This window comes from Tachypleus tridentatus, chromosome 6, assembly GCF_004210375.1.
Source record: "Tachypleus tridentatus isolate NWPU-2018 chromosome 6, ASM421037v1, whole genome shotgun sequence".
NCBI classification, from domain to species: domain Eukaryota; kingdom Metazoa; phylum Arthropoda; class Merostomata; order Xiphosura; family Limulidae; genus Tachypleus; species Tachypleus tridentatus.
In genome coordinates this window covers 135,216,995-135,438,120 of record NC_134830.1, presented here as the reverse complement: position 1 = coordinate 135,438,120, position 221,126 = coordinate 135,216,995, and the positions used below count along the sequence as shown (strand labels likewise).

The 221,126-nt window shown below is 35.3% G+C and overlaps 2 protein-coding genes and 2 long non-coding RNA genes across 9 annotated transcripts; 2 read left to right on the top strand and 2 right to left on the bottom strand.

Annotated features, from left to right (window-relative positions):
* Nucleotides 1–31,027: 31,027 nt before the first annotated feature.
* On the bottom strand, nucleotides 31,028–100,714 carry LOC143253745 (uncharacterized). 3 transcript variants are annotated; one of them, XR_013029836.1, is made up of 4 exons: nucleotides 100,245–100,714; nucleotides 44,982–45,101; nucleotides 35,053–35,317; nucleotides 31,028–33,848 (listed from the first exon to the last, which is right to left on the bottom strand). It is a non-coding gene; the product is annotated as an uncharacterized LOC143253745 (long non-coding RNA). The 3 variants fall into 3 exon arrangements; XR_013029837.1 differs by lacking the exon at nucleotides 100,245–100,714 and adding an exon at nucleotides 54,241–54,575; XR_013029838.1 differs by lacking the exon at nucleotides 100,245–100,714 and adding an exon at nucleotides 46,416–46,623.
* Nucleotides 100,715–117,107: 16,393 nt separating this feature from the next.
* On the top strand, nucleotides 117,108–152,670 carry LOC143253741 (T-box transcription factor TBX3-like). 4 transcript variants are annotated; one of them, XM_076508054.1, is made up of 7 exons: nucleotides 117,108–117,634; nucleotides 131,765–132,032; nucleotides 136,843–136,989; nucleotides 140,812–140,888; nucleotides 142,447–142,646; nucleotides 145,081–146,008; nucleotides 151,950–152,670. In XM_076508054.1, exons 1-6 carry the CDS (start codon nucleotides 117,309–117,311, stop codon nucleotides 145,191–145,193), a joined length of 1,131 nt encoding a protein of 376 aa, XP_076364169.1. In that variant the 5' UTR covers nucleotides 117,108–117,308; the 3' UTR covers nucleotides 145,194–146,008; nucleotides 151,950–152,670. The 4 variants fall into 4 exon arrangements, with proteins under 4 accessions (XP_076364169.1, XP_076364170.1, XP_076364171.1 ...); XM_076508055.1 differs by having other exon boundaries at nucleotides 117,110–117,634; nucleotides 145,914–146,008; XM_076508053.1 differs by having other exon boundaries at nucleotides 117,114–117,634; nucleotides 143,410–146,008.
* A 15,532-nt stretch (nucleotides 152,671–168,202) lies between these two features.
* Nucleotides 168,203–191,300, bottom strand: LOC143253747 (uncharacterized). Its single transcript, XR_013029840.1, has 3 exons — nucleotides 191,163–191,300; nucleotides 173,711–173,868; nucleotides 168,203–170,116 (listed from the first exon to the last, which is right to left on the bottom strand). It is a non-coding gene; the product is annotated as an uncharacterized LOC143253747 (long non-coding RNA).
* Nucleotides 191,301–191,830: 530 nt separating this feature from the next.
* On the top strand, nucleotides 191,831–220,772 carry LOC143253742 (uncharacterized). The gene is made up of 6 exons (XM_076508057.1): nucleotides 191,831–192,196; nucleotides 205,843–206,110; nucleotides 211,486–211,632; nucleotides 213,822–213,898; nucleotides 214,643–214,830; nucleotides 216,399–220,772. The coding sequence occupies exons 1-6, from the start codon at nucleotides 191,847–191,849 to the stop codon at nucleotides 217,031–217,033; spliced, it is 1,665 nt and encodes a 554-aa protein (XP_076364172.1). The 5' UTR covers nucleotides 191,831–191,846; the 3' UTR covers nucleotides 217,034–220,772.
* Nucleotides 220,773–221,126: the final 354 nt, after the last annotated feature.

Here is a 221,126-nt window from a genome sequence, read left to right as displayed (position 1 = left end):
GCTTAACACACTGTGATCAGTCTTCGCACACCTGTAGTTATTAAGTTTTAACCTGAGAGCATTGTGTTTATTTAACTTGCATCCCCTCCCTCCATCTCAATTCTTTGCTTCTTGGTATGCCTGCACTGAATACGTTTTACTGCTGTGCTTCTTATCGTAGCAGACTTCTTTAAAAATACTATGCCCAACAGTAGTAAAGCCGTAAAATCTGAAGACATATAAGAGCAAATGAACACAATGGATTATATGCGCCATGCTCATTGCGAGTGTCGAACACCAAGGTCTAGAGTTATAATCCTTATAATTGCATCGTTAAGTAAATATAATTTTTTATACAGAATATCCTAGCATTTGCTTTCTTATTATCGCTTTGAGAAAGTTCCTTTTATTTTAGGCTAGTGGATCAAGTATTACAAAGGTTAAGGAGCGAGACGATTGACTGATACTAGGCCTTTTATTAAGAAAGAGGTAACTGACTGGAAGCTGACCACATGTTTGAAAGGGGTTGTGTAACTGAGTGTCGGAATGTAGAGGGCGGTGTTAGATGTTTGAATATATAATTTTATTTATTTTATTATATTAATATAGGTATAAGGGCGTTCCTTCATATTGGTTTATTTTGGGTTTAAGTTGTTGTATAAGTAAGGCTTCTTTAATTTTGCGTTTGTTATATTCAAACATCTAACACCGCCCTCTACATTCCGACACTCAGTTACACAACCCCTTTCAAACATGTGGTCAGCTTTAGGTCTTTTATTGTTTGTTTACTCAACAAAGGGTTACAAAATGGGTTACTGGCATCATGTCTATCGCGATAGTCTAGCTCTTTTATACAAAGAGAGCCCTCAGCGGCTCAACGGTACAACTAAGGACTTATAAAACTAAAAACCGGGTTTCGATACCTGTGGTGGTGCCCAAAGGGATATATCGTTATGTAGCTTTATTCTTAACAACAATCACCCCTTTAGGACTAAATTTTAGTAGTACTAGTATTAGAAATGGAAATGGGCCAAGTTCCAACGAAATTAGAGCCCTTGGCTTGTTTAAATTTTTCACAAAGCTACACAAAGACCTAAGTTTACTAGTCCCGAATTTTGAACTTGTACTTTACAGAAAAGTGCTCTAGTGAATAACATTAACAGTTCTGTCGTCATATTCTGCCTGCGTCCGATGGATTACTATATTAGCGTCTGGATACATTCTATGTGAAAACGCGTCAAACCGGAACAAATAGCCTTATTGCAATGTGTGCGAAACCGCAGTAAAAAAAGAAAAAAGCATAACTTTTATTCTTTGCAGTGACGGCGCCAGGATATATTCGTTGGGGGGCTGAGGTAAACTGTGGAGGGGCTTCCCAAAATGCCATCAGTATGAAGTATAGATAGTAAATTTGATGTTAATTGTTAAGTAACAACGAAAATTGTGGTTTTCCATATTTTATGAATATATGTATGTAACAATATTGAGGGGTGAGGGGGCTTGGCTCATTTGGGGGGTCAAGCCCCCCTGGCGCCGCTACTGATTCTTTGCTATATCCTATTGGTATGAAAATATCTTTGTTTTATAATATACATTTGATAGCTCTTGTCTGTTTATTTTTTGAACTTGAGCTAATATTTTATTTCTACAAAATGAAGGGATTTGTAGTCATCCATTTTGTAAATAATAATACTGGAAATTGACACCAGATGTTGTGATTGCGCAAAATCTATTGTTCTATGGTTTCCATTCGACGCATGTTAGAAACATGCAACACCTCATAACGCAATCGTAGTGAGCTAGAGAGCGCTAAATTGTTCTAGTTAACCAGTGAAAGAATCAAGCACCAACTCTTGTCCGTCTGAATAATAGAATGTGATGGTTGAACTCCAAGGTGCGGAAGGAGTTTTTGCGGCAAATTACCATATTATTTACTGTCCGACTCACCCAGAGTATATAAAAAGAAAAATATAAAAATGTATGAGGTGATTGGTGAATAGTGTGATTAAAATTTTGTTTATTTAAACTGTTATGTTGCTTGTAAGCTCAGCTAAACAAAGAGTATCGAACCATGAACTTTAACAGACTTACCATTGAGCTATTGTGAGACTTTTTAAACTGAAAGCGACAGAATGTGTGTAAAGTTTGTTCAGGTTATCACACTTTTCAGTAAAACAAAATGGAAACTAACGTTAATCAGTAAAATGGTAAACAAAAAATTGTAAACAAAATCATTTTATGTTTAAAACAAATATAACATAGAAGCAAAATATTTGTTTTATTAGCGGTTGTAACTTTTTATTTCAGCTTATTAGTTTGATTGTTTTTGAGTATCGCGCTAAGTTACCCGAGAGCTGCATGAGCTAACAGTCTCTAATTAAGAAATGATAGACTGGAGGGAAGGAACTAATCAACACTGCCCATCGCCAACTCTTGAGCTATTCTTTTACCAACGAATTGTGGGATTGACCGTCACATTATAACGCCTTTATGGCTGAAAGGGCAAGCAAGCTCAGAGGACGGGTTTCGATCCCATGGCCCACACACAGTATGTGAGACGAGTGGCCAAACCACAAGGTCATGACAGCCGCTAGGATCTTAGCCTCAGAAAGTTTGATAATGAGGAAAATACTTATATAAGTTGTTTGAAACAATACTACTCAGCACAGAAAATCTTAGATTTGGTTTGATTCCCAATATGCTATCTGTGCTCTGCTTAACACTGGTATTAAATTGCAAATAAAAGTTGGAAGACTAAGATATAATACAGCTCTGTTAAGACTGTCTTAATACTGAAGACGGAGGAATCCTGAAACCAAGATGATTAGGGTAATAATCAAGTTAGCGTCACCTAGTTTGGCATGCGCCTATTTGATTGTCTCGCACGGTAGGTTTATCTGATTCAGGTCTACGACGCAAAAATTCGACTATCGATACCAGAGGTGGGAAGATCACAGATAGTCCATTGTGTAGCTTTGTGGTTAAAACAATCAAAACACATAAACGTTTGTTTTGATTGAGAAAATGATAAACAAAATGTATTTAGGATATGGGAAGGGAAAATTTTTAGTTTAAGTCGATAGAAAAGTTTTATTCTATGTTGTATAAAAATTCTAAATTCGTGGGTGTTATATATTAAGAAAAAAATGCTTTCTTTTAGTTTTGTTGTTGAGTTTTGATTGTTTGATTTTGAATACTCGCGCAGACCTGCTCAAGACTGTCTGCGCTAGCCATTTGTAATTTTAATTTTGTACAGACGAAAGAAAAGGTATCTAAGCTGTAGTACCCATTCCCAACACTTGTTGTTATTGTTATTGTTTTCTTATCGAATAGTTAGATTTGACCTTCAACCTTACGACTAAACCACGGCTCCAAAGTGTGGATTGTGATGGATTTTGTTTTCGGTAATTGGGTGCTCACTTTGCATATGAAGGTCCGTATTCTTGCACGCCAAACACTAGGCCATATTTGACCATTTATTACTAGGCGTTTGTATTTGGCGTCTGTTTAAATATCTACAAATAAGTTTTGAAATGAATTACAGTGTATAAAAAAACACGAAACTTTATTATTAATTGGTATAATAAAGAAACAAGCGGAATTTAATTTACATAGTTAACCACTGCAAAACCTGAAGGACACAATTTGTTTGTTCATTTAAACAAGTTTGTTTGTTTGTTTTGGAATTTCGCACAAAGCTACTCGAGGGCTATCTGTGCTAGCCGTCCCTAATTTAGCAGTGTAAGACTAGAGGAAGGCAGCTAGTCATCACCACCCACCGCCAACTCTTTTACCAACGAATAGTGGGATTGACCGTCACATTATAACGCCCCCACGGCTGGGAGGGCGAGCATGTTTGGCGCGACTCGGGCGCGAACCCGCGACCCTCAGATTACGAAGTGCACGCCTTAACGCGCTAGGCCATGCCAGGCCCTCATTTAAACAAACAAAACTAATATCGCAACAAAGTGGCTACTAAATTCATTCTTCCGTAAGTAGCATAGAATATATATTTAGTATTTCGTTATTTTAATGTTTCTTTGTTTGTTTTTGAATTTCGCGCAGTGTACAACTAGAGGGAAGACAGTTAGTCAACACCATCCGTTGGCAACTCTAGGGCTACTCTTTTACCAACGAATAGTGGGATTCACAGTCACTTTATACAGCCTCCACGGCTGAAAGAGAGAGCATGTTTAGCATGATGGGTTTATTTTAATGATTATAATGTTTCGACCTGATGAAAACCCAATACCATGAGTCGAACATTGTAATCATTGGAGTTCAGAACTTGCCTTCTGTTAAGGTTTTATTGCATTTTTGAAGAACATATGCTTATCTAAGTAATTTCTCTAAATTTTTGTTCAAGGTGTTTTAACTATTGTTACAGAGATTCTTGTCAAAATCACAAACAAAAACGTAAAATGTTATTCAGTGCAGTGGAAAATGTGGTTGCATATTTCCTCCTATAAGTTATTTCACTAACTGACAAGCGATGTTTAGAACATCATTGCATCCAAACGTCTCCAACTACACACCTTAAGATGAAGCGAGATCATCTCAAGTGGGGACACAGATATATGTACAAATTGGTAAGAGTTTGTGAGTTTTTCTCTTATACGGGCTATTTAAAAGGGTTGGTATGTTTTAATGGGTCATGTTATTTGATTTGAAAGTTATATAATAATTATTTCTGTCCTGATCTTATACAGACATCTTAGGAAAGTATCTCTAAACCCCAGCAGACAGTTAAAGTCACAAAGGAATGTGGGAAGTTAGCCAATTTGGGGGTGAACACTATTATATATGATAAATAAAGGTATTGTATTATTTTGAAGTAGAAATTGCAAATGAAACTCCAAATATAAGGGTTTTCAGTTACATGTCACAGGTTTTGAAAGTATGTGTTTGTGTGAAAAATTGAGAGAGCTCTAACACAGTTGTAGACCCAAAAAGTCAGCACCAGTGCTTACAACTGAAAAGATTAACTGGATTAAAATAATCTAAGTGTAACTATTCTGTAATACACTTAAAATCAAAGCACATCGTTTAGTAATGTAAATACTATCTTTGTAATGAACAAACTGATGCAAGAAACCTAAAACACATATACAAGAAGTAACATTCTAAACTAGATTCCTTTCTTTTCATTATTGTCATTTATATATGCATGTAATATAGACTTTGTAGATTCGGCAATGTAAGTTTATATATTTACAATAACACAACATTAGATGTTACCTGAACACATTGGCAATATTTTTTTTCTTTTCATCAATCCTGTACGTTTGCCTTCGCGTTGCTGAACAAACTGTTCTAACTGGTATCACTTACGTCCAAGTTCATGTCATTAACAAGTACACTTTTATGTCTCTGTTCAAAAAAACGTGTAAAACTTAAAGTACCAATGAAACTGAAAAGTTAAAAACTATGTTCGAATCCAAGGTGTTATAAAACCCTCCATTCGCACATGAACATTTCAAAACGACTTTCAATGCCTGGTCCTCTTCAACTGTGGATTTCGCTAACGACATCCTCCGGTTGTCAGACAGAGGACATAAATGATTTTAAAGGAGATAACAATTATCCATCATACTCAGCCCTTGTAGGTGATTATAGGGTAAATTCTTCCTTAGTATCACAAAATCGTGTACAGACTTCGATCACTGTTTTAAAACAAACTTTGTTTTACAAACAAATTACTAATGGGCAGAACATCAAAGAATCGGGAAAATCTAAGAATCGCACGTTATTGCACCAAACACATTATAGAGGAAATGTTGAACATCTAAGAATTGCACATGGTTGTCACAAACAGACTACAGATGGATATTGGAATATCAAAAGATCACTTATGGTTGTCACAAATAAACTACTGATAGACATTGGAACATTTAAGAATCACTTGTTGTTGTCACAAATAGACTATAGATAAATAATGGAATATACAGGGATCATATACTGTTGTCACAAATTGCCTACAGATAAATAATGTAGTATCCAGAAATTAATTAGTGTTGTAACAAACAGAATACAGAAGGATATTGGAATATCCAGGAATCACTTATTATTGTCACAAACCGAGTGGAGATAAATAATGGAATATTAAGCAACCGCTTATTGTTGTTCCAAACAAACTATAGATAAATAACATAATATCTAGAAATCACTTATTGCTGTCACACACAGGCTAGAGATTGATAATGGAATAACTAAGAATAATTTAATTTTGTCACAAACAGACCACATTTAAGTTAAATATTAATTATTGTTATAACAAATAGACTACATTTATACAATGGAATACCTAATGATCACTTATTGTTGACATTTAATTTTGTCACAAACAAACACATATAAATAATGGAATATCTAGGAAGCATTTATCTTTGCTACAAACAGACTACAGAATAATACTTCAAAATCTAGGAACATAATAATGTTGTGACAAACAGAATACAGATAAAAATGGAATATCTAGTGGTCATTTATTTTTGTCACAAAGGGATAGCAGATAAATAATGGAATATATAATAACAACTTGCTGTCATGAAAGGACTACAAATAAATAAGACAACATATAGAATACATATATATAATAGCATATCTAGTGATCAATTATTAATGACAAAAACAAACTACAAATACAAAAAGGAATATCTAAGAATCGCTTATTGTTGTCACAAACATACTAGAGATAAATAATGAAATATGTAGGGATCACATATTGTTTTCAGAAATAGACTACAAATACACAATGGAATGTCTAGGAACCACATATATTTGTCATAAACAGATTACAGATAAATAATTGAACGTTTATAATATTTAAGAGTCACTTATGGTTGTCAAAAACAGACTACAGAGATTGTGGTCACAAACAGACTAAAAAAAAATGGTTAAATATATTTATAATATTTACAGATCACATGGTTTTCATAAGCAGACTACAAATAAGTAATGGAATATCGAAGTTTCACTTATTGTTGTTAGAAACAGACTACAGATAAATATTTATTATATTTGGGGATCACTCTTTGTCGTCAGAAACCGTCTATGGATAAATAAAGCAATATCTGATAATCACTTATTGTTGTCACCAATAGATGAATAAATTAAATATTTAGGAATCACTCATTGTTGTCAGAAGGATTATACAGATAGATATTTTAATATCTAGAAATTCCTTACTGTTGTCACAATTAGACTACTAATAAATAATGGACTATCTAATAATCACTTATTGTTATCACAAATAAACTTCAGATCAATAACGGAATATCTAAGAATCACTCACAGAGGCAACAGGAGGGTATTGGAATATCCAGGGATCACTTATTGTTGTCACAAACATACTATACATAAATAATGGAATATCAAAAATCACTTATTTTTGTCAGAAACAGACTACAAGTGGAAATTTTAATATCTAAAGATTTCTTATTGTTGTTACGAATAGTATATATATTTTTATAAAGAAATATCTAGAAACCACTTAATGTTGTCAGAAACAGACAACAGCTACATAACGAAATATCTAGGGATTACTTATTCTCACAAACAGACTACAAATAAATAACGTAATATGTAGAAATCAATTATTCTTGTGACAAACAGACTACAGTAAATAATAAAATATCTTGTAACCACATATTTTTGTCACAAACAGACTATATATAAATAATGGAATATTTATTATCAAATTAAGGATCACTTTTTGTTGTCACAAATAGGCTATCGTTAAATAAAAGAATATCTAAAAATCACTTACTGTTGTCACCAATAGACTACAGATAAATAATTAAATATCTGGGAATCACTTACTGCTGTGAGAAACAAACTACAGATAAATAATGGAATATCTAAAGATTATTTACTGTTGTTACCAATAGGCTATAAATAAGTAAAGAAATATCTAGGAACCATTTGTTATTTCAAAAAATACTTCAGATAAACAAAGAAATATTTATTATGTTTATGGATCACTTTTTGTTGTAAGAACAGTCTAGAAATAAATAATGGAATATCTAATAATCACTTATTGTTGTCACAAGCAGACTTCAGGTTAATTACGAATATATAAGAATCACTCATTGTGTCACAAACAGTCTAAAGATGGATATTGGAATATCTAGGAATCGCTTATTGTTGCCACAAAATGACTACAGATATATAATGGAATACCTCGAAATCACTTATTGTTGTCACAAACAGACTAAAGTACAAGAAGGAATATCTAGAACCACTTATTGTTGTCGCGAACAGGCTAATAATCACGTATTGTTTTCACAATTAGACTACAGATAAATAATACAACATCTAGGAACAACTTATCAATCTCACAAACAGACTACATATTAAGAATGGAATATCTAAGAATTGCTTAAGGTGTCTGAATGCAGATATTTGAATGTCTAAAGATTATTTATTGTTGTTTAAAATACACTACAGATAAATAAAGAAATATCTAGGAACGACTTATCATTCTCAACGAACAGACAACAGATACATCATGAAATATTTATAATATTTCGGAATCATTTATTGTTGTCACATACAATCTAGAGCTAAATAATGGAATATCTAAGAATCATTTATTGTTGTCACACACAAACTAGAGCTAAATAATGGAATATCTAAGAATCATTTATTGTTGTCACACACAAACTAGAGCTAAATAATGGAATATCTAAGAATCATTTATTGTTGTCACATACAAACTAGAGCTAAATAATGGAATATCTAAAAATCATTTATTGTTGTCACACACAAACTAGAGCTAAATAATGGAATATCTAAGAATCACTTCTTGTTGTCATACCCAAACTACACCTAAATAATGGAATATCCAAGAATCACTTAAGATTACTTATTGTTTTTACAAACATACTACAGATAAATAAGGGAATATCTTATAATCACTTATTTTTGTCAACAATATAGTACATATAAATAAACAAACATTTAGGAATCACTTGTTGTTGTTAGAAGCAGACTACAGATAGTTATTTAAAAATGTATAGGCTACTTATTGATGTGTAAATCAGACTATAAATAAACAATGGAATTTCTAATAATCGCTTATTGTTGTCACAAATAGACTTCAGATTAATCATGGAATATGTAAGAATTACTCATTGTGTCACAAACAGAATATAGATGGATATTGAAATATCAAGAGATGACTTATTATTATCACACACAGAATACAGATAAATAATGGAAAGTCTGAGTATCACTTATTATGGTCACAAACAGACAACATAAAAATAATGGAATCTCTAATAATCACTTATTGCCGTCACAAATAGATTAGAGATAAATAATGGAAGATTTATCAACAGCTTATCACTGTCACAAACAGACTACAGATTAAGAATGGAATATCGAAGAATCACTTAATGTGTCTGAAGCAGACTTTTTGCGGATATTTAAATATCTAAAGATTATTTACTGTTCTTACAAATAGACTACACATGAGTAAAGAAATATCTAGGAACCACTTATTGTTGTCAACAAACAGAATAATAATAAATAATTGAATATGGAATAATGAAATATCTAAAAGACAATTATTTTTGTCACATACAGAGTACAGATAAATAAAGGAATATCTAGGGATAACTTGTTGTAGTCACAAACGCACTAGAGATAAATAATGGTATCTAAAAACCACTTAATGTTTTCACAAAAAAACACTAGAGGTAAATAATGGATATCTAAGAACCACTTACTGTTTTCACAAACACACTAGAGACAAATAATGAATATTTAAAAATAATGGATATCTAAGAACCACTTACTGTTTTCACAAACAGACTACAGATGGATATGTGAATATCAAATGATTACTCATTGTTCTTATGAACAGAGTAAAGATAAATAAAGGTATATCTATGAACCACTCATTGTTGTCACAAACAGACTAAAGTAAATAAAGTAATCTCTAAGAACTACTTATTGTTGTCACAAAAAGACTATAGATTGATATTGGGATATCTGGGTGTCACTCATTGTTGTCACAAACCGACTCCAGATAAATAATGAAATATTTGTGATCCGTTATTGTTCTTACAAAGACACAACAGATAAATAATATAATATCTAAGAATCATTTATTGTTGTCACAAACAGAGAACAGAAAAATAATGGAATATCCAATAATCACTTATTGTCGTCACAAATAGACTACAGATATAGAATGGAAGATCTGTCAACAGCTTATCACTGTCACAAACAGACTACAGATTAAGAATGGAATGTCGAAGAATCACTTAATGTGTCTGAAGCTGATTTCTTGTGGATATTTGAATATCTAAGGATTATTTATTATTGTTACAAATAGACTACAAATAAGTAAAGGAATATCTAGGGACCACTTATTGTTCTCAACAAACAGAATACTCATAAGTAATGGAATATTTATAATATTTCGGGATTACTTATTGGTGTCACGATCTGACCACAAATTAATAATTGAATATCTAAAAATCACTTATTGTTGTCACAAACAGTCTACAGATGGATACTAGTGTATCTGTCAAACACTTATTGTTGAAATAAATAGACTACAAATGGATATTGGAATATCTGGTTATGACTTATTGTTGTCACAAAGAGACTAGAAATAAAGGATAAAAATCTTGGGATCACTTATTGTTGCCACAAACACAGTATAGATAAAGAATGAAATATCTGGGAACCACATATTGTTGTCAGAAAGAGATTAAAGATAAATAACAGAATATCTAGTAGTCACTTATTGTAATCACGAAATATCGAGGGATTAATTATTTGTGTCACGAACAGAATACAGATGGATATTGTAATATCTAGAGACGACTTATTATTCTCACACACACACAACAGATACATAATGGAATATCTGAGCATCACTTATTGTGGTCACAAATGGACTACAGATAAATAATGGAAGACTTGTCAACAGTTATCACTATCACAAACAGACTACAGATTAAGAATTAAATATCGAAGTATCACGTAATATATCTGAAGCTGACTTCTTGTGGATATTTAAATATCTAAAGAATATTTATTGTTGTTGGAAATAGACTACAGATAAATCAAGAAATATCTAGGAACCACTTATTGTTGTCAACAAACAGAATAATAATAAATAATGGAATATGGAATTATGAAATATCTAAAAGTCAATTATTGTTGTCACATACGGAGTATAAATAAAGAAATATCTAGGGATAACTTATTGTTGTCACATACGGAGTATAAATAAAGGAATATCTAGGGATAACTTATTGTTGTCACAAACACACTAGAAATAAGTAAAAAAATATCTAAAGATAACTTATTCTTGTCACAAACACACTAGAGATAAATAATGGTATCTAAGAACCACTTACTGTTTTCACAAACACACTAGAGGTAAATAATGGATATCTGAGAACTACTTACTGTTTTCAATAACAGACTACAGATGGATATGTGAATATCAAATGATTACTGATTGTTCTTATGAACAGAGTAAAGATAAATAAAAGTATATCTGTGAACCACTCATTGTTGTCACAAACAGACTAAAGTAAATAAAGTAATCTCTAAGAACTCCTTATTGTTGTCACGAAAAGACTATAGATTGATATTGGGATATCTGGGTATCACTCATTGTTGTCACAAGCCGACTCCAGATAAATAATGAAATATTTGTGATCCGTTATTGTTCTTACAAAGACACAACAGATAAATAATATAATATCTAAGAATCATTTATTGTTGTCACAAACAGACAACAGAAAAATAATGGAATATCCAATAATCACTTATTGTCGTCACAAATAGACTACAGATATAGAATGGAAGATCTGTCAACAGCTTATCACTGTCACAAACAGACTACAGATTAAGAATGGAATGTCGAAGAATCACTTAATGTGTCTGAAGCTGACTTTTTGCGGATATTTGAATATCTAAGGATTATTTATTATTGTTACAAATAGACTACAAATAAGTAAAGGAATATCTAGGGACCACTTATTCTTGTCAACAAACAGAATACTCATAAGTAACGGAATATTTATAATATTTCGGGATTACTTATTGGTGTCACGATCTGACCACAGATTAATAATTGAATATCTAAAAATCACTTATTGTTGTCACAAACAGTCTACAGATGGATACTAGTGTATCTGTCAATCACTTATTGTTGAAATAAATAGACTACAAATGGATATTGGAATATCTGGTTATCACCTATCGTTGTCACAATGAGACTAGAAATAAAGGATGAAAAATCTTGGGATCACTTATTGTTGTCTCAAACACAGTAAAGATAAAGAATGAAATATCTGGGAACCAGATATTGTTGTCAGAAAGAGAGTAAAGATAAATAATAGAATATCTTGTTGTCACTTATTGTAATCACGTATTGACTACAGATGCACGTTAAAATATCGAGGGATTAATTATTTGTGTCACGAACAGAATACAGATGGATTTTGTAATTTCTAGAGATGACTTATTATTCTCACACACACACAACAGATACATAATGGAATATCCGAGCATTACTTATTGTGGTCACAAACGGACTACAAATAAATAATGGAAGACTTGTCAACAGTTATCACTGTCACAAACAGACTACAGATTAAGAATGAAATATCGAAGCATCACGTAATGTGTCTGAAGCTGACTTCTTGTGGATATTTAAATATATAAAGATTATTTATTGTTGTTGGAAATAGACTACAGATAAATCAAGAAATATCTAGGAACCACTTATTGTTGTGAACAAACAGAATACACGTAACTAATGGAATATCTAGAAACCATTTACTGTTGTTACAAACAGACTACAGTATATAAAGGAATATCTCGAAATCACTTATTCTTCTCAAAAACAGACTAAAGTAAATAAAGTAATATCTAAGAACCATTTATTGTTGTTACGAAAAGACCACAGATTTATATTGGGATATCTAGGTATCTCTTATTGTTGTCACAAACCGATCGCAGATAAATAATGAAATATCCGGGATCACTTATTGTTGTCACAAACAGACTACAGATTAACACTGGAGTATGTTGAGATTACTTATTGTTGTCTCAAACAGACAACAGATTAATAATGGAACATCTAAGAATTATTCATTGTGTCACAAACAGCCTGCAGATAGATATTGGAATATCCAGGTATCACCTATTGTTGCCAGAAACAGACTACAGATGAATATTTTAGTCTAATGATTACTTATCGTTCTAACAACCAGACTACAGATAAGTATACGAATATCTAGAAACCAATTATTGCTGTCACAAACAAAGTACAGATAAGTAATGGAACATTCATAATATTTAGGAATCACTTATTGTTGTAACAAATAGACTAGTGATGAATAATGAAATATCTAGGGATCACTTATTCTTGTAGAAATGAGACTACAGATGAATATTGGAATATATACAAATCACTTAGCGTTCTAACAGACTATAGATATACAATGGAATATGTAGATACCACTTACTATAGTTACAAAGAAACTACAGTTAAATAAAGGAATATCTAGGGTTCACTAACTGTTGTTACAAATACACTGCAGATAAATAATAAAATTTAAGTAATAAAACCACTAATTTTTGTCACAAATAGCCAAGGTATAAATAATGTAATATGTAGGAATTACTTATTGTTGCCACAAATAGATTACTGATGCATATTAGAATACGTAAGAACCACTGATTATTGTCAGAAACCGACTACACATAAATAACGGTATATCTAGCAATCAATTATTGTTGTCAGAAAGAGACTAGAGATAAATAATGTATTTTCTAGGGATCGCTTATTGTTCACACAAGCAAACAACAAATATATAAGGAAACATCTAGGAACTACTTTTTGTTGTGAGAAACAATTTACACGTACATAGTGGAATATCTAGAAATCACTTATTGTTCTCACACACAGACAGCAGATAAATAATGAAATAACTAGGAATCACTTAATGTTCTCACAAACGGACTACAGATCAATAATTGAATATCTATGGATCACTTATGTACAGCGGTATGTCCCCAGATTTACAACGCTAAAATCAGGAGTTCGATTCCCCTCGGTGGGCTCAGCAGATAGCCCGATGTGGATTTGCTACAAGAAAAAACAGGATCACTTATTGTTGTCACAAACCGAGTTGATATAAAAAATGGAATACTAAGAAACCACTTATAGTTGTCACAAGCCGAGTGGATATAAAAAATGGAATATTAAGGAACCACTTATTGTTGTCACAAACCGAGTGGATATAAAAAATGGAATATTAAGGAACCACTCATTGTTGTCCCAAACAAACTATAAATAAATAACATAATATCTAGAGATTACTTATTGCTGTCACACACAGGCGAGAGATTGCTAATGGAATAACTAAAAATCATTTAATTTTGTCACAAACAAACACATGTAAATAATGGAATATCTAGGAAGCATTTATCTTTGCTACAAACAGACTACAGAATAATACTTCAAAATCTTGGAACATAATAATGTTGTGACAAACAGAATACAGATATTGTGGTCACAAACAGATTAAAGAAAAATGGTTAAATACATTTATAATATTTACAGATCACTTGGTTTTCATAAGCAGACTACAAATAAGTAATGGAACATCGAAGTTTCACTTATTGTTGTTAGAAACAGACTACAGATAAATATTTATTATATATGGGGATCACTCTTTGTTGTCAGAAACCGTCTATGGATAAATAAAGCAATATCTGTTAATCACTTATTGTTGTCACCAATAGATGAATAAATTAAATATTTCGGAATCACTTATTGTTGTCAGAAGGTGACTACAGATAGATATTTTAATATCTAGAAATTATTTACTGTTGTCACAATCAGACTACTAATAAATAATGGACTATCTAATAATCACTTGTTGTTATCACAAATAAACTTCAGATTAATAATGGAATATCTAAGAATCACTCACAGAGGCTACAGGGGGATATTGGAATATCCAGGAATCACTTATTGTTGTCACAAAACGACTACAGATTCATATTGGGATATCAAGGTATCACATATTGTTATCACAAACCGACTCCAGGTAAAAAATGAAATATCTAAGAACCATTTATTTTTATCACAAACAGACTAGAGATAAGTAATGGATATTCCAGGTAACACTTATTGTTGTCACAAACAGACTATAGATAAACAAAAGATTATCTATGAATCACTTATTGTTGTCACAAACATACTATAGATAAATAATGGAATATGAAAAATCACTTATTTTTGTCAGAAACAGAGAACAAGTGGAAATTTTAATGTCTAAAGATTTCTTATTGTTGTTACGAATACTATATATATTTATAATGGAATATCTAGAAACCACTTATTGTTTTCAGAAACAGACAACAGATACGTAAAGAAATATTTAGGGATTACTTATTCTCACAAACAGACTACAAATAAATAATGTAATATGTAGAAATCAATTATTCTTGTGACAAACAGACTACAGTAAATAATGAAATATCTTGTAACCACTTATTTTTGTTACAAACAGACTATATATAAATAATGGAATATTTATTATAAAATTAAGGATCACTTACTGTTGTCACCAATAGACTACAGATAAATAATTACATATCTGGGAATCACTTACTATCGATAAATAAAAGAATATCTAACAATCACTTACTGTTGTCACCAATAGACTACAGATAAATAATTACATATCTGGGAATCACTTACTGCTGTCAGAGGCAAACTACAGATAAATAATGGAATATCTAAAAATTATTTACTGTTGTTACCAATAGGCTATAGATAAGTAAAGAAATAACTAGAAACCATTTATTATTTCAAAAAATACTTCAGATAAATATTGAAATATTTATTATGTTTATGGATCACTTTTTGTTGTAAGAACAGTCTAGAAATAGATAATGGAATATCTAATAATCACTTATTGTTGTCACAAGCAGACTTCAGGTAAATTACGAATATCTAAGAATCACTCAGTGTGTCACAAACAGTCTAAAAATGGATACTGAAATATCAAGGGATCACTTATTGTTGTCACAGAGCAACTACAAATTGATATTCAAATATCTAGGAATCACTTATTGTTGTCAGAAACAGACTAAAGTACATGAAGGAATATCTAGGAACCACTTATTCTTGTCAGAACAGACTACAGATAAACAATGGAATATCTAATAATCACTTATTGTTTTCACAATGAGACTACAGATAAATAATACAACATCTAGGAACAACTTATCAATCTCACAAACAGACTACAGATTAAGAATTTAATATCTAAGAATCGCTTAAGGTGTCTGAATGCGGATATTTGTATGTCTAAAAATTATTCATTATTCTTTAAAATACAGTACAGATAAATAAAGAAATATCGAGGAATGACTTATTATTTTCAACGAACAGACAACAGATACATAATGGAATATTTATAATATTTCGGAATCATTTATTGTTGTCACATACAAACTAGAGCTAAATAATGGAATATCTAAGAATCATTTATTGTTGTCACACACAAACTAGAGCTAAATAATGGAATATCTAAGAATCACTTCTTGTTGTCATACCCACACTACACCTAAATAATGGAATATCCAAGAATCACTTAAGATTACTTATTGTTTTTACAAACATACTACAGATAAATAAGGGAATATCTTATAATCACTTATTTTTGTCACAATATAGTACATATAAATAAACAAACATTTAGGAATCATTTGTTGTTTTTAGAACGAGACTACAGATAGATATTTAAAAATGTATAGGCTACTTATTGATGTGTAAATCAGACTATAAATAAATAATGGAATATCTAATAATCGCTTATTGTTGTCACAAATAGACTTCAGATTAATCATGGAATATGTAAGAATTACTCATTTTGTCACAAACAGAATATAGATGGATATTGAAATATCAAGAGATGACTTATTATTATCACACACAGAATACAGATAAATAAAGGAAAGTCTGAGTATCACTTATTATGGTCACAAACAGACAACATAAAAATAATGGAATATCTAATAATCACTTATTGTCGTCAAAAATAGATTGCAGATAAATAATGGAAGATTTATCAACAGCTTATCACTGTCACAAACAGACTACAGATTAAGAATGGAATATCGAAGAATCACTTAATCTGTCTGAAGCTGACTTCTTCTGGATATTTGAATATCTAAGGATTATTTATTATTGTTACAAATAGACTACAAATAAGTAAAGGAATATCTAGGGACCACTTATTGTTCTCAACAAACAGAATACTCATAAGCAATGGAATATTTATAATATTTCGGGATTACTTATTGGTGTCACGATCTGACCACAAATTAATAATTGAATATCTAAAAATCACTTATTGTTGTCACAAACAGTCTACAGATGGATACTAGTGTATCTGTCAAACACTTATTGTTGAAATAAATAGACTACAAATGGATATTGGAATATCTGGTTATCACTTATTGTTGTCACAAAGAGACTAGAAATAAAGGATGAAAAATCTTGGGATCACTTATTGTTGTCACAAACACAGTATAGATAAAGAATGAAATATCTGGGAACCACATATTTCAGAAAGAGATTAAAGATAAATAATAGAATATCTAGTAGTCACTTATTGTAATCACGTATTGACTACAGATGCACATTAAAATATCGAGGGATTAATTATTTGTGTCACGAACAGAATACAGATGGATATTGTAATATCTAAAGATGACTTATTATTCTCACACACACACAAAAGATACATAATGGAATATCTGAGCATCACTTATCGTGGTCACAAATGGACTACAGATAAATAATGGAAGACTTGTCAACAGTTATCACTATCACAAACAGACTACAGATTAAGAATGAAATATCGAAGTATCACGTAATGCATCTGAAGCTGACTTCTTGTGGATATTTAAATATCTAAAAAAATATTTATTGTTGTTGGAAATAGACTACAGATAAATCAAGAAATATCTAGGAACCACTTATTGTTGTGAACAAACAGAATACACGTAAGTAATGGAATATCTAAAAACCATTTACTGTTGTTACAAACAGACTACAGTAAATAAAGGAATATCTAGGAATCACTTATTCTTGTCATAAAATGAATACAGACATATAATGGTATATCACGAAATCACTTATTCTTCTCAAAAACAGACTAAAGTAAATAAAGTAATATCTAAGAACCATTTACTGTTGTTATGAAAAGACCACAGATTTATATTGGGATATCAAGGTATCTCTTATTGTTGTCACAAACCGATCGCAGATAAATAATGAAATATCTGGGATCACTTATTGTTGTCACAAACAGACTACAGATTAACACTGGAGTATGTTAAGATTACTTATTGTTGTCCCAAACAGACAACAGATTAATAATGGAATATCTAAGAATTATTCATTGTGTCACAAACAGCCTGCAGATGGATATTGGAATATCCAGGTGTCACCTATTGTTGTCAGAAACAGACTACAGATGAATATTTTAGTCTAATGATTACTTATCGTTCTAACAACCAGACTACAGATAAGTATACGAATATCTAGAAACCAATTATTGCTGTCACAAACAGAGTACAGATAAGTAATGGAACATTTATAATATTTAGGAATCACTTATTGATGTGACAAATAGAATAGTGATGAATAATGAAATATCTAGGGATCACTTATTCTTGTAAGAATGAGACTACAGATGAATATTGGAATATATACAAATCACTTAGCGTTCTAACAAACTATAGATATACAATGGAATATGTAGATACCACTTACTATAGTTACAAAGAAACTACAGTTAAATAAAGGAATATCTAGGGTTCACTAACTGTTGTTACAAATACACTGCAGATAAATAATAAAATTTAAGTAATAAAACCACTAATTTTTGTCACAAATAGCCAAGGTATAAATAATGTAATATGTAGGAATTACTTATTGTTGCCACAAATAGATTACTAATGGATATTGGAATACGTAATAACCACTGATTATTGTCAGAAACCGACTACACATAAATAATGGTATATCTAGCAATCAATTATTGTTGTCAGATAGAGACTACAGATAAATAATGTATTTTTTAGGGATCGCTTATTGTTCACACAAGCAAACAACAGATATATAAGGAAACATCTAGGAACTACTTTTTTGTTGTGAGAAACAATTTACACGTACATAGTGGAATATCTAGAAATCACTTATTGTTCTCACAAACAGACAGCAGATAAATAATTGAATATCTATGGATCACTTATGTACAGCGGTATGTCCCCAGATTTACAACGCTAAAATCAGGAGTTCGATTCCCCTCGGTGGGCTCAGCAGATAGCCCGATGTGGCTTTGCTACAAGAAAAAACAGGATCACTTATTGTTGTCACAAACCGAGTTGATATAAAAAATGGAATACTAAGAAACCACTTATAGTTGTCACAAGCCGAGTGGATATAAAAAATGGAATATTAAGGAACCACTTATTGTTGTCACAAACCGAGTGGATATAAAAAATGGAATATTAAGGAACCACTCATTGTTGTCCCAAACAAACTATAGATAAATAACATAATATCTAGAGATTACTTATTGCTGTCACACACAGGCGAGAGATTGGTTATGGAATAACTAAAAAATCATTTAATTTTGTCACAAACAAACACATATAAATAATGGAATATCTAGGAAGCATTTATCTTTGCTACAAACAGACTACAGAATAATACTTCAAAATCTTGGAACATAATAATGTTGTGACAAACAGAATACAGATATTGTGGTCACAAACAGATTAAAGAAAAATGGTTAAATACATTTATAATATTTACAGATCACTTGGTTTTCATAAGCAGACTACAAATAAGTAATGGAACATCGAAGTTTCACTTATTTTTGTTAGAAACAGACTACAGATAAATATTTATTATATATGGGGATCACTCTTTGTTGTCAGAAACCGTCTATGGATAAATAAAGCAATATCTGACAATCACTTATTGTTGTTACCAATAGATGAATAAATTAAATATTTCGGAATCACTTATTGTTGTCAGAAGGTGACTACAGATAGATATTTTAATATCTAGAAATTATTTACTGTTGTCACAATCAGACTACTAATAAATAATGGACTATCTAATAATCACTTGTTGTTATCACAAATAAACTTCAGATTAATAATGGAATATCTAAGAATCACTCACAGAGACTTATCATTCTCAACGAACAGACAACAGATACATCATGAAATATTTATAATATCTCGAAATCACTTATTCTTCTCAAAAACAGACTAAAGTAAATAAAGTAATATCTAAGAACCATTTATTGTTGTCACACACAAACTAGAGCTAAATAATAGAATACCTAAGAATCACTTTATATTACCTATTGTTTTTACGAACATACTACAGATAAATAAAGGAATATATAGGAACCAGTTACTGTTGTGACAAACAGACTACAAGTAAATAATGGAATATTTATTATATTTATGGATCACTTTTTGTTGTTCCAAACAGACTACAAATACATAATGGAATATCTATAATATTTAGGGTTCAATTATTGTTGTCATAAACAGACTTCAGATTTATCATGGAATATCTAACAATCACTTACTGTTGCTACAAACTGTCTACAGATGAATATTGGAATATGTAGGGATCACTTATTGTTGTTACAAAGAGACAACAGATAAATAATGGCACATCATAGGATCACTTATTGTTCTTTCAAAGAGACTATAGATAAATAATAGAATATCTAAGAAACACTTATTGTTGTCACAAACAGACTAAAGATAAATAATGGAATATTTAGAATGTTTAGGAACACTTAGTTCTCATAAGCATACTGTAAATAAATAACAGAATATCTGAGAATCACTTATTGTTGTCATAAAGAGACTAGAGATATATAATATAATATCTTGGAACCACTTGTTGTCATAGTCAGACTACAGATAAATAATTGAATAATTATAATATTTTGGGATCACTTGTTGTTGTCATAAAGATATTACAAATAAATAATGGATTATCTAGGAATTACTTATTGTTATTACACACAGACTACAAGTAAATGTCATGAATAGATTACAAAATAATATTGGAACATCTAGGAATGAGATGGTTCTGGAACACAGAAACTGTAGATGAATATTATAATATCCATGAATCACACTTTGGTGACAGATACTAGAAATCACATTTTTGTCAAAAAAACGGAGTACAAATAAATAATGGAATATGCATGTATTAGATGTTGCCGTAATAAACAAACCAGAGATAGGTACTGTAACATCTAGGAATCACATGCTGTTTCATAGAGATAATGGATAGATAGTTCAATATCGAGAAATCTCATACATTGTCACAAACAAATTACAGATTGGTACTGGAATATACACGAATCACATATTCGTTTCATAAATAGACTACAGATAAACAGTAGAAGATCTAGAGATCATACATTGCTGTTAGTGTTTCTGTTTAGATATAGTCAAGAAATTTCCGTTCAGAGAATCTTGTTAAGTTTTGTTAAGAGTTCAGTATATTTTATTTTGGAATCTGAAATCTTCTGCATCTCTAAATGGCCCATCAAGTAAAATCCAAATAATGTTTTCTTCTCTACTTGATGTATCAGACGTTCATCAGAGATTATGTAAGAAAATAAATGTTTTTTTTTTGTTTGTTTTTTTTAATTAAGCAAAATGCTACACAATGGGCTAACTATGCCTTGCACATCACGGGTATCGAAACCCGACTTTTGGTAGGTGAGTCTGCAGACATACCTATGTGCCAGGGAATGTGAAAATAAATAAAAAATAGAAAAAAAATTAGAATATTTACTGGAGTAGAGTAATAATAATATTTTTAACTAAGATTATTGGACAGATTGCGTCTATTAAGTTTGATATGATAATGCATTGAACGTCGTTAATTGTTTGATTAAAAATAAACCTATAAATGCTTGTATGCGAAAATTTCCGGTTGTGTTTGCACAGGTGTTTCGAGGTTTGAAAAACCTACACGTATCTTCCCAGTCTCCGAACTTGCAGGGAGTATTCTAATCACTTAGAAGTGACCTTGGCTGTCCTGAATCCCAGCGAGAAAGTTGTTCTTCCGTCGGATTTCGCTGATGATTTATTTCAAAACTTATACGACGGATATCACAGCTATAGTTGTGGATATATTGTTGCTAGTTGGTCCACTTATGCGAGCGTGTTTTATCTGTTTATTCCCTCGCGTGTTTATAAACTCGCAAAAGACAAGGATTGGGTCTTGATATTCACAAATTAGATTACTTTATGTTTTTCTCTGATAAAAGATGGCGCTACCATTGAAGACTACCTCATTTCATGAGGAAACAGCGACATCCAGTTTGGTATAACTGAAGTATTAATAAGTAGTTTCATCTCATAAGGTGTTTGTTTGTTTGATCGTCGAAATTCGTGCAGATCCACTCGACGGTTATTTGCGTTTACCGTCCCTAATTTAAAAGTGACACTGTGGAGAAAATGCTTGTTTCTTTGTTTTAGAATTTCGCGCAAAGCTACATGAGGGCAATCTGCGCTAGCCGTCCCTAATTTATCAATATGAGACTACAGAGAAGACAACTGGTCATCACTGCACACCGCCAACTCTTGGGCTACTAATTTACCAACGAGTAGTGGGATTTATTCTCACATAATAACGCCCCCACGGCTGAAAGGGCGATCATGTTTGGTGTGACAGGGATTCGAACATGCAACCCTCAGATTACGAGTCAAGCGCCCTAGCCATCTGACCATGTCGGACCAGAGAGAATGTAGTTATAGAACATCATCCGCCTACTTTTGGGCTACTATTTGGCAATGAAAAAATGGGATTGCCTGTAACATTATAACACCTTGCTAGACCGAAAGGGCGAACATGATTCGATTACGGTGTTCGAAACCCGCGATCTGCAAATTGTAAATCGAGCGTCTAAATCACTTTTAAGGTAACAATCCCGAAATGAAACGTTGTACATACAGTCGTTTTACCAGACTTGCTAACTTCCAGTGGATATATATCCTTGACGGATAAACTAAGTTGGATCTAACTTGTACGGATAACGTAAACACGCATCTGGTAAAATAACAGAGATGTTTTTTACCAATCATTCTCTCTCGTGGCGGAATATGATAGATTTTTTTATTGACAGAATTCAAGATGGTAGTTTTTATTGAAAGTTTCTCATTTCATATAGAAGTTACAATTTATACACATATTCAATGCGAACTGTTTTGTAGTTATAAGTAATTTAAGTACATAATTACTTAATTACCTCCAAGTTATGTTAATTTTACAGCAGTACTGGGAGTTTGTGAAAGCAACAACTCACTTTGGAACAAAAAACATCTTATTGACTGATCTTAATAACCCGAAATGGGTCAGCGCGTCCACAGTTGTTATATTAGTTGCATCTGACAGAGAGCATGCGCATATACCAATACGACAGGAATGGCATTTATAGTTATTTTTGCCTCATTTACTATCCTGACTTTTTCGAAGTAACCTGAACCTGCGTTGCTAGCCGAACTTTGGTCTTCCAGAGCCTGAGCTGACGTAGCATTCTCAGTCCTCATGTTATTTTGTTTGTTTGTAGTTAAGCACAAAGTTACACAATGGGCTGTCTTTGCTGTGCTCACCACTGATATCGACGCCCTGTTTTTAGCGTTATAAGTCCACAGGCGTAGCGCTGAATCACTGAGGACGCTTGTTTTATAAAATATTTGTTTGTTTGTTCGTAGTTAAACATAAAACTATACAATGAGATGTCTGTGCTCTGCCCTTTAGGGGTATCGAAACCCGGTCTCTAGCATTGTACGTCCGTAAACATTACGCTGTTCCATTTCGGGACTTATAGAAGGCCCTGATTCTCGCAATAGATGTTATGACAATACCCCATCTTGTAGCTTTTCGCTAAGTAAACAGACAGTAAAAAGGCTACGAATTGGTCACTCACGTAGTCTTTGTTTTTAAACTTTGTAATACATCTTTTACTAATCTAAAATAAAAACAACTCTCTGAACTTGATAATAAGAGAATAAATGCTCGGATATTCTGTATAAAAATTATATTTATTTACCGATGCGATTGTAAGGGATTTTAACACTAAAACTCAAGGTTCAACACTCGCAGTGGGCATAATGCATATAGCTCGTTATAGCATATTTGAGCTTATAATACAATATCTCACAAATTGGTAAAAAAAAAAAATTAATTATTTTATATATGGTATGTGCTGCCATTTGTTTATTTAGAATTAAAATATTTAAGATCGAGAAAATTTTACAAGAAAATATACATACATTTATTGTTGTTGTTTCAGAATTTTCACGCAAAGCTACATCAAGAAATACCTATGCCTAGCCTTCCATAAATCTGAATTGATAGGTTAGAGAGAAAGCAACTAGTAAATAGACCAACGGCCAGCTCTTGGACTACTCTTGTTTTATCGAAAAGTGACATTTGATAACCATTGTCATAGCGCATCTAATCCCTACATTAAGGAGGGTGTTATTTAGATTCATAGTCATGTCCCCTTTATCTATTTACAAATTAAAATGTACTCTATTTATTTTTATTTGTAAAACGCAATAACAACATCTAAGTAAATAACTGTCGAGAACATTTTGAAACAATTCCCATTACTTGGAAAGTTATTTGTCTTATTTTGAATGTACTTTCACCAGTATCTATTTATTTGTTACTCATAACAGTGGATAATTAACTGTAGTATGCCACGTTTTATCCAAATACTTAAAATATTTTAGGTTGTTAGTTGTGAGCAAAAGACTATACCGCTAAATCAAACAAATTATTTATCAGTATTTAATGAAACATGCGCTGATTGAAACATTGGTTATTCAAAGCTATAAAATGGACAAAAGAAATTTATTAGTTTCTACAAGATTGAACATTTTAAGCAAATTCTGAAACTCCAAGTCTTTTTCCTGTTATTTGTTTAAATTATAAAATTTGTCGTTTCTTATGTCGATTCATAATAACTGTATTGGTAAAATATTTGATTCACTACAAACGGGGACCGGCATGGCGTTCGACTCCTAATCCGAGGATCGCAGGTTCGAATCCCGATCGCACTAAAGATGGTCGCCTTTTTAGCCGTGGGAGCGTTATATAATGTGACGGTCAATCCCACTATTCGTTGATAATAAGACTAGCTCAAGAGTTGGCTCTGGGTGGTGATAACTAGCTGCCTTCCCTCCAGTCTTAGACTGCTAAATTAAGGGCGGCTAGCGCAGACAGCCCTCGAGTAACTTTGCGCGAAATTCAAAACAAACAAACACTAACAATGAAAAGTAATCCAACACCACAGAACTCATTCTAGTACTTGATTCTAGTCAAAGAGAAACGTATTTTAGCTTCATCTCACAAAATATTTGTTTGTTTTAAGATTGTAGGATGGAGAATTTTTATTTGTTGGTTAAAATTAAAGATTTTATTTAAGTTTATCCTGTAAAACTTACCTTGTATTTCAGACAAGACATTTTTAAACAATATATTACTCGAAAGTAAAAGTCTAAATGAATTGATACAATTTAAATTTACGGAATTTTGTTCACTGACGTTTGAAAAAAAAAATCATCAAGAATCTACATAGTAGCATAATAGAAAAGACAACATATCTTAAAGTGCTGTGTGAACAAAAATAGAATTCATCTTTGTCTTGTTAACAAAAATTATAAACTATTTATTATTTAAACAATAAACGTTTGCCACTAGAACTTTTTATCGTCACACCAAACATGCTCGCCCTTTCAACCGTGGGGTGTTATAGTATGACGGTCAATCCCACTTATTCGTTGGTAAAAGAGTAGCCCAAGAGTTGGCGGTGGGTGGTGATGACTAGTTGCCTTCCCTCTAATCTTAAACTGCTAAACTAAAGACGGCTAGCGCAGATAGCCTTCGTGTAGCTTTGCGCGAAATTCAAAACAAACCAAACCAATAACTTTTTATTTTGAAGACTTTACATAAATTTACAAAAACGTCATAAAAGGGCAGTGAAATAGTATTTTGTTACTTACGTACCAGTTGTTTGTTAACCCTTAAATAACGGGAATGTAGGTAGCAGTATCAGTTGATGATGGCCGTCGTTAAAAGTAATCCTACTTAATTTGATATCTGTGCTGTGTTTGCTGCGTGGATCGAACCATGATATTTAGGATTATAAACTTTCTAATTTATCACTGACGCACCAGACGCTGTTGGTATATTACAAAATATGTGTTATTCAAGTCTATTAACAATTTTTCAAAATCATGTGTTTCACATAAAACCAGAGGCATACTTAGCATAACAAAAGGTCTTGCTCCCTGCTCGTACAGCGGTATGTCAACGGATTTACAACGCTAAAATCAGGGGTTCGATTCCCCTCGGTGTGCTCAGCAGATAGCCCAAAGTGGCTTTGCTATAAGAAAACACACACACAAAAGGACTTATAAAATTAACGGTGCTTACATATCTGTCAAATACGTAGAATTCATGTGTAATTCGTGTATAATATTAACCGCATTCATAATTTTTGACGTCCATTAATGTATTTTATTTAAGCTATGTTTTCTGTTTAATAATTTTAAGCATTTCTTCTAATAAAATTCAAATTACTGTGCAAATTGAATAATGAACAGTTTACAGTTATTAAATAGGCTTATACTTGCGTAGAAATCACGATAATTATAGTGTGTGAAAAACATCTGAAGGTGATAATGTCACAAATTTTAGGCCTATTGGTTTCTAATGCTTCGTCGGCGTTTAAGATGTAATTTTTATATTGTCTTTTGTTGTTGTTGCTCTTTATTGCTAACAAGAAAGCTATACAACAGGTGACTTATGTTGTGCTCGCTATGGGTGTCGCATCTCAATTCTAAGTGTTATAAACCCTCTGATTTAATGCTGAACCCCTGGTTAAAAATACTTTGTAACTTAAAGTTGTTTATTCTATTACATTCCTTATACTTATTTGCCCACAAAACACAATATGGGAAGAAAATGTCTTACATTTGTGGCTATTGCCTTTCTATAGCTATCGTATTTACTATTTGACGTAAATCTTTACCTGGACATTTGTTCTTAATCGATCTGATTCAATATGCTCATTACCATTCACTTGTCTTTCACAAGATGACGTTTTAGCCTTAGGATTTTTTAAAGCATGATTTGTGCTGCCATCTAGGAAACGGATATATAACAATATATTCAAACAATTTTTTCTCTGTATATATTTGTGACATAATCACTTGTAATACAAATATATACATGCACATATATAAATATATTTACAATCCTTAAATATTTAATATCTACTTGAACATTAACAGTTTCAACTCTGATATTGTGTTTATTTATCCCAACGACTGATCACTTCATTTCAGAAACTGTTTCACCATACCCGAAAAAAAAACAAAAAACGTTTAAAACTTTTAAACTAAAGAGCCCTTCCTCTGTTGTCAAGACACTCGACTAGTAATCCGAGGGTCGCGGGTTCAAATCCCCGTCACACCAAACATGCTAGCCCTTTTAGCCATAGGGACGTTATGTTACGGTTAATCCACTATTCGTTGGTAAAAGAGTAACCCAAGAGTTGGCGGTGGGTGGTGATGACTAGCTGCCTTCCCTCTAGTCTTCTACGGCTAACGCAAGTAGCCCTCGTGTAGCTTTGCGCGAAATTAAAAAACAAACGAACAAACAAAGACATTTTTAAATAGGAAGCACTTAGCCTTCCATACGACTTATTTGTCTTTTATCATTCGTTGTGAATAAAGTGTTTACTAAGCTGAGTGTAATAAAATCTTTATAAGTCAATCACATAAACCTTGACATAATTCCACACGGAATTAAAAAAAAAAAGAGAGAGAGTTTTTTCTTCGTTTTGCAACCGAATGGATATTATCCCGATAAATACACCAATTCGTTGAGGTCTCAATATTTTTGAAACACTCAACCATAGCTCACCAACCTGACGGAAATAAACAACGATGAAAGCACGATTATTAAACTTCAAGCTTTTGTTAGGATGAGAACCTTATTTCTGTCCTTCTAGCCGAGCGCGAATAGCGTCCGACTCGTAATCCGAGGGTCGCGGGTTCGCGCCCGCGTCGCGCCTGTATGCCTAAAGTGAAAGTTACCAGACATTGGTTTCCGTCTCCCACTGGTACAGTGGTAAGTCTAGGGATTTATAACACTAAAATCAGGCGTGCGATTCCTCTTGGTAGACTCAGTAGATAGTCCAATGTAGCAAAGTTGATCCTTGGCATGGCCAAGTGTGTTAAGGCGTTCGACTCGTAATCCGAAGATCGTGGGTTGGAATCCCGGTCGCACCAAACATGCTCGCACTTTCAGCCGTGGGGGCGTTATAATGTGACGATCAATCCCACTATTTGTTGGTAAGTGGCCCAAGAGTTGGCGGTGGATGGTGATGACTAGCTGCCTTCCCTCTTGTCTTACACTGATAAATTAGGGACGGCTAGCACAGATAGCTCTCGAGTGGCTTTGTGTGAAATTCCAAAAACAAACAAATTGTCCATCTAGTGTTAAATTTTAACACGTGTTTCGACGCTGAGATCATTGTAGCAAATATTGTTGGTAACAATATTTTAGTATCTTATTTGTTGCCTGAGGGAAAAGAACAACACGAGCGTTTCGTGAAATCGTTGGTTTCTCTCAAACAAATGGAGTTGAGCTCGTCATGGAAATGGACAGGAACTAATTTTGTCATCGCGTTTTGTAACAAGTTTTTAATATTTGACAAGATTGTAAATGATTATACATATATATATATATATGCTAAGAAAAAACTAACAATGCTATAAAAATTGATTTGAGGTGAGTGGTTGTTGCTAAGTGATCAGTACTTATCTGTATAATATAATTTCCATCACAACAAATTGTATATAACTATGACATAATAGAGGTAATTTAGAAACAATGATAAACCTGATATCTTTCAAAATTTCCCGTTTTCTTTGTTTTATTTTAGAGCAGATAAAGTTGGATACGAGAAGCGAACATACACATATTTTTATGAAGTCATTTTGCTTTCCAGCGACTCATCTGTAATCAGAGAGCTCATGACGCTAAAAATCGGGGTACAATGCCCCTGCTAAGAACAGCACAGATAGTTCATTGTATAACTTTAGGCTTAACAATAAAGAACTTTTTCTTTTGTTTGTTCACGCGCTTACGTTACGTTTGCATAATTCAAACTTGAGACTGGTAGGTAGTAGGTCTTTCAGCTCTTGTTACGTTATAGTTAAGTAGAAATATATTTTTGTAAACTCGTTTTGGGGTATTCATGTAGAGTTAATTATAAATATATTTTTGTAGGCTTATTTTGGAGTATTCATGTAGAGTCAATTAGAAATATATTTTCGCGTGTGCTTGTCTTGGAGTATTCAGATAGTATCAGATAGAAGTATATTTTTTGTAGGTTTGTTTTGCAGAATCAACTGACTAGAAAGATATTTTGGACTGTTCATGCACAGTAAACCAGAAAGATAATTTGGAGTATTCACAGAGAACCATCTGGAAAGATATTTTCGGGTGGGATTGTTTTGAAGTGATCGCACAGATTCAACTAGAAAATATTTTTGCGTGGCCTTGTTTACCTGGGGGTTAAACCTGGCATTAAGTTTGTTCCTTCATCCCAGCAACAGGTTCCTTTCACGCTCTCTTGTTTTTGAAAATTATGTTTCTTATAGGTTCAAACAAAATTTTACGCGTCGAATTTCAATTTCTATACATCACAGACTACCCCATCTAAAACTTCGTAAGATTTGCCAATTTTGGGGTTAAATGTATTACATTTCATCTGTAAAGCCCTCACATGACAGAAGCTGAAATTAGGAGCTCTGCCATTTTTCTTTAAATATCCGTTAAAGGGTGTTGATTTGAACGAGTTATATATCGACTAAAATTTGGACTTGTTATGCACATCTGTATGTGGAGTTATTAATAGCACGATCATACCTCTGCTCCACCACCAAACGCCCTTGTGATTTCAGCCCTAAATGTATTTTATTGTTTCCTATGTCTATTTAAGTATGTTTATGATGATAGAGAGAGATATTGTACAAAGCTTGGAATATCTACTAATTAGAGTGGATACGCATGTGTTAGGTAAATGTAGAATTGATATGTTGACATCGAAGCTTTACTGGAGCTTTATCTAGTACATTAACAACAGAAAAAAAAAGTTGCTTATATAACTGGACTTTGAGATAATTTGAACACATTTCAAAAGGCTGAGTATAGAGATAAAATGATGTGGGCATTTAAGGCGTTTTCCCTGATGATGACTGTCATTTTGGAATCGATACTGAGTCATTCGCACGTTACAAAAGCATGTGTCCTTGTTTTGTCACATCATTTGAAGACCATTAAGGACGTTTGGTATAGTCGAGGCTACCACTTCTTGCAGAACTGTCCGAAATAAGCAATTATCCCAGAGGTGTGGTGGTGGTTGATTGGTCTTGTCGTTTGAAAATGGAAATCGATTTCTCCATTTGTTGCTAGTTTCCTCTGAGGCATTACGGTTAGTTGGGTCGAAGAGTAATTTTTATTGGAAACGTGGCGTTATAATAAAATCTTTGAAACAGCTTGAACTAGTTTTTTTCTTCTTCTGTGATCTAAGCCACAACCACGTATTTAAAACGAAACTGTAAGTCAACGTGGGAATCAGGCGGGAGAGATTCGATTATGTTTACGCTTTATGGTCTGTTCACATTCGCCCCAATCGTTACCAGACAACTAGAGGTTTCTATTCCTATGTAACATTTATGCAGGGGGTTTAAGGTCTTCTATAAAGTGATGAGTGAATTGTATAGGGTTACCCAATGAGGATATAATATAACATCCGTTCTTCAAGACAGATAACAGTGCAGACAGAAGCTTATTACTTCATACATCATTATTTAACAATAAAACAATGGATAATGCCACTTCTTACATCATCATTTATTAATTAAACAAACGATAATATTACTTCCTACGTTATTATTTAACAATAAAACAATGGATAACGCCACTTCTTACATCATCATTTAATAATTAAACAAACGATAATATTATTTCCTACGTTATTATTTAACAATAAAACAATGGATAATGCCACTTCTTACATCATCATTTATTAATTAAACAAACGATAATATTACTTCCTACGTTATTATTTAACAATAAAACAATGGATAATGCCACTTTTTACATCATCATTTAATAATTAAACAAACGATAATATTACTTCCTACGTTATTGTTTAACAATAAAACAATGGATAATGCCACTTCTTACATCATCATTTATTAATTAAACAAACGATAATATTACTTCCTACGTTATTATTTAACAATAAAACAATGGATAATGCCACTTCTTACATCATCATTTAATAATTAAACAAACGATAATATTATTTCCTACGTTATTATTTAACAATAAAACAATGGATAATGCCACTTCTTACATCATCATTTAATAATTAAACAAACGATAATATTACTTCCTACGTTATTGTTTAACAATAAAACAATGGATAACGCCACTTCTTACATCATCATTTAATAATTAAACAAACGATAATATTACTTCCTACGTTATTATTTAACAATAAAACAATAGATAATGCCACTTCTTACATCATCATTTATTAATTAAAACAAAAGATGATGTTACTTCTTACATCGTATCATAATAATTAAAATAATGGATAATGTTAATTCTTTCCTACATCATTATTTAATAACAATACAAAGAATAATGTTACTTTCTATACAAATTGAAATCGTGAGTGCACTATAAGAGTGACAATCAAATTTTACTATTCTATCGTACAAAAGTAGGGACTGCTTTGTGTGAAGCTCCAAGTCTGGAACAAACAAACAAACAAACTATTTGCCTTCCCGTAGATGTAATTGAGATTCTGATGTGGTTATTAATTACTATATTGTTATTCTTTTTAATATTGCTGCACCTTGACGTAACTTTATATATGTATTATTTTATTAGTGTTCTGAAAATTACGTATTAACTTATATCTTATGAAATATATTTTTCTGAGACTTTTTCAATCTGACCAGGTATCCCTCTTGTGGCAAAACGGACTGCAGACTTATAGCGCTAAAAACCATGTTTCTGTATTCACGGAGGGAACAGAATAGATAGCCCATTGTTCAGCTTTCTGCTCTATAAAAAAAAGAAACTGACTAGGGATGTTTATTGAATGTTTTAGGGAGTTAGTATAACTTCATTTACTCGTTTTTACTTATTAAAAATAATTATACATTTGCCTGGGTTAAGCTCGCCCCCAATTTTTTTGTATGTCACATTTGGTTATTTATTTATTTTTGGTTCCAGGACTACATATGCTATGTTATTTCAGTACACATAACTTTAGCAGCTATAGTAAAAATAATAATTTTAATTTGGATTATAAAAGATTTTGGGATAATAATAAAACTTCAATATGTCGACCAGCGGGCCCTGCATGGCAAGGTGGTTAAGGCACTCGGCCCGTAATCCGAGGGTCGCGGGTTCGAATCCCTGTCACACCAAACATGTTCGCCCTTTCAGCCGTGGGGGCGTTATAATGTTACGGGCAATCCCACTATTCGTTGGTAAAGGAGTAGCCCAAGAGTTCGCAATGGGTGGTGATGACTAGTTGCCTTCCCTCTAGTCTTACGCTGCTAAATTAGGGATAGCTAGCGCGGATAGCCTTCGTGTAGCTTTGCGTGAAATTCAAAAAACAAACAATCTCGACCGGCGAAAACTTTAAGCCAATAATCTGTATGCCCAACTACAGTTTAACTTTGATTCTTTATATGTAGATTTAAATATAAACTTTCAAAATTATGGCAGAGAAGGTATCTTTGATACTTGTCCTATTCACAAGTTGTTAATCTGAAGATAACCTAAAATGGTCGAAACATTGTTCTCTACTATATTTTAATAAAAGTGTTATAACCCATACCAACTGTCTTGAGATACATTTTTACTTCAAGTGAGTTTTTCATCATCACGAAGTGTTGATTTTATCCGTTTGTTTCCCTTTCTTCAAGTCTAATCTCCACAGGGGAAACTCTGCCGTTCAATCAGAAAATATCTAATTAAGTCCTTTATGCACACCAATGTCCCCAGCTTCGGCTCATCTCTTGTCACCGAGTGACTCTTAGCAACGATAATATATTTTTATTTTTTACTTCTTTGTTTGTGGTCTGAACTAAACTATTTTTCGAAATTAATTCCTCACTGTCAGCCGTGGTCGATGCTCGGGTTTCGGTCCGTTGGCTTTAGACCATCGCATCATCCGCTTCCTGGTGGGAAGGACATTCGTGTGGGGTTTCCAGATACGGCTCATTTACTGTTTGCCCATATTCTATAAACAGTCCCTGAACCCTGACCAGGAAAAGAGAGAAAAGACGACCATAGTTCTTGATGAGACTACAGTTTCTTATGTTGTTGTTTGTTAGAGGTAGACTCACTTGGGTGGAATATCATAAAATCCGATTTGGCGGGAACCCGGGTAGTTTTTCTGACAATAACAATTTGAAAGTTACTAAAAACCGCAAGTTGGCTTCACGGCATTTCTTGCGGCTCAGCAACAATGATTATCCTGGCGTTAAGCACAGATCTTTACAGTGTATAGTTCGAAACAGAAACTTTATCTTTGTGTCTTTTTTATCAGCCCAGCACGTCGCCAGATGTAGAAGACATAATAAAACACGCTTCCTGGGAAGACTAATAGGCATAGAATCCTACATTAGCAGCTCCCCTATAAATAAAATTCTTATAAATGTCACGTGGTTGTGGTTTAAAGATGTTAAGTAAAGATAGAAGTAAAAAGATAAAGGCAAAGAACAGTGTAGTAAAAACACAGTATAGTAAAAACAGTGTAGTAAAAACACAGTATAGTAAAAACAGTGTAGTAAAAACACAGTATTGTAAAAACAGTGTAGTAAAAACACAGTATAGTAAAAACAGTGTAGTAAAAACACAGTGTAGTAATCCTGTTGCATTGTTACATGCATTTCTTGAATTCCGTCTCACTGTAATTTTTTTTCAAGTAACCTAGCCTTTATTTCTCGTCTGCTTTTTTTAAGAGAATCATCTATCATCGACAACGAATTTTCCTACTCGTTTCAGATGTAAAAAATAACTAATTTTAATTTTGATAACTGGATGTAATGTTCTCGTGTCTTCTCTAGAGCAACGTACTTCTAAACAAGGTAACTACTGTTTCAGACAAGAAATTGCAGTTTTATGAAAGTATTTATAATTTCCAAATAGAACACTATGCTAAAAAAAATCTTGTTTCATGAACATTTTACAACCAGTTGTCTTTTTTTTATTCAACATATATCTTTGACTTACAATCCTAGAAACAGATAGCCCATTGTGTAGCTTTGTGCTTAGCTTCAAACAAACAAATTACGCCTCCTACTGCCTATCCCATCTCTGGGTCTTCCTAAATTTCAAGTATTCAACAGACTTGTTGTTTGATTCCTTATTTGACAGACTATGTGATATTTACACTATATGTCCCATCTTGTGAACTGATAGACTATGTGATAGCTACACTATATGTCCCATCTTGTGAACTGATATACTATGTGTAATCTACACTATATGTCTCATCTTGTGAACTGATAGACTAAGTGATATCTACACTATATGTCTCATCTTGTGAACTGATAGACTATGTGATATCTACACTATATGTCTCATCTTGTGAACTGACAGACTAAGCGATATCTACACTATATGTCTCATCTTGTGAACTGATAGACTAAGTGATATCTACACTATATGTTCTATTTTCTGACCTGACAGACTTAGTGGGCGACAACTGAACAACATTAACCTTCACCAGAGCTCGAGCTAATCTAATAGAAACTGTTGTTGGACTATCACTTTTTCTTTAATACAATCACTGTGCCAAATCACAAAACTTAATTTTGTAATAACGGAACACAAACCTGGACCCTCAGATCCACAGTATGACAAGTTATCCCCTAGACAGACCGCTTCAGTTGATATTCATTGTTTACTCGTCTGCAGTCTCCTCACATTAACTTCTTCGTTTTTAGTTGAACAACAAAGAACTTTCTTTAACAAGACACTAAACAACAGTTTCCATTGTGTTCATCCATCGTTTCCTACGTCAGGATGTTTAGCATCATTCCTTTCGCTCGTCCTCTTTGAGTTTCACTTGTTCCTTTTTCTAAATCACTTTTTTTAAACCTGTGAAAGAAATGGTCAGCCGTTCAGGTTGTTAGTAAATGTATAATAAAATATTCTTGCTTTTCGTTAAATTAGTTAAAGCATGTAAAGCTAAGAGTTAATAGATAAATAGCAAAGTAAAAGCGAGTAATATGTGTCTTACAATGAGGATCAAAATCAATAACGTTACTATGGAATGTTTATAAAAAGTGTACGTGTGAATATGGATAAAAATAATCTCTTTTAAAGTAACAGTGAATATAAAAATGCCTATATAAATTTAGAAAAAAAATGAAACATACTGACTAGAATAATATATTTTAATTTTACTTGTTAATCAAAAAATTAATTTTAAACGTAGTTTTTATATTTAGAAAAATAATTTTTCCACTATTTTTCACTTTTTAAGAATAATTATTTAATGTATTTTTCGAACAAAAATGATGATTTAATATATTTATTTTAAATCTCAAATTAACGCTAATTTATTTTATTCAATCTGACACAACCAGCATTAATATTTAGAACTACTTAGAGATTTTTTGAAGGGCAGTTATTTGGTTTCGAATTCCTTTCTTTTTTGTGTCTGTGTGTGTGTATGTTACGTGAAAAAAAACCAATATCATATTATAATTGTTTTGATAGTGATGAACTATAAAATAGCTATCAAATGTCTCCATCTAGTAGAGAAAACATGAAATATATTTTAAACAATATTAAATATCTCGTACAATAAGGAAAATTTATGGAGATCCGATACACGTTTGTTTGTCAACCTGAATGACATATTTTTACTCAATGGGTTAAACGGCTAGATCCGAGATATTCCTGCTACCTTATAATTCCTTATATTCAGTTTTCATTCTCAGTAAACTAAACCGACAATCCAGAGAACCCTGCTTCTCAAGCATATCTCTCAGTGGGCTAGATGGTCGAGTCAGAGATCAAGCCATACGAAAATTATTGGATATTTTATTTTTGCTGAAAAGTCACGATAGACTTGTTAAGAAATATGCTCTTAAAACCCCAAACTGTATTTTACTCTGTTCTGAGCGTTAGAAAGTTTTCGTTCATTGTTATTGTTTGTTTTGAATTTCGCGCTAAGCCACACGTCGTCCCTAATTTAGTAGATTAGAGGGAAGGCAGCTAATCATCACCACCAACCGCCAACTCTTGGGTTACTCTTTTACCAACGAATGGTGGGATTTACCATGTCATTATAACGCCCCCATGGCTGACCAGATGGTTAGGGCACTCAGCTGGCAATTTGAGGGTCGCAGATTCAAGTCTCCATCACACCAAACATTCTCGCCACGTCGGGCCTTCATTCATTGTAATATCAGTCTTTCCAGTACTTTCCCGAGTTTAATATTGGAAAATACAAATAACAGCCGTGTTGCGACAACTAGATGGTGAACTCGGAAGAAACTTATACTGAGCATGCTTAGAACCAGTCTGGTGTTATAATTATTTGTTTAAACTATCTAATCAAGATAAGGAATACACAGGTCAGAATCAATTACAGAGCAAGTAAAAAATGTAAACGATCTCTTGCAACAAAAACTTATAATGACTAGAATCCATTGATCCATCAGTGGAGTGTCCTCGTTGTTTGGTCTTACCCCTTGTTTATTCTTCTAGTTCAATTGTGTGATGTGTTCATACAATGATAACTTCTAGAGATGGGTTTGAAATCTGTGAACTTTAACACATGTAAATCAATAATTAAATTTGCACTTTTCTTTCTAATAAATAAATTATAGTTCAATGCACTGTGCTAGTGCCAGAAAGTTGTCTTTATCAAAGAAAGTATAATGACATTTATATCGTATCGCTTATCCGGTTCAGTGATGCATTGAAGTGTGCCATACTGACCAGTGTTTTGGCTACGGATAGAAACGTACAATGTTCAAAGTAAGAGTGACAGATAATCTACTTCAAAAAGCCTAAAAATTATTTGTGCTGCTGGCTGCCTTCATTCTGGTCAGTAGTTCCTTTAGCACAGTACGCTGTTAAGGTTCAGTATATCAGCACTGAGTAGCACAGTAGTCTACATTTTATCACTAATGACGTTACTATGGCAATTGTATAACGTCATTACTTTCGAACAGTTTGTTTGTTTGTTTTTTGCTATATAAAAGGCTACCTGTGCTCTGGCCACCACCGGCATCGAAACCCGATTTTTAGTGTCATAAACTTCAAGCTCACAGACTTAGCGTTGAGACAGTGAGAGGCAAATTCAGATAGACTATATGTGTGTGTGTGTGTTGTTTTAATTTTCCCTTTCTTTTTAAGCGAGTTTCGAGTTAAACACGTATTATTTTTACGTACTCGTTTCTCTATTTTTTCAAAGATTGACAAACACATTTTAATATGTGAAGCGACATCTAAGCCATTCTAGTTTCTTGTTTGGAATGACTAGTAATCGCACGAAGTAAAATATTCAGTTTTTGGCCCAGAACTTAATAATCATGTTTAAAGCTCGGCGTTACTTTGACCTCAAGGAAAAACTTCGTGTTAACTTCTTTTATCAGCTTCCCTGTAATTGCGTTACTACAGGACAGAACAGAGAGGAGTTTGTTTACTCAGCCGTTTCCTTTTGGTTTTGTTGGCGTTATAGGTTTTTCTGCAACGACTTACAATATACCTTGGGGTTGACACTTTCTATTTAATCTGTAACCCCAATTCAATGAAGGACCTAACTTTTCATCACGTGAGGTTGTCAATAATTAAATTATCTGACCCCGAGAGACCTTCCAACTCGTCAAATTTTCCACCTCGTCGATAGTGTAAAAAAACAACTAATGTTTGCTTTCCGGTCGTGCTCGTGAGCTGTATCATAGTGGAAAGAGCACTACCAGGGGCTGTCGGCTCACGAGACTTGCTTGTTAGACGTTTTCAACGTAGCAGCGAATCTGATGACATAGCGTTTGAAAGTTGGATCTTGCTTATTGTCTGCTTCAGGCAGTTTTAAGGCTAAAGACCACAGTTTTACAAAAGTTAGGCAATCAAATCTAGAGTAGTATTGATCGATCAAAGAAGAGGGCATAGCAATTAGGAGAAATGTTTTCTCTCTATCGTGATATTACTATTTTTACTTGTTTTTGATATATTTTTTCTTTATAAAGGAAAATAATTTAACAGTATACGAGATACGTTCTTCAAAAAATAATAAAACACGAATAGAATCGATATAACTATAATAGTACTGTCTGTTGTATGTTCATGTAACTACTTCGCAAGTGTGGATGGATCTTTGTCAAATGAGCGTGGAGATTCATTAGATCCATGTGGTAGGGAAACACAAATTTTTAGTTCTTTGTTTTGCAGTTTTTATGAGAGGTTTTATATTTCTTACCACTACTTCGCCCTCTGTAGACGGTTCTTACTAAATACGGTGTGGAGGTTCATTGGGTCTACGGACAGATGCATACGAAAGTTCAGTTTAGCACTTCTTATGGGCGTTACTTTCTTTTTACACTTACATATAAGGGAATCATCTTTACATGTCATAAGATAACCTTTCATTAATCATGAAGTTACATAACTTCCCTCCAAGGGGCGGGTACTCCAGCAAGTAAATTATATAGTAGAGAATTCAACCCTGTAATATAATAAAAAAGTATTATGTTACTTTAATCAAATTATTATAGTTAATTTACTCTTCAATAAAGTTGTTCTCTTACAGTTTATAAACAGTTCTTATGTTCGAATATTGTCATGAAAATGAAGCTTACGTCATAACGTAAACAGTTATTATGTTTCAACAATGTGGTGAAATTAGAGCTGACGTCATATGTAAATTTTTGATGCTTGAATAACTTGTAATTTTGCGATTATTCCTTATCGCTCATTTTCTTCAAAATTTGATCCTATCGAATATGAAATATGTGTTCTTGACATTTATTATTTAAAAGTGTACGTATGTATGTCAAGCTATTACTTCACTCTTCCATTGATCAATCGATCGATAAGTGGTTAGTTGATTGGAGAGAACAACTGTTGAGACTATTTATGAAAAGGTTTTTATTAGTGTATTTATGAAGCATTAATAGTTCATATTAAAACCGTTAATTAGTCCTGTTCATCGCATTCTTTGTATACAGTACGTTATTGTATTGTTCATCCTATTCTTTGTACACAGTAAGTTATTGTATTGTTCATCCCATTCTTTGTACACTGTAAGTTACTGTGATGTTCATCCCATTCTTTGTGTACAGTAAGTTATTGTATTGTTTATCCTATTCTTTGTACACAGTAAGTTATTGTAATGTTCATTCTATTCTTTGTACACAGTAAGTTATTGTAATGTTCATTCTATTCTTTGTACACAGTAAGTTATTGTATTGTTCATCCCATTCTTTGTACACAGTAAGTTATTGTATTGTTCATCCTATTCTTTGTACACAGTAAGTTATTGTAATGTTCATTCTATTCTTTGTACACAGTAAGTTATTGTAATGTTCATTCTATTCTTTGTATACAGTAAGTTATTGTATTGTTCATCCATTCTTTGTACACAGTAAGTTATTGTAATGTTCATTCTATTCTTTGTACACAGTAAGTTATTGTAATGTTCATTCTATTCTTTGTACACAGTAAGTTATTGTAATGTTCATTCTATTCTTACAGTAAGTTACACAGTAAGTTATTGTATTGTTCATCCCATTCTTTGTATACAGTAAGTTATTGTATTGTTCATTCTATTCTTTGTACACAGTAAGTTATTGTATTGTTTATTCTATTCTTTGTACACAGTAAGTTATTGTATTGTACACAGTAAGTTATTGTACTATTCTTTGTACACAGTAAGTTATTGTAATGTTCATTCTATTCTTTGTACACAGTAAGTTATTGTAATGTTCATTCTATTCTTTGTACACAGTAAGTTATTGTAATGTTCATTCTATTCTTTGTACACAGTAAGTTATTGTATTGTTTTCTATTCTTTGTACACAGTAAGTTATTGTAATGTTCATTCTATTACACAGTAAGTTATTGTATTGTTCATCCTATTCTTTGTACACAGTAAGTTATTGTAAGTTATTGTTGTTCATTCTATTCTTTGTACACAGTAAGTTATTGTATTGTTTATCCTATTCTTTGTACACAGTAAGTTATTGTATTGTTCATCCTATTCTTTGTACACAGTAAGTTATTGTATTGTTCATCCTATTCTTTGTACACAGTAAGTTATTGTATTGTTCATTCTATTCTTTGTACACAGTAAGTTATTGTATTGTTCATTCTATTCTTTGTACACAGTAAGTATTGTTCATCCTATTCTTTGTACACAGTAAGTTATTGTATTGTTCATTCTATTCTTTGTACACAGTAAGTTATTGTAATGTTCATTCTATTCTTTGTACACAGTAAGTTATTGTAATGTTCATTCTATTCTTTGTACACAGTAAGTTATTGTATTGTTCATTCTATTCTTTGTACACAGTAAGTTATTGTATTGTTTATCCTATTCTTTGTACACAGTAAGTTATTGTATTGTTCATTCTATTCTTTGTACACAGTAAGTTATTGTAATGTTCATCCTATTCTTTGTACACAGTAAGTTATTGTAATGTTCATTCTATTCTTTGTACACAGTAAGTTATTGTATTGTTCATTCTATTCTTTGTACACAGTAAGTTATTGTAATGTTCATTCTATTCTTTGTACACAGTAAGTTATTGTATTGTTCATTCTATTCTTTGTACACAGTAAGTTATTGTATTGTTCATTCTATTCTTTGTACACAGTAAGTTATTGTAATGTTCATTCTATTCTTTGTACACAGTAAGTTATTGTATTGTTCATTCTATTCTTTGTACACAGTAAGTTATTGTAATGTTCATTCTATTCTTTGTACACAGTAAGTTATTGTAATGTTCATTCTATTCTTTGTACACAGTAAGTTATTGTAATGTTCATTCTATTCTTTGTACACAGTAAGTTATTGTAATGTTCATTCTATTCTTTGTACACAGTAAGTTATTGTAATGTTCATTCTATTCTTTGTACACAGTAAGTTATTGTAATGTTCATTCTATTCTTTGTACACAGTAAGTTATTGTATTGTTCATTCTATTCTTTGTACACAGTAAGTTATTGTAATGTTCATTCTATTCTTTGTACACAGTAAGTTATTGTAATGTTCATTCTATTCTTTGTACACAGTAAGTTATTGTAATGTTCATTCTATTCTTTGTACACAGTAAGTTATTGTAATGTTCATTCTATTCTTTGTACACAGTAAGTTATTGTAATGTTCATTCTATTCTTTGTACACAGTAAGTTATTGTAATGTTCATCCTATTCTTTGTACACAGTAAGTTATTGTATTGTTCATTCTATTCTTTGTACACAGTAAGTTATTGTATTGTTCATTCTATTCTTTGTACACAGTAAGTTATTGTATTGTTCATTCTATTCTTTGTACACAGTAAGTTATTGTAATGTTCATTCTATTCTTTGTACACAGTAAGTTATTGTAATGTTCATTCTATTCTTTGTACACAGTAAGTTATTGTAATGTTCATTCTATTCTTTGTACACAGTAAGTTATTGTAATGTTCATTCTATTCTTTGTACACAGTAAGTTATTGTATTGTTCATTCTATTCTTTGTACACAGTAAGTTATTGTATTGTTCATTCTATTCTTTGTACACAGTAAGTTATTGTATTGTTCATTCTATTCTTTGTACACAGTAAGTTATTGTAATGTTCATTCTATTCTTTGTACACAGTAAGTTATTGTAATGTTCATTCTATTCTTTGTACACAGTAAGTTATTGTATTGTTCATTCTATTCTTTGTACACAGTAAGTTATTGTATTGTTTATTCTATTCTTTGTACACAGTAAGTTACATTCTATTCTTTGTACACAGTAAGTTATTGTGTTCACATTCTTTGTACACAGTAAGTTATTGTATTGTTCATTCTATTCTTTGTACACAGTAAGTTATTGTATTGTTCATTCTATTCTTTGTACACAGTAAGTTATTGTAATGTTCATTCTATTCTTTGTACACAGTAAGTTATTGTAATGTTCATTCTATTCTTTGTACACAGTAAGTTATTGTATTGTTCATCCCATTCTTTGTACACAGTAAGTTATTGTATTGTTCATTCTATTCTTTGTACACAGTAAGTTATTGTATTGTTCATTCTATTCTTTGTACACAGTAAGTTATTGTATTGTTCATTCTATTCTTTGTACACAGTAAGTTATTGTAATGTTCATCCCATTCTTTGTACACAGTAAGTTATTGTAATGTTCATTCTATTCTTTGTACACAGTAAGTTATTGTATTGTTTATCCTATTCTTTGTACACAGTAAGTTATTGTATTGTTCATTCTATTCTTTGTACACAGTAAGTTATTGTAATGTTCATTCTATTCTTTGTACACAGTAAGTTATTGTAATGTTCATTCTATTCTTTGTACACAGTAAGTTATTGTATGTTTATTCTATTCTTTGTACACAGTAAGTTATTGTATTGTTCATTCTATTCTTTGTACACAGTAAGTTATTGTATTGTTCATTCTATTCTTTGTACACAGTAAGTTATTGTATTGTTCATTCTATTCTTTGTACACAGTAAGTTATTGTATTGTTCATTCTATTCTTTGTACACAGTAAGTTATTGTATTGTTCATTCTATTCTTTGTACACAGTAAGTTATTGTAATGTTCATTCTATTCTTTGTACACAGTAAGTTATTGTATTGTTCATTCTATTCTTTGTACACAGTAAGTTATTGTATTGTTCATTCTATTCTTTGTACACAGTAAGTTATTGTATTGTTCATCCCATTCTTTGTACACAGTAAGTTATTGTATTGTTCATTCTATTCTTTGTACACAGTAAGTTATTGTATTGTTCATTCTATTCTTTGTACACAGTAAGTTATTGTATTGTTCATTCTATTCTTTGTACACAGTAAGTTATTGTAATGTTCATTCTATTCTTTGTACACAGTAAGTTATTGTAATGTTCATTCTATTCTTTGTACACAGTAAGTTATTGTAATGTTCATTCTATTCTTTTCAGTAAGTTATTGTAATGTTCATTCTATTCTTTGTACACAGTAAGTTATTGTAATGTTCATTCTATTCTTTGTACACAGTAAGTTATTGTAATGTTAGTAATTGTCTATTCTTTGTACACAGTAAGTTATTGTAATGTTCATTCTATTCTTTGTACACAGTAAGTTATTGTAATGTTCATTCTATTCTTTGTACACAGTAAGTTATTGTAATGTTCATTCTATTCTTTGTACACAGTAAGTTATTGTAATGTTCATTCTATTCTTTGTACACAGTAAGTTATTGTAATGTTCATTCTATTCTTTGTACACAGTAAGTTATTGTAATGTTCATTCTATTCTTTGTACACAGTAAGTTATTGTAATGTTCATTCTATTCTTTGTACACAGTAAGTTATTGTAATGTTCATTCTATTCTTTGTACACAGTAAGTTATTGTAATGTTCATTCTATTCTTTGTACACAGTAAGTTATTGTAATGTTCATTCTATTCTTTGTACACAGTAAGTTATTGTAATGTTCATTCTATTCTTTGTACACAGTAAGTTATTGTAATGTTCATTCTATTCTTTGTACACAGTAAGTTATTGTATTGTTCATTCTATTCTTTGTGTACAGTAAGTTATTGTATTGTTCAACGAATTCAGGAAATGCGCAGGCTTTCTTTTACCCGAGCACCTTTGCAACATGAGGTTTGTTCTTTTTCCAACCCAACTTAAAGTTAATGTGAGGTTGTTATTTTTCTGAGCCCACTCACACCATAAAATAGGTTTGTTCTTTTGCTGAGTACTCTCAGTATTCATGCGCTTTTGTCCTTTTTTTTTTTGGTATCATTCAAAGTAAAAATAAAAACACAAAAAGAAAGCGTAATTATCCTGTTATTTATGGAAGGTAAAAACTTTCAAATCATCTAATTTTTTGTCGGAAATTCGCTTTTTAGAAGTTTTTGAATAAGTTATTTGTTTCGGAATGACTTAAGAAAATTAACAGACAAGAGAGGACATTATACTAAAACAAAGGAGTCGTTGTAACTCTTTCAGCTGGTATTTCACAAGAAAACTATATAAGGTTTTTTAAAGTTTGTACGAAGTTAGCTTTTGACTGAAATTAATTTAAAATTTTTGATTTACTAAGAGAACGATCACACTCTATAATGTTGCGACCATATACCGTACTAACGTACTAACGTACTAAATTTCATTTTATCTCTTATGAGCTGCCCTCCAGAGGTACAGCGGCACGTTTGCGGACTCATATTGCTAAAAATCGGGTTTCTATGCCCGAGGTAGACAGAGCACAGGTAGCTCATTGTGAAGGTTTGTGCTTAATTACAAACAGACAGACTTATAACGTATTATTTGATGTAATTGGTCAGATATATCTCTGATATACGTGAATCGTTGAAGCGTATACATTGCCTTTGGAACTTTATCTCAGACGCGTTATTTGATAACTGTGTTGTCATGTGGCTTTCTTTGTGAGCGTGAAATGCACCTGAATACCATGTGTATACAACTTCCTAGTGTCATGTATTGTCTAGTGTTGTATTAAAATAAAAATAAACAATTAATGGTGTCCATAGTTCCTTAACTGTTTGTAAATATGCATATGTTCGTGCATTCACAGATAATGTGGCTTACCTAAATTGACTTGTTTCGCTCTGGCGGACGAAATAGGAAATACGGCAGTGGCTGCTCACGTGCCCGACAAGGGTACCCGAAAGAATTGGACTTCTCGTTTGTCCAGTCATTTCTCTATTTCTGTCCAATCACATAAGGAAAAACACGCATAAAAAAAAGAAAACAATCAAAAAACAATACACACACACGCACACACACAAATATACGACAGGTTTGTTTAAAGCGCGTATTTAAATTACGACAAAGTATGTGATAGTTCGGTACTTATTATTATTGTATTTGAACAAGGTATATATGTATTAACAAGAAACATTCCACCTATCCCCAACAAGAAAGATCGTGAATTCATTGAGTTTTTGTTTGTTGTTTTAAATTCGCGCAAAGCTAGACGAAGGCTATCTGCGCTAGCCGTCCCTAATTTAGTAGTGTAAGACTAGAGGGAAGGCAGCTAGTCATCACTACCCACCGTCAACTCTTGGGCTACTCTTTTACCAACGAATAGTGGGATTCCCCTTAACATTATAACGCCCCCACAGCTGAAAGGGCAAGCATGTTTGGTGCTACGGAAATTCGAACCCACGATCTTCGGATTACGAGTCGCACGCCTTAACACGCTTGGCCATGAACAAAAGAAAAGAACTTCGATTTATTTATTTTTTTTTAATGAAATTTTACCGCAACCAAAGCAAATGTTTAATTGCTAGTCTGTATGCCTAAAGTGAAAGTTACCAGACATTAGTTTCCGTCTCCCACTGGTACAGTGGTAAGTCTAGGGATTTATAACACTAAAATCAGGCGTTCGATTCATTTTGGTAGACTCAGTAGATAGTCCAATGTAGCAAAGTTGATCCTTGGCATGGCCAAGCGTGTTGAGGCGTTCGACTCGTAATCCGAAGATCGTGGGTTCGAATCCCGGTAGCACCAAACATGCTCGCACTTTCAGCCGTGGGGGCGTTATAATGTGACGATCAATCCCACTATTTGTTGGTAAAAGAGTAGCCCAAGAGTTGGCGGTGGGTGGTGATGACTATCTGCCTTCCCTCTAGTCTTACACTGCTAAATTAGGGACGGCTAGTACAGATAGCCCTCGAGTAGCTTTGTACGGAATTCAAAACAAACAAACATAGTTTCCTCCTAGCGGTAATCAAGGGAACTATGCAGAAATGTTTTTAGTAGGCCTATTTTTGGAAACTGTTCTATAGTAGGAATTCGTCTGTCGTGGTCATCGCGGTTTCGAGGATACGTAGTGTATTTAGATCAACGTGTGAGGGTTAAGCATCTGTTGCTTATTCACATTACTTCTGCTGGGGGTCACGGAACGTTAAAAGTGTTTTATGTCTAGTACTACGTAGCCCTAATATTCTTTGATCCTGGGCGGCTCGTTTCTAGGGGCTAATTGTTATCTGTCTGGTTATTTATCTTGACATTACTCACGCTAGGTAAATATTTAAGCATCGTTCCTCCTTCTTCTTTCCACCCAGTCTTTCTTTCTTTTTTTGTCCGTGTTCAGCCAACTTTCAAACGTATCATTTGTTCATGCAGAAGAGTATATAGTTGGAAATTTGCCGCCGTTCGTCCAGCACGAGGGACTCATTTTCTCCCCTCTTCTTCCAACAAGCCTTTTCAGTTTTCGAATATTTTCACCCCACTGAACATGAGAAAGTGATTCAAACTATGTTCTATTTTAATTCATGAATATTTATTACCAACAATGAGAAACGTCATGGAAATATGTCAGTTCCAGTACTGCGTTCATAAATACACTATGTAACTACCTGTTGCATTCATTTGTTTCTTCAGCAGAGGGCGTTGCTAAAAATACAAAATTTGTATTTACATTAGCATTACAAATGTTTAGTCAATAAGTAACAAAAAATAAAATTTACTTGTATATATTATTTGCATAAGACCGTGCTCGTTAATTTGTTTGTCTTTTTTTTCTCGTAAAGAAACAAAAACCTAAAACAACGTTGTGAGTTATTTACACTATGCAGACTTCTGTAAACTTGTATCACTTTTTAGATTTTTTCCGCGACTCTTGAGATACCTTTTGTAAAATAATGGGAAATATAGATACCCCTTCTAGCTCAGGAGAGTTAGAACTTAAATTGGTTGGTTGTTTTTTAAAACAAAGCCATATCGAGCTACCTGCTCGGCACACCGAGGGGAAGCGAGCCCATGATTTTAGCGATGTAAATCCGTAGACGTACCGCTGTACTAGCGGGGGGTTAGAACGTAAGTACACACGTCAGTGTAAACCCACGAATCTGTACAATTGAAAACAAAAACCGTGGGGAAATTGTTAGCACTCTGAGAACAACATACAACGTGGATGTGTACAGTAAATGTTGTTTAGTGGGTGTAAACAGCCTTAACATTCAATGGCATTCAATGTGTTATTTACGCTGAAAAAGTAATTTACTTTCAGTCTCTTGGCTTCAGTAACGCTACGATCGACTGTTAGTTTCTTAGTTCTCTTGGCTTCAGTAAGGCTGCGATCGACTGTTAGTTTCCTAGTTCTCTTGGCTTCAGTAAGGCTACGATCGACTGTTAGTGTCTTAGGTCTCTTGGCTTCAGTAATAACAATAAAGGTTTCGAACTGAGATTTTCTTTTGTTTCTTTATAATCGTAGTGTGTTAACGTTAGAATTAAAGCACCACAAAACGACGTCATTGCTATCGAATCACGTGGTATGGCTGTGTCAATTTCAAATACTTCTTTCGGGACCATTATTTTGCAGTAGCATACAAAAAACGCATTATAAATAGAACAACAATATGAAACTTATCCACAAATCCCTGGACACGATATATTTTACTTCATTTTTAATTTATAATTAAAATGTTTAACATCACGTGTAATTTACGACCTGTGTCGAGCCATCCTCAAATTTGCAAATTCTGTTATTAGATCCACACCCACGTAGTGAATCAGGGAAATTTGCACAAAAATCAATATTTTTTGTTTATGATCAACAAAACTTAAACAGTTGCTTACCGACTGTGGGGCGATTACAGTCGTAGTTTGATACAAAACAAAATAGGGACAATACAAATCTTGAAATTTTCTTGTGTCTATTTTGTGATAACGACAACATTTTTTGTAACAGTCTCAATCTCACATGGATCTGATCCAACATGTGGATGCTCACCAGTAAGCCTGCGGTCTTACGACGCAATAAGCCGTGTTTCGATACCTGTGGTGGGCAGAATACCAGATAGCCTATTATATGGCTTAACGGTTACTAACAAACAAGCTAAACCTATTTAATATATAGTCACCTCTCAGTCGTCTTTACTAAGTCAATTTATTTGTGAAAACTGTCCATATTACATGGTTTGGTGTGGTTTGAATTTCGCGCAAACCTCCATGAGGGCTATCTGCGCTAGCCGTCTCTAATTTAGAAGTGTAAGACTAGAAGGAAGACAGCTAGTCATCACCACTCACTGCAAATTCTTGAACTACTCTTTTAACAACGAATAGTGGGATTGACGGTCAAGTTATAACGCCCCACGGCTTAAAGGGCGAGCATGTTTGGTGAGACGAGGATTCGAAACCGCGACCCTCGGATTACGAGTCGAGTCCCTTAACCACCTGGTCATGCCAGGCCTAACCATATTATATGAAAAGGCAAATATTTAACGTTCACTCGGAGTCTTGTGGCATGATACTAAAACTATTTACAACTACGAAACGTCCTTAGTGTCGATGGCACAACGACGCTACGTAAAACAACAACACGCTAACATGCGAGGTTCGATCCCTACTGCTGGCAGAAGCATGTAGCCGAATGTGTAGTGTTGTGATTAAAACAACAACAGCGAAACTAATTACGTAGCACATTGCCTGTGTAATCAGCACTTTGTCATTTTTCAGATTCCTAAAAGTACGAGTTACACACACACAAAAAACACACCAGTATTACATTTAACCCTAATAATTATTGGAATGATCCACTACGTGTTTACATAGAAAATGAGTAACTTCACTGAACTTAGAATCTACTTAGTGTTTCACATAGAAAATGAGTGACTTCACTTAATGTAGGTAGCTAGTTCTCCATACTGATTGTTCGTAGCAAGCAAAACCAATACACGAACCCTACTAACAATGAACTGGAATGAGAACAAGTCCATAATTTGAAAGTTAAGTGTATTCTTAGTTTTCATTGTTATTATAATTACTTAAAAACATCAACTTGATCTGAGTTTAAAAGAATACCAAAAATACGTGACAACCACTTTATTTAAGTTCTTTATTCATGTCATAGATTTTTGTTTTTTCAGACATTTAATATAAAGATGATCCCACACGCGTATATGTTTCAGAAACAAACTTAAGCTGTTCCATTGAGAAACACATACAAATAAAATAATATAAAAATGCATCTTATGTTCCGACGTTATAATCACAGTGGCCACCTACTGGCAGGAAACTAGATATCTTGGTAAATATTTTAATTAGATTTACTTAAAGAATAATTTGTAGCATAACATCTTATTTTTAGTTCTAAGTATTTGCTATTTTTTTTCAGACACGAGTTATGTGTTCGGATTTGCACATCCAGTTTTATTTTCAAACAGGAGTTAATTGAGCTATACTTTCTTCAACTAAGAACTGACTAGTTACATTAAACTATTACCTTATTCATTATTGGTAGAAGCATAAAGAATTTTTTTGTACCCTGGGATTCAGTCTAGCATGTAGATCACAGCACCACCTTTTATAGTTTAGACTTTAAACCATCTTAGTTTTTCTACCAAACTAAACGACCTATGGTGACATTTTCAAAGTATCGTGACAGGAAACGATTCACAACACATTCTTACAAGACTGTACCTCTGATGAAGAGGACTTACCAATCCATAAGGACCACGTTACACATTTAGAATAAAAGATACTTCTTAAACCTTTGACGACAATGTTACTGTCTACGGTGTGCCTTTAGAGCTAAGATGATTTTTTTATACACTTTCTTTGGACAAAGCAGCTGAAAATACATCTTTAGAAGAATATTGGTGACACCTTAATCTTTTGGGGCAGGTTACAAAAACTGATAACAACTAATTAAGCCAGCAACAAAGCTACACAATAGGCCATCTGAGCTCTCCCATCACGGGTATCGAAACCTGGTTTCTAGCGTTGTAAGTTCGCAGACATACAGCTGTGACACTGGATGGAGTCAACAACTATCTATCTATCTATCTGCTGTCTCTCTATGTCTGCCTATCTCTATCTATGTATCTATTTGTCTGCTATCTCTCTCTCTGTCTACCTATTTTTCTATCGTTCTATCTGTCTGTCTGCTATCTCTCCATGTCTGCCTATCGTTCTATCTATCTGTTTGTCTGCTATCTATCTATCTCTGTCTACCTATCTAACCGGTTATGAAAACAATTTATTAGACACGAGCTAGTTTAGGACATGAAATAAGAATATTTCGAGCCTTATACGTAATCAGTTGATGTCTGAACTGAAGATGTTTATCAGTATAACAGTCTCTACATGTGTTAGTTTTGTACGTTATACTATTTTGAAATTCATCAAGAGGAACGTAATGAAACAAGAAAGGAACCCTTAACCACATGTGTATACTACAACAAGGACCCCTTAACCACATGTGAATACTACAACAAGGAACGCTTAATCACATGTAGAAACTACAACAAGGTTGTGTTGTGTTGTTTCTTATAGCAAAGCCACATCGGGCTATCTGCTGAGCCCACTGAGGGGAATCGAACCCCTGATTTTAGCGTTGTAAATCCGGAGATATACTGCTGTACTAGCGGAGGGCAATCACAACAAGGAACGCTTGACCAGTGTGAATACTACAACAAGGAACGTTTAACCACATATGAATGAATACTACAACAAGGAACGCCTAACTGCATGTGAATTCTGCAACAATAACCTCTACTACGGTAGTTCAGTGTAGTAACTATGGAAGAAACCTTTGTAAATAAGTTAGAAGTCGTTCACGGTAATGGGTGAGCGTCGTTTCTTACCAGTTCTCTGTTAGGAGGAACACAAGTAATGTGCCGATGCTTTGACTCGAATAGGTAGTAAGTAGAGCTATGAATCTAGAATAAATAGGACTACACCTATATAGATCTAGTAAATCCTAGTTCACTTCCCTTGTTGTTGTTGTTACACCTACTTATCTTCTATATTTCTATTTATCTATATATCCTTCTGTCTGTTATCCGTTTTTAGTAGCGAAAGAATATTTGAAGGTATAAAGCTTTATATATCAGTCAGCTGGGCCTTCTTAACTTCATAGTTTTCATTTCATACATCACGAACCACATATTGCCAATTAATAAATCCAATTTTCTTGGCAACTACACACTTTGGGCTTTACCTTCTCACGTCATATTCATAGAAAACACATCAGAAGGTGTTTTTACTTGGGAGAACTGAGGGACTAGCCAGTATTGGCCGGGTGTTGCCAACTAGTACCGTGCCGGACTGTTTGTTCGTTTGATTCGGAGCAGAGGTACATTGTGCTATCTTTTGTGTCCACCGAGGAGAACTGAACCCCGAACTTCAACGTTGTAAGTCCGCAGGCTTACCGCTGCCCCGCCAAGGGACATGACGAATTGTGAATCAGAAAGTCAGTGGCTCACGTTTCGTTGTGGCAAAACCGCGCCATCCAATTTCGGACCGAGAGTGCGCTAAAGGAGCGATGGTCAAATCCCACTGTTCAACCAGAATGGGCCCGGCATGGCCAGATGGGTTAAGACGATCGACTCGTAATCTGAGGGTCGCGGGTTCGAATTCCCATCACACCATATATGCTCGCCCTTTCAGCCGTAGGGGCGCTATAGTTTAACGGTCAATCCCACTATTCGTTGGTAAAAGAGTAGCCCAAGATATGACGGTGGGAGGTGATGACTAGCTGCCTTCCTCAATCTTACACTGCTAAATTAGGGACGGGTAGCGCAGATAGCCCTCGTGTAGCTTTGCGCGAAATTTAAAAAACAAGTCAACCAGAGTGGCTCGAGATTTATTTGTACATTAGGAACTGCCAGCGCGTATGGATTTCTGTGTAGCTGTGCAGGAACTTCCGAAACAAACAATCAGACTACTACGTACATGGACGATTATTATTTCTGCCCTCCAGTGCGACACGTCTGATGGCTTACAATGCTAAGATCTTTGTCACACCAAACATACTCGCCCTTTCAGCCGAGGGGGCGTTATAATGTTAGATAAATCCTACTATTCGTTGGTAAAAGAGTAACCCAAGAGTTGGCGGTGGTTTATGAAGACTAATCTTACACTGCAAAATTATGGACGGCTAGCGTAGATAGCTCTCCAGTAGCTTTGCGAAAAATTCAAAACAAACCAGAACGCTAAAAAGCGAGTTTCGATACTTGAAGACAGTCCATTGTGTACATTTGCGCTTCGCAACAGAAAGAAACAATTCTGTCCAATGTTCAATAAGCTGACAAACTTGAATAAAATTATTTCTAATTGCAGTGAAAAGTCATAATAATTTTAAGAAAGTTCCAATATTTTACAAACGACAATGTAGGCAAGAACCATAAAATAAATTACTTTATATTTTATTTTAGTGAAACATTCGAAATCGGATAAACATTAAAGTTAAGTACAATTATAAATACTGAAAACTTTAATTGTTATAAAAAGCCTCAATACATCAGTTAGTTCGTCCGAAAATATCAGAAAAATAACAGCAAATGGTTTTAAGAAACACAAAAAACGACTTTCACAACTTTAGTTATATTGCTTACGGAGGCCCTGATGGCCTGGCATGGCCAGGTGGGTTAAGGCGTTCGACTCGTACTCGGAGGTTCGCGGGTTCGAATCCCAGTCGCACCAAACATGCTCGCCCTTTTAACTGTGGGGGCATTATAATGTGACGATCAATTCCACTATTCATTAGTAAAAGAGTAGCCCAAGAGTTGGCGGTGGGTGATGATTACTAGCTGCCTTCTCTCTAATCTTACGCTGCAAAATTAGAGACGGCTAGCGCACATAGCCCTCGTGTAGCTTTGCGAGAAATTAAAAAACAAAAAAACTGAGGCCCTATGAGAGTTTACACCATAAGCAGAAGGGATGTGTATATTTAATCCCAACTTAAGTTCATTATGAGAAGTACCACAGTGGAGAATGCATTTTTTTTCAAGTTTCAAAACTGGTTAATAATAAAATAATAAACGTTTATTTAATATTACACTCAAGTTAATCTTTTAATACAAGTCCTGTGAGTATTTACTGAGAATCAGTTAAACAATAGTACCAAATATGTAAACTTAGAATCAGGTAACTTTTTTTTTTTAGTTCGATGGACGTTTTTTTTTTTTAGTTCGATGGACGTTTTTTTGTTGTTGTTGTTGTTTGAAGAAACCGTTCGGTTTACGAAGGATACATATGCTGGTAGTTCTAAAAATTAACATTATCGTAAGTTTGAAACGCTTATCATTTACTTTCGTTTAATCTCAAAAATACACAATTGAAATATATCTGATCCAATAGAGAAGGAGATTACATTTGTAAGAGGACAACATCAAACCATCATGTTTTACTGTTGGTTGACCTTTCTTAGTAAAATTAGAGCAATTGGTATTTTTTAAATGATTTGAATTTATGACAATAAACGTAGAGAAACAATATCGTTGAGTGAAACATGCCTACTAGGAAACACATTGTTGTGAATTTAAACGTCGGGTTCTTTCATGGCTTGTATTTATTCTACAGCGTTTGTAAACGAGATTATATCTTCCTGAGTCTTGTATTTTCAAACTGAACTTTTTATGTGTTCAAGTAACGTCGTTGTAAAAAAATATATTTTAAGCAACTTTGATAAGCGCTTTTCAGTAAATTGTTCTCACATAATGAGTTTGGTTTGTTTCTTTAATTTAGCGCAAAGCTACACGATGACTATCTGTGCAAGCCGTCTATAACTTACCATTGAAAGACTAGAATGAAGGCAGCCAGCCATCATAACGCACCACCATCTCTTGAGCTACTCTTTTACCAACTAATAGTGTGATTGATCGTGGTATCATAACGCCTCCTTCGGCTGAAAGGGCGAGCAGGTTTGATGAGATGGGGATTCGAAGCCGTAACCCTCAGATTGTGAGTTTAGCGACACTAACCATCTGGCCATGCCAGGCCCATATCGTTTGCACGAAACTCATAGAAAATATTTAATACATGGTGAGCAAGGAGGTTGCTTTGTTTGAGACTGTTTTTTTTTTCAGAATATTTAATTAACAGAAGGAAATCCTACCTTTCTTCGTACGGCACTGTAAACAGAACTCAAATGTATAATTAAAACAACTTAGCGTTACTAAGGCCTACATGACTTTCCACTGTTGTGGAGTTAAAGTTCGACAATATGTCTACATGTTTCAGAGTGAAACTCAGAAACCCATCGCTGTCGACGAGGTAAGAGACGGCTCTAGTTGACGGCCGCGGCACCGTCTGCTAACAGCCTACCTCGGGCCCTTTTGGCCGATGGTGCTGGAGCCGACCCCCTGCCGCTACCTGGTCGGCTCAGTTTACACCGCGGCCCGCCCGCCTGGAGCCGCCTGACGGCCTCCTACCGCCTTATTTGTTTTACTGATGGACCTTATCGGCCACTTGTAATTACCTGGGATCTGTGGTCTCAGCCCCTGCTGGCCGCGCGTACGCCGAGTCGTGCGTGCGTTCATGCGCTTTACTAGTCTGATCTAAGTGTTGAGTCACGTAAGGTTGAGGGTTGAGTGAAACCATGGTCTGGTCAAATTGAGGCGTGATAGGAAAGACAGACTAAAGCTCTGTGAGCCAATACAAACTTAAAATATGTTTGTGTTTTGACTTACGTATGTGAAACAAGACAAACACATATATTAAAATCTCGATATCTACACATCAAGTTGAATTATTTTATGGGCACATGGTCTAATTTTGTGAAAATATTGCTAATGAATCGACTGAATAGATATGTAAAAACATTTAATAAGAGAGAAACGTTGAGGAAAAGAAGCGACATAATTTTCGTTACACCATTCTTTGATCTGTCCCCCTCCTAATAGAACAGCGGCATGTCTGCGGACTTACAACGTTAAAAGTCGGGTTTCGATACCCATTGTGAGCAATGTACAAACAGCTCATGGTGTAGGTTTGTGCTTAATTACAAACAAACAAATGTGCCATAATTTGTATCGCAGATTTAGTTTAATATATTACTATTTATTTTTAATATTATGGTTAGTTATACCTTCATGACAGATACAAAGTTAGTTTTAAAGGATAGAGATATGTGTAATTGAATTATATGTAATTAAATGATATTATAATGAATAAGAAAATAAGCACCTGCCTTACTTAATTGAGCCCTTGTAGCTATTCTTCTCCAAAACTAGTTTAAAATATTAATAATCTAGTAAGTTTCTAGTTATTTTGAGAAGTCAATAATTGACCTAGATTTATTTGCCTAGTTTGTGTAATTATTTACCAGGTTAGTGATGCTAAACTGTGCTCGCTGTTGTTTGCTTTCTTACTAAAGTGTTAAGCAGATGTTATCGTTTTTGATTTCCTCTTGTTTAAATCGGGAACCTAGTCCTAAATATAAAAAAAAAGCATTGTAATAACAAATAATTAAAATATAATTAATAAATAAATTATCTGAAAAATCAGGTGGCGTCTTTTATTAAACACGAAATACTTAAATGGCGTATTTAGGCTCAAGGCTATGCCAACATAATACAGTTATGTTTACGAATCTAGATCTAAAATCGTATGCAAAAGGCTTTGTATATGCATTAGGCTTAACATGGGTAGCGATAGCTAAAATTTGAGGTTACCTTTTGATTATTAATCTATATTCTCACTTAGTTATTTTATACACTAAGTGCGTTTTTCAAAGGTATTTAAAAATTATCAGTAGCATTAGTTCAATTTAGTTTTTGGATTTTACCAAAGCATTTTCTTGTGTACCTAGTTTTAATGTAACCGTATTAAAGTTATCTTTACATCGGCTGAATATCAGTCTCCTTCACCTAATTATTTGCCATATGATATAATGGAATCAATTTAGATAACGCCTAAAGATATTTGATAAGTAAGCTATTTTCACTGGTTTGGGTGTAAGATTTGATAAAAACGTTAAGGAAGTGTGGGGTTAAGCCTAACCATACTGCTACGAAGATGACTCTCCACATATATGGTTATAAGTTTAATTTATAGTGTTGAATATTTGTGCTTTTTACAGCAACAAAAGGAAATATATATATATTTCCTTTAATTATAAAGAACAGCGTGGAACATAAGGCAACTACCAATTATATTTTTCATGTAACCTATCGTTAAAGAAACTCCGCCAATCTTATCATTTCCGCAGATACACACACGCGCGCATTAAAAAAAAAAAAGAAATATTACTGCAAAAATTTTACAAGACATGTTTATTCGTCTGTTTGAAGTATCTCGTCATTAAAAGGTAAAAGTATGATTCAATATCTACTATTTGCTCGATTTTGTTTGAATACACTCATTGGTTTCGACGAGAGTATGTAACAAATATCACGAACTACGGTTGTTACTCAACTAACGAGCACGAGCCGTTTGTAGATTTCTTGGGAGACCACACCCTGCACTTGTTAAGGTTCAGAAAACGGACTTTTACTTTACCTGACTCTTTTTAAGTGAGCTGTAATTTTCTCTCGGGTGTGGCGCTCATAAGGACAGCAAGCCGTTTCCCGCGAAGGCTTAGCTTCAGCTGGGTGGGCCACAGTTTCCTGTTGTAGGAAGAATATTTGTCGGGTGAAAGAGGGTTATATCAATACAGTTGTCTTTGTACATGATTTTGTATAACGTCTTCCCTGAAATCTTTAAACAAGAATATTTTAAAACGCCCTGTTATTTGTTCTTAGTAGGAAGGAGGTGTGAGTCTTATATGTACATTCTAATTTTCTAACAAAATCAGTTTTATTGCCATTATGTTGGATTTCCAGTATTGAACTATGAGAAAATCAGTAACCCGCTAGTACAGCGGTAGGTCTACTGATTTACGATGCTAAAATCGGGGTTCGATTCCTCTCGGTGGACTCAGCAGATAGCCTGACGTGGAAAACACAAACTATGAGAAAATCAGCGTCAGTTTACTGTCGACATTTATTCACGATCAGGTCACAAACAACTCCTGCATAAATAATATACATGTATATTTTATAACAGATAACATAAATATCTTTATGTTAAATTTCCACTGATACTTTATCCCTCCTTTGCTTAAATTAAATACTTTTTTTTATTACTAAAGGTATTACGAGACCAAATGATCCTGCAATACGTAATTTTCCATCCCAAAAAGAAAAGAAAAATAAATGAATATTGTGGTATAGATATGAAAATGATTTGCTTCAACTTTGATTGAAACAGATCGATTACTAACTGAAAGTTACCATTATTACTTTTCGCGTATAATGATGACATGGTAACGGATTTATAGAATAATAAAATAAAGATTTTATGGCGTGGAGCAAAAGCGACCTCACAGTTTCTTCCTTTATTAGAACGTAGTTTTATTAATTGGTTCTCCGAAACAAACAATGATTTAAATTCCTGTCATTTATTTTTTTTTTATTTATTTTAGTGCCCCAACTGTATGATAGCGAACGGATGGTAACTTTTACTCAACCCTGGACACCACAGTTTTGGTTATGACAAATTAACAAAATTATTTTAAAAAACAAAAACGTGTGTAAGCCTATTGGCTTTTTGCGCAGGAACCAAAAAAAAAGTTTACTTTTTTTTCTATTTTATTTTTACTGACATAGTAAAGATTGTTTGTTTTTGAATTTCGCACAAAGCCACTCGAGGTCTATCTGTGCTAGCCGTCCCTAATTTAGCAGTGTAAGACTAGAGGGAAGGCAGCTAGTCATCACCAACCACCGCCAACTCTTGGGCTACTCTTTTACCAACGAATAGTGGGATTGACCGTAACATTATAACGCCCCCACGGCTGAAAGGACGAGCATGTTTGGTGAGACGAGAATTCGAAACCGCGACCCTCGGATTACGAGTCGAACGCCTTAACACGCTTGGCCATGTCGGACCGACATAGTAAAGAACTCAAAATGTCGATTCTAGCCCATGTTACAGGTTAAACGATGTGTCTGTAAAGAAGGTAATTATTTTAAAAAATAAAGAATTATAAAGGGCCAAATTCTGTATTACTAAAGTAAAGGCTCTCCAGCATTTGCGAAAACTTAGACATATAAACTTAGCTATATTACTAGTTCGAGTTTGTCTACACACGATTTAACACGAAAGAAGATAGCTCGCCTTGTGTTAAGTAATACTGTCGCGATCACCTCTCTTTGTAAAGCCTTTAATTAAACGCCTGTTTTCCGTGTTTGTGTGTCTTTTGTTTTATTATTGAACTCAAATGTACACAATACGTTCTCAGCATACTCTACATATCACCATTCAGTGTGTGAAGTATTTTGTTTGGTTTTGTTGTGTTTTTTTTGAGGGGGGGGAATTTTAGCAAAGCTACACGAGGGCTATCTGCGCTAGCCGTCCCTAATTTAGCAGTGTAAGATTACAGGAAAGACAACTAGCCATCACCATCCACCGCCAACTCTTGGACTACTCTTACTAATGAATAGTGGAATTAACAGACCGTCACATTATAATGCCTCCACAGCTAAAAGGGCGAGCATGTTTATTGTGACGGAGATTCGAACCCGCGACCCTCGGATGACGAGTCTAGTGCTTTAACCACCTGGTCATGCCGGGTCTGTGTGTAAAGTAGGTTGTGGGGCACGATTTTTTCTCCACGCCCACTGAGATGGTGCACTGTCTGTTTGTCTTATACCAGTCTTACTAGCAATTCTGACGTCACAAGTTACATTTTAATTTTTACCCACAATGTCCCTAATTAGGGTAAGCAGATGTGGCAAGTGAGTACTTTAAATACGTTGAGAACATCCAAAGAAATATATTTCTTACGATATAGAGCTTTGTTCACGAAAATCCCGTAAGAGCAGTGTATTAAAATATGTATATACATGTCGTATCATCACATACGCTCATAGTGAACGAACGAACTTACTTCAGTTCTGATCGATATAAAATCTTGACAGAAATGTCTATCGTTCCAGTAGAATATCACGTGGAAGAAATATTCAATCAATAATATATTAAGGGGCTTGTATTGTGCAAAGATTTTAGTGGCGTCTACAGTTGGATTTATTAAGCAGAAAAGACTGAAAGGGGGGGATATATATACTCATAAGACTATAAAACTTAAATACCTTCCGACAAAAAACAATTTTAAGAATAATAAATATTGTAAACGAATTTCGTGTACGTCTTTCCAGTGTGAGTTACTGATGTAAAGACAATAAAACACATACATCTACGATAATCATTAAATGTAATTTAACAATTAGTGTTTGCATGATGCCGCATGGGTGACACGTTGGCTGAAATAAAAATAATAATAATAATTTGTATTATTATTATTATGTGGAGAAAAAAGGTTTTGTTTTCTCCCGAACAAAATTTAAAACCGATACTTGAATGATTAAAACTGTACATTCCAAATTGAGGTCATGATGATTTGGAGGTTACATTTAATACACAATAATGTGAAGACAACCACCAATCAGTTTAACCCTTGACGTTTGGTCAATTAAAATAAGTCCAAAAGAATTAATGTGTTACCAAAAAAGGCACGTTTATTTTCTCGTAGTTCAAGAACGCGAAACGCTTCTTAACAATGTTGGTGTTTCGGTTTGGTTTGAATTTGGCGCAAAACTACACGAGGACCATCTGCTCTAGCGTCCCCAATTTAGCAGTCTAAGACTGGAGGGAAGGTAACTAGTCACTACCTCTCACTACCAATGTTTGGGATACTTTTTACCTTCTAATGGTGAGATTGACTGTGACATAATAACGCCCTCACAGCTAATAATGAACTCGACCTAATAATAATAATCGCTCTTTCAGCTGTGAGAACGTTATTATGTGACAGTCAATCCCACTTTTTATTGGTAAAAGAGCATCTCAAGAGTTGGCGATGATTAACTTTCTTCTCGCTAGCTCATCGCTTCTAAATCTTGGACAGCTAACGTAGACAGCCCTCGAGTGTCTTTGCGCGAAATTCGAAAATAATGCAAAAAAACAACAAAGAAAAACAGTAGGACTGACCATCACATTATATCGCCAACACAGATAGAAAGGTAAACATGTTCACCCAATTGGATGCGTCAAATAATACAAGAATATTATGCTAAATAATATTTATGTTCTACATTAAATATTAGAAACTGTTTAGAAGGTCTATTTATTAAAGTCGGCTTCTTTAGGGTCATTTTATTTACATTTAATCTAAATGTATTTTGATTTCAGTTTCGTTTTCAGACTTGTTGCAAAATATTGTTTTCCTCGTATTTATATTTCTGCGGGCGTTCTTTTATTCTTGTTACATTAGAACGTTTATATTTCATCATCACTTCATGCCCAAAACGTTGAAATGGGTTATTTAATTTCTGTGATGCATACTGATACACAGAAGCCGTATTAATACTAGAAATATACGACCATACAACACCCAAATGTTGTTTTTACTTCAATTACACCCTCAACGTTTTGCTTTACGGTTTATTCAGGAGCGTTCACTAAAACGCAAATCGAAAAGCTCCTGACGAAGCTGTGAAGCGAACGAAACGTTGAGGGTGTAATTAATAAAAACATTTTGGTGTTATAAGGTCGTTTATTTCTAGTATTAATACGCTTAAAAAAGCTGTTTGAGCCGTTTACCTATTTCTATGTATTTTTCTTATAACAAAGCCACATCGTACACTAAGAGATATCGAACCTCGGATTTTAGTGTTGTAAATCCGTAGACTTACCGCTGTACCACCAGTGTACTTTAACTATTTTTATAATGAAAATTAACTATACGTTTCATTTAATCACAGAGGTAAGGAACAAGACAAAAACGTTAATTACTATAATTAGTATACTTTCTGTCAAGTTAATCTGTTAAATGTAGGTATGTCTAACTACGTTTTTAACAGAGGTAAGAAACAAGATAAAACAAACGTTAATTAATTACTATAATTAGTATACTTTCTGCCAAGTTGATTTGTTAAATCTACGTATTCTAACTAGACACTGTTTTCTCACAGGCGTAAGAAACTAATTTTCCCAGGCTGAAAACTTCATATTTAGTTTTAGTTTCGACTTAAAATTTGAAAACTAAACTTGCAATATACTAGTGCATGTTTGCTTGATAATTTTGTTTCTTGGAGAGCTGCTTTTAAGTAATAATCAACAGATGGCGCTAGTTAACTGTGGCTTGTTATCATCTTTTTTGCTTTAAAGTGGAGTTATTTCTCAACGTGTAATAATTTTCACAGACAATACTACAAATGAAACGTGTGTTTATAAGAAAGTGAGGATGGTGTTCGAACCTAAATTGTGAAACTACTAGTTTGAAAGATTGTGTTGTACTTTGATTTTTTTTGTCAATATTTCGGTGAAAAAAATAAAAAAAACACGATAGCAAAAGCTTGTTCCTCAGTAAATAATGATGTTCCATTCCTTAAACTTAGGCTTAAGTGCTCGGGAGGTTCACATAGAATCCTATTTCATGTTTCAATACATAGTGAGAAGTCTATATGAATATTATTATGCAAGCTACCAAAAGAAAAAAAATCCATAATGTAAACTAACGAGAAAATTATATTATACAACTGATGGTGAGATAAATGTGTAGTTCAATTTGAGGTCATGTTTGATTTTTGAATTTCGCGCAAAGCTACACGAGGGCTATCTATGCTGGCCGTCCCTAATTTAGAAATGTAAGACTAGAGGGAAGGCAGCTAGTCATCGCCACTCACCTCCAACTCTTGGGCTATTTTTTTACAACGAATAGTGCGATTGACTGACACATTATAATGCCCCCACAGCTGAAAGGGCGAGCATGTTTGGTGTGACGGGGGATCCGAACCTGTGACCCTCGGATTACAAGTCGACTGCCTTAATCACCGGGCCATGTTTTGTGGGACGGCGATTCGAACGTGCGAGCCGAACGTCACTGGCAAGAAGGGGGTCATTGATCTCTCAGAACTGAAGACACAGGGAGACTGAAGTACCGAAACAAGACCAGAGGGCAGCACTAGAGAAAAACTGAATGCAGTGATCATCCCAATACCGACGTCAAACAAGGTTTTAACCGTTTCGCTTCTAGTTTATCACAAATTACTACTTCGGTTAGAGTACCAGAGGCTCTGTGTTCATTCATATAAGGTCTTCACTGTCCCTTTAGGCTTAGGGCGGATCCAACTCATGTTGCCTGGCTCACTAGGCCAAGCTAAACCGTTCACAAAATTCTACTTCTTTCCCCTCAGGTGATTTTATGTGGGGGTTGATGAATAGACTTCTGGTTCAGCACAGTGCATTGGTTAAGGGGGGCCATAAAACACGGAGTAATTTGATTTGTTATTATTATATAGCAGCAATCTTCATTTGTTCGCATGTTTGTTTCAGGATATTAACCAGGAGGTAGTTAGTACCACATTTAATTCAAGTATTGAGAAGAACTACGAGAGCCCAAAATATGAAATGACCGATTTTTTCGACTTTTTACAATTAACAAAAATAAAGTAAAGTATTGTTTTGGCTAAAATAAATCGGTTTTTCTTTCCTTAGTGTCACATATATTAACTACTTTTATTTAGGGCTTGCGTGTACGTATAAAAGTTCAGAATCTCCTGTTAATAGATTTCGAATACACTCTAACACATCTCTCGACTGCATTATGTAAGATACGTCTACTAACTCTAATTAAGGGCTTGACTGTTTATAGCGAAACAGTATGCAGCTTTTATCCCATACACAACACAAAACCGGCACGTTTAAATGGTTTATTTGATTTTTATCCATATTTAAACTTAGACAAGTCTAATCTATTGCTCTAGTCTATCGCATTTCAAATACGAACATGTATTGCTGGTACGCAGCACTCGTGTAGCTTCGCGCAAAATTCGAAACGAACTGTAGCATATAATACCTTGTACTGTGATACGCAAAATAAATGAGTGATGGTTGTATGTTGTTGCTTTGTATGTCAACGTTGTTGTGTTTATTTTGGAGGACAATAGTCTGTATTTCCTTTACTTCGTATTACTGCCCTATTAGAAAAACTCCCTTCTGAAGCAATTATTTGTTCTGGGGGTTAAGATTTACAAATGACTGAAAAGCTTATGTTTGACATTACACGAAAAATAATTGGACAGTACTTACTTTATTATATAGACGAGGTTTAATTTTTGTAAATTATTTTTCCTATGAAGCTCCCAGAAGAGGAAATACAAAATGAAACTCCACAAGCTCTGTGTTCATGAGGAGAACTAATCTTAAGGAGATACAGGGTTAAACCTTGCAGTTTGATACCCGCGAGGGGTGCTCCGCACTTAAACAATGTATCGGTTGTTACAGTAACTTATAAACTTCGACTTTTATTTCTGAAGTTTATCTCCATGTTTCTGGAAGTTACTGGGCCGGGTGTGGCCTAGATTTGTGTTTCGAGCTGCGTATCGGTGGGTCAATGGTTCAAGACCTGATTCAAACGGACATGCTTCAACATTTTCAGCTAAGCATATTTATTAAAGTTTTAGTCAATCATCCTGTTTGTTCCAGTAAAGCTCTGATTATCGCGTTTGCCATCTTTACGGTCAGTATTCAAAAACAGGGACAACTATATCTAAATTCTAGAGATCTCTATAACTTAAGCCTTTGGATCACAACAGGTGCCATGCAGTTTGAAAATTTTAATCCCTTGAATGAAGTTATTCTCAGGCATAATTCCACCACAGTTTCATCCCTTGAAGTTATTCTCAGGCATAATTCCACAACAATTTCGTCCCTTGAAGTTATTCTCAGACATATTTCCATCACAAATTCGTCCCTTGAAGTTGTTATCAGGCATAATTCTACCACAATGCCGTCCCTTGATGTTATTCTCAGGCATAATTCCACTACAATTTCGTCCCTTGATGTTATTCTCAGCAAAATTCCACTACAATTTCGTCCCTTGAAGTTATTCTCAGGCATAATTCCATCACAATTTCGTCCCTTGATGTTATTCTCAGGCAAAATTCTACTACAATTTCGTCCCTTGAAATTATTTTACTTTGTTATATTCTTCCGTTACATTTGCTTCTAAGGATATCTTTAAAAAAATCTATGTTACCAAATATGATGTACTACGTATGGTTTTAATACAGACGTCTACAAATGCATGGGAACATTAGGATCTATTTGTGGTCTTCCTGCTTTCCTGGGTTTGCTTTTTTTCGGCTGCACTCTTTTAGAAATATACATTTGTTACTAAGGTAACTTACTATGTTTCTTCTTGCGGAACGTTTTTGATGTTTCGGAACTCTTTAATTGGCTCTTCAACAAGTGTTTTGTTATTACTTCGTTATTCAATATTTTATAAAACAAATGATAAATTCTACAGTAAGGGGTAATGAAAAATAATGATGTAAATTAGTTTTGGTATCGTCACACAAGTGAGAACAGTGTTTTCAAGTGTGGTTTTGAAACATATCTATTACCTTAGTCTTGTATGTTCCTCTTACAAGATTTTGTTGCGCCGAGGTAGAAACAAACGCTGTAATCGTAAATGTTTTGTACTGTATAGAAAATAGATTCTATATAGTTTTAAGTTTTACAATCGTGGACTAACTCAACTGTCGATTTCTGGTACTCTACGAAAAGCCTCTTGGTCACTGACTTGTTATAAACAATGAATAAATCTCACACAGCTCTTACAGTCTAGCTTGATTTTATTTATATTTTTAATCAAAGTTATTAGGGCTTTGCTTTATAGATGAGCGATTGTTAATATCCAAGGCTTGGTTGTGTGTTTGTTATAGAGCAAAGCCACCGCTGGGAGTCAAACCCTGGATTTTACTGTTATTCTACTTGGGAACAAAATCCAAAAGTTGGAAGAGTTTTTAATGGGAGAGCCCCCCAGTGGCACAGTGGTATGTCAGCAGACTCATACTGCCAAAAACTGGGTTTCGGTACCTGTGGATGTATTAAACTGTCGAATGGCAGAAATCTAATGTGAACTAAATATTTAGTTGCTAAAAATGTCGTCGACTGGTGTCACTTGCGAATCATACCTTGAGGTCACGCCAGTATATTATGATGTCCAAATCGTTGTTGAAAGGTTTAAATCTTTGTAGGCCTTAAGAAAAAAAAGTTCATTTTTTAGGCTATTTAGCTTTAAATTCAGGTTTAGGTTCTTTATTTATGTGTTATCTAAACTATGATAGCTTAAAACGTGAATTAAAAGAAGGACTTGATTAGTTCGTTTCTTTAATTTCGCGCAAAGCTACACGAGAGCTATCTGCGCTAGCCGTCCCTAATTTTGCAGTGTAAGACTAAAAGGAAGGCAGCTAGTCTTCACCACTCACCGCCAACTCTTGGGCTATTCTTTTATCAACGAATAGTGGAATTGACCGAAACATTATAACACCACCACGGGTGAAAGGGCGAGCATGTTTGGTGCAACGGGGATTCGAACCCGTGACCCTCGGATTAGGAGTAGAATGCCTTAACCACCTGGCCATGCCGGGCCTGACTTGATTAGTTAGATGTGAATTTGTACAGTAAGGCTTAGGCCTAAAAAGAGGAATTCATGAGCATTATACACAAGTACTTTAATTCCGAGTTCTTCTAACAAACGGAATTAGTGAAAACAAACACCACCACTAAAATGACGCATAAATTCTACTGTTCAACAGTCAGTCACGTATTTGTTTGATTATTTGCAGTTAAGCCTAAAGCTACACTATATGTTATCTGTGCTCTCTCGCCACAGGTATTGTAGCTAGAATTACAGTGAAGACAAATTGCCATTTTAATGATCTTATATAAAGGGAAGCTGCAGTTTTTGCCTTCCCTTACTATTGTAACTTGATAATTTTCAATTGCTGATTTTATATAAGTAACATTACTTGTTGACATACCTCGATTACCTGACTTTTCATTCTGAGCGTTAACACTTGCTGCTTTGTAACCCTAAACAGCTCAAGGCTCTTGTTATTACTAGTACTGATTAACCTCATATATATATATTCTATAATGGCTAATTCATCCATATTTTTGGGTGTATGCTTTTAAATTTTTGGAGAGGAAAAAAAATCATGGAGCATGCGTATACTATTTAACGGAACTTCGCCCTCGGGAACAGGTATGTGTTGTCATTGCACGTGCGTCTTTACCTTCCCATCACATCCTTAAACATCAAATAACGCGTAAACACACCAGATTAATTTGCATATAAATCATCCCTTTCCCATTCACTCTGGTCTAATTGCCAGTTCGTGGACTCTACGCTAATTACGGCTCTTGCTTACAGAGGGCGAAGGAAGTGAAGCCTCACGGCCGCTCCCAAATCATTTGACGTACAGTTTTTTGCATTTTAAATAAATAAATTGACTCCGAAACTTCTCTCGGAGTATTGAATGAACGGATTTTGGAATACTAAACCCAACTCTGAATGAAAAACTTAAACGATGTCGACGTATATCCGTGTAAAATCCTAAAACGTGTGAAGAAACAAAGGAAATTAAACCCGTTAGATTATATAACCAAACCGAAAGGTAGTTTTTTTACCGCCTATTTCTAGAATAATTTTTAATTGTTAACGATAATGATTTTGACTTTTATAAATTACAAAGCTATATAATGGGCTATTTATGCTCTGCCCACGGCGGCTATCAAAACCCGATTTTTGCCACTGGAGGGCTAATAATAATGAAGTACTAAAATGCCTGTAGTTTGTTGACGTTTTTATTTTTCAAATTAGTTATAATCTATAAGTTACTTGTTACATGATGTCTCAAAATTATCGTAACAAAATTGTATACTTATGTGTCAGAAGTAAGTCTAAACTGCTCAATACTGTTTCAGAGGTGAGCCTAAACTGTTTATTAGTGTTTCAACGGTAAGCTTAATCTGTGTATTAGTGTTTCAAAAGCAAGCCTAAATTGTGTACTGTTGTTTGAAAAGCATACCTTTCTATAACAAATATGAGCATTCCGCAACCAACGAAGATGTACTGAAGTATGCAAAGTCTATCACGATAGCGTTACACAGGTTTCAATACGTTTAAAATTAAAGGATAAATAAACCTGTAGACACATTTTTTTAGTATACCTTTATTTAAAAAGTGTTTGACGTTTTGGCTTCTGTTGCTAGCTGAAGTATACATGGGAAAAGTACGATTCTAAGTTCTATAATTATGAGCCCGACATGACCACGTGGTTAAGGCACTCGGCTTGTAGTTTGAGAATCCAGAGATGCCAACTATTTCAAATGACTGAGCGTAATGATTGTAGACAGAGCCCTTTATCAGTTGCGGCTACTAGGCCTGACTAATGTCTCTAAGCTGTTTATTATTATATTATTATTATATCTATTATTATTTATTACTGCTATAAATTGCTCATTTATGACTATATTTTTTCGCTATGTCAGAATCTGGGAACATTTTTGTGAATAGATGTCCTGCAAGATCGGCTACAGCTAGGGGTAAATTATGAGCAATGACGAATTGCGTGAACATCACTTCTGCATTTATGGTTTCATATTCTGAATTCTTACTTATAAATGTCGTTATATGCATCGTTTTTGTCTTCGCCTCAGTCTTTTGTTGGTGAGATGCCGATTTTGTATGTCTGGAACAATCGTTTATCCCGTCATGCGCATCAGAAAAATCCATGTAACAAACTGTACAAAACGCATGACTGTCACTGACGTTTGATGCAATGACCAGATATTTTGCACTATACTCTTTCCTAAATTTTTGATTCACAGTTTTAGTCCTTTTAGATTTGCCAGAAACAAGACAATCTGGTGAACGAGGCCTCTTTTTTACCATCTTGTGAAAGATCGCATTGGTGTTTCTATGCCGTTTAGAAAACGAAAAATACCCATCTACGCGAGCGCTGATTGGCTGACAAGCACTGATGACGTAACTATGGATTCCCCCACGTACCCAGTATGGAGAAGCACCGCACTCAAACTATTGATAGACGACGGAGATACAAATATTTTTTATTATTTCAAGCACAAACATGATTATCGCAAGTAGCCGTTTGGACTATGTCTTTTATTTATTATCAAAATTTATTTGTATCTCACTAGAAATTTTCTTTTCACCCCTTTCAAGCCCTGGGGAACAATTTATCATTTTATTGCATAGGCCTATATAATATATAATAATTTGGGAGTTGCAACAAGTCGTAATATTTGTCTGTATGAGCGTATAGTCGTAATGTATACATCAAAATCGTAATGGTTGGCATCTCTGAGAATCGCGGGCTCGAATCCCCTTTACATTAAACATGCTCGCCCTTTCATCCTTGAAGGCGTTGTAATGTAACGGTCAATCCCACACACTATTCGTTGGTAAAAGAGTAACCCAAAAGTTGGGGGTGGGTGGTGATGACTAGGTGCCTTCCCTCTAGTCTTACACTGCTAAAGTAGGGACGGTTGGAGCAGATAGTCCTCGTTTAGCTTTGCACAAAATTCAAAACAAATAAAACCAGATCTATAATTATGTTAATCTTAAAACTATCTAAGAGGTCCTCTGCCTTTTTAAACACATTTTTCTAAATTATTTTTGCAACAAGTACCTGTGGGTCCGTGACTCTGTAGGTTACAAGGTTCCTAATAACACACCAATTACACTAAAAATTGGAACATAAACATTATCAATATTGTAATTAATGTTGTTCCACCATGGATTTTACCTAGAAAATAAGAGATACCACATACTTCTGTTTGATCGGTTATTTACACTGAGTGAGTGTTGTAATAAGTACAAACATAAAAATACATGTGGACATCAGTTGTAGTAAACATCATTAGAACAAGCCACAAGTCTGTGATTTAAGGGTTAAAGAAAATGGGCGATATACTACAGAATACGAACTAGTTGGCTTGCAGCTTGTATCAATGACAAGAGGAGAAATTTATATTTTTTATTTCGGTGTTGTCAGTTTTGTTAGGTCTCTTATTTTTGGTGATAAAAATTACCTTAGTTTCAGTTTTGAAACAATTACAAAGATTTGACATTATTTAAGTATAAGGTAATTTTGTTGATCGGTTTGTTTTGAATTTCGCGCAAAGCTACACGAGGGCTATCTGCGCTAGCCGTCCCTAATTTAGTAGTGTACGACTAGAGGGAAGGCAGCTAGTCATCACCACCCACCGCCAACTCTTGGATTACTCTTTTACCAATTAATAATGGGATTGACCGTAACGTTATAACGCCCCCACTGCTGCAAGGGCCAGCATATTTGGTGCGACCGGGATTCGAAACCGCGACCCTCAGAGTACGAGTCGAGTGTTATAACCACCGGTCCATGCCAGACCTCGTTGATAGGCTTACAACTTTTATGCAGTGCAGTTTTAACAATTATCATTGTAAAATTTAAGCGTTAAAACCACAATTTCAATAGTTATTGTAAAGTTCAAGTGTTCAAACAATAGAGCACTTTACACAAGCATTGCCAGTGCCTATTCACCCATCCATAGCAGTATCTTTGGAGAAAAAAAAAGCATGACAGCGCCACCTATCATCACCTAGTAATAAACAACCACAATCAGTGTTGATTCTCGACAGAATACTTTACATAGATTTCTTCATTGTCATTTCACCAATCCATAGCATTACCTTCAATTTAAAAAATGGTATGTCAGCACCACCTGTTATCAATGTCATAAGTAACCTGACCACATCAGTGTTGATTCTAGACAGGGTACTTAACATAAGTTTTTCCGCGTTTATTCACCCGTATACAGGACTGTTTGATTTTTTTAAAAGTATGACAGCGCCACCTGTCGTCATATTAGTAAGCAACCACGAACAACTTTGATTCTGTACGGAGTTTTTTTTAGCGCCCATTCACCCGTATATAGCATTGCAAGGCTATTCACATTTGATGAATGAAGTCGAAGGTATGTTCATTCAGATGAATCACGATCCGCCATTCAGTCGGTTGGTCCGCCCCACCCCTTGCCCCTGCAACCCTGGGGCACCTTGCCTGCCGCTCCTCTGTTCTGTTTCTGTGGATTGATTCATCTTCTAATCATAGATAATTAACTCTACCCGAACTAGTACTAACTATCTTGAGACACATCACTTTGTAAAATACAGGTTGGTGAAAGTTGGCGAAGTTAATCTAGGACCTACGTTCATTTAGAGACTTCTATTTATACAACGATCCGGAGCCGTGCCGAGGAGGCGGATACTTGGCGGAGTGCGATGACAGGTTTGCAACCCCCCCCCCTCCATCAGATAGCATCTGCTGTAGAAGGCAAAATAAACCTTTTCTGATCAAGATGATTTACAGCCTATCGTCCAGCAAACAATTTAGAGGGAGCCACTAGTCTAGAGCTATTGTTTTAAGCTTGACCATAGTCATTCCTTTACACTAACGAGGTAACGTTGAGAAAAAAAATGCTTAATTTAATCAACCACAAAGGTCACTATACCGTCAGATTCTTCAAACCGAAACTGGAAGCTTTTTTCGGTTTGTTGAATATATATCAACATTTGTTTGTTTGAATTTCACGCCAAGCTATTCGAGGATTATTCCTGCTAGTCCTCCATAATTTTAAAATGTTGGGTTAGAGGGAAGACAGCTAGTCGACACCACCCACCGCCAATGTTTGGGCTATCTGCACTAGTCTCCCATAAATTTAAAATGATAGGTTAGAAGGAAGGTAACTAGTCAAAACTACTCACCGCCGATTATTGAGCCACCTTTTAACAACGAAAAGTAGGATTTGACCGTAACGTTATAATGACTCAACGGCTGAAAGAGTAAGCATACTTGGCGACGGGATATAAACCTGTGACTCACAGATTGTGAGTCGACCGCTCTAAATATCATATCATGCCAGGCTCGAGTGTCAAACGAGATTTACTCCTACTAATCTTCATTAAAACCCGTGATTGTTTGGCTTTTTTATTCAAATTCTGTTATGCACGTAAGAGGCGCTGCATAGCCAAATGGTCAGGGCGTTCGACTTGTAATTTGAGGATCGCGGGTTCGAACTCCCACTACACCAAATATGCTTGTTTTTTCAGCTGTTGGAGCATTATAATGTGACGGTCGGTCAATTTCACTATTCATTAGTAAAAGAGTAGTCCAAGAGTTGGTGGTGGATGGTGATGACTAGCTAGCCTTGTACTGCTAAATTAGGGGCGGCTAGCGCAGATAGCATTCGTGTAGCTTTGTGCGAAATTCAAAAAAACAAACAAAACACAATTATTATTTATTATAGAATAATTAAGAGTAAGAATCGTTATTATTAGGACTATTTATCGGGATCTTTCTTTGTTTCAAATATTCACACAAAACTACGCAGGGGCTAATGTGCGTAACACCTTTCCTAATTTTGAACCGATAGACTAGCAGCAAGGAAGCTAGTCACACGGCATCCACCGACATCTCTTGGACTAGTCTGATCAAGTAGTGGGATTTGAACGCACATACATATCCTGAAAACAAAAACAGAGCGCGATGTTTTTAAGAAACGAGACGCGAACCATAGGTTCTCGGATGCACAGTTCGGTGCATACTAATCACTAATCTATGTCCAACCCTTTCTCATGAAGAAATCAAATTCCAAATGTTTACTGTCTGTTTGCAGTTAGGCACAAAGTATACGCAATGGGCTGTCTGTGCTCTGCCCACTACAGGTATCGAAAGACGGTTTTTAGTGTTGTAAGTCCGCACATATACCGCTGTGCAACTGCGGAGGGGGAAGGGCAAATGTTTATTACTTCAGACAAGAGGCTCTCTGACGACAGTCCAATTATTAGCTTCTAACTTATTTGTGGAAAGTAAGGTATAGCTTGGATTTTAGATTCGTATCTTAGATGCTATCGCTAAACTTATAATGACGTCGATCTATAACTGCGATCGTCTTTGGACTGGTTTAGATCTGATAAGAATGAATGCACTATTCCTGAGAATAAGACCGGGGTACCTTCAACAGTCTAATAAGATGCTAAGACGTCAACATAATTTGTTCGTAGGTACTATAAAAATAGCGTCATAAAAAAAAAAGGAACATAGACACGTTTCTCAGGTTTCTTTCAGCCCCAACCCCAGTAGCTTAGCGATAATCTGAAATTCGGGGTCTGATCCATGCGATGAAAGGGCACAGCACAGCACAAAGAAACTCTCTAGTTTTAACAGCCAGACATTTGACCCGTTTTTATTCCCTTCCTCACAATTTGAAATACATGACTGAAAACATTTGTATTTTAGTTGTTTGAGTAGAACATTCCACCTGTTTTAATAGTTTGAACTAGCTTTGACATAAAACATTCGGTTGAAGTTGTGTGTTTTCTTTGACAATAATTTCTAGTTTGGTTTGTTAAGCGCAAAGCTACATAATGAGTTACCTGTGCTGTGCCCTCCGCACGTATCGAAACCTGATTTATACCCCTACAAACCTTTAGAGTTAATCCTCAGCCGCTAGGAGGATATAAATATATGTGCCTGCGTAAATGAAAAAATAAAAAACATAACTTTCAAGTGCTTTTTGGTATCAGTACAAAACTACATAATGAAAAAAGAAAACCTTTAAAATGTTGATTTAAAAGTATCCGTATATATATATATATATATAATTATAACTACAGTACAAATACAACAATGTAACTGAATGCGCGAAATTGCTTCGGTTATAAGTATATTTGCCCCTCAGTGGCTCAGCGGTATGTCTGCGGACTTACAACGCTAAAAACCGGGTTTCGATATCCGTGGTGGGCAGAGCACAGATAGCCCAATGTGTAGCTTTGTGCTTAATTCAGAATAACAACTATAAGCATATTTTCTAAAAACAAACAAACAATAACAACAATAATAACACCATTACCAAATAACACCTCACCTTGCGATTGTAGGCCAACTAATATTTCAATATTTCCTACGTCTACGGTATTGCAACTATATGCACTGGTGCAATATTTTGTTTGTCTTCTGTCATTACATAAATTTTTACTATGGCAATTATAGAAGAATAGAAAAACAAATGATGTACTTAAAATAATCTATTATGTACATCAACACTGGTCGTAGGGGTGGTATCAACTTTATACTATCCTTTAAATCCGTTGCTCTCAAAAGGTACTCCGAAGTCTGGAGCGTGTGTGCGTTATAAGAGTAACAGTGAAATCACACTATTCAATCGGACAAAAATAGCTCAGAATTAGGGATGGTTACGATCTGACATTCCTTGAGTATTTTCGCGCAAAATCCTTGAAAAAATTAAAAAAAAATTAGCGAATAGTCGTTAAATACATTTTCTTTGTTGAGCTCTAGATTTCTGAGCTGGCGAAACGGTCTTGAATCCATGCATGCTACAAAATACTCTCCATATTTGAAACTGAAAGTGCGTTTTAAAAGTGACAGTCAGTCCTTTAAAGTTGGTTATGAGTTATACATGCTGCTGACTGACTGCCTTTCTCCTGGTCAGTAGTTCAAAATGAGGGCGACAGATGCCCTTTAGTAGGTACGTCGAAAACAGTGGCGTACTAAGGAAAAAATGTAATGGGGTGGTCCGCTCCGGGTGACAATCAGGAGAGGTATGCCATCAGTAGAACTGAAACACTAGTACAAGGTTTTAAACAAAATGAAAAATTTGCCAAAGTAAAAAGATAATTTTTAAATGCTCAAACTATTACAATAACTTAATCAGTTTCCACTATATAATATTTTTTATTTTTATTGATAATACAAGTTTTACAAACGAAAAGTTAAATATTTGATAAAAAATTAGATCAGAAGACGAACTTGTGTTAACGTCAGTTTGTTAATGCTTACATGCGTAATACAGTAAACACCATTTCAAATTTTAATCAACAGCTACAGTACTATTCTATAGTGAATTAGTACTAATGCTTATTGGTTTAGGCAAGCCATCTTAGTTTCAGCAATTTTACACTGTCCAGTGTAGTATCTCTGTATGTTTAATATGTTGTTAATGCTTACTACTTAATAATTTGTGATATCAATTATAATATCTCACGTTATACCATACTATATTCAATTAGTGTTAATGCAATGATAGTGATAATTAATTGTCTCTGCTTGTCTCGGTTGATAATCTGATAACGCGATGGGTGCCTGGTTGAAAAAAGTTTTGGAACCATTTGTTGGAAGCTTTTCTGTTGTAATAATTTTTTTACTTCTTTATTTACTGTATAAATTGTTAATTTTCATCATGTCGGTGGTCTAGTTATTTGTGAGTACTGCTCAAAGTTTTCCACTTTTTTTAGGTTCGCACTTAAACCCACTCCCCTAAAATAATTACAATCACAGACAATTTGTTCAGTTAATGTATTTTAAGTCATAAATAGTTCGTGCTTGTTATGCAAATTCATGTTTCATACCTTTTGATTTTGAAATTTTGCAGAAAACATCGATGTGGAGTGAAACCAACCCTGTGGATTCCAACAAAGAAAAATGAAGAAGGCAAGAGAACAGCACTCCTGATGTGTCCCACACTGATCAGATGTGTGAAGTGATCAGATACGTCTATACTGAATGTGACAAAGTTGAAGTAAATGAATCATTTGTTGGCTTCTTCCCTATTGCCGGAAAGACTGCTGCTTAGCCCACAGAGGATATCCTGAGACATCTAGAGATAGATGGTCTGGTCAAGGATATGATAACGCTGCAACTATGGCTGGGATTCATGGTAGTGTTCAGTCAAATATCAGAGAGATTAATCCCAAGGATTTATTTGTGCTTGTGCAAATCATTCTCTTAATCTTTGTGGAGTGCACTCATTTGGAAGCATTTATTCATGTGTGATTATGGAACCTTGGAAAGAGTCTATTCCTTCTTTCCAATCTCACTTCACGGATGGAAAATGCTGATGGAGAATGTAGGCATAACAGTCAAAAGATTTTCCCAGACAAGATGGAGTGCTCATTATTACATTATACCCCAGTTTCCCAGACAAGATGGAGTGCTCATTGTTACATTATACCCCAGTTTCCCAGACAAGATGGAGTGCTCATTATTACATTATACCCCAGTTTCCCAGACAAGATGGAGTGCTCATTATTACATTATACCCCAGTTTCCCAGACAAGATGGAGTGCTCATTGTTACATTATACCCCAGTTTTCCAGACAAGATGGAGTGCTCATTGTTACATTATACCCCAGTTTCCCAGACAAGATGGAGTGCTCATTATTACATTATACCCCAGTTTTCCAGACAAGATGGAGTGCTCATTGTTACATTATACCCCAGTTTCCCAGACAAGATGGAGTGCTCATTATTACATTATACCCCAGTTTCCCAGACAAGATGGAGTGCTCATTATTACATTATACCCCAGTTTCCCAGACAAGATGGAGTGCTCATTGTTACATTATACCCCAGTTTTCCAGACAAGATGGAGTGCTCATTGTTACATTATACCCCAGTTTCCCAGACAAGATGGAGTGCTCATTATTACATTATACCCCAGTTTTCCAGACAAGATGGAGTGCTCATTGTTACATTATACCCCAGTTTCCCAAACAAGATGGAGTGCTCATTATTACATTATACCCCAGTTTCCCAGACAAGATGGAGTGCTCATTATTACATTATACCCCAGTTTTCCAGACAAGATGGAGTGCTCATTGTTACATTATACCCCAGTTTTCCAGACAAGATGGAGTGCTCATTGTTACATTATACCCCAGTTTCCCAGACAAGATGGAGTGCTCATTGTTACATTATACCCCAGTTTCCCAAACAAGATGGAGTGCTCATTATTACATTATACCCCAGTTTCCCAGACAAGATGGAGTGCTCATTATTACATTATACCCCAGTTTCCCAGACAAGATGGAGTGCTCATTATTACATTATACCCCAGTTTCCCAGACAAGATGGAGTGCTCATTGTTACATTATACCCCAGTTTTCCAGACAAGATGGAGTGCTCATTGTTACATTATACCCCAGTTTCCCAGACAAGATGGAGTGCTCATTATTACATTATACCCCAGTTTTCCAGACAAGATGGAGTGCTCATTGTTACATTATACCCCAGTTTCCCAAACAAGATGGAGTGCTCATTATTACATTATACCCCAGTTTCCCAGACAAGATGGAGTGCTCATTATTACATTATACCCCAGTTTTCCAGACAAGATGGAGTGCTCATTGTTACATTATACCCCAGTTTTCCAGACAAGATGGAGTGCTCATTGTTACATTATACCCCAGTTTCCCAGACAAGATGGAGTGCTCATTGTTACATTATACCCCAGTTTCCCAAACAAGATGGAGTGCTCATTATTACATTATACCCCAGTTTCCCAGACAAGATGGAGTGCTCATTATTACATTATACCCCAGTTTCCCAGACAAGATGGAGTGCTCATTGTTACATTATACCCCAGTTTCCCAGACAAGATGGAGTGCTCATTATTACATTATACCCCAGTTTTCCAGACAAGATGGAGTGCTCATTATTACATTATACCCCAGTGAAGGCAAATTTTGAAAAGCTGACCTCAACTTTTGAAATGCTATGCGATCTCGAAGAAAATGTGGATACAAGAGGATCAGCTCTTGTTATCACATCTTGCTGTTTGCTGTATGTGATTTATCTTTTTTGAGTTACCTTTCTTTCTGGTGTGAAATCCTGGAAGAAATTAATCTCACACAAAAGTTTTGCAAACATTTGGAATCAGCCTTGAAGCTCCAAGTTCTAAAACTGTGTCTTGAATATCAGTGCTATGAAAATCATTTTGCAACTACAAATGGACATTTCTATGGAGAGAAGAGAAAGAGTAAAGCTCCGAAAAAGGAGGATGTCAGGAGAGATGTCAAAGGTTGCTGGTCTCACATTGCCAGGGGAAGTAAAAAGAGTTATGTTTGAATTATTAATCACTTTCTTCAAGAACTGAAGATTCGTTCTAAGGCAATGGATTAAATTCTGTCAATTTTCATTGTTATTCAGCCAAACACTTTAGTTATTATAACAAAAGAAGTACTCTGGAAGTGTATTTCAAAGTTGACTCAGATTTTTGATGAATTCTCTGATGAAGATATCAGTGTGGAAATTGGACAACTTCAGAAGCTGACAAGATCAGCGTTCAAAAGGGAAAGAAATATTCAGCATTGCAGTTTCTGGAGTTTATTGTGAAACGACATTTCTGTGAATCTCTGCCACACTTGTTACTGTGTTTGAGATTCTTTTTAATTGTCATTGTGTCTATTATTTCATGTGAAAGTTTTTCCAAATTCAAATTGATAAAAAAATTTCTCTCGCTCAGCCATGAATCAGACAGACTGGCAAATCTGGCTTTACTTTCAACTGAATATGATTGTGCGACAAAGGTTAATTTTGATGAGGTCAGTTATCAATTTTGATGAGGTCAGTTATCAATTTGCAGAAATTAAGGTGTGATAGTAGAGACTGTGAATCCATTTAGCTTTAAAGAACAGGCTCAGAGCTTAGAATAGATTTCTTGTGTTTTTGTATAAAATAAAATGCAATATTATCTGCTCACCGAATTTTTAATGTTCTGCACTTTTCTTATTTCCAATTTGCTTAAGACGGTACTGTACTGTTTAAAAAATCTACTTGCATGCATAACATACTTTTTTGTGTTTCAATTTAAAAGAAGGATTCGCCCCAGGTGTCAAATACTTTAGGTACTCCCTTGGTCATAAATACAAAATTATAAAAGCGAATAGTTTCTCCGAAAACAGGCCGAAAGCCGTCTGGAAGAGCCACCTATGTTAACCACTCTTACCACTATACAGTAATGTGTTGTCTGTTAGTTAGTCAGTAGACACTAAAATGGCGTCACATAAAGAACGTTTAACGTTGCAATTTGTACTGTCGTGGGCATGCCATGGATCACGGGAATAATTATACGCTATATAGGCTACAACACGTTGTGGCATACGAGTTTGAAAATTGAGAACAAAAAATATTTATTTTACTCTTAATTTTGGTTTTATTTACTCTTGTAAGATAACACTTTCGGAAACCCTGCACAAATACATCTAGTAATTAAATCCTTTGTAAACAAATATTCAAACTTTGACTTCAACTTTCAACGGAAACATTAACAACTATTGTTCGTCTACGAGTATATTGCATCAATGTGAAGATATACTCAATAGACGTGAGAAGTCAAATACAACATTAGTTTTGAGATAAACGTTAAAAACGTGAATTGGTTTGAATTTCACGCAAATCTACACGAGGGCTATCTGTGTTGGTCATCCCTAATTTAGTAGTGTAAGGTTAGAGGGAAGGCAGCTAGTAATCACCACCTACCGCCATCTCTTGGGCCACTCTTTTACCAATGAATATTGGGATTATAACGCCCCCTTGCCCCCCACTAGTACAGCGGTAGGTCTACGGAGTTACAACGCTAAAATCAGCGGTTCGATTCCCCTTGATGGGCTCAGCAGATAGCCCGATGTGGCTTTATTATAAGAAAAAAAAAAAAATAAATAACGCCCCCCACAGCCAAAAGGACAAGCACGTTTGGTTGAACAGGGATTCAAAACCGAGACCCTCAGAATGCGAGCCAAGCGTCCTAACCACCTGGCCACGCTGGGTCCCTAAAGATGTAAATTGTAAATATGCACTTTTCGCTTAGTCATATAAATATATAAATGTGATCGACTTACTTGAAATCTCAGCTATGCTGAGATTTAGTTGTGAAAAATATTGGAACGATAAATGGATGTTATAACAGTCCCCCGTTAGAACAGCGGTAAGTCTACGGATTTACAACACTAAAATCAGGGTTCGAGTCCCCTCAGTGGACACAGAGGATAGCCCGATATGGCTTTGCTATTAGAAACACACACACGCATAGCTGTAACATGGCAAAAATAATTAATAACATAATCGCCCCTCAGGTAATATCTTTGCAAAACAAGTATCTAATGACCCATCATGTAACCTGAATTGCAAATGAACTTTTTGATAGAGGTTGCTTCTAATCACGTTTCAGTTCAGTATGGTATATGGTCACCAAGAACAATAATGGAATTCTGGTAAGATGTCGCATGCTAAAAAACAGAAGGCTCATAAAATCTAAACTATTCTTGACCAATGTAAAAAATTCCCTTTCTAGAACACTGTTTCTCGCTCCTCCCCATGGGACAGCGATGTGTCTGCAGACTTACAATGCCAAAAACCGGTTTTCGATACCTGAGGTGGGCAGAGCACTGGTAGCCCCTTGTGTAGCTCTGTGCTTAATTACAAACAAGCTATCTACGACCTAAAAGCACTGGATTATAGTAGTGACGATTGAACTGCTACAATAAATAATATACAGGGTGTTCGGAAAGCCACTGTGCAGTTTTGAAAGCAGCGATAACCGCATTCATTTAGTCTATTTCAAGCCAGCAACTGATAGCGGTGTTTAGAAACAAAATAAGAAGGATCCAGGCCTGTATTGATGCCAACTGGGGTCACTTTCAACATTGTTTATAATTGTCATTCATATTTACCTCCTGTATTCTATATTGAAACATGTCTGTTAATAAATATATAAGTGCACAGCGAGTTTCCAAACACCCTGTATAGATAGAGTTTCCTATGGGACTACAGGGTGGTCATTTTGTGACTGGCAGAAGATAAAGAAGCATACATTATACTGTGCTCTGACTTAACCTCTATTTTTCCTTTTTTGTTGTCTGTCTCCTGTTCTTGCATCTCTCATCCGGTTCCTAAATATCTAAATATCTCTCAGTCCAATCCAGTGAAAGAGCCTAGTGCTGTTGGTCATTGTTAAAGTCCGTTGTTTTAATTTTAGGCCCTCCATGGCCTAATCTGAAGGCCACGGGTTCAAATCTCCGACTCACCAAAGGTGCTTGCCGTTCAGCTCTGCTATGGGGCGTTATTATGTGTCGGTCAATCACTCTATTTGTTTGTAAAATAGCATCCCAAGAGTTGGCGGTGGGTGGTGATGACTAGCTGCCTTCCCTCTAGTTTTACACTGCTAAATGAGATGCGGATAGCGCAGATAGCCTTTGTGTAGCTTTGCTTTGTTTGTTTGTTCAGTAACAAACAAACGTAATCTTTACGTTTCACCCACGTGTGTTGTTATGGGTTATCACTAAGTTTCCTCTAGCTAGTTTTAAACTAAAGTTGGTGCCCTTTTGTGCAATGAGACACTAAAAGAACTATTTAAGGAATTTGTTTGACATAAAGTGTTTTTTGTTCACTCGCGCACAACAGTATATGTGTTTCTTTATCCTCGCTTTTGCATTGTTATTTAATGATCTACCTCGCGTCAATGTCTTCCATAATTAGAACACATTTTTCCAACTAAATACTATAACCATTATTTTTCAGTTGAAACAAACAAGAACAATCACATCAGCCTAACAATGAGTTGAAGGGATGATTGGCATTATTTTAAAACAATGTTTTTCATTGTTTTACAGCAATAACCTCACAAACTGATTATCCTCCCTGTACTGTACAAATAATAAAAACAGAGCAGTTTGTTTTGGTTCCTTAGCGATGATGAACTGGCCTCTCTCATCCAAACACAGTTTTCACAACATTTACTAAAATAAATAACATGCTCGCCCTTTCAGCCGTGGGGACGTTATAATGTACGGTCAGTCCCACTATTCGTTGATAAAAGAGTATTCCAAGAGTTGGCGGTGGGTGATGATGATTAGCTGCCTTCCTCTAGTCTTACACTGCGAAAATTAGGGACGGCTAGCGCAGATATCCTTCGAGTAGCTTTGCGCCAAATTCAAAACAAACAAACAAACTAAGATGAAACGGTTTGTTTGGGAATTTCGCACAAAGCTACTCGAGGGCTATCTGTGCTAGCCGTCCCTAATTTAGCAGTGTAAGACTAGAGGGAAGACAGCTAGTCATCACCACCCACCGCCAACTCTTGGGCTACTCTTTTACCAACGAATAGTAGGATTGACCGTCACATTATACACCCCCACGGCTGGGAGGGCGAGCATGTTTAGCGTGACGCGGGCGCGAACCCGCGACCCTCAAATTACGAGTCGCACGCCTTACGCGCTCGGCCATGCCATGCAAGATGAAACGGGCTAATGTGCTTAAGAATTTTGTTGTTTTACTACTAAAATTTTTTTTTTTTCACCAAACGAAATGAGCTTGTGTTTATTTTAATATCCCGTACAATTTTCTACTTAGATAAACGCTATAAATCATGTTCAGTTTAGGAAACCTGTGAAACTATAATATGATGCCATTATTTTTTATTCTTTTAACGGCAGTGATAAACCTCTCTGGTTGTTAGCCCTAAAGTGTATACGTTAATGTCTTTAAAATTTACTCTTAAAATGTAGGCATTGATGTTATTATGTCAGGATTAATGATAGTTTTAACAAACTGTTAGTCTAAACACATGGACGTTAAATGTTTACATTAGGACTACAACACATTGACCATTTATACGTTTATTTGAATGCCTACGCTTGTTTCTGCATAGTTTTCTGTTTTGCATGTGACGTATATTCTTGATTGTGTATTGCGCAAGTCCCGCCTGTCCTAGAAATTTGTAGAGGATTTTTGAGCATAAGAATCAACAGCGTTCTAGGCGTGTACATAATACTAGTATTTAATATTATTGTTGTCAAATGAACTTTGCTGAATGTTCTAGGGTCTCGCGTGATTCGTATGAAAAGCAGCTAGCGAGAAACGGAAGAAGAATCTTATTGGTCAGATACAGTCAGTAAGCTATAGGCCTAGAAAGCTATAAGCTGTAATTAACGCCTATTAATCGGAAAACTATAAAATTTGACCAGAAACGTTTATACATTTCGAACATTACAAACCGTTTAACTTCAGTGAATTCACTTAGACGATAGCGCTTCTACGAAGATATTAAAAAGACAGACGAGATGTGACAATAGTAATTCAGAATCTCGGTTTTGGACCTTGATCATCGATAAAATATTCAGTTCTGAACCGGATATAAGACCACTATTGTCTGTAAGTTTGTACAACTGTTGTATATAAATCATTATATATTAGTAATAATTGTTATTATTATTTTGTTTGTATATTAAAATATATTTGTGTTAAAAATGAAAACTGCATGCATCAATCTTGTCGACAAATAACGTAGATTTGTATTAACAGTTCATTATCTTCTAAATTCAAATTTCCGGTTATTTGAAATAGTAATACGTAACATACGTAATACAATAAATCGGAGACTCGTCCGAAATTAATAATATGTAACAGGATCAGTAGTGATTTTCTCAAGCTATTAGCTCTAGTACTGTTAGTCTTAAGATGTAGATGTTAAATGTGTACATCAGGATTAATAGTGATTTTCTCAAGCTTTTAGCCCTAAAATTGCTAGTCTTAACATGTAGATGTCAAATGTTTACATCTGGATCAATAGTAATTTTCTCAAGTTGTTAGCCTTAACATGTATACGCTTCGTTTGTTTTGCCTTTGAGCTGCAGAATTATTAAATCTCAATATTTTCGATTCAGCTGAAACAGTAATAGGTCATTTGTTCCTGTTGTTCGCTAACTCGAAGATTGCATTTGTCGTTTGTGGCTGTATAACTTATGTTTGCATCGTTGCTTGCGCCTAGGAGGATTCAAAACCTAGAAGTGACGATCCTTTCGAGTTGCCGACACCAAAAGCGCCAAACGTCTCGCCTCACTCGGGATTGATCACGTTTAACACCATTTAGACGTCAAATAGAAACGAACCAATCGTTTTCGGTTGGACAGCCGTTGTCTAGTTACTTACTTATATATTAAGTCTTAGATACGATTGGTGTGAACTACCTTGTTGCTATGGAGCTTGTTTGTGAACCATCAAAAATTGGAGGCTTTTAACAGCCTATTTCAATTTAGTCTGTGTGACTTTGGACGTATGATGATGACGTACTTGAAAGTATTTAAGTATGTTATCCGTAATCACCTATAACTGGCCTCGTGTCACCACTAGAAGTGAAAAAGAGATACATTCATCCGAAAAGAGACTTTACTGGTCGCTAGCAAAACAAATATATGGATTATATACTCATCATATTGACAAGAAAACTTTAAAAATGTAACGAGTCTTTTTGGTCGCGTATTAATTCCGGTACTTGTTACTGGCTGTGTTATAATAATGTATCTATAGAAACGGGTACGTTTTCCGACGTACAGTGTTAAGTCTACGGATTTACAACGCTAAAATCAAGGGGTTCGATTCCTCTAGGTGGACCCAGCAGATAGCCCCATGTGGCTTTGCTATAAGAAAACACACATTTTCCGACAGCTTATTAATTTGAGCTCTTGAGAAGATGAGTACTTTTTTTATGGGAATCTATTTTAGTGGCATTTTGAAATTGATTACGTTTGAAACTCCTATATTTCAGTTTCATGTAAATATAAAATTTTAATGGAGATTGTTGGTGTCATTGATTTCTAAAGATTTTGAGTCCAAGCGATCAAATGTATAGAAAATAAAAGCTGTTACTTCTATATACAGTTTTTTTTTAAATCTAAATTAGCTTATATCTCAGAAAGTGAAGGGTCAAATGCGGAGCTCTTGCTATTTTTAACTTTACTTTTTTGTCAGTATTGTAAACCCAATAATGAAGTTCAAAGAAAAACTGTATTTTTTGTACTGCTCTTCTTTTAACGCCCCCTGGTGGCTCAGTGGAAAGTCTGAGAAGTTTTGACGCTGAAAATTGGTTTTGATACTCACAGTGGGCACAGCATTGATAACCATTGTATAAATTTATGCTAAACAACAAAACAAAACCTGGCCACTCATATCTTTTATTGTGAACCATGGTGTCCGTTCTGGCGTTCGTCTGCTTTTCGTTTGAAAAGCTGCGCACGCAGGTAAAATTCAACATTCACTTATGAAATGAGGAGAGAATAGACAGACATGTTGAAGTCAAATCTTAGTTCACAATCAGAATATACTACACTAAATTGTTAATGATTAACCATACTGTCATTCACACGTCAAAATGTGACGTAACTTAAATAATAAAAATGTAGATTTACTGTATGCTACTGCTGAGTGGCTCTTAGCATGACCGATATGTTCAACAGTTAATTTACACTGCGGGAGTATAAGTAACTCAGACCTTTGGTTCTTATGAAATAATTTAAACTGATAGACTGACTTGACTCTTTCTCGCCACTGATGACGGGTACGTTTGTTTGTAACGTATCATGATGAATTTGTTTGTCGAATTTCGTGTAATGATACTTAAGGAGCATCTGCGTTAACCGTTCATAAGTTTAAAGTGAAAGACCAGAGGGAAGGTAGCTAGTTCACGCCATCCACTATCAGCTCTTGGGTTACGATTTATGAGATTAACCGTTAAATTACAAATCCAACAAGGGCAAGTATGTTCAGTGACGGGATTCAAAACCGCGACCCACAGGTTGCGAGTAGAACGCCCTAACCACTGAGCCATATGTAATGTTGAAGCCTGTGTGTTTCTTAAATTTGACCAAATCAATGTTGAGTATAAAGTTTAGTTGTTACCAGGTCTCGATGGACAAATGAAATTATTCATTGAGTAGTGTGAAAGTCCGCTCACAAATCACAATTGCATGAGAATAGTCAATGATATATAAAACTACTATATATCTTAATTTAAAAAATACTTGACAATTTTAAGGTAGGTCCTTCACTTAAATTATACTGGAACAGTAAATAATGTGGACAGAGTAAAAACAGTGCGATATTATTTAAAATAATCTGTGTGACGAGTGTGTAATTTTCATGTATACACGTTCTTATGATCTGATAACCATATTCGAGCCTTGAATTTCAAACTAACTTTTTAAAGTTAAATCAGTGTCTAAACTTTTTAATGTATTTTTTTTAGCTAAACACAAAAATGAGCGAAGAGAGGACCCTTTGTGCAGTAGTGGCGCTATGGGGGTATTTACCGACTCAAATTTTTTATCCCCCCCAATCTTACATGTACAGAGCAAATTTAATGCGTATAATAGGAAAATACGTTCGCATGCGCACTACAGGTTTAGGAATGTTTTTCTTTCTTGTATACTAGTAGTCAACCAGACATAACCTATAATAATAGGTATTCCCTTTAAGCCTACATTTTTTATATTAATGATACTACTGCTGCACTAAATTATTATTTATTTAATTAAACACTTTTCGAAAGAACATTATTTACTAATCCACTTTTAAAGGAACTTACTATCTCCTCCCCCAAAGATGCTAGAATGATCAAAACAATGTTTGATACAAGATGTGTAAGTACTTTAGGGTTAAAACTTAATACAAAGAAATTTCTTAAACTCAACGTTAGCCTAAAAATTACATGTATAACATATCTTCTTTTGCCCCCCAAAAGTCTGGCGTGACCCCACTGGTCCCCCTCCTCAAATTTTGGGTGCTGGCGCCTCCACTGTCATTGCATACATTACAATAATTCGAATAACCGTTTTAAAGTTCAGACATTTTGAGCAGTTAACACTGGTATATGCTGTGCGCATGCGCTTTGTGTAAAATTAAATTTATGGGCTAGGAGTGCTGGCAACCCATAAAACAAAAAGAATAACTACAACTTTGAACTAGAGCTAAAATGGGATAGTTAAATAAAGTTAAACGATAAGTAAATTAGATGTGAATGAAATGTATGCGTGTTAGAAAAAAACAACAACAAAGAAACGATACGATTCTCATGAACATAAACTGGTAACTTAGTATTAAAGAAAAACATACAAATTAAAAATTGAAGAAATGGAGAATTCTAAAATGTGAAACAAGTGACTCATGAATTTTTGTGTGTTTTTTTTTAAGTTAAACACCCAATTACACAATGGACTGTTTGTTATTTGTTTCTAGCAGTGTAAGACCACAGACATACCTTTGTGCCACTGGGGGTCTTGGAATAGTAATAGTAAATATAAGTTGAAAATATTAATTAATATAAATGATTAATATTGTGAATCAGAAAGAGAAATTCGAGGAATTGCTGGTTTTTCTTTTTATACCTGTAAATTTAATATTAGTGGTAAACGAAACCAGAATTTATATTAAACAAAACATTAATTGTTCAGAATTGTATCTAATTTTTAAAATGTAGTGAAGTTTAGAAATCAAGACTGGAAATGAAAAAGTGACACGTGAGGCTAAAATACGAACACAAAACAATGAGTAATTATCGAATTATGAACTAATAAAATTTAAACAAATAAAACAAATGAATTACATATTTAAAAACAAAGTATCATAAATACCATTATTTTATTTTCAATACCTCCGGTAGGAGGGCGTATATTTAGGGACTTACAACACTAAACTCTTGCGTTAGATTCTCCGCAGTGGAAACAGATGAACAAAATTATTTTGTTTGTTTGCCTCAGAAAAAAGTCACATTGAGCTCTCTGCTACGTTCACCGCAGGGAATCGATCCGCGGATTATATTATTGTAAGTCCGTAAACTTACAGCTGTCCCAAGGGGGAACAATTTTTTTTTTGTACGGTTTCAGTTATTTCAGGTTTGTATACAATTAGGATTACTCTTCGAAGTCCAAATGCTCTGTAAATAGTTCTGAATAGAAGTTATCTGCCCCCCCCCTCCAGATGGTTGGGGACACTTGACTCGTAATCTGAGGATTGCGAGTTCGAATCTCCGTCACACTAAACATGCTCACCATTTCAGGCGTGGAAATCATTATAAAGTGATGATCAGTCCGGCTATTCGTTGGTAAAAGAATAGTCCAAGAGTTGACGGTGGGTAGTGATTACTAGCTGCTTTCCCTCTAGTCCTACACTGATAAATTAGGGACGTTTAGCTTTGTGAGAAATAAAAAAAAACACGACAATAACAAACAAATTATCTAAGCGGTATATAATTGAAACACACACGTGCCCTCCAGTTGCAAAGTGGTATGTTTGCAGCTTTACAACACTAGAAACTAGGTTTCGATACCCGTGGTGGACAGAGGACAGATAGCCCAATCTATAGCTTTACGCTTAACTTGAAACAAACACATACACACACTCACGTATAATCTAACTTTCGTAGCAGAGACTAGCAGTTCGCCATTTTGAACACACGGAACTAGTGCTGCAACCTGGTGGATGTAAAATTATGTGGATTGATTTTGTGTGTACTTAGCTATCGCGCTGTGTAATTATTCACTAGCTGAATGCAACTGAGTGACATCTCTATAGTATTTGACATCACGTACATAATTTCAGATAAACTGGTAACCCATAGAAATATTTGGATATGAAAGGTTTAAAACATTTTCCGTTGAGCAATTCGTTAATATTATGCAGATAAGTATTAAACAAAACTTCGGCATTATCAGTTCTATCTTACATACAAAATAAACTAATAATTACGACAACAATTACGTAGTTACAATACTGGATAAAATAATACTTTTTTACAATTATTTAAACTTTTACTGGCTTGAAGAAAATGTAATTTTTTTTTTACATTATCATGGTACTTTCTCCAACTCTAAGGCAAAACAAAAGAGGAAATGACGTAAACAAACGAATTCTTAAGCTACATTCACAATTCAAGTGTCCACAAAATTCCATTATGTGCTGTCTAAAGTCCAGTCATGTGGGAACGAACACTAATTATAAAATAATTACAATTAATTTTCAATTTCGATTAAATGTTTACTAGATTAAAATTCAAGGGACATGAGACGGTACTAAAATGTTAGTTTTAAGTTTATTTGAAACATATTTACTACAGATATAACGTTTTTATAACAAATGAAAACCAATACAAATGAGAACTAAGAAAGTTGTTGTTTGTAATTAATGACACCACCGCATCGTGGCTCTGTCCACGATGGGTATCGAATGCGGGTTTCTATTGACGCGACTCCGCACACATACCGCTGTACCACTCGGGATGCTGAAAAAAAACTAAGTTATAGTTTAATGAAGACAGTACTTTATAACAAAATATGTAACATATATTTAAAGGCCTATTTTCTTAAAATATAAAAAGCATTTTGTTTTTCTAAACAATGGCACCAAATCTTCTTTGCAGCAAGCAAGTGCCCATTAAAGCTTCCATTGACAAGAATGTACATATTCGTTACTTGAATGTTCTCTGTTTAAGAAAAAAATATCTTTTACCTCCTTAAAATCTGAATAATAACATTCTTTATCGATCCCCAGTGGCACAACGGCATGTCTACCGACTTACAATGCTAGAAACCTGGTTTAAATACCCGTGGAAAGCAGGGTACAGGTAACCTTTTGTGTATCCCTTTGTGCTTAACTACAAACAAGAATCGATGTATATGTGTGTTTCACTCTTAAACCGCTTGTTGTACTTACTTCTAAATGGTACTAAATGAAACGACTTGGCCCCGAGGTTTACACAAGTGTAGAAAGTTTCACCCAACCCTTTAGGGAACTCTGTGATTTAGCGAAAACACTTTTATGGGATTTCCCGAAAGCGAACCCTAAATTTGACATTAACTTGCATTAGAGTACGTCAATAATTAGGCCTAGTAATTACCGTTCGCTATTAGACAGACATAAAATGCACTATAATATAAAGTAAACAACTTGTTTTACATCACTTAATAGATAACGACTAATTAAGTGATCAGAAGATAATTATCAAGTTATTTCACTTAATTTTGTTAAATAGTTTGATGTTCGAAAAGATGTTTTTAAAGGATTTTTTAATAAGTGATTTGTTATAAACTCTGTGTAGTTTTTGAACTAAATATCAAATTGTATGTGTGTATGTATTTTAGGCCTAGTTGATATATAAACTTACACTTATTTTAATGTTGAGACGGGTTCGTTACATATTATTAAATACGTGACACGGGTTTGTTGTATGAAATAATTTTGTGCTATTTATTTTATCTTTTCACTCCATTTTTGTTCGTTCTGATATGAAGAACTAAAAACTGAGCAACTGAAGAGCAAGAAGTGTTAAATAAGTCGCTAAATTAGTCCAAATTTCCGTTTCACTTTAATTATAACATAAATACACTACATTCTCTTAAAGCATGTGAAAAAGTGAGAATTTTGATTATTAATTGTTTTCATAACACATTTTATCGAATTTTCTCAATTAATTAAATTATTATTCTTTCTCTAATTTCATAATTTGAATTAATAATTTTTAAGTTAGTTTAGTATTTTGTTAATTTATTATTAATTATACTGCAGAGTGTGTTAAGTCTCTCTATGGAAGAATAGCACGAAACCTTATTAAAGTATTACAAAAGTCATCTGAATTTTCTTCTATACAAGTCACCAAAAGCTAAGTAGCATAGTCGCTCTATCTTTGGCGTATATGACGCTTTTCAGCTACCAGAGTGTCCTAAATTAGAAACAAGCGAATAGTTAAATTCGCTAAACTGAATTTTACCAAAAGCTAAGTAGCATAGTCGCTCTATCTTCGGCGTATATAACGCTTTTCAGCTATCCAGAGTGTCCTAAAGTAGAAACAAGCGAATAGTTAAAGGCAAGATTTCTTATTTTTGTTCATCATTATTTTTCTTCAACAGGCCTAGCGTCCACCATGTTCTAGCAGCAACAATACTTTTAACATAATTTGAGAGAGCAAGACGATATTTAGCTACCCTATTTCATGATTATTATATGTAAACCTATAAAGTTTTTTATATAACCTAGTAACCTCATTGCAGAATTCCCAGTTACAAAATGTTACTCCACTGTAAAATAGTCATAAAAATAATATTCTAAAATTCTCAGATGAAAACTGAGATTGTTTAAATACCAAGCTTTCGATAGGCAAGGCCTGGCATGGCAGGGGAATTAAAGCACTCGACTCGTTATATGAGAGTCGCGGGTTCGAATCCCCGTCATACCAACATGCTCGCCCTTTCAGCCGTGGGGACTTTAATGTGACGGTCAATCCCACTATTCGTTGGTAAAAGAGTAGCGGTGGGAAGTGATTACTAGCTGCCGACTCCAATTTTGCAGTGTAAGACTAGAGGGAAGGCAGCTAGTCATCACCACCACATATCTATTAATCTGGTTAATAATTACGTCAACCTCAATCCCTATCTCGTGCGGTTCCTTCTTCCAAGTGCTGTAGCCAGCTTTATCTTGCTTGTTAGTTTGTTTTGAATTTTCGCGCAAAGCTACACGAGGGCTATCTGCGCTAGCCGTCCCTAATGTAGTAGTGTAACACAAGAGGAAAGGCAACTAGTCACCACCACCCACCGCCAACTATTAAGCTACTCTTTTGCAAACGAATATTGGGATTGACTGACACATTATAACACCCCCACGGCTGAAAGGGCGAGTATGTTAGGTGTCACGGGATTCTAACCCGCGACCCTCGGATTATGAGTCAAGTTCCCTAACCTCCAGCACTACATTGCTTTTGTATTTAGCTATTTGTTCCCCTAATACTTATTGTATATATGAACATAGTATTTGGATAGACAGCATGAAAGATAAACATACTAATTTATTAAAAACACCTATGTAAGTGACAAAGCACAACAAACGCAACTAAGGTAAAAATAACATTGCTTCCATTTCGATTTTTATCAAAAGACAAAAAATTGTTTGAAATAAGTTGAAACAATGCTTTCAACAAAGAACTGCCATTATGAAAAAGGTGAAATATAATAGTATTGGTCAGTTATAAGAGCATAACGTTAGATGCATCGTTTTGATTTCGGACATGACTGAGTGGTTGGTGTATAAAGGCGGTGAATCATAAAGTTCACGGGTGACAACGTCTCGTTGTCCTTAAAACACGCTACGCAGTCTCTAACCGTAAGTAAGCTGTAAGCCAGATCACACTGTTCCCCTGCACAAAACCAGATAGGGTTGGCGGTCGGTATTGTTTAAATCAGTGTAAAAGTACATTCTGTTAATAGAACACAGTGGAATAGCTTCTTTCTCAAGGGTTTATGTTTATTTACATTGCCTTTTATATTTATATCAACAAAACACGGTTCCTACTTGGAATAGCTTCTTTACAAAGGGTTTATATTTATTTACATTGTCTTTTATATTTATATCGACAGAACACGGTTCCAACTTGGAATAGCTTCTTTACCTAGGGTTTATGTTTATTTACATTGTCTTTTATATTTATATCGACAGAACACGGTTCCTACTTGGAATAGCTTCTTTACAAAGGGTTTATGTTTATTTACATTGTCTTTTATATTTATATCGACAGAACACGGTTCCAACTTGGAATAGCTTCTTTACCTAGGGTTTATGTTTATTTACATTGTCTTTTATATTTATATCGACAGAACACGGTTCCTACTTCGAATAGCTTCTTTACCTAGGGTTTATGTTTATTTACATTGTCTTTTATATTTATATCGACAGAACACGGTTCCTACTTGGAATAGCTTCTTTACAAAGGGTTTATGTTTATTTACATTGTCTTTTATATTTATATCGACAGAACACGGTTCCTACTTGGAATAGCTTCTTTACAAAGGGTTTATGTTTATTTACATTGTCTTTTATATTTATATCGACAGAACACGGTTCCAACTTGGAATAGCTTCTTTACCTAGGGTTTATGTTTATTTACATTGTTTTTTATATTTATATCGAGAGAACACGGTTCCTACTTCGAACAGGTTCTTTACCAAGGGTTTATGTTTATTTACATTGTCTTTTATATTTATATCGACAGAACACGGTTCCTACTTGGAATAGCTTCTTTACCTAGGGTTTATGTTTATTTACATTGTCTTTTATATTTATATCGACAGAACACGGTTCCTACTTGGAATAGCTTCTTTACAAAGGGTTTATGTTTATTTACATTGTGTTTTATATTTATATCGACAGAACACGGTTCCTACTTGGAATAACTTGTTTACGAAGGATTTACGTTTGTTTACATTGTGTTTTATATTTATATCGACAGAATACGGCTCCTACTTGGAATAACTGTTTACGAAGGATTTACGTTTGTTTACATTGTGTTTTATATTTATATCAACAGAATACGGCTCCTACTTGAAATAACATTGTTTACAGAAGGATTTACGTTTTGTTTACATTGTGTTTTATATTTATATCAACAGAATACGGCTCCTACTTGAAATAACTGTTTACGAAGGATTTACGTTTGTTTACATTGTGTTTTATATTTATTTCGACAGAATACGGCTCCTACTTGGAATAGCTTCTTTACAAAGGGTTTATGTTTATTTACATTGTGTTTTATAGTGATATCGACGGAACACGGTTCCTACTTGGAATAACTTGTTTACGAAGGATTTACGTTTGTTTACATTGTGGTTTATAGTGATATCGACGGAACACGGCCACTACTTAGAATAGCTGCATTGGTAATGTTTTTCTTTCTTGTTTCACTGCCTTATTTCTCAACAGAAGCTGTAGAACTAGCAAGGATTTGTTTGTTATATGTTTCCTTTTATTTATTTTGCTCAAATAATACATTCTATGCTGCTTCTTTAGAGACCTTTGTTTTTTTATTCATATTATGTTCCTTTCATGGAAACATTATGTACTTGGAACTGTTTTTTGCTACAGCTTACATTGTGAGCACAGATATTCAGAAATTGGCGATTTGTATCGAACTATATGTTTATAGTGTATGTAACTTGTAACTAGTAGGTCATAACTTGACTTACTTTAACCTCACCTGATTTGAAAATAATCCATTTATATATTTGTCGATTTTTCTCTACGTCATGAAGCAGCTGGAATGCTAGTAGTCATAATTTTCTCTCAGACTAAACGAACAAGGAAATAAAGTTTTAATACATAATTCACCAAATTAATTGAGAAACATTCGTAGAGATTCGAAATGACTAAAGAGTTTATTCAAATTAGATGTGACGTCACGTACGAGAAAAGCTCGAGCTAACGTATTTTTTTTTACCCGAAAACTTTCTGTTGTAGGTGCTAGTGTAAACGCAGATGAAAAATTCACAAAATAAGACAAAAATGTTTACCTACGTAAATTAATAAAATTTGTCATGTAGTTGTTCAGCCGCTAGATGTCATTCAAATATGGAGATTTAATAAACTGTTCAATTATGCAACAGTTGATTGAAGACCCAAATTAGTATCGTATTACTTGGATTTAAAATAAAATGTTTAATTTTTCTAAAACTCAGATCTCTCCTTATATGATCACGAGATTAGAATCACGACCTTAGAAATGAAACTTTTTCTTCTCACGTGACTGTTATGTAAACAAATTTTTAATAAAGTAGGAACATCCTACATCACTGGAGTAAGCTTAGTAGATTTAGCAAATCAGAGGGAGATGGGCGGAGAAAGCAGTAAAGTGACCATACTGAATAAACAAATAATTAACGTCTTAACAAAGACCAGTTCTGGTGCGGATTGGTATCTGATGTTTTTTTAGTTCTGAGTTTTAATTTGTAAACTGAAGATATTTTCAGTTGATTCAATTTTTTTTTCTCTTGACATAATTAATAAGGATTTTAAATTATCGGAGCCAGTATGTTTACACATACGGCTAAATGCTAAAACTCACAACATAACCATTTATGGAAGTGGCATCTGTTTCAAGCTCGATAAAATATTCGTCATTAATTTCTTATTCTGTTTTGAAAAACAATAAATCAACTGTACTCTTTCTTTTGTTCTTTTTTGTTTGTTTGTTTGTTCGAAGTTAAGCAGAAAGCTTGTTTTGATTTGTTTGATTTTGAATTTTGCGCAAAGCTACACGAGGGCTATCTGCACTAGCCGTCCCTAATTTAGCAGTGTAAGAAAAGATGGAAGGCAGTTAGTCATCGCCATTAACCGCCAACTCTAGGGCTACTCTTTTACCAACGAATAATAGGATTGATAGTCACATTATAATGCCCTCACGGCTGATAGGGCGAGCATGTATGGTGCGACGGGTAGTCGAACCCGCGACCCTCAGATTACGAGTCAAATGTCTTAATCCACCTGGATGTAAAAATGTATTCTTACGACGGCTGGCATAGGTATTAAAACTTTTATTAGTTGCGATCTCTCTTTGTTAACCTGAAGATGATTTAAGAAGGTTGAAACTTTGTTCTGTACTTTATTTTAATTAAAGTTTTAATACCCATACCAAGCATATTCAAAATACAGGTTGCTGATCAACATTACCCACCGCCAAAACTATTGCATTGAGCTTTACTAACGATTATAGTGGGAATAACCGTCTCAAAAGGTGAACATATTCAGTGACGGGATTCGAACTCGCGACCCTCAGTTCACAGTTAAAATGTAAGAGGTTCCGGACCACGGGGGCTCATGTCTTAGTGTTAGCCCCTAGAGTACATAATCTGCACATTAAATTTCTTTTTCACTTAGAACTGGCTACATACTGAATGACATTAGGGTTGAGAAAAAAGGGTTAATAGGTAAAGCAAGTATATATATATATCCTTCTGTATGTTTGTCTCTATTTCGTGTCACAAGTTGATCTGAGGAATTTAGTCGAAGAATTCGATTGCCCCCATCCCACCGCCTTTATGCCCTGAACGAGGACTTATTTCAGCGAGGAGGTCGGTAGGAAAGTAGGTGGCGTTTAGTGTTGTACATACGAGCTTTTGATGTGCTTATAACTCCAGACATTGGCAAATGGCGGCCTACGCTCCATTTACTACAGCATCAATTCTTAAGCCAGGAGTTTCCAACTCCAAGTATCTTTACTAGTCCACATAGTGGCTGTCTTTCCCACTTCGTCACGTAAATAAAACGTATGTTACTTGGTCTGAGACAAAAGAAGACCTAGTCAGAATACATTCAGACCACAAAGCGTAAATTTCTGTAGATTAGTGCCTTTTTCTAGCACAAGTTATACTTTTCAACAAGTCTGTTAGTTTAAAAAAACTCAATAATAATAAATTAAATCGCGTTTATATTACTATCCGCCATTTTTCTCGTTAACGTATTCAATACAATGTAAAAATCAACCATAGAGTATTAGGCTATTTGTTCGTTTTATTATATCCTCGTGCTCAGTACAGTTTCTTGTTGCATACAACGCAAACTAATTAATTAATAAGAAAACTTATGCTGTGTCGTATGTCTAAAGTGCATAAGTGTTTTGATTACAATGAAAATTAGCATAAATTTACTGACAAAACTGAACAGAATTTGGTATTTTCAACCTAAATGGGACCTTATGTAGTAAATGGGCCAATAAACGACCTGATCAGAGACCCCATGGTTCAATGATGTCCGTCCATGTAATTGAGAACTGCTGAGCGGAAAGAAGGTAACCATTAAGCAAGATTGGCTTCCATTTGTATAACACCAGCAACTAACTCGAACCTTGTACTTTCTAATTCACACTCCGGAACACCAACCGATAGGCTTAATCGAAATTCTTGTAAATTTTAAGTGTACAGACAATCGAAGTATCCAAAAATGTGTAAATTTAAGTGAGGTGAAAGTAAAAATACGTGAAAATGGTGAAACATTTATTAAAGCGAAAACAATCATTTCACCAGATAACATGGAAATTAAAGTAACGTGGTTTGTAGATGGCATTCATTACCTAAACCGTCAACCTGAAAAGACAGTAATCTAATAAGTAATAATGTGTAAACTCCTCTTCTTTTGTTATTGGGCCCGGCATGGCCAGGTATGTTAAGGCGTTCGACTCGTAATCTGAGGGGCGCGGGTTCGAATCCTGGTCGCACCAAACATGCTCACTCTTTAAGCCATGGGTACGTTATAATGTGACGGTAAATCCCACTATTTGTTGGTAAAAGAGTAGACCAAGAGTTGGCGGTGGGTGGTAATGACTAGATGGCTTCCCTCTAGTCTTACACTGCTAAATTAAGCACGGCTAGCGCAGATAGCCCTCGAGTGGCTTTGCACGAAATTCAAAACAAACAAAAAATCTTTTGTTATTAATTGTATTAAATATTTAAATAGTTTTTAATTATACTATACTACTGTTAATCTTTTAGGCTTCTTAATATTATGTTATATTTTGAGTTTAGTGATAATGATTTAAGAATAATGTATTTCTCCAAAATAGCCGAAAATCCTGCGATATTAGAATAACGGCCGAAAACGTCTTTAATATCAAGGATACGGCACTAATGCTTTGATTCTTTACAATGTTAGCCAACCTTTTGTTTCCTTACACCTAAAACCTCCATATTCTATTGAATTAGGTTAGATTTGATGTGTATGTTAATTTAGGAGGTGGAGGCTTTCGTAAGTACTGTGAAATAATTATTTGCTTTCTTATGTTGAAGGCAAATTAAGATTGACTTATATAAAAGGCTTGAACATAATTTGCAGGTAATATGTTTGATAATTTTTATACTAAACATATTATCAACAAATTAGGCTTAATTTTGTTTATGATTTCTATCATAAAGTTTAATTTGTTAACCTGGTAGTACTGGATTAATATCGAAATACGTTCGCCACATTCTCCCTTTATAAACCGGCTATTTATGTTTATTAGGCCTACTGAGACGTACCATTGATATGCCTGTATACTTCTGTTTCAAAATGTATATATTTAAACTTAAACCTGTTGAGTGGTGGGTGTTCCCTTTATCACTTTATTGTGATTGCCATGTTTGGAATATTTTTAGTTTTCTCTAGTTTCAAAATGTAATAGTTGAATGCCTTAGAAAAATTTGTCATATACCAAAACTTTAATTTATACGAAGTGTGACTAAACATCTTCTAATGTCAGAGTCCAACATGGGACTTCGTTTTTTAAACAGACCCGTTGCTTCAATCGTCAGAATTCAACCAAAAAGAAAAGACAACATACTCTGACATACATCTAACCTTTCGCCAATTGTGTACCTTCTTACATTTGAGTTGCCATTGAGAGATATGAAAGCCAACAGTATTTCACCAGATGCGGAGGAAAAATTTGAGGTTGTTGAAACATGTATAATTAACAGATAGATCAAACCATATCTTAGTTAACTTTCGTACAACCCAAGAATAGAAAATGATAAAAATTTGAAACGTCTTCACAATAAACAAGAATATAGTTGTCGTAAAACTGGGCACAGAAGGTGTGATGCTGAACAAACAGTATTACATCAAGAAAGCAGTCAGGATACTTTATAACTAACTTTAAAAAACTGGAAAACGATCCTATTTCGACAAGAGAAAGGAAAGTTCAGCCCCCTCTCCAGTGGCACTTACAACGCTAAAAACCGTGCTTAGATACCCGAGGAGGTCGGATCACAGGTAGCTCATTGTGTAGCTTTGTGCTTAATTAGAAACAAACAGAATAAAATTTCGGATATATCAGTTTAAGTCGAAGAAAGATAATATGCAAAAAAGAGAGAGTTTGTTCTGGTGTCAGCCCACTGTGGTCGAATGACTGAGGTCACTGTTATCGAACGTTGGCACTTACAGTCACGAGTTACCGGATTTTTTGTGTGCGTTTTCTTATAACAAAGTCACATCGGGCTATCTCATGTGTCCACTGAGGGGAATCAAACCCTTGATTTCAGCCTTGTAAACCTGTTTGTTTGTTTTTTAAATCAAGTTTAATCATACCTATACGCTCAAATAAATTTGTTACCTTCGTACCCGGATGTTAGGATATATTGCATTTTGGTCCGTATCCGTGCATATCCGTGCGTGTACTTCGAAAAATAATAAACCAGTTTACGTGAAAGTTGTGCAGTAGGAAGAGTGCCCCATCCCCATATCTGGTTTGGATCCATGTTCTAGAAGAATTTGAAACATTTTCAACAGGTCTAATAAGTTTAATAACTCATAATGATAATTGTCTACATCGCGTATTTATTACTTACTATCCGCCATTCTTCTAAGTTTGTTGATAATAACTATGTAGGCCCGGTATGGCCAGGTGGTTCGGGCGCCCGACTCGCAATATGAGAGTTCGCGAGTTCAAATTCCCGTTACACTCAACATGCTCGCCCTTTCAGCTGTAAGCTACGTTATAATGGGACGGTAAATTCCAATATTCGTTGGTAAAAGAGTAGCCCAAAAGTTAGCGGGGATTGGTGATGACTAGCTGCTTTCACTCTAGTCTTACACTACGAAATTAGGGACGGCTAGCGCAGATAGCCCTCGTATATCTTCGCGCGAAATTGAAAACAAACAAAATGTGATCTGATTAGGAGTGAATTTGAGGTACACGTTAAAACTAAAAACCTAAACATTTGAGAAGAGGCAAGGGTATGCAACCCCTCTGATTACAAAGCCACATTGGATTATCTGCTGCATCCACTGCAAGGTATCAAACTCCGTATTTTAGCGACATAATTCCGTAGACTTAATGCTGATCCACCGGAGAAGCCAGTGAGTTAACAAAGATGATCTAAGAAAGTCAAAACGTTGTTCTCTGCTTGATTAATAAAAATGTTAATACCCATACCAGCCGTCCATTTTGAGCTTCTTAGGTCATCTTCAGATTAATAAAGACGATACATTTTTATTTCAAGTGGGTTTCTCATCGTCATGGAAGTTTGCTAATGATTTACAAGATGTCAAGTCTGATGATGTAGTTTATATGATCATTTTTTTCACGTCGGAAGAAAACGTGAATTTATACTATAATACAGTTTATTTAGAAACAGTAAAAATTCGCTCCAAAAGAATGTTGCTTAATGTCATGCAATCAGATAAATTAAGTTGGTATAATTTTCAGATTAACTCTAGAGAAACGTTCAAACGAAATTTGATTCAATGTCGACCATTATTGCAAGTTGGCTCTTTGAAAACTCTTAAGTTTGGTGTTTGTACCACATGTAAACATTATCAGTCGAAGTGTATATTTTGATAGCTTTTATCCCTATAGTATTCAGAGAGAACTTTCCCAAAATGTCTGCCTATTTACATCGTAACATTTCAAGTGATCACAGTTTCTTAATAATGAAATTAATAACATGAGATATTATCCTATGTTAACGGAATACAAAAATGATCATATAACTGACAAAAACTGTGGCGATGTCGCAAAGTGACCTTTGACATTAATTACTCTTGCCACGTGTGAATGCACAGTATTAGTATGTAAGGAAACATTATTGATCATTAGAAGTTTCAAATCAACTCTTATATTTAATATTTTATGGTAAAACACTTCGGCCCTGATCAAATCTTCTATCGATGATTATTAGTTATTTTCTTCCATATTTTGGGGAAAACAATTCGGTCTCGGAACACTTTGCTCCAGACTTTTCTCAGGATTATGAGATTGTTATATACATTCCTAAAATCAAAATCATAACCAAAGTTCTTATTTTGTGTGGGTTTCATTTGTTTTGAATTTTGCGCAAAGCTACTCGAGGGCTATCTGCGTTAGCCGTCCCTAATTTACCATTTCAAGACTAGAGGGAAGGCAACTAGTCATCACCACCCACCGCCAACACTTGGGCTACACTTTTACCAACGAATAGAGGGATTGACCGTAACATTATAACGTTCCCACGGCTGAAAGGGCGAGCATGTTTGGTATAATGGGGATTTGAACCCACGATATCCTCAGATAACGAGTCGAGTGCCTTAACCACCTGGTCATGCCGAGCCTTATGTGTGTGGGTGGGTGGGGGTACGTAAACCACGGTCTTGTTATAAAAGTGTTGAAATATTGCAACATATTTATAATTATAAAAAACCAATGTTCCAAATCATTCTAATAGAAGCTTAAGGAAACGGGCAAAGACTTGGAATAAAATGCTAGATAAAGGATAAAAAACCAAAAAACCTTCACTTTATTGAATATGGTAAGACAAGAAGTTACTGTTGGGGCAAGACACTCAGTAATAGGCTTAGAAACGCTGTTTAAGTATAAAAAGCAACGAACAGGTGCAATACCAAAGACTCTTCCCTGGTAAACCCGGGAGATGTAGATAGAAAAGTTGTTTGCAATTTCATGTAATGTTTGTCGCTGTTGTTCTACAGGACATTTTGTTTTGGAAATACTAGCCTTTAATGTTTATAAAGCTAGATAATGGGCTATATATGCTCTACTTTCCGCGGGTATCGAAACGCTATTTTAGCGTCATCAGTTCTCAAATTTATGGCTAAGCTACTGAGAGGACGGAGAGTTACCTACTAATATTTTGTGGTGTTTGTTAGTTAGGTTTTATCTCTCACACACGCACAATCAATCCACCATAACAGCATGTTGTTTAGCCAAGTTATTACGCAGACAAAACAGCATTACTTACATACACAAAAGATCTGTACGAAGTAAGAGTTTAACCTTACCTCAAACAGAGTAGAGCATGGAATGGAATGTACGTAATACCTTATTAGCGGGTTCTCTTGGCATTATTGTCCCTCACCAGCAACTGTGTCTCCTGTCCCAGCAATAACTTGCAGCTGCGACCGCATGACCCGCAGAATTCCTCGTCGGTCCAACTGGTGTTCCTAATCCGTCAACGTCCAAGTGTGAGACTTTGCGGCCCTACACGCATGATCGTGCCGCTGCTTGTTGACACCTTTTGACGTCGCCGCCGAGATTTAGTAGGCCTGCCAGATTACTTGAAATGTAGATGGTTATCGTTGCAATTAGCAGCTTATAAGGCTTAAGGATAACGTCGACTACAGATACTTTCTACGGCCAAGGTTTTGGAGTAAAACAGATTACGAGAGCGGCTCTTTTTACCGAGGAATTGATACTGTCGCCGCCTCGAGCAAGCCAGGCGTGTCTTTTCTTCGTGCCTCGGGGGAAAAGACTTTTCCCGACTTTATGTTATAAGGAGATGAAATGTTCTCTATTCCAAGATTTTTTGTATATGTTGAAAAAAGACAAGTACCGTGACTGTGATTCTAGTTTTCGGTTAACACAAATTTTATTAATTACTACAAGTAAAGAATTTGCGTGATGTGTCTTTTGATGGTATATATGTATATATATATATATACACGCACGCACGCACACAGGTATAGATATAGGAACTGCTGAGTTTTATATCATACATCTCTGTGAAGAAAAACAATAGTAGAAAATGTTGAATATATCATAAGCGTATGGTTATTACATTTTTGCTACCGCTCAGCGGTAAACCTGAGGTCTTAAAACGCTAAAATGCAGGCTTAGATACCAGCGGCGAGCCGAGACAACCAATTTACGTCACAACGTGCATAACAATAACAAACAAACAAAACACTTTCGGCGTATAATTCTCCCTTTAAGAAGTCACGCTTATTCATACATATATTGTTTGAATGTTTACTCAGATATCACGTATGTAAAACGTATAGCTATCCAATTAATTATGTCGAATTTATCGATTTTTCTACATGTGGAAACACCGAATTTTTACATTTTTTTTTTAAACCTCAAGTCAGCTGGTTATGTACGTCATCGGAAACTACACCAAATGACTTATTTATTATAGCGGATACATAGGATTTTCTAGACGTGATTTGCGTTTGTGCTTTAATACATGAAAAGGATATCGGTAGGCCTAATTTTTCGATGTTTTTGTTAGAACCTTAACTTTCACAAAAATTAAGTAATGCTGATAAGAAATTACGCCATGAAACAGTGCTCTTAAACAATCAAGATAAAATCAATAAATAATCTTAAAACTCAGAAGAAATTGACTGTGCTCCATGTGAGAAAATTGGTGGGAAAAGGGTTAAGGAGCTTAGTTAATTTAATTACGTATTATTTGTACGTCTCCAGATCTTAGGTTGGGTATATCAAGTCCCAGTGCTGTCCTATGACTCTTCAACATAACGCACTGACTTCTATACTGCCATAAAGCAACCTACGAAGACGAAAACTGGTGGTTTTTATGTGAATACAGTTTCTTTGTTTTTATTTTATTTTTCAATTAAAAAACTTATTCATTTGTTACGATTTGGTAAAGAGTTAAAAGGCGGTGTAAAAATATTACATAAAATAGCTATGTGAAACAATCATGATGGTTTATGGAGAATAATTTTAGTTTTATGTATGTTTTGTTTTATGGGTGAACTTGTCAAGACACGTCTACTATTAGTTTTATGTATATTTTGTTTTATGGGTGAACATGTCAAGATACGTCTACTATTAATTTTTGCATGTTTTGATTTATAAATGAACGTGTCAAGACACGTCTACTATTAGTAGTATGTATGTTTTGTTTTATGGGTGAACATGTGAAGACACGTCTACTATTAATTTTATGCATGCTTTGTTTTATAAATAAACGTATCAAGACGTGTCTACTATTAGTAGTATGTATGTTTTGTTTTATGGGTGAACGTGTCAAGACACGTCTACTATTAGTAGTATGTATGTTTTGTTTTATGGGTCAACATGTCAGGACACGTCTACAATTAGTTTTATGCGTGTTTTGTTTTATGGGTCAATATGTCAAGACACGTCTACTATTAGTTTTATGGGTGAACATGTCAAGACACGTCTACTATTAGTTTTATGTATGTTTTGATTTATAAGTGAACGTTTCAAGACACGTCTACTATTATTACTATGTATGTTTTGTTTTATAACTGAACGTGTCAAGGCATGTCTACTATTAATTTTATGCGTATTTTGTTTTATAAGTGAACGTGTCAAGACACGTCTACTATTAGTTTTATGTATGTTTTGTTTTATGGGTGAACATGTCATGACACGTCTACTATTAGTTTTATGTATGTTTTGTTTTATTGGTAAACATGTCTAGACACGTCCACTATTAATTTAATGCATGTTTTGTTGTTAGAAGTGAATATGTTAAGACATATCTACTATTAGTGTTATGTATGTATTTTTATAGAAATGATTGTATTAAAAATATAGGATGCTTGCTCATTTCTTGGATTAGAAGATCTTTCTGGCTATGCGTTTGTGTTTCCATTTAGCAATTTATGTATACCTGCATAATTATTTATTTATCTGCCTACCTGGCTACCTATATATACCTACATACATATCCATTTATGTACGTGCGTACTTATCTCCCTACCTAGATAACTATGTTTACCTCTTTATATAATTATATATTTGTCTGCCTTCCTACATGGCTACCTAACCTTTCTACTTACATATTTTATCTGTCTCAAGATGTTTTATAGACCATGAGTTATTTGTGTGGACAAGGTTAGAGAAAATGAGATCTAGCTAGAGGGCACTGTGTTCGTGAATAACACTATACTGTGGAAGCGAAAGGATTTGAATATGTAAAAGCTAACAAACCTCGCTTTACTGTGAGATACCACAGACCTCTGTCCTAGCGACTCACTACACAGAGAGATGCCAAGGCAACAGTCGCCAGCGTAATGAGGCATGCGCACTGATGGAGAAAACTGTAATAAGTAAAGTGCCATTTGAAGTTCACCATGCCGAACTAACGTCCGCTATTAAAAAAACAAAAAACGGAAACAGGCAACAGTTATCATCTTAACATCCAAATAGCACCGGAATAAATCCAAACGATGCTGAAAGAAATAAAAATTCCGAATCCTGTGTGGTCCAATAATTTCTTCGATGTTCAAATGTTTGTTGAATGATTCTGTAAACTTTCTTGCAAGGTAAGAAAGAAGAATGACAGTAGAACAACTCACCGTGGAAACTTCCTGATTAATACAACACATTGTAATCGGGTTTGTTCTATTGAAGATTATTTCAAAAATACATTCTGGATTGAAAACACTGTTCGACCTCGAGCGCTACGTGTGCGAGTGCGTCTATAATACACACATATTTATAGCGTTTTAGAAAATAAAAATTACTGACAATTTTCAAATGGTTTATCAAAGAGCTGATGAAATGCCTCTAGCAATTCATCAGTAAGCTTGAAGGCAAATCACGTTAAAATTCGTGGTTTCATTCCCTCGCTCGCTGCAACGTAGATGGAATAACAAATAAACCCTTATAATATATTAGGCTTATAACTTTTAACCGTTTTCAAAATGTCGTTCAATTTTTAGCATCAAAGAAACGAGCAAAAACAAAAAAACTTTCCATATTATATAGTATAGTATATTATAGTAATTTAGATAAATAACTGAATATATAAAACGGTTTATTGACATAAGTCAGTGTGTTGTGTTTTCTTCATAGGAAAGCACACTCAGGCTATCTGTTGTGTCTACCGAGGGGAATCGAACCCATGATTTTAGCATTGTAAATCCGAAGACTTATTGCTGTCTCAACGAGGATGACATGAATCCAATGAGTGATTTCGTTGTTATATACTCTAATTTTAATTAATTTTTTTTATAATTTAAGCCAATTTATTTTTAATTTTTAAAAATAAAAATTTTTATTTTTATATTTATTTCCCCATTCCAATACTTACGATTTTCTGTCATAAATTTGTTTTTCTTTCTGCCTCTCGGAGCCTACAAATTAATTAGAATGTTGAAAGAGTTTTTCGATTCACATGTTGTTCCTCGATTAGTAATTTATTGGCATTTTCGGATAAATATCCGAAAGATGGCGCCACATAGAACAAAAGCCCAAAATATCTAGATAAGAAAATATTTTTCTACCCATCAATTTATCTTCCTACCTACCTACCTAACTAACTATCCAGCTATATATCTACCTAATTACCTATTTATCTACTTAGCTACTTTTTCATTGTTATTCGTGGCATGTGTTTAGTTTTAAAACGAAAGAAACTTTCCTCAAGTGGTGTGGTGGGAGAGGATATTAGCATGTCCCTCGCCCAGCTCGTGGAGAATACATTTAATGTTGGATTTTAATAACAAGGGTGTTTCTGATTAATAGTTCATGGGCTGAGATTATTAATATTTGAAAAGGGTTTAATACGTCAGTCTTGACTTAAATTTTTCAGGAAAAACTTTAAAAGTGAAGAATTCGGGAAGTTCCAATAAAGATTAATGACCCATAACCAGGATCGCATGTTGGAGGGTATCTGTATGTGCAACGCCATAGAATTCCAGGGTCACAGGTTGAAGGGTGTCTATATGTGCAATACCATAGAGTTCCAGGGTCACAGGTTGGAAGGTGTCTATATGTGCAATGCCATAGAGTTCCAGGGTCACAGGTTGGAAGGTGTCTATATATGCAACGCCATAGAATTCCAGGATCAAAGGTTAGAGGGTATCTATATGTGCAATGCCATGGAATTTGTTGTGGGAGAAATTGGCTTATCTATCCACCAACTTATCTATCTATCTTTGCCAAGACGGAATCTAACCTAGTGAACATGGTGCTGGGCTGCGCACCAAAAGGCATAAGATTTCGTGGCGCGATATGCCTGTGAACATATTCTGCATTTTCAGCTTTGGGAACGTTATAACCATGAGTAATTGCCTTCGATTCGGTCAGCAGTTCTTATCGTGAAAAAAGGGGACTTCTCTAACCTGATAATTTATCCGATGTGTTACATGAGCTAGTTGGTTTGGTTTGGTTTTTGGAATTTCGCACAAAGCTACTCGAGGGCTATCTGTGCTAGCCGTCCCTAATTTTGCAGTGTAAGACTAGATGGAAGGCAGCTACTCATCACCACCCACCGCCAACTCTTGGACTACTCTTTTACCAACGAATAGTGGGATTGACCGTAACATTATAACGCCCCCACGGCTGGGAGGGCGAGCATGTTTGGCGCGAACCCGCGACCCTCGGATTACGAGTCGCACGCCTTACGCGCTTGGCCATGCCAGGCCGTACATGAGCCTGTAAAATGATAAAGCGCCTAGAATGTTTTTGTATTTTGTAATGCCGATTTATCTCAAGAAACGTCACTATGACAACACCAAACACGACTTAACATACGTCATAGAAAGTCCAAGACATGTTTAATTGCGTAAATAAATATATATGCACGTGAGTACTTACGGTGAAGTTATTACCTTTCTAACATGCCAGTACTAATGACTAAATAACATATTTTGCTTTTCGTCTGTGCTAGCCGTCCCCAATTTTGCAGTATAAGACAAGAGGGAAGGCAGCTAGACATCACCATCCACCGCCAACTCTTGGGCTACTCTTTTACCAACGAATAGTGGGATCGACCGTCACATTATAACGCCTCCACGACAGAAATAGCGAGCATGTTTGATGTAACGGGGATTCAAACCTACGACCCGAGCGCCCTAACCACCTGGCCATGCCGGGCCTTACCAAAAGTGGACTTTACGAAAGGAATTCTGTTCACACAATAGTGTCAACGTGTGTTGGACGAGTTCAGAAAGAATGGACTTCATGTATAAGATATTAGAATAGGTTTGAACCAGTACCTAGTTTGAGCCTAACCATTGTATACACTAAAAACAACTTGTGTCCATAAAACATTTGAACATAAGTCTACAAGTTCAAGTTGTAAACAACACCTAATGTGGGGTAAACAAAATGCAACACACAGCTGTTGGTCAATACACACTACCTTTGTGTTGAACGATGTCAGTTAAGACATTTCGTAACATAAATTATAAGTCAAAAACAAGATAATTTTATCTCAGATAAAGAGCGATTCGTTTTCACCACGTGTTATTAATGAACGGTCCAAACCGAAACTTGTGATAAACATGAACTTTCCTACACAACTATGCATTTAAACAAACACAGTTTAAAATGAAAAGAGCAAACCATTTGTGTTATTAACAAACATAAACTTGTTTGTATTGTTAAGTAAAAAAAGAACCACGTCGTACAACACGCAAATCTGTGTTTGGAGAAAACATCGCGTGTTTGTGTAATTTAAACACAACTTATTCTGTTAAGAAGTTGTCTCCCACTAAGACAGCGATAAATTTACGGATTTACAACGCTAAAATCAGGAGTTCGATTCCCCTCAGTGGACAAAGCAGGTAACTCTATGTGGCTTTGCAACAAGAAACACACACGCACTCTTTCTTAAGAATTTAAATGTACCCAGCTGTAGAGGACTCGTTTGTTTTGGTTACAGTGAAAAATTATTAATGGGTTTGTTTGTTTTTTTTGTTTCTGAATTTCGTCCAAAGCTAAACGAGGGCTAACTGCGCTAGCTGTCCCTAATTTAGCAGTGTGAGACAAAAGGGAAGTCAGCTAGTCATCACCACCCACCGCCAACTCTTGGGCTATTCCTTTACCAACGAATAGTGGAATTGACCGTCACATTATAACGCCCTCACGGCTGAAAGGGCGAGCATGTTTGGTGCGACGGTGATTGGACCCTCAGATTACGAGTCGAGCGCCTTAACTAACTGGCCATGCTGGGTCGTTACTAATGGGCTAGCTATGCTCTGCCCACTGCAGGATCGAATCATGAATTCATAATTAACAAGCCATTACGCTTACTGCTGAGCCACCAAAAGACCCAAAGGAATTAACAAGCTATCATAAACAGCTATGATTTGAAATTATCAAAACTGATCTCAAACAAAGTGATATTCGAATATAAAACTGTTATCACATGATAACTTGGGAGGTCTAATTATATTTAGGCTTAGTAAGTTTTCTTACACTGAACTAACTACTTTGTGGTCACATAAACATGGAATTTACTTTTACTACTGTTTTTTTCATTCGATTACAAGAAACAAAAATACTCGAACCGAAGTCCAACTTATCCAATAGGAAGACCGTATTTATTAATTAATATTCAGATGTCTTGATATTCAGACAATTCTCTTTGTCCGAAAGTTTTACTAATTTGATTCATTAGAGGAATCGGAATTTTATTCATTCGCACAACTGTTCAGTAGTGTGTTGTCTGTCAGTCAGTCAGTAGATATTAAACAGTCATCACATAAGGAATACTTAACGTTGTAATTTGTACTGTTGTGACGTCTGTAGAACGTGCGAATGTCATACATCACGAGAAGAATTAAGCGCTCTGTAGGCTATACACACGACGTACGAACTTCAAAATAAAAAAATAGGAATATTTGTTTATCATAATATTGTTTTTTACTCTTTAACAGACAATATGGGAGGTTCTGCCGAAAAACATCTTGTTTAATGTATCATAATAGTAAGATAATTAAGAAACATAATCATTTTTTAATTCTTAATACCGTAAAAGGGTCTTTTTCTTGTATAAACATTTAACTTCATTATTAGGAGAAACAACCCGTTTTACTCGCAGCATAACGGCTCATAGACTGACTCTCAGTTTGTTTTGGTTTTTTATGAAATGCTAACGTTTTACTCATATCTCTCATCTCTTGACCGATTTGAGACCTAATTGCAGTTTCGGACTCAGGAGGTCAAACGTTTTCGATTGATTTATATAACTATGCCTAATGTCTCAGGTTAACGTACTCTAACTCTTTTTGAAATACTGTACTTTCAATTTGAAGGTAGGTCTGGCAGGAATCTTGATGAGTAATACTGAGTTGGTTATACGTTTGGTATTGCTGTAAAAAAATAGATCTGATCCCAAAAATGTTTCCATAAATTAATTTACTTTAATCCAGCCTAAAATATTTCAAGCTCTGCGGCTATTGAGTATTCCCTTTTGTTTACTGTGTGAAGACTTGTTGTGTTGGTTTCACTTTTTATTACTAACCGAAGAGAGACTGTTTTTGTTTTTTGTTCTTATATAAGAAATGGTGCATGACACAACGACTTTCTCATAATAATTGTAACCTTTCTGTTTGCACCCACATTCTCTGAAATTTTCTTTCTCTTCTCCGATACCAACCTTAATCTTACAGGTTTGGTTTGTTTTGAATTTCACGCAAAGCTACACGAGGGTTATCTGCAAAAGCCGTCCATAATTTAGCAGTGTAAGACTAGAGAGAAGGCAGCTATTCATCACCACCCACCGCCAACTCTTGGGTTACTCCTTTACCAACGAATAGTTGGATTGACCGTCACATTATAAAGCCCCCACGGCTGAAAGGGCGAGCATGTTTGGTGTGACGGGGATTCGAACCCGCGAGCCTCAGATTACGAGTCGAGAGCCTTAACCACCTGACCATGTTAAAATACGGAGTTCGAACTCCTGTCGTGGAGAGAGTACATACAGCCTGTTACGTAGCATTACATCAAAATAAACTGATTATTGTTGTCATTTATCCTTTACTCCCGGTGGGTGAGCAATAAATTTTAGGCTTATAATGCTAAACTCCGGGATTAGATTCCCGAGGTGGACAGAGCACAGATAACCCATGGTAGAATTTTGCGTTAAACAATTGAAGTTAAATTCACGCTTATTTTCATCACACTTACGGATACATTTTGTGTCGCATCTATTTTCTAGCTACAATATTATTTCGTATAACATTTCGTTACAATTTTATCTAATGCTATAAATTTAATGAGACCAGAAAAAATATTGTTTATCAGTTAGTTTAAGATTTTGCAATACATAGTATGATACTTGTTGCATCGTGCTGTATTGACTACAATGGTACATGACGTAGGATTTTTTTTTATTGATTACAATTGTACTATATGTAAGATTTCGTTACTGATTGTAATTGTACTTTGCGTAGGATCTTTTTATTGATTGCAATGTCACCTTACGTGGGATTTCTGTATTGATTATAATGGAAGTTATTTACGATTATTGTTTCAAAACATATAATGTTATATACAGTGAAGTGTTTTGGTATAATATAGTGAGAATACTTAACTGCAACACTTCACAAGTCTAATTACACTTATATAAAATATACTTAGCGTAACTAACTATAACACTTCATTACTGTACAGATCGAAGTCTAATTACACTTATATAAAATATACTTAGTGTAACTAACTATAACACTTCATTACTGTACAGATCGAAGTCTAATTATACTTATATAAAATATACTTAGTATAACTAACTATAACACTTCATTACTGTACAGATCGAAGTCTAATTACACTTATATAAAATATACTTAGTATAACTTACTATAACACTTCATTACTGTACAGATCGAAGTCTAATTATACTTGTGTAAAATATGCTTAGTATAACTAACTATAACACTTCATTACTGTACAGATCGAAGTCTATTTATACTTGTGTAAAATATACTTAGTATAACTAACTATAACACTTCATTACTGTACAGATCGAAGTCTAATTATACTTGTGTAAAATATACTTAGTATAACTAACTATAACACTTCAATACTGTACAAATAGAAGTTTAATTATACTTGTGTAAAATATACTTAGTATAACTAACTATAACACTTCAATACTGTACAAATAGAAGTTTAATTATACTTGTGTAAAATATACTTAGTATAACTAACTATAACACTTCATTACTGTACAGATCGAAGTCTAATTATACTTGTGTAAAATATACTTAGTATAACTTACTATAACACTTCATTACTGTACAGATCGAAGTCTAATTATACTTGTGTAAAATATACTTAGTATAACTAACTGTACCACTTCATTACTGTTCAAACAGAAGTTTAATTACACATGTAAAATATACTTAGCATAACTAACTGTAACACTTCAATACTGTACAAATAGAAGTTTAATTATACTTGTGTAAAATATACTTAGTATAACTAACTATAACACTTCATTACTGTACAGATCGAAGTCTAATTATACTTGTGTAAAATATACTTAGTATAACTAACTATAACACTTCATTACTGTACAGATCGAAGTCTAATTATACTTGTGTAAAATATACTTAGTATAACTAACTATAACACTTCATTACTGTACAGATCGAAGTCTAATTATACTTGTGTAAAATATACTTAGTATAACTAACTATAACACTTTATTACTGTACAGATCGAAGTCTAATTACACTTATATAAAATATACTTAGTATAACTTACTATAACACTTCATTACTGTACAGATCGAAGTCTAATTATACTTGTGTAAAATATACTTAGTATAACTAACTATAACACTTCATTACTGTACAGATCGAAGTCTAATTATACTTGTGTAAAATATACTTAGTATAACTAACTATAACACTTCATTACTGTACAGATCGAAGTCTAATTATACTTGTGTAAAATATACTTAGTATAACTAACTATAACACTTCAATACTGTACAAATAGAAGTTTAATTATACTTGTGTAAAATATACTTAGTATAACTAACTATACCACTTCATTACTGTACAGAACAGAAGTTTAATTATACTTGTGTAAAATATACTTAGTATAACTAACTGTAACACTTCAATACTGTACAAATAGAAGTTTAATTATACTTGTGTAAAATATACTTAGTATAACTAACTATAACACTTCATTACTGTACAGATCGAAGTCTAATTATACTTGTGTAAAATATGCTTAGTATAACTAACTATAACACTTCATTACTGTACAGATCGAAGTCTAATTATACTTGTGTAAAATATGCTTAGTATAACTAACTATAACACTTCATTACTGTACAGATCGAAGTCTAATTATACTTATATAAAATATACTTAGTATAACTAACTATAACACTTCATTATTGTACAGATCGAAGTCTAATTATACTTGTGTAAATTATGCTTAGTATAACTAACTATAACACTTCATTACTGTACAGATCGAAGTCTAATTATACTTGTCTAAAATATACTTAGTATAACTAACTATAACACTTCATTACTGTACAGATCGAAGTCTAATTATACTTGTGTAAAATATACTTAGTATAACTAACTATAACACTTAATTACTGTACAGATCGAAGTCTAATTATACTTGTGTAAAATATACTTAGTATAACTAACTATAACACTTCAATACTGTATAAATAGAAGTCTAATTATACTTGTGTAAAATATGCTTAGTATAACTAACTATAACACTTCATTATTGTACAGATCGAAGTCTAATTATACTTGTGTAAATTATGCTTAGTATAACTAACTATAACACTTCATTACTGTACAGATCGAAGTCTAATTATACTTGTGTAAAATATACTTAGTATAACTAACTATAACACTTCATTACTGTACAGATCGAAGTCTAATTATACTTGTGTAAAATATACTTAGTATAACTAACTATAACACTTCAATACTGTACAAATAGAAGTTTAATTATACTTGTGTAAAATATACTTAGTATAACTAACTATAACACTTCATTACTGTACAAATAGAAGTTTAATTATACTTGTGTAAAATATACTTAGTATAACTAACTATAACACTTCATTACTGTACAGATCGAAGTCTAATTATACTTGTGTAAAATATACTTAGTATAACTAACTATAACACTTCATTACTGTTCAAACAGAAGTTTAATTACACATGTAAAATATACTTAGCATAACTAACTGTAACACTTCAATACTGTACAAATAGAAGTTTAATTATACTTGTGTAAAATATACTTAGTATAACTAACTATAACACTTCATTACTGTACAGATCGAAGTCTAATTACACTTATATAAAATATACTTAGTATAACTTACTATAACACTTCATTACTGTACAGATCGAAGTCTAATTATACTTGTGTAAAATATACTTAGTATAACTAACTGTACCACTTCATTACTGTTCAAACAGAAGTTTAATTACACATGTAAAATATACTTAGTATAACTAACTGTAACACTTCAATACTGTACAAATCGAGGTTTAATTATACTTGTGTAAAATATACTTAGTATAACTAACTATAACACTTCATTACTGTACAGACAGAAGTTTAATTACACTTGTGTAAAATATACTTAGTATAACTAACTATAACACTTCATTACTGTACAAATAGAAGTTTAATTATACTTGTGTAAAATATACTTAGTATAACTAACTATAACACTTCATTACTGTACAGATCGAAGTCTAATTATACTTGTGTAAAATATACTTAGTATAACTAACTATAACACTTCATTACTGTACAGATCGAAGTCTAATTATACTTGTGTAAAATATACTTAGTATAACTAACTATAACACTTCAATACTGTACAAATCGAAGTTTAATTATACTTGTGTAAAATATGCTTAGTATAACTAACTATAACACTTCATTACTGTACAGATCGAAGTCTAATTACACTTATATAAAATATACTTAGTATAACTTACTATAACACTTCATTACTGTACAGATCGAAGTCTAATTACACTTATATAAAATATACTTAGTATAACTTACTATAACACTTCATTACTGTACAGATCGAAGTCTAATTATACTTGTGTAAAATATACTTAGTATAACTAACTGTACCACTTCATTACTGTACAGATCGAAGTCTAATTATACTTGTGTAAAATATACTTAGTATAACTAACTGTAACACTTCATTATTGTACAGATCGAAGTCTAATTATACTTGTGTAAAATATACTTAGTATAATTAACTATAACACTTCATTACTGTTCAAACAGAAGTTTAATTACACATGTAAAATATACTTAGCATAACTAACTGTAACACTTCAATACTGTACAAATAGAAGTTTAATTATACTTGTGTAAAATATACTTAGTATAACTAACTATAACACTTCATTACTGTACAGATCGAAGTCTAATTATACTTGTGTAAAATATGCTTAGTATAACTAACTATAACACTTCATTACTGTACAGATCGAAGTCTAATTATACTTGTGTAAAATATGCTTAGTATAACTAACTATAACACTTCATTACTGTACAAATAGAAGTTTAATTATACTTGTGTAAAATATACTTAGTATAACTAACTATAACACTTCATTACTGTACAGATCGAAGTCTAATTATACTTGTGTAAAATATACTTAGTATAACTAACTATAACACTTCATTACTGTACAGATCGAAGTCTAATTATACTTGTGTAAAATACACTTAGTATAACTAACTGTACCACTTCATTACTGTACAGATCGAAGTCTAATTACACTTATATAAAATATACTTAGTATAACTAACTATAACACTTCATTACTGTTCAAACAGAAGTTTAATTACACATGTAAAATATACTTAGTATAACTAACTGTACCACTTCATTACTGTACAAATAGAAGTTTAATTATACTTGTGTAAAATATACTTAGTATAACTAACTGTACCACTTCATTATTGTACAAATAGAAGTCTAATTATACTTATGTAGGATATACTTTTCATCAGGAGTGCAAAATCCTTATACTGTTCAGAAATATAGTTTTAGATATAGTTTTAGTACAGATAATTTCCGAGTACGAAGCTTAGTCAACTGTTATATTCATGGACTGAGGATTTTCTTTTAAAACAAAGAGTTTGAAAAAAGGAAAAATATCCTCCTGGAACTGGAATATTCCTGGAAAGAGAAAGCGCGTTCATTAAATGTAGAGGACGACAATAAACAGTCAACCTCTACCTTCTTGAACTTAGAAGCATCTATTAAGCCTAATTGTTTGGAAAACAACAGATAACTTCCTGGAACAAGAATTCCCAGCTGTAACCTTTCCAGACATAGGATGAGTGTCTTTGAAAGCTAACTATTGGAAAAACAATGGATGACATGCAAAAAAATTAAGTATACAATTTTCATATTCCTAGAGAAAGAATATATTAAACTAACAACTTGAGAAACGACGACTTTTATTGTGTGTGTTTTCTTATAGCAAAGCCACATCGGGCTATCTGCTGAGCCCACCGAAGGGAATCGAACCCCTGATTTTAGCGTTGTAAATTCGTAGACATACCGCTTGTACCAGCGGGGGGCACTTCTATTGTGTTTGTTTTTAGAAGAATACATTCATATACAAAAGAAATGTAGTTTGGTAACTTTATTATTCGATTTCTTTCGGTGGACTCAGCAGATAGTCCGATGTGGCTTTGCAATAAGAAAACACATACACACACTCTGCTTTATTGTTTATACGGTTATTAAATAATATTGAGAAGTAATCAATGAAATATCTTCCAAAAGTATTTTGATATTTGTTTTTGTACATTTTTACACCAGAAAATATAAGTGCGGCCAGTAATCCATATCCAACAAACGTTTAATGAAATTCTAAACGACGTTGCTGATAACGAAATTAGTGAATTACCATATTTTGAAGAAGGGGCATCTTACAACAATTTTGGAGAGAGGGTTCTATAAGATATCGCAAAGTAACGTTTACACCTCTAAAACGCTCAGTATAGCCAGATGGTTAGAGCGTTCGTCTCATAATATGAAAGTTGTGGGTTCGAATCCTCATCATGCCAAACATGATCTCCATATCAGCCATTGGGTCGTTAAAATTAAAGTACTCTATGTACATCGATTCTCAATCTGTGTCACGGGTTCGACTTTTCTCTCCGAATATACTCGCATTTTCAAGCGTGGGGGCGTTATAATGTGACGGTCAATCTCATTATGCGTTGGTAAAAGAGTAGCCCAACAGTTGGCGGGGGACGATGGTGACAAGCTATCTTCCCTGTAGTCTTACAGTGCTAGGGACGGCTAGCGTAGACAGCACTCGTAGAGATTTGCGCAAAATTAAAAAAAAAAACAAAACAACGTTTCGCTAGATATGGTGGACACAACAGATATAGTTAATTCTTTGGGTTAGCGTTTAACAACAAAGAAGTAATGTAACATTTCCTGTTGTGAACATTCGCTTGTTTCTTCTTATCTGTGTGAACTTCCTAGAGTGTGAGAGTTATATTTGATATTTTCACTTTGTTTCTCTTGTTTTGTTCAAATAAACACTCTTCGCTCAGCACCCTTTGTATTATGTATTTACTCTTAAATGCTATTATTCTTTTCTATTGTTTGTTCTTCTGTTGTGTCCATTTCATACTTTGACTCGTTTCATTCCTATTGTTATAAAAATAGTTTTTGTTTTGACGTGAATACGTACTGGTATTGTTATTTTGTTTAGTGCAATAACCTTGTTTAAGACTGTACTGAAATCAAAACTCTTGACTTTGTTTCAGGAATTACGCGTAAAGCTACAATAAAAAGCTATGCCTAATTTTGAACTGATAGATTAGAATGAGGGTAGCAGTCAAGAGTTTAAAAATACCAACATGAAACACCCATATGATTAAATAGTGCGATTTGAATGCCACTCAGCAGATTGCTCCATTGCTCTACAGTCTACACTCAAGAGCGTATCTTTTCACTCATAGCAAAGCTATTAAGCCGATCTGTATTTGTATTTATAGCAAAGCTATTAAGCCAATCTGTATTTGTATCTATAGCAAAGCTATTAAGCCGATCTGTATTTACATTTATAGCAAAGCTCTTAAGCCTGTCTGTATTTGTATTTATAGCAAAGCTATTAAGCCTGTCTGTATTTGTATCTATAGCAAAGCTATTAAACCGATCTGTATTTACATTTATAGCAAAGCTCCTAAGCCTGTCTGCATTTTTATTTACTGCAAAGCAACTAAGCCTGTCTGTTTTTGTATTTACTGCAAAGTAATTAAGCCTGTCTGTTTTTGTATTTAGAGCAAAGCAACTAATTATATCTGTTTTTGTGTTTTGTATTTATTGCAAAACTGTTAAGCTTGTCTGTATTTGTATTTATAATAAACCTAATATTCCTTACTGTGTTTGTACTTTGTATTTATGGCAAAATTACCTAGGCTATTTGCCACCGTTGGTAATTTTGAACTGCTGGCTATAGGGAAGGTGTCTACCCATAATCAACTTACCAAAGACCAACCATGCCGAGGTATTGACTATTACTTTTATAATACACTTCAGCTGAAATTGTGCGAAATATTTTATGATATCGGTTGTGTTCGAGCCCAGCTAGCGAGTCCGAAGTTCAAAGGTCAACAACAAAGTTAATCCGCGTATGTGAAAAGAAACTTAATTTGTATTTTAAAAATTGCAAAGCAACCATTTATCATGTTAAGAAAAATGAAATTCATTATAAAATGTGCCCTTCAGCAGTTTGTTAGAGCATAATTTGCATGAAGCCTAAGACTGAAAGTGAATATAACCTAGAATCGAAACGTCGAAATGGCATTTAATAAACAAATAAGTAACTGTTAAAGATTAAAGCAAGGAATAATGGTGAATCAGTATAACAATATTTAGTTACTTTAGTTAAGTTGAAAATTTTCCTCCTGCTAATATAGCAGTAATCCTACATTCTAACAAGTAATGACAGATGGATATTTTAATTTCTCTGTTTGTAAGCTATCACACAAAACTTTAAAATACTGAAGACAAAAATTGTGAAACACTCTTGAAAAATTACGTAAATTGTTTATTTCGAAAATGCTCTACAGATGGCGGTATTATGCCATTCCGTAAAGACTGCTGTTTAAAGTCTAATATTTATACAAGTCTCCTGGGAACGCCTGGGATGTCTGTTTTTGATTCAGTGATTGGTTAAGGCTTCCGTGCTTATACAACCGAGAGCGAATCAATGATACGGATGCATACATGTGTATTGTGAACGCTAAGTTTACTGTATCGGCAGGGGATCCGAGTTTCGAAGCTCATGCCATCGGAGTGCACAGTATTTCACTTACTTTTCATTCTTTGTAACTCTCCGAACTCTAGACATCCCGCTGACGCTGTCCATGACATTGGAGTCAACAATGTTACCACACGGAATAGCCTATCACCCGTTCCTGTTACCTTCTTTCACTGCATCAGCCGAGGCTCGAGGTCCGCGAGGGTTCGGCGCGAATCCTTTCCTGTTTCCACCGCATTGCCTCTCTTTGCATTCCCCAACTCCCGTGCCAAAGTTTCCACTGTGTCCTTCACACTTGCGGCCATCGCTACAGTCTTTGGAACCGGACGACGACGGTGTTCAAGATGATCCGAAAGTTACTTTAGAGTCCAAGGAATTATGGGAAAGATTTCATACATTTGGAACCGAGATGGTTGTAACAAAAACTGGCAGGTAGGCTTAGCGTAGAGAAAAACGTAGGTATTTTGTTGTTGTTGTTGTTTTGAATTAAGCACAAAGCTACATAATGGGCTATCTGTGCTTTGCCCAACATGAGTATCGAAACCCGGTTTTTAGTGTTGTAAATCCACAGACATACCGCTGAGCCACGGGGGGGGAGGTGTTTTGTTTGCGAGAAGTATCTACATGTTAAGAAGGAAAAATTGTAATGTGATGAGTTATTTTTTAAAATACGAAATATTTATAAAGTTGTTGTTTTATGTCAGGTAAATTTTACACACTGGTCACAATTTTGCAATTTATAAACATCTTTAACTTCCAAATGTTCCAACGTTTATATCTCAGCGTCATTAAGGGGAAAAAAACATAAGATAAAGTTAGATTTGCTGTTTGCTTACAAAGGTAGGCCCGACATACCCAGGTGGTTAGGGGGCGCTGGACTTGTAATCTGAGGATTGCGGGCTCGATTCCCGTCCCACAAAACATTCTAGCCTTTTCATCCCTGAGACGTTATAATGTGACGGTCAGTTCCCACTATTCATTGGTAAAAGAGTATTTTAAGTTTAAGAGATGGGTGGGGAGGATAGCTGCCTTCATTCTAGTCTTGCACTGCTAAATTAGGGACGGCTAGCGTAGGTAGCCCTCGAGTAGCTTTGCGCGAAATTGAAAAAACAAACCAACTTAAAGGAATAAATTATTAAATTAGATTAAGATGATTAATCAATAACCGGTTTTCTCTCATGAATACAAGAGACTCACCAAAGGCGAAATAAGTTTTTTGCTGTCCAGTAGTGTAACGTATAAAACTTCCTTTTCCCGGAGGGTCAACAGCAAGGTTTCGGACTTACAATGCTAAAATTAGCTTCCGATGATGGGCAAATGGCAAATAGGCCATCGTGTGGTTTGGCGCTGCAAACAAACAGCTTTAAAATAATTCACGATTTTATTTATTTTGTTGTTCTAGTCTTCGTTCTGAATGAGTTAGTCCAACATTTTTCTTACAATAAGAATTTGTTTGTTTTGAATTTCGCGCAAAGCTACTCGAAGGCTATCTGCGCTAACCTTCCCTAATTTAGCAGTGTAAGACTAGAGGGAAAGCAGCTAGTCATCACCACCCACCGCCAACTCTTGAGCTACTCTTTTACCAACGAATAGTGGGATTGACCGTCACATGTTTGGTGCGACCGGGACTCGAACCTGCGACCCTAAGATTACGAGTCAAACGCCTTAACCACCTGGTCACCGATTACGGGTGAAGAAGTATCAAGACAAATGAGTAAATTAAGGAAAGCTGAAGTGAAATTAGGGACCGCTAGCGCAGATAGCCCTCGTGTAGCTTTGCGCGAAATTCAAAACAAAACAAATCATTCTGAAGTAAAATATTCACAATAAAACTGTCGCGTACGTAACGAAATCAGTTTATTTTTTGGCAGTTGTCAACTTTCTGTCTCAACAAAAACAGAATACGGTTTTTGTTGAAATTCGTGAGGACTACTGTCCGAGATAGCTGAATCAAATTCAGAAGTGAGAGAGGAAGGGTAGCTAGCCAGACACCATCTACCGCCTAAACGTGGGATACTCTTTAATAACGAAACAGTGGGTTTGGCTTTTGACCATAATTGTATGACGTCCCCAAGGTTGAGAGAGCGAGCGAGTGTATTCGGTGACGGGATTCGATCCCGCGACCTTCAGACTGCTAGTCCAGCAGGTTAACGAACAAGGTATGCAAAAAAGTATATTTTCAAGAATCGATTACCCAGAAATCATTGCGCATACTGTTTAGTAATTTGGGAAATTCCTGTTCGAAGCGAATCCGTGGCATGGCCTATTTGTGCTATGCTCATCACAGGGATCGACTTTGGAATTTTTGAGTTGCGAGTCCTCGAGCTTATCGCTGACGGAAGGGGTGGGATCTTCTTTTAGCACAGATTGGTTCACTGAGAAACGACTCAATTCAACTTTGTATCGGTGAGCGGTCGTAACCCATGGTAACCTTCTCCAAGAAGGATAAGTAGTTAGATAACGGAATTTATACAATAAATTAGATCACGGAACGAAATCAGTTAGACGATTTCACATTTTCATCTGTCAAAAATATTAATCACGAGCTACATAAAGGTAAGGAATTCTCAACAACGTGCTCTACGTTCTTATCACTGGCCTGTAAATAGTTCGATCGGATAGAAAAAAACAACAAAAAACATTCTAACTCTACAACTCTTTTTATCGTTACGGCTCAGTTTATGCTATCATTATTTTGTATTCTGAGGTGAGGTTATAGTAACATACCTTTTATACGGCAGTAAATGAAGGCTAAGCAAGATGGGGGGCAGGGCTGGTGGTGACTCCGCGCGTTACAGTAATCCCAATACTTTCCCACCGTCCACCCCGGGTAAGATAAATCTGCCACAAAATCAAATAAAACCTTCAGGGGGAGGTTGTGTGCATGGTGTACGTGAACGATGAAGTCGTAAAAGCGTATCGTCAATTTCAGCCCCCAGACCTTGAAAGTGAACTTTATGAAAGAGTAACTGGTTGTTTACATTCGGTAAATCATTTTCGTCGATATTTCGCAAAGTGCGACGAAAACATGGGTGTAACTTGTATGTTTAAGATACAGGTCAGAGGAGAAGTGTCACGACGATAAACAAACTGTTTAATTTGTTCTCATGGAACTGATAGCTGCAGGTGATATCGGACTATTCGGTTATTGTAGTGTGACTTGACTAGCCTTATTTGAGTTTTAAAAATCACTGTTGTGCGATTAAGAATGTAACTGACAGTAAAAGAGCTTCATTAGCTCCTGCAGACGTTTTAATAAATAATTCCACCAAACTGACCAAAAGTCTTTGAACTGATCAAATCTGTCTATCAGTATCTGTCAGTAATGTTGTGTAATGTGTCCCTCTATCTATCAGTGTCTCTCGGTGGTGTGTTGTGTAATCCGTCGGTGATGTGTGCATCCGTCGGTGATCGGTATCTGTCGGTCTGTCTATCGGTATCTGTCGGTATCTGTCGGTGGTATTGTGTAATGTGTCCCTCTGTCTATCAGTATCTGTCGGTAATGTTGTGTAATGTGTCTCTGTATATATAATATTTATTTTACTTGAGGTTTTTCAAATTGTTATTCTGCTGTATTTTGCCACCTTCTTGCTGATAGCTTTCCCTCTAACTGTACAGATGCCATAAAAACACTAAACTAGAAATTCGAAAAATTCACTTTCGAGGAATGAGTTTTTCGATGAAACTGTAACGTTTTCGAAAATGGACTGTGTTATATTTTCTCGCACTGCCAGACCTTTTTTACTTCTGAAACTTTTAATATGTTTTTACATATCCTTTTGTGTGTGTGTTTTTTCTTCCTCCTTTAAGGGTCTCGTGGTTCATATTTGTATCAAAATGAAATGGTTGAAGTTGGCATACCAATGTAACTAATTATAATCGAACCAAGAATGAACGACATCGTGACTTCAGTAACCCTAATATACTTTGTTGTTCGACAAAAAATGTGAGACAAATCTAAGACAGATATACTTTATTAAATGGGCAACAAAGAAAGATGTTCCATAATACTAATTATGAATTACAATTAGCGCACCTATTAATAACACAGGCCTGCGATGTAAAATCATTTTCTACATGTTCGGCAGTAATTTCTGTAAGCTGAATCTGAAAACAATAACCATTTTTCTCAATCATGTATAGGTTTTTCACAAAACGTCATATGCACTTTTACATAAGTGGATCATTTTCATTGGAACTGGGTCACATTTTGTTGTTTAAAATGATGATAACCATTGGCTTTAGATTTCTCTAGACCAATCACGACGTGAGAGTCTCATCGATCGTTCTATAACTCAAACATAATAATAAAAAACGAAATAATAATTTGATCTAACTAACAGTTTATTTTCTTCCCGATTTGTAAAAAGTTCTTACGAGATAGAAAAAAACAACAACATTATATTTGAAATCTTCGTAACTGAATTATGGAAAATGTGTTATTAAAAGCAGAACAACTTTTTAAAAAGTTTAATTCCCAAGCCTGTCTTATTAGCTGTATTATTTTAGTAGGAAGTTTTCGAACCAGTTTTTATAGGTCGATTCAACACGATTTGTTAGGTTTTGGTTTTGCTTTAAAACAAGCTGAATAAAATTCACTGGCGCGTGAAAACGTGTGGTTAGAGTTTGAATTGTCGTGCTAGAAACACTAATACATGTATATCCTCATCAACTGAATATACAACATGCACAAAAACGAAACTGAAACCGTTCTCAGATTGTGCTTACGTTTTGCGCCATCTTGGACTATTACGTTGTGTGATAATTCGATAACAATCACTTCATAGGCATTAAAGAAACTCAAAACTGTGGGATTTTTTTGTTTGTTTCTTTTTTAATTTCGCGCAAAGCTACACAAAGGTTGTCTGCGTTAGCCGTCTCTAATTTAGCAGTGTAAGATTAGAGGGAAGGTAGCTGGTGGGCTACTCTTTTACCAACGAATAGTGGGATTGACGCCCCCACGGCTGAAAGAGCGAGCATATTTGGTGCGACGGGGATTTGAATCCACGACCCTCGGATTTTTTTGTTTTCATTCAGTATTTCTTTTTTCTGTGATTTTCACCCCCCTTTTCTTTTGGTCTTGTTTTATTTTTTGTGGTATTGTAGATTTTATCGCATAAATTACACTATAATGGTATTCACTTCTCATAAAATACAGATGTAAGGAAAAAAAACAAAAGAAAATTGAGGTAATATTTCTACCATAGGGCGTTCATCGAGTCCCAGTGAAGTATGGCTCAAACCTTGATCACATTTTGTGACGGTCAATACCACTATTCGATAGTAACAGAGTAGCTCGAAAGTTGGTGGTGATTACTGGCTTCCTTTCCTGTAATCTTTTACTGCTAAATGAGGAATAGCTAGCGCAGATAGCTTTTGTTTACCTTTGCACGAAATTCAAAAAACAAACAATCGATGTAACCTTATGTGAGTTTCTACTAATCCAACTAACGTAGATGCTTAGCGTTATAAGACTCTTTTCTACATTTAGTTTTAGCAACTAGTGTGATAGCGGTAAGTTTACGGATTTACAATCCTAAAATCCGAGATTCGATTCTCCGCGATGGCTACAGCAGGTAGCACTATGTGGCTGTGCTCCAAAACAAATGAGCAAGCTTTATAACAACCACAAGGAAACTCTTTATTATTTTCTATACATTGTGATAGTTCCCTTGACAAATGTGCATTTTTTTCATTCGGTACCGTAGGATCTTTAATAGCTTAAATGTATCTTTAACTAACTGTGTTATTACATGCTCATTAGGAGCAGATTACATAAGCTACAACACTGTTCTTACAAACAAAAGTAGAATATTTCATTCCTCTGGGCCTAATAGGCTCTCGAGAAATGATTTATTGTGTCGCATAAAACTTCACCATTGTTTAATAACAGCTGCTCTACTATAGAGGAAGTGTTTCAGAGCGTTTCCATAAACATGTCATATGGCTATTGTTTTTGTGCCTAATTAGCGCATGCGTTTAAAAACTCAGCAGCTCAAAATGTAAATCACTTTCTCATTCCAGTTAACACTTGTTAAAAGCACGTGATCTATTGTACTAGGAATCGTGCAAAAAAACATTTGTATTTATTAGAAATATCCTCATTGTACAAGATTTTTATCGACAATCTGGAAGTCCATGATTTTAGGACAGTGCAGGACTTCCTTATCTATTAATGTTCATCCTCCACGTTTGGTAGGACACAGCAAGTGGTTTTATAGTCTTTGTTCTATGCATGGTGCATATTTAAGTCAGCTGGGTGTTTATTATCAAATGATTATCACTGTGTTTAAGTTAATTATATTTATTCATTAGCTCTATATATGAAACGACTGCTAAACAGGTTCGAGAACGTAACATCTGCTAAAACGAAAGGGACGTATTAAATAATCGATTTTTATAAGTCGCCAGACTGAGTCTTCAGCTGTTATTAGCGTTCCCACGAATTATATAAAATATTCAATAATTTCTACCTATCGGAGAGGTGAAGAACTAACTTTACACACAGCTAAGATACTTCTGACTAGTCTAGTACACAAACATTATGTTTACATGCAGCAAAGATACTTCTGACTAGTCTAGTAGACAAACATTAACTTTACACACAGCGAAGATACTTCTGACTAGTCTAGTACACAAACATTATGTTTACATACAGCAAAGATACTTCTGACTAGTCTAGTAGATAAACATTAACTTTACACACAGCGAAAATACTTCTGACTAGTCTAGTAGACAAACATTAACTTTACATAGTGTGAATCTTTCTTACTAGTCTTCCATGCTGTATACAAACAGTGAGATTTTTTCTTTGCCATTACTGTAGCTATTTTCTGACATACACATACACTAACATTACACTCATTGTGCATGTTTCGCACTAGTTTTTCCTGCTTTATACAAAGACTTTTCTCGGAGTTTTATGTTAGACTTGTGAACATTTGTTAAATACGAATGCTGCTGTAGTAAAAATGAGCAACTCTTAACCTCACCACAAAAAACCTAAACAACAACTCTACTCAAATTTAAGTAAAAAACAGAGGTATATTCTACTTCTTTCATCTGAGTATTAGGCCTACTTAGCGCAGATAGCCCTAGTTTTACGCGAAAGTCAAAACAAACCAAACAAACAAGCTAGGCCTATTTGCCCATTGTAATAGAATGTTGTAGTGTGTTGTTCGGTATTTTCAAAGATTTATTCAATCCTTTTATGTATATTGTATATTTCTGTTATACACTATGATTAACTACTGAAAGCTTTGTCCTTTAAACATTACGCCATAAAATATCTTTAGCATGTTCTTTAACAAACTTGTAAGTGCCGCTTTTTATTCGCTGTTAATATCTAACGACGGCAACAAAAAAAAACGAGAAAAACATGATTTAGCGAAAGAACTGCTAGAAGTCGCGTGCATTTTAGGTCTGGAGACTTTGATGCATAGGGCATGTTTATGAAAATATCATATCTAAAGTCATTTTTTATTTTAAAAAACTAAGCGAACATGCTTTCACCATGGGTACATTGCGAGTTTTAGATTGTATGTACAAAACGTTTGGATGTGGTGAATGGGACTTCAAAACCATATAGTATTTATATTGTTTCGTAGCCCTGAAAATAGCAGAGTATTTCTCTTCTTCCCCCTTCCCCCCATTAATGTCGGATTGGTGATTTGAATAACACTATGCCATATTTTGTGAGAATCAACGAACAGTGTCCAGACCAGATTGTGTAGGCCAGGTGGTTATGATGCTGGACCCGTAATCCGAGGGTCGCGGGTTTGAATCCATGTTACACCAAACATGCTCGCCTTTCTAGCTGCGGGGACGTTATAAGATGACGATCAATCCCACTATTCGTTGGCAAAAGAGTAGCCCAAGAGTTGGTGGTGGATGGTGATGTCTAGCTGCTTGCTCTCTAATCTTACGCTGCTAAATTAAGGACGGCTAGTGCAGATAGCCCTCGTGTACCTTTGCTCGAAATTAAACAAATTAACTAACACAGTATAATGTCAAGCTTAGAAATTTTATAAACATTTAAACTACTGAGAGTAAAACACAAAAATCGATTTATTTGATTTTGAGAGCTCCACTGTGTTCTTGTAGGAAACAGTTTTCATTTTTGTTGTTATCAAAGTTTATTTTATATATATATATATAAATCTAGAAGCTACGATACATCGAAGTTAATTCTTGCAGCCCATACACATGCCTACAAAGTAAACCATTTGAAACTTTTTTAGCCCTCTGTCAACAGACGCAGGAACGAATTTTTATGTAATCATCATGAGCTCACGTGCAATATCTCATGATTTCATGGACCAAGGACACGTCAGAACACAGTACTAGTGAAATGGCATCAGTAATCTTTCTATTGAATTTTATATCGCGCTTTGAAAGTCACGTGTAATGTTAACTCAAACGAAAGATCAATTACGTTTCTACAGTTTTTCTGCTAGGCTCGATAGAAGAGGTCCGCCGAAGTTTAATAACTTTATTTTTATTATCTTCAACTTTTAGCTAAAGTTTTCTTTTCTCTCACTTCCGACAAACTATTTTGTAGTGTTAAATTATTTTCGATTTCAAAACCTCTGCTGTTGAAGGGAGTTTGATATTGGTTAATTCATTTTTGTTTTTGTTGTTTGAAGTTAAGTGCAAAGCTACACAATGGGCTATCTGTGCTCTACCCACTACTGGTATCGAAACCCGGTTTCTAGCGTTGTATGTCTGCAGAAATACCGCTCTGCTACTGGGGGAGGACATAAAAATAATAAAAAAAAACGTTCGACTTAAATTATTATCACTGATAAGAGCGTGTAGTGCATTGTTCTAGTCTACACTGCTAACGCTCCTGGGACTTTTGGTTTTACTAGAACATTCTATGCTCAAAATATTTGAAACAGAACGTTCTCATAAATGAATGTCCAATGTCTGAGCTCAATACGAAACGTTAGAAACTAATATGGATCTTTGTTTCTATTATCTTAACACTCGTGTGTGTGTATACATATATATATATAGAGAGAGAGGGAGACTTTTTTTTGCTGTTATATTGCGATAATTTCTCAAAATAATCAAAATGTTTATCCAAACCAACTTAGAAAAACACGTTTGTCGATTAAGACCATCTATTATCGTCGAATAAACATAATAGAACAAGAGCAATCGCAGAGTTCTACAGAGTCCATCGCCCCGATGCTCTTTAGTTCGAGAATATGTGCGTTTGTAATGAATAACGTCTCATTTTACTTTCGAAAACTCAGAAAATATTTTCCAGATCTAGTAGAATGATAGAAAATTTGGATTTTTTATTTATTTTTTAGTGTGATGAAGAGTCTATTTCTTAACGTGAACTCGATATCTGGCACAAATCTGACCGACCTTACAGATTTATTTCCAAACCGCGAGTACATCTCTCTCCTCAGTATAAAGAAATGGTTCAAAGCGATCTAGGATCTCAGATTTGTCGGGTCAAATTCCGGAATAACTATCCGATACTGACTACCCATTTTGTGTAACATTTTCGCATACATCGGTCTATTAGTTTTCGAGATAATTCTCGGAAACAGAGACAGTTTGCGCGAAATTCAAAACAAACCAAACCAAAGGTACACGAGGGCTATCTGCGCTAGCCGTCCCTAAGTTAGCAGTGTAATACTGGAGGGAAGGCAGATATTCATAACCACTCACCGCCAACTCGTGGGCTACTCTTTTCTCAAAAAGTGGAATTGATCGTCACATTATAACGTCCCCACGACTGAAATGGCGAGCATGTTTGGTGTGACGGGGATTCGAACCCATGACCCTCGGATTACGAGTCGAGTGCTTTAACCACCTGGCTACGCCGGGCCAACACAGACAAACGAACACGCATACACATACATACAAGAACTCGATTGTAATACCCTCAAACCCCTCCCTCTTCCAGAGGTGAAGGAAATAAGGTATGAAACACGTTCCTAATTTTCTTTAGTCGTAGAAGAATAAGTTAATTCTACAAACATTATTAAAAAATTCTTAATTACTTACGAACCCGAAGAACAAACAATGATGACATATGTGTTTCATTCTTCAGATGGTGTTACATGTTATTTTGCCTAGAACTAAGACAAACTAACGTGCATCTTTCAGGTACCAACTAGCGTGTTTACTAGCAACAAGCATTTTTGCAAGCACGTTTTGAAGGTTCAACTTAGTTTTCTGTGGTGTAGTCATGTAACAAGTTTATATTCCTGCTCAAAAGCTGCATGCTTCTTATAAGATGAGTTTTCCATGAAGTTGCGAGAATATAGTACTTAAGTGATTTTATTTTCTCAAAGTGAGTTTTTCATATAAACATCTGTATTTCTGTGCTTCAGAAATGTCTTAAGGTGATGTAGAGGTGAATATTTGAATGAACCGTTGATATTTCTGATGTAAAATACACAGGAATTCAGTTTATACGAGAATATACCAAGACAAGAATTCGCGTGGTTAGTTTTTGTTTTTGAATTTTGCACTAAGCTACACAAGGGCTTGCTCCGCTAGCCGTCCCTAATTTATCAGTTTAAGACTAGAGGATAGGCAGCTGGTCATCACCACCCATCGCCAACTCTAGGGCTACTCTTTTATCAACGAATAGAGGGATTGACTGTAACATTATAGCGCCCCATTGCTGAAAGAGCGAGCATGTTTGGTGCGACCGGAATTCGAACCCGAGACCCTCAGATTGCGAGTCAAATGTTTTAATTTCATTGTCATGACGAGCCATGGTGTGGTTACTAGCAATACGTATTCCAAAATACGAACTGGTGTGACTATTATAGCTAATTGGTTGTTTAGGAAATATCCGGTTGTGTTCGATATTTCAGTATTCCTTTCTCAGAGGTAGGCGGTCCGTGTGAGTTTACTCCGTCTGCGTAACGAAGGAAGCAACACGTAGAGAGCTTTGATGTCCACGCGGCTTGCGCAGCGCGTTGTCCCCATGTTAACCCATCACCTGCATGGTTAACAAAGCACGAGTGAAAAAACGTAAAATTGTCTCTAAATTATTTCGCGAGACCTCAACTTATAAATATACATCAAGAATTTTATTCAATTTATTTAAAAACAACAACAACATTTAGTCTTCCATGTGTGTAAAATTAGATTTAATATGTCCATAAGTAAGAAAATGTAAACCCTTTTTTTTTAACTTTCAAACTCTTCTCTATTTGCCGGTTTCATTATATTACGGGATATTTTCAAACTTTTCTTATTTACCGGTTTCATTATACAACATTACACTTTCAATCTCTTCTTTATTTACCGGTTTTGTTATATCACGGAATGCTTTTAAACTCTTCTCTATTTACTGGTTTCGTAATAACACAGGATAGTTTGAAACACTAGTTACCGGTTCGGTTATATCACTGGATACTTTCAAACCCTTCTTACCGGTTTCGTTACTTCACTGGATGCACTCAAACTCTTCTTTATTCTGATTATGTTGAGTCTCCCGGATGTGGACACACTAAGTCTTCGAAACCTAGTGGCATAGCGGAATATCTGCAGACTTACAACGCTTCCGATACCCGTGGTGGAAAGAGCACAGATACCTCGTTGTGAAAAACATTGTGTGTCACTATCATACAAACAAATACACTAACTCTTCAATAACACATATATACACTTTTAAACCTGAAACACTAGGCTAAAGTCCCACTCTGGTACAGCGGTAGATCTTCGGATTTACAACGCTAAAATCAGGAGTTCGATTCCCCACGGTAGACTTAGCAGATAGCCCAATGTTGCTTTGCTATAAGAAAACACACACACACACTAAGCTAAGTAAGACTTCTCAGTATTCCGAAAGTCACGATTAAAGTCAAACATTTATTATAAGTTTAAAACATAGAATTGTTTGCCTCTTGAAAATCGCAATAAAAACTTAAATACAAAAAATACTTGATAGGTTGATCGTTTTAAGTAAGTTTATATATCGAAGCTTCTATTACTCGCACTGAACTTTTCCTTATTTCGTCTTCTGTTTGTTGTTTTCTTTTTCCTGTTTCGCCGTGTATATTTTAATACCATAGAGAAATGACTCGAATACTTTTTTATTATAAGTACAAGGCAATGGTTTAATATGATTGAAACAGAAAGGCGAGAGTGTTTCGAAATATGGCGTGCCAGTGTCGACATTTAGAGTTGAATTATTGTTGTAAGAATTTCTGAGAGAATTATTTTATACCCTCGTCCATGTGAAGGAAACTGTTATCTAATTTCACACTTTTGTTGGAATTAATTACAGAAGTTTTAGACAGGTTTCCTTACGTCATTGTTCTTATAAATCTGTTACTTTTTTATATATGTCTGTCTGACATTTTGTGTCTTTGGTATTTTCGTTTAATAGCCTAGAGGTGTGACCTTTTCTATTACTCTAACGTTCTTTTTTATTTATTTCACTAATTTATTTTCTTATCAATCAAACATTAAGTTTACTTCATTAGTATTTTTTTTATTATAAGTCAAAGCTGAAAAAATGTTTCTATTTTATTTAATTTAGATTTTTTAATTGCTGGAATAAACCAGAGCAAATAGAAATCATTATATAGGAGATATTCTTTTCGACACAACAACGGTTGTATAACCATACAATTTTAGAACAGTTATGTTCCATTTGCTCGGAATTTTTCTCTATCTAACTGCTACCCTCGATATTGTGTTATTTTAAAAATTATATCATATATTCATGGTTTGATTTGGGCCTTCTTGTGTTTTGTATTTTCGTCACTAAACATGATTTTAGGGTGGGTTGTTTTGAATTTCGCGCAAACCTTCATGAAGACTATTTACTCTAGCCGTCCCTAATTTAGCAGTGTAAGACTAGAGGGAAGGAAAGCAGCTTGCCATCACCACCACCCACCGCCAACTCTTGGGCTACTTTTTTAACAACGAATAGGGAGTGGGATTGACCGTATTATTATAACGCCTTCAAGGTTGAAAAGGCAAGCATTTTTGGTGCGACTGGGATTCGAACCCGCGACGCTCGGATTACGAGTCGAGTGCCTTAACCTCCTGGACATGCCGGGCTCTAAATATGCGTAAGATTGTCTTTAACAATGGGTGTGTATGGACTTTACCACTTATTTTAAATTGTTGCTAACTTCCAGCATTAAATGAGATGTTTTTCTCCAACGTAATTTACACATACACACACAAACATATAATAATAGATTTTGTTAAACAGAAATTTGGATCACTTATTCTATCATTTTTCGATTTTCTCTTATTTTTCTCATTTCACGGTCGTTTTTAAGTATAAATACATACTTTTAAAATCTTTTTTAGATCCTGAATAGACGGGTCAGTTTTTCTGCACTTAGATACGCATCGATGCACCCATATACTAATTCATTATTTCTGATTATAACACTTGATAACCACTCACTCCTCCTTGGTTCATTCTTATTAATTCTGGTACATGATAACCACTCACTCCTCCTTGGTTCATTCTTATTAGTTCTGGTACACGATAACCACTCACCCCTTAGTTCATTCTTATTAGTTCTGGTACATGATAACCACTCACTCCTCCTTATTTCATTGTTATTAGTTCTGGTACATGATAACCACTCACTCCTTGGTTCACTCTTATTAATTCTGGTACATGATAACCACTCACTCCTCCTTGGTTCATTCTTATTAATTCTTGTACATGATAACCACTCACTCCTCCTCGGTTCATTCTTATTAATTCTTGTACATGATAATCACTCACTCCTCCTTGGTTTATTCTTATTAATTCTTGTACATGATAATCACTCACTCCTCCTTGGTTTATTCTTATTAATTCTGGTACATGATAACCACTCACTCCTCCTTGATTCATTCTTATTAGTTCTGGTACACGATAACCACTCACCCCTTAGTTCATTCTTATTAGTTCTGGTACATGATAACCACTCACTCCTCCTTATTTCATTGTTATTAGTTCTGGTACATGATAACCACTCACTCCTTGGTTCACTCTTATTAATTCTGGTACATGATAACCACTCACTCCTCCTTATTTCATTGTTATTAGTTCTGGTACATGATAACCACTCACTCCTCCTCGGTTCATTCTTATTAATTCTTGTACATGATAATCACTCACTCCTCCTTGGTTTATTCTTATTAATTCTTGTACATGATAATCACTCACTCCTCCTTGGTTTATTCTTATTAATTCTGGTACATGATAACCACTCACTCCTCCTTGGTTTATTCTTTCTAACATTGACATCTGATTACCACCCACCTTCTCCTTGGTTCATTCTTTATTAACTTTGACATCTGATTACCACCCACCTACTCCTTGGTTCATTTTTTATTAACTCTGTCATCCACTCCTCTGAGTTCGTTTTCACCTTCTTTTTTTATTCTTTATAAGTTCTAAATTGGCAGCTGATTAATTGGATCATTATCTTTGTTTAGCTACTTTGAATTTCAAGTCCTCAATGTGTATATATAGTTATAGAAATAAAACAGTCAACTTTGATATGTGTGTAAATCATTTTCAATTCATACGAATAAAAACATAAATTAATCTTTTACCACCAGGCGGATGTTTCCTCCGTTCAAAGTAAGGATCTCAGGATTGGACAAGAAGGCCAAATATATTATGTTAATGGATATCGTTGCTGCCGACGATTGTAGATACAAATTTCATAATCGACGCTGGGTGGTGGCCGGAAAAGCTGACCCCGAGATGCCCAAAGGGATGTACATCCACCCAGACTCTCCCAGTACTGGAGAGCAGTGGATGCAGAAAGTGGTGTCTTTCCACAAACTGAAGCTGACCAACAACATCTCTGACAAGCATGGATATGTAAGTAACAAGAAGTACTGAGAGCAGTACTCAACTTTAGGATCTAGAATAAAAATAATGAGTTAGTCAGTGAATCAGAATTAGGAAATCACTATAAAGCTATTATTCTCACATTTTTCAAATGCTATTTCAATGGACTACGGATAATTAGTCAGCTAAGCCTAACTCATATAATGTAGTGAGGAATCTGTGGAGTACAACAGAAATCTAATTTACAGAGTAATTTGTTTTATTACTGTTTTATTAGCGGATAAAAGTGGTAGATATTAAGTGCTATTAGGGTTTTGATATCCGTGGATAGATGAGCACAGACAACGTTGTGGTCATCAAAAACGAAACCTCTCAATCTACAACGCTTAGATAATGAGCGTTTTTCGTATAGCAAAGCCTTATCGGGCTATCTGCTGTGTTTACTGAGGGGAATATAACCCCTAATTATAGCACTGTAAATCCAAATAGTTGCTGCTATTTTACCGGGAGAAACAGATACTGAAGTTGATTTATTTTTCCAATATAAAATGAATAAATATCGAATATTATTTATCTCCCAGTCTTTCGACTGTTCAAAACGTGTTTTAAATCGTAGGCAAAAAATATTAGGTACACTTGTTTGTAATTGAGCACAAAGCTACACGATAGGCTATCTGTGCACCAAGAATACCAAAACCCGGTTCCTAACGTTATAAGTCCATAGACATACTGCTGTGCCACTGATAGGGAAAAGGGGATGACTATTAGGTATACACAAGTAAGAAAAATATAATTATATCATTTGTTTCGTTTTTATCACTGACTCACTAAGGGGGAGCTTGTGTGCTACTGAAAGTTGAACTCCATTGGTTTCTTTTTTTGGTTTGTTAAGCACAACCTATACAATGAGTGTCCTGTGCTCGGTCCACCGAGAACATCGAAGCCTGATTTTCAGCGTTACAAACCCTCACGCTTATTACTGAACCATTGGAAGGGGCGGTACTTATGTGAAAGGAGTGTAAGTTAGTAATATACTGCGTTAACAAAGTAGGAGCACATTGACTAAACAGCGACAGTTTCTCAATGATTATTTGACTTGGTTGAAGTTGAAAGGTAATAAGTTTCAGTTACAAACTTACAGTCTTAGTGATGAATTTCAAATAATTTTGGTGAAAGGTATATTGGTTATTTATGGCCAAGAAAACTCATACGGTTTAGATTAAAATACAAAAAGGTTGTCGAGAACCACAGTTTGGCGATAAAAAGGGCTTGCGAAACTGTAACGTTTATCTGCCGCATTTTAGGGTAGAGCAAACAAGCGCAAATGGGGTTTGACTGTTACTTCGTTTAGGAGTAAAGATAGCACACGAAACTATATAATTTACATCTGGGGGAGAAAAGAACATTTAGAAATTAATTTGTTGCATCTATAAACTTAAAGCCATATTAAGTTGAGCACAAAGACACACAATGGGCTATCTGTGCTCTGCCCACCACGGGTATCGAAACCCAGATTCTAACAAAGTGCGGAATAATTGTGTATTAGAATTCCTAAAATAGCAATATCTTGATATATATTAAGCATACACGTTGATTGGATTTAGATTTTATTTTAAACCCAATTATTAAGTATTTACTGTTTGTCTTTAGAGTACTAAGCTGCGAATCCTTTGGTTACGTATTGGAAGATTTGTATCGTAGTAAAATCGTGAAATATATGTTATTGTGTTTCATGCAAATTCATTACGTTTCTTTTTTGAATGTTTATTTATGTCATTCAATTACGTCGTTTCTTTTCCATCTGAGTTGTTCTGTTTCAGTATCAACTGAATAACTCCGTTTCAACATTAATCTGTTATGTTGTTTCTTTACCATCTGCATTATTTTTGCTCAAGTATCACATCAAGCGAAGTCGCTCCGTTTCTATTGTCAGTTGTGTTATTCTAAGTGACTTTGTTTCTCATTTCACTTCTCTGTTCACATGAGGAGAGAATCGTAATAATAATAATAAATGAGTTTCTTTGACGAATTTTGGCTAAAACGGTTTTGGTTTTAAAAAAAACGAAGCAAGAAATTTTCGTTGATTATACGGAAGTAGAAATAAGTCAAGTGGAAACTATTAATGTATGATGGGAAATCTGTCACGTGGGGTTAACAGTTGGAAATATTTAAGACATGTACTTCTCAGAAAAATCTACCATTAAGTATTGTTTTAGTAATTTTTATTCAAGTTAAATTAATCCAACTTTGTTGAAAATCTTTTACAGAAATACATTTAAGCTCAAGGTGGGTTGAATATTATTTTGAATATTCAATTTTTGTCCTCTGTATGGGTATGTACGCTAATGGCCCGGCGTGCCATGTGGTTAAGGCACTCGACTCCTAATCCGAGGGTCGCGGGTTCGAATCCCCGTCTTCCCAAACATGCTCGCCCTTTCAGCCGTGGGTGCATTATAACGTGACGGTCAATGCCACTATTTGTTGGTAAAAGAGTAGCCCAAGAGTTGGCGGTTGGTGGTGATGACTAGCTGCCTTCTCTTTAGTCTTACACTTCTAAATTAGGAACGGATAGCGCAGATAGCTCTCGTGTAGCTTTGAGCGAAATTCAAAACAAACACATACGTTGATATGGAGAGGAAAGGGACACTTGTGTGTGAAATGTTTAGGAGATACGTCATGTTACGTTAGCATTGTTCCCCCTCCCTCTCCACGTTCGTTTCCAGTGATTTTCTGGTTTTACGATTTAAAAAGACCATAACGTCAGTGATTCGAACAACGGGGAACATTAGATAACACCTTTCGAACGTTTTACTGTTCTTCTTATGATTCACAACAGAACATTTTGCTCGAGTTCCTCAACCATGGCCACTGCTACTGTCTTATGATGCGACAAAATCCAATAATATCTTTCCGAAATCTTTCTTTATCGTGCATAAAGGTTCTCCACGTTCTGCGCTGGAAAACAGATTAAGTTAGAACAATACCAGAGTTGCACACTTAGAGGAAGAAGGGAAGCTGTAAAAAAAAAATTAATATTTTATTACAATTATTACAGTGTAAAATCTGTAAGTCGTAATAACATACTTTATCAATAAGTAAACTCGTAACAAAACTGTTAAACTTTGAGTTAACGTAAAACAAATACGTATGTGTGTATAAGATGATTTCGCGTGTGCGCGCGCGAGTGTGTGTGTGGGGGGTTGTTTTTGAATTTCGCACAAAACTACACGAGGGCTATTTACGCTAGCCGTCTCTAATTTAGCAGTGTAAGGCTAAAGAGAAGGCAGCTAGTCATCACTATCCACTGCCAACTCTTGGGCTATTCTTTTACCAACGAATAGTGAGATTGACTGTACCTTTATAACTCCCTACGGTTGAAAGGGCGAGCGTATTCGGTGACAGGATTCGAACCCGTGACCTACAGATTGCAAATAGATATACATATAGAGTTATGTTTTTTAACGCCCCAAAGGCTGAAAGGGTGAGCATGTTTGGTGTGACAGGGATTCGAACCCGTGGCTTGGTGGGGGGTGGGGAATGAAATACAAACATAGTCACCAGGAAATAGTAGTGATCTTTACACAGTATAAAATCTAATATAAAAAACAGTGTTCACTGAAAAACTTAAACAACAGTATGTAATAGGTGAGTGTGTATTATTAAATGGCGAAAATGTGAACATCATCGCCAGACGACAGCACCATCTAAGTGAGATGATCACATTAAAAAACAATAAAAACGTTAATAATTTTTTTCAGATATAAATTATGTCAGTGTATCATAAGAATAAAATAGTTTCGGGACTTGTAGAATCTGATGCTTCCAACATGGCTACTTTGATCAAATGCTGGCATAGCGGTATGCCTTCGGTCTAACAACGTTAGTAACGGGGTTTCGATACCCATGGTGAGCAGAGCACAGATAGCCGACTGTGTAGCCCTGTTTTTACCTTTATACAAACAAATGTGCTGATATATTCAAACCGTGGGCTTTACTACTTAATAATACTTACGGAGAGGGTAAGGAGGGGTGGGAGAGTCATGCGCTGAAACAGTGACGTCAGTCAGTAATCAGAGTTGAACTTTTTTTTTTAGATTTATTTATTTATTTCAGAAGTTCGTGCAGAGGTATACAAAGGCCTATGTGCAAAATTCTGTGCCTAATTTTAAACTCATAAGTTAGATTGGTTTGGTTAGTTTTGAATTTTGCGCAAAGCTACACTTGGGCTATCTGCGTTAGTCGTTCCTAATTTAGCAGTGTAAGGCTAGAGAGAAGGCAGGTAGTCATCACCACTCACCACCAACTCTTGGGCTACTCATTTACCAATGAATAGCGGGATTGGTTGTCACTTTATAACGCCCCCACGACTTAAAGGGCGAGCATGTTTGGCGTGACGGAGATTCGAGACCGCGACCCTCAGATTACGAGTCGAGTGTCTTAATTGCCTGGCCATGCCTGGCTCACAAGCTAGAGGGAAGTCAGATTGTTAAGAGCACCCACCCTCAGCTTTTTAGACACTCTTCTGTGATCCAGTTATGGGATTTGGACGTCGCTATTACGGAGAATCCACGGCTTCATGGAGCAGCAGAGCGCGATTGGGTAGAAACTCGTTTTGAACCACGAATCCTCAGATTCGCAAACCTACTGATTGAAGACCAATTGATTTGACAAGGAATAAATGCAGGCAGTGTGGAAACAGTATTTCACTTTTGTTTTACAGGGATTCAAGGTACTGAAGAGGGAGAGGATCGTGTCAGATCTTAAACAATAAAATTAGTTAGTTATATTAAAAGCAAATTTTATAGATGGGGCTAATGTGTTTATTTTATTCGTTTCTCAGACTATCCTGAACTCGATGCACAAGTACCAGCCGAGGTTTCATCTTGTCCGAGCTAACGACATCCTCAAGCTACCGTACAGTACGTTCCGTACGTACGTCTTCAAGGAGACCGAATTTATCGCTGTTACAGCCTATCAAAATGAAAAGGTCATTAAACCGAAATTAGGATTAAGTTACGGGTCTATATAAACATATACACTTCATAATAGTGTTCTTATTTGTTATATGCCTACTTTTATTTATTTCTTTCACTGCCTAGGGTCTTCCATAATTCAATCGTATAAACTTTTAAAGGTGTGTGTTCGATGTTTGCAATCCAAATAATTTTTTAGAAAACCAATTTCACTGCTAACTCATACTATGTATGAACAGGAAAAGTCGTTCGATAATTTAGTGTATAACCTTAATCCTTTAAAAGGTTATTTGATTGTAAAAGTGCTAACAAGCCCCTGATTTATTGGATTACTTTTTGTGGTCAACGAGACCAAAAGGTGAAACTACGACAACTGTGCAAAAAATTATAAGTAATTCGATATGACGAGAAACCCACCTGAAGTAAAAATGTATCTCAAGACGGCTGGTATTGGTGTTAACACTTTTATTAAGATATAGTAGAGAACAATGTTTCGACCTTCTCATGTGATCTTCAGGAACCAAGAAAGTCGAAACGTTGTTCTCTGCCTTATTTTAATAAAACTTTTAATACTCACACCAGCCGTCTTGAGATACGAGAAATTACGAGATCAAAGCGAGACGTTAGTTGAGAGAAACGAAACTCAAGTTTAAAGGAACAAAATATGAATTTAAAAAATAAACTAATTCTAATCAATCCGAAGAGATACACGAGTAATTAAAAACGTGTGCAACGATAAAATAAGAAAATACAATAAATTAGTTAAAGTCGTGGAGGGGGAAAGAAGGTCGATATTACCCATGGTAGGAATACATTCACACTGCACCCCACCCAAACCCATCCTCCCTGGAATTAAACCTTTACAGGCGTTACGTACGAGACCAAGTTTTAGGTTAGGGTTAACGGTGTTCTTTTAATTACGAGTAGAAGCGTTTTTTCAGAGTAACAAAAATTTAAAAAATCGTAGTAGATATGACCGAGTACTTGTACCCTATTCAGTTTCTTCCCCAGCTCGTGTGCACGTGAGAGTAGTATGTTCTTAGATGAGTGATATTATCTCCTGAGACAAGGAGGACGAAACCCACAACAGAACATTTGTGATGCTGTTTGTAAATAACCATTCGTCATCCGATAATAAGAGACAACTGATTATGAAGCTCACGTGAAGTGTCCTGTAGGGGTGGTCATCTTTCTGTCGCGAACAGCCCCGCTGTCGCCGCCCTGGGATGCCCGAACTAACCGGTAAAGACCGCCGTTGTGTTCATTCAACGACGCGAATGATTCTGTGTAGAGGGCGGCATCTTTATTTCTCCGCCTTTACTCGTTCTGGCTGCGACTGGGCTTTACGGTAAGCACGCGCGGTATGTTGACCCTTTTAGATGATCATGTCCGCGTCACTGCTTGTTAAGCAGGGTCTTTATCAAGAAACGAGACAAAAAAAAATATTTTCAAGTATGCTAGAGTGTTACATTGGAACGTAGCTACAAGCTGATATCATAAAAATATGGTCTCGCTAAGCCTAATGGACTTATTTACGAACAATTCCTTTTCGTAATTGTTTCTGATCTGTTGCTTAAACAGAAATCACTTTGATACGTATTAAATAATCTCGTAAAAATGAAACGTTGTGACCCATACTGCCAAGCTTCGTCAAAAACTGAAACATTTGCTAATACGAATATGTGTTTTAACAAAAATTTGGTGCTATTAATAAAAATCAAAATATACACACACAAAAAGTGCACATTGCCGTATGAAACGGGATCAGAGCAAATACGATATAATTATGTCGTGGGAAACGTCTAGCGTGACTGTGTGATAATAATGACTCGTGGCGAAGAAAAGTCAGTTTTAAAAACTTGCAACTTTTTTAAAATATTGAACGTTTGTTTCCTTCTATCTTAAAATATAAAAACAATATGTAAGTAAGAATAAAAAACACAAGTTATACATCAAACGTTTCATTGAACTGTTGGGGTTAATCGTGACCCAGTGTTCAGTATGCCAGACTATGGATTTGCGGGTCCTTCGTTCGCTTCACCTTTCAAAAAAAACACACACACTCTGAGCTCGTGAGTGCATTATAAGAGTAAAGTATCAAATCTTGCTATTTGGTTAAACAAAGGTGTATATTTAACTCAAAAGCTGTGGCGGTGGGTACTGTTGACTAACTACTTTCTTTTTAGTCTACCACTTCAAAATTAGGGACAGTTAGCGTAAAGAGCTCTTAAGTAACTTACGGACTCATTCTGTGGGTTTAATTGAAATATACCAGCATACATCATCGTCGGATTAAAGTATTTTGAAGCGCTTTGCCCTGTAAAACAATCTGCCCCGTCATTTCTTAGGCGCGCAGACAACCATCGAGTAGCTTTGCGCGAAATTCAAAAACAAACATTCCTTAAGCTTCAAAGGACGTATGATATGTACAGTCAGTAAACATCAGAACAACTCCTCATATTATCTTTATAACTAGAATATACTTAAATTTTTCTCAACAGAAAACTCAGACACCATTGATACTATTATTAATAAAATAGCCCCCCGCTAGTACAGCCGTATGTCTACGGATTTACAACGCTAAGATTAGGGGTTCGATTCCCCTCGGTGGGCTCAGGAGATAGCCCGATGTGGCTTTGCTATAAGAAAACACAAACAAACAAATGAATAAAATATAAAGGTATCTTTTTCAACAGAAGACTCACAGGCACCAATGACTGTGCCAATATTTTCTGTTTTTACTATAATTAGTTTTATAAAAATTCTAGTAACTTGCCCTGTTTAACTGATACATAGGTTGAGAAAGAACTGCTTTCATTTTAAAGCATAAATCAGTAAATAACGTTTATATATATTGCAGATATCCCTCTGGTAGCTTTTTTGAGAATCTTAACAAACAAAGAAACAGTGCATTAAAAGAAATTCACTAAACTTCTCAAATACTACTTTCCTATTTTAATTAAACTTTTGGTCCGGCATGGTCAGGTGGTTAAGGCACTTGACTCGTAATCCGAGGGTCGCCGATTCGAATCTCAGTCACACCAAACATGCTCGCCCTTTCAGCCGTAGGGACATTATAATGTTACGATCAATCCCACTATTCGTTGGTAAAAGAGTAGCCCAAGAGTTGGCGGTGGGTGGTGATGACTAGCTGCCTTTCTTCTAGACTTACACTGCTTTATTAGGGACGGCTAGCACAGATAGACCTCGTGTAGCTTTGCGCGTAATTAAAAAAAAAGAAACCAAACATTAAAATCTTTCAAGTGAATATCTTCGAAGCAGCAGTGTTGTTATCTTACTGACAAAATAGTCAGCAAGTAGTTATATACTCCATGTGGAGTGTTTGTCACACTGTACAAGTAGTGGAACAGCTATGTTTAGAACTATCAAGGTTACCGTTATGTGTACCTAACAATCTGTCTGTTTGTCTGGATTAAAGCCTTGGATTCTTTGTTTTTTTGTATTTAAGTACAAAGTTATACAAAGAGCTATCTGTGCTCTGCCCACCACGGGTATCGAAACGCGGTTTCTAACAGTACAAGTCCGCGGAAATATCGCTGTGCCACTGGGGGGGGGGGGGCAAATCTTTGGATCGTCTTCTGACTGGCTGGTCAGCGAGAACTGTGAATGTCCTCTCTCTGGCTGTTCAGTTCCAGCTGTAGGTTATCCATCCTCTGGCTGGACGATCAGTTATAGATATGGGTTTAAGATAAGTGATTTTTCAGAAAGCTGAGATAACCATCATTTGTTTTACTTCTGAGAATGATTACAAGAAATGCTAAGTTTGTACTGCAGAGATTTGAAAGTTTAATCGTCTGCACCAATTGATGTTTCAGATCACCCAACTGAAGATCGAAAATAACCCTTTTGCCAAAGGTTTCCGAGACACTGGAAGCGGAAGAAGAGATAAGAAGTGAGATATATATTTTTCTGTCTGTCTATCTGCCTATCCATCTATCTCAGTCTCGTCAATCTAACTGTGCATTACCCCGTGTTTGTCTTTATTCGTCTGTGAGTATTGTCTCTCTGGCTTAACCAGTTATCTCTCTATTCGTTTGTGGATTTTAAGTTTTCACTATATACCACTTATCTGTTTTTCTTTTCACGTGTTTTGTTTTGGCTTTTATTTGAGAATGGTGAGAGGTTAAAAATAAATTTAACGGAATTTTGTGCAAATCTGCCTAGGTTTCTTGAAATATGGCGACGACTGTTTTCTTCTACATGCATATTGCGTATGTGTTTTTATAGTTTTGTTAGAGTGGGTTGTTTAACAAAATAAATATTTAAACACGCCTCGGGTGTCTTGTGAAAACAACAAAAAAACGTTTCAGATGCGAAAAATCAACCCATTATTTAAGTTTTTAAATTACGTGAAGTAATTTTATCAGTATTCAGTTTTTATATAAAGTTTATTTAACCACAAAGCAACGCGCGCAGGAGTCTAACGCCTAATGTTAGTTTTATGAGCCCTCCTTTCAGTGTTACCGTGAGTCACTGAAATACGTTTTACACGCAACGGTTGCTGATCAATAAATGTATAATTTATATCTAAGTAAAACGGATTGTAGTTCTAATATATTTCCAACAACTTGCATATTGTAAAATAACAATAATATAAGTAATATAAGAAATATAAGATGTTAATTGCGAAAACAATGAGTCTCAGATAGGACGTGACTTCATGGTTGTTGCCCTAACTGTGAATCTTATAATTTATTATATGCATTCCGTTGCCACACATACATGTATACAAAAGCGTTATAGGAGTTTCCTGCCACTTAGCCAGATAATAGTATCCCGAGAGTTGGCGGAGAGTGTTTTTGACTACTTGCCTTGGCTAAATGTGATCTAGTAGTTAACATGCTTAGACTGTGAATATTGAGGTTTATAGTTCGCAACATGTCACAAAAACACGCTTTGCATTCTGATCAGATAAGAGGAGCCGAAGAGTTGACGGTGAACGTCACTAGCTATCTGTCTTTCCTCTGGTCTACCAGTATACGTTATAGACGTTGTAGGTAGTCTTTCTGGAGGCTTAGACGAAATTCTTTGACCAACGGATCATTATTAATCAGTTAGGGTTAGTAGTGAGTTTAATTCAGATTTTTCTTTACGTTTTCTGAGCATGACATCTGCGCCTGCGTAGAAGAAAGTAAAGCAAGGTTACTAATTTTCTAATGTACATGGATATTTCAATTAAATACAAAGAAAAAGGAAGTTAACATAATATAAATTACGTTCGGTACGGTGACGTAGCTATGGGTGGGAGGTTCAGTAGATGATCGATCCAATTGGAAAGTTTTGATGAATTAAAAAAAATACGAAATTTAAAGATCTCACTAAAATAGTTAGATGTCCCCCAAGGTCAGCAAGAAGCGTTTTTTAGCACGTGCGTGATTTGTTGTTTAAAGAAGATTAGACCACCCTCAAATCCCCTCCCCACTGTTACTAATCTTATTTTAATCCTTCAGGCGTCTTTCACTTCCAATGATGGAAGCCCGGCTTCCAGCTACAACTGGAGATCTCAAACCAGAAAGTGAAAACGTTTTGGAAGGAGGTTGTAGCAGTGAAGAGGAGACGGTGGACGTCGGAGGCAGTGGAGAGGAAGCCTTGGAGGCTCCCGTAATTTCAAGTTCCTCGAATACTGAGTGCAGTCCTGGAGACCAAGAAGGTATTATGTCACATGATTTTATAGTCCGAATTATCCCTTTTAATCTCATCAGATGAAGCTTTTGCAACCTTAGATTTCTTTGGATTAACGCTACGAAGTAAAGACACGCATGCGTATTGGATTGCCTCCATCCTGCTTAAAGACGTTAAAATAAGCCAAGTTTAAGTATTCTCGTCACAAAATCCAAAACTTATTTTGATGTCACGATTTCAAGCAAAATTCTTGTGTATCAAGAGTTTTCGTGCTGGATTTTTTTTATTATGAAAACGGTATCTGGACTTCTACCTTTAAGACTTGGTTTTTTTCTTATTATTTTATTACGAGAGAAATTAATAAACGACCCGAACATTGGTCGACTATCTCAGAAAATTTCTACGAGTTGTATGAGCTGTGTTTAAAATATATCGAAAGCATTTCGGAAATGTTTAGAAAAGTAGGCGTTTTCAAAATTAACAATTACATAAGTTCTTATACGAAATATATTAATGAGTGATATACATAGAAGTTGTATTATTAAATAAATTTATTTTCGATAGTAGATGCCATTTTCTTATTTCAATCACTTTTATGTTGCTTAAAGCAGTAACATCAATGCTTCTGTTACCAGTTCTTGTAGGAATAGATGGATATGGAATATAAGTAGCAGTGATATTCTTATTGTTTATCCAATCAGTTATACATATTTAATGTATTAGAATGGACTCGAGTTAAACGATGCGTCGTTTGTACCTAATGGAGATTCCTTCGTTGATGTATTTTACAGTTCCGGAAGATCACAAATCGGTTCAAGAAAAAACTGAAGGTGTTGACGGCGCTGATAGGAAGACGAGGGTCGCAGGAGGTCGAAGCGAGGCTGAGACCTCCTGTAAAAAAAATCAAGTGGCTTCAACAGTGACCCTTGAGCTTCCACTGTCCGAATCCTCCATATCTAGAGTCAATGGATTTCAAAGTTTAGATACTCACGACCATGCTGTACATCCATTAGGGATTCATAATCCCTTGGGGGGGAGTATATCTCACCCACATTGGTTTCCTTACTTCTATCCCCCTACCTTCTACCCTCAATTCTGTTGCCCTCAGTCTTCCCCTTCAACGTCTTCGATGTCTGCAAATCTTTCCATGCGTCTATACCCCTTTATAGGCCATAATAACTCGAGAATTCTAGACCCTGGGTGCAGACACGGGCAGCATCGATTTCTTCCATATTCTTTACCAATAACCATTAATTCCACACTTCCGTCCTCTACCCTACATTGCCCCGTCCCCGTCCCACTGCTCAAGGGACTATCTCTGTCTCCAACTTCTGAAGTAACAGGTTCTTCTAGTTCAGCAAGTCCTGTTCTTTCAGCTAACGTCTCCAACACTTTGCAGAGCATAGAAGAAATGGTGAACGGTTTGGAAAGGCAACAGGAGCAGATTGCCATTTTATCACTGTCTAAGCTAAACGACTGATTAGTATACACTTGGAGTTGCTAGACAAACTAGCGTGTGAAAGGAACCAGCCGAGCTTTTAGCTTACCAAAAGCTACACCAGGAGTCGCAGTAGAACTCTAGTGACCAAGATCCCAGCTAGCTAAGTGCTGTTCCTTCCAAAGCGGAGCCAGTGAGGATGGTGAAGGGCATTAGTAGCCGACATTGATTTGAAATCCAAGAATTAAGTACAGGCATTTTCCTGTTACCCAGTTGAAAAGGCATAAAATATCAACAAGAATATTAATAAAACCAACAGTGAAATAATTAATAACAGATGAGAAGTAGATGTCGCCTACTTTAGCCAAAAGAAAAGAAAGGTCGTATTTGGTTTAGATTCCAGCATTAATTAACAAACCATTTATTTGTAGTTAGCACTACTTTCAATGGAGAAGATTTGGAAAAATAAACCATCTACAATTTTATTTGCCATTTATAACAAAAAGTTTAAGACACATTTACACTAATATATGAATATATATATATATATATATATATATATATATAGTCAGCGATGATAAAAAAAAATTCCAGTTTGAGAAGTTTGAGCATTTCAAGTCTGAACGTTTGTCCCTCATTGACCACAGAAAATAAAGAAAATATTCATTATTTTATATTTTCGAACGGTTCCACTCTGATAAACAAAATGAACGTTTATCTTCATTTTTCCTTCTAGTTTCAAATCATCATACTGTTTGTTTGTTTTTTCAAGAATTGAAACGTCTTCAACTTTTCACCACAGTGAGTAAATTTTCATATGTTTTAATTGGAACATCAACTTCGTCTTTAATGTGTAATCCCAGTATCTTCTTTAGAAATAATTGAAAACCAGTCTGTTTGACAAGCTAGAAACCTTATGTTTTGTTACGTCTTTTTGTTGACCATAAACAGGAAGAAGAGCTGGTTGTAATATTTATCCAATGCTGTTAACAAAACACAGAAACCTCCATTGGTATCTTTTCAGAGATGATTAACTTTATGAATGCAGTCCAGAAGTGGGATCTTCTAAAAGGTCTACTACAGATAGTCCAGAAGTGGGATCTTCAGCAAGATTTTCTAAAGGCAGTCAAGAAGTAGAATCCCCAGCAATTTTAAAATCAGTTCAGAAGTATAATCCCCGCAAGATTTTCTAGAAGCAGTCCAAAAGTTGATCCCTAGCAGGATTTTCTAGAAGCAATCCAGAAGTAGGGTTCTCAGCAAAATTTTCTAAAGTCAGTTCAGGAGTGAGATCCACAGCGAAATTATCATGAGGCAATCCAGAGTGGGATCCACACGAGGTATCAGGCTGATAGAATAAGCGATAATCAAGTCCAGACAAAGAGTAGAAAATGATGGGTGAGCACTCTGAAGCCAGTGCTTTGTTTAAAATAAGAACTTCTGTATGTTGTCCGCTGCACTAATAAGGTTGGTAATGACAAACATTTCAAGTAATAAATGTCATGTTTCCATGTGTGATGAGACACTGCATCACAGCCTGCTTTAAGACCCACAGTAAACCGATTTTAACATATTTGTTTGGAGACATAGATGAATCTTTAAAAACTGAATTTTTATCTGTAAACAAAAAAAGTTTTTTCAAACACAATCTAGGTGAATCTTCAAAAGGATGTTACCTTTAATATTCACAATAATTACAAGAACTTGTGGATGTGGGCTTTGTCTTCAAAATCTTACCAGAACGATTGAAATTTGACTGAATATCACCAGGTGTTATCTACAAGCTCCACATTCTATTGGTTAGCAATTTTTATGGACTGAAAAGTATGAGCTACAGGAGTACATTTCCATCTCTTATAGCACCACAACCTCCAAAGTCACTCAAGAGGATATTTCGGAGTTACTTATGATAAATGAAAGTAACCAATGGATACTGGTGGATGATAAACAAGCAGGTAAGCACAAAAAATTCTTGTGTATCTATTATACTTTTCAAGGTTTTTGTATAGTTTAATGCGCAAGAAATAACAAATTGCAGGTGTGTATCAACTTTCTACCGTGTGAAAACTGGTCATTCTCGAACGCCATTTTGAAACGAAGGAGGAACATTAGTTCTTAGTCATTTAAAACTTTATTGAATGGCGTTTCTTACCACATCAATCTATTTGAGAGCTAATTTGACTGCTAGGTGCAAACATAATTAAGTATCACAAGACATACTTTTATTTCTTAAATCTTTAGTGGGTTAATACGAAATGAAGCAAGATATGTTATTTCATCTCGAACGCTAAAGAGATATCCAGAAATAAGGCCATCCTTTGTCAATGTACTATCTATATTCTTCTCACCAGGGTTTTCGAAATCCAACTTTTAGTATAGTAAATTTGAGCTTTACTGTTGAGCCATTGGAGGTAGGGGGGACGATTATAAAAAAAATAGATCGTGAAAAGCATTTCCTTCTGTGATGTATAATAATTTTTGTTCCTTAGATAGGTGATACAGAAAAATAATTGAAATGTGAATTCGTCAAACAGAAGTAAAGATTGTGTATAGTTAACATGTTGTGAGAATTATAACTTGTTTATACTGGTTTCGTGGACTCGTAATTTAATTCGTTATTTTTGTTTGTTTGTTAATAATAGTTAGTTTATTTATCCAGTAGTAACTTTAAACAAAACCGAGCATTGTATACAAGAAAGCGGTCAGGTTGTCGAGTTAATTATTTTGTGATTCGTCAAATTGTGGATCCTACGTATCACGAAAACATTACTTTATGATAGAGTTATTTTGAAATTATAAAGTAATACTTGTGACGGAAAAAAAGAAACATTTTATGATGACTTTATTAGATCATGACCCTACGGATTTGACTCTGTTTGTGGTCCTAACTATAGGTTCTCTGTTACTTTTAAAAATTTATTCCGGTCGTTCCAAATGTTTTGAGTTTTTAATTTATTTACCAAACAATGGTTTTAAATTCCTAATTTGAAAATATAGAAAGATTTTAGAACAATTTCTTGTGCATGTGACAACTGGATAGTGAAATCCACTAATGCAACTTTTTCTCAATCTTAACGCCAACTTTTCGTGTGAGGTTGTTTTCTTAAGTTTTATTTTCTGTGAAATTATCAACATAATTAATTAAGATATTAATTCTATAAACAATGTAAAACAAGACAACAGCATCAAAATTCTGAAAGCAGATAAAGGCAATGCTATAGTTATAATGAACACGTGTTTGTGTTTTCTTATAGCAAAGCCACATTGGGCTATCTGCTGATCCCACCTAGGGAAATCGAACCCCTGATTTTAGCGTCGTAAATCCGGAAACTTACCGCTGTACTAGCGGGAGCCATATAATGAACATAAGTGAATACTTTCAAAAAATGAACATCTTATCAGATACAAGCAAATTTAAACTAATAAACACGAATTTAACAAAAACACATGAAAACCAATAAAACAAAAGAAATGAAAAAGCCAACACAATTTCAGATAACCTTTATTCTACGAAAGACACGCACACCACAACTATGCGGCACCCCCAAACCTCACAAACCCGATTGTCCACTACGAGCCATAATGCCGACCTATGAATCATTTAACTACGATCTCAGAAAATATATAGTGCGGGCATTTTCTAAAAATGTAACATCAGCCGGCTCTGTTTTTCAAAGAATCTTTTAACTTTAAATCTATTCTTAATGAACTAAACCATAAAGCCTCAATGGACAGTTTTGATATAATCTTCCTCATCACAGAAGTCCCAACAACCGAAACCTGCAAGATAAGTTTATAACTTTATATCCGGTAAATTTCTTTGTGAGCCAGTTAAAATCAAGATCATACATGAAATAAATCCATGGAGTATTCATTGTATGATCATTGGTAAAATCAATTAGATTGACAACTTCTAATCTATAGAAAAGCCGGTACATTTTGATAGCATTGCACGAAAAATGACTTTCATTTCATGTTGGGTCCGCCGCCAGTACAGTGGTAAGATTACAAATTTACAACGTTAAAATCAGGAGCTCGATTCCCTTGGTTGGCTCAGCAGATAACCCGATGTGGCTTTGCTATAAGAAAAAAACGCACACACACGTATTTCATGTTGATTACCAACAAAAGTATGACTTAGTATTATTGTGAGTCTATGTACTAAAAGTATGGTAATCAAGTTAGACAGCAAAACTGGAAAAATGTTTCTTGATTTAAAGTCTCTTGATTAAAGAGGATTGTTTTGTTATCAAAAATATTAGTGATATATCAGAAAATAGCGTAATTCAGAAAATATTTAAGTTTAAAATTCAGTCGATATATATTAACTTTTATGATGCTTCTATGCACTTGGCTCTAGGTAGGGGATCCCAAACTGTCTTTCAGATTATTATACCAACACTCATTACACTTACAAGGTTTCATATCACCCCTCATGGCCCAGCATGGCAGGATGTAGAGCGCTCGACGCGTAATCTTTGGTCACAGGCTCGAATCCCCATCGTACCAAACATGCTTGTCCTTTCAGCCGTTATAATGTGACGGTCAATCCCACTATTCGTCAGTAAAATAGTAATCTATGAGTTGGCAGTGAGTGGTGATGACTAGTTGTTTCCCCTCTTGTTTTAACTGCTAAATTAGAGACGGCTAGCACAGATAGCCTTCGTGTAGCTTTGCGCGAAATTAAAACCAAACACACACAACAAAACAAACATGTCGCCCTTTCCCCTCACAGCTCCCTTGCACCACCGTCACTAAAATCGTCATGTGCAGACAGTAATCGAATTATTGTATCTAGATAAATGCATTTTAGCTTTTTTTACTTTTCCTATTTGGAGAAACCAAGCCTAACGTGACGTGACACACATTGTCTTTTATGGGTTAGATAACATTTTTAAAAATCCATTTCGAATTTGTTTGTTATTAAGTAATAACAAAATGTGGAGATTCTTGTGCTGTGATCTATCGTAGGGATCGAATTCTGAACTTTAAACTTTCTGCTGACGAGCGTTTTAAATTCATCATAGTATCGATTAGACATTTCTTACTATAGCGTCACCAATTTGATTGCTTTGAAGTTTAAAGTATCTGAAAACGCAAAGAGCTTCTGATACAGCTTTGCGTATATGAATCGTAAAGCACCGCATCATACCATAATGAAATTCATGCTTGTATGATATTGGAAAAACATTTTTATTATGTGGTATGCAACCCCCAAAATCGCCAAATTTTTATCGTGAGTGCATTTATATTTGCAATAGGTGCCCAAATTTTCCCATTTTTTCCTTTGTTTTATGCTACGGAGTACTTTATTTTTTCCCTACTCAGAATAAAGATATGACGTTATGAATACGTCACACGTGAATCTAATGCACTGTCACCATCTATATAAATATAATACTATCTGTTGTATGTCCATGTAAATACTTCGCAAAGTGTGCATGGTTCTTCACCAAAATAGGTATGGATGTTCATTAAACCCAAATTAGGAAAATGCACACAAATTTTCAATTTTGAATTTTGCGGATTTTATTAGTGTTTTTGCGTTTGTTTGTTTTTTACCACTACTTCGCTCCTCTTTGAATATTCACCAAATTTGACTAGAAGGTTTTGTTGGGTTAATGAGGAAATACATGCACACTTTCACCATTTCTGTTTTATGGGCGTTTTTTTTAATTATATATAAAGGAAACAACTATTCATGTGCTAAGATAACCTTTCATTAATCATGAATCTACATAACTTTCCCTTCAGCTAAAGATACAAATTTTCTTCCCTTCCAGATCTGAAACTGAGTCTTTTTCTGTACGTTTCGGAAGATAGGGTATCATAACTTTGGGTTAAATGCAGCCCCAAATATCTCCTTTGTTATAGCCTCGTTTCTTCTGTCGAAAAAAGATTCAATGATTGTTGTTTAAAAAAATGTGACCTATTCTTGACCTTGTGACTATATGAAGGGCAACTATATTATAGGCTGTTCTTATTGGTCTACTTAAATTTATAACCATTCGAATTTTTTCTCTTAAAAACTACATCTTTACTCTCATGGAGGTAGAATAAACTACAATTTAGCGGATATTTGATGATGGAAAATGCACGCTAGTCATAAACCAAAGTTTCAAGCCACCCTTATCATCTGTTTTCCCAACATCGGCGTATGTTATAAATGTTTGTTTGGATAATTATAGTTTCAGATAAACGTTGTCTGGTAAATATTTAGGCCAAATATAATTTAACGCCAGCTAAACTACTATATAAATGACATCACGTTCCTTTTGGCGTATAATTTCCCGGGAAATTATTGAGAAAGGGTAACCGCATATTTAGCAAGGTCAGCGTGTGTGTGTTGTAAATACTTATGATATTTAGGGGGCGGGTAGAGATTCACGTGATATGTTAACGGAATAATAAATATTTTATCTAAGTCTACTTTTGAGGATTTTAGACAGTACAAACATACTATACAGCCTGAGGCATAAAGGCCAGAATAAGAAAAAAAACATTTATCTGACAGTTTTACTGGAAATTTACACAACATATTTATCTCTAGCATTCTTTTCTTTTTTCCGTTTTTTACAGCTTTCACGATATCCTGAAACAAAAACGATAAAAAAGTTGCATATCTTACGAAATGTGGAGTGTAATCTCGTCTAACTGAAAAGTGGTTTCGAAATAGAATTATATATAAGCTTTGTGAATATTAAACTTACCTGAATAAATAATTTCTCTTGATATAAACAAACCTTCAGTCAGTTTCACTAATTGTAATAAACGACCTTAAAACACCAACTTTATTTTTCTTGAAAGTTTTTACTTTTATTCAAAGTTTCGCTTTACAACTTCTTAAGGAACGTTCTTATAAAATACAAACCGTAACTGACATGTACAAAGCTCTGTACTGGTTTAATGGAACGTTTCTGAAGAAGCTGTAAAGCGAAACGTTGAGCTTTCAATTTATATATAAAAAACTAACATAGTTTAAAATTCCTTTCAGTATTTTATTTTGTTCAAAATTCCAGTCAGTGTTTAGTTTTGTTCTAAACTCCAGTCAGTGTTTAGTTTTGTTATAAATTCTGTACTATTCCTTAACGAAGTTGCAAATTTGTCACGACTGCGTGGAAACGTTTTTGCCTCTTCCATTCCACTTAACCTTTAACCTCCTAAGAAAAACCTTTTCATTGCTGAGTGATGTTAAGTACAGCGCCATCTGAGTAAAATCTGAAATTAGATAGTATACGTTTAAACTCTATTATCAGAACCGTTTCAGTAGCTTTTGGCGCGAATATTCGCTACTTGTATCCCATATGCTTATTAATTACTAAGGATACAAATAGGTTCTCACTGAAGCCTAAATAGTAGTGTTTTATTTTGAGACATCATGAAGAAGATATAATTTAAACATACTTTAGAATATAAAGTATTTAGTTAGAACACAAAAAAAGAGAAAACGTTTGGCCGCTATCTAGAAAACACTGAATGACTTCATCAGTGGCGTACTTACATAGGAGTTAGAGGGGAACTCAGCCCCAGAGTCCATGGTATAATCGGGGCCCGTTGATAATTTTATTCTACGTAAAATTACATAGGATGTAGGGCCTACAAAATTTATTAGCCCCTGGGCCCACACAACCATAAATCCGCCATTGGACTTCATAGATTTCCATGAAAATTGTATTACTCAAAATACTTTTAAATAATGATTTTCCATCATACCAAAAATGTCCTAAATTCCTTTTCTTACGTGAGTAATTTTAATCAAAAACACAATTTAAAAAAGCTTCAAATGTATTTACACTAATTAATCTTTCTCCATTACTTTTTGTAACTATATTTGTACTTACTTCTCACGTGACATGTTATAACTTTGTGACTGGAATATCATCTGTTTCGCCACAGATGGGGACAGAGGAATGTGAAGTACATCATTTTTCTCGAAGAGATGAAGACGAAGAAAAAAAGAAATACAAATAAACTCGGAGAAGTGAAGACGAAGAAAAAAAGAAATACGAATAAACTCGAACTGGTAGCATGACTTATTGCATCTTACGTCCTAAGTCCAAGAAGTAGTTTCACCTCTTAATAACGTTGATTCAACACCTAGCAGGGACTTAAGAACATTCCGTTATTCTGGACTACACTGGGGTCAAGTTGTTTGATAACACGTTAAGTTAGAGCTCGTAGTTAGCATCAGTCCAGCGAAACGAAACTATATATTCAAGTCACTTTTTCACGGTAACATGCAAGTTTGTGATTTTATAAGAACACTTAGTTCAAGAGACAATTCACGGAACGAGGTCAGCTTCTAGCATTTTCCTATTAAATGAGAAAAAGTGACTGGATAGAATCTACTTAATGCAAACAGGTCTGACTTTGGAAGTCACATCAACGAAACTTACTCAGTAAACAAAATTTCTCGTCCCTTCTTACTTTCGTTTTCTTTACGATTCACGTTTAATAGTGATTTTCATGGTGCTATACACTTGTACGTTTTGTGAATTGGTATTTTAATGAGATAAAAGGTTTTAAATTGAATTCATAAACATGGGTTTGTTTATGGTGTAGGGTTAGCTTCTAAGCACTTTGGTCTTGAGGCAATAAAACGAACTTAAACTATCACTGTGACGTGTTTTGTGCGTGTTGTGTTCATTTAGCTTCAATGTTCTACAAAGTTGTGTGAAAATAGTCATTGATCAGTCTATCTATTGATGCTGGCTTATAAGAGGTATTTTCTTTAGAAGAAATGATTTAGTAAAACTCTATTTAGCCTAATAACTTCGAATATAATATTGTAATGATAAAAGCAGTGAGTGGAGAGAATATTACAGGGTAACTTAAAAAAAAAAAGAATATGAATTCGGGGTGAGCGTATTGAATTCCAAGTTAAAAAAGCGAAGTTTCATCATAATTTACCTGACGCGGCCTGGTGGTTAGGGTTACTCGACTCGCACGCAACCTGTGGATAGCGACTTTGAATCGCCGTTCCACCAAAATGTTCGTCCTTTCAGACATATAGGGCGCTATAATGTGATGGTCAATCCAAGCATTCGCTGGAAAAAAGAGTAACTCTAAGATATGGTGGTGGGTTTGTTGACTGACTATCTTCCCTCTAGTCTTACACTGCTAAATTAGGAACGACTAGCAAGATGGGCATCGGTAGAAAGGGGCAGGAGAGGCATCTACCCCCTTACATTTCACAACCACACAAAAACTCAACATCGTAGTTAAACAAAATATGTTTGCAATTTTTATTAAAACTGAAAATTGTGTTTGTGTTAAAGCACGCGAAATACACATTCTTTTAGTCTGATGGCTTACGTGGTAAAAGCTGATCCCCTTTTAAGCACGCTTGTCCCCGCCCCTTGAAATTATTTCATGTTTAGTGCAGATAGCCTTCGTGTAGTATTGCTCGAAAGTAGAACCAAACCCCGATAATGTAATTATACAATAATCTGTATACCCCACTGAACACTACTGCGTCAAAATCTAGGGGACTCGTGTACCTATCGTTTTTTCTCATCATCTATGAGGGGAAGGAATATAAAGTTCAAAACGGTTCATTCAGACATGTTGAGAGATGGTACAAGGTTTTCTAAAAAAACTACGCTGTTTTTATTATTTTTATTTTTGTCTACCTCAAAAATATAAGGTGTGTTTCGAATTTTGCGCAAAACTACACAAGGGCTATCTGCGCTAGCCGTCCTTAATTTAGCATTATAAGACTAGAGGGAAGGCAGTTAGTCATCACCACCCACCGTTAATTTTTGGGCTACTCTTTCACCAGCGAATTATGGGATTGAGCGTAATTTTTAACGCCTCAACGGCTGAAAGGGCGATCATGTTTGGTGGGACGGGGATTCGAACCCACGACCCTCAGATTACGAGTAGAGTGCCTGGCCATGCCGGGTCTATGAGGTTGGTAATTTAAATAAAATGCACGTGCAGAATACTGCGAGGGTTAATGAACAATGTCACAGACTTTTTTTTTTGGGGAGTCACACTTTAGAGCACATACCTCACAGATGATCATATTCGACTCTGAAAAATAGAAAATATGTCCGTATATTTGTCTTTATCAACGGACACGAACCTTGTTTTACAGGGCAATGTCTGCAGACTTGCACTGCTATAAATCGTGGGCAGAGCATTGGTATAGAGGAAAACTACCGTGTAAAAGGGGTTCTCGGGTTAACAGGTAGGGATTTTATTTCTTATTTTCATGACCTTGGCCCTCCAAAAACTAATCATTTCTAAGTTACGTAATAGTTCAAACGTATACCAACTTTTGTCCAAATCCATTCAGCTGCTTTCGAGAAATCTTGATGAAAAATATACATGCTCACACAAAACCAAAATTTATGTTTCAGTAGTTTCATTTAGGGATAACTTTCACATGCTAATTGGGAACTGCGAGAAACATAAACACCATTTAAGATAAAAGAATAAAACGCGAGATTTCCCACGAAATTTGCTTTTCTTTAAACAAGTGGTATTTGGGGCATTACCCTTTCTTTCTTTAACCCCTGTGTTTTTAATGAGTTTTAATGAAGATATCCACGTTTAGTTTGTTGTTCTTTGTTTGACAAAGTTCTATCCAGCTCCAGTTAAAAATGCTCATAAAATCAGTTCGCAGCTCTTAAGGAAGTGTTTAGTAGTAACTAATTCCATGTACAGCCTTACTGCACGTCCGTCCATACTTGAGAGGTGAGCCACAATACGTCTTTCAGTGAAACTGTAAAATGGAATACACATGTCTGTAAAGATCTCAAGTGACGCGGCCAGGTCTAGGTCAGAGGTCAGTGAACAGTGTTAAACTTGAACCAATAAAGAGTTCAGTCACAGCCGTTTCCATGTAGATTGAAATCTAATATATTTTTTTCTCTCTCTACAGTTGATGTTTGGTGTAAATAATCGGCGCTTTATTCGGTAGTAATAAGAACTAAACAGAAAACAAAAGTAACAAATAATAAGAAAATCAAATACAAAAATCACAGAGTACAAATTATATTTTGACCTTGAAAATAATCTTGTGTCATAGAAATAAAAGTGGTTGTGAGGAATAAATAATAAGTGTGGTAGGTGTGAATTAATACGTATGGTAGGTGGGAAGTAATAAGTGTGGTACGTGGAAAATAAGTGGTAGGAAGGAAATAGTAAGTGTAGTAGGTGAGAATTAATGCGTATGGTAGGTGGGAAGTAATAAGTGTGGTACGTGGAAAATAATAAATGGTAGGAGGGAAATAGTAAGTGTGGTAGGTGAGAATTAATCACGCATGGCAGGCGGGAAGCAACAACGCGGCAACGTGGAAAACAATAAGTGGCAGGATGGAAAACAGCGTAAGTGGCAGGCGAGAACTCAATATACGTGGCAGGTGGAAGTAACACACGTGGCAACGCGGAAAATAACAAGTGTGGCAGGTGGACGCAACATACAACGGCAACGCGGAAAACAACAAACGGCAGGATGGCAACAGCAAGCGTGGCAGGTGAGAATAATACGCACGGCAGGCGGAAGCAATACGTGGCAACGTGAAAATAATAATGGTAGGAGGGAAGCAGCAAGGGTGGTAGGTGGGAACAACGCATGGCAGGTGGGAAGTAATAAGTGTGGTACGTGTAAAATAATAAGGGGTAGGAGGGAAACAGTAAGTGTGGTAGGTGAGAATTAATACATATGGTACATGGAAAATGATAAGCTGTAGGAGAGATATATAAGTGTGATAGGTGAGAATTAATATATGTGGTAGGTGGGAAATAATACATGTGGTACGTGGAAAATACGGATTTAGTGGCTTCAAGAAAGCCATTATATGAAATTTCAGTTTACTTGAAAATCAAAGAGAAATTTAAATTTTTCAGAACATTAACCTTTTAGATGTGGTAAAATATAAATCAAATTTGTAATACTAACAATATTTATTTGCAAATCGAAAAGAAATATCGTCGAAAATAATTTTCTTTTGAGACTATTTCATAACAATAAATGTTTAGCATAAAGGGATAATGTGCTAAGTGTCGTGGTTCGATCCCTGCGGTTGTCAATTTCGTACTAGACTAAAACAAGTCGTTGCTGCATATCAGGTGGACTGGGTGTGGCCTTATTGTTTAGTATGACTGAATTGTAAATTCAAGGGTTCGTGGTTCGAATCCTGTTGCTTTAAAACATGTTACGGTTTTCTAGCTGTGGATGCGCTACAAGAGTGAAAATTAAACCCTACCAACAGACTGACACAAGAGTAGCCAAAAAAAATGGCGGCGAGTACTGTTAACTAATTGCCTTTCCTGTAGTCTAACAAAGTAATTAAGGACGGTTATGACCAGATAGCTCTTGTGTAGCTTTGCACGAAACTTCTGAAACACATAAAACTTCATGTTACATTAAGAAGGTCAAATGTAAATAAATAGCCATCTAGTTTCAGAGAAAGAAAATATTTTCGAAAATGTAGGCGAAAAGTGACGTGAGAATTTGTTTGTTTTCCTTTTAATTTCGCGCAAAACTACACGAAGGCTATCTTCGCTAGCCATCCCTAATTTAGCAGTGTAAGTCTAGAAGGAAAGTAGCTAGTCATCACCACCCACCGCCAACACTTGGGCCACTCTTTTACCAACGAATAGTGGGATTGACCGTAACTTTATAACGCTCCAACGGCTGAAAGGGCGAGCATGTTCTGTGTGACGGGATTCGAACCTACAACCCTCGGATTACGAATCGAGCGCCCTAACCAACTGGCAAAGCCGAAGTGAGAAAAGACTGAATTATACATATTAAACGGGTGCGCGCACACACAATGAATCAATACTTCTACATAAATCCCCAATTCAATGAGGTTTGGAGTATAAAATAGTTTTAAAAAAAATAAATAAAAGTCACATTTGAGAGCGTGAAAACCATACTCTTCAGCGACGAACACTTTTCATTACAGTATCTTAACTTGATAAGGAGTCTCTAGTTCGTTGAGTAATTTATTGCTTAATACGTCATATGACCCTTTTGACGACAAAATCTTGGGATTTAGTACACAGATTAGCAACGTGAGGTTATGTGAAATTTCTGGGTTCATGATATTCGATGGAGAAGTGTTACTCTGACTTGAATAGGCGAAACTGCAGTTCATTACAGAGGGCACGACCAATCAAAGAATGCATTAAACCTCTACATCATGGATTTTCTTTTTAACTTCACCTTTGGTGAAAAAAAAATTCTGACGTATGTATCAAATTATTTATTTCTCTGGTGAAAAGCAAACGTGGCTGTCTCTCATGCTTCGAGTATCATCGTTTTCTTTAATGTTTGACTAAAACTGGAACAAAAGATAGAAAACAAAAAAATGCAGATGTAAGATAATGAAAGACAGAACATAAGCACGGGATAAAGGATTACTAAACCTATAAAAATTGAACGAAAGAATGAAACTAAATATTCAAATATGAATAACAGGAACAGAGGATAGAAAACGACGTGGGAGAAAACAAGGTGATTTTTTTATCAAGGATATAATAATTATAAAAGAAACATTATATTTATAAATACGTCAGAAATGCGTCATTTTTGTGCAATAGATAAAAAAGTTTATTTGTTGTTGTTTTTTATTTCGCGCAAAGCTACACGACAGCTATCTGCGCTAGCCGTCCGAAATTTAGCAGTGTAAGACAACTCTTTTACCAACGCATAGTGGGATTGACCGTACATTATAACCCCCTCATGGCTGAAAGGGTAAGCATGTTTGGCGTGACGACTCTCGGATGACGAGTCGAGCACCTGAACAATAGAAAGACAAACTGTTATTCGACAAATGAAACATTCTGCCAGTGGCTCGGCGGTAACTTGGAAAGCTTATAACGCTAAAATCCGGTTTTGGGCACAGAACAAACAGCCCAGTTGCGCTTAACAACAGTCAAACCAACAAAATAAAAAAAGAAATTTGTTGTATAACAAAACAAGAAGGTCTTCTATTTTCTTATGGCAGGGTTAGAGTAAAGTCATCTATAGTACATTTTTTCTTTTATATTCTATTAGCGATATGTTTGTGTGTTAGTAATACCAAGCGTGGGGCGCGCGTATATTTTATTATTCATCAGAATCTATATCAGCCTACCCTCAAATAGAAATTATTTCAGGCAGGATTAGACTAAATTAATCTATGAGACATTAAGTACGTCAATTAGAAATATTTGACCTCCTCAGTCCAAAACTGTAATTAGATCTCAAATCGTTCAAGAGATGAGAGAGCTATGAGTTAAACATTTGTGTTTCTAAAAAGTGAGAGCCTGTCTATGAGCCGATATGCCGCGGCTAAAATAACAACAACAACAAAACAAATTTATGCACAATAGAGGAAACGTGTATGTATATAATATAGAAGATAGATACAGAATTTACATAAAGAGAAAACGTTTATAGAAATATAGGAAAAGGCTTTTATACAAAGCTGGGAGAGAGAAAGAATTTACACACGAAGAGAGAAACATCTGTATATAAATATATAAAGACATAGGTAAATACATAATATGAAGTTTGGGTTTCAGAAAGAAATCTGATATTTATCGAAGAAAGAAAAGAAATGCAAGCAGATAGGTAGAAAGAAAGAAAAAGTGATAGAGGGGTAAAAGTGAGTAAGAAAACGGAGACTACGAGATAAACTCGATAGATGTGTGTGTACCCGGTGCAGCTTGGCTTTCTTAAAGCAAAGATTCATTGTGTACAACTAACTGTTTTTCCAGTGATCCACTGGTCTAGGCAGGCACCATAGGGTCTCATTAGTAGAACTTTCAATCGATATACGTGGCGTTAGGGCTAACAGACGAGGACAACAGTGAACCCAGCCTTATGAACAGATCGAATAAGTTGTGGTGGTCTGCAGGGTACCACGAAACAGTTCTCCTACTGGATTTGTATTAAACATAGGAGAATAAGTAGGCCTTTCACTGTATTTCTGGAAAGTCTATGCTGTAGCATTTCTAAAAGTTGTATGTCACCTGTGCACGTGTGTGTGTTGAAATATATAAATAAACCGTCTTAGCTAAACCTTAATTAAAAACTAACTGCTTTTTGTTTGCCGAATGAAAAAAGATTCGCTAATTCACCGTATTGACTCGTATTCTATGCAAGGCCTACATACATGTAAGTGTTAAAAAACAAAACTGGCCAAGCTTTGTTATAATACAAGCACGCAACTTCAAAAACTTCGAATTGAAACAGTTATGAAAACTGGGAGTTCGAGTTTGTCTAGAAGACAAAAAATGTTTTATTACGCATAACAAGATAAAAATTACTCAAATTAAGACAAAGGAAGTCAGACTGGACAAAGTAAAACAATATGCCTTATGATACAGTTAGTTTCAACGATATTTCATGGAAAAGAGGCACTTTCTATTGTTTGGGATCTATTTAGTTTACCAAGAGATTTCACTTTAAAGCTAATTTTTCACACTTGGTATCGCATTAAATGGTACTGTTTGACTTCCGACAGATGTACTCCACTTGATGTTGAATTGTATAGTACTATCAACTTCTAACAGATGTACTTCACTTGGTGTTGTATTTAATGGTACTCTCCGACTTCCGATGGTCTTACTTCATTTGGTGTTGTATTTAATGGTACTCCCCGACTTCCGATGGTCTTACTTCACTTGGTGTTGTATTAAATGGTATTGTTCAATTTCCAAGAGAGGTACTTTACTTAATATAACAACCCCCAGGTAGCGGGAACGTTACGGCAGGTCAAATATTTCAGGTGATTCCATAGCAAAAACTCGGCAAGGTAGTGGATCCCTTAATGAATGACAAACAATGTCTTTACAGGCTCGTGCAATGTGGGATGGAGCTCCATTTTATTTAAAAATTGTTTCATTATTCTTTCCTTTGAATGTAGGGCTTCTAATTTACATTAAGAAACGATCCTTTTATTATTGTTGTTCTGATTTGCTTGTAAAGTTCCCATAAGCCTTGTTTGTAAGGTTTCATAAGCCTCCTTTACAAGGTTTACATGAGCCTTCTTTACAAGATTCCGATAAGCTTTATTGTTGCACATTTCCTTCTGTTCACTGCCTTCGCATCGCTATCTAAATGTTGTTTAAATTTGTGGGACTCGGGTTCGAATCCCCGTCACCGAACATGCTCGTCCTTTCAGCAGTGGGGGATTTATAATTTTTCGTAAATCCCACTTTTCGTTGGTAAAATAACTCAAACGTTGGTGACGGGTGGTGTTGAGTAGCTGCTCCTTCCCAAGTCTACCACTTCAAAATTAATGACAGCTAATGCAGATAGCCCTCGAATATCTTGTACGAAATTTTATAAAAACAAACAAATAAACAAGAAACAATTCAATGATGCTAAAATACAACATTCAGAAGTGTTGAGAATGTCTTCTGGGAATAAATGTTGAGGGCACGAGAAATAGTGTCGTCAGTATGTAAATTACTCTATAGCGTTTCCTGGCGTGACCCTTTTTCATCATCTTGTTATCTCATCAACAAAACATCAAAGCTTTCTAACTATTAGTTTGAGAGCTTTGGACGATAGGATAGAACAGGACAGCCAATTGTATTCCCTCGAAAGGGGGACCGAAGGGGCCCTGGGTCACCTGTTTTAATCACTCGCTTTACTGTATAGTAGTGTGTTGTCTGTCACTATACACTAAAATGATATCACATAAGGAACACTTAACGTTGCAATATATACTGTCGTGACGTCAGTAAAATATGCGCATGCCAGGAATCACGAGAAGAATGATGCAGTCTTTAGGCTACAACACAGCATGACATATGAACTTGAAAAAAAAAGAAATAAATATATTTGTTAATTTTTTTTTACTCTTAGGCGCACTTAAAATACAGTTTACAAGGTACTTAAATACGAGTTAGCACGACCCTGAAACACTACAAAAGTGCGACATAATTTATTCAACACTGCTTCCTCATTTCTTTCGCATTCCTCTGTCTAGGTCATGGATTCCTTATCGTGTTCCTAGTTCTCTTTTATCGTGATTAATCGAAGTACACACACAAACACGTGTACACAGTTTAGACTAAAAGTGAGTGTGCCTTTATAGCAGCCACGTATGACTTACTGTAAACAAGGTCTCCATACCTTTCTGTTAATTTCCATACACACACAGCAATATGTCTCTGTAAAAACCTGCTCCTTCTCATCATGAAACCGTAGTTTTACAGTGTTTGAAAAGTCGTACTAACGTTATCACAGTGTACTAACTAACTTCGTGTTTATGTGCACGTTCGCACGTTACACCATCAGAGAGTTGTACACAACCTAAAACTTCTAGTCAGTTTCTTTCGATAGGCGTTCAACAACGTGCTTAGAACATTAGTTTTAGACCTGAAGAAAGGCCGGAAGGTGCCGTAGGGAAACAGACCGTACGGCGCCTCTCCGCTGGTCGCCGGACAGGTAAGGGTAGGAGGGGGGGAGGGGATATCTGCTGCTGTTGATAGCTTGTTTACGCCTGCCCCTGTGCTAGGAGTTACAGTGATCACTTGATGTCAGATCTTCAGAGAACAAGGTATCCGTGGACGATGGGGCGTCAGTTCCTCGGGGACATTGGGTGACTGATAGCCCGGCCACCCGGCACGGGCCAGCTTGTTCAGGATATTAGCTCCAATTGACTGCATATCTGGAAAAACGGCGACGCTATTAAGAAATGTACATAAGGTTCACTTATGTTTTTCGATCACCGCGATTAGTGTGTGTGTTTTTCTTATAGCAAAGCCACATAGGGCTATCTGCTCAGCCCACCGAGGGGAATCGAACCCCTGATTTTAGCGTTGTAAATCCCGGAGACATACCGCTGTACTAGCGGGGGGCCACCGCGATTAGAAATAAATAAATAAGATTACACTCAGAAATACGACAAAAGACATAAAGGTTGTTAAACTCGGCGAGTTAAAAAAATCTTAAATACGTATTTTTAATTTAAATACTCTAAATTTAAGGAATTCTAATATATATATAATATGTCAAAGAGTACAGAAACGAAGAAAGGATCATTATACTAACCTATACATAACCATCGAAATATTTACAAGAAAACATTTTATATACAAACAAACGACGTGGGTTCGAATCCCCGCCACACCAAACATACTCGCCCTTTCAGCCGTATGGGCATAACAAAATGTGCGGTCAAACCCACTATTCGTTGGTAAAAGAGTGACCCAAGAGTTGTCTTACTGTGCTAAATTACGAATGGCTAGCGGAGGTAGCCTTCGTGTAGCTTTGCGTGAAATTCAAAAACAAACAACAAGACATTCAATTCCTTTCATCTGCATCAATTCTTCTTTAAATACATGTATTTACACTGAATAATGCTCTAAAGGTTTATAATGACCAATCCCCTTAAGCTTGTAACATTGACTCAGTAGGTACTTACTTATATTTGTTTACCTCTTCTTTATTAAACAATACCAACAAGGCCCGACATGGCCAGATGGTTAAGACATTCGACTCGTAATCCGAGGGTCACGTGTTTGAATCCCCGTCGCACCAAAAATGCTCGCCCTTTCAGCCGTGGGGGCGTTATAATATGACGGTCAATCTCACTATTTGTTGGTAAAAGAGTAGTCCAAGAGTTGGCGGTGAGTGGTGATGACTAGCTGTCTTCCCTTTAGTCTTACACTGCTAAATTAAGGACAAAATTCAAAATAAACCAAACCAATACCAACAAATATTTTATGATGAGGCAGTTGTTATATGAAGGCAGCAGTTTTAGCCTGATGTAACGAGTTGTCTTGATGGCCACCATGTGTTTAATTTAATGAAGTGCTACGCTCTTTCTGCACTCCACAAGTTAAAATCCAACATTTTGGTGTGTAAATCGTCGTAACAACTTCAACCTTCTCACGTCAGAATAATTAACAGAATACTGTTTGTTTTTAAATTTCATGCAAATCTACACGAGGGCTATCTGCGCTAGCCATCCTAATTTAGCAGTGTAAGACTAGAGGGAAGGCAAATAGTCATCACCGCCCACCACCAATTCTTGGACTACTCTTTTACCAACGAATAGTGGAATTGACCGTCGCATTATAACGTCTCCACAGATGAAAGAGAGAGCATGTTTGGTGTGACGTAGATTCGAACCAGCGACTCATAGATAACGAGTCAAGCGCCACCTGCCTATGCCGGGCCTAACAGAATGTTAAGCTGTTTGTCTATTCGCCGGTTCTCAACTTTATCGATGTTTTTCTCTAAACTTGCAAACGTCGAAAACGTAAGTTAGGTGCTTATAAAAGTTTAAGATTGCTATAAGAGAGATTTGAGATAATGATGAGCAATACATAATATTGGCGGCCATTGTTTTCCCAGCCTATCTCTACATACTAAGCACTACGGTGCTAGGTAATGTACATCCGTTTATTAAAAACACATATAAATTACAAGCATTTTTGTTACCTTTCAATACATAGCGTAATTAGAAGTGTGTTTATCTGTCTCTTTAGTGCTGTTACACAATTCATTTGGAGAAAAAACAGAGAAACGACGTGTTAAAAACTTTCATCCCCGTAGAACTATGAAGATCTTAGTCCTTTGTGTCGTTGTTTAATTCCTTTACTTGACTGCAAAGCTGTTAGTCCTTCTGTGTAATACCTTTATAGGACTGTGAATGTGTTAATCCTTATGTGTTGAATTCCTTTATAGGACTGAGAAGGTGTTAATCCTTATATGTTGAATTCCTTAAAGGACTATAAAAATGTTCATCCTTATGTATTAAATTCCTTTACAGGACTGTGAAGGTCTTAGCCTTTATGTGTTAATTCCTTTACAGGACTAAGAAAGTGTTAATCGTTATGTGTTAATTTCTTTACAGAACTAAGAAAGTGTTAATCGTTATGTGTTGAATTCCTTTACAGGACTTCTTCTTCTTCATGTGTCAAATCTGCGGCAGACATCGACGACCATGGCATGCCAGACTTCTCTGTTGTCAATCCTCCTTATCAACTCAATGTTGCTCATTGAGTTCTTGGTGACATAGTTATTGAAGCTGTCGATATATTTATTTCTTTGACACCCTCTGCTTTTCCTCCCTTCTATTTTTCCACATAACATCCGTTTCTCTATCCCATTCTTCCTACAGATGTGTCCTAGAAATTCCATTTGTCTCTTTCTTATAGTTTTCATGAGGGACCTTTTGTATCCTGCCAGTTCCATTACAGGATTAAGAAAGTGTTAATCGTTGTGTGTTGAATTCCTTTACATCAGTGGTTCCCAACCAGGGGTGCTCGCACCCCTTGGGGGTGAGAAATAGCGTCCAGGGGGTGCGAGATAACATTTGTTTTGGCCACCTTCACCTTTATTCTTAAATAAATAATTACTGCGAGGAGTGCGAGAACATATTAAATTTTTTTAGGGGTGCAGGGCATAAAAAGGTTGGGAACCACTGCTTTAGATGACTAAAAAGAAATTAATCCTTATGTGTTAATTCCTTTACAGGACTGAGAAGGTGTTAATCGTTATCCGCATTTGTCTCAGATGCAAGCTAGTCTCTTCATTGGGCATTAATAAGGTTAGTTAACAAGAAATTATAACATTATTTTCACCGCTATAACTTCACAAACATAAGATGATTAGACTTTAAAATATTATGCGAGAATTTATCGAAGTTTTCTTTTGTTTTGTTTTTCATTCACTTAAAAACGTAATATGCTTCCGAAAATGTAAATATTCAGCTACGTCGTAGAAGTTTTACTTCATTTGATGCTTTTTACTTAGTTACAAAATAGCTTGGAAATACGCAACGTTCTTAAGAATCATATTTTAGAAACTGTTACAAAACTTAACTTTGTAATGTTTCCTCATGATTAACACGTGGAGCCAAGTACCATCTTCCAGGGAAAAAAAATCAATAAACATTTGTCACCGAAGAATTTAAGCGATAAATAATAGAATAAGTAGCTGTTACAGCAATAAGGGAGCACAATAAATTCAGGGCAAAGTTGTAGGACCATATCAAGGATATTGAAATAACCACGGCAAAATCTGGGCAAAAAAAGCTGGTCTTATGTAAAGAATATGTAGACAATCAGTTGCAGAACGCGAACAAGCATTTGTTCTCAGGTCTATAGAATGTGGAGTTAAACAGTGTGAGAACCTAGACAAACAGTTCTTTTCACATCCATAGAATGTGTAGCCAACCAGTTGTAGAACATAAACAAGCAGTTGTTCTCATTTGTGAAGAAAGTGGAGTAAACTAACAGCAGAACCTGGACAAACAGTAGTTTTTTCACGTCTATAGAATGTGTATTTAATCAAAGGAAGAACCTGGATAAATAGTCGTTCTTTGACCTATAGAATGATGAAGTAACCAATGGCAGAATATGAGCAAATAGTTTTGATAACGACGACGTAATGTGTAGCTAACAAATGGTAAAACTTGAACAAACAATTGTTCACACGTCTATAAAACGTGGAGAAAACGAATGACATAACCTGGTGAAACAGTTGTTCTAACGTCTGTAGAATGTGTAGATAACCAATGGTAGAACCCGGTCAAACAGCTGTTCTCTCGTCCATAAAACATGGAGCTAATGACCAGTATAACGTGAACAAACAGCTGTTCTCTCGTCCATAAAACATGGAGCTAATGACCAGTATAACGTGAACAAACAGCTGTTCTCTCGTCCATAAAACATGGAGCTAATGACCAGTATAACGTGAACAAACAGCTGTTCTCTCGTCCATAAAACATGGAGCTAATGACCAGTATAACGTGAACAAACAGCTGTTCTCTCGTCCATAAAACATGGAGCTAATGACCAGTATAACGTGAACAAACAGTTGTTTTCGTGTCTATAAAATGCGAAACTAACCAATGGTAGAACCTGGACAGGCTGTTATTCTCACGTCTACAGAATGTGTAGCTAATCAACGTGAGAAAATGAAAAAAAAAAAAAAAGGTTGTTGTGACGTCTACAGTGTGTCTAGATAAGCAATGGTAGAACCCGGACAAACAGTTGTTCTCAGTTGTATAGAATATGGAACTAGCGAATGTCAGGACCTGGACATACAGCTGTTCTCATATCTGTAGAATGTTTATGTGACTAGCGGTAGAACATATACAGTCAGTTATTCACACGTCTATATAATGTGTAGCTAATCCATGAGAAAACCTAAACAAGTAGTTGTCCTTATGTCTTATGAACGTGAAATTAACCAATGGCAGAATCTGAATAAACAGTTGTTCTCACGTGTATATAATGTGGAGTTAACCAATGGCAATACCTGGAGGAAAAGTTGTTCTTACTTCTATAGAATATAGAGCTAACTAATAATAAAAGCTGGACAATGGGTTTTTGTCAAGTCCATAGAATGTTTAACTAACCAATATGAGATTCTGGACTAACAGTTGCTTCCACTTTTATGGAATGTGGAGCTAATCCACGAAATAACACATAAATAGTAGTTATCATATGTAAACAGGTCATAATGGTCTACTTCACGTTACTTGGTGGCTTTACGTGTTTTGGTCCCAGTGGTTCTGTCGTTAGAGCTTTGTGAGTCCACGGGCTGAAAATTCCCTGGTTTGAATTTCTCGGACACATACGTTTTGGCGAAGAAAAAACAAAGCGTTTCTTATGGTGTAGTTCCGGTTACACATAGGATCTGTATGCATGGCATACACCTATGGCGTGTTTCAGATAATTCTATGTTAATAAACAGCAATTTCAAGAGGGGGTATTTTTACGTTCCTGCTCAAATTCTGTCTAAAAATTCAAACCTCTGTATTTCCCAAAACATCTCTGTCACTTGTAAATGTAGGCTTGACAGAACGTCCTCGTTAAACACACAACAAACACATGACAAAACGTAGCACGTTTTTAATTAGGCAAAATCTGGAATACTCTCCAACATCAGTAGGACGACAGGCATATTAAAAAGGCACGCAATGGTTTTCCTAAACGAAATAAAATACACTTACATGCTTGTAGTTTCATATGTTGAAACCTTCAGATGTGCAACAACGAAACTAGAATAATTCACAGCTGTGTCTTTCGAACACGCTGCACCTGACGTAAGTAAACAGTTGTATATGTTTTACCTTGACTCTCATCTTTCCAGCGACAAAAATTGTAAGAACTAAAGGTCTATCTGCAAGCTCTTATCTTCTTCGAGTAATTAGTATACTTTGAAAATTGTTCACAGCAACATAGAATTATGGACAGTTTAGACTCGGAACTCGGATTGATGAACCAAAGGGTAATTGACTCTGTAATAATTAGCCGGTTTTGAAGAAAAGTTTTTGGCAGTTTGGAGCCCTAAAAAAAAACCCTCTGAATATAAAATATGGATAGAGATCACCCTCATTGGTTGAATTACACTTTTCTGGTGATGAAAGGATTTTTAATAGCTCGTGTTTATTTTTGTTGCTTTTAATGTCAATCTTTAGAAAACTGATTGAGATATGCTGTGTTATATATCCTCGTCTTCTTCTTGTTACACGCTCTTCTGTTGTTGGTATTATATGCTCTTCCGTTGAATTCTCTCCAGTGGCTCAGCAATATCTCTGAAGGTTTATAACGTTAAATTTGGAGTTTGATACCACTATTGGTCACAGCACACCTAGCCATTATGTGGCTTTGTATTGTGGAGTTTGATACCACTATTGGTCACAGCACACCTAGCCATTATGTGGCTTTGTATTGTGGAGTTTGATACCACTATTGGTCACAGCACACCTCGCCATTATGTGGCTTTGTATTGTGGAGTTTGATACCACTATTGGTCACAGCACACCTAGCCATTATGTGGCTTTGTATTGTGGAGTTTGATACCACTATTGGTCACAGCACACCTCGCCATTATGTGGCTTTGTATTGTGGAGTTTGATACCACTATTGGTCACAGCACACCTAGCCATTATGTGGCTTTGTATTTAAAAGCAAACAAACAAACAATCATTTCGCTGTTATAGCGTATTTTCAGAATGATTTTCCTTCGCTTAAAATGTCAAAGGTATACATGATGTGTATTTTGAACATTATGCTTAGGACATGCTAACCCATTACATTCTGAAGCTTTCATTTCAAATACATTTCATCAATGATTTATAGGTACACTTTTTTTCTTAAATGCTGTGCAGAGCCACGTGTACATTATCTAGAAATATTCGATTATGTGTTATCTAGAAACGTTAGATATTTTATATCATATAAAAATTTAAAGGTTTGTGTTACCTGGAAATGTTAGAGATGTTGTGTTATTTAGAAGTTCTAGAGATCTGTGTTATTTAGAAGTATTGAAAGTTTGCGTTATCTAGACATTATAGAGATTTTATATTATCTAAAAAATTTAGAGGTTTGTGTTACTTACAAGTGCTGAAAGTTTGTGTTATTTAGAAATTATAGAGATTTTATATTATCTAAAAAAGTTTAGAGGTTTGTGTTATTTAGAAGTGTTGAACGTTTGTGTACTATAGAAATGTAGTTACAAAACATTTATTACACAATATCGGTGCCATCTCTGATTGTTCTTTCGGTCATGTGACCCAGGATGAATAGCACAGCAGTAGGTTTGTTTTGAATTTTCCACTAGCCGTCCCTAGTTTTCCAATGCTAGACCATAGGGGAGGCAGCTAGTTATCACCACCCATCGCCAACTCTTGGGCTACTCTTTTACCAACGAATAGTGAGATTGACATTATATAACTTTATATAACACCTCCGTAGCTGAAGAGGCCAGTATGTTTGGTAACGGAGATTAGAACCCACTACCCGCAGATTGCGAGTCAATCTCCCTAATCATTAGAGCCGTGCCAAGTCTCTCAGCGGTATGTCTGTGGGTGTCAATATCTTCTGTGAGCAGATTGCACATAGCTCGCTATGTCATCAAACAGTATTAATTTTATAAGACAAGTTCTGCTATCTCAGACGAAGCCTAGCATGACCAGGTGGCGCTCGACTCGCAATCTGAGGGCCGTGGGTTCGAATCCCCGTCGCACCAAAATATGCTTGCCCTTTCAGCTGTGGAGGCGATAAATTTAACGGTCAATACCAATATTCGTTGATAAAAGAGTAGCCCAAGAGTTGGCGGTGGGTGGTGATAACTAGCAGCCTTCCTTCTAGCCTTACACTGCTAAATTAGGGACGGCTAGTGCAGATAGCCCTCATGTTGCTTTGCGCGACATACAAAAGCAAACATCCAGGCGATTAGAAACAGTTTAAAAACAACCCCAATAAAAGAAACACTATAGAACTAAAAATCAGAGTACATAGTTCCCATTTTTATCTGGAGACTGTTGTTGACATATCTTCTGTATAAGATCTTCCTATTATTAGAGGCTATAGCTCCCATTTTAAACTAGAGGCTGCTGTTGACGTCTCTTCTGTATACGATCTATTTGTTATCGGAGACTATAGCTCCCATTTTAAACTGGAAGCTGTTGTTGACGTCTCTTCTGTATACGATCTATCTATTATTAGAGGCTATAGCTCCCATTTTAAACTAGAGACTGCTGTTGACGTATCTTCTGTATGAGATCTACCTATTATCAGAGGCTATAGCTCCCATTTTAAACTAGAGGCTGCTGTTGACGTATCTTCTGTATAAGATCTATCTATTATCAGAGACTATAGCTCCCATTTTAAACTAGAGGCTGCTGTTGACGTATCTTCTGTATACGATCTATCTATTATCAGAGACTATAGCTCCCATTTTAAACTAGAGGCTGCTGTTGAGGTCTCTTCTGTATAAGATCTATCTATTATTAGAGGCTATAGCTCCCATTTTAAACTAGAGGCTGCTGTTGACGTATCTTCTGTATAAGATCTATCTATTATCAGAGACTATAGCTCCCATTTTAAACTAGAGGTTGCTGTTGACGTATCTTCTGTATACGATCTATCTATTATCAGAGACTATAGCTCCCATTTTAAATTAGAAGCTGCTGTTGACGTATCTTCTGTATAAGATCTATCTATTATCAGAGGCTATAGCTCCCATTTTAAACTAGAGGCTGCTGTTGACGTATCTTCTGTATGAGATCTATCTATTATCAGAGGCTATAGCTCCCATTTTATACTAGAAGCTGCTGTTGACGTATCTTCTGTACACGATCTATCTATTATTAGCATAGAAGAAAAGAAAAATAAATAAAGTGAGAAGGGGACGTTTAATAAGTTACATTACAATGTGATTTTGTGTTACATTAACCCGTAACAGTTAATGTAATATTAATATTTATCTTTAAGGTTTTAATATGATGAAACGTGACGTAAATACAGAGTAAACCATCTGATATATTTTATTCTATTGCTGGAAATTTCAACCAGAAAAACGCCTTATGCGCACCTGAGTTAAACAGTTAGGTTAGTAACGCCTAAAATTAAACTCTAACCATATGTAATTTTAAACTAATGGCCAGAGGCATGACAGTTAGCCAGTAACGCCTACCCCTACAAGAACATTTTCTTACACTCTTTGAACCGAATAACAGGTTTGACAGTCACTTTTATAACGTGTGCGCAGCTGATGCTGTATCGTTTCAAATCCTGAACGTCCTATACGCAGCCTAACACGTTAACCACTAGGCCATTCCCATCTTGTACTTTGATACAATTTAGGCTTATACAATTCTCTTGCAGTTTTCAGTACGTGGATCTGTGTGTTTTAGATTTTATCTTTAGAAATTATTTTCGTAACTAACAGGTACATTTTGACACAGCCTCGATAAGGCATAAAATATATTAGCTTTTAGTAAAGGAAAGTGGCATCACACGATGAATGAAATCGACAATGGCTTTTTTTAACGCACTTGTTATAAATTACCGGCAGCATTAGTTTCAGTTGCTAACAGTTTGAGAATACCCCTACGTATAAATTTACTCTGGTTCTTTTAGATAACGTTTAAACATAAACAAATATCGGGAGTTGAATTAGTCCAAGTTTGTTTTAGCACACAGAAACAAGCACGGTCTAGTAACGATTCTTAAGTGTTAGGCTTAGTTAATACTCGACGAATTTCTAGATTGAAATATTCCATAAGATTAGTTTCCAAATGTATTAGTGGAACAGTATATAATCGTCTCTTTCAGTTTCGCACTAAGATGGTAATTGTACTGATATTTCACTTCTGAACACTTGTCAAAATATTCCGACAAGTTATTTTTCTTTATGGAATAAACAAGCAAAACCTGTATCACGAAATGTAGTACAGAGTCATAGCAACCATATAACATGACATTATCAACTGTTTAAATAACGTTCAGGACAATATCAAGCCCTATATACAGCCATAGTAGCCATATGATAATATGACATTATCAACAGTTTAAATAACATTCGTGAAAGTATTAAGCCTAGTACAGTTACTTCACGGAGTCCAATACAGGAATCGTATGACTAAAGATATCTTTACTAGTTACGCCACCAGAGTGGTATCATAAAAGTTAATTACTTGAAGTTTATGACTCTAATTTTCTTTAAGGTTACGGTTATTCACCTCTTGCTTTATGAAATTCTAACAAATATCTCAACATGTCACTTATTTTTTTCTCTACTGCAGTTTGGGACGTTATGTTATTGTCTAGTCTCAGCTCGTGCTCTTTTTCTGTTCATCATACTGTGACGTCATAGATTAATTTGTTTTTATCAATGTTTCTCCATAAACGCCCTCCTCACATTGTAATGCCTTCCTCCCCTTCAACTTGTAGCATCTCAGAAGTGTTGTCGTTGTTCTCTTAGAATTTAGATGGACTAGATTATTATGTGTGACCTCAAGCAAGAATGTAAGTTTCTGTAAACATTTCTACAACATATAGTTATCTCTCCTCCCCTCGTCCACTGTTTTTTTTTTTTTCTCTCATTTCTTCTTGTTTATATCTGCTTAATGTCGAAACATAACATATTAGAGAATGACCCCTAATTTGGCCCGCATCGATGTAACGAACTGATAAGCTGCGGTAACAAGCAACGATATAAACTGCAGTGGGATATTAAACAATGTGTTCTTCCACCCTCCTAGTTCCCAGAATTTACGTTCTATTGGTAATTGTTAGCTGGATTTAGTGCAACGTTGGCGTACGTATCACTGCAGTATAGGGGAAAAAAAAGATAATACTTTTATGATTAGAAAGAAGTTTGTTTGTGTATTTGTTTGTCCTGTTTATTTATTTTCTAACGCCTTTTAGACTTTTGCATTTGGACCTGTCGAATGTGGTCTAATCAATGAGGGATAATTGGGGGGTCACAAAGTTGTTTTTATTTTAAAATACATAGATTTTATAGCTGGTTAAATATAGATCAGTCAGTAGGGATGGTCGCTAGGGATACTGATGGGATTTATTTCATTTCCTCTTTCACTGGACGTGGTAATCATACAGTGTATACCACCAGTCATTTCTGGCATATTTTAGGACAAAAATAGAACCATTATTTATACGTATAATTATACAAATATTATCTCAACGAGTATATTTCGTTTTCAAATTGCATCAGACATTTGACTGATTTCTTTTTTGCATAGTATTCATACATACTTTAAGTTACACACTGACATCAAGTGAAATGTTTTTAAATCGTCTTACTTACTGCGTTTCGATTAAAACACACACATTGAAAAAGAAAGTAAAGTTGTGTTTAAACAGTCAGGTCTTAAGGTTTTCAATCTTAAAAAGTGAAAGAACGTTAGGCCAAGATGAGTAATTGCTTTCATGTTCAGTTTTCGCATCTATGAATCTTCGGTATATCGAAATGTATTTGGTATGTTTGTTTGTTATTAATTAAGCACAAAGCTTCACGATGGGCTATCTGTGCTCTACCCACAACGGGTATCAAAACACGGTTTCTAACGTTTAATTCCCCAGTTATACCGATGGGGCGCTATCAGAGAAGAGTTGTATATGAATGCTGAGACACGTATTAACTGACACCCTCTACCTATTATGGTTGCAAAAATATGGTAATAAACATAATAAGAAAACGAAACTAGAAAGTTGTGAAACTGAACGAAACCAAAGCGATCTTAGCGCTTGATAAGTTAAATCAATTACAGTACTCTGAGGACTTGACAGAAAGAACTTGTTTCGCTAACTTGAATCTTAAAATATCACAATAGTTATAGTTACACACACACATATATATATATATATATATACACGTATCTGCATAATTAGGACGCATAACAATAACTTATTTGGTTACATTAAAACATGTATTGTCTAAATTAAGTACACAACACGTAAATAAGCGAAACCTGTTCATTTCCTTCCGAAAGGCATAGGCTCAGCATGGCCAGGTGGTTAAGGCACTCGATATGTAATCTGAAGGTCGCAGGTTCGAATACCCGTCGCACCAAACATGTTCGCCCTTTCAGCCGTGGGAGCGTTATAATGTAACGGTCAACCCCACTATTCGTTGGTAAGAATAGCCCAAGAGTTGGCGGTGGATGGTGATGGCTAGCTGCCTTCCCTCTAGCTTTACACTGTGAAATTAGGGATGGCTAGCACAGATAGTCCTCGTGTAGGTTTGCGCGAAATTCGAAAACAAACCAAATAAAATTGAAAGGAATATAAATTGTGAGGACATGAAAAACAAAACAGAAAAGAAATTACTGCTAATTTACATGACAATTAAATTTTAGTGTTTTTTTTTTGTTTTCGTTTTCGTCGTTAGAGATAATTACATGAGATCTCATAAATCTAATTATTATACTCACAAGCCCTCGTAGGGACAAATGATTCTTGCCAGTGGCCTTCTCTGAGGTCGGTCAGTCACAAATTCCTGTACTCTTAGCCCGTATGTTAATAAGCCACGGTTCAGGCTGAGTGCCCCCTGTCACTCTTGATTCACATCTGTGGATATCTGTCGAACTATCTTTAGGATCAGGAAAACTTACATTTGTACCAGTTCCTTTTGTTTTAATAATTAAGCAGTTTGAAAGATGTAATCCTTTATTTTATAAAAACTGAGGAAGTGTAAAGATTAATATATTGAAAATAAAGCTACGTTCTATAGTACATTGAAAAAACACTTTATATCATTTGTTTGTGTTCTGTAAGGAGATGAAGGAAATTTAAATTTTGAAGCAGGTCTCGGTTTCAAAATACAGTCTTATTCAGATTATGAAGCATTCTAGAGAAATAGGCATTATCTTTAGTGATGACTCAAATTAATTCATTTACACTTTTACACCTGCTGCAAATCCTTTGTTTTATCTCGACAGATGTACTTAGAACGACCTGTTATTAAACACCGATATCTACACTGCAGTAGACAGTTTTAATTTTTGTATAGTTTGATGGCTGCATGAGTGTAGACAGTTATAACGGACGGGATTCATCCATTTCCTGGTTGATTGGCTACGGGATAGAGTCTTCAGTGTGGTCTCTCGATTGGGATCGCCCTCTTTCCCCGTGATTACAGCTGACCAAATTATAACGTGGCAAAACAAAACACAATTTATAACAGGGAACGGCAGCGTTTTTAGATGCATGGCCGGCAGTTACTCATCGTTTAGCAAGACTATTTACTGTTCTGAATAACGAACCAATATGATTGATGTTGGAGCTGTAGTGTCGCGTGCTCTCGCGCTCTTGGTTCTCTACTACCTGGCGGAATGCGAGCACTCATGGGGCGGGTGGCAATAGAGAAGAGTTCCATCTGTTCCGTAAAAAGTTTAATGCAATAAGAAAAACCAGAACGAAATCAATAACAAATGGATTTGTTTACATCCATCTTTTTATTCATCTATCATCTGTCTATCCTTTATCCTTAAGCCTAGGTATCATTAATTTTTGCGCACTTGGTCTAGCTGGGAAGGGTCCTTGGTGGTCCCTGGATTGAACTGAGATTAAAGTATCATCCTTGTAAGATTAATCCACGAAAGTTAACCCCTCCCTTCCATGTGGATGTATTCCAAGAACCTCTCCCCCCAAGTACATATATAGGCATAGTATTTTGTAACCTACGATTAGGACTATATTTCGGCTTCTTGTAGGTCCAGTAGAATCGTTCAGTTTATTGGAAATGCGCTTGAAACACGCCGCATGTCACAACACTAATCACTCGGCAACCCGAAGATCCTGTGGTGACAAAAGGAGTAAGAGTTGCGTCTAACTAGGTGTAAAGTCCGGCTTCATTTTGAGCGTTAGACTAATATAGGGTCTCCCGCTGTGCCCTAACAACGGAGCCACGCAGGACGAAGAAACGACCTCTAAGCTGATACCAACAATGGGTGACCCTACAAACCAGCCGGCTGTCTGTCTGGGGTCCGCCGTGAGGAAAGGCAGCCGCTGACGACGAACCCGCTGGGTACGTACAGAAACGTGCTCGGTGGGTTGGCCTGTTGGCGGGGCTCACTGACAGGGATGCCTGCCATGTGATCAGGCATCTAGCAGCTTAAACAAACACAGAGACGCGACTAGTGATCGCGGTAATTTATTAGCTGTATTTGAGAAGCTAATTTACTGGGTACTAAGGCTCCGGCCTGACTGACTATACAGGGTTAGAAGTGTAGGTCTGGAACCCTCAAAGGTAAAAGAAATTATAGGTTACTCAAGCACAAGTAAAAAGAAGTGTTTTTAAATATATTTTTCTTATACTCATATTACTTTCGTCATGCTATAGATCTTTAAAGAAAATATAAAGACACCATATTCGTGAAAGTACGCCCAATCTCATTACATCAAATATCGTGATTTGTATATTAGAAACTAAGAACCAGAATTAAACACGAAAAAAGTCAAAACAAAAACTCAATATATTAAATATTGTGATTTGTATTTTAGAAACCAAAACCAGAATTAAACACACACACAAAAAGGTAAAACAAAAACTAATAATCAAATATTGTGATTTGTATTTTAGAAACTAAGAACCAGAATTAAACGCGAAAAAAGTCAAAACAAAAACTAATACGTGAAATATTGTGATTTGTATTTTAGAACTTGCTAAGAACCAGAATTAAACAAAGAACAAAGTGTAAAAAAATTGCGAAATTGCCTGTATTTAGTCATTCGTAAAAAAATATATATTACAGCTATCTCTCTGTAACAATTACTGTAAAAAATATATAATTTTTGTCTTCTCCTTCGTATTAAACAATCACTGTACATTTTAGTATTATTCATTACAGCCATATTTAACACATTAGTGTAACTTTACATATAGCCAGACTATACAGCGTCTAAATAAATATGTCAGATATTAATATTACTAGACCTTACAATTATTTTGATAGTTGATATGATTGATTGGTTCACGGTGCTGCTCGTAAACCAGAGCGTGACAAAAGGACGTCAAACTAACCAATAAAAGCTCTCAGCCATTTTATTTCGAGTTTAAATATGGTATTAGTAATTTTTCATTTTGTGTAAATGTTAACTTACTCTGCATGAATGTAATTGTATTAGTTTATTTTCAGGCAGTAAAATGACGTAAGATTATCTACTAGCCCAATAGAAAACGAAGTGAAACAACTTTAAACCTTCAACGAATCAGAAATTGCGATGTTTGTAGAACAGTAAGACAATAGAAAGTACAAATTTGAGCGCAGAAAGAACCAGGACACTTCTGAGAGTTGTTATACTTATCAACTGTGACCACAAATGGTGAAAATTGTACTTTTTTTCCTCTCTCACAAGTGCCCCCAAGTGGCTCACTATTAAGTTTAAGGATTTACCACGCTAAAAATCTAGTTTCGATACTCGCAGCGGACACGGTACAGATGGTTTATCGTCTATTGTTTAAACTTAACAAGGAACAAATAAGTGGTGTCTGTCTGGTGATAACTAGTTTTAATTGCGTTATATCACGAAGGACTGGATACTGTGAATACATCCATAGCACGCGGAAAACGTTAATAATGCATAAAACAAACACCTATTTATTAAGACTCTCAACGTAAAAGAAAGAAGTGAAATATATTATATTTAAAATTATGACTGATCTTTATTTAATAATTAAAAACAGGCACGTGCAAAAGTCATTTTTATGCAGATTTATATAAACGACCCGGCATTGCCAGATGGTTAAGGCACTCGACTCGTAGTCTGACGGTCGCGGGTTCGTATCTCTGTTGCACCAAACATGCTCGCCCTTTCAGCCGTTGGGGCGTTATAATGTGACGGTCAATCACGCTATTCCTTAGTAAAAGAGTGTAGCCCAAGAGTTGGCGGTGGGTGGTGATGACTAGCTGCCTTCCCTCTAGTCATACACTGTTTATTAGGGTCGGCTAGCGCAGATAGCCCTCGTGTAGTTTTGCGCGAAATTCAAAACAAACCAAATTTTTTTATTTTTTAAATTATATGGAAGTCTCAATTATCGACATTTGAATATTTGTATGGAGCGTTCGAATCACGTGTCTATGCTTTGTCGGTTGTGAAGTTTCAGACTTATCAGTTATAAGTTAATGTAACTTGGTATAATCCAAGTCGTTGTTGTACACATCTTTTCAAGATTGAAAAAAAAAAAAAAAAAAAATCTAACTTCTCGTAGTATCCGGTTTCACCGAGAACGGAAACGAAAGTACAAAAGGCCGTCTATAGAGGTCGCCACGGCCACAAGACGAGTGCTGTGATTGGTAAAAAAAATGAAGAACTAAATCTGTATTTGTCGGAGTCTTTGAACTCAGGATTTGTTGTCACAGCAACCGTAGCAAGCTGGTGACAAGGCCCATTACCAGGACCCCGCATTGTCCGATTGTCACTAGGAAATGAGTCGTTTGTCCCATAACAAACAAAATGGTCGGGGCTCCAGCCGAGGGTTCCTGATTGCTATACATGATAAGGCCTAGAAGTTCATCTCCAGCGAGAGTCTGGAATGCAACATGCCGGCAGGGAAACAGGGCCACTGTATCGCTATTATCTCTACTAGGACTTTGAGCACCCCACGACACCGCCATCGTCAATGTCCTCGCGCAGGCTCATCGTCATTACCATCATCGGCTCTGACGTCACTCTTGAATGTCGGGAACTCAAAGTAGCATCTCCTGGTTTTTGAAATTTATGGGACAGTGGAGTTGCCGTTAATGGCATATTTTGGACATCTTGGCATTTAGGTCGAAGATTTACTTCAGTCCAACGGCGAACCGAGCGTCCGAGTTGAACATAAAACAATGCGACACCTATGGGTCTAATGCAAGTCTGAAAACTGTCAATCATTGATTCCCGTATTAACAAGAACGGTGTTTAAGACAGTTATTCTTCCAGATATGGTAAAGGGTCTTACATCAAGTGCATCTGGAACTCTTAAGAAAGAATAATAACAACACTTCATGAGGACCTTTGTTGCATAAAACAATAATAACAATAGTTCATGAGGACATTCATTGTATAAAACAATAATAACAATAATCTATGAGATGCATTGTTTTATAAGATACTAATAACAATAGTTCAGGAGTACCTCTGTTGTATAAACCAATAATTAAATAGATAATGAGGACCTCTGTTGATAAAACAATAATAACAATAGTTCATGAGGACTTGTGTTGCATAAAACAATATTCACAATAGTTTATCAGTAATTTTGTTGTATAAGATGGTAACAACAATATCTCACGAGAACCTTTGTTATATAAAACATAGATCATGAGGACCTTTTTTGCGTGCTTCCATTAAACTTGGGTCTCTAGGAAGCAACATTTTAAAAAATAGAGAAAATACATCACATTGTATATTTATTTATACCGGACAGACCCAATTATAAGAAACCCATTTTAAGTCCTATCAGGAAACAATGCTCAGTTTAAAGGAATCCGAACAACTTATTGGATTATCACGGACGTCGGATTATGAACGGTCCTTAAAAAAAAAGAAACAAATTTCGGAGTGATTTTTTTAGTGTTACTTATACACGTACTTACGTGTTTCGTTTTAGCGCACAGATATACAATGGGCTGAATTATGGTCAGCGCCGGAATCGAACCCCGGATTTTAGCGTTCTAAGCCTATAAACTTATTGCTGACCCGCCGGGGAACACATGCAAACGATTAGAGATTATTTTATGGAAACTAATAAGTATGTTAAAGTATTGATCAGTCACGTCTTTATACATGTATTAATTTCTGCGAATATCTGAAACCTGGTGAGGTTGTTTTTCTTTTTTTCTCAGCTAAGTGTCTGTGTACAGAAATATAAGTATACTACAATAGATAAATAACAAAGGTTGTGTAATACAATGTTTAATAGTGCGCTAACAAGACAGTATCATGAGAATAAGTGGAAACAGTGTAATTTCAGTCTACATTTGTTTTTTAAATATATGTGAAACTGGCAAACGTGTTAGGACTTATAACTGTAGAAGAGTTTTAGTTAGTGCTGTCTCAATATGTATACGGTGAAATGTGGGTTAAAAAAACATAGTTGTTGTCATTCTGCAAGGTGTATCACCAAATGTCTGGTGTAATCTTCTTCCATGTGGTTTTGAAAGCTGGGTCAGGTTACGGTTTCTGCAAATGGTCTCCAAAATGTTCTGTAGATACGACTTATTAAGGCCTGAATGGACATCTAAGATGTGCTTTGTAGCGGATAACAATATCTTTTCTGGAACAGGACTGTGACCTGCTGATTAAAATTTCTGCTACGGGGCCTGGAACACATTTGTTTTGGACACCCATTAGGATCAGGGCGTGGGGATACTTGTGTTCTATCTGTAGAACACAACTCAAGCACAACACCCACTACAATCCTGAAAAATTGGTGCAATACCATCGTGTTGTTCATTTGTTTGCTTCCGGATCCATACTTAGCCATCTTTTCAAAATTGGATAAAACAGCCCTCATCCATTCCCATATCTCACAACCTGATGTTGGGATACCAGTATCCAAGGGCTTCCTGAACAAAACAGAACCAAACAGTTTTTGGTGTAATGCAGGATTTACATAAACCTATCCTTAACAAAGTCCCAACAGCGACAGAGAGCACATTGTTTAGGTACCGTACAAGTGGCCGGGTGGTTAAGATACTCGACTTGTAATCTGTGGGTCGTGGGTTCGAATCCTCGTCACACCAAACATGCTCGCCCTTTCAGCCGTTGGGGCGTTATAATGTGACGGTTAATCCCACTATTCGTTGGTAAAAAAGTAGCCCAAGAGTTGACGGTAAGTGATGATAACTAGCTGCTTTTCCTCTAGTCTTACACTGCTAAATTAGGGACGGCTAGCGCAGATAGCCCTTGTGTAACTTTGTTCGAACTTCAAAAACAAACAAATATGTTGTACATCAGGGACAGTAAAGATGCGAGTTTGTCACACGTGACAAATACCATTCAGCTTTATTATTAAATATTTTGAATAATCGCCCACAGCGAACTACAGATGCTGCATCTCATACACTCTTCAGCACTTCTAAGCTATCTTTCTAAAGTATCTTTCTATTGATAGAACAAAACAAAACAAAATGAATACGAAGGTGACTTAGTAAAGAAATGAGATCTTTCGAGGTTTGTGTTTGTTGTTGTTAAACACAAAGTTACAATATGGGCTGTTTCTACTGTGCCAACTACAGGTATCGAAACCCAGTTTATAGACATGACGCTGAGCCAACTTACCTTAAATATTCTTTCGTTTTATTTCTTTGTTGACTTTTACATAAAACGCCTTTTTGTTTGTTTCAAATTGAAAACAAAGCTGTCAGTTTGCAAACAAACATTTATGTACTTAATTTATGTACATTTATGTACTTAAGGTAAACTGTCTCCAAAACTCTTACCTTCTTATATTTTTTCTCACCGAGATCTTTCGCAAAGCATGATGGGTGGACGGGCCACGCCACCTGTATAAGTGTTATCCAGTTAATGTCTTTCGAACTAACTCTGATAAAAATTGCAATACTTATGCACCTGAAAGACCAGTCGCTGATGATATAACACAATGTTTGAAAGCACAATAAACTTGTCATTATACGAAAATTACTAATCCTAATCTAATGGACTTGACGAGTTAGGGTCCCTATTGGCTAATTTAAATAGCAAACGTCTTCATTACATTTATAATAAACAGATATATTGTCCGAAATACCAGGAAACACCTCCTAGATGTTTTGTTTAGCTAAATAGTTTATTTGAAAAGAGAAAAAAGTCGAAAAGTTTGTTTTTTTTCTAACTTAAATCCTTTTACGGTCCCTACATTTTGTTTTGTTTTTTGAATTTCGCGCAAAGCTACTCGAGGGCTATCTTCGTTAGCCGTCCCTAATTTAGTAATGTAAGACTAGAGGGAAGACAGCTAGTCATCACTACCAACCGCCAATTCTTGGGCTACTTTTTTACCAACGGATAGTGGGATTGACCGAACATTATAACACCCCCACGGCTGAAAGGGCGAAGATGTTTGGTGTGACGGGGATTCGAACCCGCAACCCTCGGATTACGAGTCGAGTGCGTTAACCACCTGGCCATGCCGAATCCTCATCGCGTTTATATTTCAAAAAGTTCTGAGTACTGTATCCAATTATCTTTGTTTATTAGAATTTTCATGGAAAGTTACATAAGGGCTTTCTGCGCATAGCTGTCCTTAGTCTTGAATAGTATGTTGTTAAATACAAAGCTACAGAATGGGCTATCCGTGTTGTGTCCACCACGAGTATCAAACCCGATTTTGGCAGTTTTGATCTGACAGAACAGAGAAAAAAGTTAGTCATCAAGCACCCACCACCAAATTTTTTTTTTACTTCTTTGTCAGTGAATAATGGATATGACTGTCACTCTTATAGCACACTCACGATATCTTCGATTTCCCTCGGTGAACTCATGCAGAGAGCCCTATGTGTCTTTGCTATAAAAAAAAACAAACAACGCACACACACTCTCACTGTGAAGGAGGTTATTTGCATTTTATTCTAAAAATGCTTATTTGAACGTGGATTAAAGAACCATTACTGTGTTTCTAACCAGTCACTTTGTGGATAAGCGATAAGTTTACAGACTTAGAACGCGTGTGTTTGTGTGGGTATTTCTCTTATATCAAAGCCACATCGGGCTATCTGCTGACCCCACCGAGGGGAATCGAACCCCTGATTATAGCGTTGTAAATCCCAAGACTTACCGCTGTACTAGCGGGGGGCGTCTTAAAATACTTAACTTCAGAGTTCGATTTTTCGCGGTAGAGAGAGAGTACATTTAGCCCGTTGTATGGCTTTGCGCTAAAATAAATTATAAGGCGTGCAATTGAGACATCGCGTGCTATTTAAATAATTAATATTGCATCGCTAAACACAACATTTTTTCCTGTTTTTTTTCCTTCCAAATTTTCCAGTATTCGGAATATGAGTCGAAGTCTCGAGAAAAACATTAGTAATCATGCCTATTATAATGAAATGTCTACACATTCATATATATACATGTGAATTATATATATATAAAAGTAATATAAGGATTGTAGTAAAGTAACCACGTGCATGTAACGGTTCATTAAGGCGTTCCTCATAAACTGTAAATAGAAATATGTAAATATATTGAATTGCGTTCTTTAGAGTTCTGCACCACAACAAAACTCAGACTTCTACCGCCACCTAGCCTTAATTAATCCGTGCGTAGTTTTTACTTCTAGTTTTAAAGTTCCACACCCCGACGAATGAGATGAGCTTAGCGTGACAAATGGTCACTAGAATATAGAACTGTACTTCAGTCACTGACACGTCACACACCGTGAGGTTTCGACAACTAATTAACAACTCCAAACGGCGAACATTCAATATGGCCCATTTTTCAGAACGCGATTGTGATATTTCGTGATTTCTGAGGTGTTATCCATAAACGTACACGTACGAATACGTTTACGTACGAAAAGATGTTTTACATTTTTATCGATCTCTTAGGTTTCAGAGCTTACAACTCGAAACATCGGTGTTCGATGCTTGCAATGATTACTTTCACATGTACATATACACATGTAATTACTTTTAAAAGTGAATGAAACCAAAACAATATCTGTAATAACAAGAAAACCACTAACTGTAATAATGATGTCTATATGGATGTTAACTTCATTTCAAGTCTGACTACTGACCAGACTAGCAGGACTAATATCTGTAATAACAAGAAAACCAGTGTCTGTAATAATGGTGTCTATATGGATGTTAACTTCATTTCAAGTCTGACTACTGACCAGACTACTGGGACTAATATCTGTAATAACAAGGAAACAAGTGTCTGTAATAATGGTGTCTATATGGATGTTAACTTCATTTCAAGTCTGACTACTGACCAGACTACTGGGACTAATATTCGATGTTACTAGTTGATGTATCCATCCCGTGTTTGGAGAAGATGTGGCACTTTCGGAAGGTCACATAATGAGGGTAAGATTTGAACACTGTCCACTTTTGCCATTCCTGTTTGTGCTGGGGGAGGGGCGAATTCCAAGTTTGGTTGAAATCGAAAAAAACTGAAGGCGTGAATAGGGGTCACACCTGAGACATCAACCTCCTTATGTCACTTACAAAGGTGCCCAGTAAATTTAGTAGAACTGGAAGTCGGGGAGTGGGGGGTATAGACGATCGCATTCCAAACATGGTTGGAATCGGTCAGAAAGTTCAGACGTAAAGGGATGACCGTTCTACTTTACATATGTATACATAATGATGGTATTCAAGACACAATTTGTAACTAGAAAGTTTGTACCTAACCTGAATTAAAACATATATGTCTGTCTAAAAGCAAAGTTATGCTGTTTTCTAACAGACAAACCAAGTCTTTATGAATTTGATGGTTAATGTCCAGGATTAGTTAATCTTCACTATTAATTTTATACACATTAACAGATATCCAATGTTCCATATTTTCATTTATCATTCGTAAATAAATTTTTATTATCACAATTATATATTAATAACAGGTGTAGAAAGACTTACACTGGAGGAGGGAGGGGTAAACTTCGACAGATGTAACAATTATACATGGTGTCCCTTAAGTCCCTACCCATCCATATGTTATTGTGTTATATTCAATTACGCATGTATTATAATTTTTTTTTCTTCAGAGAAATATGGCCGATGTAAGCCCATTTACACTTGAAGAACATGACGTCGCATAATATTATGCAGCAAGAATGAGAGACAGTACACAGATACACTGGATACATAAGATATATGGATGGGTAAGAACTTACGGGCCACCCTGTATATACATTGACATTACTTAGTTGTTTTAGTTAGAAGAGTGACGTCAGAGAAACGTGACTACGTGCTACACAGAAGTAACCTACGTACAGAAACTGACTGCCTATACTTTGAACTTGTTCTAAATATAAGTTTCCCGTCGGATATTGACGACGAACCCATACTCGTGAGAATGTTACTCTTGTTATTACATGAAATAAACGTTAAAAATTAATTTATAAACACATTATTTTATAAACATATTGTTTTTAATCAATGTAGAAAAAAAATTGGGTCAAATAAAATAATTTTGGCCCCAAAAAAGTGTGTTTTTTGACAAGTACAAGAAATTTTATCTGTTTCGTTGACATTAATGCTAAGCCCAATGAAATGAAGTGATAATTAGAGTAAAATAAAACCTAGAGAAACTGTAGAATCATCCGTTGAAAAAAACAATTCGTTGTCCAGAGACTAGAAGTTGGAGCGAACTAATTATTATAATTTTTTTCTGAGATACAGGAGTCGTATATCGAAGAAAATTGCCCTGAATGGCTAGGTGGTTAGGGTGTTCGACTCCCCGTCACACCAAACATGTTCGCCTTTTCAGCCGCAGAGACGTCAAAATGCGACGATCAATCCCTCTATTCGTTGGTAAAAGAGTAGCTCAAGAGTTAGCGATGGTTGGTGATGACTAGCTGCCTTCCCTCTAGTCTTACATTGCTAAATTAGGGACGGCTAACGCAGATAGTCCTTGTGTAGCTTTGCGCAAAATTAAAAAAACAAAACAAAAAAGAGCCGAAAAAGGGTTTAGGTTAAAAAAAAAAGACCCTTCCACGGTTTTCACTTTTCAGATAAACTATTTATTTAAACAAAACACCTGGGAGGTGTTTTCTGGTATTTTGGACGATACATCTATTTATTATAAAGGTAATGAAGACTTTTACTATTCAAATTGTCCAATAGGTGGCCTAAATCATCAAGTGCATTAGATTAGGGTTAGTAATTGTGTGTAGTTTTGCGCGGAATTAAACAAGTAAAAGAAAATCGAAGAAATCTAGTTTTATGTACAATATCGAACATAAATGAATTTGCATTTTAAGCATTATTGTGTCAGTCACTTTATAGGCTGGCTATCTGCGCTTGGATCATCGTAGGGTCGACCCGAATGTTAGATATAAGCTTTCAAGCTTACAGCTAAACCACGCAGATCCGAATTAAAATTAGATGTCACGTTAACTCCTTTGCAGTACATTACATTTATATACGTGTGAGTCTATATTATATTCGATTATTTTGATATTTTTTCAAATAGCTGTTTTATGATTTTCTGTCGTAAAGAAACAATGAAACCTAGTTTTAATAATTACGTATTTCCTGAAACGAATGAGTATAGGATAAGTGTAGAAATGGTTTTACTCATGGTTTCATCACATAAATGTTACTGACCACCATACAAATTAAACACTTATATTCACTCACACCTTAATCCACCCAACCACCTATCTACATGCTCACTTATCCATCCAGCTATCCACCCATCCAGCTATACATTCATTTGTTCACAAATTAAACCATCCCACCACCTATTCATACACTTACAAATGAAACAGTCGAAAAAAGTTCTAAGATAAATGTATTTATTGAGTAGTAATTCAGATCACTATGGAAACGAAGTAATTAAGAACAAAGGTATTGGTTTGAGAATGTAATACACTTTGTAAGTAATAATACAATGCAATATCTAACATGCATTGTTATATATAGGAATAGACAAGGTGTTACCCGAGTAAATGTCCAGATTTGGCGAAATCAGCAAAATGAAAGCTCGGATCACGAGGTCCAAAGACGATTCGCCTAAGCAGGAAGAAAGAGGCTAGGAAACGGTTGTTTCAAAGAGCGCCTGAGACGCACTGCTTGCTCTGAAAATAATAAGAAATGACCTCTCTCTGAAAGCACACACATTTTCTATACGTTCTTTTCATAACCTTAGAGCCTTTGTTTTCTAATTTGTCTTTTCTGTTGCTTGTTTATATGATGAATGTTTTTCTGTTGTTGGTTTTTATGAAGCGGCAAATTTCAACTTCGAAAAAATTTGATTTGGGTTACACATTCCAAATAAATCCGTTTTTCTCACTGTATGTTTTCAAATATAAGTTCAAGTACGTACCCGAGAAAATACCATAAGACCTGGTCTAACGAACTGTACATTTGACAGTTAATAACAAGCAAATTAATTGTGAGTTCTTGTTTTTAGCGATTTTTGAGTTTTGTCTACCGGAGGAAAAGGAACACCTGATTGTAGCATTGTACGTCCTTAAACTTATCGCTGACCCACAGGGAAACTGCAAGAAAAAATACTTTGACCTCTAGAGGGTAATACGGATAGAACATTAACTGAATAAAGATATTGTTTGTTTGTTGTTAAGCACAAACCTGCTCACCACGGGTCTGGACACCCGGATTTTACCGTCAAGCCAGTAGGGGGCTTGTTACGAATGTTCGATTTGTTTTGACTTTCGCGCAAACTTCATGAGGGCTATCTGCACTAACCTTCCTTAATATAGCAGTGCGAAAAACAACTAGTCATCACCAGCCACTGTCAGCTCTTGGATTACTTTTTTATCAACGAATAGTGGGACTGATCGTAACTTTGTAATGCCCCACGGCTACAAGGGCGAACATCTTCGGTGAGAAGGGGATTGGAACCCGAGATCTTCAGATTACGAGTCGAGCGTCCCTGCTAACCACTTGGCATGTAAGGTCCCTTGCGAATATTACATGAGCAAAAGTGGTTTAGAAGAAAAATTTCTAGACATTATAAATTATGTATGTTTGTTTGTTATCAAGCACAAAGCTACACAAAGAGCTATCTGAACTCTGCCCACGACGGGTATCGAAATCCGGTTTCTAGCGGTATATGCCCGCAGACATAAAGCTGTGCCACTGAGAGGCTTAGAATTTATTTCACGACGTTTGGACAGTTATTAAAATACAAATATATTCAGTATTTAGTTAGAACCACGTTTAGAAGCGAAATAGAAAAATAAAATTGCACCAAGTGTATAAAAAAAACAGTTAAAACAGCTCAAAAATGTATGATATAGAAAAGCAAAAGAGAAAATATGGTTGCAGTTTTTCATCATTATATTGTTATTTCTGTGTTTCTTTAGAATGACTCGCTGTGTTTCGTTATTTATTATTTATACAATATTTATAAGTATATTATTGTTTTTACCTCCATCTCTTATGTTTTCTTCCTTTCTTATTATTGTGTTTTTTTTACTCTGTACACGTTATTTCTCTATATATTACATTAGAACAACAATGGTTCCATCTTAAGATATTTTATACATTGATCATACAAACTATATTGTTATAGTTGAAAATATAGAATTCGTCATAAGTTAGTGGTTAAATAAGTAGCATTATTGTTGTTAAAACAATAATGATTTGATGAACAGTGTGTGATTATTTAAACCAGCCAGATTATTCTAGCACGACAATGTTGCCTTGATGTTCGATTAATGGTTATAAAACTGTCTTGTTTAAAAGGGCTTTGAAAAAATATTTAATGAATCCGTTGACAGATTTTAAAATCACATAAATAAAAGTGTATACTTACCGGGAAGGATTTTTTTTTTTTTTTTCCATATTTCTCATACGTTTAGGTTTTGTTAGTTTTATACCCATGTTGCTAGTGGACCGAAGAGTTCGGTGAGAAAAAAAATACTTTGGTCAAAAAAAAATCGACTTTTGTTATTCATTTTCAAGTGACATCACCTTAAAATAAAGTTTATATATATATACACATGTGTAGGCACGTATTTATACAAACAACCGGAAATTACTTAAACCTCGCTATCGTTACAGTCTTATATTTTTCACGTCATATGTATCCGCGTGAAGATTCAAATAACACCCAATAATATTTTTCGTGAAATATCACATTTAAATGTTATCTAGTTGGAAATGAAAAGACTGTTGTGAGTGGATGGCTGCTTTAATATCTCGGAACAGCGGTTAATGTTCCCATTTCCAACGGAAAACGACCACTAAATTTACTGTTACATCCAAACTCGTGCAAGGAATTTTTCTTTCCTTTATCGGCCTTCCTTTAGTGTGGCTTTTTAATATATAGTTTATGACTTCCGCGATTCTCCACTCTTTAATTTTTTTTTAACGTATCTACGTAACTGCAGGAGAAGGTTATGTTTTGATGTATAACCATATAACTCAGAATAATATACTCAGTTACAGCAAAAACAAAAAAACAGCACACACTAAATACCGAATAACCCAATAAAACTGCTTTTTATAAGTATAACTGCTGTCTTATTAGCTGTTAACACAAATGTGAAAACGCCATACGAAATCACCTATACCGTCGTATCGTCTTCAGATGTACAACATTGTACAAAATATGTATCATATTTATATGTAGATCTACAGCACTGTCATATCATTTTATATGTAGATGTATAACACTGTTATATCATCTTTACATTACATGTATAACACTTATATAATATTTATATATACATGTATAACACTGTTATATCATCTTTACATTACATGTATAACACTTATATAATATGTATATATACATGTATAACACTGTTATATCATACTTTGTGTGTAAATGTATAACAATGTCATATCATCTTTATAAGTAGATGTATAACACTGTTATATCAACCTCAAATGTAGATGTATAAAACTGTCATATAATCTATATATGCAGATGTATAATATTGTTATATCATATTTATATGTAGATCTATAGCACTGTCATATCATTTTTATATCATATCATCTCAATGTATAGACGTATAACATGGTTATATCATATTTTGTATATAGATGTATAATAGTGTCATATCGTCTTTATATGTAGATGTATATACATATAAATGTACAACAGTCATATCATCTTTATATGTAGATGTCTAACACTGTTATATCATCTTTATATGTAGATGTCTAACACTGTTATATCATCTTTATATGCAGATGTATAAAACTGTCTTATCATCTTTAATGCAGATGTATAAAACTGTCTTATCATCTTTAATGCAGATATATAGCATTGTTATATCATATTTATATGTATAACAGTTATATCATCCTTACATGTAAATCTATAACACTGTCATATATTCTATATATGCAGATGTATAACACTGTTATATCATACTTTGTATGTAGATGTATAATAATGCCATATCGTCTTTATATGTAGATGTATAACACTTTTCTATCACCTTTATATGTATAACAGTTATATCATCTTCATATGTACGTGTATAACACTGTCATATCATCTTTATATATAGATGTATTACACTGTCATATAATCTATATATGCAGATGTATAATATTGTTATATCATTTTTATATGTAGATGTATAATACTCTAATATCATCTTTATATGTATATTATAACACTCTTATATCGTCTTTATATGTAGATGTATAACACTGTTATATCATGCTTTGTATGTGGATGTATAACAATGTCGTATCATCTTTATATATTGATGTATTACACTATAGGAAAACACAGCTATGCCATTGTATCATCTTCACGTGGAGATATATAACACTGCCACATCATTTTTATGTAGATGTGTAACACTCTTATATTATATTTATATGCAGATGTATAACATTGTTATATAATATGTATTTGCAAATGTATAGCACTGTCATATCATCTTTACATGTACATGTATAACACTTATATTATCTTTATATGTATAACAGCCATATGATCTTTATATGTAGATGTATAACATTTATACCATCCTTATATGTAGATGTAAATACTATCATATTATCTTTATATGCAGATGTACAGCACTGTCATATCATTTTTCTATGTAGATGTATAACACTCTTATATCATCTATATATCGTCTGGTGTTAATCTGTTTTTAGCTAACAATTCATGTTTTACAATGTATTTGCGTTTTTAAGGGAACACCTGGGGTTTGTAGAGAAGCTAGTATCAAGGGGTAACATAATTAATCATGCTTAGTGATAGCGTGTTTTCAAATCCTCTTAAAATGTTTTTCTGTTGTACTAAAACCATTGCAAAAACTTCACACATTTTCTTTGTTATGGAGGAGAAACAATAAAGATGAACACTGGGTCTTTAGCTACATCCCAGTTCTCCATTTCAGCAACACGTTTTAATGATACTGGGAGTCTCACAAGCTGTGAAACATTCGATAATAACAATTACGTGCTCAAATAAGGTTATAATTCAACCTTAGCAGTTACTTGTAAGTATCGTAGAGTTAACAGAGTGAATGCGGCAGTCGTTTTATTCTCGGCTCATATCAAAATACTAAGCATTTCCCTGCTTAGTGATAAATGCTGTAGAAGAACACGGCTGTATTGTCGTATCGCGTTTATATACAGATGGATAACACTGTCATATAGTCTTTATGTGTAGATATACAAGCATTGTAAGAAAAAACGGCTGTATTATTTTTATATACAAATGTGTAAACACTAAAAACACAAGGCTGTACTGTTTTATTATATTTTCGTGTTGATTCTACAGGGTGTTCGGAAAGTCTCTGTGCACTTATATATTTATTAACAGACATGTTTCAATATAGAATACAGGAGGTAAATATGAATGACAATTATAAACAATGTTGAAAGTGACCCCCCGTTGGCATCAACACAGGCCTAGATCCTTCTTATTTTGTTTCTAAACACCCCTATCAGTTGCTGGCTTGAAATAGACTGAATAGACATATGATTACAAAACTGCACACTGACTTTCCGAACACCCTGTATGTTGGTTTCTATTAGTTAATTCAGAAACTGTCAAGCGGTGTAGACAAGCTTATGAACTCGGAATTTGCGAGTTATTTAGCCGTTCGATAATTCGATTAACGCTTACTTATGTCTTCAACAGACACAACTGCAACTGTTAATGTCGACATTTGTCGGTGGCAACAAGTGTAGTAACTCTATTGTTGTTGTTGTGGTCACGTGTTTTTTTATGTTCTTTCATAAATAATAACATTGTTTAAATTTTTGGTCGTTCGTTTCTCACCTTTTCTAGATGACGTCATCGTATGTTCACGGTTCGCTACTTCCGGTTCGTCGGAAAGAAAAGCTACTGACATTTACAGGGGCGGTACCTGTTAACTGGTTGAGTAGCCCTCTGCCCGCGGCAGGTCTCAAATAGATGACCATCTAAGTTTGTATTAGTTCGTCTAGCGTTCTTCTCGAACCAGCCGCGTCAAAGTGGATGCGCTAGCAGAGTCCCCTAGGGGCGGCTGCGCTGGCGCCAGCAAACTCGTTAACCGTGGCTTGAATGTGCTGCACTTGGTGCAGGCTTGCATCTCATTATGCTAGTTCCAGGGCCAATTGCAATTTATTGAATGAAGTTTCTGGCTTCACGTTGCTAAGTGGAGTTACGCCCCTGGCGCCAGTGTGAATGCCTCTGATCTTGGATGTCAGTCATATTCTCGCTAGTGGGTTCACAGAGAGGTCTCTCATGTTGTCCAGAGTGGTCATTTCGTGACTTTCTCGTAGCTCTGCCTTGAACCGGACCTGTTTCATAACCAACTGTGCACACAGTTTGATGCGTTCCTAGATTGTGTCGCCCTCTCCTGGCCGTCTTATCAGCAGAAACGAGGTGTAACAGATAAGCCTGACAAACGTTAAAGACAGAGGTCTTACAGCGTTCGAAGTGTGGACGTCATCTACCTTGTGTCTTTCTGAAACGTTCTCCATGAGATTCGAGGCTTCAGACCTTGCTCAAGGAATGACCTTCCACCCGTTTTTGTTGTCACCTTCGGCTCGTCTTCCACCGCCTGATCTAGGAATTTTAACCCCGTCGCCTTACTTTCCTCTGCCGCACCAACTGTACCCGACACTCGGGTTCCCCAAGTTTCCAACGCCGCTGCCGTGCATCACGGCCGATGACGTGCTCAGCCCTAACAGTCACCTTTCCCCGCTGAGGTCACTAGAGGGAGAAGATGACCGGGTACAGGATGACCCGAAAGTGACACTGGAGTCGAAAGATCTTTGGGAACAATTCCACACTTTTGGAACGGAAATGATCATTACGAAAACTGGTCGGTAAGTAGACGTTGACGCAAACACTATAATAATTCGTATTCTAAGATAATTTGCTTCGGGGACTGCAGGTAGTTAGGAGTCCTAGATTTCACTCATTCTATTAATATCTACAGTTGAATAAAAGATAAAGGCATACCAGTTAGTCCAGGTTATAGTTTTATAAAACGGGTGTACCACAGTTCTTCTGAAGAGGAAGGTACTTTCGTTTTAAGTACAGGTGTGTGTAAACGTTAATGTTCACAAGAACAGTCGTGAACTCGCTATTGCCAGTTGAAAATAGCGACTAACGATCAGTCGTATATACCCTAATAAAAACTGTAATATTCATCAGTGAAGACGAGTGAATGACATGTTTATGCACAGACGTATTTCCTAATATAAGAATACAAACTTTACACAGAACAACCGGAAGGAATTTATCATTGCGTCGTATCTTGTAGCTTCACGTTGTCACGAGCACTGTAAGTTGTAACTTATCGACAACAGCTTACGTGTATTTAAATTAAGTATGTAGACCTGGTTTACAAACATTTAGATCTGAAATATTGATCACAACCACGACAAGTCGAAAAACACGTGGAATGAAATGGATCTATTTCATGTCATTCTAATCTTATAGATTATTTGTTCGTGGCCGTTGAAGACGCTCCTTTACTGCCAGGGTAGATAGATACCCGTTAGGCCTATATACATATAAATATTACACGTTCTTTAAACTCGTGCTTCAGTCTGCATAGGAGAGTAATTTCTTCGGTTCGATTGTTGCACATTACTGTTGCTATACCAACAATAACCATCCATGTTCTACTTTTGTAGTAAACACTGTTAAGACAAAACTGTTTATTTGTTAAGTAAATATTTCGTGGGACTAATGCTGCTTGAAGAAAAAAAATCCATTTTGTTATTATTGGTGCTCGTTAGCTGGTCCCAGTATTTCCTTTTTATCTACGTAAACAAAGATTTCCATTATTATACAGCAACAATTAATTCTCTGTTACTTGTATAAGTAAATATATTTAACAATAAATTTCTCTAAACATATAGACAAGTTTTATTGTTGTTACTGTTCGAAATTTTTGATCAATGAATTAAAGCTTTGTTCACGCATTAAACAAGTAATACGCTTCTAAAGTTTTTTGTAGTTTTTCGTAAAACCTTACGTTTCGCAAGGTTTTCCTCACTAAACCTGGCACTCCTGATAAATATCACGAAGATGTACGTGTTGTTATTGTTTCGTGTGTGTGTATTCTATTGTAGCGTTGCTTTGATATTCATATTAATTTGTCTTTTTCTGAATCTAATTCAGAGACGTTTCGTATTTTTTGTATTCCATAAATTACTATCCCAGAAGCATTTCGTTTTATGCCAGAACTCATCAGTTGGGCTAGACGATAAAAAGGTGTTTTTTTTTTGGAAATGTTTGCGATTTCTAATTCATCAGAAACTTTCGAGGTTAAATCTGTAACTTAGAATTGACCAACAACTTTCCATGTCGGCTATTTCTGGTTCGGAAACTGAGATTTGCTTTGCTCTATTTAAAAACAATAACAAAGTAACCAAATATTCTTTACTGTAAATATCGGTAGCAACAAAGGCACGTAATTGTTCTAAATGGTTCACGGTTCCTTACGTGGAACTATTATAGACCAAAAGTTAAATGGCAAATATAACCTGTGATACAGAGACCTAATACTTTTTTTTTTTTCATTTGCCACACACTTTATGCTTTAAAACCAGAAATTTTATTCGGAACTCACATTGTCATGTAACAACAATTAAATCGTACCTTTGGTGTTTTACTTATGCTCTATTAAATATATCGGTAGCTAGCAACTATAGTTCTATCGCCTCATAAACAAATCCAAAGCATGTTGTTCATTATAATTCCGTCGCTAGTCCTTCAAAGTAAATTGATGGATGAACTTTTTTGTTATTGTTTTTGAGGCCCGAGACCGCTGCAACAGTCGAGGCCCGTTAAATGGTGATGCAAATTTACTTGGTAGCCATGTAGCAGTTGTCCCTAATCTATCAGTGAAAGACTAGAGGGAAGTCAGCTGGTCAACACCACTCACCGCCAACTCTTGGATTACACTTTTATCAACGAATAGTAGGATTGACTGTGACTTTATAATCCCCCAACGGCTGAAATAGCGAGCACGTTTGACAATAGGGATTCGAACCGTGACTCGCACGTTGCGAGTTGAGCCCTGATATCCGAGGTAGTTACAGTTATTGTATGAATTTTATCGTGTTTATTTTCCTTGCACATATGACTATTATGAAAACAAGCACCAAACTGAACTTAATGCAAACTGTTGCTAAACAAATCGTAAAATGTATTTCAGAACGGCTGGTATGGGTATTAACACTTTTACTAATAAAGCAGAGAACAACGTTTCGACTTTCCTAGGTCATCTTTTGAAGATTATAGGGAGGTCGAGACGTTGTTATCTGTTTTATTACTAAAAGTTTTAATACCTATACCAGCCGTTCTGAGATACATTTTTATTTCAAGTGAGTGTCTCGTCATCAAGGAAATCGTAAAATATAATTTCCTAGTTCGCGAAGAGAACTGTCTCCTTTAGGGTAAACGCTAATCGGTATGAAATAAACATTCTATTACTAGAACCCTACATAAATAAGTCCTTTGAATCGTGTATGGAAAAGAATAACGACCTCATTTTAGTGTCGTGTTATAGTAAGACCAAATGTAATTCTTCAATAGTTATGTCTCATTTATTTGTTTATTTCTGTTAAGCTCAAATCAACGTAATGGGCTGAATTTGATGTCCCCACCAAGGAGATCTAATTCCAAATTTTAGCGTTGCAAGCACTCGAGTTTATTGTTGTGCTACTAGGGGCAGTTACATCTAACAATGTAAGTACATTTGTTCAAAGAGGAGGGAAAAAAACACACGAAAATTTGGAGTATTCTTTCACAAGATGTCTTATTGTATAACCTAGTGTTCAAATAATGCGTCGAATGTGTTGTTCAGCCCATAGACCACGTCATGACCTTAAGGGAATGGACTCCGTGCTGGACAGAGATGACAAACACTATTAGAGAAGCATTTGTAGTTCAACACGTAACAAATTGGTTAGCGTCGATGAATTAATATATTCTTAAGCTTGTCTGTCTGTATGTCTGGTCAACAACGTTATGGGTTGGTATTGTGTTGTGTAGACGAGATATAAATGCCTGCCTGCTCGTAGCAAAAACAAGCGACCTTTCTTTGAACACCGAGAAGCAATTTAAGTTTCTATGTAATTTTAAAAAATGTAAAATATTTTTAAATGAAAGAGGAACATACAATTTACCTATACTTATATAAAAACACATATATTTATATATACTTGTATAAAATCATCTATATTTAGACATATCTATATAAAAAACGTATATTTTTAGATATACATATATCAATTCACGTATATTTAGATATGTGTATAGAATCGTGTATATTTAGACATATCTATATACAAACACGTATATTTCTATACATATATATATAAAATTACGTATACTTAGATGTATTTGTAGATTATGTATATTTTTAGATATACGTGTATAAAATCATGTATATTTAGATATACTTGTATCAAACCAGGTATATTTAGATATACCTGTATAAAATCACGTATATTTATATATACTTTCAAATCATGGATATTTAGATATAATTATATTAAAACTATTATATTTAGATGTATTTGTATTAAAACTGTTACATTTAGATATTCTCACGGTACAACTGCATGGAGATTCAACATTTCATCCATACAGAAACAAATATGCGCATGTGTAATGTGTTCTGTTGTCATTTTTCTTTGATGGCGCTGTCTCACGCGTTGATGGCTTTATCACAGTATTGTTGATAGAATACAAGTATCAGTATGAACAAAGCGACACCTTTAGAAACGAACGTTGTTTAACTACAGTTGTGTGGCACACGGAGTTACGTTCTTATCAGAATCATGTGTGTAAGTAAATATATTTTTTAAAACGTATACTTCATGATCAATACCTTATACGCATATACGAAATACCGTATTATGCACCGCCTGAATTTCTCAAAACTGATTAGCACGAGCAATTCCATTCCGATCAAAAGACCAATAATTATGTAGATTAGAACCGTAAGAGGAAATCTGTTAATAAGCTGTATTATAACACGAAAGGAAGTTCTTACTGCTATAATTCACTACAAAAGAAAGTTAAAACTTCAGAATCATGTCCGAATTTTCTTGAAAACACTTTAAAAAATGCGATTTATAAAATTGATAAAAATATTTTATGTAAAATTAAATCTATATCAAGTGAAACGTTTAATCTGGAATACAACTTTTCATGTACTCGCAACTTTTATTGTTGTTATTAACGATGACAACTAAAATCAATAAGTTTGAGGGGTCCGCTTAAAAGTTTTAAATTGAAAGGGGTCCTCGGGTTACAAAAGTTTGAGGACCATCAGAGTTAAGCCTCCTCGATATTGCCTTCGGCCGATGAATTGGATCCACAATGTGACAGTAATGGCTACCTGGATTCTTACAGATGAATCTAAGAATCAAATCGGATTTTGATGTTTCAAACATAAACAGATCACACGTTCTGTATCACACGAAATACATAACTATCAGTTGAGTGATATTTTATACAACACTTCAGATCTAATCAGTTATTTTTCAAACACAGTACTTCGATTTTCCTGTAACAATCATACTTTAATTATCTTGTAAGTACCTTGCTACCTTACTCGAAACATTCCAAAACCACCGTAATTTAATTTTTCTGTGAGCATCAAACATGAGTTATCGTGTAACCATCATAGTTTGGTTCACCTGTAACTGTCTTACTTCAATTGTATTGTAACCATCATATACTTCCCGTAATCACTGTACTACTTCAGTTATACTGTAACCATCACACTTTAGTTCTCCTGTGACCATCATACTTCAGATATATTGTAACCATCACACTTTAGTTCTCCTGTGACCATCATACTTCAGATATATTGTAACCATCACACTTTAGTTCTCCTGTAATTCTCTTACTTCAGTTGGACTGTAACCACCATCATTTAGTTCTCCCATGATCACCGTATTTCAGTCATACTGTAACCATCATCATTTAGTTCTCCTATATCTGTCTTCCATTAGTTATACTGTAACTACCACCTCCTATATCTGTCTTCCTTTTATACTGTAACTATCAACATTTAGTTCTCCTATATCTGTCTTCCCTTTTATACTGTAACTGCCACCATTTAGTTCTCCTATATCTTTCTTTCATTAGCTATACTGTAACTGCCACCATTTAGTTCTCATATATCTGTCTTCCTTTAGTTATACTGTAACTACCACCATTTAGTTCTCCTGTAACCACGTATTTCAGTTTCCCTGTTACCAGCAAGCTACTGAATCTAAAGTTGTCAAGTGTTATTCAGGAAGATTTGTTGTGGACGTTTTTACTTAACATGATCTTATTATTATGTTTATAAAACATGTGCTGTTGTTTACTTAACATTATTTTATTATTATATTTATAAAACCTGTGACTTAACATAATTCTATTCTCATGTTTATAAAACCTTGTGACTTAACACAAATGTTCTAATCTCAGTAATATTGTATTCATATAATTTGTCGTACATTAAAAATACACAAATATCTTCCTTTATCTCGGTATAAGTCCCCCGCTACAGCGGTAAGTCCATGGAGTTACAACACTGTAATCAGGGGTTCGATTCCCCTCGGTGTACACAGAAGATAGCCTGATGTGGCTCTGTTGTAAGAAAAACACACGCTCATCTCGGCATAGCGTGTGCTTTCTAGGGGTAGCTGGGACGGCTGGACGAAGGCTCTCACGTGTTGTAGTTTTCGAGTAGCTTCTGCTATGATTCATACAGTATTTGTTTTAATACATTTACCTTGCAGTCCGTAACATGTACACATATTCAGGGGACCCGAATGACATGCACAAAATTGGCTGTTTATTGATCTGACACTGGAGATTATTGCTTTCGCTCTGACGGTCGGCGCAACAAACGTGATGCCGGTGAGGTATGGCTTTGAACGGACGACTGATGCTTCGACTGAACATCGACCTAGAGCGTGTAAACGTGTGTATTTATAACAGAACTCAAGTTTACAGATACCATCGGATAGAGAGTATCACATGAGATATTAATATGCAAAGCTTGTCGGGTAGTATACAAATTTATACATGCAATATGCTAATTAATCGTATTTGTTGTTCAGTGTGTTCTTTTGACAATGCAGTCATGTTACTTTGTTGGTAAGCTACGCAGTGGGATGGCTATCTATGCTCTGCTCAAGTTAGGTATCGGAACCCGATTTTAAGGTTTCAGACATATCGCCGAGCCGCTGAGAGAACAATTGAGTTGTAACTATAAAATAATATGAACAAAGAATATCTTCTGAAATTACACTTTCACTGTGAAAGTGTTTTGTTACTGTAACATACAAACATTTTTCACTCGCTTTATTAACCAAATAAGTAAAAATAACCTTTGAACTTTCATTCGTGAAACAAAGAGCGGTACGTTATTATAAATACCAAAATATAAAGTAAGAAGTATTTTTTTCAAACTTATGTTTGTTACATCTGATGGAAAAAGTAAATTCATCTAGTTAATAAAATTTACTAAAGACAGGTTGAGTTTGGGGGGACAGGAGGGAATTATTTATTGTTCTGTAAGTTCCAATATTTGGTTAGTTCCAGCCAATTTTAACATGTGAAAATTTACAAATCTTTAAACTATGGTGTAGGACAGCTGATCCAAAAATATGAGCTCCCCACCCTCCAGGATGGTTCAACTGATTTCTAGGGGAGGCAATCGATTAGGGTAGAGTCAGTAGTTTAGTAGTGTAAAATTAAATGCTTTAATACACTTGTTTAAAATTAATGAAATGATAAGTAATTACTATAACACAAAACATAGCGTTTTCGCGCGCATCCGTGTATTACAACTTGTCACATAACTAACTCTTGTTACTCATTTAGAAAGAAGTGGGAGAAGCTGGACGTCAAATATTTGGGTAAGAAATATTCCCGTTAAATGCATGAACTGATCTTTCTTGAAGATGTACGTTTGTCTTCACGGCGAATTATAACTTAACTATGATCTGGATTCGAAAACTTCCACGTGTTGCCTAGTGACGATTCCTTTAGTCTAACAATTTCAACATTTAGCGTGTTGCTTGGAGACGACCCTTTTAATAGTTTAGCTCCGTGTGTTGCCTTAGAAACGGTTTTTCCAGTAGCCTACTTCCATGCGTTGCCTAGAAACGACGTATCAAAGTAACAGGTACGCTGTATCAAACCTCAAGTAATTATTGCTACGGCTTAGCGCTGAAAAATACATGTGGTACATCTTCGTTACCTCATGTGGCATTCTAATGTTCTACTCTCACGAACACCGTACATACACGGCACTATTTCCATGGATACCACAATATCTGTAATCACACATAGCGTAACAAATCGTGTATTTTTTCTCTCCAAGTTTTTGAGTAATTCAGTACAATTACAGCTCACGTGAACGTGTTTCGCCAGTGTTGACTCCTGCCGAAGCATTCGGGCCGTTCAATGAAGCTTTGTTTGCCAGGAATGCTTGACTATTCGGCATAAGCGGTTTCGACAGCGTGAACAACGTCGAAGTTTTCCGATATACTTGCATCAGTCGACGCTGATGTTCGTGCTCGAGCTGGCTGTACATTGTTTATAAAATCCACTCAGATAAAGTGTCTCTAAAGCTATCAGAAGCCTTACTGTAGTCACGTAATACATAATAAAATAGAAAGATAGATAGATGGCTGGAAAGATTATAAATAAATAGATAGAAAAAAGGATAGATGGATAGATGAATGGGTAGATAGATAAATAGAAAGACAGGTGGATGAATAGATAAATAGAAAGACGGGTGGGTAGATGGACAGACAGACGAAAGAGTAGATAGATAAATAGAAAGACAGATGGATGGTAGATAGATAGATGAATGGGTAGATAGATAAATAAAAGGCAGGTGGATTGATGAATGGATAGATAATGAACAGATAGATACTAGAAAGGAAGGTTATGGATAAATAAATGGATTGATGGATGAATACATAGATAAATAGAAAGATAGACTATGGATAAATGGATAGATAAATAGAAAGATTACAAATAAGTAGATATAAAGATAGATGAATGGCTAGATATCTACGGTAGGATGATTAGAAAGATAGGTGATTTGATAATGGTAGAACCATACGTGTTGCACTCGGAAAAAATACGCTTTTGTGTTTTAGTGTAAAAAATCAAACTTTAACGTATACCGTTGAAAGCAGTTATTTTATTTAAAATAAATAAGTCACGCTTGCCTTCAAAGAATCTGATCTGTTTCGTTGTCTTAAGCGCCACCTATGTGTTCCCATCTAGGATATTACTATAGTGGCATATATATTTTTTCCCCTCTCTAACACTATCACAGTGAGACACACATGTACTCCTCTATAACAGTTCTACAGTAAGACACATGTTCCCCCCCAAATCATTGTCGCAGGTGGACATATGTGTCCCCCACTGGATCGTTTCCACCGTGGAACATGTGTTTCCTCTTCTAGAACACTGTCTCAGTGGGACATATATGACCCCTCCTCTAGAACGCTACCACAATGAACATGTGTGTCCCCTCCAGAACACTGCCACAGAGGGACATATATGTCGCCTTCTAGAACACTGTCTCAATGGGACATGTGTGTCCCTTTCTGTAGAATACTCTCACAGTGGAACATATATGTACTCTCTAGATCACTACTACTGTGGGACTTATGTACCCCTTCTAGAACACTGTTACTATGGGATATATTTGTCCCCTTCTAGAACACTGCCACAGTGGAACATGTGTGTCCCCCTCTAGAACACTGCCACAGAGGGACATATGCATCCCCTTCTAGAACACTGCTATAATTGATTAAAAACACAAAGATTTTACATTAATTTGTTGTGTTGTGGTCTCTTATAGCAGTGGTTCCCAACCTTTTTTATGCCCTGCACCCCTAGAAATTTTAATATGTTCTTGCACCCCTTACAGTAATTATTTATTTGAGAATAAAGGTGAAGGTGGCCAAAACAAATGTTATCTCGCACCCCCAAGGGGAACGAGCACCCTTGGTTGGGAACTACTGTCTTATAGCAAAGTCACATCGGACTATTTGCTGAATCCACCGGGGTGAATCGAACCCCTGATTTTAGCGTTATAAATCCGTAGACTTATCACCGTAGTAGCGGGGAACTATACATTAATTTGAAAATGTTGAAGTAATTGCACAAACAATTATTATTATTTTTTTTAATTAATGCAATTTGAGCAGTGTTTGAGGTAATTATGTCCATAGAGAAATTTTGTAGTGACACAACAAATAGTAAGTGAGTATACAATACTAATATTTCTGTGTATTTAAAAAAAACTACTAAACCTGACAGTAGGGCATCTATTTATCGATACACGTGGCTGTAAAACAGTTGAAAACAAAGCATTAAAACTATGCTAAGTCATCTAGCGGTCAAGAATGGTATAATTAATTCCATTTAATTAACTTAAATTGAGCCTTTTGAAAAAAAATACTCAGCAATGTAACAAAAACTATAGTGAGCCATCTAGCGATTAAAAATGTATTATTTAGCTATTAGAAAAGGCAGCAAACTTTACTTGCATTGTCTTTAAGATAAAATTTAGATTTAGATTTTGTTTTAGCGCAAAGCTAAACAGTTAGCTCCATCTGCATGGTGTCATGTGTGGGGATTAAGCCCTGAATTTTTGCGCTATAAACCTCTGAAACTTACCGCCTTCTAAAAGTATTTTGTCATCTTATTTCACGTGCTTATTGAAAAAAACTACAAAATTACAATACCTTCTTTCTCTTATCGTTGTTTGTGTTTGGACACCGGGAGGATCCGGTTTCGTCAACCTCTTTCTCCTTCCTTTGCATTGATATTAGCAACTGCCAAATGTATTTATAAATGTTGCACAATGGCCAGAGTAACCCGCATTCACTCAGGCCCCTATCCATGCACTATCTACATATATATACACTTGGTGCAAATATATCATTTCTCTCAAAAGTTCCATAACAACTTGCACTATCACTAGATTGGTATTAACCAGAAAACATTTGCCTAAATCCCCTTTCAATGTTTATTAGTTAGTCCCTAAGCTAATCTGGAGTCTGGTTTATAGGTGGCCTTTTTGTTTTATTTGAATATATATATATTTACTGGGGAGAGGCGAGGCGTTTAGGGCTATCCTCATCATGGAAGCATTATCTGTCAAGTTCGCTTACTAGTTCGTTTTTTCTCCAATTTTTGTCAAAATAATTTATTGTAATATGTAGGAGTATATTTGTTGCCATGTTTGTGTATTTATGCATTAATTTTGACGAGGTAGTTCTGGGTACTTTATAAGTTGATGTGAGTAGTGTATTTTGTATTGTTTGTAATTTGGCTTGTAATAGTTTTTTTAACTTACATTTATTCATGCACGGGCTGCATGGTCAATTGCGGGTCTAATGTATGTTGCTCCATTGTTTTTACCGGTTAGACTCTTTGCACAGTTTGTTCTTCGCCTAGTTTTTGCTTTAATAACATTAAGGTGGTGTTTTATCAAGTGAAGGATATAAGTCATTCAGTATAATCGAATAATTCCATTGTCTTCAAAGGTAATACTTACCATTCTTCACAATTTATATCACAACTGTACTTTATGAAAACATTAATTTATTGTCAAAGCATCTAACGTTTATCCAGTTTTCTCAGTGTCATCCATCAATTTTCATGGCTAATTCTAAATTGTTGCTCAAAAATATTTCAGTTGGTGTAAAACATTATATACTTTTGCTTCGGGAAGAACTGGTACATACTTACATCTCTACATCTTGACCTATCTAATATCTTCTCTACATCTTGTCTGACACATAATACCTTCTCTACATATTGTTTTACCATAATAACTTCTCTACATCTTGTCTTACACATAATAACTTCTCTACATCTCGTGTTACACATAATAACTTCTCTACATCTTGCCTTACACATAATACCTTCACTACATCTTGTCTTATCATAATAACTTCTCCACAGCTTATCTTACACATAATAACTTCTCTACATCTCGTGTTACACATAATAACTTCTCTACATCTTGTCTTACACATAATACCTTCACTACATCTTGTCTTATCATAATACCTTCACTACATCTTGTCTTATCATATAACTTTCACTACATCTTTCCCTACTTTTAGTATACTTTCACTGCATCTCTTCTAAAACGTAAGTTTAAAAAGGAGATTTTCACCGAACCGAAAACCAATCAAAATAGTTTTTACTGTTGGCGTATTACAGCTTGAACTACGTTTTGTAATTTTAGTTTCTAAAGTAAGTAACCATGCCGTACTTCAGGAAGTACATCAATATGGTGACTTGATTGTCCATTATTTCACTTGTTTCTAACAGAAGGTTACATTGGGAACTTTGAATAATACTTTAACTTGTAGATGACAATTAATTTTCTTGTTTAGGTAGCAGCTTCCTCACAGGATAAGTTGTGAAGAAAACTCACGTGGGTTTAGAAATGGATATCATTATACAAGTTTTATGATCTATCAACCCTCAGTTTTTGCCTAATATCAGTTTAACCATAGACTGAACACCAGCTGGTCAGAACTGTTACTGCTGACACACTGGTGGTTAAGAAGTGACATAAAATTGTGGAAGTTTATTTTAGCGTTTTAACATTTTCACCATCTTTCAGTGTTTCTATTCTAGTGTGTATTACTGCATCTATTGTTAAAGAAACTAGCTCTGATTTTCACTATCTTTCAGTGTTTCTATTCTAGTGTGTATTACTACAATTATTGTTAAAGAAACTAGCTCTGATTTTCACTATCTTTCAGTGTTTCTGGTCTAGTGTATATTACTACAATTATTGTTAAAGAAACTAGCTCTGATTTTCACCATCTTTCAGTGTTTCTATTCTAGTGTATATTACTGCAATTATTGTTAAAGAAACTAGCTCTGATTTTCACTATCTTTCAGTGTTTCTGGTCTAGTGTGTATTACTACAATTATTGTTAAAGAAACTAGCTCTGATTTTCACCATCTTTCAGTGTTTCTATTCTAGTGTGTATTACTACATTTATCATCAAAGAAACCAGTTTTGATTTTCCGGATCTTTCAGTGTTTGTATTATACACTTCAGAAAGTGCTGAGACAACGTATTTATATACTAAGACCTCAAATGCGTTACGTACAGCCAAGATAACGCTGTCGGACCTTTCTTCTTCAGGGTTGTCTTCAGTTACTTTCTGAAGTGTATAATACAAACACTGAAAGATCCGGAAAATCAAAACTGGTTTCTTTGATGATAAATGTAGTAATACACACTAGAATAGAAACACTGAAATATCCTGTAAATTGTAGCGGTATGAAGGTGTTTTAGAGATTCGATGTGAGCCTGTGTTGTTGTGTTATAGGAAAAGCATCTCCGTGCTGTGAGTGTGGTTTGTGTTTAGTTTGTAACAAAGATCTTTTAAAGCTTATGTCAAATGTATTGTCAGGCTAAATGATTGTGTCAATTGTGTACTTGATTTTGGCTTTGTGTGAAGAGTCGGGTCAGATGTGTATTAGAAGTTTAACTTGAGTTGGTGAAAATGTTGGCTCTAGTATGAGTTGTATCCATAGTTTTATATGGTAGGTCCTGTTACGGGCTGTTTTAACGGTGCTTTTTGTTTTCTTCTCTCTCAAGCGACGTCACCGAAGAACGTGGATTAAAAGGCTGGTGCCTCTTTCGTGTGTAATCACGTGCTACTTTAATGTTTCTGATTTTAAGGTTAGACAAGTTTTAATTGTCTGAGAGCTAGAACGCCATACGATAAATTCAAACTAATAAGGTTAATTCTTGTCATGAAATATTTAAAACACCCACGCTATAGTTTGTTGACTGTAGTTGAATAATGGAAAACTTTGTGATCAAAGGAAATTCGCTGTTCTGTAAAACTTAAAAATCGTATTTATTATGGGATATAATAGTTGTTATCACAGTGTTTCACCATGTTAACCTCCTTTAGCACTATACAATAATTACAATGAATGAATTCTTAATATAGGCAACACAAAAAAAACTAGCGGATGAATACATCGATATTTGATTGGTTGAACTATAAAAAGACCTATAAAACGTGAAAAGATGTTGAAAATGTTAAATTATTTAATGCTGTGTTTCTGATACATGAGGAGCTTTAATCATGAGATAAACTAGTTTAATAAACTGAGATAAACTGCATTAATATACAAAACCTTAAATTATATGAAAATAAAAAAAAATGTGGAGAGTCGATAATCCGAAGTTAACCAACCTTCGAACATCACAGAAGGTCAGTTTTACCTGAACTTTGACGTGCATGTTTTTTTTTGTTTTTTAACTCCTTAACTATTTTGTTCATACTCGATTCGTGCACATTAAAAATTATGAAACCGTACCACGAAGTCAATTAACACCCGTTACTTAGACCTTTGTAACAGAACTCATTTCTCACAATGCATTTGTTCGTTAGGTTAAAACTGGTTTTCTTTATACCACCAGGCGGATGTTTCCTCCGTTCAAAGTAAGGATCTCAGGACTGGACAAGAAGGCCAAGTATATTATGTTAATGGATATCGTTGCTGCCGACGATTGCAGATACAAATTTCATAATCGACGTTGGGTGGTGGCCGGAAAAGCTGACCCCGAGATGCCCAAAAGGATGTACATCCACCCAGACTCTCCCAGTACTGGGGAACAGTGGATGCAGAAGGTGGTGTCCTTCTACAAACTGAAGCTGACCAACAACATCTCTGACAAGCATGGATATGTAAGTAACAAGAAGTACTGAGAGCAGTACTCAACTTTAGGATCTAGAATAAAAATAATGAGTTAGTCAGTGAATCAGAATTAGGAAATCACTATAAAGCTGTTATTCTCACATTTTTCAAATGTTATTCCAATGGACTACGGGTAATTAGTTAGCTAAGCCTAACTCATGTTGTGTAGTCTGGCGTCCTTCCACCAATTGAAAGTTCCCGACAACATCTTCGGCAAGCATGCATGTGTAGGTAAGAATTTAAACCCAGATACGACGACGAGTTAATAAAGAAAACGGTTGCCTCCAATTTAACAATGAGTATTTAACACACACTGCACTGATTCTAATCGAACCTTTACATCGCCGGTTATATTGTTCTTGGACGATTTCCTTACGAGAGTGTCACGTGCTACATGTAATGGTTATCCTTCTTACTCAGGTCTGTCTGCGTGACCAGTCCACTGGTATTGTCATGCTAGGATAATAAGTTGTCCTCTTATCAGCAGGGGAGGGAACGCATGAGAATAAAACGTTTGAGCGTCTTTTTTACCCCCACGTTCACCGACCAGGCTGTCCAGCTGTTTATCTGTCCATCTACCTGTGAGTCTGTTCGTTTAAACTCCTATCCATCCATCGACTTGTTAAGTGAGCCTTGAAATTTGTACCGTACAACACTTTTAGAAGGTTTTTGCACTTACTTTTGCGATACGTTTTTATTGTACGTTCGAAACACACCTATTTACTGAGCGTGTGTACTTACTAGATAAACAAGTTTTAATTAAATTGTGTTATTCTGTTGTACCCGTGCATGAGAGGTTTAACTCTGCTGTACTTGGCTGTTCAGAAGCCAAGTCCGCGTACCTGTACGTGATATCTGTAATCTGTAACGAAGGTGTAGAAGGTGTAATCTACAGGGTGGGACAAAATAGGGAATCCTCTTTGCTCTCTGATAGTTCAATGTAATGAAATCAGTTTCAGATGTTTCATTAATCACTCCATCACCTGTGATATACGTAATGTTTTTTTTTCCAACTATCATTTAACCGATAAAATAAGAAACCTTCGCCGAAAATGCTCGCGCTTTCGGCAGAGGGAGAGGTTGTAATCTGAAGTTTAATCCCACTATTCGTTGATAAAAGAGTAATCCGAGAGTTGGCGGTGGGTGGTGTTCACTAGCTACCTTCCTTTTAATCAGTGATGTCGAGAAAACCCACTTGTAGAGAAATATATATGTAAAAACGGCTTGTTTGGGTTGAGAAAATATTTTACGTAGAGGAGTGAACAACGTTTCGACCTTCTTCGGTCATCGTCAGGTTCTTTGTGATGACCGAAGAAGGTCGAAACGTTGTTCACTCCTCTACGTAAAATATTTTCTCAACCCAAACGAGTCGTTTTTACATATATATTTCTCTACCTTCCTTTTTATTCTATATCAAGGGACGGCTAGCACAGATAGCCCTCGTGTATCTCTGTGTAAAATTAAAAAAAAAAAAACCCGTCAAGAACAAAATAAATGCATATATTCCCAAAGAGAATTTGTAACAGTTACATGAGATGTTTACATGAGTTTCTCGATATGACTGAGCAAGGATTCGAACTTGTGTTTTCTCAATCCAAAGCACGTTTAGATTATTTCGCTTAAAATGTCTTTAAAATTAATCCAAATAAACAAAATGCCTCCTAGAAGGAAAAACATTAAGTTCACGGGCGTAAAACGCTAAAATCCGGGTTATATTCACAAAATATATCCTGATGGAACAGCGGTAAATTTACAGACTTACAACGCTAAAATCCTGTGTTCGATTCCCCGTAGTAGGTGCAAAACGTCTTATCGCAGGACAGCGGTAAGTCTACAGACTTATAACGCTAAATTCGGGGTTCCATTCCTCGTAGTGGACACAGCAGATAGTCAGATGTGGTTCTGGTGTAGGAAAAAACAAAAACATAACTAAAATATTAGTAATGCGACAGTGGTGTTATATTCCAAGAACCCTCTTTACACTGTTGGTGTTTAATATGCAGTTAGCAACAGGTTGAAATGTACCGTATTCTCGCTCTCTCTCTCTCTGGATCATCGTAGTGGGAAATATGGTAACTCTATACTACGCTAAAGCGTATGGATGATTTATTTATGTTTACTTAACGCTGTCAGAAACGTGAATTTATGCTTAAGTCAACATACTGTGTGCATCCCATTACATAAACCGAACTGTTAACATGAGACTCAACGGAACCCCTGTAAAGAAAAATATGGTAATAGGTTAGGTTTTATTTATTTATTGGACTACCACGCTATTGGTCAAGAAACTTGTTCAACTACTCAAGCTGACCAATGGCATGCGCCCACTTACACCTGCAGTTCGTGCCCTTGAAATTATGTTTTTTTAAGCTACTGAATGGACTAGAAATATCTTCATTTTCGTTCATGTGGACAGCAGAAAACTGCGTTTTTTATTTGTTGTTCTCCATAACAGTGATTTTGATTGAATAACTTATCACGCTACATTTGATGTTTAATCAGTGATGGAATTGCATCTAATTACTTTAATGAAAGCGTTGTGTTATATAATTCAAGCAGCCAAACGGCTGAGTTCGTAAGTTTGTACCGTTTCTATGGCAACTTATGGCAATGTTTACAAAGTGTTTTCGATATTTTGACGTATTTTTCTTAATACAATAACCATAAACAGAAGGAAGCTTGCCATGTTTCTCTGGAATAAATATTGTAGTATTTATTCACTCAGGACAATTTATCAACAGACACTAGGTGACGTTAGTGTGCTTTTAGAAACGTTACTACTAATAGACCCTGCGTGAAATGTGCACTTAGAAAAATACTATCAACAGACCTTGTGTAAAATCGGTGTGAAAGGTGCACCTGGACTCTTTACTAACAACAGAACATGTGTAAAATGAGTGTGAAGTGTGGACTTAAGAATGTTACCATTGGTGAAGTGAGTGTGAAATGTGCAGTTATGAATTTACTCGCAACAGAATATGTGACGACAGTGTGAAATGTGGGCTTAGAAACGTTACTCATTTTTGGTGATTCCCTGTCTTCAAGGATCTGATTGGTTGTTAAATTTTTATGCGAAGCTATTCGAAGGCAATCTGCGCTAGTTGTCCCTAATTATGAAGTAAGAGGGAAGGCACCTAGTCAACACCGACCACCACCAATTCTCGAGCTACTCTTTAACAAAGGGAATAGTAAGAGTGACTGCACCCCCGTCCCCATCCTCACACACACGACTGAAAGGACGAGCATGTTTGGTGGAACGTAGATTCGATCTCCTGATCAATAAATTGCTAGTGGAATGCCCTAACCACCAGGTCATGCGAAGTCAATTTCCAACAGAGGGAAATCTTAGAACACACTAGGTGATATTACGCGAAAAGAAAACGGTAAAATGTGATACGAAAGTATCAGTAAACAATATATGTCATTAAACCTTTCACATATACGGCCATGTACTTCTACACATAATAAGCAACCAGTGAAGCACCACAGCAGGTGTTACAGTTATGTTCACTCCATTTCTCTTACGACAGCTAGTCTCGTGCTAAGCCATGAAAACCCAGTCAACCTGATGCATTTATACATCTCTGACACCTATTTACAATATTTTTAGGAGTGAGGTTTACCTTCTGGGAATGTGTGAGAACTTCTATATTTTCCTACTCATTATATCTGAACTAATTCTGCCTTTCCATAAAGGACATTTTGAGATATTTTATTATAGTAAGAAAAATCCGAAACCTGGTTAGACTGACAAATTTAATAATAAAAAACCCAAACCCTGTTAAATTGATACATTTAGTAATAGAGACCCGAAACACGATTAACCTGATGTTAATACCCGGTTAACTTGATACATTTACTAACAAAAACTCAAAACTCAGATAAACTGATATGTTTAGTAATAGAAGCCCAAAACCCAGTTAAACTGATACATTTAGTTATAAAAACCCGAACCTCTGTTTCTTTAATTCGCTTAACACCTTTCAAATACAATAGCAAGTGTAAATAATTTATACATCTAAGAAAGCTGTGAGCACATGGTGGTGGTTGTTTTAAATGTATATTGGACTTCTGTGGAACCACTTAGAAAGCATGTGTTTAATCAGTACAATGGAACGTTATGATCGATTGCTTTACTGTTAAAATAATCAGTATTTCTCGTGGTTTTTATTATGGTGAGACATTATATTTTTCCAGTGTTTCATGAATGCTGAGCACGTGAACTTCTTTGTTACTCTTCTAACCCTGAGAATTTGACACAGTCAAGCGTAGTTCAGTTACAAAAACTTATTTTTGATTATTTGTTTTAAATATTAGATTTTATTACCGTCATAAATCATGATGGAGAAAGCAGGCTCTGCCAGACTTACTCAAGATATATATTCGTGCATAGCCTCTCAGTTTTCATCCATGAACTCCCCCTCGCATCCCAACAACTCTATTTCAAAGCTAACCATACTTGGTTCGTATTTTGTTGCTGCAACTACCATGTTGGTGTAGTACAACTGGATGTCTGAACAGTCTGGAATTATCGGTGACTTGAAGCTCTTCCTAATTTCAGACACGTGACTGATTATGGTGCTGTGTAAGTCACCAGAAGGTTTCAGTTAATCTTGGTGCTAATCCAAACTTGTCTCGAATTACAAGGCCAGCATGTGGATCACATTCTGTGAAACTCGTTGATCTTCCTATGGTTCCAGACTTTTCTAGCACTTTGCAAAATTAGAACTAATTTCACTCCAGTTCCTTACCCCGTCTCATTAAAGTTGCCCGACAAGTTTCGTTGTAGAGCACAGTACAGCACAAATTCTGGAATTTGTAGCACAAAATCAGCATTAAATATATATATATATATCCAGTGTTCACGAACTTTCCCAGCTTAAAGGACATTCACTTTGAAAATTTTGTACTTTCTGATTATCCTTCACAATTTTTCCTGAAGCGACATCTGGTAGCTCGCTTAAGCAACTCCAAAATTTATAATAATGCTTCTGAAACAGTTCATTTTGATGAACCTCTTGCCGGTTTGTCGAAGTATAGTTCAGTGTAGAAAATATCGTATAAAGCTGTGAAACAGTAAAATTACTCGAAGCGATTATTACAATCTCTTTATCTGAATAATAATATTAATAAAGAGTTACAAGGGTTTTAGTTCTGTTTTTTACAAACTAACTAAAATATACCCGTGGTGAGCAGAGCGCAGATGTCCGGTACAACTTCCAGCTTAACAACAACCCCACCGACTAACCAAATACAAGAATAGCGCAAATTTAGAATTTGTTGGTTTGATTTTAAGTGATTCAGTTAAGAGTTCCTTAAATTTGCCTGAGGTTGTTCCTAGTGAATATTTTTATTCGTTTCTCAGACTATCCTGAACTCGATGCACAAGTACCAGCCGAGGTTTCATCTTGTCCGGGCTAACGACATCCTCAAGCTACCGTACAGTACGTTTCGTACGTACGTCTTCAAGGAGACCGAATTTATCGCTGTCACAGCCTATCAAAATGAAAAGGTCAGTGAGTCTGAGTTAGGGTTAAGTTATGAGTGTAAAATCAAATAGACAGACAGGTAAGCAGTTAGACATATAGTTATATAACATGAATATTTAAAAATAATTTGAGTGAATATGTGTTCTTCTTGGTCATCAAAATAAGTAAATGTTAGAAAACTGTACCGTCCCCGTTTTACAAAAGTCTCTGTACCGTTTAATTCCATGGTAAGCGAGACTTAGACATTCCTGTTTTTCAAAAGTCTCTGTACCGTTTAATTCCATGGTAAGCGAGACTTAGACATTCCTGTTTTTCAAAAGTCTCTGTACCGTTTAATTCCATGGTAAGCGAGACTTAGACATTCCTATTTTTCAAAAGTCTCTGTATCGTTTAATTCCATGGTAAGCGAGACTTAGACATTCCTGTTTTTCAAAAGTCTCTGTACCGTTTAATTCCATGGTAAGCGAGACTTAGACATCCCTGTTTTTCAAAACTCACTGTACCGTTTAATTCCATGGTAAGCGAGACTTAGACATCCCTGTTTTTCAAAAGTCTCTGTACCGTTTAATTCCATGGTAAGCGAGACTTAGACATTCCTGATTTTCAAAAGTCTCTGTACCGTTTAATTCCATGGTAAGCGAGACTTAGACATTCCTGTTTTCAAAGTCTCTGTACCGTTTAATTCCATGGTAAGCGAGACTTAGACATTCCTGATTTTCAAAAGTCTCTGTACCGTTTAATTCCATGGTAAGCGAGACTTAGACATTCCTGTTTTTCAAAAGTCTCTGTACCGTTTAATTCCATGGTAAGCGAGACTTAGACATTCCTGATTTTCAAAAGTCTCTGTACCGTTTAATTCCATGGTAAGCGAGACTTAGACATTCCTATTTTTCCAAAGTCTCTGTATCGTTTAATTCCATGGTAAGCGAGACTTAGACATTCCTGTTTTTCCAAAGTCTCTGTACCGTTTAATTCCATGGTAAGCGAGACTTAGACATCCCTGTTTTTCAAAACTCACTGTACCGTTTAATTCCATGGTAAGCGAGACTTAGACATCCCTGTTTTTCAAAAGTCACTGTACCGTTTAATCCCATGGTAAAGGAGAAGTCGAGTTTGCGGCGAAATAAGAAGCGTACCATCATGGAAGCTTCTGGTTTTGCTTTCGGCCTTGTCGGCACTTAAAGTTCTTTTGACATTCCTCGGTTTAAGCTCTTCACTTCTTGCCAACTATCTGTTCAACAGCACGGTTAAGGGCCCATAAAGACACGGAAATCTCAGATAAGTGGCTGTAGAAGATGCAGTCTTCTCTCCCTCGAGGGCGACCTACGTGCACGGTTGGGATACCATTAGTGGACAGTTTCTTCACTTTAAAAGAAATCGACACCGGGCGACGTTTTATGAGTGTCTGTGCAGGGGAAGAAGGGAAGGAATTCTGAGGGGATTACTTAAGTAGTTAAGTAGCTTGCTCATTTTAAAATAAAGTCACGCCGTGTTTTGCATTTTTCTTACCATCTAAGCCTGCGCATTAAATTCGCCGAATCGATACGTACGTTTATTTGTTTGTTTTTACAAGCACTTAAAGAAGTCTAAACTACAAGTAAAGTAACTAAATTTAACAGTCATTGTGTTATTTGTGGCTCGTTTTTACAGCTAGTACTTTGTGGTTTACGTCGAAGGGCGGCCATCTATCCATCTAGTGTTGATTCCGAAAACTAATGTTTAACAACGTCTTGATTATTTTTATTCAGCAAAAGAATTTCATCGATTACGTCTGACATGTCTTCATAGTCGATATGCCCTTGGGCAGAGCACAGATAGCCCATTGTGTAACTTTGTGTTTAATTACAAGCAAACAAAGAAACTAGCTGACAAGTTTTCTTAGTCGGTACCTCTGGTGAGCATAGCACAGATAGCGCATAAAGAAAATTCAGAATCAGAATGTTTCTTATACATAAATCTATTCTCATTGTTTAAAAAAATCATACAAACTCTTATCAAAATTTATTTGTCTTTGGTTTTAAAACGCGATACAATAAATATCAGTTATTTAAACCCATAACAGTGTCACTGTTCGAGAAAAAAAAGTCCCAGTTGATCACTTTAGAAATCTAATAAACCTATTTATTTATGTCCTGGTCGCGTAGTAATTTTCGTTTATAAAAAGAAGTACTGAAAATGTGAGTATCTTGTTAATTATTTTTCTCTGTGTTAGATAACGCAGCTGAAAATTGACAACAACCCGTTTGCTAAAGGGTTCAGAGATACGGGAGCTGGAAAACGAGAAAAGAGGTGAGGGCGCTATCAGCATTTGTTTTGGACTTATTGTAATTAAATTATTAGTTAAGCTTTTCTCATTTTCTTCATTACATTCACTGACACCCGGCCCGTTATGGACAGGTGGATAAGACACTCAACTCGTAGGGGCGTTATAATAGCATTATTTTCGTTGGTAAAAGAGTAGCCCAAGAGTTGGCGGTGGGTGGTGATGACTAGCTGCCTTCCCTCTACTCTTGCACTGCGCAAATAGCCCTCTTGCAGCTCTGCGCGAAATTCCAAACAAATCACTGACACTCTTTGAGTATTTCTGTAACTATAAAATACATATACCAGTATTAATTGTCCCCCTACCTTTCAAATCACTGACACTCTTTGAGTATTTCATTATAAAATACATATACCAGTATTAATTGTCCCCCTACCTTTCAAATCACTGACACTCTTTGAGTATTTCATTATAAAATACATATACCAGTATTAATTGTCCCTGTAACTATAAAATACATATACCAGTATTAATTGTCCCCCTACCTTTCAAATCACTGACACTCTTTGAGTATTTCATTATAAAATACATATACCAGTATTAATTGTCCCCCTACCTTTCAAATCACTGACACTCTTTGAGTATTTCATTATAAAATACATATACCAGTATTAATTGTCCCTGTAACTATAAAATACATATACCAGTAATAATTGTCCCCCTACCTCCACCTCCTCAAACACAACTGAATGTTTGAATTATCTTTACAGGCGCCAAGAAACTTCGATACAAGATCAGGGTCCATCACGACACGTTTCCGAGCCCGATCACTTATCCTCAGAGGAACCAGATGGACTCTCTGATGAGGAAGAAAGAATTGATGTAGATGGGGTAAACGAACCACGTCCGTCACAAAATAACCTTGCAAGAGACAAACAGGGGACATCTGTGGAAAACGGTAAAGCTTATTCTCCCATTGGTTGTATATTTCCCGAAAAATATTCGAAAGTAATAATTATAATTAAAATGTTCGAGTCAAAAGTGAAAATAATGAAAAGAAATGTGAGTTGCTTTCAAAATTGATTTATATTGAACAGTCTACATCTGCAGGCTTCGGGATCCGTTGTAAACAGGACACAAAATAAATAGCCCATTGTGTAGCTTTGGGCTTAACAGCAAGCGAACCAAAAATGGAGCACACTCTCCGATAATGGAAGAACTGAACTGAAAAAAAATTGGCTTGTTTCGAATTTTGCGTAAAGCTACACGAGGGTTATCTGCGTTAGCCATCCTTAATTAAGTAGTAAAAGACTAGAAGGGAGACAGACAGTCATCACCACCGACCGCCAACGTTTAGGTTAGTCTTTCACCAATGAATAGTGGGACTGATCGTAACATTATAACGCCGCCACAGCTGAAATGACGAGCATGTTGGGTGGGACGGAGATTCGAACTCGAATTGTGGGTCATGCGTCCTAACCACATGGCTATGCCATGTCTAAACTGTAAGAGAATTGAACGCAAAAAATTTCCTCATTACCTGAAACTTAGCAGGATCTTCAAACATTAAACAATTAAAAATAAAACTTCAAGATCTTCAATTCGTAGTTTAAAAGAACGTTTTAAAAGTTGTAGTGTTAACGGTTTTATGGTTGAAAAACTCTTTGTATTGGTCCTTGAAATTATGCTATATAATATAATGGAAAGGTTTAGACAATAGCGCAAATCCACAAGAAGGACTATCTACGCTAGCCGTTCGTAGTTTAAAAATGATAGACCAGAGGGCGCTCTTTGATGAACATTCTCCACACCAAGTGCAAGGCTAATCTAATGGAATAGTTGGATTCGACCGCCACTCTCTTATAACACACCACAGTTCAAAACCTTCGAGAGCGATTTTGCAACAACTGTACGCGAACCACGTGTCTTTGATCCGGGGTTTGGCACGCTACCTACAAGACCACACCCCAGCAACGAGAAAACAAACACTTGTAAGCGGTTATCCGTAAAATATGAGAGAGCTGACTGGTTAAAGTGACTTCTTCCTGCTTAATTGAAACCATAATTCGCTTCTATAATTTTGAAAGTACAAGTGTTCACTGCACTGTGTTCTTTTAGGTGATGAATTTGCAGAGTAACAATAATCAGCTGTTTGAAGTTTTCAGGATTATATATGTATATAAATGGCTATGCATGGTCAAGTGATTAGCGCGATCGACTCGCAATCTGTGGGTCGCGGATTCGAATCCCCGTTACATCAAACATGCTCGCCCTTTCATTCGTGGGGGCATTATAAAGTGATGGTCAGTCCCACTATTCGTTGGTAAAAGAGTAGCCCAAGAATTGACGGTAGTTGATGATAACCAGCTGCCTTCCCTCTAGTCTTTCACTACTAGCGCAGGTAGCCCCTGTGTAGCTTTGCACGAAAATCAAAATAAAAAAAAGACAAAAATATATAAATATATTGCAAAGTAAACATCTCCAATAGGTTGACATTGTCACGTTTATTATTGTTATATTTTTCAGGTAGTCTTAAGAGTGCTAACCACCAGGGGATAAGGGACGTTACGGCTACAGATATAGTTTCTTTGGGCAGTGACCATTGTTGTGAAAACTTAGAAGAAGAACAAGCCAAGCCAACGTCCTCCGAGATCCCGTCTTCAGGCCGTTCACTAAATGGCTTTGATCTCGCCGCTTCTGGACATTTATCAACTCCGAGCGTATCCTTCGGATCAGCGGTGATGCCACCTCGTCCAGGCATGATGTCATATTTATACCCTTCATCCTTCTACAGCCATTTCTTTCTGCCGCCAAGTTTAGCTTCATTGTCAACTTCCGCTACGACCCAGTTTTACCCACTTTTTTCACACAGTTACACAGGGCTCGTGGAGTTAGGCCATCGGGTAGGGCAACAACGTTTTTCTCCATACTCCATCCACAAATCAACGACGAATATCGCAACAACATCGACGTCTTCTACCCCTTCCCTATCGTCGTCATCTCACGCCGCTTTTTTACCCGCTTCCCCTCTGCCAACTACACTTCGAGGAGATTTGCTTGGGGGTTACTCACATCAGTCGATGTCTGGAGGAGTTAGTGAACTGAAAAACATGGAAAGCCTGGTCAACGGTCTGACCAGTGGTCATATTTTGGCGCGTTAACATTTAATTTTGCCTTTTTTTTTCAATTAACTTACTGTTATTGGCCAACTTTGTCCAAACGTTCGTGTCAAATTGAAACCTGTAAATATTTCATAGCGCTAGAAGAGTTTAAGGAAACTTGTCGATTAGTCAAACTTCTGTTATTTAAACACTTTGATCAGGCAAATGTTATTATTATTTTAACATGTCTATCTATGTGACGAAGCGAATATTTTTCAATTGTCATGTGATTCAACCTTCGATTTAACCAGACACAAAACAACGTTGAAGATTCGTTTGATTGTTGGAACAACGTAAGGCGGTACACTTGATGTGGATGATCGAATAGGAATTTGTAAGCCATAACATTTATCGTTTGAATATTTCCAGGTTGAATTGTGCTACGAATTAACTTATTCTACTTCTGTTTTTTTTTTTTTTTTATTGTGGTGGTTAACTGTTTGCGTTTCTGTTTATGTTTCAAGAAAATCTAAATGGAACATCATCGAGGTTTTGTTGTTTTTTGTTTGTTTTTTGTCTTCGATAACGAAGCGAGTTAATCTTGCCGAATTTATTCTTCCTTTGATTCCATTTGAAATTTTACAGTAAAGTCCAATGATACTACTTTAGCCCGCGCTTACGTAATTTCTCATATAAAACGTGGATAAAATATTAAATACTTTTATTATTACACAAACACACATATACATGTATGTGCAAGTACATATATATTTTTAACGAGAGAAGTCACGAGATATTTGCAAAATATTGATGGGCCTTCGAAAAGTACCTCATTGTGACCGCTTATGCTTTCATCTTAAGGACTTAGAGGCTCTTCAAGCGAACTACAAAAGAACCATCTTGTAGGCTGTTAACAACTTTATTGTGTTCCATCATTAATTACCAAATTGTATCTCTTTTGGAAACATCGTCTTCTACCCTTGTCATTAGCCAAACCTTTTGACGTCGTAAATTCATCAGACCAATCAAAACCAAAGAAAGGATACTGGAGCAAGCAACAAACTTGCTGTTAAGTTTCTTTTTTCTCTCTCTTTTTTTTTTAAGAAAAAGAAACAGACGAGCTGCAACGAAACTGCCTAACGTTTTTAGATTGTTCGATCAAGCTCTCGCACAGCGTTTTCAGCCCCGAGCGAAGCTTTGGATTAATACGCCATCTTTATTTCGCATGTAGTAATTTATTATGGTGATACGAGCTCTAATTATGAATGTGTTGTGTACATAAGTAATACTTTTTTTTTTTTTAATCTTATAGAATTTTCTTTTAGTTTGACGTGAATAGCTTCTGCTTGTTCGAAATTTTCTGGAAATGTCATGGAATCAAAGGATATTTCAGAAATTAATTTCAATATTGGATTTTAAAATATTGTTCATGTTTTTAAATTTCACGTTATGTCCTATCATTGTATTGTTTTGTACGATATTAAGTATCATTGAAATTTCGTGTGCAATAAAATTTATACACTAACATAGTTTTAATGAATCTAAGTATTCCATTTTGTTCTGACAAAAATAAGTTTGTGTTTCCAGAGGTTTTTTTGAACAATTAACATTAGGTAATTATGTTATAAAGAATAGGCGTAATTTACGCGGAGGACAGGGGGATGTGTCCCTTCACGTTTTTTTTTTTTAAATAAAGAGGAATAGTTTCCTTCATATTTCAAAAGCAGTAGTGTTCTTGCAATATATTTTATATATATATATCCGCCCGTCCTCCCAAATTTTGAAAACTGAGTTACACTTTATTTTGTACCTAGTGGTACATTAAAACAGCAATGATATTTCGGGTATATACTTTTAATTATATAAAGTTGCTTTGACTAGATTGCTTTTAATGAAAGCAAATAACCTGCATCTAGGCAGATCTCCATGGGTTGTTATTTTTGCACATTCTAGTCAATTTCTGAAGAGTAAGGCTTTACCCCATTTCTGATGCCATTGGTAGAATTCTCTCTTTCCACACTTATTGTCCCTTCATGGACAAATATGGAAAATAATTTCTTGCTTCATTTTATGAGTTAAATAAACTTACTTATGGTAAAATACATTGCGCTATTTCACAGGAAGTATTAAGGGGCTTAGTTAATTCCTCGTTGGGAGTAAAAGTCTTTCTTGAATCACGTGCATATTAAATTTGATATAGACACTACTTAGAAACTTACTCCATTTGTCATTGACTATGTAAGAAAGAATCCCATATGAATCGCATGTGTTTTACAGTAGGTACATGTGGTATTTATAGGCCCCCATCATCAATGAATATTTAGGAATAAAACCCATTTTTGGATTACGTTTTTGCAAGATTTGTATTTCTTTGGGAAAGGTTTACTTCTTCCATCTTTGAAGACCATGGAGGACAAACTCCCGTCGAAGCGCGTGCATACTAAATATCGTACAAGTTTAATCAGAGATTCTTTCTGTACTTCTAGCAGGATGTGAAAGTCTCTTTAAATGTAGAATATGGCTCATGATATTAAAATATTTTACTTCTAAGTTGATACAAGATAATTCGATAAACGATTAAGAAGTTTCTTAACAAAATTATTGGTAAATCAAACCATTTCAAGAACGTGTTCAATTGAAATATTTAGTAACAATTAATTCAATATATGCATGTATACCTAATAACACGCTAGGCTGCGCTATTAAGTAAAAGAAATGTAAATGTTTAAACATTTAGTAGACCTTCGTTTTTATTTTATTACCGGCAGTAAGATTTGAAAGAAAATAATGGTTTCTAAATTGCATTTTACTTTTCTGAGCAACATTTATATCTCGTAGTTGAAAACCGACAAAAAATTATTTAGACAGACATCAAGTTGGCCTCATTTAAAACATTTGACAAACCAGGTGTTGGCCCTCTACTGGATGAATTATGATAATACGGTGAAATATGACGTTTTCTTTAAATTTCGTACTTAAACACGGCAACACAAAATATATTTCGTGAAATATAGTTTAGTGAGTTACAAGTGGGTACGTTACTTAGCAGTGACATTGTTTAGCTGAGTGATCAACAAAAATAATTACATGGTTTACTTAGGCTGTCCTGGAAGTAAGTGTGTTAAAGTATAGAACTGAAGTATTTGTTTGTGTTGGGGGAACAATAACAGAATTGTTATACTTGTGTAAATTAGGGTTAATCGATCGAAGATTCGAATATAAGATTATTTTTCAATATCTAACTTAATTTAAGTAAATCTTATTCATAGGATACCGCATTTTAGATTTAAATATTGTTTTTTTTCATTATTAATACCTATGCAAAAAGAGTTGTAATTGTAAAAAGAAAAATTAAGTGAAAATTTTGAAATATTTTCGTTGTACGTTTCGCTCACGCAACGAAAAGCAATAATACTTTTGACAGAGGACTAGTTCAAGAAACTCAGTCATGTTGTACGCGTCCTCCTTCATCCCTTCCCACTGTTTCAGTGAGTGATCTCGTCTTTGAATGGGGCATTTTTTAAAACTAATTATATTTAGAATTACTAATAGACTTTCAGCCAAAAAAATTGCGATAAAGATGTAGTGAATATAACGTGGTTTTCGTTACGTTAAATATTTTTCGATCACTGTTTATATCATTCCGATTATCTTCTGATGCTTTGGGTTGTTAGTTTCGAACGTGCCATTGCTTTAGTGTTGTGTATATATATATATATATATATTGTAAGACTTACATATGTTCTTTCATGTTCATGTTTTTAAATGGAGTTTTCAGGAAATAAAAGATTTGCTGCTGTGATTTACTGCTTTTCTTGTTGAAATGTTATTTTTCTAAATCAGTAAAATAATGTGGTATCTAGGAAACGACTGTGAAATATGTCTTAATGTAGGTCTACTACTACTATAGAATTGGATTTTCCAACCTAACAGCGTATTATGTTTATGTGGATTAAATAGTCAGATTAGAGACCCTTAGGTTTCAGGTGTAGGCGTCCCTAATTCTTAACTACCAAAAGCAGCAGTTATCGCCAACAGGGTTTTGTCCCACCCTTTGAGTTGTTTGTTTTTTTTAATTTTGCGCAAAGCTATACTAGGGCTATCTGCGCTAGCCGTCCCTAATTTAGTAGTGTAAGACTAGAGAAAAGGCAGC

Excerpts from the sequence above, each read along its gene's own strand:
- LOC143253741 (XM_076508053.1), top strand. The coding sequence starts at position 117,309 with ATGACATTGGAGTCAACAATGTTACCACACGGAATAGCCTATCACCCG. Across the intron at positions 117,635-131,764 it reads GTTGTAACAAAAACTGGCAG|GCGGATGTTTCCTCCGTTCA; the intron begins GTAGGCTTAGCG and ends TTTTACCACCAG. Across the intron at positions 132,033-136,842 it reads TCTCTGACAAGCATGGATAT|ACTATCCTGAACTCGATGCA; the intron begins GTAAGTAACAAG and ends TTCGTTTCTCAG.
- LOC143253742 (XM_076508057.1), top strand. The coding sequence starts at position 191,847 with ATGAGATTCGAGGCTTCAGACCTTGCTCAAGGAATGACCTTCCACCCG. Across the intron at positions 192,197-205,842 it reads ATCATTACGAAAACTGGTCG|GCGGATGTTTCCTCCGTTCA; the intron begins GTAAGTAGACGT and ends TTATACCACCAG. Across the intron at positions 213,899-214,642 it reads GCTGGAAAACGAGAAAAGAG|GCGCCAAGAAACTTCGATAC; the intron begins GTGAGGGCGCTA and ends TTATCTTTACAG.